This window comes from Leptodactylus fuscus, chromosome 7, assembly GCF_031893055.1.
Source record: "Leptodactylus fuscus isolate aLepFus1 chromosome 7, aLepFus1.hap2, whole genome shotgun sequence".
Classification (NCBI taxonomy): domain Eukaryota; kingdom Metazoa; phylum Chordata; class Amphibia; order Anura; family Leptodactylidae; genus Leptodactylus; species Leptodactylus fuscus.
In genome coordinates, this window is record NC_134271.1 from 114390781 (window position 1) to 114677587 (window position 286807).

Consider the following 286807-nt stretch of genomic DNA (forward strand, 5'->3'; position numbering starts at 1 on the left):
TACTAGCACTACAGAGTCTATGACTACTATAAGTCTTTATATTACACTAATTCCATTTTAGTCATTGTGTCATTGAGAAAGAAAGAAACAGCCTCCAATTTATCAAGGACGAATATTCAGATGGAAATTGATTGGATTTTCTCATTTGATAAAATGTTTTCCAAGATTTTCTTCAGCAGCTCGGAGCCTAAAGACCCAGATAAATTATTCCCTGAGGGGGACTGACTATTTATTACTGTTTTCTCCATTTGCGCTTGTGTCTTAATTTGCCTGAGGATGTGAGCACCGCTGAAGGCCAGAATGCTGTAATACCTTATATATCAGTGATGGCAAGAACCTAGGTCATATATGGTATAATGTACATTCTCCCGGTCAGTAAGATACCAGTTATAGTGGGGAAAATCTCTACAATATATGTATGTGGTGGGAAAACGTCATAGACTAAGGCCAGATTATATGCACTGCTCTACGATATGACAAGTCAATCTTCACGAGTATGCAATGGGACCAAACGCATATAGTTTACTTTGCTATCAGATGATCACTATATGGTTGGCGTGTTTACATGGATTCACATATATTGGGAATAAAAGTTTGTTTGGTCAATGTTCAGGCCATATAAATGGTCCTTTAAGGTGCCCTTACACATTACTGTATACGTGTCCAAACAAATACCTAATGTGTATAGGGATGTTCCGACTTTATCATTTAAAGAGGACCTTTCACCATTTGGGGCACATGCGGTTTAATACACCGCTAGAAAGCCGACAGTGTGCTAAATTCAGGCTTTCCCTTTTTGTGCCCCCGGTGAAGAGCTATCGGTGCTGGTACTGTAACTCTTTACCGTCAGAAGGGCGTTTCTGAAAATCATCCAGGAACACCCTTCCTCACAGTAACACCTATTGCGCTGTACTGGGAGAGTGTTGACAATGAAAAGCTATGCACTGTCGGCTTTCTAGCGGTATATTAAACCGCATGTGCCCCAAATGGTGAAAGGTCCTCTTTAACATGCCCAATCCTTTCATTCCAGAATTATGCCTCTCAGTAAAACAACTACTGGGCAGCTTGAGGCCTCATGCACATTACCCTATTACAATGTCATATAATAAGTTACCCCGGCACTACATACAGTAGATGTATTCAGTGCTCGACATATGATCTGTATTTCACAGATCGAAGACTGAATTGGCACCCATTCTCCAAACACCATAGTCACTATGATGTCTAGCCTCCTGGTGGGACTCTTGTACCATGCTATTCTCAGGTTCTCAGGACATAGGACAGTAGACCAGAATTCAGGGACTTCTAGTAACATAGACGACTAGGATGCTTAGAGTCCAGATTGTGGCTCAATGTGGTGTCTGGGAAATACAGCTAACATACGACCCATATATCATGGACCAAATATACGTTTGTGGATCTAGCCTTATATAGAGCCAAAATACAGCTCTCTTAGTAGCATTTTGGACTTTTGTATGGTGGCTCAGTGGTTAGCATCACTTCCTTGTAGAACAGAGGCCCTGGGTTTGAATCGAAGTACAACGTCTATGTAGAGTTTGTATGTTCTCCACCTGTTGGGGTTTCATCCTACACGCCAAAGACATACTGATAGGCAAGTTAGATTGTAAGCTCCATTCGGTACAGTGCTGTAGAATATGTTGGTGCTATATAAATAATAGTATCTGTATGCCTGTGATTTAATATGGAGACATGCAGAGTTTTCTTTGGTCAAATTCCCGTATCAGTCTGATATGATCAGAAATTGTGCCTTACAGGGGTATGCTCCTCCATAACCAATGCTTCTGTATAGCAGTGCATTGAGGGCCTAAGGCTCTGTAATGTAGTGTTCCCCAACCTTTTTTGCTCCATGGACCAGCTTCAAGCAAGACCATTTTTCCATGGCCTGGTATGGCGGGGTGGGGCAGGGGCAGGCTTTTGGTCATATGGGGTGGGGTTATAGGACAGCAAGGCTCTCTGCCAGGATGCTCTGCGGGGCAGGTGGACATGACAAAAGCATCTGAGTGGGCATGGTGAATTGCTAAACACTGAGGCTGGATACTTCATACTAGGCCACATTGCTATGGTAACGTGTAAACTATTGGGTAACGTGGCGTCCTTAGCAGCTACAGCTACACGATGACTAAGGCCAGCCCGCTGCCCTGTGGACTGGAAAAAAACCTCCAATGGCCCTCTCCTGGTCCATGAACCGGTGGCTGGGGACCCCTGCTGTAAGGAACCTCAAGAGCTGTTCAAATCACACAGTACAGAGGAGCTGAGCACATGTGGGCAACGCTAAATGTAAGTATATCGTAAAGCGACCCCCTCCACTTTCAAAATTTTTTTATATGATGTTAAGCCAAGCTAAGTAATATGTATAGTATATGTGTAGTATATGTGTAGTATGTGATTTGTAAATTGCTGCAGAATATGTTGATGCTATAAAAATGAAGAATATTATTATAAATACTATATAAGCTCTCAGAGTATTGTTAGGCTACGTTCATTTCTATGTTCCACAGATTTTCATGAAAAAATGGCCCTGCTTTCACCATTTTATCCTCTGAAATAGTATTTCTCACCTAGCTGCACATCTCCATTATAGAAGCCGTGAACTCCTATTTTATCTTTTGCACCAGGAACTTCAAATTGAGCGGTAGGAATATTAATCTTAACGTTCACAGATCACTGGTGCAAAGAAGTGGAAACAGACTCCTACTGAATGAATTCATTAGTCTGTATGGACGCCTAAGCATTACCCTTTAAGGTTGGCAATAGGTACAAAAATGAGTATTCTTTTCTTAAAGGTCTGCGATGAATGGGCTAAGTGAGTCTGAACTGGAGCTCTGCAGCAACCCTACATCAAGTGCCTTCTGCAATGGAAATGAATCCATCATAAGGCGTCCAATTGTAGTATACATAAGAGCTGTATAATTATTACATGTATATTACAGCTATAGGCATCTAGTCCACTTTTCCCTTGTACCAGTCTTGATGAAATCTTCACCACTAACTTAGTGTTATTAAGGCATCCAACTTAAAGCATACTGAACTTTCCAGATGACTTTTCCGAATAAGCTGCCATGTCTGCACATGAGGAATATGGTTATTTCAGGTCATTATATGATTTGTATTCTGCATTTTATAGCAGTTTGACCCTCTGTAGGTGCTAATTCTCAGACGTCTCTGAGCTAGAGAGTGCAGACTAGCTGCTATGATGTCTCCTACGGACTGTACAGGACATTCTGCTTCCTAACCCTTAGGGTAGTTCACACGGGGGCAATGAGGCAGATTTTGTCAGCAGATTTTGCCTCAAAATCTGCTTCCATACAATGGTGGTCTATGGAGATTGCTAGCTTTTATTTTTCTGCTAGCAGTTTTTTGCTGCTAGCAGAAAAAAGAAATGACATGACTTTTCTTCAGGTGGATTCCGCCTGAGGAAAGCAATAGAAGTGAAAAAACAGCGACCGTAAACACCTAGCGTTTTTTTTACAGTCCATTCACTTTAGGGGAGGGGAAAATCGCCTGGTGTTGTCTGAAGCAGTTTTTGCCAAAAACTGCTCCAGAAAACGCTCCAAAAAACACCTCAAGGACAAAAAACCGCTTCCTAATTAGGAAGCTTTTTTTTCAGGACCAAAATAAGTCAGGCGGTTTTTTTTACGTGTGAACTAGCCCTTACTCAGAAGCATCATCATCATATAGGACATTATAGAGCAGTACTCAACAGTAATATGTGTGTCTAAAGCTCTCTGGTGAGAATTTACTGATAGTTCTCCTACATATAGTCGTCATGTGTCCGTATTATACAGCATCAGAGGGATTTTATGGCTCTATGACGCTTTAATTGACATGAGATTTGTGACCATAATATGCGCATTATGTGTGTTTGCAGGACGCATACGCTGTAGCAGCCCGTTTCATGGTGTCTCTACCTCTCACTCCTACCTTCTCCATACACTTCTATGGACACGAATAATCTGATACAATATGAGATAAGATATTTTACAAATTTACTTGTAATATTGATTTATGCAAGCTTTGTTGAAATGTTAGGCCTGGTTCACATCTGTATTCGGTATTCCATTTGGGGAGTCCGCTTGGGGACGCCCTTAACGGAACACCGAGCGCATTAAAAAGCGTTGAGCAATGAAAGCACACGGACCCCTAGACTATAATGGGGTCCTTGTGTTTTCCGCACAGTTTCTGCACGAATCATGCAGACAGGAAAGTACTTTAAGCACTACTTTCCTCTCCGCATGACTCATGCGGACACTGAGTGTAAAACACAAAGACCCTATTATAGTCTATGGGGTCCGTGTGCTTTCATTGCTCACCAGTTTTTAAAGTATTTGGTATTCTGTTCGGGGTGTCCCCATGCAGACTCCATGAGCGGAATACCGAATGCAAATGTGAAGCCATTTAAAGAAGACCTTTTTGCCACTTCCACCATCTCAAACTTTTTGCATCCTTTTATATGTGTTCCTCCACTGATTTCAGCATAGTTGGACTTTTTTTTTGGAAAACCCCCTTAAGACTGGCGCTCCTCATTGTGAAAACGCTGCAATTTGGAAGCGGTGAACATGCAGCGGCAACAAATGTGACATTTTACAGTACCTGCAAAGTGCCTAAGACTCTGGCTAATCCTTTCCACACATTGCAGAAAAATATCCACAGCTGAAATGCTGTGATTTTAAAAAGCACCGAGTCAATTATACGCCGACATTTTCCATATAGGTATAATGGGGACAGAAAGTCCGTAGAGGAAAACTCTGCCGATTGTGTGTAAGAAGCGCTGTGGAAAAAATGTTTTTTCACCGTGGTCTTTTTTGCAGCGCTTTTTGGCTTAGCCTAAAACTTCACAAAAATGAAATAAAACCACTACTACTGTCCTCTGTTATTGTATTATGATACTCTTTCAAATGTCTATGTGCTGATAAAGGTGTATTACAAGTGACATTTTTGTTGTTTTTTTTTGTAGTGTCACATAAATGAACAAAACTATTATGCTACATTTTTGTATAAACCTGTTCCAGTACCAAGTGCCACTGCAGGATACCAGAGGCAAATGGAGCTACTGCCTGCTCTTATAATGGGACACTGCTACCCCCTCAAGCCCTCTACTACCTCTCAGTGTACTGGAGAGAACACTATTACCTCTCGGGATAATGGAGAGAATACTAACACTACTCCCTCTCGGTATAATGTTGAGAACACTACTACCTCTCGGGGTAATGGAGAGAACACTACTACCTCTCATTGTCCTGGAGAAAACACTACTACCTCTCAGTGCACTAGAGAAAACACTACTACCTCTCAGTGCACTGGAGAGAACATTATTACCTCTCAGGGTAATGGAGAGAACACTAACACTACTCCCTCTCGGTATAATGGTGAGAACACTACTACCTCTTGATGTAATGGAGAGAACACTACTACTTCTCGGTGTAATGGGAAGAACACGATCTGTACTACCTCTTGGTGTAATGGAGAGAACACTGCTACCTCTCAATGTACTGGAGAGAACACTGCTACCTCTCAATGTACTGGAGAGAACACTGCTACCTCTCAATGTACTGGAGAGAACACTACTACCTCTCGATGTACTGAGAGAATACTACTCTACCTCTCGGTGTAATGGAGAGAACACTACTACTTCTCGGTGTACTGAGAGAACACTACTGCCTTTCGGGGTAATGGAGAGAACACTACTACCTCACAGCGTAAAGGGTAGAACACTACTACCTCTTGATGTAATGGAGAGAACACTACTACTCGGTGTAATGGAGAGAACACTGCTACCTCTCAATATACTACTCTACCTCTCGGTGTAATGGAGAGAACACTACTACTTCTCGGTGTACTGAGAGAACACTACTGCCTTTCGGTGTAATGGTGAAAACACTACTACCTCACGGTGTAATGGTGAAAACACTACTACCTCTTGATGTAATGGAGAGAACACTACTACTTCTCGGTGTAATGGAGAGAACACTGCTACCTCTCAATGTACTGGAAAGAACACTAATACTACTATATCTTGGTGTAATGAAGAGAATGCTACTATCTCTCAATGTACTGGAGAGAACACTACTACCTCTCGGTGTAATGGTAAAAACATTACTACCTATTGGTGTAATGAAGAGAACGCTACTACCTCTCGATGTAATGGAGAGAACACTACTAATGAACACTACAACCTCTCGGTGTACTGGAGAGAACACTGCTACCTCTTGATGTAATAGTGAGAACACTAACACTACTACCTCTCAGTGTAATGATGAGAACACTACTACCTCTCAGTGTAACTGTGCACTAGCTATTGTGTTTCACTGTGCAGAAATGTATCTGCTTTGTTTATATCACATTCTGTAAACGTTATATAATACATTATAAATACATAACATATGTAGACAGCGTCCAACAGATCTCCTGGAGACTAGTACATTGCAATGGGAAAGTTGCATTGGTTCTTTAGACACACTCCCTCAGCAATCTCTGTTATACAGAGCATGTAAAATTGTTAGATGCTCCCCCAGTGGAAGTCTGCATAACATGGCTGCTGATATTTTGCAACAGTGAAGACTTTGCTTAATATCTCCATGTAGTTTGGAATGAAAGGATGAGAAGAGACATGCTGATGTGTGCCCCCCTACCCACCACACACAGTGCATGGCATTGGATTGACATCAGCAGCTCCTCTTCTTCCTCCTCTTGTCTTGTATCTTCACATGCACTTCCCTGCCTGCCCTGACAGCTGCAAAAGAGAGAAGAGAGAATTTTTAGCAAGTAAGGCAATTTGGAGTGACATGCAAACGATCCCTCCCCCTACCCAGGCACAGATTAACCAGGAGATGCAATGCAAGAACCCTGAGGAGCTGGATTGGGGAGCAACACCAAAAAGAGGAGCAGCCAAGCAAGGATTGCACTAGGGGTAAGTGCTGGCTGTAGCCACATCTAGGCAGCCCCAGACATGTATAGCATGCAGTGTGTGCACCCTGTGTGTATACAGCCTCCCACTACAAGTGATGTATACATTGCTACATCTCTATAAACACTATCATGTCTCTGGCTAGCTGAATGCTGCACATTATTCCTTCTATTACTGCCCAGCTGCTGCTACATGACTGACAACCGGGGTGCAGGGCTCAATCATTTTAACCTCTTCATTCACGGTATGCGGAGATGTCAGCCTATGGAGATCTGGCCAGAGACCCCCTGCAAGGGGTTAATGAGGTCTTTTCCCCTCATATCTAGCGTTACTGATTTGATTAGTGCAGGGGGGGGAACAGTATGGATTAACTATTTACTGCTGGGGCCATCTCAGAAGAGGAAGACGCTTGGGAGCACAAAAGGGGGTCTCTTAACCCATTAAATGCCAAAGATCCTATTTCATCAAGTGCTGTCCATTCTGAATTGCTGTAGCTAGGCAAAATACAAGGGGAGGGGGTGAAGCCAATGAACTCCTGAAATAAAAGCTACTAATCTGTCAAGTGATGGGGCGTTAACCCTTCCATGGCCATTGATACAGCAGTACAATGTGAGATTGATGGGAGAAGGATGGCATGGACTGTATAGAGTTGACACACTGTAGTGCGATGTAGGGTCTGCATTAACCCTTTATACACACACATTGGCAATGATACCTTTATATGGCATTCTATATATTGCAGGTATAGTTTGCACATTGACAGCTTCAGACTTGAGAAATTGCTATATATATATATCATATTGCATGTGGTAGTCATGTGTTTGCCACTGGGGATATTAACCCTTTGTTGCTGGTGCATTAAACTTCTGCTACTTTTTTTTTTAATTACCTGTGCCAAAAGGTCTATATAGAAGTCACTGGACTATTAACCCTTTCAGCCAGGCTCTTAGCTATACACTACACGCTACACATCAGATTTTAGTAGTGAATACAATATAATACTGGACTGCATGTTTGCAGTTGTGCTATAATCCCGACAGTATATTTACTGCCTCTGCTCAAATGCATTAAAAGATTATTCTTGATCTGTACTTGATATATTGGCGTCCCCGTCAGGTCAGATTTTGGCTAGTAGGTGTGCCCCAGTTTATTTGCAGAAAGCAGATGATACCCTTTATGTAATGGTACATCCCAGGGTCTAGCAGAATAAGCAATGTTTTCAGGCCCAATAAATTGAAAGGATCTGGGACGCTCCTGTAGTGTCTGTATCACCGGGCTGGATGGCATTGTGGATGGTTGGCATCCTTAGTGCAGATCTAAATGAACTGGAAGAAATATGTTGGTGAATAGTGCACCATTATTTTTTTACTAGGGAAACCCACAATGGCCTATTTTCTGCCAGGGATGTCTACTAGAAGAGTTGCGACGTAGGATAATAAATTGTATATTTAATATTGTATTGTATAATCTGGCCTATAAACAACATTTTGGGGCTGCTGTCCCTATTATGTTAGGGAATTCCACCCTAAGTAGTTTTCCAATATAATGTTACCATAAGTTCTCTGACAACAGCGACAGGGAAATCATCTTCCTGGCAGATGTTGTTTACGTCTACAGCGGCTGCTGTGATGCCATTGAGCCCATGACAACAGCCCCATGAACGTCTCATTCACAGAAAACAGGCTGCTATAAACAGTACCTGTATTCTGCTGACAGAGTGTACAAGCAGGCGGCTGGGAATTTGATTTCCCCCTTCCTGCTATATTCTATTATTAGAATGGCAATGGCTCATTGATCTTAATGTACTTCCCTAATAAAATACCTCAGTGGAGAACTTCATGGCAGAGAAATACAATGAAACCTCCCCAAAAAGTCCACCTTCTTGCAAAGACTATCACCATATCCTGAACAGACATCCTGTGACAGATTTTTAGCTCCAACATATATTATGTATTTTTGAGACCACGTAGAGATTACTTATCATTGCACTTTTATTGGTTATGTATATTTTGGATGGTTTAGGACAGGGGTCAGCAACCTTCGGCTCTCCAGCTGCTGTGAAACTAGAACTCCCAACATGCTTCATTCACTTCCATGGGAGTTCCAAGAACAGCAGAGCAAGTATGCATGCTGGGAGTTGTAGTTTTACAACAGCTGGAGAGCCAAAGGTTGCCTACCCCTGGTTTAGTATATGTCTCTCCTCATTGATAGGATAGAATATATATTGCTGTTCTTTCTAAGCATATGTTCATATCTCTGTTTGGAGTCTCTGTCACAGTGTCAGGCATAAATTCTGGATTAAAAAGTCTCGGGGACCCCGATATTGTCAAGGGGGTCCCTCGGTGTCCATTGCTGTCTGACCTGCAGCAGACCAGAAGAATGGATTCACTGAATCAAGTGTGATCCTGGAGAAAGTTTGGTTTTGTAGAATCCCTGGGGGTCTATGGTTTGTAGCCATAGTTTTCTCAAAAATACATCTTCTTGGCTGTGCGCCCCGCATAACTTTGGATGTTTAGTACTGTGTTCATTTCTGGTTGGCTATGGGTTAGAAGATTACATTGTTTGGCATTTGTCATGTGGGGAAGCCAACTGACATCCTAAAAAAATGTCACATGGTTCTATAGAAATTTGGTACTTGAGATGTTACTGACACTTCAACCTTCAAAGAAATATTCTGAATTCCAAGGAGTTCCAGCTCATGCACCCCCAGATATGTTGTCAAATATCAATTCTGAACCTGGCTTATATGTCAGAATATAGACCTCATACTAGACTGCAAGCTGTAAGCAAGACCCTCGCTGACGTCAGAACCAACGTGTGAGCTTCCATCTGTTATGTAATTCAATTTCTCTATCTGCTGTTTAGTTTCTCTAAAATGCTGAAGAATGGATCTGGTTCTTCTTAAATCCTTTTTTTATACTGGATTTGTTTTGTTTTGATTTTTTTCTTTGTACATTGCACTGGAGTTTTTACAAAATGTAGAGCTAAGAACTATAAGGTAAACCTGTGGGAATCTTTTTTTTTTCTCCCCTATCAGTATGTCTTTGGCGGGTGGGAGGAAGCCCACACAAACATAGGGAGAACATACAAACTCCTTGCAGATGTTGTCCTTGGTTAGATTCAAACCCAGGACTCCAGCACTGCAAGGCTGCAGTGCTAACCACAGAGCCACCATGCTGCCTACATGTGGGTATCTTAGTGCTGGGTTAGTTTTAAGTGGGGCAAACTGGGTAGTTGCACAGGGCTCCTTTTTCTTAGGGGTTGACAAGTAACAGGAGGGACCCAGGAGCAATTTCGATGAAGTGGAAAACCAATTTGCTCCAAAGATCCTATAGTCTGGCATGACATACATTTACATTGAGAATGTGTTCAATAGGGAGAACTGTATCACTGTCCTCTCTGGCTCAGTGATGTATGTAGTAGCCTTTATGTGTATATGGACAGTGGGATTGTGTGAGCATTGTGTATCTGTCAGAGTACTATATGGTAGTATTATATGAATACTATGCGTATGTGCAGTATTATGTGGACAGTGGGATTGTGTGAGCATTGTGTATCTGCCAGAATAGTATATGGTAGTAATATCTGAATACTATCTGTATATGCAGTATTTTGTGGACAGTGGGATTGTGTGAGCATTGTGTATCTGCCAGAGTACTATATGGTATTATTATGTGGACACTGTATAGAGCTGTAGTATAGTCACAGTATAGCAGTATTATTTTAGATGTGCATTGGGGTTTTACTTTTCCCATTTTCTATCCTATAGTGACAGCTGTCCGCAGGTACTACTGAGTTGTTGCTGAGGTCAGAGGATGGATCATTGGTTTGTTAATGTGTTTGTTCATAACCTGCACCAAAAACTGCATGTGTGTGAATTCAGCCTCATGGGATATTTAATAATGAGTTATTTAAACCAGGCAATGTCTTTTCTTCAGTGGAAATTCCATGAATTTCTTCCTGACCACATCCTTGCATTTCTAATGTTAACTACACAGTACAATTCAGTTAATGACACATACAGTATTATTATCCGTGTGCACCAACGTCCTCCTAGTCCGAGTCGTCCACTCCGTCATCTGTAATATAAGGATGCCTTCATATTGCGCTGAGGAGATCTGTTCTCCCATAGATGTTTCTGTTCCTTGAGAATGGGAATATATCCTTGTAGGAAGCGAAACATTTCCGGAAGAAATATGTAAAAACATTTCCCTTCATATGTAGTATATTAAGGATGTGTTCCCATTATTAATTAAAGACATATAGGGGGCTGGTTCTTATAATCTCTAGGTGGGGGCTCCATACCGTTCCTCTTAGTCACTTGCAAATTTTGTAAAAAATATCATCATTACCACAACATTTTCTTTCCAAAACCTGAGCGCAGAGCAACTCCATACTGACTCCTTCACAGATGATCCAGTATGTCTTCTGGATTGTATTCCACTTGTAATTGTGAGCCACTGAATTCTGCAACAAAGTTTTTTTTTACAGTAAGTTAAAAAATTTATTAAAATAACAGCATGTGTGAACTGAGCCTTACAAGGAATCTAAGGTTAAGGCCCCATGTAGCAAATCATAACTAAAAACACTGCGGGGAAAAAATGTTGCAGATTTTCATTGCCTTTTTCTCTGCAGTTTTTTCTCTGTACTGTATTTTGGAGGTCTCCAGTGCTCCCATTGAAGTGAATTGGAGCAGGGGTACATCCCTTCCACCAGGCATTGGACTGCAATCACAACTGTGGTAAAACACCCACTGTTCTTAGGATCGGTGGGGGTCTCATCAGTCAGACCTCCTACCCAGGGGCTTAACTTGAGGGGGTACAGAAAGTGCAGTTGCACCGGGCCCAGGAGCCTTAAGGGGGCCCATAAGCACTGGCATCAGTATTGAGATTTCAGCTCTGATCTGGCCCATAAACCAAGGAGACCCACACATTACCCTAACCACACTAAGGTGGACTAAACTCCTTAGAACCGTAACCATCACTATTAAGAATTTGCTGTAGGGATGAGGTAGGGGGCCCCAAGACTTTAGTTACGCCACTGCTCCTACCAATCAGTATATATCTTCCGTTCTCTGGATAGAGGATAAATATATTTCATGGTATAACCCCTTTACTGATTGTGTAATAGTATGGCTGCATCGTCATTCAGGATCCTAGGAAAGGTGAGTGACAACCTGTAAAGCTCTGACTTTGGAACAACTGACTACAGCAGTGAGTGATGTCTATACTGTAAGGGTTAATGCGATAGAATATACTATGAAGGAATACAATGGACAGATTAATAAGAATAATCCCTAACACTAGGTAAAACCTGGTGAAGTGCGATGTCCTGCATTGAATCATTTTGTGATTCATGTCCAGCAGCTGCCATGTCCATCTACTTGTGCTGAACTCTTGTTTACTCTGGGATTCAAATATAGCCTTCACGACATGCTCTCTCCTAAAAAAGGCAAGACAGGCGGCTATAGAGTACTTGGAGGGTGTGAGGTTACTACACGGAGGAAGGGGTAGGGGCACTCTCTCGCGCTATACGTCTTTCCTTTCTTTTGATGATCTCTTATTGTGACAGATGCAACTGAAGGAATATTTCCATGTCAGCTGGAAGCGTGAAGACTTTACATGCACGGTCATATATTAAGTGCTGTAGCTTTTAAAATGGCAAGTTCTCACTATGCTAAGTATGCCTAGCAATTATGTAATGTAATAGCCAGTAGCGGGACTGCGCACATAGTCACTGGTGTCCATTGCTTCTACTTTTAAACCTTTTAGATAGCATCTTATGCATGAGAGTAATTCTTCTACATGGACAGTAGCCTTGTCCTGCCACCAAGCCGAAAGGTGTCATTATCACATGTGTGAAGGTATGGGGGGACAATGGGTGCTCTGACAGGCAAAGCCACACCCCAAGTCTACTAAACAGCTCATTTGCATACAGATTAAGACTAAGGCCTCACGTAGAAAGTGAAAAGTTATTTTCTGCTTCCATTACCTATAGGGAAACCGCCAGTGTTTCTGTAGATATAGTTTACATGCTGCAAATTCCAAAGCACTATGGTTTTAGAAATCTGCAATGTGTGGATGGGATTTGTTAGAATCTCATACAGTTTGCAGTGACTGTAAAATGCTGTGTTTTTTATTGGTGAACCGCTGTGGTTACACCATGTGGGGCCCCAGCCAAAGGTTGATTTTTCTCCACTTTAACATAAAATGGTTCATTCACTATATTACTAACTGCCCCTACAATACCATATAAGTGGTTTACAAATCATTTTGGTCATGGTAGACTGCCCTTAAAGAGGACCTGTCACTAGGTTTGAGCCAATCTTGAGATTTCAGGATCGATTTTAAAATCTGATTTCCGATCATTTTCCAGCCGATCCCGATCGTAAAATTTGCTCGATCACCGATCGGGATCCGATCTTTCCCGATCCCGATTGCTCAACCCTAGTCAATGCTTCTCTATGGGAAAAGTCACCTTTAGGTTGGGCCGATCTTGAAATTTCAAAATTCGATTTCCGATCATTTTTCAGCCAATCCTGATCGCGATCGTGAAATTTGCTCGATTGTCGATCGAGATCCGGTCTTTTCCAATCCCGATCACTCAACCCTACCTGTCACCTTACACAGAATTCTAGACAAAATTTGGTAACCATGGGGGCAGCACGGTGGCAGCACAGTGGCTCAGTGGTTAGCACTGTAGCCTTGCAGTGCTGGAGTTCTGGGTTTGGATCCTGCCAGGGACAACATCTGCAAGGAGTTTGTATGTTCTCCCCGTGCTTGTGTGGATTTTCTCCCATACTCCAAAACATACTGATAGGGAAAAATGGACATTGTGAGCCCTACATCGGGATCACAAGCTACATAAAAAAAAATTGGTATCCACGTTGCCTCTAAATAATTAGTAATTTATTTTAATGAATTTTATGTATATTGACAGGTCCTCTTTAAACAATTACCGCACAGGCATGCATTGTATAGATGTATCATACTTTGTCCGGATACTACCTATATAGAGCCATATAGTGCCAGTTTCCACGATATGTTATATTTCGAGTGGTATACTAAGACTAATCTTAATCATTCCAAAAACAACTTGATAGTACTGTCATCATGGAGAAAAGACTTACCCATAGTAGTAAATACCATACAAACATATCCTTCCTTACATTTCCTCTCAGTTAGACACGTCAAGACATTAACAGCTTTTCATGACAACATAAGACTCTATTTACACAAACGAGACTCTCATCTGCGTGATGGCGCTTTTTTTCATGGCCGCCACTTGGCTACATTAACAATAATGCCTAACTATGAGGCTATTCAGATGTCCATTCTTTTATGGACATTGTGGACGGTTTGTTAACAAATAGGACTTGTCCTATTTTATTCCATTTTCATGGATATCTGATTCCTGAAAATGGGTCCCACATAGGATGCACTGCTATTGTTTTCATGTCTGACTTGCATCAGCGTTGTTCGAATAGAGCCAATTGTCTGTGTGTCTGTGTGTGGCCGTCCAGAGATTGTAAATAACATCCTACTGAGAGTTTTGCTAACATGTCACCACTCCTTTAATTTCAATGAGACCGCAGTGCTTGGCTACCTCTGGTGAATCTCCACGAGATGAATGGAGTAGTGCGCACTGCCTGACCTGCTGCTCCATTCAGACTGGGGTGCACAATACCCCAGTTCCCACAAAGGGTTGGTCAGACCTTCACGATCAGCAAATAACACCCTATAGTTTGGATTGGGGATAATTTCTTGTTGTATTAAAATTGACCATCCAAAAATCTCGCATGTGAATATCCCCATTCGCATGAATTGATTTTCATGCAGCCACATGACAGCCGTTAAACGTTCATCTCACTGCCGTGAAAGTGATTCGTGTGAATATAGCTTTACTTTACAATACGTCTACAAATGCTGAAAGTACTCCCAGATATCAGGGCCTTAAGAATGGGAAACAATTTCCTCACCTGGTGTATGGTGTATGATTGATAGAGGGCCAATACCCAGCTCCAAGGCCGATTCTCTGTACATGGCCGCTTCTTGAGCATGTCCAATACACAACACAGGGCTAGAATAAGAAAGCTCAGTCTGCTGTATAGGCCTCCTGACGCCTTCACTACAGCTCAGCTCCCATTAAAGTCAGTGGGACCCCCATCGATCATATATTTTTGGCCTATCCTGAGGATAGACAATAAAAAAGCTCCCAATAGCTGGAAGTACCTTCAAGACTTGGAAACCAATCCGAGCAGCATAAACTCGTGACCATCTTCCAGGATCCAGAAACGCCTACACTCCTTGTCAGTCAAGTAAGATATTGTGAACCATCATCGCTTTTAATCGGTAAACACAGCAGCGTATGGAGTGGGCACTTTGACAGAAAAGCATTTTGTACTAAGTGCAAGTTGTTCTTCTGAAGACTCTCCTGATGCTTAGACATTCCAAGAGTAATTACATTAAATTTTACCAGGACTGGACAATTCCCAGGAGCCATGTAAGCCCTGGTGGTTAGCTTTTGGGGATGTTATCAATTGATTTCTATGAAGGATGTTATTGCTTTCGAAGTATGCAAGGAATGGGTCCTGTGCTATTGCAGCCACAATCGTTGCCACTATGTTCCGGTTAGGTTTTGTTCACATGGAGTTTAATACATTTAAGCTATGCACCTATATACTGTATCAATTCCATACATCACTACAGGGCAAACATATTCCAAAAGTGCAGAAACAAACAAAGTCAATGCTCACCTGTTGTCACCCAAAGTCTCTCACCCCTTCCCATCAGCCTTGTCTCTCATGGGAATGTAAAGCAGAAAAGTCAGTATGAGAACAGTATGTGGTTAAAAGTCCAATTTGTTTTTTAAAAATCCATTGAAATCCAAAGCCTATGTAACTGGTTTACGTGTTCCAGGCATATGTCCTTCACTGTGACTAAGGACATCTGTCTGAAATACAGAAGCCAGTTGAATAAGCTTCGGATTTACTCCTGTATACACGACTTGTTTTTTCTTACCATCCGTTATCCTGGTGTTGGATTTTCTGTCTTACATATGGTAAAATGTGTCTTCTGGAAGGATTGTCTGGATACGTGCTTACGGTAATAGGCAGATATATCCAACGTGATAGTATACAATTGCATACCTTTCTACACTATCCACTGTAGGGTAGATTTACCAAGCTCAATGAACACAATTCTGGCTTAATTTGCAACAAAACTGGTACCTACAAGGCGCACCATATTTGTTATGCATTTTAGTCACTTTTACAGATTAGACAAATGGGTGGGATTTAGCGAAAAAGGTATAGGGCTTAAGATGTGAAATTGTGCTTTGATATTACTCCAAAATTCTTATGCAAATTTCCCTAGCCAAATAAGTCAACTAATAGGTGGTATAAACTTAGACTAGATGCTCTAAAACAGGGATAGGGAACCTTCAGCTCTCCAGCTGCTGTGAAACTACAACTCCCAGCATGCTCCATTCACTTCCATGGCAGTTCCAAGAACAGCAGAGCAAGTATGCATGCTGGGAGTTGTAGTTTTGCAACAGCTGGAGAGCCGTACGTCCCCTACCCCTGCTCTAAAACTTCCCCAGATTTATTACCCAGCATCAGGCACTGGAGAAAATCTGGGGTATTTTTCATTGCCTGGTCTAAGCTAATCTACTCCAGTGTGAATAGGCTCCTTGAGAAGGTCATTATCCAGTAAGTCACCATCTAACTATGATCTTAACTGTTTACTAATGCTTAGATGGGGGCGAAGATTGTGTAGGGCTGTATATTTGGCTATGTACATAATGACCATACTCAACTGTCCTCTATCCGTGATGAAACTTCTATTTTACAGTATTAAATGTGACAGATAATCTTATCTGCTTCTTACTGTTATGTGTCAGTTTGTGGATGGGAATCACTAAATAGGTTTAAAGATATTGATGTGGTTGATAGTCTTTCCTTATCTGCACTCATAGTATCTTATAGGAAGCATAATGTAACGGATCAGTGGTTCAATAAGAAGGCATGTTTGTGAAGCTACCATACACACTGATGTCAGCAGATACCAGCCTAATGTGTATGAGGTTCCTCTGACTGTGTTGCAATAGCTACTGAGGATCAGACATATTGGATTCCAACATGTCCCAATAGTTGGTTCTGCTGACAGATAATCAAGAAGTGTAGAATTTTATAGCAGTGACTTGTTTCCCTTGTATTATTGGACAAACAAGGCATGGTGAGCTCAGACACTCTAAAAGTGATGACTGAACTCTAGGGCCACCAAATGGGAAGAGCTGCAGTACCAAGCACATTTACCATATAGGATGAGCTACTGTGTGAGCAACTATAGGGATGTGTGACACTTTGCATAGTGCAGAGTCTTCTGTTTTAAAATTTTCAAAATCCAATGATTTCTTTAAAGTTTATGTATACCAAACCTAATTAGAGGGAGAGAAATACTTGTGCAAATGGTTGTCCATGACTAGTTATTGGTGAACTATCATTAGATAGGTAGAAGTCTGTTGCACCTTCACCAGTTATCTGCAGAGATACTTTATCTACACAATGCATGGATCCAAAAGCCGACACATACTGTGTAGTCACTGTGCCGCACTAGCTTAGCTCAGATACAAATGGCATGGCCACTATACAGTGTACAGAGTTGTTTGTTTCTGGCTCTCTACACTGTGCAGGTCTGGCAGTCACAACAGCTGATCAGGAGGGATGCTGGCTGTGGCACCCCCACTCATCTGATATTAATGATCTATCCTAAAGATAGGCCATAAATATCTATTCTTGGAAACCCCCATTAAAATGGATCAGTCATGTTTACACAGACAAGTGGCTGGTTTATGTGCACCTCACAGTTGTGCATGTTTGCATCCCCATCTTACCTAGTAACATAGTAGATAAGATTGGATAAAGACACAAACCCAACAAGTACAACCTATAAACCTACCAAGTTGATCTAGGAATGCAAGAAAGCCCCACAAGGCTGACGTCAATTACCCCATCTTAGGAAAAAAAAAAATCCCAACTACAAATATGGCAATTGGACTAAGTCCCTAGATCAACTTCCTATCTCCAAAATTTCTAGTTCCTACAATTTATGATATTATTACCCTCAATAAAGGCAATAGTCTTGCCGCTCTTACTGTAAAGAGTCACCACTTGTTACTTTGATATAAAAACCTTTTTTCCTCTAGATGTAGGGGATGCCCCTTTGTCATTTTATAGGCCTAGGTATAAAGAGATCATTGGAAAGCAATATGTGTCCATAGTAATAAGGTCATCCATAACCCGTTTTTTTTCCAAAGTGAACAACCCCTCAAATTTTCATAATCTGTCTTTATATCCAATCCACGCATTCCTCCAGCTATATGTTTCCTATATACTATTGTCCAAAATCGTGCACAGTATTCTATGTGTGGCCTGACCAGCGATTTGTATAGAAGCAAAATGATATCCTTCCTGTGAGCGTCTATTCCTCTATTAACTTAGGCCATGATTTTATTTGCTTTGGCAGCAGCTGCCCGGCACTTGTTGCTAAAATTAAGTTTAGTGGTCACCAGTATCCCTAAGTCTTTTTCAGCTCTAGTTTTACCCAGTGTTTTATTATTTAATACATAGTTGTAACACTTGTTTCCACAGATCAGGTGCCTAAAGTATACTGAGAGAGGTTTCAAATCCAGTCCTCTTGCCTGCATGCTATCTCTACTGTGCTCTTGCTGTCCCTCCTTTTCTCCATCTCTGTGTTTCTCATGCTGGGCAGCTAATCAGTACAGAGGCAGTGAGTAGCAGAGCACAGTGCCAGTAGTTGATAGCATGTGATAAGGGAGCATACAGGCAGCAGTAAATAGAAACATTGTCTAGGGAGTGGAGAGGAGTCATGTAGTCTTTTACATTGGCAATCCTACCCACAGCAAGCCCTGGCAGCATGAAAACAACTGTGTTGCTCAGAAGTAGGAAAAACATGAAAATGAACTATTTCTCAGATGTAAGTTTTATAAGCTTGTGTTTTGCTTTGATACTGTACCAGATTATTTGGCTTGCATTTTTAAGGAACTATGGTTGGGTCCATGATGAGTGAATCATCAAATTAAATTTTTGTATTTCTCTTTTTCATGCATTTTCTCAGATGATATGAAGAGTTTAATGAGATTTCGAGTATTCTGCTGATTTATTTTGACAGCCGCTATTATAGTTCCCGTCCTTCCTTGTGTCTAGTGGCTTTCATGTATTGCAGTTCCGTACAAACTGTTATGTGGCTTGTACTTGATTTCCACTGTTATTGTCATATGGTGGCTTTAGTCACCTTAGTCTCCTGGCAGTGATATATTAGTTGTTACTGGTAATAGGACATCTCCTGTGTTGCCACTGCTAACAGTAAATATTCTTGTGAACAATGTCATTATGTAGGTTGTTTGTTTGCCCTGTGTGGTTGTGTTTACTTTGGTTGCTTTTAGATCACGTTATAGAGTATCTCTTGAGTCATCCATTTTTTATGATTTCTTCTTTTTTTTTTTTTTGTTTATTTTAAGCAAACAATTCTAGATCCCATGTCTAGAGCCGGAGATGAGAATGTAGGAGAGGGAAAATATAGGTAACATACAAGTAACAGTACATGTGTAATTGTCAGGACAAAAAGGGCAATTATGAAAGAGGCACATAAGTAATTCTACAGAGAAGATGATGTAACCCTCTGCAACCAACAGGAAAGTCATTCTATTTTTGTCAAATGTACCGGAAACGAACACGTAGAAATTGGTCAGTGAGGGTTAAAGTTGTATTCCTGCTGAGTTATCCATCTTGTCTCGTAGAACTTTTGACATACCCCCTGAGTTAACTGATGGGGGGTCCGTCACTCAGGACAACCCATCATGTTCATGTTATTTGGGCAACCTATTGATTTATTAGGAACCATGTAATTCTTAGAGTTATTCCAGCCACGTACATTTACCATCTGTCCATTGAATAGGTGATAAATATTAGAACGGTGAAGGGGTCTTACTGCTGGAGCTCTCACTAAGGCGTCATGCACATGACCGAGTGTGCTATCTGACTGTCATCTAGGCTTCTGTTATATGCAAATATTTGTAGAGCAGGTCCTATACTGATTTTGAAAGGGGTACATGGACCTGGAAGACAGTCCTCTTAGGCTCAAATAGAACACTCAGTTGTGTGCATGAAGCCAAAAGAAAGATGGACTGCTGGCCAGAATCCATCATATCATCCCAGCTCTACAGATAGATTAGGGTCACCTGAATTAAAGGTTTTCCTCTTATGAATGGGTAGCTCAGATGATGAGATATCGCCATTTTCTCCATATTCATATGAGCACTTTGGAGCCATTGCTTATGGTAAGCATTAGCAATGTTATTGCTGCTAACAGCTTATTTACATATTGACAAAAATATATCAGCAATGGAGACGCCAATTCACGAGGGGGAAAAGATTGTGTGATTCATGTGACTGTAACCCCTCGTTCACATCTGCGTTTGGTAATTCGTTTGGGGAGTCGCAATGGGGACCCCCCGAACAGAATACTAAAAGCTTTGGTAAGCGTTGTGTGCCATGAAAGCACATGGGCCCCATAAGACTACAACAGATGGAACATGCGGACAGAAAAGTACTTTGTGATCTACTTTCATGTCCGCAGGATTCGTGCGGGCAGTACGCGGAGAGCACACGAACCCCCATTATAGTCTATAGGGTCCGTGTACTTTCACTGCACACCGCTTGCCAATGCATTTGGGTTCACACGGGGACCCCCTCCTTGAATGGATTACCAAATGCAGATGTGAACGAGGGGTCAGCCTATCTATCCGGAAGGCTGGGTTCTGGTAACCTACTCTCTGCATGACTGCATGACTGTACATAGCTACTTCTAAACTGTATGTAAAGTTTGGTCATAGACCAATGTAAAACATATAGAGTTATTAGCAGGGCTGTGGAGTCAGTCAGGCAAACTTCTGACTCCTCTATCTTTTCACAGTCTGATTCTGACCCCTGCTCCAACTGTGACTCCTTCATGAATGACTGACAACCATGGTCAGACAGAAGCAGTAGAGATCCTCTAATTCACCAAATATCCGTTGATTGAAAGTGCAACAACCTATGTAAATAATTAATTTCTCAATATTAGTTATTGTATAATACACTAATTGTATAAAATAATTTTTAAATAAGTATTCCTTTCATTTTGAAGCCATGGTTCGGACTCCACAGTATGATTTGCTACTTTATTTTCTCCTATGGTGACACAGATGAGTGGGAATTAATCGAATTGTACTCCATACACAGTGAGAGGCAAAGAGAGAAAAATTGTAGGATTTCACAGAGAGCCAACATTTGTTAATAAAGTATACACAAAACACAAAATCAAAAACTGTCGGTTTGGTGGTTCTATTATATAGGACACTAGGCTAATATTTTATGAATGTGGATTTGTAAAATACAGTACGTGTACATTTCTATCGGATAAACAGATAGCTTTAATTATGGCATATTCACGGGGCATGATTTAGGACTTTGTAGTGTTCAACAATGTCATTGGTGATGTGGTGGGTTCTAGTACTGAGGTCTTGGGTTTCACTCTCACACTGTTGTTGATTTGGTGTGATCCCTCTGGTTGGGTGCACTATTTAGGGTGAGTCTACTTGTAGACTTATCACAGCATATTTATTAATACTGGTATATCACTAAATGGTATACCATTATATAGCATCAGTGTAGTATATCCAGTATAACACATCCACTTGCCAGTGGTGCAAACATTCAGCTTGGGATGTCTTTAGCGTCCCGTCAGTATAGGACTAATAGTCAGGTGCATTGCTAGAGTCTTAAAAAATGAGGAGCACAAACTCTAAGGCTGGGGCCCCTCAGGCCGGAAATGCTGTGATTTGATATCGCAGTGTTTTACAGTATCTGCAAAGTGGATGGGATTCATGCGAATCCCAAGCCCACTTTGCATTTAAAACCGCATCGCGGACACCCCGGCGGCTTTCCCGTACATATAATGGCAACAGAAAGTCAGCAGAGGAAAATTTAGTGAATTTTCTGTTCAAAGCGCAGCGGGAAGAACCGCGATGCGTTCCCGCTGCAGTTTTTCCCGCAACACTTTAGCACTGCGTATTGCCCCATGGGACCTTAGCCTAAGACTTATGTTTCTTAGTTATATGTACATGGGTATAACTGTCAGAGGGGGCCCATTTCCACTGATGCTTAGGGTGCACTTAGTAATAGCTATGGCTGCCTGAAGGAGATGTAGAACACTGAATGTGCCTCCATTACTGGGATAACATAATGACTGCATGTGACATCATTATTATTAGTTTCTTCATATGTTGTAATGTCACAGTGTACACAGTGTTTTGTGTGTGTTATCCCCGTGCTATAATGCCATAGTGTGCATTATCCCTGTACTGTGACATCGCTGTGGGCATTACCTGTACTGTGTTATCCCTGTGTGTAAAGGAGATCAAAATAACTGTACAGTTATTAAAGAGGACCTTTCTCCCCCTACACCAACTCTAGTTTGTAGGATAGTTGCTCCTCTACTTGTTGCAGCTTAGTTGGAATTTCTCCTCTAGTTCTCACCATTCCTGTGCAGTCAGGGCAGTCCACTTTGGTGCCTGATATATTTAGGCTCTGTTCTGTCTGATGGACTGTACCAAGCAGGGGTGTGTGATTCAGAGCTCCAGTGGACAGTGTCAGAGATCAGAATTGCACCCCTTTCCTGCTCCTACCTGACACTGCCCACTTGATAATACAGAGACTAAGTATCATATCAGGCACTAAAGATAATATCCCAATTGTGCCAAAGGTTCCAGCTGTGCTGGAATCTGTGGGGAATCGCCTATTAAATGATACAAAGTGCTGGCTGGGATGGTGAAAGGTCCTCTCTATGCTTTGAACTTGCTGCTTAAGGTTACGTATGAGATGTCACCTCTATAAAATGACATATACTTATATCATGGTAGGCACAATAAGGTTACCTGGAACAATAATGTTACTCACATTGATATTTTTGCTGCAAAAAAGCATGCCATCCTGCTCCTCTATTCAAGGAGTGTTCACCTCTCCCCTGTAATATAATCTAAGAGGCTATCTGTATGGGTCCATTCACACGGAGGAAAATGGTGAGGAACTTGGTGTGGAATTTCAGTGCTGAAAAAAAAGCCTCCCATTGACTTTAATGGGTTCCGTGTGAATGGACCCTATCAGTAGTTAGGGAGGCGGCTGAGCTTCATTACAGCCATGTGACATCAATGGAGGCTAAGCTGCAGTAACACCACCTGGCCAAGCATACAGAGCTATTGTTTCCAGCTCCATACACTATACAGTACAGAGGCCAAAGGCACCGCCAAACAACTAATCTGTGTAGGTGTCGGCTGTCTGTCATCCACCAATCAGATAATAATGGCTATGAATGAAAAATCCTGTACAACCCCTTTAAGACAAAGGATAAATGCAGTAGTTCTGTTCTAGGATTTCCATAGTAGGCATCCTACTATAGACTTGCTCATGGCAAAGAAGAGACAAAATTCAGCTGATTTTCATTGTGGGTATCGGCTGTAGTTCCCCAATGGCTGGCCCAGGTTTCTACCTTTGAATTGCAAGGACAAAAAACTGCAAATTTGTTTAAATCCCATCCACTACATTGCTATTGTAGGTCACCCGGGAGAGTTTCTGTGACTAACTCGCTATCTGACTTATCCCCGTTCCTCATTATTATGTATACAAGTAAGTGTTTGGTTTCCCTGTAGAACCCACAGGAGAAATTTGGCTTCATTGAAGAAATGCTGGGTCTTCCAGAGAGATTCTTGAAAAATGTTTTCCCTTAGGTAAAAGAATTTGATTTTCTTTGGTTTGGAGTTACCTCCATCCAGTCATGAGAAAAAAAAAATTATATGTATCTATCTATCTATCTATCTATCTATCTATCTATCTATCTATCTATCCATCCACCCCCACCCCCCTCTCTCTCTCGCTCTCTCTCTCTCTATAGAGAGACAGAGAGAAAGAGAGAGAGAGGGGGGGGGATGGATGGATAGATAGATAGATAGATAGATAGATAGACATAACGGAATCACAACTGCAACCTGAGGTTCCTGTGGATGGTAAAGGATGAGTGCTGGTGTCTGAAATCCTACCCCTTTACTGAGTAGCAGTCGGACCAGCCTTAGGTGGAGTATGAGTTGGATTGACACTGACCCCGTATTAAAAATAAATAAATAAATATGTATTTTAAAATATATTATACAATTATTAATATAGAATAATTTATTTTAAGCATAGCCGTTTTCATAAGAATTCAGTCACCAGATTTTTTTTTTTGGTGATATAGAGGGGCTTTACAGCTCCCGCTTGACCCTGAATGTCAGCCATTGGTAAAGTCATTGGAGCAGGAGTCGTAGTCAGATTGGAGTCAGGCTGTGGAAAAATAGAGGAGTTGGAGTAAGTGGTTGGCCTACTCAGTCCACAGGTCTACAGGCCTTAAGACTCGTTTTAGATTAGTGGGATAGTAAACAGAAGCACTCCGAGCGAGGAGAGACCCCATTGGGATCTCAACCATTACAACTCCCCAGGTGACTTTCACAAGTGAGCGATCAATCCAAATCACCTCGTAAGCTGACCTTTAATATCGCCGTAATTCCAGAGCTTTCACCCTTCTCCTCTCCTCTCCATACTCTCTCTCCAGCAGAATGAATGTCATTGGCGAGGAGTTCAGTGATGAATCTACGTTCTTAACTTTCATTGCCACATTACCATATTCCGAATGAGTAATGCCAAGCCAAGGGACTGGCTGCTTCACTTCATACAGACAGACTGGCAAATGTAAGATGTGTTTCTTGCCTTTGGCAAACCACACATGAGAAGAAAAATTGTGTCCTGGAAGCAGATGGCTATAAAATAAATCCAGATAGTAAAATAGCTTTAAGGCTTCCTATCAGCAAGTGATTTTATCCCCCAAGGACTATGGCCGTCAGTCAGTGGAATTTATGGCTAAGGAAAAAAAATTATAAGAGCTTTGCTAGGCTAAAATAATGAATGTGGAGCCTTCAGAAGGAACAGTTATTCATATTGTCTAGGTGTAGGGTCTTTCAAGGAGTCCTATTTTCTCTTTTGTACATTTCCAGTACTTTGTCTAAAAAGCTACATGAAAATAGACCTATAAAATATACAATAGGAATTATCTATGAGAGTCTCGACTGAAGATATAGAGCAAAATACAACATGCAATTTTCAATAACAAACATCCGAAGGACAATGTTTTCTCTTCTCTTGACAAGTCTGAAGCTGCTATTATGTTCCAATTTTGTAGTCTAGTGTCTCGAGTACGCAGTTCCCTACTGTAGAAATTGGGCCATCATAGGTGCTAATTTTGACTTTTTTTCTGCTTTATTGTCCAAGATGTTTTGTCAAGACATGAAATTGCACATATAAGGAGTGTTATCTGGCTGAAGACGGCCTCTTCATACACTGTACTCAAATGCCTTCCCCAAAGTATCGTATTTAACACTGGAAACTGCAGAGAAAAGGAGAGAAATGAGCAGCCGCACAAAGACATTCTGCTGCATTTGTAAATCATTATTAAATAGATTCTCAGAAGAGACCTTCAATGTACAGCTTTAAGGAAGCCGCAGGGGATGCATTTCATTAAGTAGGATGCATCGCCAGACTCTATGTAGAACAGGGGCTACGGCTTATATGCTTTCTTACTTTTTCTGACTTGAATATTTCACACTCAGATTTCTTGTAGCAGGGCCCTGCCTGCTATGTGCTTGGAAGTAACAGTAATCCTAATGCAAAATATAAAATTGGATATTACTGATCCCTACAGGGGTTGTCTCATCTTGACAGCCTCTTCTGAAAGAGATGCTGTTTTGTCAGTTAGTTAATCATGGCTTGGTTTAGCTGCTGGAAGCCCCTGTAGATCAGCTATGGTTGTTGCAGCCCGCCATATATTTCCCTTGCATTATTTACTGCTGGTATCCAGATGGAGTATTACATGGACAGGTCAGGTGCGCCAAAGTTGGGGCTACTGACTGCTAGTGGTTCTCTATTCAGAAGCCTAGAAGTGGGGCCAAAACAGGGGGGATCTCACACTTTTCTCACAATTTATAGAATTGAATGGCCCAAAAAGTTGCTTATATTGCTGGGTACATTTTATTGTATTGGTGCATTGCTGTAGGTTAGCGTGGATTTACCATTATCTACTGGTACTGTTGAAATTTGGTGCCAATATTCTTATCAAGTCTCCTGCAGGGCAGATTTGGGCAAGTTCACTCCATCCCTGTTATTATTACAATGCTCCAATATTGAGTGATTTCAATTTTTTTAAAATTTTTTAAAAAATATATATTATATTGTGAATAATCAGATCATAAGACCACCTTAGGCTGAGGCCATTGCAGAAATGCAGCTTTTTTTCGTTGCCGATTTTGCTGAGGTTTTTTGAGCCAAGGCCAGGAGTGGATTGAGCAGAAGGGAGAAGTGTAAGAACCTTCCTAAATATTTCCCATTCCTTTTGTAGCCTTTCTAGGTTTGGCTAAAAAAACGCAGCAAAATCTGCAACAAAAGAAGTTGCATTTCCGCAATGTGGGGCCTCAGCCTTACACACAAAGTACCGGTAGATATTTCTAACCCTTATCCCTCCCCATCAGCTAAATTCTTCATGAAGATAGATTGATGGAGAGTAGGACAGGAAAAGTAAAAAATAAATTAAGAAACAACCAAGATGGCCATCAGTATCTCTCCGCTTTCTTCAGACATCCTCCTTCAGACCGGTTATTTGCTCTGAATATTTTCTCCAAACTTGTGGCTTGAAGTAAAGGTCTGGTTTAGAGTCGATTCTAGAAAAGATTACCTATAATACTGGGTCTTATTATATGAATTGCTCCATTTACAAGTGTGAACATACTGATAATAACTCTGCAGGGGGGCATGGAATTAACAATTTCCCGCAGGTACTCCTGACAGTCGGCGAAGTCTCCTGCAAGGCTGAGAATTACCGTTATTCCTTGTATTATCGGAACATTCCTCCTTTGTACAGTGAAAGGTTTCAAAAATTATATTTAATGAAAAAAATGCTTAGGTTATTGTAAAATATTATCCAAAATGGAGGTTGTAGAGTTATTTATATTTATGTATTTTGTGGATGATTTTTGTCATATTAGCCATATGAAGTTTATTTTTGTTGTTGGATCTTAAATCAGGGATATTCCTTCTAGTCATGAACTCAACGTGTCATGTGACCCCCTGACAGGGTTAGGGTTGCTGGATACACATGACACATGCAGAACATGGGGATCAGGTTCATTGCTATTTAGTTAGCAGATGTCTCGGCGGGGAGGGGGGGTTCACATGATATGTTGGGATATGGATTTGTTGTCACTAAACCCCTGTTTAATTCTACTCAGTTAGCCCATATATTCACTACATAATATAACAGCTATAATATTGGACTATGCAAAGCCCATGGTCTACTACTGTGGTATAAAAAACATACGTGTGATACTTGTGTGTATTAGGGCTCATTCACATCTGCACCCGGGGTCTCCGTTATACAGGTTTCCGTTTCCTTCCTGAAACCTGCAGGCATTTTTCAAACCCATTCAATTGAATGGGTTTGAAAAGTGTCTCGTCTGTGAGCGCCCGTGAGCGTTTTATGCGAAACCATTTTTTTCAACTGGACACATAGTCAGACATGCAGGACCTTGTGTCCGGTTTAAAAAAAACTGTTTCGCCACAGAAAGCACAAAACGCTCACGGCCGGACACGGACTGACAGTTTTCCGTCTTCTGCCAGCAGAAGACAGAAACCTGAGAACGGAGACCTGACGCTGGTGTGAACCCAGCGTTAGAAAGTTGCATAGGGTCCTGTTCTATAATTAATATCCAAAACACCCATTTCAGACCTTTTTCACCTGCTAATTGTCCAAGAAAACAAAGGTATCTGTTTGTAATGGCTGTAAAACGTGATGTGTCCATCATAATGGACACATAAGATAAGATAAGATAAGATAATCCTTTAATAGTCCCACCTTGGGGAAATTTCAGCGTGTTACAGCAGCATAGTAATACAGATACAGGATAATACAGAGTAATATGTTACAGACGTAGACACAGATAAGCTGAGAAGAGAAGATATACTAGGAGTCCATGGCAGCTAAGGAAAAACAGAAGAGAAAGAGGAAGACCTCATGGTCATCCTCATAATCATTAGTTCTCTGTGCGGAGAGCTCTTCGTTTGGTCTGATGTAGATTATACAGCCTGGTCGCAGTTGGAAGGAAGGACCTGCGATAGCGCTCCTTCTCACACTTGGGGTGAAGCAGACGGTCGCTTATCAGGGTCCCATACATGGGGTGGGATTTGTTCTCCCGCATGGAGGTCACCACAGACAGTATCCTTCTGTCACCCACCACCTGTACTGGGTCCAAGGGGCTCCCCAGGACAGAGCTGGCCCTCCTGATCAGCCTGTCAAGTCTATTTCTGTCCCTGGTTGATATACTGCTTCCCCAGCAGGCCACACCGAAAAAGATAGGACATCTCAGTTCTGTTAAAGGACCATAATGTGAATACTCCCCTAAGCTTTCATAATTTTTAAAGGGAGTCTGTCTTCAGCAAATTGTTTATAAATGTATTTTTGCAGAGGTTATCCGACAGTTTCCCAATATGCCTCAGTTATTCAGCTTTGGAGCCTCGTTTTCATGTAAATTGTTATGTATTCATATGCAAATGAGGGAAAATATGCTTTGGGGTATTTTATTTTATACCTACTTGTACAGCGCCATCGTATGTCGCAGTGCTTTACAGATATTGTCAGTCACTGTCCCATATAGGGCTCACAATCTGCATTCCCTATCGGTATGTCTTTGGAGTGTGGGAGGAAACTGGAGTACCCGGAGGAAACCCACGCAAACACGGCGAGAACATACAAATTTAGCTTGCCAAACGTCAGCCTCAGCTGTAGGTTCCAGGCCAAAGCACTGTTCCCTTATCTGCATATAAATAAAACTGACATTTATATGAAAATGGAGCTTCAGCGTTAAATAACAGGCATATTTGGAAACTGTAGAATCACCTCTACAAAGAACTAAGATTAGGTTTATACCCAATTTACTGCTGACAGACTCCCTTTAAGTCCCATGCTACTACTCCAGTAGGTTTTTTTGTCTGGTTATAACCAATTTATTGCTTTCAACATACTGCTGTATCCTCCAGTCTGATATATTTTCAGGGCACCAAGAGGCTTATATTACATACTTGTGTCTACTCTGCTTTGTTGTGTTGTCACTTTCCAGAAATTGTGGGCTCAGCAATAGTCGGTGTAGTCGAGTAGCTGTGGAAAATTATATACCATGTACTCCACATGATAGCACTACTGAAATATGGCACCAGGGTAAGAACTGTGTCATTTGGCTCTTGGATCAGACTTATTTCACTGGTACTTGTCTCCCTCATCAGCTAAACTTTAGCACTGGTCCTGAAATTTATTGTATTAGATTGGTTGTTATTAATTTTTTGCTTGGATGATTTTGATCTGATGGATCATAAGACAGCACACAAAGTGCTTGAAAATTCGTTATACAGAGCCATAGGGAATCCAGATGCAGTTGTCCAGGCCCCATGTACATTGTTCTGTCACGTGAGAGAACCCTAAATCTAGAAAAGTTTATGGACCTCTGTTTTTAGGTTTAGGTTCTAAGTATAATTTACATTACAGGACTACTAAGGCTAGTCGTGCTAGGAGGATAAAAAATTGAGTTGGGCTCAATGGGTTACATTGACCTCTAATGAGTAGATGGGCTCGATGGGTTAGACTGACCTCTAATGAGTAGATGGGCTCGATGGGTTACACTGACCTCTAATGAGTAGATGGGCTCGATGGGTTACACTGACCTCTAATGAGTAGATGGGCTCAACAGGTTACACTGACCTCTAATGAGTAGATGGGCTCAATGGGTTACACTGACCTCTAATGAGTAGATGGGCTCGATGGGTTACACTGACCTCTAATGAGTAGATGGGCTCAACGGGTTACACTGACCTCTAATGAGTAGGTGGGCTCAACGGGCTACACTGACCTCTAATGCTTAAATCGGAGCCTCATTTGAATGAGATCTAATGAAGGGGTGGGTCTTTCACCTGAATACTCCAAAACGCGTAATCTTTCTTCAATAAACAGTCGATTTCCACTTCAATCAGCTCGATTTGATGTTGTTCAAGGGATTGAGCGCCGACCAGGAATTGTTTGTGAATTTTCTTGATTCTACCATATGCTACTAAAACTAGGTTCACACCAGTGCTTGGATTCGGTTCTGGGATTCCGTCCCTGAATCCTCTTGAAAAATGTGGAGAGAAAGGACTTTTCTCTCCGCATTTTTGGGTGGAAACCCGACGGACTCCATTATAGTCTATGGGGTCTGCATGTTTCTACAAGTAATTTCTTTGTAAGCGGATGGGTGTCCGTTTTTGGGTTCCCAAGCAGACCTAAAGGATGGAAAACTGAGCAGAAGTGTGACCCTAGAGTAAGTTCAAAGTCTCGTAAATTGTGGTTAACATTTTTCTCAATTTTTGACATTTAGAACATCTTCTCCAGAATATTTTAGACTTCAGGAGGTTACGTTACTCCTGGAGTGACTTCCTAGTGGCTTCTTATCAGAACGTCCATAGATACTATTAGAAAGCTCTAAGTAACTCGACAAGTTTGACAATTCTGAGGTGTGCGGCATCCTGACTGGGCCCTATTGGTCATAGACTGTTTCATGGATTCTCCGCAGCTGAGTAAAATGAAGATCAATAGGTTTGACTAGATGTTCTCTGCAACTCTAGGTTTTGTGTCATCTCTGTTGACCTCTGCATACTGTACTCTGCCGTGTGTTTCTTCCACTGATCCAGTGCTGAAAGAATTCTGACTGAGTGTTATCTTTCTTATTTTTGCCATCTCCCATGGGAAGCATAGTTGCTTTTTCTTCTTGTGCTTTCACTTGCTGTTGCTTTCAGTAAAACGTCTTTTGGCCCTTTACCAAATAAAACATTTTAGATATGTCCTTTCAAGGTCAACTTGTATAAAAACTAAAGAAAATAAATGTACCCTTATTTTTATACTTGCATTACCTTAAAGAGGACCTTTCATGAGTTGGGGCACATGCGGTTTTATATACTGCTAGAAAGCCGACAATGCGCTGAATTTAGCGCACTGTCTGCTTTCCCATTCTGTGCCCCAGGTGAAGAGCTATTGGTGCCAGTACTGTAGCTCTTCACCGTCAGAAGGACGTTCCTAACAGTCAGTCAGGAACGCCCTTCCTCACAGCAGCGTCTATAGCGCTGTACTGTGAGAGCGATGAGGAACGCCCCCTGCCCTCCTGATAGTACTCGTCCATGGCATTCCTCCCCGCTCACACTGTACAGCGCTATAGGCACTGCTGTGAGGAAGGGCGTTCCTGACTGACTGTTAGGAACACCCTTCTGACGGTGAAGAGCTACGGTATCGGCACCGATAGTTCTTCACCTGGGGAACAGATTGTGAAAGCAGACAGTGCGCTGAATTCAGTGCACTGTTGGCTTTCTAGCGGTATATAAAACCACATGTGCTCCAAGTGATGAAAGGTCCTCTTTAAGTGTCCCAATGAGTCCTTAATTCCATTTCTTAAAGACAGTCTATCACCACTTTTCTGAACTACATTTATGTTGTTGTAGGGCCTATTAATCTGGTTTCACATGGGTTTTTTTTTTCGCCCTCTGCCTCAGAATCTGGTCCAAAAAATGGCTAGCTGCGACTGGATGCCGGTACAGTGCATACAGTGCACCGGCATCAAGTCGCGGCATTCTGCTCTGGATTAGGCCCAAATGAATGGGCCTAGTCGGGAGGGAGGCATCACACTGCAAACTGTGTGGCAGATTCCGCTGTGGAATCCGCCTCAAGAAAGGGCATGTCGCTCCTTTTTTCACGAACAGAAACAAACCGCTTGCGGGAAAAGGAATCCATTGAATTCAATGAGAAGCGGTTTTTTTAGCCGGATTTTGACATGGATTCCGTATCAAAATCATGACCAAAAAAAAACTGTGTGAACCCAACTTAACTGACATAGTGAATATACCGTTATTTGTAATAAAGTGCAGAACATCAATTTTTAATCCATATGCAAATGAACTGTTTGGTGCACCTCGGGCATGGCTGTGTCTGTTGGGGCACCCATTTTTGCCTATGGTAACTGCACATTAGGACCTGTCAATCTTAGGGGGTCAATATTAGGTAGTGACCACAGATGAAAAGGTCAATTTGGTAGACACCACCACTCCTGGGTCTACCATGACGCTTAAAGTTGGCGTAAGTAATATAGAAGCGATTTTGGTGGTGGTAGACTCCATATAACATCCATTGCTCCGATTCTTTGATAGACCTATGACTGTAGTGCGAACGTAGCCTAATACAGTAACATTATGTGGGGAGGGAGGGTTGCCATCTTTTCCCCTGCCCCCTATAATAAATTCTTAAAAGACTTTTGTCAGGAGTCAACTGGAGGCAAAAGGAGAGCTTCAGACATATCAGCGATTCCCCGACACCCAATGTACTTCCCTTTCATGTTCCTTATTGTACTGTGATTTCAGCTCATATATGTATTCTCCTATGAGCGTATCTTGCCCTTTCATCTTTATTTGACATTGATTTTTTGACACAGCAGTCTAACAAATTGTGTAATCTTTAGTAGAGAACGATAAAGCCCAGGAGATCATTGAATCCTCGGCCCCACTGGGTTTAGATTCAGAGTGCCCAAGGCAAGACTGTAGGCATCCATTACTCATTGAGGTAGACATGGTCAAGAGACAGCCGAAAAGATATTGTACGTTCTACAAATGACTTTTTACTCTTTAATCTAAGGGAAAAACTATAAAGCACAAAGCCAAATCTGAAAATACGAAAGAATATTGTTAGAGAAAAATGTCATATTTTACAAGGTTCTCATTTACTGTAATATCACCGTGTCCGAATGTTCTGCATGTGATTTTTTAGCTGCATGTAAAGTATTGCGCTTGCGAGGTGTTAGATTTGGCTTGACTACGGCAAAAAGTATTTTTAATACATAAAGGCAACAAAAATAGAAAATAAAAGTGCGTGAATGAAACCCGGAGCACTGTATTGGGTGACATAGACCACACCAATGTTCTTGTTTGATATCTGACCCAGAGGAGCTCTGAGAAGAATCGACTGTTTATTAGGGAGAACCATGGATGCTTGAGACCTTTATAGGATTTTCTTTCCCACAAATAGCTGTCTCCTTGTTGCTATGGAAAAAGGGCAACACTTGCCCTGCTTTGTATGAGAAAAACAGGGCAAAGGTGAGGAGGTGACATTTTAATGGTAACATCCTCTGTATTCGGAACTTCTCCAAACGGTGCGATTTTATAGTTTGTAAAGCATGATATTATTTTTTGTCATTTGTATAATATATATTTAAATATGAAATTTTGATGAGAAATTTTATGTATTGTTGGGTTTGGCATTGACTAATAACCACAGGCAAGGACAAAGGAAGAGTCTCTGTAATGTAAATGGATTTGTTCCATGGCAATCTATAATGACTACATATGGCCTCCTGGATTCTGTATGGATCTACTGAGTATATATATATATATATATATATATATATATATATATATATATATATATATATATATATATATATTGCCCTTTTCCTTCCATCAATTCTTCTATGTACTCCTGCAGACAGGTGAAGGAACTTGGCAAGGAGGTTGTTCCAAATATAGTTGTTAATAGATATAGTCAAATCCTTCTGTCTCTTAATATAATCCCAGACAGACTGGATGAAGTTGAGGTCAGGGCTCTGTGCTCTCATTACTTCTAGGACTTCTCCTCCAAAGGGCGGTCACCCCATATATTGATGGGATTTATTTTTCTCTTCTGTTCATTCATATTACGTGAATTGACATTAATTGACAACAATAAGCTTTTGGCACTTCTATTTTTTAGCATTCTTAGGCGCTGCTCACATCTGCATTCGGTATTCCATTTGAGGAGTCTGCTTGGGAATCCCCCGAACGGAATACCGAACGCATTGACAAGTTGTGAGCTTATGAAAGCACACAGACCATAGACTATAATGGGGTCTATGTGTTTTCCGCGTGCTGTCGATACAAGTCCATTATAGTCTATGGGGTCCGTGTGCTTTTATAAACTCACCGCTTGGCAATGCGTTTGGTATTCCGTTCGGGGGGTCCCCATGTGGACTCCTCGAATGGAATACCGAATGCAGATGTGAACCAGGCCTCACTTTGCAGCACTTTTCCCACAATTGCCTGTGTTTTCTTTACTGCCCCTCTTAATGACACCACTAGTTGTACAATCAACAGTATAATACATGGTTACCACTTTTTGTAAGACAGCCGTATATACATGTCATATTTTCCATCCTGGAAACAGAGTTATTATTTATATCTCTGTGTCCAGTTTCTTATAACTGCATACAAGATGATGTATTATATCGCCGTAAACCTCCATGTATTTTTAATACATAGAATTACTTAAAAGGGAATATAACATCAAAAAGTTGTATAATCCTATTTACTTGTAAACACAGCCTTTATTCTTTATATAGTGTTTTTGCTATAAATCGCTTCATTTTAGATTCTTGGTTCTTTAATGTATAGCTACACTTGTATTAATTAGAATAAGACATATATGTGACATATATTTATATATTTGATATATAATAATAATAGTTATTATTATTATTATTATTTATAGTATTGTTTTCTAATTGCCATGACTTGATGTAGAGTAATATCCCAACATTGCAAGTTTCTGCATACCCATCTAATGTATGTGTAGTATTATAGTAGCCCCTACTACGACTTTTAATCAGCTTCTTTTTGGTAATAATTTGTTATTATTTTATATTGCATAGAATTCAGGGTTTAGAATGATAAAGAGGAGACCACATAGCAAAATACCCTTCTCCTATCCTGAATTTTATCCTTGGTTGCTCTTGACATCAAACATAACTTATCTAGTGACAGTAGGGTTTATGAAGAATCAGCTTTTACATAATGCTCACACCGCTTTTATAAAAAAAAATTTAGCTGCCATTTTTCTTTGTGCCGCAGATACAGTGACCATAGTATAAAAGTCTTGTCTCTGGATGTCGGCGTGTTCCCTTTTTTCATCTTAAAGCAAATGGATATCAAGGATTGGGGCCTGTAGTCCAGAAAGAAAGACGCATGAGACAGCTATCAAAACCACACATGCACTCTCGGCTAGACAAGCTGATCCCAGTACATAAGTCACAGTAGACATCATGGACCTACAGATTTCAGACTACTTGGAAAGCAGACTAGACATGGAACAGAAAGGCTTATATATAATCTGGCTCAGCCAACCAACCAGGCAAAGCAATGTGATAACCAAATTCAGATCTAAACAGATTGTCCAGGCGAAATATTTTTTTTTAGAAGGGTCAGGGAGGTGAAAATTTTTTAAAAAAACAACTTATACTAACCTGTCCCCAGTGCTCCGGTGTCCTCCCAGCACAGTCTGGTCCTGCTGCCCAGACATCTTCTTGAAGTGAAATTCATCACTGGCTGTTACATCCTGGATCCCTTTAGCTGAAGCAACCAATTGGTTTCAGTGGTCACGTTACCACTGAGGCCTATCAGCACCCTCAGGAAGGGACCAGGGGTGTCCCAGGTAGTAATGTCACGTGTCCTTCTCTGAGGCTACTGATCGGCCTCAGCAATGAACATTAATGAACCAGCAAGCCCAGACCGAGCTGAGAGGCATCGGAGCACCGGAGGAAGGCGATTATCGTATCGGGTAAATACCAAGATTGACTGCTTATCTCCAACCATCATTCAGAGTCACTGGATTTCTTTTATCTAATGTTAATGGGTACAAGGAGTTGTAACAATAAGTTGACCTAGGTTTGCTATCTTTAGACAAGGCTATCTTCATAAGACAACCCCTTTTAAGGGAGAAATTTTTTATTTTTTATTTTTTTTTAAGTTTTGAAAACCTTTATTGGAAAACACGAAAATACAAATATACATGAGGTAAGTATGATTACAAATAACAGTGAAGTAATGATAGCATAGGCATTATACCAACAGTAACTAGGAAATAAGTGGATATATGCAATATGCTAGTAACATGTTAGTAACAAGTGCAATAATTGGTCGCGTCTTGAGAGTGGCATCGAGTGAAAGGGATAGGACCAAGTAGGGGGGGAGAAGGTTAAATGAAGTTTTTGCAACTATAAAAGCGGTTCGCAAATATTATCTATAAAAATGGTTCTGACGTTCTTATCAAAACATTGAGAGAAGGAGGGTATAATCATGTGTCTGTCAGAGAAAAGTGTAGAGAGTGTAGTGGGTGGGATGGGGGCCAAAAAGGAGGTTTATTTAATGTTTAGAACCCAAGAAATTCTGGTGAACAAATTACCACCAGGGAGGGGAGGGGGGGAATTAGGAGGCCTATTACAGCAGTGAAGACCTCTATAGGCCAGGAGAAGGGAAAGGGAAATATGAGAGGTGGAGCGGATAGAAGTAATGGGTGGTATCTTGGTAGTGGGAAGAATTTATCTAGAGGTATAGAGAAATGGTAGGATGTGCATAGGACAGCAGTCACAAAATCAAGGGACAAGAAAAGACGGGAGGAGGTGAGGGTAGGTTGAGTATTCTATAGGAAAGTGCACTGAGGAAAAAGGAGATTTGGGGCGGTTGGGGGTAGCCTGCTGGGGGGGAGAAAATTTATGGAGGTCTCACCGCTACATTTTGAAGGCAATAAAACAAGTGAAGATTTTACTATTCACATGGCGTACATATTGTGCAGCCGCCTTCATCTTCAAATTCCATATAAAAAATAGAACATTACACATAACCTTTTGCTTTCAGCGCCATATGGGGAATAGCGGCAGCAGTACAAGGTATTGGTCTCATTAGCTTATTTGTTGCCGATACTAAAAACAGTTCTCAAGCTGTTTCACTAAAAAAGTACATGAACCTGAGCAATGTGCTAATGTCTCATTTATACGTCTTGTTATCTGTAGCATCCAATTTCAAGGTCAAGCTATATACACGAGCAGTTTGTAATCCTTCCGTCAAAAATGGTTTTATTTCTATAAGTACAGCACAGGTGCAAGGATTCCTTCTCAAGACTCTGTTTCCTGCAGAGTTGTCATCAGGTTTAAGTATGAGACCTGCACTGGCGATGAAAGACAAAATTGTGCGATGGCATATTTCAGTGTAAATCGGTAGAACATATGATACATAGAACAAAGCATATGGAGGAAGTATAGAATGTCAGCAGTCATTCCTGTCTTGTAACAAGGCCAGATTCCATATAGGTCGTCATATAGGACTTGTGCTCCTCATGTAGGCATGGGTGATGTATGATAGATAGATAGATAGATAGATAGATAGATAGATAGATAGATGATAGATAGATAGATAGATAGAGAGAGAGAGAGATAGATAGATAGATAGATAGATAGATAGATAGATAGATAGGTAGATAGATGATAGATAGATAGAGATAGATATTATATAGAGATAAATAGATATGATTGATAGATAGATGATAGATAGATAGATATTATATAGAGATATATAGATATGATAGATAGATAGATGATAGATAGGTAGATAGATAGATAGATATTTGTGTGTTATTGCAGTGAGTTTACAAAAGCAAATAAAGCATAAAATTATTATAATAACTTTTATTTGCCTACATGTGAAAGCACTGCAAATACTATACATTCAATTCCAAATCACAACAACAAAATGTATACAGGGTCTGTTAACCCTTTACAGAAAATAAAGAAAACCGCATATTTTGCAAGGTTCACACTGACATTGCCTATCCATTGTATTGTTCATCAGAGGATCAGAACAACAGACAGACTGACTACTAAAATAGTGGCTACATATAGAGCCCAGTGGACGCCATTGAATATAATGATGTCTCTTTGATGTTCATTGTTTTAAAGCTGGAACTTGTGGATGAAAAAGCTGTGTGTGCAGGACTTTTTCGTGTACCGATGTCAGGCAGAAATTGAGACAGAGTCTCCTACAGATGCAAATGTGAACATAGCCTTAGGCTGATCTAAAAATGAAGAAAGAAATCATGGATAAACTGAAAAAACTAGAGAATTCACTTTACTTTGAGTTACTGTATTACATTTAGTGGCATAAGTATTGTCTCTAAGAACTGCTTGACACCTATGTTGTATGGAGTTGACCTTCTGGCACCTCTGAACAGATATTCTAGTTCCAGAAAAACTGGACGATATTCCACAATTCTTCTGCATTTTTCCGGTTTTGCTTCACTAACCATATTTTTGATGTCACCCTACAAATTCTCTATGGGATTGAGGTCAGGGGATTGGACTGGCCACTGCAATACCTTTTTGTCTGTATCTAGGATGTTGTTCACTTACTGGTGTGTTTTGGGTTGTGTGAAACACCTATTTTAAGGGAATCCCCTCAGTCCATGGTACCTTGTATGCCCAATCATTACGCCCAACACCATGGTATGACAAGCATCCACATATCCTGATTTTTTGCACTGCCATGCTTTACTGTCTTCACAATGTGCTGTTGCGTGAATTCGCTGCTCAGAGGTCGCTTGACTTACAGTAGAACATTGCCTTTATCAGTTCACAAAATGTTGCGTCAGGGTCATTCAATATGTCCCTTGACAATTATGAACATATTCAGGACATGTCATGTTTTCAACAATAGGACATTGCGGAGAGTTCTCGCTGGTCACTTGCCTTCACTTAATCTTCTTCTTCTTCACGGGTAACTTCAGATCTTCTTTGAGGTCATCATCGGCTGAGCCTTATCTATTCTAACAGTGGTTCCTTTCCTCCTTCTGTGTCTTTTAGATTTTGGTTGCCATTTCAAGACCACTTGAGATCACTTTAGCTGAGCTGCCTATACTTTTCTACACTTCTTTAAGTTTTTCCCTCTTCAATCAACATTTTAATCAAAGTCCGTTTTTCATCAGAGTAGTGACAATGACAGTGCGCAATTTCTCACCAAGGGGAGTAGGGGAGTTAATGGCTGCCCAACACCCTCAAGGATCAGTTGTCTTACAGGGAGCCAATTTATTATTTATTAGTATATTTTTAGGAGAAATCCAAAGAACTTGGAGGAAACCCACACAAACACAGGGAGGACATACAAACTCCATTAAGGTAATACCCTTGGTTGGATTCGAATGCAGAATCTCACGTAATAGTGCTAAGCAATGAGCCACCAAAATATCTGGAAAGATCCATTGCACTATAACCATCATGTCAAGCATTTGCCACCCACCTGCCGTAAATAAGGACCATAATTGTCCCTTACTTCGGTTATTCCACCGAATGAAAATATTCACTATTTTAACTCTTTACTGCTATTCTTTTGAACAAGACCACCACTAAGATGGATAGAGAAAATTGTTAAAACTTCAAAATTATTTTTTAAATGTTTATATTTGCATAAATGTTTAACTTTGTATTATCTACACATTTAAATATGGTTATGTTTATACCAGATGAAGTTTTCATTTCACAAAGTAAAACTTTAAGCCTATACTATAACGGTGGATGTTGGGTATTTAAATATGGCACACCACTCTGGAGCTTACTGTCCACAATAGTCACCGGTCTTTGCTGTATAATACCACATTGCACTGATCGGGGGCATTAACCACCCCTGCTGACTGGTCAGGCACGCTCTCTCTCTCAGATTTCTACCTGCTTTTGGTCTCCCCCCTTCAAGACCACAGACCCTCCTACTTGTCTAGATGGTGGCGGATCTGAACCTGTCTTTCACGGACTCACAATATGCTGAAATTCTTGAGTTCGCTCACAAGAGTTTTGTAGCTAACAAGTATCAGGAGGCGGGTTATAAAATCTTGACCAGGTGGTGCCATGTTCCATCTAGGCTGCACAAGTTTTTCCTGTCCTCCTCCTCTACCTGTTGACGCTGTGGCTCAGAGGAGGGACAGAGGAGGGAACACTCCTGCAAGTCTTCTGGAGCTGTTCTGTGTTGAGGGGATTTTGGGAAGGTGTCCAGAGACTACTAGGTCAGATTTTTCAGACCCACATTGACGCACAGATGCACGCTACACATTGAAATCAATGGGAGGCTTTATAACCCATTGATTTCAATGTGTAGCGCGCGTAAGACGGCACCCATTGAAGCCAATGGGATCTGTTTTGAAGCTCCTCATTCTGACACGTGTTTACGTGGCAGAATGAGCGGAGCGTTACTCCGTGTGAAAGCAGCCTAAAATCGAAACGCATAAGAAATTCACCCAAACACAGTTTTTCGCCAATTCCACCCCACCCTGAATATTTTTTCCAGATTCTCAGTACATCGTATGGAATATTAAATGGTACCATTCTTAACTACAATTTGTCCAGCAAAAAACTAGAACACTCCGTGAACTGAACAATAAAAAAAATTATGACTTTTGGAAGGTGGGGAGTCCAAAATAAAAAAAAAAAGACTCGTTAATTGGTTGGTCGTGTGATAACCTGCAAAACTGGTCAGTACCTGGTCCGTTACTGGTCAGGACAGTACCTGTCCTAGTGTATAGTCAGAGCCACATCATGTAGCGGCACTCTATCATAACTTTATTAGTATTACTAGTATTTAAGAAGTAAAAACCTCTTTTATTCAACGTGTTAAGAATGCGACTTCTTCGGCCCCGTCCTGGAAATCGAGACTTGCCGCATATATTACTTTGTGAATTAATATGTGCACAGCGTAAGCCGCTGCTGTCCGTCATCTGAACAGTCTCGTCTCCAGCAGCTCACGCTCTTATTGAGGCCTTGTGTTTCCTACTAATAGGTACAATTTTGTGCTTAGGAGCTGAGCTTGTTGGGCAACTGTTTACAGATCTAGCAGTAAGTAAGCCCTGACAAACATCAAGCAGTCGGCTAAAATGAGTTTTTAATCCCTCTCTGTTTACTCTGTTTTTATTCGGCACACTCATTTGGAGAAGCAAATCACTGCCTCTATGTTATATGACGAGTGACTGTGATCTGAAGAGCGCTGCACTATGAGGAATATTTCCGAGCAGTTTATATTACTACTTTAATGGCGTCGGTGACATATCAGATCACTGCTTTAAAGAGGACCTTTCATGTCCTTGGGCACATGCGGTTTTATATACCGCTAGAAAGCCAACAGTGCACTGAATTCAGCGCAGTTTTCAGTTTTCCTGTTATGTTCCCCGGTGGAAGAGCTATCGGTGCTGTTACCGTTGGCTCTTCACTGTCAAAAGGGCGTTCCTGACTTGGGAACGCCCCTTCTGACAGTAGTGTCCGTAGCGCTATACTGTGAGGAGGCACTCCTTACCACCCAGCCATGATGCTGAGTGGTCTATGGACCAGTACTGTCAGGAGGCGGGGGGAGGTAGGGTTCCTGACCGCTCAGTGTCATGGCTGGGCGGTAAGAAGCACCCCCTCACAGGATAGCGCTACCGACACTACTATCAGAAGGGGCATTCCCAAGTAGACTGTCAGGAATGCCCTTCTGACAGTGAAGAGCTATGGTATCTGCACCGATAGCTCCTCCACCGGGGAACATAAAGGAAAAGCTGACAGTGCGCTGAATTTAGTGCATTGCCGACTTTCTAGTGGTATATAAAACCGCATGTGCTCGAGGATAATAAAGGTCCTCTTTAATATGCTGAAACTTTATAGCAAGGTAAAGGCCTACATCTGGTTACAAAGGCTGAGACCACACATTTCGTAAAACGACGCATTTTCAACGCTTGCAGAAATACAGTGAGAAAATAAAACTCAATGTTTTACAATCCCAGCAAAGTGAATAAGATTTTATTTAATTTCATCGACACGTTCCAGAAAAAAAAACTTGAAGAAAAGCGGCATCTCCAAAAAAAAGCATACTTTACTTTTATCTGTGGAAACGCTGTTTTTCCCTATAGAGGCAAAAATAAAACATGTAACAGAAAAGCTGTGAAAAACGCTTTTTACACCTTTTTCTACTAAATTTTAACTGTGTTTTATCCTACAACATTTCTTTTAAATTAATGGTTTTTCTATCTGTCTGTGAAACATTAGACAGAAAATGGATCCATTATAGTGAATGGAGTGAGAAAAACAGATCGCTGCGTGCACTATTTTTCTCTACTTATCTTGGCCACTCAAGTCTGTGGAGCCGTGAAAAAAATGGATGTCGTGTTGTGTGTGCTTCATCTGCTTTTCACGGACTCATTGGTAGGGGATGCTGAAAAATAAAGAAGGAGGAGAAAAAAAGGATGATAGTACACAGATAGGATATGATATAAAAATAAAATTATATCAGTATGTGTTTTCATAGACCTCAGAATGGATTCTTTGTGTGAAAGCAGCCTTATTCCAATATGAATTTATATAATAGCAAGTAAAATCAAATATTAATCAAAAATAAAAAATAAAAAAGTTCAAAAATGGGTTTTGGGTTCAGCCAACGTACAATAAGTTCATCTTCTGGTTCTTCTGTCTGAGTGAGGGTCAATGAGCGTGAACCCCAAGGGCTGGTTGAAGTAGTCAGACTTTTCGTACTTCTTTCTACTTTGATTTTCGTTGTCACATAGTGCAAGGAAAGTGTTGGGAACCTTCTTCAGAAGTTGTGGCCCACTGGAGGCATGAGGGCCCTCTGCTGCTCTACATTCTTGTGCCCTAAATTGTGTCTCCCATATAGGGAAGAAGGGGAGTAGTTTAATTTACTATCCGTTCTCTGCAACAACTTAATTTCAGAACCTTATGTATCGGAGGCAGAAACAGTGAGTCACAGTCTGTTCTATTTTCTTAGGAGGACTTTTTTACCGAGAAACCTTAAAGGGGTTGTTCAGGTAAAAATGGACGACTCTTTTAACATTTAATTAAACCGGTGGCAGTGAAAAAAATGCATACTCACATGTCCTAGTTGTTCCGTTATCCTCCCGGTTCTTCTGCTTCAGTGGGTCTCTTCCAGCGTTGAGCTGAAGCTGCTGATTGTCTTAATGGTCATGTGACTGCTGAGGCCAATCAGTGAAGGGCCTGAATGTCACTTCCTGTGACATCACGGGTCCTCTTCCTGAGGTCTGCTGAAGTTACTGATTGGCCTCAGCAGTCACATGACCACTGAGGCCAGTCAGCGTTTTCAGCACAATGCTGTCCGCAGGAGAACTTGGAGGCGTGGGAGGACATCGGAGCAACGAAGACAGGTGAGTATGCATTTTTTAAAAAAAAATTTCACTGCCTCCAGCTTATTTAAAGAGGACCTTTCACCATTTCGGGTACATGCAGTTTAATACACCGCTAGAAAGCTGACAGTGCGCTGAATTCAGCCCACTATCGGCCTTCCCTTTCTGTGCTCCCGGTGAAGAGCTATCGGTGCTGGTACCGTAGCTCTTCTCTGTCAGAAGGGGGTTTCTTACTGTCAGTCAGGAACACCCTTCCTCACAGTAGCGCCTATAGCGCTGTACTGTGAGCGGTGAGGAACGCCCCCCTTCCCTCCTGATAGTACTCATCCATAGAGGAGTACTGGGTGAGGCGTTCCTCACCGCTCTCACAGTACAGCGCTATAGACGCTACTGTGAGGAAGGGTGTACCTGATTGACTGTTAGAAACAACCTTCTGACGTTGAAGAGCACCGATAGTTCTTCACCAGGGTCACAGAAAGGGAAAGCCAAAAGTGTGCTGAATTCAGCGCACTGTCGACTTTCTAGTGGTGTATTAAACCGCATGTGCCCCAAATGGTCAAAGGTCCTCTTTAAACATTAAAAGGTTGTCCACTTTTGCCTGAACAACCCCTTTAATTAGTATTCTCCTTTGCAGACACAATGTACTATTACATGTACTAGCATATTACAATGTTTTTCTATAACAAAGTATATAATGAATACAAAAAGCTAAAAAGTCGAGATAGCTTTAATGTTACAATTATAGTAAACACATTTTTGTGATTTTTTTTTTATATAATCACAAAACAGTAAATAAAATAGACATTTCTGGCAACTCTATAACTGCAGCCATTGCTTAATACACTGAATACATTATTTGTGACGATCAGGAAATGTTGTGAATAAAATGGCTTAATTGCTTTTTCCACATTTGACACCTAACAAAAGTCGACATAAATGAAGTGCTTACTTATGTGAATGACAAAATGATGCTTCAGAAACGGCAGCTTTTCCCACATAAACTGTGAACTCGGAAAGCTGTTCAGCGTAAAAGTAAAAATTCTCTGGTTCACAAAGTGGGAGCGCAAAAGCAAAAAACATTCACTGATCATCTCAAAAAGTAAAGCACTAGGTGACTGCAACATACAGCCGCCCCTCTTTGTTTTAGGGGTATTCACATGTGGCGGGTTTTCTTTACATTCTTTGATACACGTGATGAAATGAAAAATTAAAATATTTATACAAAAAAATGCAAAATTGTTACTATATCCTTGTTAGTGAATGGTATACAGGTTAGGTGGTGTTTACACTTGCGCCCATGTCCGCCCTGTGCCATTCCGCTGGGTTTACATCCTCAACCCCCGGCGAAACTGGACAAGGCACAGGTTCCCGGCGGTCAGCTTTAAAACCCACTTATTTGAATAGGTTTTTAAAGGTGTCTGTATACGGACTCTCTACGGAGGAAACCGTTTTTTTCGGCCAGACACAAAATCCTGCATGTCCTATAAAATTATATATCATTCTACGCAGATTAGACTGCATTTTCATGGTGTCAAATTCCCTTTAAAGGGCCAGCGTGTCCACTCAAGGAATTCCCAGGCCAATCTTTGTGAATCAACAGGTATACACATCCCGGGCCCCACGTTGTAAACACGCAATGTTTTGGTCATATCAAAAAACGTTGTGTTTTACATTAAATGCAAAGTGGATGGGATTCTGGTTAATCCCATCCACACATTGCAAAAAAATATCTGTAGTGGAAATGCTGCGCTTTCAAAAATCGCAGCATGTGAATTATGTCTACGGAAACGCTGGTGTTTTCCATATAGATATAATAAAAGCAGAAAGTCTACAGAGGAAAACTTAGGCTTTAGACTTAGGGTTGGTTCACACTAGCGCTTGTATTCCGTCCGCAAGGAGTCTGCATGGAGACCCCCCCGGACGGAATGCAATCGCAATTGCAAGCGATGTGCTTGCAAAGCACATGGAGCCCATAGACTATAATGGGCTCCATGTGCTTGCTACGCACTGCCCGCACGAATGAATTGTGCGGGCAGTGTGCGGCAAGCACACGGAGCCCATTATAGTCTATGGGCTCCATGTGCTTTGCAAGCACATCGCTTGCAATTGCGATTGCATTCCATCTGGGGGGGTCTCCATGCGGACTCCTTGCGGACGGAATACAAGCGCTAGTGTGAACCAACCCTAAATCAGCTTTAATAATCACGCCCTGTCTGAGCAATCAGGCATCTAGCACCAGCAGGTTTCTTTTTTCCAACAGTTTTTTAGGTTTATCCTTTCATTAAATTAAAATAATAAAAAATAGCAATAATGATACAAAAATCAATAGTAATGCACAAACCAATAATAAGAAATAAATTGCATAACTACATAGTTACATAGCCAAAAAAAGGAACAAACATTGTAATAATATTCTTGTATCCTGTTGCTAATACAGTGTTTGATCCCAGCTTCTTACTCGACCTCATCCTAGTCTACTGATATTGCATGAACTCTGCCAGTCCTGACCTTAGCCTGTACCTTGACACTTCTCCAACCCTAGTACCACTCCAAGAGGTAGCCATCTGGTAGTCTCCAAGAAGAAAAGTCCAGATCTCTGTAGAGGGGTTAAAGGGTGGAGACCAGGGAGGCTACTTAGACAATGTACATAGAAGTGGCCTAAAGTCAAACTGGTTTGGTGACACAATGGGAGCACAACCTGCCGTTTGTTATAAAACCTATACTATACCTATACTACAGACTCTTCAGTAGAGGCACCACTGTTACAGCTGTTCTGGTTGAAGAAGTATTTCTAGATGTTGGAATCCATGGCAAACAGGACAGGTAGTGTATACATCATAGTAAATGTTAACAGCACTTTAGTCTCCGTAAACCACAGGCCACAGATGTTTGTATTAATAACCGGCATCTCAGTAAACTGAAGTGGTCACTCTTAACTCAGTGTTTGTTTTCTTTGCAAGCTTTTAATGGATCGTGCTTGCAAGGTATTTGGTTACTTGAGTCTGATCGGATATCATTTATGTTATGTGTATCCGCTAGAAAAAGTGTATTGGACAAAACCCCAGGGCATAGCTATAGGGGGTGCAGAGGTAATAGACCAGCGCATGAATGTGTCTGCAGGCCTATCTGCCACACTACAAGATGTCAGTGTTATATATATGTATGCTGTGAGAGTTGTGAATGGGTGCAGCGGTCCCATCACATCACCGCGACAGCTACTCTGTATACAAACAGAACATCTGCAATGGTGGACGGCGAGAACAGAGGAGAGGATGCAGGGATCAGTGCGTTTTTATTATGTACACCTACCCTGTTTCCTGCATTCATATTTCTGATCCCTGACAACCCCTTTAAGATAGGCCTTCCTTTTTACATAGGCAGGGGTCTGACTGTCGGGATCCCCACAAATTAGTTGTTTTCTGACATGTGCATTCCTGGTCTTGCGCTGCTTATTTTTCGTACTTTTAGTAGCTGTGGTTATTGGTACTGCTACTATGGGTACATAGACTTGAATGGAACACTGCTTCATTACTTGTCAGAAAGTGAGTTGTAGTAGAAAGAAATTCCCATTGATACTGATTATTAACATTCATTAATCATGAATTTATTAACTCTTTCTGTAGAGAACAGAACTATATAAATGGATTGTCCAAAAAAATGGCTTTTCCCCATAAAAACAAAGCCACTATTGTCCTGTAATGGCATCTCTTGCCCATTCAAGTGAGTCTGGCTAAGCTGCAATACCATACAAAGCCTGTGGACTGCCAAGTCACTGTTTCTAATAGAAAAGAAGACCTCTTTTTCCATATCATGGACAACCATTTTAATGTAAAGATAAGCTTTTTGTGTTAGAGACTTGATGCCCCAGATAGCACATGCATGGAAAATGTTGCTATAGAAAAATGTTCTGTTTATCAGTAGGATCGTTCTGCTAAATCCTAGGGCTATGGAGAATTCCTTTGACGGATCTACAGCTCCTCAACGTCATACACAGCCTTCTGTAGTGACCTGCGTTTTCAGACAACTTTCTATCATGGTCGGCAGTAACTGTTTAAGGACTTATATATTTATGGGGCTGCCATCTTGTCTGAGCTTGTACAATTCGCTGTTAACAGCATTCAGTGATCTGATTTGTGGCATAGTTATGGCCATAGGCAGCAATAGACTGGAACCGACTTATTGAGAGGGAGTAGATAAGCTATGATCGTCTATTTCAGTAGTGGATGCAATAATGGGTATTATGTGATTTTTACCTATAGAGGTGTTAACTTGTATTGTAATCCATCCTTTCTTGCATGTTATGTAATTTGGGTAATATATGCAAAGAAGACCCCTACCCCAATTGACAGTTTATTGTTGTGAATATGACTTGTCACTTTGGAGATGCTCTGACATCAGAATCCAGGACTGACTGTTCAATTGTCATTTAATATATCGGAATCCCTGGACAGGGGCCATTGTATCAAGATGATGTGATGAGTGTTATTCATCAGGTTTTAATGTTTTGGCTTAAACTGTACATGGAGGAAGTGTTGCAATCTTATGCAGGAAAGTGTCGTACTTGCGCACAAGTCTGTAGAATGAACATGTTATGGCTTTGCTGGCATAGAAAACCCATTTTTAAATACCTTTTGTAAACAAATCCTGACTTAGTAGACTAGTGGTTTCCTGTTCAAGACCCTTACCTATTATCCAGAATGAGGAGCATGTTACAAAGACCGTCTCTCTCTAGAGGACCCGGCACATCTGCACGTTAATCAACCAGTCCATGGATTTCAATAAGTACTATGTCATGCCTAATTTCCCCTGTGGTGGTGCTGCATGGGAATTGAACATTTTCTGCTGAATTCCCCTTATATGTCCTTATCTCTACTCCGTTTACAATTTTCTACTTTTAATCCCATTATTTGTCCTCTAGGGGACTGACAGCGTTTGCTATCAGCATAAAAAGGTGTCAGTATGGGCTCGTTCACATCTGTGCCCTGTCTCCGTTCTGCAGGTTTCCGTTTCCTGCACAAAACAGGGGCAGGAGACGGAAACCTGCAGGACTCTTTCATACCCATTCATTTGAATGGGTTTGAAAGATGTCCGGCCGTGAGAGGTGGTGAGCGTTTTATGTTCTCCGCCGCGAAACCGGTTTTTTAAAGTCGGACATGCTGTGTCCGGTTTCTAAAAAACCGGTTTCGCGGCGGAGAGCATAAAACACTCACCACCTCTCACGGCCGGACCCGCTCTGACAGCTTTGCATCTTCTGCATGCAGAACACAGAAAGCTGAGAACGGAGACCCGAACGCTAGTGTGAACCTAGCGTATGCAATCAGTATGTGCATCAGTCCGTTTTTTTGGGGTTAGTTCACACGTAAATAATGTGTGGCTTTTTGGCACCGGAAAAAAAAGCTTCCTAATTAGGAAGCTTTTTTTGGACCTTGCCAAGCTTTTTTTTGAGCTTTTTTTTGTAAAAACAGCTTTAAAAAAAAGCCAGGCTGTTTTCCCCTCCTGTAAAGTGAATGGGCTGAAAAATCCACGTCGCTGTTTTTTCCGCGTGGTTTTTTGCAAAAAAAAGCATCGCTTATTTTTGCGAAAAAATGCACGGTTTTCGCCTCCCATTTGTCGCTTCTTTTTCTGCTAGCAGAAAAGAAAGCTAGCAGTCTACATAAACCACTATTGTAAGGGGGCTGATTTTGAAGTGAAATCCGCTGTCACAATCAGCCTCTTTGCCCCCGTGTGAACTAGCCCTTTACAAGTCTCAAACTGAATTCAAATGGACAGGTGGCATACTGATGTGTGAACCTAGTGTCAGAGGGTCATGATAAAACGCATTATGTTAACTCTTTAACATATTTTGGGAAGTGTTTTCGGCTGGTTGTGAGGCTTTTAATAATAGCTGGATGTGATAAGTCTCTTTATACTGTAGCTTCCATTGGTTAGCACTGCAGCCTTGCAGCGTTGGAGTCCTGGTGTTCAAATCCCACCAAGGGCAAAAAAAAAAAAAAACATCTGCAAGGAGTTTGTATGTTCTCCCCGTGTTCGCATGGATTTCCATCCCATATTCCAAAGACATACTGATAGGGAAAAATGTACATTGTGAGCCCTATGTGGGGCTCACAATCTACATTAAAAAAAAAAAAAATTGCCTGTAAACCTGTGTGGCCTGATGACCTGTATATAGGAAGTATATAGGAAGTCCAGGAGCTGCCCCTGACTTGATTGGTAGACAGTCTGTCAATCACACAGGCAAGGCTAAGATTAACTATTTGATGAACAGAAGGAAACCAAGGAGCAGGAGATGGGTGTTGTGGAAATTCAAAGCAAAGAATCAAACTGAGCACACCTCCTGCGCCGCATCGTACGAGCAGAGGGTGGCGCAGAGACCCGAACAGGCAGAGACGTTACACCCAGTTACCTAGCCATCACAATTTTTGTCCTTGTTAAAGTTACTCAGATGCATATATTTGCCCATTTTTCTATTCTCAAGACATCAATTTCACGACCTGACTGTTCACATGCCTCTTAAAGAGTGTTTTGTCACCAGAACTCATCTTATCAGCCCAGTCCTCCAGATAGTTTAGAGTCTCCAAAATCAAAGGTGTTTTCCCCTTCTGAATCGCTGCCTCCATTGCTGAGATATCACTGTTTTTGCCAATATGCAAGTGTGCTTTTTAGTGCAATTTTACCATTTACCTCTTTCATCCTTTGCAATGTAATTGCCGAAATCTACAATGAAATCCCAACATAACACAAGCGGATTTTGTTGCGAATGTCTACATTGTTCATTGTGTGTACGTTTGGACAAAGTTCCATGCTCTTTATCGATTATACATAAGTAAGAAAGTCATAGTAAGCCTTGAAGACAAATGTGGCCTACTATAGAAGAGTAAAAGAAGTTCCATCACTCTATTATTTCTCAATGTCTCCTTCTTCATCAAGCAAATTGCAAGTGTCCATTGGAAAGTGCGCAGTAGTAGTCAGGCGGTGGGCCTCTAACAAGCGCTTTAGTGGCGCTCGTGTTGTAGTATCACGGCATCTCATGTTGCGATTAGGCGGCTATAATCAGCTTCCTGTTTTGTTCCTTCTAAATGAATCCAGTACCCTCAGTTAAGCTTCAAATGTGATCTCCCCCTAGAGAAACGTACTTGACATTTCCTGAACCTCATAAGAACACCCTACGGATTAATGTGACACTGCTTAGAAACAAGACAATCGTACAACAGCTGAGTAGACTTAACGTCTCTGAATATGCAGGGTCATCTTGAATGTGTTTCAACACTACAGTGTAGGAAATAATCAGATTTCTGTAGACCGCACGCAATTCGTGCCATCTCCGCTTGTCGGCACATTAGAGGAACTGATTTTTAATACATTTTCTGGTCCTATAACTCCGTCCTCCCTGGTTTTAAATCACATTACAAATTACATCACTAACCATTATCTTGATGACTCTATTTTAATCTCCAAAATGTCTCTATTTGGGCTGTTCAATGAAGCAACGCAATGAGTATTTTGGATACTGGCATTTCTACAATGAGCTGTCTTATTCTGGAGAGGAAGCTTTTCAGCATATGACTGCCGAGTTTTGCTTCTGTAACACAATGGTTTGATGGTAAGGAATAGAGATGAGCGGATCTTTAAAAATCTTTTTCGCATTGATTTTCCAAAAACTGAATCGGTCTGACTTGTTACCAATCTGGAACCTGACCAGAAATATAATATATCTCTGTGTAAACCTTGTCTTGCTTATACTTAGAAGTCCATGTCACCGGTGGTCTGTACTTTTTTCAGCCATGGTCAGCAAGAATTCTTCTGAAACCTTTCGCTTTAAAGGGGTTATCCCATGGGAACAACCCTGCACAAGCCTATTGACCTTATAGTTGGCATTTTCCATTATAGGTCAATGAGCCTCCATATAGAGCCATTACTTGTCACCTTGTAATGCCACATTTCAGCATCTGTAGTGTGAAAATCTCTTAAAGACTGAGGCAACCCATTGGGGAAAAAGCCACAATTTTGTTGCAGCTTTTTAAGCAAAAACCAATGGTATGAGTTAGCATACATTTCCTTTTCAAATATCTCTTGTCTTTGGTTAAAAAAAAAGCGTAGCAATATATCCAACACTTGGGCTGTTGGAAAAATAGTGGACTCTGAGTCAGTGGTTCGGTTTGACAACTAATAGAGGGACTGCGTAGAATGTGATGTGTTGCCACATCCATCTTCAGGCAACACCCAGAGTGCATCGGCACTGCAGAAATTCTAAGGGGGCCAGATGGAAATACATTGCAGGTAGAGTTTTTCCATCCGGCTGAGGCACAGATCCAGTGCCAGAACTGATGGCTCTTGTGCCAGAACCGATCCCCTAGAAAACTATTGGATCTGTTCTGGCATTAGTTTTCATCCTTGGGCTGTACATATGTCAACACACGCTTACACACAAAAAAGAGCTGGAATACAGCCACTTGCTTGGATCCAGCAGGTCAAGCTGTTGAACCCACTCATGATAAGATATTATTGCAAGAGTAGGCTGTGAAGGTTTACATATGACTGAGCATTAAAATGTAGGATTGATTGCTGCCCATAGAAATAAATGGGTGACTGTAATACATGGTTGTACCAAGTCCTCCTGTAGGGGTGACTGAAATACATGGTTGTACCAAGTCCTCCGGTAGGGGTGACTGTAATACATGGTTGTACCAAGTCCTCCTGTAGGGGTGACTGTAATACATGGTTGTACCAAGTCCTCCTGTAGGAGTGACTGTAATACATGGCTGCATCTAGTCCTCCTGTAGGGGTGACTGTAATACATGGTTGCACCAAGTCCCCCTGTAGGGGTGACTGTAATACATGGTTGCACCAAGTCCTCCTGTAGGGGTGACTGTAATAATACATAGTTGTACTAAGTCCTCCTGTAGGAGTGACTGTAATACATGGCTGCACCTAGTCCTCCTGTAGGGGTGACTGTAATACATGGTTGTACCAAGTCCTCCTGTAGGGGTGACTGTAATACATGGCTGCACCTAGTCCTCCTGTAGGGGTGACTGTAATACATGGTTGTACCAAGTCCTCCTGTAGGGGTGACTGTAATACATGGCTGCACCTAGTCCTCCTGTAGGGGTGACTGTAATACATGGCTGCACCTAGTCCTCCTGTAGGGGTGACTGTAATACATGGCTGCACCTAGTTCTTCTGTAGGAGTGACTGTAATACATAGCTGCACCAAGTCCTCCTGTAGGGGTGACTGTAATATATGGCTGCACCAGGTCCTCTTGTAGGAGTGACTGTAATACATGGCTGCACCAATTCCTCCTGTAGGGGTGACTGTAATACATGGTTGTACCCAGTCCTCTTGTAGACATACCATGCAGTAGCCTCACTTTCTAGTATTCGTAGAACTATGATTTGGGTCCCGTTGTGGAAGGCTGCCAGAAACAATACTCAGCTTCTTTGTCGAATTACTTTCACAGTGTAAAGTGGCGGTGAGTACCTGGCAGTAACAAGCACTTCATGATTTGGTTCTCCACACACAAATGACCTTGTAGAAAGCACACAGATTTTTAGACTTTGATGAATGAGGTCTGTAAAGTTGAACTGACAGATAGGTACACTAAGAGTACAGAGATGTAGTCGGTCTTATTTAACTGTTATCTGTCTATACAGTTTTTTTCCCTCTTGACTTTATTTCTTACTAAGTGTGAATTGTATCGGTGTTTGGTGTGTGTGTGTGTATATATATATATATATATATATATATATATATATATATATATATATATATTTGTGTGCATGTCTTGCGCTTAGTCTTTCTTTAACCTTCCTTCTCTGTTTATTAGTAGGATTAATTTTACTTCCACCTTTATAAGTGGACACTCGAGTGATGTATGACGTAATAATTTACATAGCATGACTCAGTACTACGACTTCTCTTAGTATATAGGCAGTGGAGGCCATTTCATATGGTAAAAGTAGAAGATCCCAATATTATTAGCGCCATCGAAGCTCCTATAACGTGCAGGTTTCAGCACAGTATTTTTATATGTAATTTACCACAAAGTCCTAGGTAGATTATTAAAGCCGCGGTGAGCATTATATGTCTTATTTACCTTCTTTAGATGTCCTGCAAAGAGCGCAAGGCGCATAAAATAGTAGGAGGCTGAGTAATACCATTCCTTGATCAGCTCTGATAAACACAAAGCAGCAGGTTTTTGTAAGCGACAAAATAGATTTGTGTGCTGAAGCTTTTCTGTCGTCTGTCCATGGTCCTGAATACAATAAAACACCATTCCACGTCTGAAGTGCAGTCTGTATCTGTTTGCATTGGTAGTTTGCAGATTTCATAAATACCAACTGTAAATGGGACTTTGTAATATACTGTATCTATGACAGAACATACTGTTTTCTCCTAGGAAGGAAATTTGTATACTGCGGGATTCATTTTTTGATCTGTTTCTATTACTTTGACTTGAAAGTAGGTTGGTTTACAATGTATGTAAAAAGTTATAGGGAAGACACTTTGAAAATGCCAACTCATGGGTATATATGAATATATATCATATTAACCCTAATTATTTTCAGTGGTTGCTTAGTATGCACTTTGCTTTGTGTACTAGTATCTATTTTATATTGTCTTTGGCTTGCATAGCATTGTATATACGACATACAGTACAGAGGGATACATGAATAACACTAACCACAAGTAAGTACAATAAACATGAGCTGTGGTGAGCTCCAGGCTGGAGAACAACTCCCATCCCATGTGTGAGACCGTAACAACACTGGGCAGCACTGTCAGTGACGGACTGCTTCACCCCAAGTGTGAGAAGGAGCTATCAGAGATCCTTCCCCCAACCGCGGTCAGGCTGTATAATTAACATCAGACCAAGCGAAGATCACGCTGCACAGAGAACTAAATGATCCTGAAGTCTTTCTTTCCTTTTTAGTTGCTATGACTCCTAGTATCTTTTCTTTCTGCTATGAGCTTGTATGTGTTCTTTTCTTGTAATATATTACTGTATTATCCATGCTGCTGTAACACATTGAATTTCTCCATGGTGGGACTATTAAAGGATTAATAGGAGAGGAGGGACCAGGGCTTATAATATATGACTAAAGCAGGAAAGGAACAGTAGTTAAAGAAGTTGTACAGGCAAAAAAATGATTTTTTAAATAGGTTGGGGGAAGCAAAAAAAACCTAATCAAACTCACCTGTCCCTGGTGGACGGTGTCCTCCCATTTTGGTCCAGTCCTGTTCCTCAGCTGTCTTCTTGAAGTGAAATTCCTTGCCAGCTGGGATGTCCTGGGTCTCTTAACTGAAGCCGCTGACTAGCCTCAGTGGTCACGTGACATTTCCAATGTCCTTCAGTGGTCATTGACTGTCAGCTGTTTATGAAGGAGTTTTAGTTGAAGCAGGAGTCTGAGTGTGACTGTGGAAAAATACAGGAGTCGGAGTGGGTGCTTTGGCCTACCGGTTACATAACCCTGTTCAGGTTGTTTTAGAAAGTTTGGTGCTGTGAGAGAGTCTGATGTGCTGGGGATGATGGTGAGATCTGGGCTCTGTGGGGGCCATATCGTCACTATCAGGATTCTTCCTCCACTTCTGTTTTTTTGTTTGTAAATTCACTTTTTATTAATTTCAACAGTTAATTACAATACAAATAGTAAAGAACAGTAGACATCAGGTTGTACAGAAGGTACATTGGGGAAAGTACACCCTATCTGCCGAGGAAGGGGGGCAACATAGGTTAAACTGAAGGGGAGTTATAAGGAAACAGTCAAGAACTCCACGTGTTAGGGGTAGGACCTACACATTACAGGCAGGTCCATGAACTCTGTGCTAGATCTCAGTGTGAATTCAAGTACATAAGCAGCTCCCCTCTGGAGTATTACAGTACCAGATTTTTTTTTTTTTTTTTAAGCGTTTTTATTTTAAAATATTCTTTTCACACCTGCCTAAAATGTTTGTCCAGCACCGTATAACAATGGACATCACTCCATGTTTAGAAAAAGATCTTTACACAGATGTAGAAGAGGGTTCTTTATTGTAGGGCATTGAAAATTTGGAACTCTGTATTAGAGGAAGTTGTCATCTGAATGTAAGGCCGCTTACACCTGACAATAGAGTTGTTTTTTTTTTTCAAATACTGAAATGCAGTCCACAAAAAATATATCTGCATATCATCCGCAGTCATGGTTCCGCAAAAATACTTGCATGATCCTCTACACTTACCTGTGCCGCAATTACGGGCAAAAATGCTTTATAATTTGTATTCGACATGGACACATGCCCACAAAAACTACACTCACCGGCCACTTTATTAGGTACACCTGTCCAACTGCTCGTTAACACTTAATTTCTAATCAGCCAATCACATGGTGGCAACTCAGTGCATTTAGGCATGTAGACATGGTCAAGACAATCTCCTGCAGTTCAAACCGAGCATCAGTATGGGGAAGAAAGGTGATTTGAGTGCCTTTGGACGTGGCATGGTTGTTGGTGCCAGAAGGGCTGGTCTGAGTATTTCAGAAACTGCTGATCTACTGGGATTTTCACGCACAACCATCTCTAGGGTTTACAGAGAATGGTCCGAAAAAGAAAAAACATCCAGTCAGCGGCAGTTCTGTGGGCGGAAATGCGTTGTTGATGCCAGAGGTCAGAGGAGAATGGCCAGACTGGTTCGAGCTGATAGAAAGGCAACAGTGACTCAAATAGCAATATCAATATACAACCAAGGTAGCCAGAAGAGCATCTCTGAACGCACAGTACGTCGAACTTTGAGGCAGATGGGCTACAGCAGCAGAAGACCACACCGGGTGCCACTCCTTTCAGCTAAGAACAGGAAACTGAGGCTACAATTTGCACAAGCTCATCGAAATTGGACAATTGAAGATTGGAAAAACGTTGCCTGGTCTGATGAGTCTCGATTTCTGCTGCGACATTCGGATGGTAGGGTCAGAATTTGGCGTCAACAACATGAAAGCATGGATCCATCCTGCCTTGTATCAACGGTTCAGGCTGGTGGTGGTGGTGTCATGGTGTGGGGAATATTTTCTTGGCACTCTTTGGGCCCCTTGGTACCAATTGAGCATCGTTGCAACGCCAAAGCCTACCTGAGTATTGTTGCTGACCATGTCCATCCCTTTATGACCACAATGTACCCAACATCTGATGGCTACTTTCAGCAGGAAAATGCGCCATGTCATAAAGCTGGAATCATCCCAGACTGGTTTCTTGAACATGACAATGAGTTCACTGTACTCCAATGGCCTCCACAGTCACCAGATCTCAATCCAATAGAGCATCTTTGGGATGTGGTGGAACGGGAGATTCGCATCATGGATGTGCAGCCGACAAATCTGCGGCAACTGTGTGACGCCATCATGTCAATATGGACCAAAATCTCTGAGGAATGCTTCCAGCACCTTGTTGAATCTATGCCACGAAGAATTGAGGCAATTCTGAAGGCAAAAGGGGGTCCAACCCGTTACTAGCATGGTGTACCTAATAAAGTGGCCGGTGAGTGTATGGTCGTTTATGGGGCCCATACGAATGAGTGGGTCCTTACTTTTAACTGCAATTTTGGATTAAAATTATGGTCATGTGCATGAACCCTAAGCGTTCAGGAATGTAACAATATTACATTTTATAATTACTAGATGATGAGTTGTTGATTCAGTGACATATCCTGATCACTAGATTTGGAGACAGGAAGGAATTTTGATATATGACAAAGAGAATTGGCTACTAGCTCATGGAACCTTTCTCTGGATCAACATTGTAGAATGAAATGCTAAGTTCATCTCCCCCCTTTTTTTTTTTTAACTATGCCATTATCTTACAGTAGTATTGCAGTCTGTGGAACAGGTGATGTAGAGAAGATCACATGTTCAAGAGTGGGCGTGGAGTGGGTGGGAGGGTGAATGGTTTGGGATACAATAGTCCTTGGGGTCTTGTTGTTCTCCTCATTTGATGGCAGGTGGACAATGGACAAGTGGTGGGTATGGGCGGGCATAGGATGGGTGGGTGATTTGGGGTATAATAGTGCTTGGGGTCTCATCTTCCCCTCATTTGGTGGCAGGTGGACACATATTGGGCAGTGATCTCCACAGTGGACTCCTCCTGTAGAGTTTTCTCTTTTCATCTGCTGATGTGAAGTCTGGGATGTGGGCTGACAGCCTATATATTTAAAAATAAAAATAAAAGTTTACATCACCCCCCCTTTCGTTAGATCACATTTAAATCGAAATAAATAAAAGTAAACCTAGACACATTAGGTACAATAGAAAAACCTATTTCCCCTACAGTAAACGCCGTAGCAGGAGAAAAAAAACGTAAATGGCCAAATTGCCTCCCTAAAGAATGGAATAAAAAGTGATTAAAGCCGGGGCCCACAGGATGTAAACGCCACAATTTCCCGCCGCAAGAAAAATCACAGCATTTTACAGCCAGGGCAAACTGGATGGGATTCTAGCAAATCCCATGCCCACTTTGCATACATGCTGCAATTTTGGAAATCACAGCATGTCAATTACACCTACAGAAATGCCAGTGGTTTCCCATAGGTATAAAAGTCCACAGAGGAAACTTGTGTAAACTTGCTGTCTAAAGCGCTGTGGGAAGAACCGTGATGCGTTGCCATTGAGGTTTTTCCGGCAGTGCTTTTTTGCTGCGGGACCACCTTTGGGGCCTTAGCCTAAGGCTGAAACTTTGCAGAAAACCAGGAGTGGATTGAGCAGAAGGGAGAAGCATAAGAACTTCCTATATATTTCCCATTCCTTTTGTAGCTATTCTTGGCTTTAGCTCAAAAAACCGCAGCAAAATCTGCAACAAAAAAGCTGTGTTTCCACAATGTGGGGCCTCAGCCTACAACAGCATACATTCCCCCATGGTATCATTAAAAACTACATATTGTCCTGCAAAAAAGACACCTTATGCAGCCCTTTACACTGAATATGATATGACTATATAAATGGAAAAATGAGAAAGTAAAGGCTTTTGGTATGCAGGGAGTAAAAAACGAAAACGCAAAAATGAAAAATGTCTGTGTCACGTAAGGGTTAAGATGGAAAAGAATGACTGGACCCTTGGCAGGTCTGCATACACATTGGACTAAGTGGTTTACGGAATGTAGGGGCATTGTAATGTTTTGTTTGTTATTTTACGAGAAAGCGCAATTCCAATGGTCCTGGCTATCCGCCAACTGCTGGACTATTGAAAGGAAACTGAATCCTTCTAGACGAACTCAATAGATATTGGCTGCAATGTACAGTATAGAAGTAAACAGGATTTAACATTACATTAATTTGCCTTTATTTATCCCCAAAATCCTACAGGGCAGTAACTGGTTTGCATATCGCCTTATATGAGGCTGAATGATATACATGCTGTGGTTTTATCCACCTGATCACTTCTTTTTAATTGGCAATAATAACCAAAGATCCATCTTATCCATCCTGCTAACCCAGTCGGGGCTCTACAATATTCCACTTATTAACAGAAATGGTTTGCCGCGGGAGACACTCCCCATACAATATACGTATATATTCAGTATATACTTGCATTTGCACCAAAGAACTCAATTGAATACCAGAGAAGCCAAAAGGTCCAAGCTAGTAGAATATGTAGGAAGACCAAGCATGACATTTTCCCCAGCATTTTTGTCCATTTTACTGCGGGATCTCCTTTGATCGACCTGCCTGAATGTCATAGGGTAGTGTGAAAAAATGGGTTGGAAAACAGGAAACATAACATACTACTAAAAACCAGCAAATAAAGAAACAATACTCGTTCACTTCCCCACTGCTCCAGCCATGGCGTCAGTGGTCCCAGTCCATCTCTTTTTATTTCCCTACAACAATGACTGGCCTTACTGGAGATGCTAACTTGTGAGGTTACTTGTAAGGCTACTGAGACGGGGAACAAAACAGGTATCTTTGGGGAACAACCAAAGCAGTGATGGTACAGCAATGAAGGATTGAATAGTTTTGTATTGTGTGCTCACAGTGCCCATGTATTGGTTTGCTCTTCCTTTATATAGCGTAAAGAATAGATGATTTATACTATATGGAGAAAAGTATTCGGTCCCAGCACTAAATCCTTCAATTCACTCCCACCACCACAGGTAATGTCCACCACGTAGCCACCTTTACACATATATGTGAAGCAATGGCTGCTTCTAAAGAACCGGGGAAAATGCTAAGTCTCCACATGGCATCCCACAGCAAAAAAACTCATCATGGTTCTTCCCATGGCGCTTTGCACAGAAATTTGCAGAGGTTTCAACTCCATCAACTGCTTTTAGGAATTCCTTTTCATTTTCTGCCACGGTTTTCCGGCCATGATGGTTTTCTAGCCGTAACAGGATGCAAATGCAGCATTCTCCACTGCAGATTAGGCCCAAAAGAATGGGCTATTCAGCAGGGAGTCAAGAGGCGCAGAATCTGCGGCCAAATCAGGCGCCGTAAGATCAAGCAGGACGCTTAGGAGGCATAATCTGGGCAGAATCTGCCAAGGATTCAGGGGCGGAATTCTCCTCCAATTATGAGGCAAATTCCTCCGTGTGGTGGCTCAGTGGTTAGCACTGCAGCTTTGCAGCATTGGGTTTGAATCCTGCCAAGGACATCATCTGCAAGGAGTTTGTATTTTCTTCCTGTGTTTGCGTGGATTTCCTCCTATACTCCAAAGACATACTGATAGGGAAAAATATACATTGTGAGCTCTATATGGGGCTCACAATTTGCAGTTAAATAAATTCCTCTGTGTGAAATTAGGAGGTAGTAATATTGAGATTTTGAGCCTGACTCTATGTCTATGTCTATTATCCGTGTCTGACCTCACAAACGCTCTTTTGAAATAATAGGCAAAATTTCCTATAGGCACACTCCAAAATCTTCTGGAAAGCCTTCCAAGAGTGAAAGTTGTTTTAACTGCAAAGGGAGGACCAGCACCATACTAATGCCTATGGATTTAGAATGGGAGGTCATAAAAAAAAAACCCTGTGGGATTAATGTGTAGATGTTGTGGGGAAGTTAGCTCGGTAGAAGCAGTGGTGCGGACCCAAACAGTCAAGACTAGGACACATAATATGCAGCAAATCGGTTTATTAAGAAATACAGGAAAATAAATAAACCTTGACTTCAGGCACAAAATGAGCAAAACAAAATACAGCCTTAACTTCAGCCAAAACAAAACAAAATCCTGCTCGTCTGAGCAACTAACTAAACAGAAATGATAACTTAACTATACATATGACTTATTACCAACCACATGAACAAAACAGGAGCCTTATAGTCTCACCGGACTCAGGGTTACAGTACAGACCCTGCTGCCTCCTCTCACTCCCTGGATCTGCAAGTGCAGGATCTGCAGCCTCTTTTGGCCCAGTAAAGAGCCAAGGACTCACAACTGGGACCGAGACCTACTCAAGACCTGCACTGGACCACAGAGAAGTTAGAAACCCGAGCGAGATATAGTAATATTCCAGCACTCTGCCTGTCAACTTCTCTCGATGTCCTAATACCTTTGTCCATATAGTTTATTTGAAATACTGTATACCCTTTCTTTTTAGATATTATATTATCAAGGTAAAGTTGACATTATAATGTTATTATTTCTGGCTTGCAATAAAACGGTTGTCAACAATCTAATAGCAGTCATTGTATGTAGCCACAAGTACACTGTGACCGGTTTCGGCGGTAATAACCAGGATGTGCTGTGTCCTTACCTTATAGAGGACTTTTGTTTCGCACTTAATGAAACACACAGTGGAATAGCCAGTGTCCTTCTGCATTCAGATAGAACTTCATCTTGTTTTGTAGCTCATTTCATTTCAGCCAAGGCAAAATCAATATTGGCATTTGCATAGTGTTAAAGACGTGCCCTTCCACCAGAAAGGCTTAGCGGGTTCCAAGCTTATTATGACTTGGACAAGGAAGCTACGTTAATGTCACCAGGGAGGTCACACGATTGCTTGTGGAGATGGCAAGCATGGCTGACACAGAGGACATGCGATAAGCCAGCTGGCGGGTGAGCAAACATGTTTGGCACATTACAGAAACCCCCCTCTATTTATAGTTCAGAGGGCTGTTACATGCCAGGATAACCCCTCGTGCCAGAATACTGAACCATTCTTGTAACAGGCCGCTCTCCAGATTTCTGTCACGTACACTATTTCCGATTCTTTTACTGTATTTGATATACGCTTTGTCCTCATAAAAGTATTTTTTTGGCGTATCTCGGCATTTGTTTGTATCATGCAGTGTTTAATTGAGATGGTTTTGACAAATGCTTGTTTATGGATAAATCTAGCACATTTTTTCCTCCGGTGAACTTTCTGACAAGGTGTCACCAATTTATATAGCGAGAGGTGTTCGCTCGGCTATACGGTTGCTTAGAAACTGCAAATTTAATTGTATTGGTTGGAACAATATATTTTGATATTTATGGACCGCATAATAGAACTGTGTTTTAGCACTGATGATAAGTGATGGGTAAATAGTTGAGGCTTTTAGAATTTTTAAAGGCATTTATATATCTCTTAGGGAGCCTTCACAGGGAGTAAGCGCGTGTGTATTTTTGCAAAATTCACGTGTAAAAATAAGACTCCCATTGACTTCAATGATATTTTTTACATGGGTAAAAATACGCCTGTAAAATGTCATTGAAGTCAATGGGAGTCTTATTTTTACACGTGTATTTTGCAAAAATACACGTGCGTTTACTCCGTGTGAAGGCTCCCTTAAAGATGTTTTATGAGATTTTTCAGATTTTTCATTGAAAACAGCGACACCCATTTCCACAGTTTAAAGGCGATTCTGGGTTTATGATATGGATTAAACATCAAATGAATGGAACCACCACAGGATACGGCCTGTGGAAAAGTTCTGTGGCCTCTTAACTGCTTACCTAGCACAATACTGTGCATTATATAGTGGCGGGGGGCTTGGTATTGAGCTCAGCTTTAGCATGGCCATGTGGTTCATGGATGTGATGCCATTGGTTTCAGAAACATTTTAACTGGGAGTTCCTGGGTGTCAGACTTTACCAATCTAAGGCTAAGTCATCAATACCATAGTCCCAGAAAAAAACCTTTAAATCTAGTAATGCCTTGTTTATTTGATTAGAACTGAGTTGGAATACCAGATGCAGTCAATACCAAGGTAAGGCCTTGGTTCACAGCTGCACCCGCTTGGGGTCCCCCAAACGGAATACCAAACACATTAACAAGCGATGAGCTTATGAAAGCACACGGACCACATAGACTATAATGGAGTCTGTGTGTTTTCTGCACGGTGTCCGCACGAGTCATGCGGAGAGGAAAGTAGTTCATGAAGTACTTTCCTCTCCGCATGACTTGTGCGGACAGCAGACGGAAAACACACAGACCCCATTATAGTGTATGGGGTCCGTGTGCATTCATTGCTCACCGATTATCAATATGTTCTGTATTCCATTCGGGGGGCCCCCAAGAGAACTTCCTGAATGGAATACCAAATGCAGATGTGAACCAGGCCTTACCCAGCACAACACTGTACATTATATAGTGTCGGGGCTTCAGCATGGCCATGTGGCCCATGGATGTGATGTCACTGGTTTGAGAAATGGACATTCAGATCGGGAGCTCCTGGGTGTCTGACTTTACCAATCTAAGGCTAAGTCATCAATATTATCATCCCAGAAAAAAACTTTAAATCCAGTAATGTATCTTTGCCTTGTTTATTTGAATAGAACTGAGATGGAACACCAGATGCAGTCGATACCAATGTAATTTCTAGAAAAATGAATCTAACTCTGTACAACCCCTTTACAGCCATGGGTTCTACCCCTGATAGTGTTCTTTTCTCCATGGGTTAGACTTTTTGAGTAACCAATGCCCCTACAAAGTTGTCCAGATACTAAAAAATTTGTAATCGGACAAATTTAACGTCCATAACGTCCACAGAAATGTCTTCCCCATTTGCATAAGTAAAAGAAATGGCTTTTGACTTGACACTTTATGAAGGTGTCTCATGTCTCTTATCTAGCAAAGACCCATTTGCCTGAAGTCTATGGTCCAATGTACAGTACACATCACATCCTATCAGATGCTGGGGACCATCAACTACAGCTCTTAAAATGCTCAGATTTTCTGTTTGCCCTTTGAAAAGAACAGAGTTGCTAAAAAATAGAGAATTGTGGATAGGCGTTTTTGGGAAATAAATGAGTGTTTTTCCCCAGGAGATGCTTATTCAGCATGTAGAAGAAAACAATTAGTGAAGTTAACTCCTCGATGGTATTCAGTATTTGGTGCCCTGAACAAATATAGCCTATTGATTTCTAAATCACACGCACTGTCTCGCTCATCAAGGGATCGTTGTAAATGGCAAATCAATACATCTTAATCTTTTTTTTTTTTCACTTTCAACATTTTCTAAATACCCTTCATCCTGCACATTTTGTGTAATTCCACCCAGGAGTGTTTTTTTCTCTGACCAAAGGGGGTTGTTATTATTATTTTGTATTTTTAGCACACCATTCATTCCATAGTGCTGTACGTATGAAAAGGGCTTCCATAAGTAATACAAAAACAAGTACAATGGACTCACTTAGTGACCAACTGGTATAATATAGAAAACCTTCAAAGAGCTTACAAACTGCAAAGGAAGGAGAAGACGGACTGTGGGTGGGGGTGTCTTGCAGAAGGATGATTGAAGGTTGTAGGAATATTAGAGATGGATTTTCAGGTTGCTCATGAAGGTTGTGATTGTGGGGGTCTTATGTATTGTAGTAGTGAGCACCATAGTCTAGGGGACGCACAGGAGAAATTTTGGAGGTGGTTATGTGAAGAGCGTAGTGAAGACGGGTGTAGCGTAGAGCAGAGCGAAGACGGAAGTCTTGAAAAAGAGGGGTTGGAGGAAGCCAGTACCAGTTTTACCATTGTTTTCTACTTTTTCTTTTTGTTTTTTGTTATTACCTTGGTCCTGAGTAGGGGGCTTCAGAGGGAGAAGGGTTTCACCAGATGACCTCTGCAAAGGTAATTACAATGTCTCCAGGAACCAGGGTATCTACTAGTAATACCAGTACAAGGAATGCACTGGTAAGCCTTAATATTAAGTGATGAAAATTTGTGCTAAAAAAAATTGCTCTTTGGCATTGGAATCTCTAAGGAGATAAGATTCATGTATGAAGATGAATGAAGCTGTCAAGAGGCACAATGCAATAATGGCCATTTTTTTTTTATTATTATGAATGGAGGCCTCCTTAAAATTGGTCAGCAGCTTCTTATTGTCTAATAGATTGCATGGAAAGGAGCTAAGAACAAACATTTATAATATGTTTTTCTCACACAAGGGACTCAAAGCACAGGGAGTGTTGTGGCTGCCGTACAGGCACTCATCCCCAACACCCACAAGGGTCAGTTATTATGTGGGAAGAAACCTATGCAAACATGGAGAACATGCAAACTCCATGCAGATATTGCTCTTGTCAGATTTGATCCCAGAAATGAAGGCCCTATGCTGTCTGGTAGATCTGGTAGGTTTGGTCCAACACAACAAACAGGATTGGCAGCCATTTCCATTTGTCATGGACACTGTGTGCAGAATTCGCATAGGGAATTCCCATAAAAAAATAAGACGTGGTGGAAACCTTGGTAACTGTTGGTTGGCCAAGTCAACTGTAAAACTGCAAATAACATTTTTGTAGGAAACAGCTTTTGCACATTTACTGTAAATCTTGAAGAGGCTGAGCTATTAAAATATTATTCTGATTATAAAATCGTACAATATACTTCATTTTGGGCAAGAAGCGGAATCACTTTTAAAGGCCATTATTGAAAGTGACACCTGAAATAACAAACCATTAAAATGAGTGCTCACCTCAGTTGTGCTTCATTTGCTTACACTGTCTGCATACGCTGTCTTCTTGCCCTTTTTAATAATGCAGTAAGGACTGTCCATGCGGTGTCTACTTTGTTTCTTTAATGTGATTTGGCAGTTTAGAGCAAAAATGGTCAATACACTCTATCAGATTTCACAATGAGCTTTTGTGGACCGAGCCAATGAAAGCTGACTTGCTGCAATGAATGTCAATAGCTTTTCATGAAGGTGCAAACCACTTAGTTGTCAGTGGCTGCCAATTTAGCTTTCTCTTTGTAGAAAGGAACTCTGGGGATAAGCAACAGATCATGATCAAAATAATTGTGTCAATGCGTCAGTTACAGGAGCAGATTGACCATATCTGTAAGACGTTAGCAAATTATCATACGCGTGTTCACCGTGCTACCAAACTACACGCCATGTAGTCGTTTTATGGTAAGCGCTACATGAAAATATCCATTCTTTCTGTTTAATGTAATCCATGTTCCCTTCTAAATAATTGAACATGTATGTGCTTAAAAGAGTCAATGTAGTTTTTGAATTTTTAGACCAGAATTTTTCCTCCACAACTGCTGTTTATATTGATCCAGCAAGATACAACTATGGTCAACCATTTTGGTTGCAGTGGAGAAATGTTTTTGGCTACTCAGTCATCTAACCATACTATGCTGTATATCACTTGTACACTGTCTACCAATAAGTATTTGGACACCTGTGGTGGAATAGAAAAACCACATTTTTTCATATTGAATAGTTGGTAGAACCCGGCAGATGCTTCCTTACGGATGGTATTGAGCGACACAATACTCCCGGATGCCTGGTGAAACTCCTGGTGTATGTGAGCCATCAGTTGGGTGCGGATTCTCTAGCCAGCATCCGTCAGTCTCTATCTCCCTGTTTCGGGTGTCTGCCGACTCGGGGCACATTCTGACAATCACCGGTCACCTTCCACTTCGTATTCACATAGGCCACTATCAATTTTGGGTAATTCAGTTCACTTGTCAACCATTTCTGTGGTACCCCACAATTACCCCTTTCTCGAAATCGGACAACTCTGCACTTCGTAGCATCTTGCATGCGACTAATGCCAATGCTATTTCCTATTTATCGACAGAAGGCATGATGTACATCACGACCGCAGATATCTTCATTTGCATGGGTGTCCAAATACCTATTGGTAGACAGTGTATACTTTGCCACCCTCTGTTGAGACTTAGAGGTGTCTTCCACCTCCTTAATGGTATAAACTAAATATAGTGGCGTGTAGAGCACTACAAATGTACCTATGTTACTATAGCCCAGGCTGCTTTTTGACAAAAATTTTAAAAAGCTGATTTTAACACTATGCAAATGAAGGTGTTTGGGGATGTTCCGTCGCTGTTGGTGCACTTCTTTTGTACTTCATATACACCCAAAAACCTCAAAACCTTCCCCTTGTTCAAGCAATCCCTCTTCTTTCTTGGAGCCAGCATCATGGCTCAGCTCCTGAAGTCTGATTTCCTCTGCTGTGGTGCACCAGAGGTCAAAGGGCATAACATTTAGGGGGAAATCCCATAGGAATACATTTGATTGATAACGGTAAATCTGTGATCGTAAATATTGCATCAAATTTTGTTCACATTTCCCAGAATCGTTCTTAGTAAACTAACTCCATTAAAAGAAGTCTAAAATCTATACAATGGATCCAGATAATCTTTATTGGAAACCACAGGAACATAACGTATCTTACCAAATACTTTCCAGACATAAAAAAACTGTTCTTCTTGAAAGCAAAATTCCCTCGTCCCACCGATCAATTAGTCTTATTAAATGTAATTGATTTTGTTGTTTCCTTTTAGCTTACTGATGAGCATTGTGGTATCTGTAGTAAAAAAAAAAACCCTCAAAAACTATACGTCCGCGCTATGTAAATGACATACACTACACTACGGGAAAGGGCAACACTTCTGGAGCTGTCACCTAAGACTGAGTATTATCGTATGCTTATCCTAAAATGCAATATTTTGCTGGCTAAGTAACATAAATATCCAATAAAATGTTCTTCTACAACAGTGTTTTCTTTTCCGGCACCAGGAGAAGGGTTAGGGGCCATTCTGGGTCAGCAGCTATAATATCCGGCCAGTCATGATAATGAATGTCTTTGCACTCCATTCAATCAGGGAAAGCTTCAGGCTGCTTGGAAGTGTTTATTCATACGGCTCTATGTTCTACTATGGTCATTTTTCAGCCGGGCAGAATGGAGCAAGTAATGCACTTTTCATTTAGAGTACCATAAATATTTTTTCATTCCCCAAGGTTGGCGCCCATACAGTAATTCACTATTACTTAAGGTCGCTTGCACACACAGTTTATGCTCTGCATGTACAATGATGCCATCGGGAAGCGTTGTCCGCCATAGACTCCTATTTAACCCTTAAGTCCTATCATGGTGTCTATCATACACCACTATCATACACATATCATTATGATAGACACCATGATAGTATTTAAGGGTTAATATTAGACTCGGCTGTGTCACTTAAGGGGAACTGCTGCGTACTATTGTCTTAAAGAGGACCTTTCACCATTTTGGCCACGTGTGTACTTGACATTTTTTACAACATGATACGATTGTGTCAAAACCAAGCAGCCGCACTTTACCCATGTACAGTATTCATTGTTTTTATCACTGGGGTCCAATCCCTTGTCTTTTTGCCAATATATAAGGAGCCTAGAACTAGATTGCAGTCCTAGATGGATCATTATGTTGGCATATGGGCATAGAAATGAGCATCTGGTCAGATATATAGACAGTTCTGGATAGGTAGGCATATAATGACATTGGTCATTTAAAGGGAGTCGATCATCTCCTCCAAATATATTCATCTGTTACCACCATCTTTGTCATGTATGTCACTTTTGTGCTCATGATACACAATCTATTGTGAGGGGCTATTAATACCACTATACATTGGACCGGTTTCTGACTATAAATCTACATGGCAGCAAGAAACTATCAGGTAAAGAACCATATTGTTGTATTACAATGGAGTGAACTGCCTGTTAAACACCTCTTCTATAATAGTATCGGCCATATTTGTAACTAGTACACCTTGATCATGCTATGTTTAGACAGCAGAAAGGCTAGGCACACTCTGGAGATCATCCACTGAACGCTAGAACACCACAATCCCGATATTAAACAGCATGTTACAAGCCGTTTGTGGATAAACCATACACAATAAGAAATGTGATGTAGTAAGAGTGAAGAAAAATCTATTCTGCAGAGTTTAACCCTTACAATCTCCATAAAAGGTTTAGCAACTTGGTAAATTCATATCTTGTTCCAACACTGTACAGTCTGGTTTTCTGAAAGCCAAGGTGAAAAACTTTACTGATTCTTAGTTAGTCTGTGGCACTCCATCAATATTAAAGGAAGCTTTCATCCTGCAGCCAACTGTGTTTCTGCCTATTGCCACCATTGACAAGCTATATACTTTGTTAGTATATACAAATTAACTCTTTACGCAACGAGGATGTAGCTGTTGCTCCAAGGAGCTCATTGGCATGTTGATAAAACAGGCGGTGCCAGTTCACAAGGAGAAACACCATTAGATTCGGGTGACCCTAACCTACCCATCTGCAGAGCTAGCTTGAAATGCTGGGTTCTTGTGATAGACTCCCTTTAAGAATATTGCCAGTGCGGTGCAGAAATTGAGACTATGATGGAAAGCTTGGCATAGTTGGGAGCGCCATATCAATGTCCAAATGAGATCTTTGGAGCAGCAAGGGCATTGTTTTTTGGGTTTTTTTGTAAGTCTTTATTAAGGGCATTGTCACTTATCGCTTATCGTTGCACTAAATAACTCAACAATACAGGAGATATCCCAACAATGGTTCACCAAGGGAATGCACTGTTTCCAATGACTAACCCATCGATTAGCTGTATACTGGGTTCTGGTGACAGACTCCCTTCCAGCCAAGCTACATCACTACTGCAGTGTCTAATGTTCAGGACATACTCCCCTCCGGATGGCAAGCCTGTCTTTTTTTGTGTCCTGTCCATGAAGAATGAGGCTATTAGGAGCCAGATTGTGATGACAGGGTAAACTGTATTATAGGCGTCATGGTCAGACCTTTAATGACCTCATTTTTCAAGGGCTGTCCATGAAAAAACAGTATAATGGCAGCTGTTCCTCTACCATAAAATATATAGGTTGTACTGAGAGCAAAGTACTGACCTGCAGGCGAATCGTCTGGGCAAGCAGACATTCAGTAAGCGCTTCCTTTTGTCCAGTGACTTTATTCAGGATCTGTATTATATAGATCCCTGAATACATGGCCATATACTTGTGAGGGCTCTGTTATACCAGTACAATGGTACCTGGGACACATTAGCCTGCATCATGTGAATGGGAGCCTCCGAGTACTTGACTTCCAATAACTATGCCAATTGTACATTGTTAAATGCAGCCGAATGTTTCATTCCAAAAGAAAGGAGATATATTGAGATGTTGAAGGAAGAAGCGGATTTCTGCATACTCACAAGTCACTTGTAAAAATGTCCATTTTCTGTAGTGTTTAGGAATTCTGAGCAGTTATTTTAGGCACCAGTGATTCATATTGTGACTCATATCTTCATTTTGTTGTCTGATGTGATGGCTACTTGTTGGTTATATAATGGTACGGTGCGTAATGGTCCTTATATTCTGCATCCCAAGACCCTTTTATGTACACGACATTGTGGGAGATCTCTTCTGTTCTTAAAAACACATTTGCACCTTTAAGTGGTTAGTCACAAAGGTAGATCTGGAAATGGATCCTTTTTGAAGTGTTTGTTTCCTCCAGTGCTATGCTGATCTCTGGAGACTAAAGTCCTGCACAAGGGAAGCAAACACTGAATGCATCTACCTGAATGCCATTATTCTAAAAAATTGTGTTAAAATAAATCTTTGTACAAAGGACCTTATGGATCTCTACCATTAATCTAATAATGTCTCATGTGGACACCACATAGAAAACATTTGGACCACATTATAGTCTATGGGGTCCGTGTCCTTTCATTGCTCAACGTTTGTCAATGTGTTCGGTATTCTGTTCGGGGGGTCCCCATGCGGACTTCCAGAACGGAATCCCAAATGCATATGTGAACCAGGCCTAAGGGAGCCTGCACACGGAGTTACACTCTGCTCATTCTGAACGTAAAACTCGTTCAGAATGAGCACGTAAAAACCAGATCCCATTGATTTCTATGGGTGCATACGTGCGCTCCCCATTGAAATCAATGGGAGGCTTTTTTCCCTATTGCTTTCAATGTGATACGTGCGTATGCCGGCACCCATAGAAATCAATGGGATCTGGTTTTACGTGCTCATTCTGAACGAGTTTTACGTTCAGAATGAGTGGAGCGTAACTCAGTGTGCAGGCTCCCTAAGATCTCTACTGTCAGGTGGGTGGTCCTAGGCTGGGTCCGAAAGACAGGAACCACCCATCCGATACTAGAGGGTATAATTGTGCTGAATCAGGAATGGTGGGGACTAGAGAAAAAAATTCCAAATTCACTAGAATCAGAGGAGCAGCGCTACAGAAGGTTTCAATGAAATGGAAGTGGTGCAAGGTACTCTTTAAAAATAAGTTCTCAATGTATTTCAAACTTATGGGTGATTCAATTTTAAGCTGGTGTGGGGAACCGCTCAGGTAGATGCTTGTAGCAGTGCAGGAAACAGAGACATAGACACTGGATTGCACACAGGTTCAGGCTTTATTCACATGTGGCGCATACACTGCTTTTGCAAAGCCACAGGATAAAAAAAACAAAATCCTTCTCGGCTGAGAAAACTAACTTAAACGTAAGGAAACTTTTCCCTGACTATACAGGAGACTGGCTACCAGTCTCCCACCTTGGCAACAACAACGGGTGGCACAGTACCTGCTTTGGAGGTCTAGTCTAGACAGTTCAACTCTGTCAGTGTGGTGCCACCCTGCTAGTCTTCACACTTAGACTGTTATTAGGGCCTGATTAGTCAGCTGACTTCCCTGGTGTGAATCCTTACTATACACCCTTTAGGTGCCTGGCTGGAATATACTTGTCTTCCCAGACCACACCATTCACTCTTTCACACTGGATTATATTGTTTTTGCTGAAGAAACAAAAAACACTTGAGTGAGCTGGCAGAGTGAAGAGGAGTCAGAGATATTTTTGATGCAGACGTCTTCGTACAACCACCCAACTATTGACTACAATAAGTAAACTGTTGATCACCGCTTGTGGTGGGAGGAGAAAGCCTGCATGGAATATCTCAGACTTCGTGGTGGGGGTTAATATCCATTGTGCAATTCTGATCAAAATCAGAACTGAGCTTCCTTGATTGATTAAAGTAATTTGATTAATTTCCCAGCTCTACTTTGGGCTGAGGTCATACGTTGCGCAAACACGTTTTCGTCTGTTGGGGAAATGCAGGGGAAAAAACAGCTGCTTTTTCAAAAACTTTTGTGATCTAGAAAAACACAGGATGTTAGTTTTACCTGTGGAGTTTTTCCTATAGACAAAAATGAAAAACGTATCAGAAAAATTGAAAAACAAAACCGTGTTTATCTATGTTATCACTAAGGCCGTGGCCCCATGGAATGAAAACCCCATGATTTGCCCGTGGCGGGAAAAATCGTGGCATTTTACAGCAAGTGTAAAGTGGATGGGATTCTAGCAAATCCCATTCCCATTTTGCAGTAAAAACTGTGGTGCGGACATGCCACGATTTCCAAAACCGTTGCGGTTTTGGAAATCGCAGCATGTAAATTATATCTACAGAAATGCCAGTGGTTTCCCCATAGATATAATTGTAACAGAAAGTGAGTGTAGGAAAACTCAGCAAACTTTCTGCATTGTCGCAGTTTTTGCCGCAGCGTTTTTTGGTTACGGGACACTACGTTGGGCCTTAGCCTAAAAGTTTTTTGCAGCGTTTTTTAGTTACATCTTGCTACATGTGGCCTTAGTCTCAAGGTGTAATTCCCTTAAATAAGTTGAAAGTCTACATAGTTACTTAGGTTGAAAAATTTCAAGACAAAATAGAACTGGCCAATTGTAGCTATGGGAAAATATAAACTCCTTTCCTACTCACGAGTTGGTTGCTAAATTTCGTATGCCAAATCTAAGCTTTTATTTCCTTAATAATAATAATAATAAATTTTATTTATATAGCGCCAACATATTCCGCAGCACTGTACAATTTGTAGGGTTCAAATCCAGACAGAAAGATACATTACAAAGAAAATCATTTCACACAATGGGACTGAGGGCCCTGCTCACAAGAGCTTACAATCTATAAGGTAGAGGGGGTGACACAAGAGGTAGCAGGGGCGGCATTGCTTATACAGAGGTCAGACACTTTTGTAATAGAGGTGACTGTCATTGCATAAACATAAGACTTTATGAGCAGTCGACAGTCGTGTCCTGTAACATGTGGATGGAGCTTGGACAGATAAAGTTATCCTTAGATGACATCATATCATGTGGGGAAGTGTGGGAGCGGAGACAGAGGAGGGTTAAGGGTTTACGTTAGACATTGTGATAGGCCTGTCTGAAAAGATGCATCTTTAGTTTGCGTTTGAAGCTGTAGAAATTGGGAGTTAATCTGATTGTCCGGGGTAGAGCATTCCAGAGAAGTGGTGCAGCTCGGGAGAAGTCCTGTATACGAGCGTGGGAGGTTCTGATAATAGAGGATGTAAGTGTTAGGTCATTGAGTGAGCGGAGAGCACGGGTTGGGCGGTAGACAGAGATGAGGGAGGAAATGTATGGAGGTGCGGCATTATGGAGAGCTTTGTGGATGAGAGTGATAACTTTATATTTTATTCTATAATGAATAGGCAGCCAGTGTAGTGACTGGCACAGACCCGAGGCATCGCTGTAGCGTCTAGCCTGATAGATGAGCCTGGCCGCTGCATTCAGAATAGATTGTAGAGGGGAGAGTTTAGTGAGGGGAAGACCGATTAGTAAGGAGTTACAGTAGTCAAGGCGAGAATGAATCAGAGAGACAATAAGTGTCTTTAGTGTATCTCTGGTAAGGAAAGGGCATATTCTGGAGATGTTTTTGAGGTGGAGGTGACATGAACGTGCGAGTGATTCAATATGAGGGGTGAAGGAAAGGTCTGCATCAAACATGACCCCGAGGCAGCGGGCCTGCTGCCTAGGAGTTATAGTAAGGCCTGAGACTGCAATGGATATATCAGGGACAGATCTATTAGATGGTGGAAACAGTAGTAGCTCAGTCTTGGAGAGATTTAGTTTCAGATAGAGCGAGGACATGATATTAGAGACAGCAGAGAGACAGTTGCTGGTGTTCTGTATGAGTGCAGGGGTGATGTCATGGGAAGATGTGTATAATTGGGTGTCATCAGCATAAAGATGGTACCTGAAGCCAAATCTGGCAATGGTTTGTCCAATGGGGGCTGTGTAGAGAGAAAAGAGCAGGGGGCCTAGGACCAAGCCCTGAGGAACCCCAACAGCAAGGGAAAGAGGGGAGGAAACAGAGCCCGCAAATGATACGCTGAAAGTGCGGTCTGAGAGATAAGAGGAGAACCAGGAGAGCGCAGTGTCATTGAGGCCGACTGAGCGGAGCATAGTGAGGAGGAGATGATGGTCAACAGTGTCAAAGGCTGCAGAGAGGTCCAGTAGAATAAGAAGAGAGAAGTCACCATATTTCTTTTTGCAAATCTTTTTATTTCTCCAATGTATATGATATATAAATGGACACAACATGGCAAATGGCATATTTTTAATCATTCAAGTCACTCCAGCACCTAAGCAGACCTGTCTGTCTCCATGGTTACAGACTACAAGCTAACACTTTGTAGTCTGATCCTATAGTCACTCTCTTATCAATCACTTATGGTAATTACTTCCTGCTATTGTCTATGAGGCAATGGGGGAGTATGAGTGGGGGATCAGATAAGAGCTTTTATACAAATCCGATACAGTGGAGACACAATGGTTTATATAATAGTAAAATTCTTCAAACAACACAAAAATATCTGCATATTTTTTAGGGTATGTTTGCATCATTTGATTCATTTGTGAGTTTGTCGCCAAATCTATTAAAAATTGACGTTGAAAGCAAAATAATGAACGCTGGAACGGAAGCCCAATGGATGCCATTATAGACTATGGTATCTTTTGGGCTTTTTTTTGGCATCCATTGCTTTTATTTTTAGAATTGTATTCTTACCTGGTCATATATTAAAGATAGTAGAAATCTTCACATCACAGCTGCTTTAGTTGATTTCTTGGTCGTCCCCTTCATAACAATGCTCGCTATGATACCTGTCATCTGTTTCTTTCACTGTTCTACGTATATTACAATTACTTGTTCCTTGTAAGTTTTCCACTCGCTGTAGGCAGCCTGGCTTCTTTCATATAAGCAATTACACTATTATTCTCTGTCTGCTTATTCCATCTTGCAGAATGCCAATGCCACTGTAAGAACACTTGAATCATATATTTGCCACCACCGGTGTCATCTGTCACATTGTTCTGAGCTGTGGAGATGATCTAGATAAACTACAGAGAGTATTAATTCATCTGAGAATAGTCACTTTAAAGAAGTGGTAACTTAAGAAACCCAAATACAAGTTGGGTTATGTAAGAGAAATACAATTGCTGACAACCGGTGCCACATGGATGACAATAGAAACGCCTGTTTTCAACATTGTCTGTTTAACCTGGAAGGAAAGAGAAAGGAAAGTGAGTATAAAATATATAAAGAGACAGAGATTGGAAAGGAAGGGAACAAGCGCGGCAAACCAAATTTGGATTCCTTTCTGCTCCTTATATATAGTGACTGCTTACTCTTAAGTGTATCATACTTTCAGTATATCAGACATTCATAGCAATAAGACTAAAAATCCAATATTTATATCTAAGATTCATATATTTTTAAAACAACGTCGCTCCAGTACTGCCACTCCAGTGATCCTCCTAGCCTTTATTGTCTTGTCTTGCAGTGATGACATGCTATAAATGTATGTGACCCCTGCAGCCAATTACTGGCCTCAATGGTCTTGTGCCATATATTAGTATCACCGGTAAGACCAGTGGTTAGCTGCAGTGGTCATGATAAACCAAGATCTACAGGAAGTATTAAAGGGGTTTCCGGGAGCCTAAGACATATTTCATACTGATGATATAGCCATAAGTTAGGCAATCAATATGTGATCTCTGGGGGGTCCGACTCCCAGAACACATACAGATCAGCTGTCCTAGCAGCCTCCAAGAGGTGAGAGCTGTTGCAGTGGATGGGGAATGCGAGCAGGCTACTCCTATTAAAGTTATAGAAGAGGAACTGCAATTGTCACCGCTATAGAGTGAACAGGCTGATGCTCTGTGCCTATTACTGCTTGCACTTCCTGACCACTACAGCTGCTTGGAGGCTGCCAGAGCAGCTGATCTTTGTGGGGTTCAGGTGTCAGACCCCCCTTGTTCGTATACTGATGGCCTATCCTATTAATAAGTCATCAGTATGAAATATGCATTAGGGTCTGGAAACCCCTTTAACGCTGTGGTGCTGAAGTGGAGGGGGAAAAGGTGAATGAGAATTTTTAAATCCTGTACAACTCCTTCAATTTAGTTGTCGAAATTGGATGTCCCATTCATTCTGGCTTCCGAAATGCAGATAATAACACCGGGGAAGCTACGGGGGCCATTCAGACAAAATTTAGTATTACACGGTGTCCATTCAAATACACATATGACCATGCAGTCTGGATAACTCTTTGGTTACTGAAATAACAAATGGGTCAAATAATAACACCAAGAGAAGATACAATTACCACTTCAGATAAGGGGATACCGTCACTCGTTAGGGAGAGACCACCATATAGGTGTGTGGAGACTTATTAAGCCTTTAGCACTCCACTTTGCAAGGGACCATGGGAAGAATATGCAAATCTGTAGTCTTCTCTACACCAGGCTGACAAGATGCAATAACATCGAAACGGCCGTCCTCGGTTGAGAGACTATACCTGGTAATAATCCCAGCATCATTGCAAAACAAAGGCCTCTTGGAAGGTCGAGCATGATGTTAAAGGGAGCAGCCTTTATTGGGCCATATCACTGAGATTCTGTCTTCCTAATTACATCAGGGAAGACAGGCTTGCACATTCCAGTGAGCACCCTCTATTGGTTTGCAACACTGAGGCACCTGACTTCCTAATTACATCATGGAAGGCAGATTTGCATATTCTTCCCATGGTCACTTCAGATAAAACATAGTATTACATGACATCCATGGAAGTGAACAAAGGGTAGGGGTGCTTTCATCCATTCATCTGTTTCACCGTAGAAACAGAAGAATGGACTAAGCATTAAAATGGATCCATCTAATGACAGACAACAGACCCCAAGTTGCACCATTCACTATAATGGGGTTGTTCAGGTATCTATGTTTTTTTGCCATAATTTCACCAAGCGAAAAGGTAGTACTCACAGGACCAACTCAGATGTGAACATACTGTAATCTATAGTCTTACCAAGTGCTCCAAAGCTCAAAAGGGATTTGATCCCCCTCTTCAGACATCTATGTGCTTAAAGGGCTTTTGGACAAGGGTTATCCAGTTGAACAAGTCCCTTTTATCAATGAATTTAGTCTTTTGGAACATAAGATACCTTATAGAATTTGTTTTCCCATCTGTAAAGCTAATAAGTACATAAACGCTAGATAATAATGCACTCCGCTACCTGTACAACCCAGTTTGTATATATAAAATGGTTGACATGAAAGTAGAATGAAGCAGCTTGAGATACTTTATTCAATTAGTTGGTTAACTAATCAATACAATTGTCCATTACCGCAATAACTGACTGTCAGAGCCTCTGGGTGCAGAGAAGATGTCGCTCATTGAAGTTGAATTAGATTGCTTAGTAGCATTAATTGCTTGTCATTGACCTCGAGAGGTTAGGCTTTCATCAGAAACAGAAGCTGTATGTGGAACAGATTATTGGGCAAAATTCATCGAAATGGATATATAGTGGTAAAAGAAGCGGAAAACACAAGCATGGTATTTTATAAGAATAGTGATACATAATCTAGACATACATTAGGGTCTGTGTCATGGTGGCTCTGATGCTATATGCAATGCTGAAGCATAAATTTATAGCAAATAAAATCCTGAAGCTAAATAAAGTAACAAAAATTTACGTACATATGGGCAGACAAATATCAAAAAATAACTTTTATTGATAATGTAATCAAAAAGCTTCCTGGCGTCGAATAAATTGTGCAATAAATTTATTTGACATCAGAACACTTTTTATTTGGATTATCAATAAAAGTTATTTTCTAACATTTATCTGCCCATATGTACGTAAATTTATATATGCAATGCTGCATGCAGTTTTTGTAAATGACTATTTATGGAGTGAGTCAACAAAAGCCCCAATAAATATTAGAACATTTTGATGGAAACAACCCATTGTCTTATGTGTATGTGTATTGACTATTCTCCAACAGATGATGTTGGGGAAGAAGGTGTCATCATGGCAAATTTCATCACCAAATCCTTTTGTATTTAGGTCACCGATCGAGCCTACATTCATATAGAAAAGGTTAGGGGAAGGTATATGGGCACCTATAGACCTGAAGTTCTGTGAACAGCTCCTATGCAGTGCCATAAAGGAGTCCATGTGGTCACTGTCTGGTGCCTCTGTACAGAAGCATATTATGGAGTACTTGTAGTGGAGAATATCTCTGTATTATGGCATCCACTAGCGCAGATAACAATTTGTTTGCCTTCATAAAAAAAAAATCAGAGGTGTATGGAGGTGCAATATAATCCCCCATAGACTGCAATTGGTACCATATTATGTCTTTGTATAATTCAAAACTTATATAGAGTTACAGTGCACACGTATACTCAAGGCCTACTTTGTTCTGCTTCTCCTTAGTAATCGAAATGATAATATAATAGTCTTTGAATTTCTTCACACAACATGAATTTAAATTAGTTTTCCATGGTTGTGGGACAACGTTTCTCCCCAGTATGGCAGAGTGGTTTGTAGCCTAGCCTCATGACTTTGACCTGGTGCTCATCACCACTGACGTGCTGCTGATTGACGGATTAGTAATGTACATGTAGTAACATATCTTTGTTTCTTATCTTTCAGACTCCGGAGCAATCTGTGAGGAGGATTACTTGTGGAGGAGCTCCCAAATCAAATTTATGTATGGCTTGGTTAAAGTTACAGCCTCCTGCATCGGCTTTTCTTCACTTTGGACTTGTCACTTTCATCTTGCTTCTTCAGAGTCTTCAGGTTCATGCAGGACAACCCCCAAGCTCTCCACAGAAACAAAACTACACCTGCACTGGTTCCTTTGACTGTAAGGCAGGTGTTATTTTGCCAATATGGTACCCAGAAAACCCTTCCCTGGGAGATAAGATTGCCAGAGTTATTGTGTACTTTGTGGCAATGATCTACATGTTTCTTGGCGTGTCGATCATTGCAGATCGTTTTATGGCATCTATAGAGGTCATAACATCACAAGAACGGGAAATCATAATTAAAAAGCCCAATGGTGAGACCTCTACAACGACTATTCGAGTATGGAATGAAACGGTTTCCAACTTAACCCTCATGGCACTTGGGTCCTCTGCCCCTGAAATTCTTTTGTCGTTGATTGAGGTATGTGGCCATAATTTTTATGCTGGAGACCTTGGTCCATCAACCATTGTTGGGAGTGCAGCTTTTAACATGTTCATCATTATTGCTATTTGTGTCTATGTGATACCCGATGGTGAAGTTCGAAAGATCAAGCATCTTCGAGTATTTTTTGTGACTGCAGCATGGAGCATCTTTGCATACATATGGTTATACATGATCCTAGCTGTGTTTTCTCCTGGAGTGGTGCAAGTGTGGGAAGGTTTGCTTACGTTGTTCTTTTTTCCTGTATGTGTTGTCCTTGCCTGGGTGGCAGACCGACGTCTTCTCTTCTACAAATATATGCACAAAAAGTATCGGACTGACAAACACAGAGGAATCATGATTGAGACTGAGGCAGAACACCCAAAAGGGATTGAAATGGATGGCAAAGTCATGAATTCTCATTTTCTAGATGGAAATCTGTTAAACTTGGATGGAAAAGAAGTAGATGAATCTCGCCGTGATATGATAAGAATCCTTAAGGATTTAAAGCAAAAACACCCAGAGAAGGATTTAGATCAGTTAGTAGAAATGGCAAACTATTATGCCTTGTCACATCAACAGAAAAGCAGGGCCTTTTACCGAATACAAGCCACCAGAATGATGACTGGAGCAGGTAACATCCTAAAGAAGCATGCTGCGGAACAATCAAAGAGGTGCACCAGTTTGCAGGACATATGCTTGGATGAATCTGAAGAGTTTGTGTCCAAAATCTATTTTGATCCATGTTCTTATCAATGCCTTGAAAATTGTGGTGCTGTCTTGTTGACCGTAGTAAGAAAAGGCGGCGATATCTCCAAAACCATGTTGGTGGACTATAAAACCGAAGATGGTTCTGCGAATGCCGGAGCTGATTATGAGTTCACAGAAGGAACCTTAGTCTTTAAATCTGGAGAAACCCAAAAGGAGTTCTCAGTTGGGATTATTGATGATGACATCTTTGAAGAAGATGAACATTTCTTTGTGAGACTTAGTAACATACGTATAACTGATGCTCCAGAGCCTGTAGAACCCAATACTTTTACCTACCCAAAAGCAGTTTTGGTCGCTCCGTATGTTGCCTCAGTTACTATATTAGATGATGACCATGCTGGGATTTTTACGTTTGAATGTGACATCATACGTGTTAGTGAAAGCATTGGTGTAATGGAAGTTAAAGTTCTTAGGACATCGGGAGCTCGGGGCACTGTCATTGTCCCTTTTAGGACTGTTGAAGGCACTGCAAAAGGTGGAGGAGAAGATTTTGAAGATGCATATGGTGAACTAGAATTTAAGAATGATGAAACTGTGTAAGTAGTATTCTTCATTAATGACTAATATATCGCTATATTGTCTGCACAAATATAAGTGCTATAATAATGCATGCCTCCAAAGGGTAGCAATAATTCAAAGAATAAAATAGCAAATTTGAAATTCTAAGGTATAAATGTACAGTAGAAATATATATCCTATATAGTGCTGGTCCAAACCATGTTCCTATGTATAACACCGCTAGACCCATCAAGTGTTTGTTGACTTTTTAGTGATAATACAATTATCAGACACAATTTCCAAAATTGTATTGCATCTAACATCTAACATCTTTTGCATTGCAGTAGTTTTGGGGTATAGTTTAAAATAGTGTTAAAATCTGGATCTGCATTCACTAAAGCTTAATAAGATAATGGTTATAGATAATGGAATGTTCTACCTTCTGGATCACATTTATCTCACTTTTAAGTTCAGTGCTTTGACATAAGTGTTTCTTTCGATTATCTCTGCGCTCTTATTGAAATGAATGGGAGTGCTAACCACCACAGTCATACCTACATTCATCCTGGCTGTGGTCAGTCTCAATTTGCAGGGGTGGCGAAGGACCTCCCCATTCTTGCGATCTGTTGGAGAGTCTCCGTGGTCAGACCCACACTGAGGATAAGTATTTTCTGTGACATAACCCATTTAAAGAGGAACTCTGACATCCTCCATAAAGTTAATCTGGCTACATATCATTATAGCTGGTACTTTACTGACACATGGGCACTGTTTTTATCTCTGACCTTCCATTCTTCTGCAACTGTTGTCATAAGTTATCTCCATCGCCCAGTGTCAGTAAACCATAGACCTGAGCCATTTTGACACTTGGTATAAACTTTGTCAGACAACTCAGTTGTCAGTTTATTGTATACCACAACTGATGGCGCTGATATTGTAGAAAGAAGAAGTGCCAAGGAATCATGGAAACTCTAGTTATAAAGTATTTGTCCGGTCTTAGTTTTTGAGGACATGACCAGTCCTCTTTAATTCAAGAAGTTGTCATGATGCATAAAAGCATCATAAAAACAGTTTTTCAGTTCCACTAGTTCTGTTTTTACTGATGGTTCCTCTCTGGCAATAGGTGTAAAAGGATTTAGAGGCATGGCCCTTTTCTTCCAACAATAGCACCATATCTGTCCATAGCCTGGGCCTATAATATCAGATCTGTGAAGGTCTAACACCTGTCACCCCCATTGATCAGTTGTACATAGCAAATAATACACAGAGAATGGATCAGGAAACAGACAGCTCTGTCCTCTGTGGAGTAGCAAAACTGACTTGGTGCAGCTTAGTCATATGGTAGGGAGCTAATCTGCAATACCTGGTTTCCTGCTCCATTCTTTTATGTATCAGTCGCTGAGAACAGCTGATCATCAGGAGTGCCAGGGGTCAGTTCTCAATCAATTTGGTATTGATGACCTATCCATCTCAAGGATCATATTTAAGCTTGTAGCTTAAGCTACCTGAAGAGCTTTGTCCAATACTTTCCTTTGTGTATATGGCTCTGTTTTCCAGATATAGCTAAGTATGTCTCCTCAGTGTTTATAGTTGGTTGCCTAGCTGGTTACAGGACACTACACATGCCATTACACATGCCTAGCTGGTTACAGGACACTTCTCTTGTCAGATTTATGACAGTCCCAGTTGCCGGCCATCTATATTGTCTTCTTTATCTCTCTGCATATTGCTTTCAGTTGCTGAGCCCTGAGGTAAAACAGTTTCTTCATCCATTGTCAGGTTTTATATCTTAGAAATCTGAGTAGGACGAGACTTGTTATTGGTTTATTAGCTCATTGACCAGTCTTAGTGAAACCCTTAATGACATCTAGTCACTTCCCTTCCAGAGATGTGCACAGATCTCTCTTCCTGTATCATGTAATACTTGGTTGCAGAGTGAATGTGGCCCTTGGCCGTTCATTAGCCATTGGCTTGATTGTTTAGTAGATTTCTGTTGGTCTATTAGCCTTTCTGACAGCTGCTATATGAAGAGTTCACTTGGTGATCATTGTGGTAATGAGGAGTATGGATTTATTGCATATGTTTATCTAGTAACCAAGCACACCGACCGTTTTTCAATTAGTTGTATGGAGTCAATCCAAGTATCGTAAATGTTTGATTCGCAGTCATGGGTTGTTCACACGTATCTAAAAAAATTAATTCCTAATTTAGACAATAGTATCCTGCATTAGGCTGGTTTCTGATGGTCATCATACAGCCAAATTTTAATGTCTATTTTGGCTGTAACCTAGGTCACCAAATGGTTCTCTAGTTTGGGTCCATAGAAGCAAAAGGAGTGTTGTAGTCATGATATAGATGACTGCATTGTACCTACCTCCGGCAGTCCCTTAGGCAGTGAATGGTTCTCATGAACAGTAGGGGTTCAAGCCCTATGGATAGGGAATAACATTAAAACGTCAGCCAACCCCTTTGAACAACAAGCCAGAATACGACACAACTTTTGGAGTGACATAGGGGCACATTTTCATTTTCTGACTTTTAGACCTAAATAAACTCACCAGATACTGTGAAACGTTTGGCCCCAAACACTTCAGCCATCTCCTTTCTTAAGCAGGCATAAATGCCATTCTTAACAAATGTTGGTCGTAGACTTTATATTGTGCAATACTATTTTAGTATCTTTTTTTATACATTGTTTTGAACATTTACTGTTTTATTATATGGAACTTTTTTACTTTAGACATAATTTGTAGTATGACTGAACAATGTCACAGTTACAGGCTGGAAACAGGTTTCCTGCATTAGATATTTATGGCATAGGCACCTCTGGGAACTGTAGCTATTTAGAGAATAGGGGTATAAAAGTAAAGGTTGCCTTGACTTGCAGAACGAAGCTCAGGAGACCTCCATTCTTTAAATAGATAGATATTACATAAGTGTCTTCGATGGGAAAAACTGAATTAGTATATTTATTAGGACATGAAACTTAAAGGGAGTCTGCCATCAGAGCCCAGCCCCACAGATAGATAAGTGTGTTTGCCCCTTGTGAATCAGAGTCTCAGTTATTGAGATATAATCTTGACCATATACAAACAAGCTCTCAATGACAAAAGCCGATTCACAAGGGAAAAACACTGATTCAGGCAAACCTAACCTATCTATCTATCTGGGTTGAGTTCTGGTAATAGACTCCCTTTAAATATTTGAATGGTGGTGATGTAAAGCTTTAGTTATGGGAGGATGAAACTATTATAGATATTTATTTTCCATGTCACGGCAAAGAATGCTTGGTATGCCAAAATCTGCTGTTCTGTGGGATGGATGGCGCGGATGTTGGACTTGTGGTCATGAATTGATCACCACAATAGTGATGGTATTAAAGGGGCTCTTTCACTTGTACACATATGGTAACTAGAGGAAGAACAAAGTTAGTTGCTTGGTTATTATGCCACTTGATCTTGCACTATCATATATATAGACTTGGGTGACCATCGTATGGGTGGCTTCAGGTTGGTTGGCGGCTACTTGCCCATCTTGAACAAGTGCTGTTGTTTCTGCTCCCTAACACACATTAGTAATTGCCTAGTTTCAAGACAAACTAAATATTGAACAGAAAGCATTGCCAAAAAAAGAGTGTGGTGCCTGCCAGGAGCGGCTAAATGATGTCTGGAGTGAATGCTTTGATTAGGATTCATCAGAGCATTCAGTGTATAATCTATCATTTGGATCAGTCGCAGCTTTTGGAAAAGAAAAGTTCAGATCTTAATGAAACTTGTCATCCCTTATAACCCCTTTGGTTACATCCTATTTTGTGCTTTATGTGTCTGGCTGAAGAGCTGCCTTGGCTTTTGTTAACTCTGTATATATCATTCCCATGCAAACACATATTACTGTTTTATATTGGTACATACCGGATGCCAAGTACTTTGTCAGATTGGATTTGGAGCTGATATTCTAGAAAGTTCCTATGTTATTTTTATCTAACCTCATGTTTCTATATTGTAATGTATTCCCTTTCTATAAAGTAAATATAGTATATAAAAAACAGGTCACGGTTGCTGCATCATATCATGGTAATAGCATGTCATGGGTTTATGATGCCAGAGATGCAGATTTTCTGGATTATTGGATATTCTTCAATAATGGGCATGTTCTTGCTTGTAGGTTACATAGTAGATGAGGTTGGATGAACACACAGACCCATCAAGTCCAACCTATAACCCTACAGTATTGATCCAGAGGAAGGCAAAAAACCCCATGAGGCGTATGCCAGCTGCCCCATGTCTGGTGAAAAAATTACTTCCCGACTCCAGTCTGGCAGTCAGTATAAAAACTGGATCAACGAGTCCTTAACTCATAACCCATAATATTTTTCAGTGTGAGAAAGGCATCCAAGCCCTTGTAGAACTCACTCAATGATTCCACCATCACCACTTCCAATGAGTTCCATAGCCTCACTATTCTTACTTTCTCTCCTCCACACGTAGAGGATGTCCCCATGTCACTGAAGTAAACAGATCATTAGAAAGCTCTTTATGCTGTTCATTCTTGTATTTGTACCTTGTTATTAGATCTTCCCATAGACGTCTTTTTTCTAAATTGAATAATCCCAAATTTATTAATCTATCGTTGTACTCCAATCCATCCATTGCCTTTATAATTTTTGTAGCCCTTCTCTGCATTTTCTAGTTTAGTTACGTCCTTCTTGTATATTGATGCCCAAAATTCCAAGCAATAGTCCCTACAGCCCTGAATTCCAGTAGAGAATGGAGACTTGAGTAAATACTTACATATTTTCAGTATGGTAAGGTTTACACAGAGGAATTTGGCAAGGATTATGACCTGGTCTTTGAAGTGGTTGATTCCTTTCCAAAACCTGGCTCTGGGAAACCCTTGGCATAAAGTCAAAGCTGATCTTTGGTTTTTCACTGTGGGTTGTTCACTGTTTAGCCTGAGACCCAACGGGGCTAATTGTCATGAGCCTTGCGACCCTGGTTGATTCTGGCTGGAATTCCATGTCAAAATCAGCTCCAAAATCCTCTGTGTGAATGACCCATTCTTTTTGTCTTCTTCCTTATGTGCAGTCACAGGATCATATCTCCCGATGACTACAGTGCTCACTCGTCAGAGAGGTATATGACCAAGTGACCTGTAGATGACCAGCATGGACTAGTATGGTCTTGTATCGCATCAATGTATTTTTACACAAAATCCAGATTCTTTGGAATTCTTGTGAAGCAGAGAGCTAAGAACAATCCTTTTCCTTTGGTTTCTGAAGCTGCGTACCCACTGACCTACTGCCCTCTACGTGTATAATATAGTATTACTGTAGCTTAGACTAGCATTCATGTATTGAGTGGTGCTGCCGGACCAGACAGAGCTGCACATAAGGATAAGACACTGTGTCTGGATGTTCAGTAATGAAGCACCTTGACTCCTTTATTGGGTGTCCCATGGCTTAAACCGATGGCACGGCTTGTACATAGACACGCTTTTTGTACCCCTTTAAATAATCTTTTAAAGGAACACCAAAACCTATAAAAAATTATAAGTAACCACGATATAAGCTTTTGCACACTGTCTGGCTCCTTCATTCTGGAAACAGCACCACTTCTGTCCGTGAGTCTGATATTGCAGCACAATGAGACTGATTTGTAATACCAGACACAGCCGTGAACGTGCTTTATTCTCTACTTAGCGTTGCCAGGTCAATGAGCATACAGCCAAATATGCCAAATAATATATCGGTCATATTACGTAACTGAGTGAAAGCATTAAATACATCTTGTCTTTCATTAACGAAAATAGTGTTTGTCGTTCCCTCAATTGCTGCTTCGGATATCGCAGAGTTAAATTTAACCTCTTGTTGCATTGATACAATGGCCTATTCACACTAGCATATAACATGGTGGTATCAGTGTGAATTGTACTAGACCCCATACCCTGCTCTGCTGTATCTAGAGCCTGTGTTATTAAAGCAGCTGCCGTGGCTTTCATTTGACTCTGCATCTGTTGAAGAGTCTGTTGACCAATGCCAAGCTTGTCATTATCATACATTTCCATATAGATAATCACTGGTGCCTGCATTGTTTACCCAGATCAAGTAATTGCCTCATCTCATGCAGACGTCGCAATGGCGAAACTCTAAAACATTGCGTTACTGATTCATCCATCGGCCGAACATCAGCTATAGTGACATGACATAAGTCGCCCCATTACTTGTATTATCAATCAAAAGTATCTTGATTTGGTTCAATAACCAGAATCAGTCTGCAATATCTTCTTCATCTATAAAGCCGAATGATGGATGTGGGTGTCTGCTCCGTCTTACAAATGAATAACCCTTTCCTGAGATGTGTCCTCTGGATGGATAAAACGAGGCTGAAACGTAATCCACACACAGGAACTGCTCTGAAGACAGAATGTTAATCCCATACTCTCATGGCAGGATTGGGCGGTGTAGCAGATAGGCCAATGCTGGAGTCTAGTGTTCCCTCTGGAATGTGCAGAATCCGGGACGAAACCGCGGCCTGTCTACTGTTAACAGCGGCCCATTAGATGTCACATGCCACAGGCCTGACGTCCTCACCACCACTTCCTGGTTCCCTCAGGAACATTTTATGGGACAGCTTTAATGCACTATGGGTGGCGGAATATATTTCAGTCAGTGATACCAGTGCCATGTATTCTTATGTAAGAAATGTCCTTATGTACTTCTATTGTATAGTTTGTGAGAGAGTGAAGGGTGTGGTCTGGGAAGACAAATATATTCCAGCCAGGCACCTAAAGGGTGTATAGTAAGGATTCACACCAGGGAGGTCAGCCGACTAATCAGGCCCTAATAACAGTCTGTGTGTGAAGACTAGCAGGGTGGCACCACACTGACAGAGCTGAACTGTCCAGACCGGACCTCCAAAGCAGGTACTGTGCCACCCATTGTTGTTGCCAAGGTGGGAGACTGGTAGCCAGTCTCCTGTATAGTCAGGGAAAAGTTTCTAAGTTAGTTTCTCAGCCGAGAAGGGTTTTGTTTTGTTTATCCTGTGGCTTTGCAAAAGCAGTGTATGCGTTACATGTGAATAAAGCCTGTGTCTGTGTCCCTGTTTCCTCCACTGCTACAAGCATCTACCTGAGCTATTCCCCACAAGTTTAATAGACCTGATTTAATTACCCGAAATAACATATACTTTGACTATCTCATTTTATGAAATCCATAAAGCTCACACACTACTCATTTACATTAAAGGATGTGACATACTTGTCAAATGTCCTGAAACTTCCAGACAGTTGATGAAAAGAGCGGCCAACTCCTATTATTTACCTCTCCTGGGCTCCGGCGCATGCTCTGCTGATGTCGTCCATCTTTAATGATGGAAGAGACATCACTTGCATTTCAATGAATAAGGACGCAAGCCCGGCCCATGTGAGGTCACACAAGTAGGCCTGAAGCCTTTTGGAGTCAGGAGAGGTAAGTAATAGTGTTTTTATGTTAACCTCCCCTGCCCTGAGCCTTCGATCATTATACTCGGAGGTCATGAAAAGACCCCCCGAGTATAATGATAGTTTGTGGGGTTCGCGGGTCCTGCCTGCGACCTCACTTACCGATCCCAGCTCCTGCTTACAGTCACCTCCACAGAAGGGAAAGTGCCGGAGGCCATGAATAGGAGCGAGGATTGGTAAGTAAATAGGGCCCGCCTCCTGCTGGAGGTACTCCAGCAAGTAACAGCCAGGCTCCCTAATGTCCTGGGCCCCCTAACGTCCCAGGCCCTGTGGCAGCCGCTACTACTGCTACCTCAGTAGTTACACCCGTACACATGAGATCATCCATAGTCATAAATCATTGCACCTAACCTGGTAGTTACACCCATGATTCTATAACTTGCATTGCTCATAAGGAGCTACAACTCACATATGATAGTCCAGAGCTGCATTCGCAGTTCTGCTGGTTACCATTGGAAATAGCCAACATTTTCCGAACATAGGAGGAAAAGATCATTTATTTGCAGATCAGATATTTTGAGGTGTTTTTCTTACCAGATCTCTTGCACTGCTTTAAATACAATTACAAGAGCAGACTAGCAAAAAATAGGATCAGATTTCAGCTCTGAAGGCTATGTAGTTGTAAGGTGCGTGCTATAATACATTCTGTAAATCCTGAACAGTACAAGATAACTTATTTAAAGCATACTTCCACTTATTAAGCAACTTTATATATAAATAGTACATTTGCATATAAAGAATTCTAATATTATTTCTAATTATATAATATCATTATTGTAATATAACTTATTAGGCTTCTCTTCTCCTCCTTATCTTTGTTTAGACTCTGTATTTATATAGGATATCTAAACTGATGCACTGAAGTCTATGGAGATTTCAGTCTGATCTACTATGGTATAGCGGAGGAGCTACGCAGATGACTTTGCTTCGGTATAACTTGTCATTTATTGGGTTTAGGAGTCCAGTGGGCGGTCCTACTCCATTTTGACACCTACCTCTGCATGCACATTCTTGCAGAGGACGTTGTTAATGAATCGGACCGCCTACTGGACTCCTAAGCCTAGAATAAGCTGAAATTTTAGATCAATAAATTACAATTTATACTGACTCTTTTCCCACAACACTATATATCAATCTCCTGAGCTCCGAGAACTGTAGGATACCATTTTAGTGAGACAGTCAATTTACTTGTCTGTCACCTCGCTCCTCTTGACTCAAGCTTTCTGCTGCAGTGATCAATAAACTATTAATTTTGCCTATTTACAGGACTGTGGCGCGCCGCTTAGACCAAAGATACAAGGTACATGTGTACAAGTTGACAACAAGCGTTGTATTTGCAGTTTTGACATTGGAAACATCATGTCGTATATGTTACTGTCCTCCATATGTTATCGTGTAGCGGACGATATTACAGTTTTATAAACATAGATCTCAAAGGAAATATCATGGAACAATATTGGATTTTTTTTTTTATTAGATTTTTTTCATTACAATTTTTGCCAATCTAAACATATAAGAAATAAAATAATACACTTGAAGATAAGCATACAAGAAGACAAGACAAGCAGTACAAGAGAACAACCCCACCCGTTCCTCTGGGAGCCACTCATAAAGAGATAAATGGCACGTACTGTATATTGGGTATCCAGGGAACGACATGTTCAAAGGCAAAGTAGGGAGGATGTCTCATTTTTAGTTCCCATTGAATATTGGAGGTTTCACCTCTGATGTGGTATATGGAACACTAAAGCCTAGAAATAAATGTTTCAAGAACTTGTAGACAATGCTGTAGACTTCTCAAACTGTCACATAGAAATCCCATAGACAACTCCTGGTCAATCTCCTCCATATTGAGATAGGGCTTATTCAGGGGTTGGGCTTAAAGATATCTTTGCCCTACTACTAACAGGACAAAGAAGGGAAGTTCCTGCTCCAACCAGTTGTCCTATAGTCAGTGAGTCGTACAAAGGGTGGAGGGGACTGTCTGATAATGTAAATTCACATCTGCAGACTTAACTGCAGAAAAAACGCCAGAAATCATCAGAGATAAAAGTCCTGCATGAAAGACTTTTCTATCTGCCGCTTTCAGTATGAAAACAGTGGTCACCTGGCAGGCATCATTATAGTCAGTGCGGCCTGACGGTGTCCCCGGGTAACTGCTCTTTCAGTGGTCTGGCTCTCCGTCATTTGGGTGCCCGGGCAAACCTGAAAGACGGAGAGCCTGGCGCAGATGGGAATCCAGACTTAATAGGACACACAGAGAAGATTTATTTATATATTTTTTCATTGTAATATGATATGAATTAGGATCAGAGGAAATAAAAAGATTTGTGAAGAAAGTGCTGGGATATTTTTTGTGCTTTTTGTTTTGTTTCTTTAACTAAGACTGGGCCGTTTTCCACCATTCATGACCATTTTTAGTCTTTTTTTTTTTTTTTTTTTAAAAAATAACTTAACATATTAAAATATTTGTACCTTTGTTTTTTTGATTGATGACTTTCAGTGGAGCAGACATGTTAACCCCAGTTATGAAGGAATGTCATCTCTTGGATACACTGTAGAGCTGACCTGGGTTGGATAAGCCCAGCTGGTCATGCTTTTATTTACCACCCACCAATCACTTAAAGAGGACCTTTCACCTCCTGGGGCCCATGTGGTTTAATACACCGCTAGAAGAGCGGAAATCAGCGCACTATCGGCTTTCCCATTCTGTGCCCACGCTGAAGAGTTATTGGTGCCGGTACCGTAGCTCTTCACTGTCAGAAGGGCGTTTAAGACAGTCAGTCAGGAGCGCCCTATCTCACAGTAGCACCTATTGTGAGGACGCTGAGCGGTGAGGAATGTCCCCCTACTCCTGATAGTACTTGTCCATAGACTAGTATTGGGGGAGGGGTGTTCCTCACCGCTCAGCATCATGGCTGGGCAGTAAGGAACACCCCCTCTCACAGTACAGCGCTATAGACGCTACTGTGAGGAAGGGCATTCCTGACAGACTGTCAGAAACGCCTTTCTGACACTGAAGAGCTACGGTAATGGCACTGATAGCTCTTCAGCGTGGGCACAGAATAGGAAAGCCGACGGTGCGCTGAATTCATGCACCATCAGCTCTCTAGCGGTGTATTACACCGCATGTGCCCAAGGACGTGAAAGGTCTTCTTTAACTGCAGAGACCAAGGTAGGACATCAGGACCACCTCTTGTGCCATATAAGTAATGCTTATTGAGCACTGTGTATATACAGATCAGGAAGGAAAGGATGGTAATAAACCATTTCTGGTCTTCATATAGGCAGTCTGGCTTTTAGCTTTCCCTGCATGATCTCTATGCAGCTGCAGACTTTGCAGTGATGTTGGAAAACATCATTGTAGAAGTATTTGCTGACCTACTGGACAGTTAAAGTTCTTCGGCGGTCAGCAAATGATTAAAATCCCATAACATATAGTGTCCGCAATGTACAATGTCAAATATTGCTGTGAAAACTGCAGAAATAGTAGAAAGAAACTTAACTAAGGTAATGGATTCAGCCTAGTGGAGGAGTTTGAGCCTCATGGGGTTTTTTGCTTTCCCCCGGATCAACACTGCAGGGGATTGTAGGGTTATAGGTTGGACTTGATGGACTGATTACTTCATCCAACCTCATCTACTATGTAACTATGTAGCGAAGAATAGCAAAGAAACCCTCTGCATAAAAAACACATCTTGTTTTTTTCTACAGTATTTTTTCATTGTGTTTTCCCATAGTTTCCATAGTTATTCTTTGTGGACTTTCTACCTTTATTATACCTATACAGAAAACACCAGCGCTTCCACAGGTATAACTGACATGCTGCGATTTTCAAAAACATGGGTGTTTTTGAGAAAGCAGCTTTTCCGCTGCAGTTTTTTTCTGCAATGTGTGGATTGAATTAGCCAAAATCCCATTTCATTTGCAGCTACTGTAAAATGCAGTGTTTTTTGCCGCAGCACTTCTGTTGCAGCAATAGCACTGCGTTTTCGCAATGTGCTTCAGCCTAAAATCAGACAGGCAGACAGGAGTGAGCTTCTTTTATAGGCATATGTATATACTAGGTGCTGTTAAGTTTATTCAGCATTGGCAGCATTGTAGGATATTCCAGGTAATATTTGTTATTACTACATATATTTGCAGTACACGCTCGGCCATGAGTAGTATTAAAGGGAATCTGTCACCTGAACACCTGAACCCATTATATCAACCCATAGGTCAGGGTCACCTGAATCAAATGTGTTTTCCATTGTCACTATTTTTGTTGATATGCCAATGAGCTCTTTGGAGCAGTGACAACACCCTTCTTGTTCATTTGTCTATTACTAGAGATGAGCGTTTACTATTCGAAACGGTAGTTTCGAATAGCGCTCTCCCATAGGAATGAATGGATGAAACCGGGGCTGGCGTCCTGCCGCTTAACCCCCTGCGCGCCGGCCGCTCCCATTCATTCCTATGGAAGAGTGCTATTCGAAACTACTGTTTCGAATAGTACTCGCTCATCTCTATATATTACCAAAAAAAGGCAATATCTTGGTAATGGAGATATTGCTTCATAAGAGGAAAACACTGTTTGATGTAGGTGACTCTAATGTAACGTTTTCACCTGCTCTTTCTTCTGCTTGCACGCTGTAGCACAGGAGACGTGTTCAGTTATGATTCCTTGCTTATTTACAATAACTGACTGGCACAGTGGGGTAGAGGGCCCTGCCTGCGAGGGCTTACAATCTATGAGGGAAGGGTTCTTAGGTTCTTCTTGTACTGTCTGAACACTGTCATATTTCCTCACCTCTGTAATTGATTTTCCACCACCCCCATCTCTCACACATTGTTTTCCTCTGCTTTCAAATAGTTAACCTTAGCCTTACCTGTGTGATTGACAACCCATCTTATAATCAAGGCTGGGGTGGGTTCTTTCTTCATATATATTACTTGCTCACATTCACCTTTGTGCTTGCTATTGCCTTGTGTATGCTGGCTTTATACTCTTTGCTGTTTGTGTGTATATTTCTGACCATTGGATTTCCTTCTGACTACTCTCTTGGATTTTGACTCTGTACTGGCTGCTTGACTGGTTCTGACCTCTTGGCTAGCTGACCTCCCGTCTGTTGTTGTTTGTCTTGTCTGCATTCTGTGTTATCACCTATACCAAGAAGGGACTGCCACCCAGTTGTCTTCTGCCGCTTAGGGCAATGAGGCAAATAGGAAGGGACAGTGAACAGGTTCAGTATAGGACCTATTGTCTTGTCATTAACTCCCTCCCAGGGTTCATCAGCACCTACTGGGGAATTGCTCTTTCATCAATTCCTTTACATCTAACCTATTGATCTGAGGGTTGTTTTCTTATGTTGGGTGCTGGTGACAGACTCCCGTTAAGTCTCTATGAGGCCTGTGGAGGTAAACAGGAATAATTTTATCCATTGATAAAATGGTGAGATGATCACAAATCACTGTAAAAAGGGGTTGTCTTATTGTCTTACAGAGACTTTTTGAAAATAAGGAGGCCGATCCAAGCCAAGGATCTAGCTTCCGCCTTTTTTCTTTCCTGGTGATTACCTGTGATTCCATAAGGTAAACTGTATCTAGGTATTTACCAGTCATATAATGCATGAAGATCTGAATAGGTGGGTTTGTCCTTCCAGTTACTAGCATGGACACAGTGTTTGACTCCTCACATCTGCTTGCCAGTGATATAATGTTCACAGGGTGCAGATTACACTATGTCAGCCCTCCGCGTGCTTACACTTTGTATCTGTGATTTGGCTTAGTGGAATCACTTTAAGTTCCAACTATGTACTGGTGCCAAGAAATGTGCTGATGTATGGCCATATGTGTTGTGTTCTCTAATATTGTTAGTACTTCAGTAAGTACTTTAGACAATTGTTAATGGTAGAGCACATGGCCAACTTCCTTGTTTCAATTAAGTTGCTTTCTCTCTGCTATGTAGACAGTAATAATAGAGAGACAGAACATATGTTGCTTGCAGTTGCTGCCTGCAGCTTTTGTATGGGGAACAGAGATCTCAGGTTGGAGAGATGCTAAAAGGCTGATTAATTCATTAAATGTAATTTGGTTTCAGTCGTGCACATATGTTGCCAGCAAGACAACTTTGTGGTACAGAACAATTGGAACCGGGAGTCAAGTCAAGCTATTACTATGCAGACAATTTAGTCTGTGGTCATCTTCCTCTATAGAAGTACCCTTGAGGAATCCAGACAGGTAGACTATGCAATGCAGTGTTAAAGAGGTTTTCAAAGACTTTACAGACACTCTCCAGTAAAAAAAAAAAAAAAAAAAAAAAAAAAAGGTTTTTGCTTCCATTTGAAAATGAGTCTGTGTATAGTATAATGTTATTTAATTTATGTGCTTCCATCTGAAGCATTGATCTCTGCAACTCTTATGCATACAATGTTTCCTATATGAACAGAAGGTCAAACACCCATAGACTTGCACTGATCATTTGAAAACACTGTATGCATAAGAGTCACAGAGCTCAATGCTCCAGATGGAAGCACATAACTTCACAATAAAGCTGTTAGTAAGTTATTTCATAACATTACACTACACACGCTCATTATCAAACAGGGAGGAAGAAAACTATTTTTTCTAGAGTTGACAGAGATGCTTGGAGAGGGCTTATCCACTTATTAATATTGGCCTATCATAATTGGTTATGACATCCAGCAACTCCTCCGATCAACTGATCACTGTTTGTGTCAATATCTAAATGCGCTCTTTGGAATAACAAGTTTGCTCCAAAACTAAACGGCTTGTTGAAGCCCACGAGATTTGTCTAACGTTAGCTGCAATGTAAGGGTGCATTCACACGATGTAACGTGCAGCGTGATCTGGCACGTATACGGCGTGTCAGAGTTTGCGCGCCGTAAAAGCTCCCATTCATTTCAATGGGAGTTAGGATCATATACGCCGCGTTATTTTGCGGCCGTGATTTTGCGGCCTATGTCCTATACAATTTGTACTGGCATTTAGAAATGTAATAAAGCAGTTTTTTACAGTGGACATCAAAGCTCCAAAAACTTCCCGGCAGGGGAGTCCTGGTCCTAGTTGTCTTGTACAGCACATTGGACAACTGCATGAGTAATGCGCTTCAGAGACTCATTTTTTGTAGCTAACCACTATATATTTTATAAGGTATGTAAATTCATAAGACATAGTTAATACGCTACATCTTATTATTTTCTAGTACAAGCATATACAGATCCCTGTTCTTCTGAGTTTTTGACAGTGTATGCGGTTTTAAGTATTCCGAGAAAGTAAAAGATTTACTTCTTTCAATTATGTATGACTTATATGTTGTTTCCTTGTTCTCTGACTTCACGTAGACGCTAACATATCATAAGAATATTGTATTACATAAAGTAGACTAGATTTCAGGGGGATAGAATTACTCAGACACATAATAATTCAGAGTATAGCTATTGCTTACACAGAAGCTCCCTGGTTTTATATTGTGGAAGTTTATTCATTTCATTACCGTGAAATAGCTATTATTTGTTTAATTAGATAAAAACTTTAATTATGAAGAATAATGGTAAATAGAATACTTAAAAAATTAAGAATTAAGAAATAAATCAAGAGAAATGAGATCACAACCGCCAACACTATCACAACCGGGTACAGTGCCAGTCAAAAAGGCTCAAACTTTTTTATGTTTTTTATTTATTTAAGTGATTTTTGTGCCTTTTTTTGTGGAAAAATATGTAATATTTTTATTATTGCGAACTAAATAGTAGTCACATTTGACAACATTGGCCTTATGTGAATTTTTTTTCTACTTTAGCTAATTGTTTTTTAATGAAGTGGAAAAAAATTGGAAAATATATATTTTATTTTATGCAATGGTTATGGTATATTGAAATATATATACATGAAATACCTGAGTTATTATTTTTTTTTTCCTTTTTTTTTTTTTTTTTTTTATGACGTGTCCCTGAAATGGTTACCAAAGAACTTCTGGGGGCTTGATTTTTTTTTTTTTTTTAAATATGGCAACATAGAATAAAATCCAATGAACCTGATGAACCATTTCAGAAAATGATATGACTGGATATTAAGGGGTTATGATTCCTATGTATGGACTAGTTTCCCCCACCCCTGTCACTTCTTTCATTGTGTATATATGCTATAAGAGTTCTGAAAGTAGCCAAGTAAGTGTGCCTATAGAAGTGAATGAAGTGGCAGATGAGTGGCTACTAGAGATGAGCAAGTAGTATTCGATCAAGTAGTTATTCAATCGAATACTACGGTATTCGAAATAATCATACTCGGTCAAATACCACGCGGTAAACGTAAAAGGCAACCAAGTATTCAACTGAGTACGAATATTTCGAATACCGTAGTATTCGATCGAATACCGTAGTATTTAATCGAATACCGTAGTATTCAATCGAATACATACTCGATCGAATACTACTCGCTCATCTCTAGTGGCTACCTCTCTGTTCACACCGGACAAGGGTCTCGTACTCTTGAGATTGAGGATCCCATGGATTTGCCATAAACGTTTTGGATGGGAATAACCTCTTTAAGAGATCCCACATTAGGCTGAGGCCCCACATTGTGGAAATGCAGCTTTTTTGTTGCAGGTTTTATTGTGTTTTTTTGAGCCAAAACCAAGAATGGCTACAAATGGAAAGGAAATATATAGAAACCTCTTAAATTTCTACCTTTTGCGCAATCCACTCCTGGCTTTGGCTCAAAAAAATGCATTTCTACAATGTGGGGATTTAGCATTCTTTTTTTGTTCTGTTTTTTTTTTTTTTTTAGCCAAAGTTAGTAGTGGATTGAGCAGAAGGTAGAATTATAAGGACTTCCTATATTTTTCCTATTCCTTTTTGTAGCCACTCCTAGCTTTGGCTCAAAAAACTGCACTTTCGCAATCTAGCTTAAGGCCTGGGCCCCACGTAACACAAACGCTGCGATTTTGCAGAAAATAATCCACAGCGGAAATGCTGTAATTTGAATAACGCTATTAACCCTATATAGCAGAACGTTCACAGAGGAAAACTCTGTGGACTTTCTGTGAAAAACGTTGCGGCAAAAACCATCATGCGTTTCAGCCACGGTTTTTCCAGCAGCACTTTTTGACTGCGGCTTGCTACATGCCTTAGCCTAAAAGAGATTGTTTAGGCAGATATGGACAGCCTCTAAATAACAAGAGTTACACTAGTTTTATAGGATATACCATATTTAATGGCATATAAGACGACTTTTTAACCCCCAAAACTTTTCTGAAAAGTTGGGGGTTGTCTTATATGCCGGGTATACGGTGGAGCAGGGGGTGATGGGGTGGGATTGCAACCTTCCTGCCGCTGCTGTCTTCCTGCAGCGGCAGGAGTGGAACAATGCTGCGACCCCGGCCTCCATGGCATCCGCTGGGCATGTAAAGCTAATGGCGACAGCTCTGAGGCTATATGCGGAGGCCTGATGCTTATCCCCGCAATCAGAATGCACTCTGTTTCCAGGCATTAAAACTTAACCCCCCTCCCGTCCACAATGTGTAACCCCCCACCCCACCCCCCGAGGCCGGTCCTCCTCAGCCCCATACCTTTAAAGTTGCAGGCCGGCTCCTGTGTGGAGAGGTCACAGGAGTCGACCTGTCCCGGTGACAGCCGGGAGCCTACTGAAGGCTCCCAGGCCTGTCATAGCAATATTACTATCGCGGCTAGTCTAGGACTAATGTATAGTAATGTACAGAATCTCCCATAGACGGCAATACACTTGTATTGCCGTCTATGGGGACTTGTAATCAAATGATTGCAAGTTCAAGCCCCCTAGGTCGGGGCTAATAAAATAGTTAAAAATTTATTTAAAAAGTTTAAAAAGAAATATAAAAAAAAAAAGTTCTAAATCATCTCATTTCCCTAGAATACATATAAAAGTAGAAAATTACTGTGATTCATACACATATTAGGGCTCGTTCACATCTGCATTGTCCTCTCCGTTCTGCAGGTTTCCGTTTCCTGCATAAAACAGAGCAGGAGACGGAAACCTGCAGGAGTCTCTCTCACCCATTCATTTGAATGGGTGAGAAAGATGTCCGGCCGTGAGCAGCGGTGAGCGTTTTATGCTCTCCGCCGCGAAACCGGGTTTTATAATCCGGACACAGAGTCGGACATGCAGTACTCTGTGTCCGGATTAAAAAATCCGGTTTCGCGGCGGAGAGCATAAAACGCTCACCGCCACTCACGGCTGGACCCGGTCTGTGCTTTGCGTCTTCTGGCATGCAGAAGACAGAAAGCACGGAATGGAAGGCTGAACGCAGGTGTGAACCCAGCGTTAGTTACCCCTATGTCCGAAAATGCCCAGTCTACTTATAAAATATTTTTCCTGTACAGTGAACGTCAAAATCAAAAGTGCAAAGCCGCCATTTTTTTTCACTGTTCCTCCTCTGATTTAAATAAAAGGTGATCTAAGCAATAGACATTCCCTAAAATGGTATAACTACAGTAAATCTGTCCCCGCCAGATTGTCTGTGCAAAAAAAGGTTATCCAGGCAGAGAGGCCGCATACGGACACCGGCGGTCAAATGAATGGGTTGTGAAGCAGACCGTTGGCAAGCCGTGGTAGTGTGAACCCTCCTTTACAGAAAAGATGGTTCGGGACTAGAAAGCAAATAAAAAAAGCATTAAAGAGTATGCCAAGGTGTAAGTGTGCAGTAAGAAGAGGTACCCCACAGAAGAGGGGTAGTCTTATACAGTGAGTATATCCAAAACGCTATATTTTAACTGGAAAAGTTGGGGGTCGTCTTATACGCCAGAAAATTTAGCTTCAATTTTAAGAAGAGCAGAATAGTTGTAAAAATATGGATGATGGAAAGAACCGCAGCCCAAAGTGTATTATAGGCTCAGATAAAACATAGGTCTATCTTATAAAACTCACCAATTTATACATAATTTATTATTCTCTCTCTAAAATTACTAAGATGAGGTCTGGTCTGTAGATTTTTTTCATGTAATGGCCGTCCACCAGCTCACAGCGCTATAGATAACACAGCCGGCTAATTAGTGATAATGCAGCTTCTTACTCCATTATAATACATTGAATTGTCTCTATCACTTGAAACTATGGGAGAAAATTTATAGTGAAGGCAACTGTGCCGCTTAGTGCCACTTAATGCTAGTAAAATACAATGATATAATATATTGTAACGGGATGTTAACAGTGATTCACTAATGTAGCTAAATAGGAGATGTCAAGCCCCGGCTTCCAAGTATGAAGTTAATGGTCAGTAGATGTAGGGAGTTCTTCATGATCTAAAAGATTTATTTACTTGGATTCACAAGCAGACTTGCTGCCTTTTGCCACTTGAAGAGGCATGAGAGTGCAGACGGCAAAAGATCCCTTTACCTTTGGTAAGCCAATAATCAATTTTTTACATCAAGTTTTATGGTAAACATATTTTTTTAAGAATTTTTTGATGATTTTATTTTTCATTTTCCATATCTCCATCTACATTTAAAAAACTACTAAATTCTGTAATATTAACTCTGTCTATAATGCCTAATAATAGACAGACAATTGCCAATTCTGCAGTGGTTTTCTTTGCATCATTTATATCACAGACAGTATTATAATACAAAATACCGTGTTTCCCCGAAAATAAGACATTGTCTTATATTAAATTCTCATCCTAAATATATGACCTGTCTTATTTTTGGGCAATGTCTTATGGAGCGGCTGGAGTGGGGGACAACTGGGACAACTGGCAGTCATGCTACTTACCTTCCCCATCTTCATAGCAGCGCTGATGCTGCTGTTGGTCGCAACTGTGGAAGAGGTGGGCGGGGGTTAGCGAGGCTTCCGGCGGTTGCGCCGGAGAGCCTCACTTCATGGGCATTGCAGCCGGCTGAACGCTGTGTGAGGTGCTCCGTGCTGCTGCCTCATCTGTGATACCACTGCTGTTGCATCCACTGTTCCGGCTGCTGTGGGCAGGGGTGAGCCTGCTCCTTTCGCCGCCCGAGGCTAACTGCAGAAAGCCGCCCCCGGATCGGGGGCGTGGCCGGGCGGATCAGGGGCGTGGCCGGGTGGATCTGGGCGTGGTCGAGTGAAAGGGCGGGGCTTAGCCCCGTTCGCCGGCAGAGAGTAGGCCCGGAGACTGCCTGCTCTCTGCCTGAGCGTGAGGGGAGGCTGCTGGAGCTACGCTGCTCCAGCGGCCTCCCCAAACCACCGCTCGGTGATAAGCCAGTCCAGGACAGCTTGTCCCGGACTGGCTTAGGTTAGCAAAAATGCCGCCCTCCCTGAGGCCCTGGCATAGTGCCGCCTGAAGCGCTCGCTTCAGGTCGCCTCATGGGAGGTGCGGCACTGGCTGTGGGATAAGCTGGGAGAGTGGACTCCCTGCAGCATACGATGCTTACCACAGTGTATGCACAGCAGGCATCTCCCAGCTCTTCCTACAACAGCAGGAACAGTGATTCAATGTACGGTATCACAGCAGAGGGGGGTGCCTTATATTAGGCAATTCAACAAAACCTCCCCCATGCCTTACTTTAGGGGGATGACTTATTTTCGGGGAAACACGGTAGCACCATGGACCCACCACTGCATCCACTACTGACAATAAATGACATGATAGATTAACCACTCCCCCTCTCTGTACAGAGCATGTGTAGAAAACCCTACCATAGACCTCAATGAGGCTGAGTTCACACAGAGGTTTACGGACCGGATTTTGACGCGGAGGCCGCCTCAGAATCCGGCTCCAAAAAATGCCTCCTGCGGCTAGCTACTGCACCAGCATCCAGTTGCAGCATTCTGCTCCGGATTAGGCCCAAATGAATGGGCCTAGTCGGGAGGGAGTCTCGCGGTGGATTCACCTACGGAATCCGCATCTAGATAGGGCAACTCGCTTCTTTTTTCCGCAAGCGGGAAAAATGCTAGTGGAAAAAAGAAGTGAATGGCTCCCATTGAAGTCAAAGGGAGGCGTTTTTTGAGCTGGATTCTGAGTCAGATTCCGGTCCAAAAAAACTCTGTTTTAAATCATCTTCAGTCAGCTCCAGTCTGTTGCTGTTTGAGTGCAGGTTATGGCCATGAGACTGCTGTAAAGCAAATCAATAAATGCTGTTAACAGAGCAGAGACAAAGTGCAGGCAAGATGCCAGATGTTATATTCATGTACAGAAAATAAAATTTTAAAAAAACCTTATAAACCCTGTGGTGTGCTCGCGGTGGAAACGCCACAGAGAAAAACGTGGTGCAATACATCCCCACTTTGTGTTAAAATCCACACTGCAGACAAGCGGTGATTTCCAAAACTGTTGCAGGTTTGGAAATCACACCATGTCAATTATACCCAATTAAACGCCGAGAGTTTACCTATAGGTATAATTGAGGCAGAAAGTCCGCAGCTTTTTGTGTGTGAGTTGATGGCACATTATGTAACTCCGCATACATGTAGGGCATGTATTTAATGTACCATATCATATAGTAATGCTGCACGTAATCCACAGACATGTAAGAACATAGACTTCGAGATGATTCTCCTAGACTCAGTAGTAAATAAGATTTATTTAGAATTAAGATTTAGACACAAGTCTTACTTCTCGCCAGAGGTGCTTTGCTTCAGGGAGCCATTGTACTCGCCGGAGCCTGTAGTATTAATATCCTCTCCCTGTTGTATTCCTTACAAGTTAGGTTGGCAGCTGGAAACATAATCTGTATGTGCCCAAATGTCTTGTAATACAAAAATTGGCTCAAACGCAGTGTAGTAAACAATTATTGGAGACTACAAAATAAATTGTAAAGGCAATGGGATCATTTCTAGTTGGCGGCAGCACTGGACCCACTTGTTTTTTCTTTGGACTACAATGGCAATAAATTTTAATACCTGAAAGGAAGATTATAAGAAAACTCCTTACAGCACATTAGTCCTCTATTAGTTCTCGGCAGGACTCCCCGCTCCGACGGATTTGCCTGTAAGAAAGAACAGTAATATAGGTAAAATGAACTGCAAAACTACTATAATAAGCTACAATATCACTAAATATGAACTACTAGTTGAAGTCCATAAGATTCCCATAAATCTTGTTCAGGTTCTTACCACAGTTATATATGAGAGAATATTACTACACTGTCTACCAATAAGTATTTGGACACCTGTGGTAGAATAGAAAAACAACATTTATTCCTATACCATAGTTGGTAGACCCCAGCAGATGCTTCCTTACGGATGGTATTGAGCGACACAATACTCCCGGATGCCTGGTGAAACTCTTGGTGTATGCGAGCCATCGGTTGGGTGCGGTTTCTCTGGCCAGTACTCGTCGGTCTCTATCTCCCAGTTTCAGGGGTCTGCCGACAATCATTGTTCACCTTCTACTTTGTAATCACCACTAGGCCAATAGGCCACTGTCAATTTTGGGTAATTCAGTTCACTTGCTATGTCCCTTAAGGATAGACCATTTCTGTGGTACCCCACAATTACCCCTTTCTCGAAATCGGACAACTCTGCACTTTGTGGCATCTTTCATGTGACTAATGCCAATGCACTAATGCCAATGCTGTTTCCTATTTAACGGCAGAAGGTGTGACACATCAAGACCGCAGATATCATCATTTGCATAGGTGTCCAAATACTTATTGGTAGACAGTGTATTAGTAGAACAGATCAGTCTCCAGCTATGAATTATAAACTCCTATCTGATAGAGACTGCTCCTTTCACTTAAGGGGTAAGATTTTTGATCTGGTCACATGTACATGTGCTTTGTCAGTGTGCCAGCTGTCTTTTTAACACTGACCCATTATTTTCTTATGGCCCACATATACAAATATTATCACAAGTGCATATTGGCGGCTGAGAGTCAGAGGCAAAACTCAAGACAGGTCCTATTCCTGTCCATTTTGTGGTCTGGGCTAGAGATGAGCGAACACTGTTCGGAACAGCCGTTCTGAACAGCACGCTCACAGCATGCTCCCATAGAAATGAATGGAAGCGGCCGGCACGCGGGGGGTTAAGCGACCGGCCGCCGGCAAAGTCTGCATACCAGGTGCTTCCATTCATTTCTATGGGAGCGTGCTGTACAGATCGGCTGATCCGTACAGTGTTCGCTCATCTCTAGTCTGGGCCCAATAATTGAAATGCATGGTTCCGTGGAGAGCATAGATGGCTCATAGATATCATCCATGTCCCATCCATGCCCTTTTTCTCACATGTACATGTAGGCTTAGGCCTTATGCACACAACCGTACTTTCTATCTGTAATTACGAATCCACAATTGTGGATATAAGTACAGGCTCATACATTTGAATAGGCCCATACACACGACTTTACCTTTTGTGGCTGTGTGTCCGGGCTGAATTGAGCTGCAAAATATGGCACAGGTCCTATACCTGTCCATACTCGTGGCTTTGTCAATTCATTTTCAATGTATGGGTCAGTGAAAACCATGGATGACACACAGACACACACCTATCTGTATGACATGGTCATTTTTTTTACTAACCTGTAGCCTGAACATGGTTGTGTGTATAGCCTTAGACAGTGGTCCAAACATGGCGCCAAAAGACACCCAATTCAATTTTGTTACACATTGGCGTAACTAAGCTGATCTGTGCCTCATAGTGCAAGCTGCAGCGAAAAAGCGCTGTAAGAAGAACTCCAGCAGAAACGCATCACAGTTTTTTCGCCAATGAAAGTCCACTGACTGTTCCTTTGCGCCAGCGTTCCTGTAGGTACAATTGACATGCTGCGATTTCCACACAACTTTTTGAAATCACAGCATGTCCGCTGCAGATATGTTTTTGCAACGTGTGAATGGGATTAACCGGAATCCTATCCATTTTGTAGGCCAATGGAGAGCAAGAGGGGCTTGGATAGGGAACCACATTCACTGGTCCTGAACCGAAAAACCTGCCGGAGACAGTCGCTTAGACTTTTCATTGATATAACAGCACAATGCGTTTCGGGCTATACCAGTTTTCTGGTGCACAAATCTTGATACATCAGCCCCAAGGTTCATCTGGTGGCAAAACCCAGCACAATTGTGAGGTGCACACTTTCACCTTCCTTCCTTTATGTAATAAGAAAAATGTTTGTTTTTGTACCGTGTTAGCCAGTGGGTAGGAAATATAAAAAAACAATTTTTTGTGTAAGTCTATGCTTATGTAAGTCTATGCTTATATGTCTACAGATATAGGGACAATACCTATCTCCATAAGGTACTATAGTGTGTGTGAAATTTGGGTGGCTGGGATGAGTAGCCTTATGGATTCTGTTACGTTTCTTGTGTTGGTCACAGCATTTATATGATAGATGATGCACCTGGAATATGAACATCTGTATTGTCCTTTCCGAGTTGACAGATCTATGACCACACAGTTGGTTGTCACAGTTCCAAAAACATACTCATTGATGTAAAAGCAATAAATACAGTGTCCTTGCCTTGTGTTTTTACTCTGCCTGTCCTCATACTTGCTGATTTATTGTTCCTGTGGTGTATGACGTCCAAAAATAAGCAAGCACGTCCCCCCACCCTCCAGACCACCCTTGGAATGCCTCTTCATTCCTTGTCGTCCTGCCCCGCTTTGCTGAAGTGACAGAGCACCTGGCTGGCCTGATCTCATTTCTGCTGAGAGGAAAGGATTCCCAGAGCATCAGCAAGTGGCTTGGAATAGATGAGCTGATCTTTCGTGTGTGTACGGAGCACTAGTTGTGTAAAAGTCCTTTAACCCTTTCCCTTTAATAGTTTTGTGCAGATGTTTGGGGAACAGCATTTCCCATTCCACTCAAAAATCTTGGCTTGTATGACATGATACAAATTAAAAGCAAAAATAACAAGTCTGCTGTTATGGGACTTGCATAATTTAAAGGGGAACTACGTATACAAATCATATTTAAAATTCACCCCCTATAGACTTGCCTACATGCATTGAGCATTTTTTTTCTTTCATGTAACAAAACTGAAATCCCAAAGAAGGAACCTTCTATCTTAACACTACAGTCAATCATGACTGATGCAAATGGACAGTAAGCCGTTCAGTCATTCTGACAGTTTTACGGTATGTTGTCCTGATCTTTTGACCGATCAAAACGAGAGACTGAAAAAATATGTGAATCCCGCAGAGCTGTGAGGTCGTAGTCATGGAGTTAGAATCTAGACCACTGTGCATGGAGTAAGATCTGGTTCACATCTGCATTTGGTATTCCATTCAGGGAGTCCACTTGGGGACCCCCTAAACGGAATACAGAATGCATTGACAAGTGGTGAGCACTGAAAGCTATACACTATAATGGTCCGTGTGTTTTCTGCACATCATGCAGACAGGAAAGTAGTTCTTGAAGTATTTTTCTGTCTGCATTAGTCGTGCAGAGACCGCACAGAAAATACAACGACCCAATTATAGTCTATGGGGTCCATGTGTTTTCACTGCACACCGCTTGTCAATTCGTTTGGTATTCCGTTCGGGGGGTCCCCAAGCAGACTCCCCAATCAGAATACTGAACGAAGATGTGAACCACGTCTAAGAGTCGTAGCCTGCAAAAAAGTTACTGATTCTGGCTTCATTAATAAAATTATTAATTATTTAGAATTTTATTGTACAGTTATTAAAGGGATCTTATCATTTAAACTCAATTTTTTTTCTGTCTATCATGTAGGCATAGCCTTAAGAAAGGCTATTCTTCTCCTACCTTTAGATGTCTTCTCCGGGCCGCCGTTCTGTAGAAATCCCGGTTTATGCCGGTATGCAAATGAGGTCTCTTGCAGCACGGGGCGGTCGTCAGCGCGCAAACAGCACTGGGGGCGTCCCCAATGCTGCCAGAGAACTCTCCATCAGAGTCCTGGAATCTGTCTCCGCTACGATATAAGAGCAGAGAAAGCTTTCCCTGATAATAAAGGTTCTCCTCATTATTACTGGGGCAAGCTTTCTCTGCTCTTATATTGTAGTGGAGACAGATTCCAGGCGCTTCAACTCTGCCCAGTTCCTCGTTTCATTGCCTCTTGTGCAGATATCCAGTTTTTGTGCTGAAAAAGCCTCCCTCAGCTTATACTCTAGTCAAGGGGGGTATGACCGGCCACAATAGTAATGTATAGAATCTCCCATAAAATAGTAAAAAAAAAAAAAAAAACTTTAAAAAAATATAATAAAAGATAAAATAGATAAAAGTTGTAAATCCCTCCTTTCCCTACAATACATATAAAAGTAGAGAATGACTGTGAAACACAAACACATTAGGTATCCCTGCGTCTCAAAGTGCCCGGTCTACTGAATATAGGGTATCTGCAGTGCTCCTGTTCCGTCCAGAAGGGGTTAATAGGAGCACTGAAGATACCCTATATTCAGCCAAGCTGAATTCCAAGTGGGGGGGAAAAATACCCAGTCCTCAAGCTCAGGGAAGGGGCAGACAGACAACCAAAACACCCCCTCCCCTTCCCCAGCACCCAGCATCTACTGCACCCAAAAACTCCGACCATTTTAATTTTTGAAATTTTCCAGTAGCTGCTGCATCCCCCCCCCCCCCCCTCGGCTTATACTCGAGTCAATAAGTTTTCCCAGTTTTTTGTGGTAAAATTAGAGGTCTCGGCTTATATTCGGGTCGGCTTATACTCGAGTATATACAGTAGTTACATTAGAGTGACGAACCCATCAGTGATTTGTAATTGTCATTACTAGTTGTCGAAGTGTCAAAAGACGGGTCGAAAGACTGATTGGAGGAGTTTTAATATTAGGTTATGCCAGATATTTTTTGAAAAAAAAAAAGTTCCCTCAGACCTCAGACCATTTTCATTCAATACAAATATTACTAAAAATTTTCTAATACACGCATACAAGTAATAAGCATAGTAGAAAGTGAACAAGTAGACAGACACCAGAGTCCAAATAAGGTCTAGGCATAATGGTATTCGATCAATCATAACACAGATGACTATAGGGTGCGAACAGTAAAGACGTTGTCCTTGGTCGCCATCAGTGCTAGAAGGAAAAAGAGAAAGGCACAACAGAATAATAAAGCAATAAAGCAGTATTATATATCTTCTGAAAAAGTACAGACTGTAAATACGATGAGGAGTAATAACCATTGGTCTCAAACTATTTTAAAAAGTAAAACAGGTCAGTAGGGGGAGGTTGGAAAACAAAGCTATGGAGGCAATGAGAGTCTACAATTATGAGACACCCAGGGCAGCCACTTCCTGTTGAATTGAGAGTCTCTGAAGATGTCATGAGAGAGAGTTTTTTCATAGTTGAAGGTTTGGTGAATGATGTCAGACAGGTCTGAGATTGTCAGAATGATGGAAGATTTATATTTCCTGGGGAAGGCCAATGAAGCCGAAAGCAGAATGTGGCCGATAAGGGTTCTGACAGCCAACACATCGGCATGGTGGTCCAGAAACAGTAGAACTAATGCCAGGGAGGGATTTTGGATAGCCAATGGAAGACATCATGCCATTACAAGTCCAAAGAATTTCATAGAGAAATCCAATTTCAGAGCGTCCTTTCCAGCAGGTACTTGGGGTTTGGAGGAACATGCGGGGGAGCTTCTCCGGAGTCTAGTACCAGTGAAGGAGGATTTTGGTTATTGCCTCAATATGTGTTACTGTCATGACCTGCATTCCTTTAATAAAATTGTGTATTTTTTTGGTGGGGATTTGATCCGGTGTTCTGTGGTCTTCTGGTGGTTTCCTTGCCATTAGACCATCTGTTTGTGCATTTGGTATCGGCCTTCAGAGTATACTTGAGGTTCTTTGGATGGAACCTCAGGTGTTGGTCGTTACCATTGTCCTATCGGACGGTTCTGGGGCCTGTATAAGGAGGAGGGCTGGCTTCGCTTGTTGCTGATTTTCGTTGTAACCAACTCGAATTCGTGGCTCTGGGAGGGGTATTGTTTTGGTGGAATTACAACTGACTAGGAAGTGGTGTGAGTGTTGCCTTATGTGTGAGTCTGGTTTGTCCCTCCACACTTTTACTCTACCCTGTCCTTCAGTTCTGGTTGCCTGGCCCTATCTGGTTGTTTGTGAGGTTCTCGGCTCCAGTTTGTTTTCCCCAGTCCTGTGTAAACCCTTTCCTCACCTCTCCACTGTCCCTCTTCTCATTCTCTTGTTACGTATTGTGTTGTGCTGCGTTTCTGTTGTCCAGCACATCCCATCCTGTTTGTTGTCTGCAGCTGCACCTTGGTTTCTGTAGGGGTGACCAACTTAGAATTCCCATTCCCTAGCTCTCTGGTAGCTCTTGCCCTATCTGTCGGCTAGGCCTTCGTGTTAGAGAGCCAGGAGTTGTCAGGGCCAAAGCTAGCTTGGGAACAGCTGACCACCACCCGTAGGCAGGGCCTAGCTAGCTGCCGTAGCATCAGGGATAGTCTCCTTCCCCTGTTCCCTTAGCGGTGCAGTCTGCTGTGCAGATTCTGGGTCTGGGCATAGACACAAACGTAACAGTTACACACTTAAACATCATTTTTTTTTTTTTTTTTTTTTTTTTTAAATCAAAATCAATGCTCTCTTCTATTGAGTAGGGAAAAAGGACTCTCACACCGTTTTCATGAACGAAAAAGTGGCCTAGGATTTGTGTTACATTTAATATAATTTATGCCACTTAACTGGAACACATGAAAACTGATACCTTTGCCACCTATAACCTGGCATTGCTGTTTCTCCAAAGAGATAAGCAGCAACACCCTCATTGCTCCAAAGAATTAATTTGCATATGAACAAATATGTCATATCTCAGCATGGCGTCACCAATTCACAAGGGGAAAACACTGTATGATTCAGGTGACCCTAACCCATCCATCTGCGGGAATGAGTTGATATGATACGTTGCAGTGCTAGACTTCTTATAAAGGATGATGAAATAGTGGGGCAAGCTTACAGTCTGCTTTTTTTGTACTTAAGGCTAAAGCCCCACTTATCAAACCACAGCTAAAAAAAACGCTGTGGCAAAAATGCACTCTTTTTTTCGCAGCATGTTTCATTGCTTTTTTTTGCTGATACTGTAAAAGTGTTTTTTTTCCTTTGCATTTCTGCAGCAGCCAATAAAACTGCGTTTCTGCGATGTGAAGCCTGAGGCTAAGTTCATACTAGTACAAGGCTCTTCATTGGTACAGGTCCATTGAGGGACCCAAAGAATGGAGAGCTGGACTGCTACAACAGCAGATACACACATAGACCGGCAGACGCCATTGACTATAATGGTGTTCGTCATTGGAAGCAGTGGAGAAAAAAATCTTCTTTGCAGGACTTTTTTCTCTGCTGATTTTCTGCAGTCTTTGCGACCCACCCTTGGCCTAAGGCTAAAGCTCCACGATGCGGAAACGCAGCTTTTTTGTTGCAGAGTTTGTTGCGTTTTTTTGAGCCAAAGCCAAGAATGTCTACAAAAGGAATGGGAAACCTATAGGAAGTTCTTATATTTCTACCTTCTGCTCTATCTACTCCTGGCTTTGGCTCAAAAAACCGCAGCAAAATCTGGGGGGCTTTAGCCTAAAGGAGTTTCCCACAAACTTAACCATATTGAAAATTAAACATTTTTGCAAATATAAGTAATTAAAAATTGTTCATAGTTTCAATAAGTTCTTCTAATAATCATAGTGTTAATCGTCTACTGTCTTGATCGGTTGCCAGTGGATACAGCCATGTATGCAAGGACCTTCAGTGCTCAGAAAATAAGACATGGTCTCCTTATTATGGCTGCATTACCTTCCTATGCATGTACTGTTCCTGCCTGATACCTGTCGTCAACAACAACAAAACCTTGACATGCGTTCATGGTCCTATACATTGTCAACTAATCAAGACAAAAGACTAAGAAAATGTGTTACATTTTTAATAACATATATTTGCAAAAAAATTTAACTATTAATTGCCTAAAAATTTAAATGTGCCCCTTTAATTGTCCATAACTTTTTGACCACACTGGAGTGCTCATACATTTCGCTGGGCGAGCATTTTGGAAGAGCTTTTTGGAGACGCTGGAGATTTTCTGGACAGATAATTCCAGTATCTGCTCAGAATGTAAATGTAGCAGTCATCGTGTCATTGAGAAGATTAATAGTCATTTAACAATGTTTAAACTGTATACGGAAATGAGTATACGATGGTAATTGAAGCCAGGGTAGGATATAACAGTGTCAAATGGCTTACTGGCTGTGTCATCCATGTTTACAATTACACCTCCCACCAGCCCTATTTTAGCTCATGTAATTACCATGTTAAATGATTCTGAATACTTGATGCCGGTGGGAATTTCACGTATTCATGTGAACGTCTTTGGTGGACATGAGTGGGAGTGAGGATCAGCTTATATAATCATTATTATGAGTTTGATAATGGCAGGTAACTCTTTAACCTGAAAATTCAATGAGCTGTGTATTAGAATGAAACAAAGAAAATACACACGAAAAATATCCAGTAATAATTCCCTTTAATATCCCATTCTCCTCTGATCATCTCCTTGCATTCAAAAGTGTGAGAAATGTAGAGAAAAATTCTTCTTTTTGTGTTTTTGTGCCTGGCTATAGTGGCCACACATGTCATATGCATAGATTACAAAAACGAAAGACAACCTAAAAGAGCGGGGTGTTAAAAGTCACATTTGCATGGGCTCTGACAGCTAGGAGCCAAGGGAACAAAGGATACTGTTTGCTCGTGACACTTAAAGGCTATAGACGTCTTTGAACCATTTTTTACTAAAAACATTTTCCAGTATTTTTGTTACAGTAGTTTTCACTCTAAAACCTGCTTGTTCTCACATAAAGCGGAGCCTGCTATGTCCAGTTTACACTTAATCTTTCTTAACAGATGATAAAAGCTCACTGAAAGAAGACCTTTCACCACCTCCACCAATTCAGGTTTCAGCACAGTTGGAATTTTGTCTCTAGCCCCCACCATTCCCAAGCAATAGCAAGCAAGTGTTGGGCCCTGATGTGCTATTTAAGCTGTGTAATGTAATTCAGATCTCTCATAGAAAGTCCACAGATTTTCCTCTGCAGACTTTCTGCCCCTATTATACCTATACGGAAAACGCCAGCGTTTCTGTAGGTATAATTGGCATGCTTCAACTTTCAAAAATGTGAGTGTTTTTGAAATCACAGTTTTTCCGATCTGGATGTTTTAACCAGAACCCCATACACTTTGCAGGTAATGTAAATTTCAGTGTTTTTTTGCGGTGGCATTACCTGCATTTTCTCAGCTTATGGGCCCAGTCTAAGGCCTGGTTGACATCTGCGTTCGGTATTGCATTCGGGGAGTCTGCATGGGGACCCCCCGAATGGAATACCGAACGCATTGACAAGCAGTGAGCTTATGAAAACACATGGACCCCATAGACTATAATGGGGTCCATATGGTTGGTGTGCGCACCGAACATTCGGAGAGAAAAGTACTTCATGCACTACCTTCCTGTCTGCATGACTTGTACGGACACTGCGCAGAAAATACATGGATCCCATTATAGTCTATGAAGTCTGAGTGCTTTCAGTGCTCACCGTTTGTCAATGCGTTCAGTATTTCGATCAGGGGGGCCCCAAGCGGACTCCCCGAATGGAATTCTGAACGCAGATGTGAACCGGGCCTAAGTCAGGAGTTGGGTCAATTTCCCAGATGATCGTGCACCCACCTGTAACAATTCAGCCAAATGCCGTCCTGTACACAATATAATTTGGTGGAAATAGCTCAAAAACCTTCCAGGTCTAAGCAATATGGTTATTACTTTGTATAATAAGCAAAATCAGAAAGAAAAGCGAGAAATTGTGTGAAGTGTATTTCAGAAATGTACACAAATACCCAGCAAACACAAACAAACAATAAGACCAATTACATCTAATGAGTGGCCATATGTTCACAGTTGCGTTACTCCGTCTTTGCCTTTGCATAAAATATAATGAAAAGAAACTGTTAACAAAAAGAGATTTTAGAGTGTGAAATACAACAAATAATTCTGAATAAAAAACAAAAATTGTAGGAGATTCTTCTTCCTCTCCGAATTATTTTTGGTTCTTCCCTTCGACTGCTTGTATCTTCCCCAACTTTGCCCCTCTTGCCAGTTTTTTAGGTTATTTTGGATAAGCTATTTTTCAGTCTTCCTCTCTGTGCGTCTTCTTATGACTATCCCATACTAGACATCTCCTTCTACAAATACTGGGACTATTATGTATATATGACATTTTCAATAAAAAGAGACTGCTCATAGTTACCGGTGAGAGTCCACAGGTCATGATTCCAATATATTCTAGATCTAAATCTAAATATTAGCTGTGCTTGGCTGGCGTTTAGTGTTTTTGCAATGAAATCTGGCCATACCAATGGCGTCTACTGGTTCAAAGTCTTATAGGTAGCATTAATGTAGTTCAATGTGCTCCTAAATCTGTATCACAGTAAGGCCCGATTCACATCTGCGCATGGGTTGCCATTTGGGGAGTCCGCTTGGGGAGCCCCCCTGAATGGAAACCTAATCCGCATAAAAAACAGTTACTTAAGGAAACCCATGGACCTCATAGTCTATAATGGAGTCCATGTGGTTTCCGTACAAAAAAATGCAGAGAGGAAAGTGCTGCTTGCTGGACTTTCCTCTCTGCATTTTTCACGCAGAGAGGGGAATGGAATGGCTTGAACACAGATGTGAACTGGGACTATATTCCATTATAGGCTCAGTCTATTGTGCTGCTAGAGCACCCTGTCACCCTGAGCTGTTAGAAATGGGTTTGGACATAACTTGCAAGTAACCTCCTACTCTGAGTGACTTAATGGGAATGTCTCTCCAAAAATTGGTTACCCAGCAGTGCAGGGTAGTAGTCTGATAACCCTTTGGTATCGTTGGCATTGTATAATGTGTCAGGGTCTGGGGTTGTTAGGTGGGGTGGCATAGACACAAAAGTCCAGATTCTTTAGTCCAAAAACAAAGCTAGTTTTATTTTCACTCAAAAAGGTAGTTCAGCAACAAAAGGATATATAACAATACAAAATCCCTGCCCGGCTAGGCGCTAACTAAACATAGAATAAGTTACCTCACCTAGAATAACAGAAATCCAAAAGCCAGTAGAATCATTCAGGACACAGCTACAAAAATATGACCTCTCTGTCAGCTCTCCAGCCAAGCTCTGCCAAAGTGTTGCTGCTGGAGCTGACTTCTTAAGCTCCCTTGAGCTGAGTTGCTGCCGGAACATCCCCAAAGTGTGGACTGGAAGGGGGTGGAATGACAGGTTCCACTACCAACCTACCTGCCATTCCTAAAAATCCAGCCCAATACTGAGCATTTACCAAACTGCTCAGCAGACGAAAGTTGTCTGCTGAGAACAAACATTCCTTCTGGAGTTTTCTCCTCTCACCCACCTTAGTAGTCTGTGTGAGATGTACACCCCCTCCATTACCTGACCAGCCATCGGCTTACAAATGCTACATTAGCTAGATATTCATGTACTCTTCTAACAATGTGTACAGCCTCTTAAAATAGTTTATCCTATGGAACAGAAACAAATTTAGAGTAAAATATTCATCTCCTAGTAGATCTCATTTATATTACACGCAGAAAACACAGAGCAGATTTGTATGCAGGTTTAGAAATGCCTTGTACATTACTTGTATAATAAACCTAAAGCTCATAGCTTATCGTTGCTGGATGGAGTAGCTTACAAAGGGTGTATGAAATGCCACGTCTTCACCATTTTAAGTTTATCCCATAGCAATCTGTTCATTTAACCCATTTATGCCTGCGGTTGAATTTTTTTGAGTTGTAATAATGGAACTCTAGGCATAAATGGGTTAAGCAATGGATGTTGATAGTTAGAGAGTGTGTATTAAGCATATACTATACATAAAAGGCCTAGTGGATAGTTGTATCACATGCAGGTCACTGACTAATAAAATACCAGCATGCTTGATTTGTTCCTCTGTATCAAGAAATTACAGTCTTGAGTTAATGGTGCTACTGACGCACTTACTTGGGGGCACCATAGCAACATCCTATTAAGGGTGACTATTCACAAAGACATCAATATAATATGACCTGTAAAGAAGACTTTTAAGGATTAAAGGGGTATTCCCAAGAACATAACCATATTTAAATTAAAAGATAACGAAAAGTTAAACATTCTTACAAATGCTAAATAAATGAAAATGTTGCAGTTTGAAAGATTTCACTAACCATCTTAGGGATAACCTGGACACAATAAGGAACTCATGGCTGTATTTGTAACAAGTCCCAGACCGCAAAAAGTTCCTACAGTCATGCAGAGGGGTGTAGCATTAGGGGCCCGGCAACAGCTGCTCCCACTGCGTATTTTTTTTCTTAATAGGACGTTACCGGGCCCTATTTACTTACCGCGTCTTGGGTCATGTGACGTCCCGGATGTCATTGAAGATGGCCGACACCACCGAGGAGTGCAGCGGAGCCAGAGATAGGTAAGTAACAATGTTTTTTATGTTGGTATCCCCCCTCAGTCTCCGATTATTATACTCTGGGGTCTGAACCCCAGAGTGTAGTAATTGTTCATGGGTGTCCACAATGGGGCACAATACTTTTTGCAGGGGCCACTATGAGGCATAATAGTATGTGCAGGGGCCACTATGGGGCATAATAGAGCATGCAGGAATGCGGGGGGGAGGAGGGGGTAGGTCGGGGTCTTCGGCATCGGTCGGGGGCCCCATGTCAAAAGTTCACCATGGGGCCCCGCTATTCCTAGTTACGCCACTGGTCATGGTTGTATCTACAGATATCACCACTAAGCTGTTTAGAGAAAATCTTTAAAACTCTACAAACTGTCTACTTTATTATATTTGCAAAAATATTAAATCTTTCATTGTCTATGAATTTATATATGGCCATGTTCTTGGTAATACCCTTTTATCTACTCAAAAATATTTTTAAGTCATACTCACACTTGTTAAATATACTAAAAAATATTTTTTTTCTTTTTACAACCTTCAATACCATTTTGGTTTTATTTGCTCCTTCCTTTCCTTGTGGCATGGAGACCCAAGTCTTGTAATAAATGACAAGGAGACGAAACTAAATGTTATAGCAGTATTAGTATATATAGTATATAGTATTCTGAGGTATGGAGAACAGACATGGGACCACTGCAGATCATATAATACTGTGTGGGGGCCACTGTAGGCATATAATACTGTGTGTGGGGCCACTGCAGAGCATCTAATACTGTGTGTGGGCCACTGCGGAGCATATAATACTTGTGGGGGCCACTGCGGAACATCTAAAATTGTGTGGGGGGCCACTGCGGAGCATCTAATACTGTGTGAGGGCCACTGCAGAGCATATAATACTTGTGGGGCCACTGCGGAGCATCTAATACTGTGTGGGGGCCACTGCGGAGCATCTAATACTGTGTGGGGACCACTGCAGTGCATCTAATATTGTGTGTGGGCCACTGTGGAGCATCTAATATTGTATGTGGACCACTGCAGAGCATTTAATATTGTGTGTGGGCCACTGTGGAGCATCTAATACTGTTTATGGGCCACTCTGAAGCATATAATACTGTCTGGGGGGCACTATGGAGCATACAATACTATCCCAATATTGTTTACATGCCGGGCGATGCTCACTCACCATATTCTTGATAACTGCAGTTGTGGGTACTAAAGCTGTATCCCTTTCAGATATCACTGCAGCACCTGTAACCGTCAATATCAAAAATTTGCTCTAGGGAGGGGGTAGGGGGCCCCGGAGAAAGGTTTTCACCAGGGCCACACACCCTTAGTTACACCACATACAGGACATCTAGGATAGATATGTGATAACAGAGTATCATGAATCTAAGATGGTCATATTGGGAAACACATGTCCAGTTATGAGGAAAGGAACAGAAGGACACATCTTTATCTTGCTTTCACAGTGTGCTAAATGTAACAGGTGATAAAGGGGTTAATAGCATGTGTTATAAATGCCAAAGAGATGCAGGACCCAAATCGATTTCCAGAACCAAGGTCTCCAGCCCCTATCCTGCCTGGTGCTGTGGCTGCTGTGATTAGAGACTAGTAGCCGCGCATGCGCAGTTCTCTCCATTCACTTGTATGTGATTTTTTAAAAACAAAAACAGCCGAGCACTCAATATTCTACCACAGGAATAAAATAGAACATGTCTTGCATTAAGTTGGGTTGTGGGTTATCAATAAAACTTTGCCGTGTACACTCCATTCCATATATTAACCAGTACAAATAAAACCGAATGTAAGAAACCTATAAGGCAAATATTCCCTGCCAGGATTTTTCCTATATACCTGTTAATATTTACATCGATGTGATCCCTTTGACTGAGCATCGGCAAGAAATTCACTACTTTATTAATAACTCATCAAAGTAAATATAAAATGCCCAGAGAATAACAGTGTAGATGAAAGCATTAAACTTAAAGCAAATAATAAATATAAATGATATTTCAAGATGAATGGTGGATGTGCATGAATAATACACGCAGCTTTTTCAGAACACGTTCTCTGTTAAAGTGATAATGTTGTGCTTTATGTGCTACCAATGACATGTGTATTCATCACAGGAATAATGAATTATTCACTTGTGTTATTTATGTGAACACCCCGCCCCCCCCTCGTAAATAGGGGCAATATTACTATAGCGTTAACACTTTATGTATATGTGGTAATGGCTTTGTAGATTTTCCATATCTGCTTACTGAGGCCTTAGAGTTTATTTCCTCTTGTGCCTGGTTCACTTTCCTGTTTCAGTCTCCTGTTTAGGGTTGTCTCACAAAGATTAATTAAATGGAGGTAACTGCTCCTGGTTATATTTAAAATGACTAGCTTCTATCCGCAAATGATAGAGCCCCTTTAAAGGGGTTTTCCTATCTCAGTGTCTCAGCACTCTACCTACACTGTATGCTTCTCACTTCCTGTTTTACTTTCCCCCCTCCTCCCTCTGGCTGAACAGGACACAGAACACTTATGTAGATCATATAATATGCAGATGCTTGTACACAATGGACTCAGTGTTATCTGTGTGTTTACATAGAGAGATAACAAACCTGGTTTTATCAGAAAAGTGCAATTAGCTGAACGATTGTCCTGCTGGCAAGAGCAGTTTAATATAGTATGTGAACATAAATTAATAACAGTCGTGAAAACATGTTATTTACCGGGATAAATAATCTTATGTGATAATCCAGGTTGCAAACTATCTATGTGCCAAATTCAGCCGTTTTTGCGTAATGGAGTAACAAACATCCAGACTTTCACATTTAGAATATTCGTAGGATTATGTCCGGACAGCCAGGGACAAAGCTCTTTGGTCCCTCTTCTCCCATCAGTACATTTCTAAACACTACTGAATAATGAATTTTGCCACTACAGTCATCAGACATCTATACAATACTATGCATATTGTATCTGGAGTGTCAGTAATTGCCTCTATTTGCATTTGCTTTTATCTGTTTTATCTGATAAGTGGGATTCTGCTGCACTTTCCTTTCAAGCCATACATTGACTGCAAGAAACAAAAGCTTTTCCTTCAGCTTGTACATAACACCTCGATGACTACAAACTGATAACTCGATACAAGTCTGACTATATAAGGATAGCTCAAGAGTCGATATATTGGACATTGCTAAATGTAATATTGACTTAGTGGATTAAAGTCTACCCTGGCCTTTTGAGAACTTCACTAGTGTTCTTTAGAATGAAGGAGCAATATAGCTCTGAGGCCTGCAATGCCCATTTGCTGATCATACGCCATGGCTGGTTATCTGCAAAGTCAGCTTGTTCATACAAATGAGCCAATGTATGGGTGATCGAGAGTAGAGATGAGCGAGTAGTGAAATGTTCGAGATTCGATATTCGTTTCGGGTAGAGCCTCAATATTCGACTACTTGATTGAATATCGAATCCCATTATAGTCTATGGGAAAAAATGCTCATTTCAGGGGAAACCATTATACGACTAAAAGAGAGTCACCAAGCCCATGAGTAGGAGCAGAGGGTTTAGGAGGAGCGCTGTGCAGTTGAGGAGTATTGAGGAGCAGCGCTGTGCAGTTAAAGCGCACGGACCCCATAGACTATAACGAATGATTTGTGCGGGCAGTGCGCGGCAAGCACACAGACCCCATTATAGTCTATGGGGTCCGTGCACTTTAACTGCACAGTGCTTGCAGTTGCGCTGATACTCCATGCGGACTCCTTCCGGACAGGAGGCAAGCGCTAATGTGAACCGGCCCTAAAAGCAAAGTGGAAGGAGTAGTACACAGCGTGGGGAGAATTATACACCTGCAGGATAGTATTGCAGCATCCCTATGCTATACAGTGTATAGCATTCAGCCAATCAATGCTGGTTCTGCAGGAGGCTCGTCTTTGACGAGGCAAAGTCTAAGATCAGACCACAATGCAGACTGCTCTAATGTTAAATAGCATATAGTAATAGTATATAGCATTCGGCCAATCAACGCTGGTTCTGAATCGACTCTTTACTGCGAATAGTGAGTAGTATTCGATCGAGTACGAGTATTTCGAATACCTACTCGATCAAATACTACTCGCTCATCTCTAATCGAGAGCATTGTGCCCGATCCTACTTACTTACCCACAAGAGCTTACAATTTATGTGGGAAGAGGGATAGAGATAGTTGGTGATAAGTCTTAGCTGAATTCACCAATCTCAGTAAGACTTGTTGACCATGTATTGTGAATGAAAATGTCTCAACTCTCTCCCAAAAGAAAGGGGGGAGGGTTGGGCAAGTTGAACTTCTCTTTGTATCAATTGTAGGAATTGTGTGGTGATGCAAGTAGTGATGCACATGCAGGAGGCAAACTATGAATGTCTTGTTCACAAAGTGCTTCAGTACATGTAGAACCACCATGCTATAGAATGTCTAGAGAACGACTGCTTATATCTGCATCACTGCCCTCACACCAGAAGTCCTTGATCAGGACGAGATATATATTATTAGTTATATCACGTCTTTAATACTATTTATAGAGCAGATTTTTGTAAATATAGTATTCCATCAGCTCATTTCTTCACTTTGTGTGAACACCTAGGGCTAGCAGTGTCAGTTTAGGGACCAACATCAGATGAAATGTCTATATTTATTAGGACTGACTCCTTGTACCTATAAGGATTTCGAGCACATTCCCACTGTAAGTATGCTTCAGTTCGGTTGCACATTGCTTGTTAGAATTTTTTTTCTTCTGCTTGAATTGCTGACCGACTGTAATGAACTCTCTCAAGCGTACTGGAAAAGTATATGTCATAAGAGTGAAGAAGACAACAACATCTTTGATCACGACTCGTGGGTGTCTTCAGACTTCAGGAGGCTGCAAACCAGCAACAGAGCTGGAGACGTGTCAGTGTGACTAGCGGATGAGCTTCTGGGCTCCCACCCGGTAAAGAGGGTTTACTGTATAGAAATGACTTGCTCTTCTATGTAGAATGAGAATACAAAATTAATAGAATTAATATTTGATCCACTTATTAATTAGCCTATGAGATGAAACATTTAGAGGATCAGGCTTTCATCATGTCCATTACTTGTCCATTACCATCCATGAGCCATAGATATAAATGATAAAAATAATGGACACTCCCCCCATTTTGGACTTGTGGCGTATTTGCTAAAAATGGACATTAAAGGGGCTCTATCAGCAAAATCCTGCAGATAGAGCCCCACATATGCGTGCATAGCCTTTAAAAAGGCTATTCAGGCACCGTAAATGTTAAATTAAACTACCCCCCCGTTTGAAAATAATAACTTAAAAAAGAATGTTCTCTACTTACGGAACGTGCACCCTGGGCGGGCATTCAGGGTGTGTCTTCATCTTCTTCCCCGCCTCTTCTTCATCTGAAGCTACTGTGCATGCGCCCGGGCTATTTTTTTTATCATTGTCCGCGAGCAAGCGCCGGAGGAGGACGGGACCCGAAGACATCAGAGGAAGAAGAGGCGGGGAAGAAGAAGACGGCGCACCCTGAATGCCCGCCCAGGGTGCACGTTCCGTAAGTAGAGAACATTCTTTTTTAAGTTATTATTTTAAAGCGGGGGGGGGGGGCTATGCACGCATATGTGGGGCTCTATCAGCATGATTTTGCTGATAGAGCCCCTTTAAAGAACAGAAGATCAAATCCCATTGAAATGAATGGGATTTTTAACAGATTTTTGACGGATCTGTTAGTGTCCATTGTTAATATTTTCGGACTGATGCTAGCAACGGACACTACTAGTGATAATGTGAACGTCCTCTTAAGGTCTCACTATAATTGCACTTAATCCCCTTAGAACTCAAGGGTGTATTCCATTAAGACCTGGATACTTTCCTATTGTAATTTTTATTTGTAAAGCCCAGTTTATATCTGCGTTCAGCTCATCCTTCTCCGCATGCAAACTACGTGGAGAAAAGCTCTCCAAGCAGCACTTTATGTGCGGAAACCACACGGACCCCATTATAAACTTTGGGGTCCGTGGGATTTCTAAGGTAACCACTTTTTCATGCGGATGTATGTGGATCCCCGAACGGAAACCCATGCACACATGTGAAGCGGCTCTTAGACAGGGCATATGTAAAAGATAGCTTACTTTATCCTCCTGCATTTCACATTTCTTTTCTCCTCTGTGGAGGTAAAAAGTGTTTAATAAATTCGCTCATCGCGCTTCACACTTCTTCACTCATTACTTTTTAAAGCGCCAACACTTTGAGTTTTAGCCTTTTCACTATTTATATAATTGAGGGATATTTTGAGGTTTGTTTTACTCTCTTCGGCCTTCCTGTCTTCAGCTTTGCTGCCTTTATCTGTGTTTTACATAATTTAATTTTTCCTTACAGCCGCCTCGCTGTTTTGTTATTTAATGACTCTTCTCAGTCTTCGGCTTCTAGTCCTGTGAATTTCCACATTATTTTGCAGTTAAGTGTTAGATTATCAGATGTTCTGAATTATTCAGTTTTAGATTCAAGGAAGTTTGAACTAATTTTAATGAGTGAATTACAATATTTACCCAAACTGACGATATTCTGTATGATGTATATGCTATTGTGAGTTATATCTCTGGCTATATGACCCTCTGGGACATTAAGGTTACAATAAGGTTATACATACTACAGTGCTACTTCTTGTAGTATCTGCGGTACCATTCCAGGTTCAGACAAAATGTTCTGTCTTCACTCTTTAGACAGTGGTTATAATCAGTCTTTATATATTTGTTGTTAAAAAAGTACATTGTCATCTAGGCTTGTTTTTCCATTATTTTTCGCACCGTTGATTTTAGTGGAAAGTGAAAACAGATTTTAAGACAGACTAATTTACACTAAATCACAATGTAAGGTGATTAGATTTGTCTCCAGAGAAGCAAAATCTATTCAATGGCATCTATTGTGACAGCCACATCTTGGTATGTTTTGGTTACAAAGCAAAATGCATGATTCAAGTCTATGGTCTCTCTCAAAATTTAGCCCTGATGCCATCTTGTTACCTGTTTTTGTTACGTAGCGATCCATCATCCTTACGTTATAATCATCTGTAGACTAAGTGACTTAGACACCCAGTGTTGTGAAGTGAAGTCATGAGTCAGGGTTAATTTTTAGGTGGAGTCAGACTTTAAATTCAAATGAATAATTATAATTAGATTATACAATTATTAATATTGAATAATGAATTAGATTCCCAGTTTGTAGGAATAAAATCATTGTTATTGAATTAGAGGAGCTGACCGTGGCTGTTGGAGTAGAAGTTGGAGTTGGACTGTGGAAAAATAGAGTTAGGGTCAGAGATTTGGCCTACTGACTGCACAGCCCTGCCTCGAGTTAGACAAAGGTGTTGCCCTAGTCCAAAATGTGTAACAGGTCCCTTACTTTATATAGCATTTATAACAGTGGTGTCTTCTCACTAGCAGAAGGGTCTTCTGGGCCTTCTTTAGGCATCAAGGTCTTGGTTCAACTGTTACCCCGCCATGTTGTAAGTAGATCCAAGCGCCCTGAAGGTCATCGATATATAGACGACAGCTGTTGTTGGTACTGTATAGTATTGATGTATGACAACACAACAAAGAAGTAGTATTGCTCAACCAACTATGAGGCAATATGCAATCTTATATGCAGAGCATGAACTATGGGCTGCACGGAATAAACTGCTCCGGACTGCTAAGGAGCTTGATACAGATGCAAAAAATTAGATAAAAAATTTCCAGCACCCCATATATATAAAATATAGCTTTTACTTCCTTAGACTAAAAAAAATCCAATTGATGAGGATCCAAAACATAATGTATAACCTACGCATTTCGGGAAGCCTTCCCGAAACGCGTAAGCTATACATTTGATGTTATTATGTCTTGGATCCTCGTCAATTGCATGTTTCTTTAGTCTAATGAAGTAAAACTTATATTTTATATATATGGCATGCTGGAAATGTATTATCCAATTTTTGCATTAGTATTGATGTATATTGATAAATACTCCATGTATATGTATCAGTTAATTTGTAAGATGAGGGTGACGGTTATTAATAAATTTCCATACAGCACTTCTAAGTATGTTACTACAATATGAATAATGAATAATAGTATAATAATAGAATCTAAATAATACATTATAGTAATAATATAAAACATTCAACCAAAACCTCACATATAAATAAAATAGAAACCTTTTAGTCTTCATGTCCCCAGATACCCAGTGTGTAAATGTTTCATGTAATTTGGAGAACGGTTTCATGAATTAAAACTAAGTTTGCATGAAATCCTTAAAGACGTTCAGTTCACGTCTGTGCAACTGAATATACAAATAATTACAGACTGAGCTGACTATTTATGTATGCATTACCCTGATGCTCCTTAACCCACAGATACGTCTATGCCAGTGATGTCGTGTTATGTGGGATTTATAGGCACTATGCATTATTTCTTGTTTATTGAGTGAACTGTATGGTTACACTATTGTGTAGTCAGAATTTCTCATAGTTCTTCCATTTTGGTATGGGTTTATAGTACAGGGATCAAAGATGTTATCCAGAATTAGAAAAAAACATATAGTTTTTTTCCCCCAAAACTACACAGATATTCATGGGTTGTTTTGAGCATTGCAGCTCAGTCTTATTGAAATTAATGAGACATTATTGCAATACCACATTCAACCTGTAGACTGGCATGGCACTGTTTTTACATGAAAACAGCCATATGCTGTATGTCATGCAGTGTTAACGCCCACTTGCCTTTGGAATTGGGTAAACAAAACACCAAAATGGTCAGGGTAACAACTGATCAGCCACACTGCAGAAAAGATGAGGAGATGGATAGTAGTTCCCTAAGAAACAATTAGGATGGAAAACATGGTAGTTAAGATGCTTGGGTGCCACAGTCTGGATCACCTTTCGTGTATGTAATGCGTGGTATACATATAATCTGTTATTTCTTATAGACCAGGGGTAGGGAACCTTCGGCACTCCAGCTTTTGCAAAACTACAACTCCCAGCATGCATACTTGCTCTGCTCTTCTTGGAACTCCCATGGAAGTGAATGGAGCATGTTGGGAGTTGTAGTTTCACAGCAGCTGGAGAGCCGAAGGTTCCCTACCCCTGTTATAGACTGTACATGGTAGAAAACTAAACTAAAGCTGAGGCCCCACGTCGCGGAAACGCAGCTGGGTTGTTGTTTTGTTTTGTTTTTTGCAGATTTTGGTGCGGTTTTTTTGAGCCAAAGTCAGGGTTGGATTGAGCAGAAGGGAGAAGTATAACAGCTTCCTATATATTTCCCATTCCTTTTGTGGTTACTCCTGACTTTGGCTCAAAAAACCGCAGCAAAATCTCCAACAAAAAAAGCTGTTTCTGCAACGTGGCACCTCAGTCTAAAGAAACAATGTTGAATGTAAACAATGTTCTTTGAGAGACCCAGAATTCTCTTCTATTATGCTATGTCTGGTACTTGCACATAAACAAGTAGTTCTGCTACCACCGAACAAAGAATATGATTTTAGCTTTTCCCGTAGGCTTTTGTATTTACTTGATTGGCACTTTTCTTAGTCTAGCAAGTCGTGTTGACTGTTTTTTGTTGCAGAAATCTGCTTTCTCCACATAATTTGCCAAAGACCAGAAATTTTGTTCACATTGTCAGATGATAGGCAGAATTACAGACAGAAACCCCTATACAGTTGTATTACATAGCATTCATATACTGTATATAATCTTTAGGGAATTTGCAATTAAATTAATTTGATTAATTCAGCATTTTAAAGAATCACAATATCGCTGTTTGCCCTTCTACAGTCTGATAGTGATATGGAATTATCTCTAAAATAATTCTCAGTAATGTAGAAACTGGCAGATAACAGAAAGCAGTAGAACAAGCTACCTATACCTCACTGCCCTGACTGATAGAGTCTAAGGCTACTCAAGTGTCTTCACCAGAGCCAACTGAGAGGCTAGATGGTCTTGGCAGATTCTGGACCCAATAGCTTATGTAAAAGATAAGTACAAATGCAGACCAAGTTCAGACCAGTAAAGTGCAACAAAAAACTCTCAAGCCAGGTCAAACTAGGTGAGCAACATATTATCAAAATCATAAATAATGAGGCCCAAGAGTATAATAATTTCATTCTTGGTTCTATCTAAACTTTTTCCAAAGAAATCAGGGATCCAAGTCATCCTAACCAGAAACGAAACAAATCTTGGGAGGTTCTCCCATCTCTAATTAATAGCAGGCACTTGGGAAGGTTGGAACAGACTTTAAATATCTCTCCTCAGCTGATGATTGGGAAATGAGGCAGCACTCTGATTGGTTCAGTGTCTCAGAGCTCTGACCAGCTGCAGAGTCAGTGAAAGATTCCCTTGTCAGCATGGCAACCTTTAAGCAGCAGTAGCTGCAGTGAGGATAATATATACTGAGTATACTGAGAATATATATATATACTGATAATATATACAAATATATACTAACAAATATTTTCCATACAGACTTTTGTCCTCCTTCTGCAAACTACAGTCTCGTTACTGTTGTCAGTAGTTGACTGGTAGGACTAGGAAGTCTGCATCCACTTTATCTGACCTTTTCTCCTATGAATTTTTAAAGTTTTTCAAGGAAAAAACATGAAAATTAAGATTAAAATCAAGAATCCCCTTAAGCTTGAAAAGTGTAGGTTTTTTTTTCCCGCACAGCCTTACTTCATTGTTTCATATAGCAGATCTGAGGAGATACCATTACAATTGTAGGATTTGGTCTCTAATCATGGATTAATCCGGGAAGTGCATCCCTTAGATAACTAATAAGCTAACCATCTGCTCGCTGATCTTTTCTTGATGATAATATTCACCTTCGGGAAACATTATAGTATCAAACTTGTTAAATTACCAGCGGTTTCAAAGCTTGACTACCAATGTAAGGCAAGATACTGGAAGGAGCATGGCACTGCTAAAATTTGAAGGTCCCAATAATATGAAGGAATTTTTCAGGATAATAAGAAAAGGATGGCATAAAATAACGCTTGTTAAATCTCCCACTGACTCGGTGGCCCCTGCTGGTCTTTGACATATCCAAGTAGCCATGTTTGTGTTGTGGTTAATTACTGGCCTCAACAGTCTTCACTTATATCAGTTGTCTCCATGTGCCATTGAGGCCAGTAATTGTCTTCAGGAGGAATATACACATGTGGACAAAATGGTTGGTCCCCTTCGTTTAATGAAAGAAAACCCACAATGGTCACAGAAATAACTTGAATCTGACAAAAGTGATAATAAATAAAAATTCTATGAAAATGAACAAATGAAAGTCAGACATTGCTTTTCGCTTCAACAGAGTTTTTAAAAAATAAAATAAAAATGAAACTCATGGAACAGCCTGGACAGAAATGATGGTTCCATTAATTTAATATTTTGCTGCACAACCTTTTGAGGCAATTGCTACAATCACACGATTCCTGTAACTGTCAATGAGACTTCTGCATCTCTCAACAGATATATTGGCCCCCTCCTCATGAGCAAACTGCTCCAGCTGTCTCGGGTTTGAAGGGGGCCTTTTCCAGACAGCATGTTTCAGCTCCTTCAAAAGATGCTCAATAGGTTGGGAGAATGATTCCCCTCCAGGGCAAGTTTTGTTCGGCAGTTTGGTTTTGTGTGGCAGGTTGTCAGGGGTGCGGCAAAATTGCTCTTAGGTGGTATAGAACCCTGACTCAGATGGCCCATGTGGATTCTCAATCAAATCTTTTTGGGAGGGGCTGCAGGGGTCTTGGCACCATGTTTCATATATGGTGCGAATGCCCTTTGGTTTTGGCCTCACTGGCTGGCCTGCCACACATGCCATCCTCGGGTTTAGCGCTCTGTTTCCTGGATGGAGATTCCTTACCAGATAGTATGAAAACTGTGTTGGGGCAGGTTCTGCTGGCTGCGAGAATTATGATAGCACGTAGGTGGAAAGTTATGTCCTGTCTCACTATAGCCTAGCGTCTAGAAATCACCGATTCACTAAATTTCATGATAAAAGGTCACTCTGGTTTGATTACTTGGACCGCACTAATACCCCTATCTAATGTAAAGATTCTAGAGATGAGCGAACACTAAAATGTTCGAGGTTCGAAATTCGATTCGAACAGCCGCTCACTGTTCGAGTGTTCGAATGGGTTTCGAACCCCATTATAGTCTATGGGGAACATAAACTCGTTAAGGGGGAAACCCAAATTCGTGTCTGGAGGGTCACCAAGTCCACTATGACACCCCAGGAAATGATACCAACACCCTGGAATGACACTGGGACAGCAGGGGAAGCATGTCTGGGGGCATAAAAGTCACTTTATTTCATGGAAATCCCTGTCAGTTTGCGATTTTCGCAAGCTAACTTTTCCCCATAGAAATGCATTGGCCAGTGCTGATTGGCCAGAGTACGGAACTCGACCAATCAGCGCTGGCTCTGCTGGAGGAGGCGGAGTCTAAGATCGCTCCACACCAGTCTCCATTCAGGTCCGACCTTAGACTCCGCCTCCTCCGGCAGAGCCAGCGCTGATTGGCCGAAGGCTGGCCAATGCATTCCTATGCGAATGCAGAGACTTAGCAGTGCTGAGTCAGTTTTGCTCAACTACACATCTGATGCACACTCGGCACTGCTACATCAGATGTAGCAATCTGATGTAGCAGAGCCGAGGGTGCACTAGAACCCCTGTGCAAACTTAGTTCACGCTAATAGAATGCATTGGCCAGCGCTGATTGGCCAATGCATTCTATTAGCCCGATGAAGTAGAGCTGAATGTGTGTGTTAAGCACACACATTCAGCACTGCTTCATCACGCCAATACAATGCATTAGCCAGTGCTGATTGGCCAGAGTACGGAATTCGGCCAATCAGCGCTGGCTCTGCTGGAGGAGGCGGAGTCTAAGGTCGGACCTGAATGGAGACTGGTGTGGAGCGATCTTAGACTCCGCCTCCTCCAGCAGAGCCAGCGCTGATTGGCCGAATTCCGTACTCTGGCCAATCAGCGCTGGCCAATGCATTCTATTAGCCCGATGAAGTAGAGCTGAATGTGTGTGCTAAGCACACACATTCAGCACTGCTTCATCACGCCAATACAATGCATTAGCCAGTGCTGATTGGCCAGAGTACGGAATTCGGCCAATCAGCGCTGGCTCTGCTGGAGGAGGCGGAGTCTAAGGTCAGACCTGAATGGAGACTGGTGTGGAGCGATCTTAGACTCCGCCTCCTCCAGCAGAGCCAGCGCTGATTGGCCGAATTCCGTACTCTGGCCAATCAGCGCTGGCCAATGCATTCTATTAGCCCGATGAAGTAGAGCTGAATGTGTGTGCTAAGCACACACATTCAGCACTGCTTCATCACGCCAATACAATGCATTAGCCAGTGCTGATTGGCCAGAGTACGGAATTCGGCCAATCAGCGCTGGCTCTGCTGGAGGAGGCGGAGTCTAAGGTCGGACCTGAATGGAGACTGGTGTGGAGCGATCTTAGACTCCGCCTCCTCCAGCAGAGCCAGCGCTGATTGGCCGAATTCCGTACTCTGGCCAATCAGCGCTGGCCAATGCATTCTATTAGCCCGATGAAGTAGAGCTGAATGTGTGTGCTAAGCACACACATTCAGCACTGCTTCATCACGCCAATACAATGCATTAGCCAGTGCTGATTGGCCAGAGTACGGAATTCGGCCAATCAGCGCTGGCTCTGCTGGAGGAGGCGGAGTCTAAGGTCGGACCTGAATGGAGACTGGTGTGGAGCGATCTTAGACTCCGCCTCCTCCAGCAGAGCCAGCGCTGATTGGCCGAATTCCGTACTCTGGCCAATCAGCGCTGGCCAATGCATTCTATTAGCCCGATGAAGTAGAGCTGAATGTGTGTGCTTAGCACACACATTCAGCTCTACTTCATCGGGCTAATAGAATGCATTGGCCAATCAGCGCTGGCCAATGCATTCTATTAGCTTGATGAAGCAGAGTGTGCACAAGGGTTCAAGCGCACCCTCGGCTCTGATGTAGCAGAGCCGAGGGTGCACAAGGGTTCAAGTGCACCCTCGGCTCTCCTACATCAGAGCCGAGGGTGCGCTTGAACCCTTGTGCAGCCTCAGCTCTGCTACATCAGAGCCGAGGGTGCGCTTGAACCCTTGTGCACACTCTGCTTCATCAAGCTAATAGAATGCATTGGCCAGCACTGATTGGCCAGAGTACGGAATTCGGCCAATCAGCGCTGGCCAATGCATCCCTATGGGAAAAAGTTTATCTCACAAAAATCACAATTACACACCCGATAGAGCCCCAAAAAGTTATTTTTAATAACATTCCCCCCTAAATAAAGGTTATCCCTAGCTATCCCTGCCTGTACAGCTATCCCTGTCTCATAGTCACAAAGTTCACATTCTCATATGACCCGGATTTGAAATCCACTATTCGTCTAAAATGGAGGTCACCTGATTTCGGCAGCCAATGACTTTTTCCAATTTTTTTCAATGCCCCCGGTGTCGTAGTTCCTGTCCCACCTCCCCTGTGCTGTTATTGGTGCAAAAAAGGCGCCAGGGAAGGTGGGAGGGGAATCGAATTTTGGCGCACTTTACCACGCGGTGTTCGATTCGATTCGAACATGGCGAACACCCTGATATCCGATCGAACATGTGTTCGATAGAACACTGTTCGCTCATCTCTAAAAGATTCCCTTCTTACCTAGGTCCCCGTGTCTGTATTTGCATCTGTTCTTGCACACTACAGTCTCCTCTACACCTCCTTTTTGATACGGGACCCCATGAGCTATGCCTAATGTCCGAGTAAACAAGGCCTGGCACAGGTCTCTAGTGTGCTAGTGGGCCTTTTTTTATTTTTAATTTTTTTAAAGAAAGGCTTTATTTCTATGTTAAATCCATTCTTACAATCATTGTGTCCTACTAAATATCACACAATACCTAATACAGGCTAAGATTCAGTGATCTTTTCAAGCTGAAGATGCATTGCTTCAAAGTCTTGATGGATTTGTATCTAGGCAGGAAGCTAAAAACATACCAATTAGTATTCCATCTTGCTGGTTCTTTGTAGAAGGAACTCTAACATTATGTATCTGAAGCAAGAAAAGAGTAATATATAGTATGGCACTATTATTAGTATCATGCGTGGTGGTATGGGCTCCTTATGGAGATACTATTTGGGACATAGTGTGGTAGTGGGGAGGTGGACTTCATATTTAACAAATCCATGGAGATGGTACTGATTTGAGCTGTGCCCCTCCCCCTTAATTGGCTTACTGCTCACCATTTATCTAAACATTTCTTATAATTTATATATCTCCCATGTAAATGCCCAGGCTTGCATTATAATAGCAATTATATTGTTGATCTTAGTGGTCCATGTAATAACAACCTGTAAGTGGGTAAAAGTCGGATGCCTCCCCTTTGCTGCTGTCCGTGTTAATCCCCTTTAACTTAATCACCGAATAAGATACTGCAGCTGCATCTCCCTCCTCCCAATCTTCTTTTTACTGTTTTCTGCAGCATTCAGGCAGATTGATCTGGTGAATTTATTGATTTAGTTTTCAGCACAGATTTTTTTGCTCTACATAAGGACAAATTCGCTACGGATTTAGTTTTTGTCTTCTTCTGAATCCACACATAAAGTCTAATAATAGGGAATTGATTGACTTGTGTCCTTGTGCAACATTACCCACAGTCTTACTATGTACAGTAGCATCTGACAGCCTAAAGAGACTTTGGAACCACAGCACAATTTCAGAAGAGGAAAGTAATACACTAGCAGAATATTAAAACTCTTCTGCTTCTCTATAGTGGTTTCCCTAGACTACTATTACAGGTTTATTTCAATTATAGGGTGTAAAATTAGGGAAGGATATACAGATAATAAAGTGTAGATAATAATCATTTTATTGGGAAAGCAAAATGAAAAAAGATGGTAATTGGAAGGGATTAGTCAGCAGGTTGTCATCTCTTCCGATAGATTGTGATAAATGGAAGAATACACTGGAACAGTCAAGGATATTTGGTAGAAGTAACTCACAGCTAGATGTACATAAGTGCTAAGTGGAACTTAAAGAAATATACTGGACAAATCTGCCATTGGCCCGGTTCACATCTACGTTCGGTATTCTGTTCGGGGAGTCCGCTTGGGGACTCGTGATTCGTGCAGACACTGTGGGGAAAACACATGGATCCAGTTATAGTCTATGGGGTCCATGTGGTTTCCTAGCTAACCGCTTTTTAATGCGAATAGGTATCCGTTCAGGGCAGTTCCCAAGCGGACTCCTCAAATTGAATACCAAACGTAGATGTGAACCGTTAACCTTCTACTTTTAACATATTACTTGGATTTGTTTTGGAGATCCACTATGGGAGGGATAGCCAATGTTTGCTCACTGTCTGGGCTCGTGAAATGAGCTGTTCCATATTACCAATACTATATGGAAAGCAATAATATATGGAAAGCTGGTTGTGTGCATGGGGCCTAAAAGCATGTGTGCAAGACTGTCTGGGAAATATTGGAATAGGTTTTATGTCTTTTTTATAGTACAGAGTCTCTTCACCTTCATGAGCTCCATGTTATCTTGGTTTGATGTATAACAAGGAGACCTCTCTCGTCTCCCATCCTTTACACAATAGCAAAGAGGACACAATCAAGGTGGTAATGAACAGGATGTCAAATTGTGTTATAATAGCAGCTTCTGATGTGTGCATGGGAGCGCAAAGCAAGGCCGCTGAAGTGATACTGATGGTGGCTTTCTATTTTTACCACCTGCAGACACCGGCACATTGAAAGGCTTCTTTTTTTATTTTGGGGAAGAGGAGTCATGTTTTATGATGCATAACATATTGTAGGAGAACAGCAGGTTATCTTTAGCTCCAGTTAAAGTAACAAAAGGATTCTGCATTAGCAATAAAAGAACGCTGCCATATTATTCCTTGTAGCCCTCTACTGGGAAGAGGCTTAATGCACATAATGTATTAATGGTAATATAAAAAATATGAATGTGCACAGCGCCATATGCACACTGTAGCAGAGGCAGTGACTCATTTGCTGTCAATTGCTGATAAATGGGTTGAGGTTGCCAGTGCACATTGGAAAAGTTACAGATTGAAAATGTCAATGGACTGGTAATGCGGTTACATAATTGGAGTGACATATTATGTTATTTGTACTTAACTTGATACTAAAGACTATAGAAAGCTGGGTCAGACAACCAGTCCATTAATATAAGTACTATGATATTATTATTATTATTATTATTATTATTATTATTATTATTATTATTATTATTATTTATTTATTTATTTAGCACCATTAATTCCATGGTGCTTTACATTTGGGGGTTTACATACAATACACAAAATATACAGGTAGATATAATACTAACAATGACCGACTGGCATAGTGGGGTAGAGGGCCCTGCCCGCGAGGGCTTACAATCTATGGGGGAAGGGGGTAGAGACAGAAGGAGAGGGGGAGACTGTACAGATGGCCGTGAGGTGATAGTGTTATTGGAGGTTGTAGGCCTTCTCTATTGTGTTCTCGCTGGGACTTCTTGTCCTCCCTGGTTCCATGCTATTTTGTCTTTCGTTTTGCATTGCATTTTACACTGTGCTTTCTGCTTAGGTGTGACCCCCATTACTCCAACCCCTAGCACTTCCAGGGCTTCCTCTTCCTTCACCCTAGCCGCCTGGACAGTAGCATAGGAGTCACGACAGGCACACTTCAATTAGGGAGTGCATTGGTCTGCCTCACCTCAGATATAACAGCATAGTTATAACCGCAGGGCCTACGACCCCTTTTGTCATTAGTTGCACAGGTTTGCATTCCAGCTGTGTCATCTCGCACCGACCGCCTGACCCTGACTCCAATCCTTACAAGTTGTAATTGAGTCAAGACTATTCCAAGGTATGCTTCACTGCAAGTAATGCCATTTCCCTCAAGTGACTTTAACCAGTTCATTGTGCCATAACAAAGGAATATATAAATAGAACATAACCTTTAATAGACTTTGATAAAAACATCCAAAAATTGTATAATAAAATGGTGAAACTACCACATGACATCTCTACACCCTATCTCCTACAGTTGTTAAGGTTCAAAAGAAAAGGGCAAACAGTGCCAATGTATAAACCAAATCCAAGCAAACCAAATATGGCACCCAAAAAGATAGCCCCCCCCCCCCCCCCTTGGCTACTGATCTTATCCCACACCAGGAGAAATGACCACAGCCAGCACCACTGTTTCCGAGAATTAAGAAGTCCCAATATTTAGTATTGTCCGGTGAATTGGTTTACTTCAAGAGGTGGCGACCCAGAGTGATGTCCCGAAGAGTGAACACGGGTACATTGAGACCATAGGCATAGGAGTGGCTTCTAATGACATCCGTTCATTGATATAGTGACTTCACATCCACAGTCTATGTTCTTTATTATAGTGATGGGAATTCAGTCCGGTCCATGGTCAACCAACCTGACCTTAAATGACAAACACATAACTACAGACTATACATGCTGTGTATATTATAGCCATGATGACACAGGGAAAATATCTAATGTCCAATGTGAAAGAATAGCAATTACATAACAATAGTATATGACATTATACATGATGGCATAGCTTCTGGGAAAGTCATTATGCAGATTTCTCATTCCAAGTGACTCATTAAACATATAAGCACAATAATAGAGATGATCGCACAACTATATTAATAAACATAGAGCTAAATGATAGTTATATTACATTGTCAAGTACTAAAGAAAATCTTAGCTGCCTAAGTACAGTATTCTGTATGTGTATGCTCTGGTGTAACTAGCAATGACAGGTCCCCATAACAGGAATAGCAAATGCCCTTGAGGAACACTCATGCAAGGTCCCAAAACAATTACCATCACTGCAATCATGTGATGGCAAAGTTCCTAAGACAGTGAATTAGTCGTATACACATCCCTTTTTGCTTTTGTGGTTGCCTTATCCATAATGAAGAGCCTCTAAGAGAGAGCCGTGCGCAGTATTTGTCATTTTGGACAGAAGCAGATTTTCTATATTGGCAATACAATTTTCGCTACTAGTTGTTGCTAGCAAAGGATCTATAGGCTAGAACTGCTCTTTTATATTACGTGATTTTATTTCCACTTTTTGAGTTTTACTACTTCTTGTATAAACAGGTTTACTGGCCAGCTGATTTTATTCTAAATCTCGTGCAAACTACCTACAGATCATGTTGGCTAGCCAGGGACAAATTCAGATTGGTTTGGAGAGATGTCGCAATATCAGTGTCACAATATATTATAATACACATTAAGAGTTATGTCAGAATAATGTATACCCTCAATCTATAGGATCCTGACAATGGGGTCCCCCCCTCCCCATTGTAAACTCAGTTATGGTGAATGCAGTCAAACTCCTGGTGGACGTAAATGCACTCCTCCTCCCATTCACTGAGCAATCAATGCTGTTTGTTTTGGTGCCTGATTTGCTATTTAGTCTCTGTACTGTCAGGTGGGCGGTGTCAGGCAGGAGCAGACAAGGGGTGTGATTCTGAGCTCTGACACTGGCTGCCTCTGATTGGAGCTCTGAATCACACCCCCTGCCTGACACCGCCCTTCTGACGTTACAGAGAGAGAATTCCATCTGCTTTGGAATCAGTGCACCAGATGCTACGAATTGGAGTTGGTAGATGTGGTGATAGGTCCTCTTTAAATAGGAGAGCAAGAGATAGCCAAAGTACAACACTTGGCTGTTTATGGCGCTTCCATTGAAGTGAATAGGGACATATCTGGGGTATATGAATTTGAATAAAATGCTCTGCTCCAAACTGGAAAGGATCCCAGAGTCGTCCAATATATAAAATTTAACTTTTATTTCATTTCCATTAAAAAGAGGGTTACACGAGTTTTCAAATCAAGATTTTGCTACGCCATGAGGAAGATTTTGCTACGGTACTCCGGTACCGAAACGCGTAGCAAAATCTTGATTTGAAAACTCGTGTAACCCTCTTTTTAATGGAAATGAAATAAAAGTTAAATTTTATATATTGGACGACTCTGGGATCCTTTCCAGTTTGGAGCAGAGCATTTTATTCAAATTCATCTATCGTTGTCTGGTCGGAGTTCACACAGCAGCTCTTTGTCTCCTGGAATTCATTAGAGATCCTTCATATGGTGAGCTGAAATTTACCCCCTTTTTTGGTTGGTTTTCTAGGATATCTGGGGTATGACTACCCTCACCTCAAACTTTCAAAATAGAGATAAAACTCCTCCCGTTCTCAGGATCACTTATTCCCATTTACAGGATAAAGGATAAATGTCTGATTTCTTAGTGGTCTGACCTCTGAAACCTTCAGCAACCGTGAAAACTGAGGTACCTAAGAGGTATAATCCAAGATCCCTTCTCTTTTATAGGACTAACTGGTCATATATGCACATTGATCGAACTCTCAGCGATCCTATAATCATTTGTATGGTGATTAGTGTTATTAATGGGGAAACCTAATATAAAGAGTCTGTGTACTCTTACTTTTTCTTGGGTTTTTAACAGTTGTACCTAAGGTTTCCTAGACTGGTTCTGACTCCAGATGACATGGTTGGAACTGGTACCCAGCCCGGGTAGCTCCACGTACTATCTTCTCTCCTGTGTTTACAAGGAGGGACTGCCATAGAGACTCTCTCTATGCAAGTCTGCTATTCAGTATTTGTGAACTCTGGAGAGGAGGGAGGAGGCGAGGTGACTTGGGGGATAGGTACTGATTCAAATCAACTTACCCAGGTCAAAAATAGCCCAGAAACCTCAGGTACCGTTCCTAAAATTTGGGAGGAAGTATACACAGACTCTCTGGAAACCCCTTTATGCTAGCCATTCATATTGTAATAATTATTGCCAGATGTCCCCAAACTCAAGAACAGCCTGACTATACCCTGATACCTGCTGTAAGGAATAGTATATATTAATAAAGTTTGTTCTGATACAGATACTCATGGCTCGCTGCAGACTACAGAAGGGAATTGAATGTAGAGACCCCAGGCATTTGCCCCCTTTTCCTTCCCTATAATCCAGCCCTGCAGGCAGCTCTTGTCCTCACTATAGGGGTCTTAGAAGTCTTAGAGCAGTGTTGTTTGTGCATATAGTGATAAGTCTCCGGATTAAGATAATGTAGAACAGTTGGTTTCATCACAGTTCAAGTAAAACCAGATATCACATGATGATATCACGGTGCAAATCTAGCTATGACATGCTGATGTGTGCTAAAGGTGGAAACAAAAATAGAAATTTGCACACAAATTGAACATTAAAGAGATTTTCTAATAAATATCACCATAATTAAATTTGTAGACACTTACAAGTTAACCATTTTTGCAAGCATAAATAATTAGAAATTAAGGATTTTCAGTCTATTGTCTTAATGGACCTCTAGTCGATACGACCATGGTCTATGGCACTTGTCAGATTTCCTTATTGTGACCGGGTTATCTTTATGGTCATATCATAACAGACTGTCACATTTTTCGATGATATGAGAAAATCCTTAAAATTCTGCAAAATTGATAATTATTTCGCTTTGCAAAAATGTAACTTTTAATTGTCTAGACATGTCAATATGGTTATGTTCACGGGAAAACCCATTTAGCTAAATTCCTTCGTATCAATGTAAAATGTGTCCTAAACCTATAATATTGGTAAACTAATATCCTACAGTCCAAGGTCAATACTCAAGATCTATGAATAGAATATTGGCATTTGTTTTATGCCCACAATTACATATTTGCTAGCCTCAGAGTCTACATACATGGTTGTGTGGTTATCGAACCACAAAATAGAGGGAGGATTTCTATATTCAGACCGGGATGTGTTGTCTGTGGGAGAGTGTAGCTTCTAGTAAGAAAAATGCAGGTGCCCAGTGATTTGCTTTTCCACAGCACAGAGAAGGTTTTGCCTGGTGAACAGAGTCGGCCCTGTTACATGTCCCTGTCTCTTTCCATCTCCGTGTGGATGCTTTGCCATGGCTGCTGGCTAGAATCCTGTCTGCAACGTTCCTCCCTTCTGCCGCTCTCTACTAGAACATCACATTTATGTTTCTCATTCTTTCCTTTCACCTTCCTGCTGCTTGGACGGCTTGTAAAATAATTGAACTCTGCCTAAAGTGCTGCCATCACAGATGAGCCAATACACGTGCGGCGTCCTGGTATTGGCAGACTGTATCTTAAAGAGGTTGTTCAGGCTAAACAATATTTTCTAAATTAGGCCGGAGGTGGTCAAAGAAATAAAAAAAAAAACCATACTCACCTGTCCTTGATGATCCGGTGTCCCCCGCTTCAGTGCTGCAGCTCAGCTGTTGAAGTTCTGGCCGCTGTAATGTCCCGGATCCCTTACGCCTCATATAGTACCGCACACATAGTGCAGCTTATTGGCCTCAACTATCACATGTGGCGGGTACAACAATGGGGCTGCAGGGTCGGACTTCGTGGGAAGGCAGCGGATAGGTGACTATGGTTTTCTTTTATTTTATTCACATCCGCCAGCCTAATTAATAAATAAAATTATAGCCTGGACATAAAAAATTATTATTATTATTATTATTATCCCCTTTAACTTTAATTTAGAATTGGAGCTTAGGTCGGGTTCACACCTTTTCCGGATCTCCGTTTTGCACCTTTCTGTTTCCTGCCTGAGAAACTGGACAGGAGACGGAAATCGGCAGGCAGTTTTCAAACCTGTTCATTTGAATGGGTTTGCGAAGTATCCACGTGTGAGCGCCGGTGAGCGTCTTCTCCTCACCGCGGTGAAACAATTTTTTTTTAACTGGACATGCAGGACTTTATGTCCGCTTTAAAAAAAACGGTTTCGCCGTGGAGAGCAGAAGAGGCTCATGGGCGGACGCTGAATGCCGGGTTCTGTCTTCTGCCGACAGAAAACAGAAACCTGCAAAACGGAGATCGGGCGCTGCTGTGAACGCGCCCTGAATTGTATTACCACACATGCTACTGAATCCTTTTCAACTATATTATGTATCAATCTCCTCAGCTCGCCCTGCTCTAAATATCGAAAAGTAATCACCTAAGGTCAGGGGAGTAACTTGAGGTTATGCAGAGGGCGCAGTCACACCCAGGCCCAGGAGACTTGAGGTAGCCATGAGCAGTGGCGTAACTACCACCATAGCAGCGGTAGCAGCTGCCACAGGGCCCGGGACATTAGGGGCCTGGTGACAGCTGCTATCATTATTCTAGGAGGTCTTTTCGGACCCCCGAGTATAATGATCGGGGCCCCCAGTGGTGGAATACTTTCCACCAACAGGGGGCCCCGAAGCTGCAGCAACGGCTGAGACACAGGAGCTGCAGCTCTGGCTCCTGTCAGCGCTTCAGGACGCTCCCCCTCTCTCCCCCCTCCCTTTCTCTACTGTCCTCTGCCCACCAATGAGAGGAGGAGGCGGGGCTTATCCCTGCCGAGCTCCTGCCGTCCGTCCTGCACTGGAGGAATAAGGAAAATGAAACTAAAGCTACACAGGTACGTACTGGGGTTACTTATTAATATCAGGCATTTGGGGGGATTACTTGTGTTTTAGTAACTCCATGTGCCTCATATTAATAGCAGTTAACACCATCATCTCCCTGACATTAACCCCTGTGTGCCTCACCATAAGAGTTACTGATGTGTGAGACATATGGGGGTAATAATAATGAAGATACTTTATTATTACCTCCATGTCTCTCACATATCAGTAACCCTTATGGTGAGGCACACAGGGGTTAATGTCAGGGAGATGATGGGGTTAACTGCTATTAATATGAGGCACATGGAGTTACTAAATTGTAATGCACATGACCAGATTTTATATCCACAATTTGTCCTGGTATAGCGGTCAGCGGGTGACGTGACAGTATTTAGTCCTGTAGGGGCCACTAAGGGACATAATACTGTGTGCAGGGGCCACTATTGGGTATAATACTGTGTGCAGGGGCCACTATTGGGTATAATACTGTGTGCAGGGGCCACTATTGGGTATAATACTGTGTGCAGGGGCCACTATTGGGTATAATACTGTGTGCAGGGGCCACTATTGGGTATAATACTGTGTGCAGGGGCCACTATGGAACATAATAGAGCGCGCAGGAATGCGTAAGAGGGACTCGGTTGAGATCTTCGGTGTCGGGGGGCCCCCATGTCAAAAGTTCGCCACGGGGCCCCGCCATTCCTAGTTACGCCACTGGCCATGAGGTATCTTTTCCTAGTTTGAGTAGACCAACACTTTAAATCTTATATTATAGTTGCAGGGCCTTGGTACATTGTGTTTGGGGGACGTGAAGCATTGTCTTACTCTTCAGCCTAGGAGCTTGTCTTCTTAAGGAGTTTGTCTTTTCTGGACAGCATTCGTTGTACATCCTTATAGAGTAATACACTGTTACACCGCCACACAGGTCACTTGGTAGCCCTGGAGAAAAAAATTGCAGATAGCGGCTATTTTGTAAACTATAATAACAGGCCCCGCTGTGTATTAGGGAAGAATTTTCTTGATACCATGGTGGCATCACAATAAGAACGGTCATAGACTCCAGCAATTATCCTGTGTATTTTTACACTGTGATTTATGGTTGTAATAACGTATTAGCTTTAATTGTCCCCATTATTCTTTCCCTTTTATGACCTCATCTCACAGTCATTGTTTTCTACTTTTGGACTGTAAGTAAAACCATATGGAAGAATATGTGCCTTTTTCTGTACCATATTATAGTGAAACAACCTATATACAGTCCTATGAAAAAGTTTGGGCACCCCTATTAATCTTAATCATTTTTAGTTCTAAATATGTTGGTGTTTATAACAGCCATTTCAGTTTGATATATCTAATAACTGATGGACACAGTAATATTTCAGGATTGAAATGAGGTTTATTGTACTAACAGAAAATGCGCAATATGCATTAAACCAAAATTTGACCGGTGCAAAAGTATGGGCACCTCAACAGAAAAGTGACATTAATATTTAGTACATCCTCCTTTTGCAAAGATAACAGCCTCTAGTCGCTTCCTGTAGCTTTTAATCAGTTCCTGGATCCTGGATAAAGGTATTTTGGACAAACAATTCAAGTTCAGTTAAGTTAGATGGTCGCCGAGCATGGACAGCCCGCTTCAAATCATCCCACAGATGTTCAATGATATTCAGGTCTGGGGACTGGGATGGCCATTCCAGAACATTGTAATTGTTCCTCTGCATGAATGCCTGAGGATTTGGAGCGGTGTTTTGGATCATTGTCTTGCTGAAATATCCATCCCCGGCGAAACTTCAACTTCGTCACTGATTCTTGAACATTATTCTCAAGAATCTGCTGATACTGAGTGGAATCCATGCGACTCTCAACTTTAACAAGATTCCCGATGCCGGCATTGGCCACACAGCCCCAAAGCATGATGGAACCTCCACCAAATTTTACAGTGGGTAGCAAGTGTTTTTCTTGGAATGCTGTTTCTTTTTGGACGCCATGTATAACACCTTTTTTTATAACCAAACAACTCAATTTTTGTTTCCAAAATGAAGCTGCCTTGTCCAAATGTGCTTTTTCATACCTCAGGCAACTCTATTTGTGGCGTACGTGCAGAAACGGCTTCTTTCTCATCACTCTCCCATACAGCTTCTATTTGTGCAAAGTGCGCTGTATAGTTGACCGATGCACAGTGACACCATCTGCAGCAAGATGATGCTGCAGCTCTTTGGAGGTGGTCTGTGGATTGTCCTTGACTGTTCTCACCATTCTTCTTCTTTGCCTTTCTGATATTTTTCTTGGCCTGCCACTTCTGGGCTTAACAAGAACTGTCCCTGTGGTCTTCCATTTCCTTACTATGTTCCTCACAGTGGAAACTGACAGGTTAAATCTCTGAGACAACGTTTTGTATCCTTCCCCTGAACAACTATGTTGAACAATCTTTGTTTTCAGATCATTTGAGAGCGGGCTGTCCATGTTCGGCAACCATCAAACTTAACTGAACTTGAATTGTTTTGTAGAAAGAAATGGTCCAAAATACCTTCATCCAGGATCCAGGAACTGATTAAAAGCTACAGGAAGCGACTAGAGGCTGTTATCTTTGCAAAAGGAGGATGTACTAAATATTAATGTCACTTTTCTGTTGAGGTGCCCATATTTTTGCACCGGTCAAATTTTGGTTTAATGCATATTGCGCATTTTCTGTTAGTACAATAAACCTCATTTCAATCCTGAAATATTACTGTGTCCATCAGTTATTAGATATATCAAACTGAAATGGCTGTTGCAAACACCAAAATATTTAGAACTAAAAATGATTAAGATTAATAGGGGTGCCCAAACTTTTTCATAGGACTGTAGAAACACAGGCGCCCAATAAATACATTGTATTACTTATTCTGGTTTGCATTGTGTTTTATAGCCAATTCCTTTCCACAGATTTATAGAAAAGAAGTCACTCACATAAAGTTAGAGGTAATAAGGGAAACGGGGCCTACTCCACCTTCCAACTACCATGTGCCATTTATGATACTGGCGTCTTATGGTACCTTTGTGCCCCCTCAGTCCGAGTACTCGTCGTAAGGCTTTATGTGCGGGAGCTATTTATTTAGTGCCATGAATAGGATCAGAACCTATACAGTAAGATAAGCTTTACTTAATTGATAATATATGACATATGTGACTGCCATTATATAGCCTTAAAGGGGTTGTCCCATCACAAGGATCCTATCTATGCTGCTGGTTAATGTGGATGTAAGACTTTTCCTAAATACATTGCTTCAGCAAAACGGCTTTGTCTGTCCACTATCTTACTTTATTCAATTTTTTGTGGCCACAGCCCTGACCTAGCTGCTCATGAGTCAAATGATGTATCTGCTGCTCTCAAGGGGGAGGGAGGAGGGGCTAAGTGCAGGGAGCGAGCCTGTGTATCTAGCTATTCCTGTGTCTACACCACGTGACCTAGGTCCTGCACTCAGATAGGGGAGGAGCTGCTTTCATTTCTTCTGCTCTCCCAGTTATCAGGCTAATACAATTGTGTTCATTATGGCAGAGACAGGCAGTCTCTGTATGTAACACAGAATGAAGTTGCTGCTGCCTGTACTTCATAGTCCAATGTGGGTGGGCGGAGCTACAAATTTGGGGGCGGAGCTAAACGACAGGTTGCCTGTGAAACCCCGCCCACCAAATGATGCAAGAAACCAGGAAGAAAGAAGATTTTACAAGAGTGAAGACTGCTGAGTATGTGAGGTGGGAATACCCCTTTAAAGGGATTCTACCATTAAAATCAAATTTTTTTTCTTGTTGACAGGTAGGAATAGCCTTAAGAAAGGCTATTCTTCTCCTACCTTTAGATGTCTTCTACCTTTAGATGTCTTCTCTGCCCCACCGTTCGGTATAAATCCCGGTTTTCGTCAGTATGCAACTGAGTTCTCTCGCAGCACTGGGGGTGTCCCTAATGCTGCGAGAGACCTCTTCAGTCCTCTTCAGGAATGGCCTTGTCCACAGGCCACAAGAAAATGGCCCCTTACTTACTGTGTAAGCGGCCATTTTTCTTGTGGCTGCAGGCATGTGCATTTGGCTCTGCCTGAGGCCTAGATGTTTGACCACCAGCGCTGGAAGAAGACGCGTGAAGAGGCCGTTCCTGAAGGAGAGGGAGGCAGCGCTGGAGAGTTCTCTCACTGGTAGGTAGGAAATGGTTGAGCAAACCACGGTAAAGAAAAAGAGTTCTTGTCACCTCTTGTGACGTGTCTGTCATCGTAAACACTTGTATTCAGACATGAGATGCGGCAGGTGCACTTTAACCCAAGTCATAATGTAGCTTACTCTATAATGTTTCACAATAGGAACTATTTAATATTAGATTATTTCCTACATTAAATGTATAACATTGAGGCATTGAAGGAAACAATAAAAGCGGCTCCATGTAGGACATTGCTATTATTATTGTAGTTTATGTTACCTTAATAGCAATGTATTATACAGTTATACATATAACAAATGGATACAAAATGTTCTGAGCTCATATAACTAACCTAGTCGCGCACCTGAACTGCATTTCAATACTGACTTCCCAAACAGATTTAGGTCACGTTTTGGCTCTCTGCTGCCACCTGCTGGCAACCTTTTGTCATTTGAATTATTTTTCAAATATTATTAAATGTACAAAATAAACAAATAAACTTCAGCCAAGTAAAATGAATAATATTAATATGGAAATGATGTAACAGATATAGTTCAGACGTATCATAAGTACTGTATATTTATTATGTAATGCTATTTTATCCATTTACGTTTATAATCAGGGATAAATATAATAGAATCGCAAACTATAAAATAGTATAAATAATATACAAATAAGTAATATAAATAATCTAATAATCATAAACCATAAAATGATATAATTAATATATAAATATATAACGAGTCATGTAATCATAAACCCACTAAATGCTGATGTTGCCCTGACAGACTCACCTTTACATGCACATATTATATTATATTATACTGTATTATATTATATTATATTGGAGACTTTTTCTGACGCACTAACATCACTGGCCCCCTGCAAGTACCTGCAATGCTTGGGCATAAATCACAACCGGATTTTTCTTATTTTACTAGTCCCCACGATCGCGATCGGCTGGAAAATGATCGGAAATCGGATTTTAAAATCAATCCTGAAATCTCAAGATCGGTTCAACCCTACGCAGCACTTTTTGGCTTCATCTCACTACGTGGGGGCCTTAGCCTCAGGCTGGGGCCCCACGGGACAGAAATGCCGCGATTTTACAGGAAAAATTGTGGCGCTTCACAGTAATTACAAAGTGAATGGGATTCTTGTGAATCCCATGCCCACTTTGTGGTAAAAACTGCAATGCAGACACGGTGCGATTTTCAAAACTGGCGCGGTTTTGGAAATCGCAGCATATCAATTACATCTATGGAAATGCTGGCTGTTTCCCCATAGGTATTATTGTAATAGAAAGTCTGCAGAGGAAAACTCAATGAACTTTCTGTTTGCTGCATGTCGTCCTGTGGGGCCTTAGCCTCAAAGGGTTTTTCAATAAATCCCTAATGATGGTCTGTTCCTGTGATAGGACTCCTGCAAAATGATTTGTGGTCTCTCAGTGTTTTCCAGATATACTGGTATATCTGTACATGCCGACTCCCAAATGGAAATCTGAGCACAGACGTGAACCAGGACATAGTTCTCGCTTTTGTTCCCATTGACTATATAGGGAAGGCAGGGATAGTTTATACAGAAATGTTTATGCCCTTTTTTTTTGTTTCCATTTTTTCAGAGACAGAAATCCGGCAGTCAGTTGTCAAAGCCATTCACTTGAATAGGTTTGCAAAGTGAGCGTCTTCTGGTCTCCCCGTCTTCTGGTCTCACAGGCGCTCACTTTGCAAACCCATTCAAGTGAATGGGTTTGAAAACTGACGGTGTCCATCTCCTGTCCAGTTTCTCGGACAGAAGATGGAAACCTGCAAAGCGGAGACCAGGCGCAGGTGTGAACCCGCCCTCAGGTGGTTTTTGGCACAGAGGAACATGTTGCTAAATTCCCCCTGCAGCATATGCATTGTGTGTGGCCCAGCCTAACCCCTCGTTCACATCTGTGTTTGGTAATCCGTTCGGGGAGTAAGGCGTCTTCAGTTTTTTTTTCTGGAGTTCCACTTTAATGGACCTGGTTGCTCCTCAGCTGTATATGAGGTGTAAATACATGACAGGGTAAGGATTACATCAAGGAAACTGGCAGCATATTGGCAAGAGACGCAACAGATTTGTAAAGGTAATTAAGCTCAACTTATTTCCATGGGTATTGTTTCCTTTTAGGTTTAACCTTGCTCTGTTAATTAAAATGGATTGCTAATTACTACTAGGACTGCCAGATGGTTTGACGTCTTCCCATGGGCGTAGAAGTTTCTCTGTCTTTCTTAACACCTTACAGTATATTCCGCCTATTTCTGTTTATTCCAGGTTTGCTGATGATTTTGACCTGATTTCACGAACTACTTCATAATCATTATTCAGATTCCCCAATTGGCAGCTATGTGAGGCCCTGCACCCACGCCGCCCTCCCATCAGCAGTAATAATCATATGAGGTCCTTAGGCTGAGGCCTCACATGACGGTAACGCTGCTTTTTTTTTGCTGTAGAATTTGCTGCGATTTTTTTTTTTTTTGAGTCAAAGACAGGACTGGATTGAGCAGCTGGAAGAAGTATAAGGACTTCCTTTAGAAGCCATTGTTAGCTTTGGCTCAAAAAACTGCAACAAAATCTGCAACAAAAAAAGCTGCATTTCCGCATCATGGGGCCATCGCTGTTCTTCCAGCAGAGCTTTAGACAGAAAATTCACAGAGGTTTCCTCTGCAGAAATTCTGTTTCAATTATACCTATGGGGAATCCACTGGTGTTTTCGTAGGTAAGATTGACATGCTGTGATTTCCAAAATTGCAACAATTTTGGAAATCACGGCGTGTCCACAAGGCAGCACAGCACACCACAGTTGCACCACACTTGGCTGGACTGGACTTTTTTTCGCTGTGCCAAAAGTGCTGGTCTATCTGAGGGCACGACGATCCCTGAGCTAATCCCATTACAAAGGCTATGGTGTACTCTGTGAAGATCCAGGATGTGGGGCATCTGAAATAACGGATACAGGATACAACGATAACAATAAAGCTATGTTAAAAATGAGCACACCATTGTTCTTCTTGTGCAATTCTCCGTGTGTTTGATGTGTCACATGACCCCTTTCCCATTGAAAATAGTAAAGTTGAATCCAAAACGGCGGCTTTGCAGATGACCGCCATGGGCGTCACCCAGCCTCAAATGTTTTCCCCCTCCCATGTACTAATATGCCACAAACGGTAAGGTGACATCAGCAACCACTTCTTTTATCTGGGTGTACCCATACTTATGGCCCACCCTGTATATGTTCCTTGGGTGAGGGGGCCTGAAAATTTGTGAATCTAATTGTGTCTTGCATTGTGGATTTGTTCCCAAGTAATATAGAGTTTTAGTTTTGTACTGGTCTAAATGAAGTTCACAGGTCACACATCGGTATTACTCAGTAATGTCTGTACAGTTCCGATTTCCATTGTGATTGTGTTTCATTAAATTTAAGATTTATTTTTACTTTTGTACTTTATCATAGCTGTCCAATTGGGACATTCATTCCTAGCAGGTGTTGCCTATAGTGGTGGCTTGTTCTTGGCATATTATTCCTATAGATCTATCATGGGGAACCAGCTGTCACGCGGACAGCCGCTCCTTCTGATATCAGGTTTAGAGATGAGTGAACACTGTTCGGATCAGCCGATCCGAACAGCACGCACCCATAGAAATGAATGGAAGCACCTGTGACGCTGACTTTGCTGGCGTCCGGCCGGCGTCACAGGTGCTTCCATTCATTTCTATGGGTGCGTGCTGTTCGGATCGACTGATCCGAACAGTGTTCGCTCATCTCTAATCAGGTTATAATATGGATGTCAGGAGTCCTCAATTATGCACTATTTATTGGACAACTTAAAAGAGAATATCTCACATCCCTTGTAGATCAGAGAGTAGACTACCAAATCGCTTTACGTGAGCATCTGAAGTACGAAGCTTGGGACATACTACAAGTGCAGGAGATTTAGTAATGACAAGGTAGCCATCTTTGTCTTGGAGAGCAAAAGAATTTGTAGTAGATTCCTATCTATATCTTTATATCTAATGTATTGTAATGTATATATAGGTAAATGTAATCTTTGCCCTTTGTGAGTCTGTTCTCTGCATGGATATATCGCTCCGGTATATAGACCACTGAGTAGGCCTCTAGTGTTTCTGAAAGATTCTTCCTGCAGACTTCAGATTTGACCTCACTTCTTTTGGACTAGTTCACACAGGTCATTCCTAACAGTGTGACATACAGTGTATTATCACAGTGATAGTACTAGAAAAATGGAATAGAAAATATAGAAAAATAACGGTTGACAATGCGATTTTAGTCACCGTTAACCTTATTTTAATGGAAATGGAACTTGAACCCCCTCATTCTAGACATTCATGGATCCTTATGGTCTGATAAAATATCTAAGATATAATTCCGTCCTGAGATGTCATCACAATCTCTCTACAGCAGCTTTCTGGTGTAGAAGGATGATTTTGTGTCCCATATTTGGTGCAAGGCTCTTATTTTAAGGGTCAGCTGGGGTAAAGAAGGCCCATTATGGTACAAGGACACCCAACTGAATTATGAAGAGATTGGAGTCTCTTCATACCTCTCTCTTTTCCTGACACAGTTGGGCCTCTTATTATAAATCTGCCCCAGTGTCTGCATTTAGGACCCTATGTCACCCATATAGGATTGTGCCATTGAGGCGTCGCTGGAGGTTAAGCTATGGCTGACCATACTCATGTCTTCTGCATAATGATAAAAGCACTCAACCAAATATCATGTAGTCCACTACCTTAAGCCGGCCATAGACATTAGATCTCAGACAGCCATTGTGTGACTATATGAACAATTCCTCTATCAACATTAATAACTAAACTTCCACCAAAAGTTGCTGATCATGCGAAACATCCAAACAACCAAAAATATCCAACATGACAGATCTGCCATAGGCTGTGTTAGTGAATGGCCAAGGAATGTTTGTAGCTTTTAATTATCTACTCATCCATAGGCTTCCTACCTTACCAGTTTACAACTTGTAAGCCACAGGCTAAATTAAGCATATGGCCCACAAGCTGAGGGAACTATTTACCTCTCTGCTCCTTCTTGCTTTGGGTGCTCATGACCTGTCATAGCAGTGCACCCGATGCAGGGAAAGAACAGTTCCAGGGAACACCAAGGCAAGTACTTTATAAATGGTAAAGTATGGAAGCAGTAGTGGGGGACACTGATGGGAGCCCAGTCCCTGTGTGGAGGACTGTGATGGGGGACATTTCTTGGGGGCAGTGATAAAGGACACTGATGGGGACATTGTATGGTGGACACTAATAAGCCATATTACTGTATAGGGATAGTGATGGGGCCATTATACTGTATGGGGCCATTATTCTGTTTGGGGATAGTGATTGTTAATATCCTGTGGGGGGGGGGGGCATTAAAATGTGTTGGACATTAGGGGGAGCGGTGAATGGGCTACCCACCTTTTTTTATGGCTACCCCCCATTTCACATCTGTGGGGGTCTGACAGTCAGGACCCCTGTACATCAGCTGTACCAGGACAGTGTAGCAACCAGTAATACTAACATGCCAGTAGAGGTGCTACTCACCCACTATACAATATATAGCACTGGGTTTAGGTACAGCATCACATCATATCGCGGACGAATGGTGCTGCTTCTGGCATGCTAATGTTATATGACGAAAAAGGATAAATCCAGCATCGGCCAAACGGCGATAAGATAAAATTTTACTTTTATTCATCTTCAGTTCTGAAACGCGTAGCCATGTAGTCATGTTATACTCTGCATCTGTTTCAAATTCCCTGTGGATGTAAAGATTGCTTTTTATGGAAGATGAATAAAGTTACATTTTATCTTATCACTGTTTGGCCGATGCTGGATTTATCCTTTTCGTCATATACCATTTGAACCGGTCAAGGTCCGACTGTTTTCCGTGCATCCCAACGTGGTGAAACGAATACAAGGGTGAGCTGGATTATTTCTATATATCTTCGATGCTAATGTTATCTGTTGCCACACAGGTATTTACAGGGATCCTTGCTGTCAGACCTCTGCAGATGTAATATTGATGGCCTATCCTAAGAATAGGCCATCAATATTATGAAGGTGGATAACCCATTAAATATACATGGGGCATCGTTTATATTAGGGACACGGGGAACACTTTGGGTGAGAGGAAGAACTGTTGGGGCCTCCAAAAGGGCGATGACTTTGTGTTATGCCAAGAAATTGTGAAGCGCTATGCCCTCTCACCTTGAAAATTTTGTGCATCGCACCTTTCATGAAACTTGTTAAAAAAATTGATTCCCACTCCTAATGGTAGCCATTGAAATGGGCACCTCTGAGTAATGCAAAGTGCATAATATATAGCTGCTTCCAGGAATCAAGGCTCCTCCTGGTATCTACTCATGACATGAAGTCCACTGTCTTGGGAGGATGTTAGAGGGAAAAATCTGCAGAAAAGGACAAGCCTTCAAAGACCCCTAGTTCTGTGTGTGAAGAAAGCAAATAGGATATATCCATAATAATACATTGACAAGCACACATACATTAACCCATTTGCTTTTGCAGTGTACGGAGATGGATGCAGACCCACAAGGAAAGAGCTGTCAGAATGAGCTCTGTGTGCAAGTTCTGGATCTGCAGATCTGGTTTCTGTTGAAAGCCCTGAAGAAAACCTCATGGGTTTAACAGATGGTCTTGCGTTCGCTTCTACATTTAATATGATGGTTATAGCAGTGAATCACACACAAGAGAGCAACCTCCTGCTTACTAATATAATGGTCTAGGATTGACGCTGGGAAGATGTTTGGTCAGATCACGGTGAGGGCATAATTGACAGCTTGGAGAACTTCATTTTCTCTTGTTAAAGTAAAACTGCTATTAAAACGAACATAGTTTATCCGCTGCTGATGGGATACATGGAGTGTAGCCGCTCAATCTTCAGGTAGATTCTGCCTGAAACTCCCATTGAAATGAATGAGAGGTAGATTTTGGAGCAATTTTTTGTGGCAGATTTTGGAGCAAATTTTTAGAAAGCACATCAAATAAGCTTCTGAAATCCACTTCAAACTCCTGGCGTGGAGGAAACATGGTGGCTCAGTGGTTAGCACTGCAGCCTTGCAGCGCTGGAGTCCTGGGTTCAAATCCCAAGAGGAACAACATCTGCAAGGAGTTTGTATGTTCTCTCTGTGTTTGTGTGGATTTCCTCCCATTTTACAAAGACATACTGTTAGGGAAAAAATGTACATTGTGATCCCTATATGGAGCTGACAATCTACATTTAAAAAAAAAAAATTCCTGGAGAAAAGTTTTCCACCTGACCAAATTCCTCCTTGTGAACATACCCCTCCTGCAAAATATATAACTGACCCCCCACTTACCATGTGATATCTATAATATTGGTATCTTGTTATGTTATGAAGATGTCTTTGACCCCTCTGAGGCTCCAGGGCCCAATAGCAATTGCTATCTCTGCACCCTGTGTAGCTATGCCCATATCTTTAGAAGATCCAGAGTCAATATTTTTTTGGGGGGAGGAACTGTATTTATTTAAAGGGATGTATCATTGGGAAACTCTATTTTCACTAACACCACATTGGAATAGCCTTTAGAAAGGCTATTATTCTTCTATTTTTCTGCTCCGTGACGCCGTTTTGGAGAATTTTCTTATTTCTTCTTTATTCAAATGAGTCTCCAGAAGGCACTGAGGGCATCCCCATACTCAATGCACACGCTCTTCCAAAGATCCAGCGCCGCCTCTCTCTTCTTGTGCTGACGCCTTTGGCAGCGTTAGCGTCTGCCGAGTTTGTGTTCGGGATTCAAACTTGCACATGGTCAGTCAGCTCTGGCATTTTGCATTGTACAGAGCTGACTGCCAATGTCCAGTCGGCCATTTTCATGTGGCCTCCGAGCGAGCTCTGTGTGCTTTCTGAAGACTCATTTGAATAAAGAAGAAATAACATTCTCTAAAATGGTGGCATGGAGCAGACAAATAAAGGTAGGAGAAGAGTAGCCTTCCTAAGCACTATTCCAACATGTTGTTAGGGAAAATCGGGTTTCCCAATGATAAAGTCCCTTTAAGGTGTCTGGAGTCTGTCTGTAGGTTGTCTGGTGCTTGGTTAGTATTCATTTTGGAGGATAAGGACAAAAATGTTGTGAACCAGATATAGAGCACCACATTGTATAAGACTAATCTCGATCTCCCGATATCTCTTTTCTAAAGTTATGCCTATGGCCTATAATTTCCGGAGGATACCCTTCCCATATGAGCCCATTTATAGTGATATTACTTTCAGCTATTGCATGGCTTACAACACCCCCCACCCCCACTACCCCCATAAAAAAAACCTTGTATGTACATATACTGGTATGTACTTTAATGGTGGACATACCCTGTAAGTCAGGCTTTTTGTATAAATAATCCATACTTCCTATAGCTTTAATTTCTTCTGTATTATGACAAGCTTTCCCTCAAGCTGTTTTTGGCATTCAATACAGCATAAAGTGCTAGTTAGAATTAGCCACAGAGGGATCGTGTCAGGGTTTAGCTGAGGTGGACACCTTGATGTCTGCAAATGGTGCTGATTTCATTGCCAGACTTGTCAGATGCGTGAATCTAGTATACTGTAATAACCTGCCCCGTGGTCTTTATGTTCCAAAGGGTATTTCCTGTCAGCACTTAAAGTTCATCTTCTCTGTGCAGTCAGCAGAACCGCCATGTATTGTGTCAGTCTGTAGTGTCTTATTGTTGCTAGAAACATCAGAATACCAAATCCAGGAGGCTTCACTGCAACATCTGAGCCCTCACATTGCAATATGCAGAGGCCTGGCTTATAGCTCATTGGCCCCGATTCATAAGCTGTACTTGGACCCAGTTTTGCATTTTTCTATATCCTATAATTGTGATGTATTACTATAAAAAAATACATTTTATAGTGATAAGATTCTGTATAATATGATTGTGCAGCCTTTGCACCATGCATCTACAATATAGTGCTTGCGTCATTGGTGTTATACCCATGGCACAATCTTAAAGTTTGGCCCTGGTGCCTGCACAATGTGCATGGGCTTTCACTAGGGAACAAGCAGTTTTTGCTGCCATCACTGAACCACCAGGAGTGTCAGGTAATCTATGTTGTTTACATAGAGAGATAACAGACAGCTTTATCAGCAAACTGCAATTAGCTGAAGAATTGTCCTGACAAGAGTAAGTGAGGTCACTAGTCCTATAGGTCTGTGGTTATAGCAACGCAGTGTAAACAGTGGGAGGAATAAGGTCACATAGCAGGCAAACAAAGCAGAATTTCTAAAGCATTATATTTAGGAAAAGGCTTCAAGTTACATAAACTACCAGTAAAGATAGGGTCAACCCCTTTAAACAGATACCTATGACACATGCCTATTCATATTGCATTGTATACACTTTATTACTATATGCCTCTGTATGGAATTTAAAAAAAAACATAATCCCCACGATAATGAGTTAAAAAAATAACCAACCTATCCCCCGCCTCCTTTGTTATAATGTTTAGGTTTGCAAGGGCATGTGTTAAATGTGTGGTGGGGGGAATCAATGTGAAAAAGACCCTTATTGACAGGACTGTGATTGTAAGCATACCGAATATACATAGATATAACTCCGGGCCATCATCTCTGGCTCCTTAGCAGATCTGAAGCTGACTGACAATGTTCGTCAATGATTTTGTGACCAATTAGTCCAATCTCTCCCGCGGTGTAATGCATGGTTTAATCCGCTCATTCTGGTCCAGGTTACCTAGGAGACAAGCAAACAATCTTCTAATTAGTAATAACGGTGCTACCTGTTCACACGGCTCCATCCTGCTAATGAGACTGAAGAAGGAGATTTACAAGAGCTGTAACAAGCCAGGAATTATTTCTCCATCATAAAAATGACCGAAATTACGTCTTTAAGAAAATGATCAACATTATCCGAATAGACTGACATGACGCCTGCATTTGATGATAGTGCCCCTTTAAATACGAAGTGATGTTGCCATGGGGAGATGATGGAATTAGCATTTTCTCAGCATGGGAGTTATCTCTGCTACAAGCTGTTATTTTTAGAAAATGATTGTAATTTCAAGAAACATGTCACTAGGAGGAAGAGGAGGCGACCTCCCACTTCTATGTATGCTGATCCTCGGCGCTCATGGAACAAGTCATTGTAGCTGTGCTGCGCTGCCTGCAGTGCTGTAATTCCTTGCAAACGCTCACATTGAAAATTACAGCTTTTGCTGACTAAAGACTCCTTTTTTGTGCCTTTCAATTTTATGCTTATTTAACGAATACGTCTACCTTATGTGAACTTTTAACACACTTCAAGTGTCAGATGGCTCAGAATGTTAAGGGATTGAAAGCTTTAGGTTTCCACAAACCGTGACATACTTGTTCATGGCTTCTGTCCGATATTGCAGCAATGGGGCTGAGCAAAAATAAGGCTCCACATTGCGGAAAAGCAGCTTTTTTATTGCAGATTTTGCTGCTTTTTTTTAGCCAAAGCCAGGAGTGGATTGAGAACAAGGTAGAAACACTTTCTAGATATTTCCCATTCCTTTTGTAGCCACTACTACGTTTGCTTAAAAAAAAAAAAAAAAAAGCTGCTTTAAGCTGAGGCCCCACGTTTCGGAAACGCAGATTTTTTGTTGCAGATTTTGTTGCACTTTTTTGAGCCAAAGCCAAAAATGGCTACAGTGGGAATGGGAAATATATAAGAAATACTTATGCTTCTACCTTTTCCTCAATCCACTCTTGGCTTTGGCTCAAAAACAAAATCTGCAGTAAAAAAAAGCTACATTTCCGCAACATGGTGCCTCAGCCTAAACGGGTTGTACAGGAATTTATCCTTTAACCACTTCAGGACCAGGCCATTTTCCCACCTATATGCCTATTGACGTACATAGTCAATAGGTGATCCGGAACTAGGTAAATCTGAGGCTCCATGTTGCAGAAATGCAGCTTTTTTGTTGCAGATTTTGTCGCGCTTTTTTGAGCCAATGCCAAGAATGGCTACTAAAGGAATGGGAAATATATAGGAAACTCTAGCAAATACGTAGATAGAGGTGGCACTACTCAAACAGGAAATTGCATCTGCGCAGGAGACAGAAAAAGCGCAAACAATGGTGGTGCTCTAAGTCCGAAATAAAGTACAATATGAATAAAAAAGAAAAAATTGCTTGGCACTCACCGAAGTTGCTAAAAAGTAGTAAACTTTATTGAAGAACGTCCATACAAAGTAAAAGCGGGAGGAGGCACGCTCAAAAACCGAGCGACAGCTGTTTTGTCTCGTACGAGCTTGAAAAAGTATATTGTGTATACGAAACAGCTGTCGCTCGGTTTTTGAGCGTGCCTCCTCCCGCTATTACTTTGTATGGACGTTCTTCAATAAAGTTTACTACTTTTTAGCAACTTCGGTGAGTGCCAAGCAATTTTTTCTTTTTATTCATATAGGAAACTTTTATACTTCTAATCAATTCATTCCTGGCTTTGGCTCAAAAAACTGCAACAAAATTTGCAACAAAAAAAGCTGCATTTCCGCAACGTGAGGTCTCTCCGATGCAGTCTTCGATGGTGTCGGCCCCAGTCATGTGATGTCAGGGACGTCACACTACTAGGCCCGAAGCCTGCCAGGAGCGTGTAAAGGTAAGTAACATGTTTTTTATGTTCTCTTACCTCCCCTGGCCCTCCGATCATTATACTCGGGGGTCTGAAAAGACCCCCGAGTATAATAATAGTGCTTGTGGGGCCCGTAGCGTCACTTACCAATCCCGGCAGAGTAAGTATTTAGGGACCGTTACCGGCTGGAGTAACACCAGCCAATAACGGCCTATTAAAAAAAGAAAAAAAATGCAGGGGTAGCGGCTGTCGCCCGGCCCCTAATGTCCCAGGCCCTGTGGCAGCCACTACCCTGCTACCCCGGTAATTACGCCACTGTACCCATAAAAAACACCTTATTGAAAAAATAACACATTGATGTACAACTAATGCAGTTTTCAGATGTGATATTTAACTGCACTTTATCTGCAATATCTGAATATACCTTTAGGGCTAGTTCACACGGGCTTCCGCGTGTACACTTTCCATCGCTACAGCAGCGACGGGATGCTGGTGCAGTGCACTGGCATGCCATCGCAGCATTCTGTGATGGATTAGGCCCAAATGAATGGGCTGGAGCCTCATGAATGCGCAGCAAGATAGGGCAGCTCGCTTCTTTTTTCTGCTACTAGCTAGCGGAAAAAAGAAGTAAGCGGCTCCCATTGAAGTCAATGGGAGCAGCGGATTTTGAGGCGGATTCCGCGTCAAAATCTGCTGCAAACTTGCCCCGTGTGAATTAGTCCTTAGGCCTTCACATGATCGTACTTTTGATCCACAACATGCATTTTTATGGGCCGCAGTTTTTGGAACCGTATGTCTGTGCTGTATCCAAATATCACACCAGTCTTTTTGCAGATCCATGTTTGCGGATGACATACTAACATGTTTTTTGCGGAAATACATGTCAGTATTTGCCGACACTAAAAACCACCATTGTCGTGTGTAGGAGGCCTCACAGTCATGAAGGATAGAGTCCCCTCGTCTCTTCAGACAATTTGACATTACATTTTGTGAGATAGACTCTAAAATGCCATGTACATTTTCCCGGCGTTCACACACATCTGCCTGCTTGACTTTGATTTATTTTTGGAGACATGAACTTTAAATATTCAAATGTCACCACGAATTGGACATTTAGTGCAGCTGTTAGTCGTGGTATTGGAAATGGGCATCAGTGCATAGCCCACGAACAAATAAGCTAAAGATTGTCACCTCTTAATGTCATAGAGCGTACATATGCCCGTGGGCCAATAGCTGCTCTTTTTTGCTATGGTTTGTGTTCTATGTGGTCCTTGGCTATGTTCACACATGTAGTACACTGAGAAAAAAGCTGTATTGGTTCCTCAGTGAGTAGATGTGGAGTTCCTGTGGATTCCTCGGTGGAAGGTTACTTGCACCATCCTCGTCCTTCTTATTCTTCCCATTGCTCTGGTTCTGATTAGACAAAATGTCGCAGAATCTCATCACCTAACAGCCTGGCCTCAGTACCAGAGGGGTAAGGACAGAAGCTGAGAGACCTGACATAGTGGCAGAACACGAGGGATACAAATTGTATTGGTTTAGAATTTTATTCTGCATGTGCTTTTTACCCATTTAAAGATGTCATCTCATGACAACAGCCCTATTACATGTGACCAGTTAGAGTGAGGATCCCATATAACCATGTTTCCCTACCTTTTCAGACTCAGGACACCCCTGGAGAAAAAAAAATTCTCAGTGTACCCCTATCAGATATTTTTCTCCAAAAGACAAACAACTTCCTAAGGCTAAGGCCCAAAGGGACGTCGCAACCAAAAAGCTCTGCAGGAAAAATTGCATCGCGGTTCTTCCTGCAACACTTTAGATAGAAAGTTTGCAGCGTTTTCCTCCGCAGACTTTCTGTTACAGTTATATCTATGAAGAAACCTCCGGCGTTTCCTTAGATGTAATTGACAAGCTGTGATTTCCAAAACCGTGTCGGTATTGGAAATCACGGCGCGTCCGCACTGCAGTTTTTACCGCAAATTGCGCATGGGATTCACTAGAATCCAATCCACTTTGCACTTACTGTAAAATGCCATAATTTTTCTTGCGGCATTTCCGCTGCGGGCAAATCGTGGCGTTTCCGTCCTGTGGGGCCTGGCCTAAGGATTCAAATAATATTGCTTGAAGACATGCGGTTATCTTCCCAACTAGAGCGTTGCGTTCCCCTGGTAGGTTTCCAAGGCACCCTTGTTGGGAATTACTGCTCTATATGCCAAATCCAAGACCCATGGACACTCGGTTTTTTTTGGCAAGAAAAAGTCTACCCTTAGCCATCACAAACTGGACGTTCACAGTACTTTCATGGCTGACGAAAGTTTGATGTGTATAGCCAGGGTAAGATCATCTCTCACTTCCAGGACCTAGCCATTCATATAAGACATGGTAGTACAATAAATTTATGGCTGAGACTACTATGGCTGTTAATTTTGAGGCTCTACAAAACAACTCAGTCCAAGGGTCTTGGATTGGGCGAATGTATTAATCTTATCTAAGATTTAGACTGGACTACACCAGTTTTATGACAGTGTCTGATGCTGGATGACCAATTTGGTGCAGATTTAGGCTGTCTAATCGAAGCTCATACCAAGTATTTTTCAACTTGCTTTCTAAAAGGATATTGGTACACGTTGGTTCATCTTATACCCTCATCTTATGTCCCTTTGATGTCAGGCCACACTCCTTTACCACTATATCATACCTCCGCGTCAGATAAAGCAAAGCACATGACTAAAAGGCATAATGATAATGTATCAAGCCATAATGCTAGTTCCTGAGTTTACTTATGTGCAGAAACATTATGCAACATTTTGCTCTGCTTACTTTACTTTAGAAAAGAGGGAGGAAAACTAGGTGTTTTAGCTTATGTATATGTGAAAGGAACACGGACATTATTTAATCTCACTCCAATTGGGGGTGGCATAAAAAGTGGAATCATGTTTCAGGATATCAGTGGTTTGTGCCGAATGTATCAAATCTTGTGCAACAATGCGGACTCCAGCAAAACAAATGTGGCGCACAGCTTGTACGTCAATTTTTTTGGGCGCAATTAAGCCAGAATTGTGGTGTATGTATCCTCCAGTGTATTTAATGGGTTGTATATGGGCTGATACTTTCACTCATAGTATTTACGTATGTATGACCCTTTCTGGGATTACCTGTAAGAGACTGTTAGAACAAGGTTGTGATGTTATTGTCCAGAAGATGTTATCTTCTAGCAGAGAGGCCATTGTTCTTGTGATGAAAACAACCACTGGCAGTGTATATGGGTATCATAAATTGAGGTCTATATAAGGGTAAGGTCACATTACTGTTAGGGTAAGGCCCCACAGTGTGGAAATGCAGTTGTTTAGTGGTTTCCGGCAGGTATCCGCTATGTTCTTTGTAATTTCACTGCCTGGAAAAATAATCTGTACACAGGACTTTTTTGTCCATGATTTTAGATGGACTCTGCAATGTAGATGTAAACATAGCTTAAGGGTGCATTCACACGGAGTAAAATGGAGTGTAATTTGGAGTGTAATTTTTACACGTGTAAAAAATTTACGCGCGTATTTTGGAGCGGTTTTTTACACGTGGCGTTTACGGAGCGTTTACGGAGCGTGTTTTTCTATACGCATAAACGCTCCAAAAAACGTTCCATAAACGCCACGTGTAAAAAAAACACTCCAAAATACACGTGTATATTTTTTACACGTGTAAAAATTACACTCCAAATTACACTCCATTTTACTCCGTGTGAATGCACCCTAAGGGTGCATGCACACTACGTAACGCCGGGCGTGTATGAGAGCTGTACACGCCGGCGTTACAGCAGGGCTGCCGAACACTTCCCATTCACTTCAATGGGAGCGCTCGTAAACGCCGCTGTTACGAGCACTCCCATTGAAGTGAATGGGAAGTGTTCGGCAGTCTGCCGTAATGCCGGCGTGTACGGCTCTCATACACGCCCGGCGTTACGTAGTGTGCATGCACCCTTAGGGTGCATTCACACTGAGTAAACGCTAGCTTATTTTGTAGAGTAAAATTACACTTGTAAATTTTGCTATCCCATTGACTTCAATGATATTTTTTTACAAGTGTAAAAATACGCCTGTAAAAAATACGCCTGTAAAAATATGCCTGTAAAAATACGCCTGTAAAATGTCATTGAAGTCAATGGGATAGCAAAATTTACAAGTGTAATTTTAATCTACAAAATAAGCTAGCGTTTACTCAGTGTGAATGCACCCTAAGACTTTCCTCTATGATACAAAACTGAAACTTGCTTTATAGGACGGGTTTCCGACCCAGATTAGAGCAATTTTTGTATTACAAGGACAGACTTTTATATAAAAGCTCTCCGACAAGGGAAATGCCTAGGTGACTGAAGCTTTCCTCAGCCAAATCAGCTGCTTTCTGACGCTAGGTTCACACCTGCGTTCTACTTTCCGTTCTGTGCTTTCCGTCTTCTGCATGCCAGAAGACGGAAACCACAGACTGGGTCCGGCCGTGAGCGGCGGTGAGCGTTTTATGCTCTCCGCCGCGAAACCGGATTTTTTAATCTGGACACAGAGTACTGCATGTCCGACTCTGTGTCCGGATTATAAAACCCGGTTTCGCGGCGGAGAGCGCAAAACACTCACCGCCGCTCACGGCCGGACATCTCTCTCACCCATTCAAATGAATGGGTGAGAGAGTCCTGCAGGTTTCCGTCTCCTGCTCTGTTTTATGCAGGAAACGGAAACCTGCACACCGCAGAGGGCGACGCAGATGTGAACGAGCCCTGAGGGTGTTGAGTGGGACCCGGGACAACCTACGTTTTTTTAAAGTGTTTTTTTAAAAGCCTGTTCTGCATCATATCTTCATTCCTTCATAGATAGACATATGTATGTATGTCGATGCTATTATGTATGACATACCTTTGCCTAGTGTTTTGCACTTGTCCGTTTTACTTTCGCACACATTACTGCAGAGACACTGTCCCATGCTGCAACCTCAGATCAAAGCCGGTCCGCCAGGACTAGCCTGCTACGTATTATTATCACAACTTGCCTTGTACGCCTTTTTTGTTCCCCCGTCGTTCGTTGCCTCCCTAGCATCACCATAGTAACACAGGATTTCCACAGAAAATAACTCTAAATATAGATTTCAAATCCCCATGCTTTCGGCTAAAAGCCTAGAGCCACGGTAGATGGCTGGAAGGATTAGGCTGCAAATGCAGAAAATTGTAGACAGAGTGGATTGAAGTGGAAAGGAAAATGGCAGATTGTTATCTTGGAAGCTTCGGGTCATTTCCAATTGAATGGATTCGCATGCAGGCTTCCTGCTTCCCCATGCTCATTCCCATAGGCAGTGCAGCTCAGCCTAGATCATAACCTCACAATCTCTTAAGTCTCAGATCTGTGCTATTAAACTGGATGCAGTTATTATCCCAAATTTACATACGCTGTCAGCTATCTTACCTCCAAGGGAGTTTTTCACAGATCGAGCTGTCTGTTGCCTTTTGAAACCTTACAAAGCTCGATTTTCTTCTGCTGACTTTAGAGTCACATTACCAGGCAGTAAAATCTCATACAATAGTCTTCTGCATCTCTTAAAGACACCAGTGCCACCTTTCATGTTCAGCTTTGTCTCCTTAACTCTATTGGAGAAGTCATTACATTTTTCTCAAAGGCAATGAACCAATTCAGAATGAAAGCTTCACATTTTATTGTAATAATTCTCCTTTCTCAAGGACAGTATGGCAAGTGGGTTCATTCAAGATACTTCTGATTCCTTCAATTTACATAATATAAGTCTACAGTGTTCCATTTGGCTGTTTATGCAATTCAGATCTTATGTCATACTATACCCAAAGCCTGAGCAGAACATTGGTCTCTGGTGGCTTTCAAATGCAAATCCCCAAATGTCCGTTGGCTTATTATTGTAGAACCTTAAAGGGGTTATCTTAGTTTCAGCAAAGAATGTTATTGTTTGTATAAGTTATCCAATTTTCCAATATACTTTCTATATCAATTCATCATGGTTTTCTAGATCTCTGCTTGCTGTCAATCATTGTTTACTTCCAGTGTATACAAATCAGTGCATGATCATGTGATGGACAATCTATGATCCTTTCCTTTAATCCTCTAATAGTCCCACCATGAGGAAATTCAGTGTGTTACAGCAGCATGGATAATACAGTAATATATTACAAGAAAGAACACATACAAGCTGATAGCAGATAGAAGAGATACTAGGAGTCATTGTTAGGAGTATTTTGTGTCGTGGGTATTGGTGCACACCTTCTGACTTGCACGCGCGCACTGTTGGTAGGCAGCTTTATTTCCTGGTTGATTAGTCTGTCCTCCCATTTGCACCTGGGAGGAGTGGTCTCTACTCTGTATATAAACCCATGCCTCCCATGGTTCTGTGCTGAGTGTCGCTTTTACAGAGCTAGGCCTTAGCAGGAGGAGTAGGTGGTTATCTTGGATAGAGGAAGTTCCGTGGTTGGTTTTTGGGAGGTTTTGGGTGAACAAGTTGGTTTGTGTGTTTTCCCTTCTGTGTTCACCAATCCTCCCTCCGTGTATAATTGACTGTGTGAGTGAATTGCCTTATCCTTTGATTTCTACTCAGTTTCCCTGTGTTTGTTTCCTAGTGTACGGTTCCTTCCCATATTGGTTTGGGGAATTCCTTTCCTACATGTTTCCTGTGTGCTGCTTGTGTTGTTAGTCAGCGCACACCCTTGTCAGTCCCTGTCAGTAGCAGCTTCACTTGTTCGTTAGGGGTGACCCCCTTTAGTCTCCAGTCCCTAGAGATCTTATAGGGCATTCCTTCTCCCACTTCCCTCTAGGCCTACGGTGTCAGTGAGAGAGGAGCTGTCGGGGTCAGGTTTAGCCTGAGAACAGCCGACCTACACCCGTGAGGCAGGGACCGGGTTAGCTAGTGGGAGTAGTGCAGGGCGAGGTTCCCTACTGCAATCCCTTAGCCCCGTTGCAGCTACCTGGACTGACATAACAGTACACTCAGCCGGTAAAAAAAAAAAAAAAAAAAAAAAAAAAAAAAAAGGTTCGTTTGCATTATGACGGACCTGAAACAGTTGTACCAGGCGGTGCAGCAGATCTCCACTGAGATGGAGGGGATCAAGCTACGAATGGATGCCATCCAAGGTTCTGGCGTATCTCAAGTACAGCAGTTGGCTCAACACACAGCCTCTCAGGTGGAGGGCATACAGAGGCAGGTGAGTAGCGCCCCTGTGGGTCGGCCTCTGGAGCCAAAAGTCAGCTTACCTGAACCCTTCCGAGGTAAGAGGTCAGATTTTTTCCGATTTCAAAAGGACTGTCTTTTGTATTTCCGGCTACGGCCGTTTTCCTCCGGTTCTGAGGTACAGAGAGTTGGGATTATTATTACTTTATTGAGAGATGATCCCCTCATCTGGGCACATTCGTTACCAGCCGACTCAGCTTGCTTACTAACTGTAGAGGCGTTTTTCTCCACAATGGGGTTACTGTATGACGACCCAGACAGGGTACGCACGGCTGAGTATAACCTACGACGTGTGGTGCAAGGGGATCACGCTATAGAGAAATATTGCACAGAGTTTCGTAGGTGGGCAGCAGAAGTACACTGGAATGACCCCGCTCTACTTAGTCAGTTTGAGACAGGGCTCTCGGACCAGGTTAAAGATCATCTAGTTTCTCACCCTGTTCCGGGAGATCTAGATGAGGCCATGCAGCTGGCAATTAGAGTTGGACGGCGCCTCCGGGAGCGTGGAGACAAGAGTCCTGGGGGGGTTAGCCCCCCTCAATTCCCTGTTTTTGGAGAGGACCCGGGGGACCAACCCATGCAGATTGGGGCCACTGTGCGAAGTGCTAGACCCAAGAGTGAAGGGTCCCGCACAGTACGCTGTTTTGTGTGTGGAGGAATGGGACATTTAGCAAGGGTATGCCCCTCCAGAGAATGGTTCGCCAAGGAGGGTAATAACCCCAGGTCTATTGAGAGTAAGGGGAGAAAACCTACTAAGGAGGGAGGTGTGCATATTTCCTGTACTCAGACTGCCGGGTTGACCCTTGATGGATGGGTAAATGGGCAGAAGTGCCGGATTTTGGTTGATTGTGGTTCGGCAGTCAACCTTATTGACTCAGAGTTTTGCGAGCAACTAAGGGTGAGTCCTTTGGTCTTGAAGTCTCAGATACCGGTGTGGGCTATTGATAAGACCCCTCTACAGCAATCTGTCATCTCCAAACAGGTGGAGGGTCTGGAGTTTATTGTGGGTGGCCACAGGGAAGAGATTGACTTGTTCTTGTTGTCTAAATTACCAGCACAAGTAGTGTTGGGGTGGCCCTGGCTGAAGCAGCATAACCCTATTATCAACTGGGAGACCGAGACAGTAGTTTCTTGGGGGCAGGGGTGTAATGGTCGGTGTCTGCCCATATCCGTGATGTCTTTGTCTATAGATAATTTGCCTCAAGAAATATGTGAGTTCAGGGAGGTCTTTGAGGAACGGGCAGCCAAGACATTACCACCACATCGCACCTATGATTGCTCGATTAAATTTATACCAAATGCTGTGCTACCCAAGACACGGTTGTACAATCTCACTATTCCGGAGAGGGAGGCGCTCAAAGAGTATATTGAGGGGAGTCTAGAGGTGGGGCATATTCGCCCATCTAAGTCCCCAGTAGCAGTGGGGTTTTTCTTTGTTAAGAAGAAAGATGGAGGGTTGCGCCCTTGTTTGGATTTTAGGGAGATTAATAAAATCACGGTGCGGAATCCCTATCCCATCCCGTTGATCTCGGATCTATTCAGCCAGATTACGGGAGCTCGCTGGTTTAGTAAAATAGATTTACGTGGGGCGTATAACTTGCTGAGAATCAAGAAGGGGGATGAGTGGAAAACAGCGTTTAACACACCCCTAGGACACTTTGAGAATCTGGTGATGCCTTTCGGTCTAACCAATGCGCCCGCGTTTTTTCAGAATTTTATTAATGATGTACTAAGTGCCGTCATAGGGAGGGGGGTTGTGGTCTATCTGGACGATATACTCATTTACACCCCGGATTTGGAGACTCATTGGGAGAGAGTGAGAGAGGTTTTAAATCTCCTGAGGGTTAACCAATTAAGTGCTAAGCTGGAGAAATGTGTGTTCGCGGTCAATAAATTATGTTTCCTTGGCTATATCCTATCGGACAAGGGGTTCGAGATGGATCCTGAGAAGGTCAGGGCAGTCTTGGAGTGGCCGCGACCTGAGAACCTAAAGGCGGTCCAACGGTTCTTGGGATTCTCCAACTATTATCGCCAGTTTATTAAGGGATTTTCTGAGGTTGTGAAACCCATCTCGGACTTGACTAAGAAGGGGGCTGACTGTGCTAAGTGGTCGCCAGAGGCGCTAGCCGCGTTTGAAGAATTGAAGAAGCGATTCTCCTCCGCTCCCATTTTGAGACAGCCGGATGAGAGGTTGGCCTTCCGAGTGGAGGTGGATGCCTCCTCGGTGGGGGTGGGTGCAGTACTTTCTCAGGAGTTCGAGGAGGGTACGCATCCCTGTGCCTTCTTTTCTAAGAAATTCTCTGCCTCTGAACGGAATTATGACATCGGAGATAGAGAACTACTGGCAATAAAACTAGCGTTCGAACATTGGCGTCATTTCCTGGAGGGGGCCAGAAGGCCAGTCCAGGTATTTACCGATCACAAGAATTTGGTTTATCTTGGGTCGGCGAAGAGATTAAATGCACGGCAGGCCAGATGGGCTCTATTTTTTGCGCGGTTCCATTTTACCGTGACTTATGTGCCGGGTTCAAAGAATGTTAAGGCTGATGCTTTATCCCGGTATATGTCGACTGAGGAGGAACGAGAGGCGCCGGCCACTATTCTTGGGGATGGAGTGGTGGTAGCAGTATTGGGCACGAAATTGGAGAAAGCCTTGATCGAAGCGCAACACGCTGCACCTTCCAAGATACCTAGAAACAAGCTGTTTGTCCCAACTACTCTCCGACAAAGTCTACTGAGGGAGTGTCACGAGTCGGTTCTTGCTGGTCACCCGGGGGTTTCAGAGACCATGAGATTGGTGTCTAGGAATTTTTGGTGGCCAGGGTGGAGTAAGGATGTCTTGCAGTTTGTTCAAAATTGTTCGGTCTGTGCAAGAGCCAAGGCGTCGCATACCCGTCCCCACGGTCTTCTACATCCGTTAGAACCTCCTAAGGCACCTTGGACTCATCTGTCTATGGATTTCATCACGGGCCTTCCAGTGTCTAAGGGTTTCACGGTCATTTGGGTAGTCGTGGACCGCTTCACGAAAATGTGCCATTTGATCCCGTTTTCCAGGCTGCCATGTGCCAAGACACTATCAGGGTCATTTATTAAAGAAATTGTAAGGTTGCATGGTCTTCCTGAGGAGATCGTTTCGGACAGGGGTCCGCAATTTGTGGCTAAATTCTGGCGGGCTTTTTGCAGCAGGTTGGGAGTTACACTGTCGTTTTCCTCCGGGTTTCACCCGGAGTCTAACGGGCAAACAGAGAGGAAGAATCAGGATGTGGAACAGTTTTTGAGGTGTTTTGTTCGAGAGAATCAGAATAATTGGGCTGACTTTCTTCCCCTGGCAGAATTTTCCTTAAACAACCATGATTCCAACGCCACAGGTACCACACCTTTTTTTTGCTCCGGTGGTAGACATCCTGTTTTCGGAGTATTTTCTTCCATTTCGTCCCCAGTTCCGGAGGAGGAGCTATTTTCTAAAAAGCTGCAAGGGGTATGGTCCCGTATCCGAGAGAATCTGGTGCGGGCGTCGCACCAGGCTAAGGTCCAGGCGGATAGGAAGAGAGGGGAGTTGCAGTTCTTCCCTGGTGAGATGGTTTGGTTGTCCACCAAGAATATCAGGTTGAAGGTTCCTAGCAAGAAGCTGAGTCCCAGGTTTGTGGGTCCGTTTAAGATCATCAAGATGGTAAATGAAGTGGCGGCGCAGCTGCAACTACCTAAAAGGTGGAAGATAAACCGGGTGTTTCATGTCTCCTTGTTAAAGAAGGCCAAGAAGGGAACGTCTCCAGTTAAAGTTCCACCAGTTTCTGAGTCCGGGGAGTATGAGATATCCCGAGTTCTGGATAGCAAATATGTTCGGGGGAAGCTACGGTATCTGGTGGCATGGAAGGGATACGGTCCTGAAGATAATTCTTGGGTTCTGGAGTCGGATATGTCAGCCCCCAGACTCGTGGAGAAATTCCACAAGGAGTTCCCGAAGAAGGATGCTCCTAGAGAATCCGGAGTCTTCTCCTTGAGGGGAGGATCCTGTTAGGAGTATTTTGTGTCGTGGGTATTGGTGCACACCTTCTGACTTGCTCGCACGCACTGTTGGTAGGCAGCTTGATTTCCTGGTTCATTAGTCTGTCCTCCCATTTGCACCTGGGAGGAGTGGTCTCTACTCTGTATATAAACCCATGCCTCCCATGGTTCTGTGCTGAGTGTCGCTTTTACAGAGCTAGGCCTTAGCAGGAGGAGTAGGTGGTTATCTTGGATAGAGGAAGTTCCGTGGTTGGTTTTTGGGAGGTTTTGGGTGAACAAGTTGGTTTGTGTGTTTTCCCTTCTGTGTTCACCAATCCTCCCTCCGTGTATAATTGACTGTGTGAGTGAATTGCCTTATCCTTTGATTTCTACTCAGTTTCCCTGTGTTTGTTTCCTAGTGTACGGTTCCTTCCCATATTGGTTTGGGGAATTCCTTTCCTACATGTTTCCTGTGTGCTGCTTGTGTTGTTAGTCAGCGCACACCCTTGTCAGTCCCTGTCAGTAGCAGCTTCACTTGTTCGTTAGGGGTGACCCCCTTTAGTCTCCAGTCCCTAGAGATCTTATAGGGCATTCCTTCTCCCACTTCCCTCTAGGCCTACGGTGTCAGTGAGAGAGGAGCTGTCGGGGTCAGGTTTAGCCTGAGAACAGCCGACCTACACCCGTGAGGCAGGGACCGGGTTAGCTAGTGGGAGTAGTGCAGGGCGAGGTTCCCTACTGCAATCCCTTAGCCCCGTTGCAGCTACCTGGACTGACATAACAGTCATAGCAACTAAAAAGAAAAGAAAGACTTCAGGATCATTTAGTTCCCTGTGCGGCGTGATCTCCACTTAGCCTGATGTTGATTATACAGCCTGACCGCGGTTGGGAGAAAGGATCATGACCATGGATTACCGGATCACAGCAAGCAGGGATCTAGAAAACCATAAGGAACTGAGATCAAAAGCTAGCACTAGAGCTAGGCCATCAATAAATCCCATTTTTCATGTTTATATTAGTAACACTAAATTATTGCATAAAAAAGGGGATTTGCCATTTAAGGTAATCTTGTGCCTAAATCTTTCCCAATTCAAGATCTTAGCTTGTAGAAGGCGATTAGAAATATTGGCGGTGTACATTCAGAGGCTGAAAGTTGTTCTGACAATATAGGTGTTTAGTTTTTTGCAATAAATCAGAGCGTTATCTCTGAGAACAGAAAAGTTTTCATTTACTAACCACAGTTAGAGATCTCGACCATTGCAAAGGATGAATAGACAAAGTCCTTTAATACCGTGTTTCCCTGAAAATAGGTCATCCCCTGAAAATAAGACATGGGGGAGGTTTCTGTTTAATTGTCTAATATAAGGCACCCCCCCCCCCCCCGAAAATAAGGCATCCCCCAAAAACCATTGCAGCCGGCTGAACACTGTGCGCGATGTTCTGTGTGCACAGGAAAGCCGGCTGCTGCCTCTGCTGCAATACCGTAGGTTGTATCCACTGTCCCTGCTGGGAGATGCCTTCTGTGCATATGCTGCGGGAAGTCGGCTCTCCCAGCTCATCCCACAGCAGCCAGTATCTCAGCAGAGGCAGCAGCCGGCTTTTCTGTGCACATGGAACACAGTGCACAGTATTCAGCTGGCTGCAATGCCCACAATGCCCGGCAACTGCCGACAGCCTCGCTAAGCCCCGCCCACCACTTCCACCGCCACGATCAACAGCAACACCAAGAAGATGGGGAAGTTAAGTAGCCTACCTCCCCCCCCTTCCCCTAACCTCCTGCATGTCTTATGGAGCCGGTTGTCCCTCCGAAAATAAGACATGTCCTATATTTAGGGCGATAATTTAATATAAGACACTGTCTTATTTTCGGGGGAAACACGGTAGGCTTTGTCTCTGCCGCCACTGTTAGAATGTTTTTCTCTAGTCCACACTATATGTGCAGTTAGTTTTGTGCCTAATATGCTAATTAGGAGAAGTAAAATGGGGGCATTAGCTCATTATCTACTACTTATTGGTCAGTTCCAGAAAGCTCAGAATCATGCCCCCATCTACTTCTTCATGAGACCGCCCACCTGACACTACAGAGCCTAATTAGCATATCAGGAAGTACAACTAACTGCACAGATTCCTTGGGAATGGTGGGAATTAGAGAAAACATTCTACCTTCGCCTAAATAGGGGAGCAGTGCCTATTAAAGGATGCAAAGAACTGAAGTGCAAGTGGTGAAAGGTCCTCTTTAAGGTCCATATTATGGCCACTATTCCTGGAATTCCTGCAATTTTAATCTTGTTCTATGTATTGCACAAAACAAGCACTAGTATAAACAATCATTATGACTGGTTATTCGTAATACATGCTATTTGTCTTTTTTTTCTGGAGGTTTTCCTTTTTTCTTGCTTTGTTCCCTCGATATAACACATGCTATAAATAAGAATCACTACAATAGCAGAATCACGAGTTAAGGGAATTCTGTATTGTGCCAGCCTGGCAAATATGGAACAGAGTTTAGCTGAATTGTAAAACCTCTTCTAAGAATCAAGGCTTGTCTGATTTGACAAGTTTGACAATCCTCATGTTTTTGATTCTTCATGTTTTTTTTATAATGCATAATAGGTCAAATCCAACACTTGGTACCGTTCTGTTTCAGATTAGGGTATGCTCACATCTGTATATGAGGCATTTGGAGCCTCCATGGCAGAGTCTGTTTAAAATTGCAGAGGAAAAAGTTCTGTATTGTGCAGGTCTTTATTGTCCAGCAAAATAAAGGTTAACATAACGGATACCCAATGGACATGAGAGACACGTGGGGTCCCTCATTTGTTTCAGTCATTTAACGGAACTGGATTTCAGTTTTTCTGCTCTTCTAATGATACAGAAAAAAATGGAAATCTAGCCCAAATCTCTAAGGGTGCAAGAGATCGATCAGTGATCAGAAAAACAACTGTCTAGTAGCTAATTCCTAAATGATGCAGCTTCAGCCTATCTCCTCTATCTTCTGCTTGTGATAGGTTTCTCCCTGTCGGCTCTTATAAGCAGAAGGCAGGGAAAAGAGTGTGAAGCTGCATCTCATAGAAATACACTGGAGATTCTGCAAACAGTCCACAGATAATATAGCAGATAGCATGAGCAAGGGGCAGAGGTGTAACTTGTATAAGTATTTGTATTGTATACCAATAGGGAATAATTGATATCATTGTCTACATTCTATACATAGTGAGATGATATGATGATATAGCGTAGAGTATTTGAGCTACCTACAGGTTTCATCAATAGTGCCCCTTTAAATCTTTTTATTTCCCCATAAAACAACAGTGCAGGAGCATTATCTTTATTGGACCTAGATGATAAGTTGGAACAGATACAAAGATTCATCACATCCAACCTATTATCTTATTCAGCACTCAATGGTAATATGTAGGTGCACCCTAGGGTGTTGTTCTATCATGTACAGTAGAGGGAATATTATTACATATTAAGCATTTTAGGAGTCACATTAGAGTTAGATGACCTGTCTAACTACACTGGACATGCTAGTGGCTTACAGTAGTGAATACATTATGCCATGGTGATTATATTATGCCATGTATTAATATACCGCACAACATTAGAATTACGACAGATCTACTTTTCTGCTACAAATACTGTCACACCCACATGGAGCCCATATTCTTGCACCTCAAGCCATAGGCATATATACAGTACATTTATATGTTAATTCATTCTTTGGTTTGGCATTTGCTCCTTGAGATATGTCCAAAACCCGTGATTTTTTATATATAAACTGCAAGCGGTATTTGCTATGAATTCGTGACCTCTATAATGTTTTTATATGGACACATACTGGCACTAGTATGGATAGAGAATCCTTCCCAGTATGTAGCTTGGAGGCAGAAGTCAGTCTCTGTAGTATTCAGAATCTTGCACAGGTTATGCTGGTAGCTTCTGATACAACTCCCTATTTAATAAGATAACCACCAGTACAGTAGCGTTTTATTCAGTAAGAGCCGTTTGACCACTATCTGTGCACAGGCAGGAGAATTGCTATTCTGCATTATAAGGAGCAGCATTTAGCGGATCACATCTCTCCGGAGGATTGAGACATTTGCTCCAGATCATTATTTTTTACGCTGCTCCTGGAGTTTGTAATGATGGATGATTTATATCTTCCAATCTGTATTACACAATTTTAAATTGCAAAGAATGAAATGCCTTAGGGCCCGGGGTCTATGCACATGGCCGACTTTGCTCTATGCTGCTTCATAGGGACTGCGGACCAATGTAGAGAAGTTTTACACTCATACACACAATATAGTAACCTCGTTGACAAAAAATAACGAGTTGGAAACAAATGAAACTGCATATGTGAATATAATGATAATATATGTAAGAGATTACAATATTAGAGAGAAAGAATAAGTTTATTGGGAAAACTGAACAATTGAAAGGAGGTTCTAGTGCCCTGTTGGGCTGCCCGTAACTTGCCTGTAGCTTTATATGCCCATCTTTACAAATATGTGTCAGAAATACTTAACTATCACATTGAATCCTGAACACCATGAATAGCGGTGGATAGCGGCATGTAAATAGACCCATATACAATGCTCAGAAACACATGGTATAATAATGAAACTTACAAAACAGAACCATGGAACAGGAGCGCACCCCATGACTCAATAGCAAAATCTGCAATTGCTCTTCTTTGCTAATCATCATGAAACTTACTATGTCAAGGTACTAAAGTAATATGATCGATCATATGCTACATAGATGGAGATGTCATGTTGGTAGTATAAGTAGAATACAAGAGGCTTCAGAGCAAAGATGACTCTGGGTCTCCCATTATCATGACAGGTTTGTTTTTCTCTCTCTAACCTTTTCCATGGCCATCAGGTCAATTCCAGATTCATAATTTACTAAATTGTAGTCCCCCTTTAGCGGGAGTCCACCATAGTTACCTACCACCCAACTGCAAGCAAGAAGGGACCATGTCACAGGACCCATCTCTCTCCAAGGGTGTTGCATGGCTTTTCTTTAAGGGTATGAACGCCCCTTAAAGTATGATTGTCTTTGCATACCATAGAGCCAGCCCCTCTAAAGAGCAGACAAGTAGGAGGAGACTACAAGGTGGTCCAGTAGAGGAGGGGTAAACAAGGTGCAAAAACTGTTTGCATTATGGAAAGCCTAATTTAATTGTTCCTATGGGGTCTTCTCTTTTTTGGTGTTTGCCACTGACAAAATCTGGAATAATTTAAAGGAATAGAAATGTTATTCTGGGATATGGTTGGGAAGGGCTAACAGGTCTCATTGGCTCCTTGACTGTCCCATGTAGATAACATGGCCTTGCTATCGGTAGCAATGTTTTCCACCAATGCTCAGCTCAATGTGCTTGGTGTACTATTGCCACTAGTATTGGGTCAGGATTACCTAAAGATGCCCATGCACAATATACCAAACTTAAAGTAATGGCTGTTAAATTTAACAAGGCCAACAAATAACACAAAGCCATCGTCTGGAAAAAAAAAAGTCAGCCATTTTGTCTGAGAGTTGGAGAAAACATTTTTTTTATCCACAAATGATCTTTCCTTGAAAGAAGTTCCTAAAAAGTTAGATTGTCTATACCCCGGTGTCATTGATCATGTATGACCAGTTTGATAGACTTTGGTCAGTGTGGAATTATCATTTGCCATGATCATTCATTCAACCATTGTTCCACAACCAACCTACTTCTATCCAATGTGTATGGCCACCTTTATTGCTCCCTTACAGCCTCCTGTATTGCTGCGGTTTCTTCCATTTATTCTTTACAGATGACACCGAAGAGATACTGGAACATGTTAGGACTAAAACAAGTGCTTTGATCAATAAACAATAGAAGAATTACAGGATGTGATTGATAGTTGTGGAGTCATCCACCAGATGACTGTCTGGAAGTCATAGTGTTGACAAGCATTGCAGATATGAAGACTTGAAAGACTTCCTTTAGACTCAGCTGTCTGAAAGTTTTGCTATTAAAGTCTGAATTAATTACAAGAACTTACAAATGTTGTATAAACTGTGTCTCTGGATTCCTCCATTAGAAGAATAATGAAATATGAAGGACTCTTATCTTCAGGAGAAACTGTTAGACTGGAGCAGAGATGTCAAGAGACTGACGCCTTGAAATGCAGTATTAGTATTCTAGTGGGTAGCCCGGCTTATTTAACACTTGAGTCTTAAACAGAATACACCGGCAAGCAGTCTGATCATTTCTATTAATCAAAAATATTGATTACGTACCAAGTCTCAATCTGTGTTAAATAGACGGTGATATAAGTGAATTGGGGTTGTAATTCAATGAAGTGCAGAACACATTACCCTAATACTTAGACCTTATGCATATGGAAGTCTGTATAGGGAAATTTATCATGCAGAGATTTTTTAAGTTAGTTTTGCTGGAGCCTGTATTGGTGTAATGTGCACTAAATTGATCATATGTTGCACAGTGGAGGGAATTTATTAAGACTGGCATTTTGCATGCCAACCTTAATCAAGACCCCAGCTGGTGCAAGATGTGCCTGAATTATTAAGAGGCCTGGAACTGAAATGTATGCCAGTCATGAACTGGTGTAGACTTCAGGCATAAATAACGCTAGGCTGAGGCAACTCTTCTGCAGTCCACCTTCATCTCCATCCTGATCCGCAAAGTTTTCTAAAAAGTGGCAAGCAGTTTGGAAAATAGTGAACGTGGCACATGTTTGGTTTATTGTTTGGTGAAGTCATGCAGCAAAAAGGAAACACTTTTGCTCTGGGGTAACTGGCATGATTAATTTAGTAAATCCTCCCCCCCACACACACATACACACACAAACACAGTTTAATGCATTTGAAACATGAATAAGTTTACCACTTTTCTAAAATGGTTCTCCAGTTTCTACCCCCGCCCTCCCATTGGAGTAAGATTATGACAACAATTTTTTCCACTTTATAAAAAGTTGCATTTGATAAATCAGGTGTATAGAAAGAAAAAAAGGCATACAGACAGCTAGAAAAGCAGATAGACAGAAAGGCATACGGACAGCTAGAAAAGCAGATAGACAGAAAGGCATACAGACAGCTAGAAAAGCAGATAGACAGAAAGGCATACAGACAGCTAGAAAAGCAGATAGACAGAAAGGCATACAGACAGCTAGAAAAGCAGATAGACAGAAAGGCATACAGACAGCTAGAAAAGTGTACAGACAGCTAGAAAGACTTACAGGCAGCTAGAAAGGTGTACAGAAAACTAGAAAGGCATACAGGCAGCTACAAAGGCGTACAGGTAGATAGAAAGGAGTACAGACAACTAGAAAGGCTTACAGGCAGCTAGAAAGATATACAGACAGCTAGGAAGGCTTATAGACAGCTAGAAAAGTGTACAAACACCTAGGAAGGCTTACAGACAGCTAGAAATGAATACAGTCAGCTAGAAAGGAGTACATGCAGCTAGAAAGTTGTACAGACAACTAGAAAGGCTTACAGGCAGCTAGAAAAGCGTGCAGGCAGCTAGAAAGGCTTACATGTATCTAGAAAGGAGTACAGGCAGCTAGAAAGGCATACAGGCAACTAGAAAGGCATACAGGTAGCTAGAAAGGCTAGCAAGATGAATTTACACAGGCACATAATACAATTTCAGCTGGATACTTCCGTGGGAAAACCCTTCTCTGGGCCAGATCACAACTAGTCAGACTAGTCCTTATTCTGAAAGGGCTCTTTAAGAAGGACAGAGAGAGAAAAATTTGGGAATTGAAGCTGATAATAAAATTCAAATCATTGACAAAAGTATCAAATACTGCATGATTTATAAACCCTGTACTGGATATAATAAAATCTTTTACATGTTGCATGAGATTAAATTAAATTTTCTAGCAATCCAAATATTATGAAGGCATAATGTTATAATGAAAGGGATAGAGAATATATATGAGTATTATTAGTATGTCATAAATTAAATGAGATTTACTCATGATTTTCACTTTATTTTATGGAGCATTTTACAATCTATATGTAGAATTATGTAAAACATTTTTTTTTTTTTTACTATGAAAACTGGTGGGAGTGCTAATAGATATGTCAGACTAGGATGTTCCAGGACGATGGCGCTCTACACCCTGTTCCACCCACATTTGTGGAATGTGGCAACTAAGTTGTAGAATGGGGAATGTGTTTGGTGCAAGAAAGAGCCCTGCCCTAAGAATGTGCCACATTATCACCCATCTATGCCAGAAAATCAAAAGGTAGACTTACTGTATACTGTATCATTTCATTCAATATATTTTCGTTAATGATCTTGAATTGGAACACATCTGCAAAAAAAGTCAAATGGACCCTTCTTCACTGATATGTACTGTCTGGAAGAAGAATCTCTCTACACATAAGGCTCATAGGCACCGAGTCCACTAGGGTCTATGGAGACATATAGCATATAAACCAAGAGCTCTCTCAACGCACATGATAAACGTGCAAAAAACAAGAAGTGAACGTAGCCTGAAGGAGCAGGATGTGTCCATAGTGCAGGGCATTGCAATGTGATGGTTTGCAGATAATAAGCAAGCGACTTTACTGTACTACATGTGTGTACTTTACCTATGGACTGATGTTGGGTTTCACACGGTAATGAGCATGTTGTTCAGTAGCATGAACTAGCTGAGGCACCGGGAAATAGTGAATATAACCAGCTTTCATATATTAAATTATAGGATGTCAGCTATTCTTAAAGAGGACCTGTCCACTCTTCTGACTCCTGTGTTTAAAGAGATTTTCGGACTTCTAACCTATCCTAAGGTTAGGTCATCAATTGAAAATCTGTGGGGTCCAACACCTGGATCAGGTAGTTGAAGCGCCATATGGTCTTTTGGACTTTTTTATGAATTAGAGGAGCTTTACTGCTTCTTCCTGACTCTGGGTATCAGCCATCTATGAAGGAGTTTGAGGAACTGGGCTGTGGTTTGGCCTACCAACAGCACAGACCAGATTCTAATATTGTAAAACCAATTGTCAAGAGAGTAGACAGGTCCTTTTTAACCAGTCTCTAATATTAGAGCTCTATTTTAGCCACAAATGACTTGACAATCTGAAAGTCATTTTACAAAACCACAATATGGCTACATTTTACCATCCATATTATGGCTATTAGACCTGGATCCAAGTAGGTCTATGGAAATGAGCTTAGACATCCATAACCGTCCATGGTAACCTAAGTTTGGTTTAGTAGAACCTTGTGTGGTCCAGCTGTTGTGACTATAATATGGATGATAAAGTATGGGCATATTTCGGTCACCAAGGCAGGGCCTGTTCTGTAGACCCTACAGGTCTGTGCTGTGGCATGCTGATGTATGGTATTGGTATAATATTATAAGTATACCTCCTTCCACAAAGCCAGTGAAGGACAAGATGTCGATAGGCACTGTATATAACTAGGTCATCATGAAAAGACTATGCTTGCCAATTCTAAAATTCTGCAATCTTTCCATCTGAAATAACCACAACCTCTGTTTCCCATTTAATCTCTCTATTGCCGTATTAAAGACAATGAGCTAATGGAGCAAACATTTTCTCTTCGTTCTTTCCTTCTGCTTTTTCTTTTGACACTTATTATTTTTCCATCCACAGCAAAACAATTCAGATCAAAATAATTGATGACGAGGAGTATGAAAAAAACAAGACTTTCCACATTGAACTGAGGGCGCCACACGTTGTGGACATGAGTGTGCAGAAAGGTGTAGTAGCAGCTTTGTCAAACTAACAGCCTCTGCTCCTGAGTTCTGCTACCCTCAGGGATGGGTAACTTGGCACTCCAGTGATTGGTGGTCCTCATGCCCAATGATAGCCAAGTACTAGCTGAGCATCAGAGAAGATGCCGCTCATCAAAAAGTGGTTTGCAAAAGTTACTCATCCCTACATTAATCTCTGTGCTATCCTCACCTATTCCTTTGTTCTCTACCTAACAATTAACATACTCATCTTCGTTAACGCTGACTGCTAATAATGCTTTATCTATAGATATTGACAGCAAGCCTGAGGTCATGTGAGCATGTGAACGTCTATACACTCCAGGAATATCTGGTATCATAGGTGTCATGTTTGTAGAAGGATGATCACATAGAGGACATGTGCTATGCTGCCGACCAGTTGTAGATGTAGCAGAGCTGTTGCAGATGTGTTATGATGTGGTTGTATGTAGGACATCAGAAAAACTGGACATAGAAAAAAAATCAAAGCTGCTGATCTATTAACATCCTCCTTTCTTTCTGCTTAATATAGACTCCCCCCCAAAAAAAAACAAAAAAACAAAAACAATAAATGAATAACTATTAAGAAATACAGAAAATAGGAGGGGGGATTTATTATGACCAGCATTCTGTATGCTAGTCTTAATGGGGTTATGGACACTTATTCCCTATCCACAGGACAGTGTGGTGTAAGTGTATGATCTCTGAGGGCTCAGTTGCCGAGCCAGAACAAGGTAACAAAAGTCCTGCTAAAGCTTTTTTGTGAATGGAGCGCCAGTGCACTTGTGAGACTGGTGTTCAATTCATTGCTATGGGGCTTCCAGGACTATATTCTCAGTCAGTGTTTGCAGCCCATAAAAGTGAAGGGAATGCTGGTCACACTTGTGCTCTATTCACAAGAACATTATAGGAGAGCTTTCAGCCCCCCCCCCCCCCTCCCGTCCTCCTAATCACTAGGTGTCCCAGCAGTTGGACCCTTATCTCCGCTCCTGTTAATAGGGAATAAGTGTCCACAATGGTACAAACCCTTTAAGTTCCTGGCTGGCACGATATGCCCCTGAATTATTAAGAAGCTAAAGTAAATTTGTTGGGCAAAGTCTTCCCCGACCTTTTTACCGCCCCGTTTCGCCAACTCGTAAAAGTGACAAACAATTTTTCTGTGAAAGAACGCTCCCAGAAAGATCATTGAGTCATTGAAAATAAATGGTCAGTTTGAATGTTTGTTACATTGCATTTGGATCATTGTATATAGCTAGGCGTTCTGGTGAACAATCGTATGTATGGTCAGCACTGCAGTTATGCAACCTCCGGCTGAACTCTCTACAATGTGTAAGGTCACCTAAACTTGTAAAAAATGTTATTATATAAGTCAATAGTGCAGGTGATAATAGTGATTTTTTTTTTAATATACGGTACCTATATTTTTAATAGAGGAATGCTTTATACTTTAATCGTGTTATTTTCCATCTTCCTCCCCTGCCCTTATCACTGTTTCTAAATAAACTTCAGCTCCCTATTCCTGCACTTCCTACACTGGGAGGAGATATAAGGAAAATGTTGTTTTTGTACCGTGTTAGCCAGTGGGTAGGAAATATAAAAAAACTAAAAACTTGAAAGTCTTCAGTAGTTGATACCTTTTTTAATGGCTAACTCATAATGATGACAGATTATCACGTTTTGAAGCTCCCGGCTTCTTCTTCAGATATAACTAAAAACAATTTCTGAAGGCTGCATATTTATGTACAACAGGACACATAGGGATAGAATTTTAGGAGGGAGGGGGGAACGGGGAAGAGGCTTATTGGTATGTACACGTAAATAAATCCCCAGTTCCCAGGTTCTTATCAGTACAGAGTGTCTTTATGGCTGTCTAAGGTCAGTGATTTCTGTAGGATGCCATGAACCCATGTGAAAGGTTAATTCCATTCTCCAGAGTGTTAGATAGATAGATAGACAGATAAGGAAACGTGGCTATAGCATGGTTCACACTAGCCTTGGTGTTCAACAGCTAGTGTCCAATGCTAATGTCCGTGGAAGATTTTAGCATCGGACACTAGCTGTGTCCGTTTGCAATTTGCATGATTTTAGATGGGACACCATGTAGTGTCCTTAAGTGTCCATTTACAAAGGTGTCCAATTTTTCAAGCGGACAGCAAAATCCTACCTGCCTAAGGCTTCTAGTGATTTAACTTGAAGATTGACTACTAGGAGCTAGTGCCAGATCTCATAGATTCAATGCCCTTCCCTACTTGGCTATACCCCTGGTCTCCTTTAAGGTGGCTACATTAAATGGACTTCTAATAAAATGGAACTTACGCATGAAATTGAAGTGTCAAAAGGTATCAACTATATATGGAAAGAATGTCCAAGTCCTTATCTTTTCCAGACTGGAGTCAGGATTTTTGCCTCATTTAGATAAGTCGACATTATTCTGGGGTGAGGAATCGGTGGGTTTGCCTGCAGGAAGCAGAGTAACGCCCTCTGACATGTTTTTATTGCACTTTTGTCATTTCTGGCTACAACTGACTTGGTTGCTATGGGCACCATTTCCTTTTCTATTAGTTTCTGAAACGTTTCCCCCGTCCTTCATTCCGCAATTATGAAAACATTTAGGATTTTTCATGAATGTTGCTGAAGACTCAGATTTGTCTGTCGGTGGAGAAGTTCAGGAAACAGGGCAGACCCTAGCATTGGTATGGTGTGGTAAAGAACATGTGCAAAGGTTAGCCACATTGCAAAGTTGAGACTTTTCCTACAAAAGTGCTAAATTTGCTTAGTATAGTTATATATGTTTGTGTTCTGACATACAATACCAACTGCATTAGCTTAGCACCTACAATGCTACTTGTACTGAAATGATGCAGCAGATACAGTATTGGGCGAGATTTTGTGAACTCCACACTCAACTCCCAATATCCACGACTGAAAATAGGTTCCTCATTTATTAGTCCTGGATAACCTCTTTAAGATCTGTGAGTCAGTAGCCTTGGTGCCATGTCACCCAACGCATCACCATGAACAAGAGCTGCTGATAAACCTAGTTGTACCACCCAAGGTACACACCTCGAGAACCCTTACCATGAGAATACTAGACTTGCCCTTATCTCAAAACATACCTACGAAGATGGTGCATGATCACCTGCAATTCCCCGAATAAAACACATGAGATATATAAGATTGTATAGAAAAAAGATTAGGTTTAAAAGACCAAAGTTATAGATTTCTCATACACTTTCCAGTCCAGGACTAATTCCCAGGGCTCATTGTATGCAGATGAACTAGCATGGCACGGGGAAATTAGGATTCCAGTAACAGAAAGTGCATTACTGAAGGGTATATTTCACTGTTCATATACCAGTGATGCCGAGCTACCAGTTATACTGGTATTGTTTCAATGATGGTCGATCCTTGCTCTGTACAAGTCCAAGTTGCCTACATATTACTAGTATACAGTCAGTTAAATCCATAATATTATAATAGTTTCATATTAATAGCATTATAGGGTGCTTAATGGGAGTCTGTCACTAGAACCAAGCATATCAATCAGGTTACACAAATAGGTTACGTTAGGTTCACATCTTTGCCAGGGTCTCCATTGGAGACTGTAGGAAATCAACAGGGAGAAATGTCCGCCTTCCTTTCATTGACAGGGCCAGGAAGTGTATCGGATCTTGCCTGGTTCTGAGTTGTGTAATTTGTTGCTTTTCTCTGTACCTGCGCAGTATATGTGACTCAGACCAAGCTAGTGTCTCAGGACCAGGTGGGATTAGGTATACACTGCCTGGCCCTGTCAGAAAGGAGAGAGGGAGGCACAGAGCGGTGGGACCCTTACTTTTGTGGAGAGACAACAATGCCCTTTTTGCCCCAAAGAGCTAATTTGCATATTGCCAAAAGCTGCAGTATCTAGGCAACGGATTCAGAAAACACAGGTTGATTCAGGTGATCCTAAGGGCTAGTTCAAACTGAGTTTTTTGGCAGCGGATTTTGAGGCTGAATCTGCCAAGACGGCTCCCATAGCGGAAAAGAAGTGAGATGCCCCATCTTGCCACGGATTCCACAGCTGACTCAGCCATGGCATCCGTCATGCGAGACTCTCTCCCGATTAGGCCCATTCACTTGGACCTAATCCGGAGCAGTATGCCGCATGGTGTGTTCACACGCAGAATCCTTTTTTCGCCTTATGAAGATACCCTAACCTGTTTTTCTGTAATGCTGGGTTGACATGCCAGGTATGCCATATGATACAGTTCCAGCACCCCAAAATAGTTTAAGATACTGTATGAGGCATAACTAATGTGAATGTCATGGGTCTCATGGGTGACATGTCTCTCTTAAATGTTCCATCAGTAATGTCTTGGAAGACCTGTTATTGCAGTGATAATAAATAGCATTGTCTTATATGCTCTTCACCAGTAGGCATTCTTGATATCCAGGTCACAATCTTATTGACTACATTATGATAAGTTCCAGACTGTTTCGTCGGCATGTGAACTGGCGCTGAAGCACAGTACTGCCACTTGACCTATATTCGGTAAAAAGGGAGTAAGCATGGAGCTCTTTTATGATTATCTTCCTCCACTTGCTGATCACAATCACAAACATAAAACTGCCATACTGTGAGTCAGCCAGCATGAGTCAGACTGCAGAGCACCCCCACGTCTCTGCGCGCTGCTGCACTTCATTCCCTTCTTCCACTAAACATAGCTGCATGCCAGCTGTCACTGATGGAACTATCTACTTAGGAAAGTTCTTTTTCTAACGGAAAAATTGACAACTGTATCAGCAAATTGTCATATGTCGATTGGCAACAGGTTTTATCAGTTTAGGAGATTACCAGAAAATTAGGCCATTACACCGCAGATTTTAGACTTGTGTTAACACATTTTTATTATGACAATGGAAATGACTGATACTGAATAAAAAATGCAAAACACGTGTAGATTCAAAATAGGTATATATTAACATGAGTAAAAATGCAATCCGTCACCAGATAGATAGATTAGGATCATCCGAATACATAGACGTATTCCTCGTCGCCTCCGATACTGAGATATTGCTATATTTGGCAAAATGAAAATGGAATATCTTTGGAGCAATGAGGGCATTGATGTTGCTCAAAATTTGCAACCCAGCCCTGAGGATAGATAGGTTAGGGACACCTGAATCAAAGGGTGTTTCCTTCAATCTGTCCATTGCAGAGATATCGCCTTTTTTGTCTGAATGCAAATTTGGAGCAACAGTAGCATCCTCATTGCTGCAAAGATCTAATTTCATACTGACAAAAACAGCAATATTTTTGATTCACGAGGAAATTCAGATGACGCTAATTTGTCTATGTTCAGGACTGGATTGATATGCTGGGTTCTGGTGACAGACTACTTCAAGCCTAAAGCCCCATATAGCATAATGCTGTGGAGGAACATTGCAGAAACACATTGCGTTTTTTTCTGCAGTGTTTTTCATTGCATTTACATGGAGTTTTCCTCTGCCCACTTTCTGTCCCTATTATATCTATATGGAAAGTGCCAGCAATTTACAAAAAGTTTTTTTCTGCCATGTGTGGATGGGATTAGTACTTTGCAGGTACTGTAAAACCCTGCGTTTTTCGCACAGTGGGTCTTCAGCCTCAAAGGGGCTTCTGGGGATCAGGATATTCATAGACTGCAACTTCAAGGTCAGTTCACACAGACCTCAGAATCCGCCTCCAAAAAACGCCTCCCATTGACTTCAATGGGAGACGTTCACTTCTTTTTTCCGCTAGCGTTTTTTTCCCACTTGCAGAAAAAAGAAGTGAGCTACCCTACCTTGATGCAGATTCTGCAGCTGAATCTGCCACAGTGTCCACAGCGCAAGCCTCCCTCCCGACTAGGCCGCGGGAGGCGTTTTTTGGAGGCAGATTCTGAGTCTGATTCCGCGTCAGAATCCGATCCAAAAAACTCTGTGTGAACTGACCCTCAGAAGGGTGGGGATCCAACTCTGGTCATACCCATTGGTCCATGAACATCAATTGGGCGGAGTCTTTCTATACCGACAGGTGTGTTCTTTGAAGAGACTGTAAATAGTCAATAGACTGTTGGTCAGAAGATGTGCTTAGAGTTTGCATGTTTGCAAACTGTTACTATGTGCATAAGTCATATCACAGCTTACAATGTAATAAAAGTATTCCATGTACTTGTATCTATTTCTGGCTGCTTGTATGGTTACTGATGCGATATTATTCACAGACAGCTAGCACGTTTCCTGATTGAGTTTAGGGATTATACCTTTCCTGCTTCGTGTCTGCATGTTAGATGCTAGAATGGACTGGTACCTGCATGTATTTGCCCTGTATTTGCAGTTCAGTGTTTCTGAATCCCTTGTATGGTCACTTTTATCAGCTACTTGTTTGCTATTGTACAGTTACTGCTGATAAAATTACATGTAAACAAACCAAACTTGTTATAATGTCTAGGGGGAAGGGGGCAGACCTCTCCTTATTGTACATGCTCACAGCCTCAGACAAATGCATAATATGCTTCCGGTGTCAGAAAATCTGACAGAACATTATGTATGAAGGCTTATACAACCTGAGAACAGAGTGTACAGCAAGACTCTACACAGATTTCAACTTTTCATGAAAACTCAAGTACCCTTTAATTGTATTGGTCCAATACCCAAGACTCCTAGAAATCTAACAAATTTACTGAACATGGTCTAGTCAGACAGAACACAATGTGTATTGTTATGGTTGTGTCTAGTAATTCAACTTACAGCTGAGAATTTAGGAATTGATTACATGTAATGAATGCTGAGATTTCCTGCTGTGGTTGAGAGCAAAAGAGCTGTGGTGCCCAGTGCCCTCTTGGAACCTCGATGCCTAAAAGACACTCCTCATATGCACACATACTATATTCAGCATGATCTTTCTTTATTACTTTCCTAGGGCATCTACGCAGATTTGTGTTCACAATCCTCTAGTGTCCATAGAAGGTGTCACCATAGTGTATAGTATTTTAGAGCAAGTGTTGAACAGAGTTTAAGAGGTTGTATTCAGTGGAACATAACAAGCCATGTTTAGAAACTGTATTCCATTATCTTGCGGAGAATAGTACAGTGAGCTCTAGCCCAGAGGTAACTGGAAACAGAGCCTAAAGGCAGTATAATAAAGGACTTCACATCCGTGATAGCCCCAAGCCATTCTACCACCGTCGCCATTTTATCTCCATTTATTTTATCTACTGTATAACTCCACCAACATTCCCAAGATCACTACCCCTAGCAATACAGATTGATTTTCCATAAAATGGTAATTAGAAGTGCTAGAATCGCTTCTCTTGGTTTCAGATATTCAGTAAATCCTTGCTCCTACAAGAAGTACTAGAGAAGACTATTTTTATTGTACATCTCAGATTCTCAGGTGGATTTTTATTTTGAAGAATTAAAGCAGCTTTTCAGGAAACCTTAATAAAAATGAATCCCAATGTGGCAGAAACGCCGCGGCAAAAAATCACAGCTCAATGCGTTGCCGCTGTGGCATGCTGCATGGTGCCTTAGTCAGCGGCACATTTCCCGCAATGTCTGGGTGACTATAACCTGATCGTCTTTTCCTCATTGTGGGTTTGAAGTCTGTATTTTATCATTATTTTGCCGTTGTATTGTAATTACAGAAACATACATAAACTTTCTGGTGAACATATGATGGGCTTGTGTTATATATATAATATAATATACTGCATAATATACAGGAGGAAACGAGGAGACAGAACTACAGTGGGTAAGGAAAAAGCAGGAGCCTCAGCAATGCCAGTAACTTCCCCTTTGCAGATATATCAGTGCCATTAGTTTCGACTACAGCTATTGGTGCAGAGGGGCCGGTCTTATAGTTCCCATAATTTCAGGGCGGTGAGGAAGGTCACCTGATGGTGATACATTTCTATATGTTCTATGTGTACTGTGAAGGAGGGCGGTCCTCACTGCCAAGCAAAGATGCCAAGCTTTAAGGCTGGCCCCTCAGACAGTGCACGACTATTGGTAGACAAAACTAAATGCACCAATGGAATGGGAGAAGATGTTGGCACAGCTTAAAGGGTGTTGAATTCATTGCATCCTCAGATGTGTTATGGAAATAACACCAAAAAATCAATTATAAAATCAGGATTTGCTCCCACTGTGAATAAAAATATGATTACCAAAATAAAAGTATATATTAAAAAATGTCTAGAAATCCTGGCACTGTGACATCACTGTGTGTGTTATTCTGGTGCTGTGACATCACTGTATGCATTTGTCTGGCACTGTGACATCAACATGTGTGTTATCCTGGCACTGTGACATCACTGTGTATGTCTCATCCTGGCACTGTGACATCAACATGTGCGTTATCCTGGCACTGTGACATCACCGTGTGTGTCATCCTGGCACTGTGACATCACTGTGTGTGTTATTCTGTCACTGTGCCATCACTGTGTGCACTATCCTGGCACTGTGACATTATGTCTCATCCTGGCACTGTGACATCAACATGTGTGTCATCCTGGCACTGTGACATCACTGAGTGTGTTATTCTGTCACTGTGACATCACTGTGTGTGTTATTCTGTCACTGTGACATCATTATGTGCATTATCCTGGCACTGTGACATCACCATGTATGTCTCATCCTGGCACTTTGACATCACCGTGTGTGTCATCCTGGCACTGTGACATCACTGTGTGTGTTATTCTGTCACTGTGACATCACTATGTGCGTTATGCTGGCACTGTGACATCACTGTGTGCATTTTCCCATTGTCTAAAGGGATAATATTCTGTAAAATTTCATATCTATCTACTAAGCTCCTCCTTCGCTATCCTATGCTGCCCACGGCTTAGACTTCACTAGAAACATGACAGATTCCATTCAATCAATAGAAAATATTATTCCTATTATTATTATATGACTACGCTTTGTATTAGCAGGATCCTATTCATTGCCATCGGATAGCATTATTGCACCAATGGACATTTTTTTCTCTTGTATGACTTAAAGAGGACCTTTCACCATATCCGGGCACAGGCAGTTCTATATACTGCCAGAAAGCTGACAGTACGCTGAATTCAGCGCACTGCCGGCTTTCCCGATCTGTGCCCGGTGTGAAGAGCTTACGGTGCCGGTACCGTAGCTCTTCTATGGTCAGAAGGGCGTTTCTGACCATTAGCCAGAGACGTCCTTCTGCCTCGCGGCGCCAATCGCGCTGTGCTGTGGAGCCGGGAGGAACGCCCCCTCCCTCTGCTCACACAGCTCGTCCATAGACGAGCATTATCAGGAGAGGGAGGGGGCGTTCCTCCCGGCTCCACAGCACAGCGCGATTGGCGCCGCGAGGCAGAAGGACGTCTCTGGCTAATGGTCAGAAACGCCCTTCTGACTGTAAAGCGTTACGGTACCGGGACCGATAGCGCTTTACACCGGGCACGGATCGGGAAAGCCGACAGTGCGCTGAATTCAGCGCACTGTCAGCTTTCTGGCAGTATATAACACTGCATGTGCCCAGATATGGTGAAAGGTCCTCTTTAAGTAAAAAGTATAAAAATAGATAAAATGTAAAAAGGTATAAGAATATTTTTTGTATACTGTATGCTGTCCAAGGAAAAACAATGAAATGTGCAAAAACAGCAATTTACATAATAATATATTGTATTTTACTGATGGTGTGCCGACATAGGAAACGCAAAGTCCTACAACCTGGAACCTGAGCGGAGCTAAGGAAACCGCATGGCACATTGTTTCTGTAGCTCCCATACACTTCTATGTTGAACTTGCGGGCAGGTATTCCTGTCTCTGCTTTAAGAATATATATATATATATATATATATATATATATATATATCTTTTTTTACTGGGCAGCTCCTTTACGCTTTTTGTTTGAATCACAAGGAAGACACAATGGGCATTTCTTGTCTTTTGTTTCCATTTTTAATCTTTGTATAACAGATGGCAATGAATCGAATCCTTTTGATATGTGTAATATATCATCTCAAATTCAGTGCAAGTTTTTTCACAAAAAATAAGAATATTTTGATATTTAATTACTTAGAACACATGAAGTACCTTGTAAAGTCACATGAATTTTACATTGTCATCAATTATGTCACACACAGTACGTTTCACTATGACCTTATACATTATATATGTGTTATATATGTCTCAATGTTTGTGCCTAATGATAGGGAAGTAAGGTGGGGAAATGAATCCAAGAAGATCCAGATCTGCTCTATAATGTATTATTTATCTTGAGATTATTACAATATGGGGAGTGTAATATGGTTACAATATAGGTTCCTGGTTCTAGTAAACAGCAATGTAACTAGAAACGGTGGGTGTGAATACCAAGCTTTATGGTCTTGGCCCCTTTTATTTCCACACTTGGGCCCACATCATTCCAGACTGTAAAAGAGACAACCAGGTGAATGCACTCCATGTGTGCTAATATGGAAGTAGATAACACTCTGCACCTCTGCTTCCTTACATCTACAACGCTCCATATGTCTCTAATACCCTAATCCTAATAAACCAGAACACTAAACATATTCAGGTTCTGTAAACTAAGTCTATTAATGCAAAGTACTTGAGCTTTTGTGTGCACTCCAGGGACCAATACATTCTGCGTACATTAGATTATAATAGTCCGGAAGAAAAAAGTGGCAGGGAATCCATACAGCATACTTTACATACCCCATACAACCAGTGCAAGACATTCGTATGGGATTGGAGCCAAGGAAGGACTTGTTTTATATAATATAGGCTGAACGGGTTATCTGGGACTACAGAAAGCTTTTGATTTGGTAGAAAAGTACTTTAAATAATAACAGTTAAAATGTATAAAGAAAAACATAGTCTTTCCATTCCAACATGCCTCCTTCTGGACCAATAATAGTGCCATGTAGTGGCCTTTCATAGGAACACAATCATACTTTGTGTCCACAAACCTATGTAGCAATGCAGGGACATGTGGATTGGGGCAGGTCGAGTGTGTCATATTCACCTTAAGACAACCACGAGTCTCCAATTCTCCTCTGAAATTACTACACAACACAGTTTGTAGCCATGATCCATTTTCAGCCTCTGCCTATTGACTGTAGGTAAATCTGGCATATCAGGACCCGCCCCATGTGCACTTGGCGGCTGATGTGCTTATCCATAGTCTGATCATTATACCTGCAGTGGTTTGGCAGGCATTTTGGACCTTATGGGCTCCGTTAATAAATGCCATGTTTAAAATCTATACTTTGGGAAGATTTGTAAAATAATACATCATTATTATTATTATTATTATTATTATTATTATTATTTATTTTCATATTAAAGAGGTTTTTAGAAACATACACAAATAAGAACAACTATGTATATTTAACAAAGAGCTGGAGCTGATAAGTACAGGTACAGTGTAAGGGCTAGTTCACACGGAGTTACATGAACTCCACGTGTGAACATTCAATGCAGTGCACTGGCATGTTCAACTCTGGATTAGGCCCAAACGAATGGGCTTAATCGAGAAGGAGCCTCACACAGCGGACACCGCGGCTAATTCAGCCGCAGAATCCGTAGGAAGAAGGAGCATGTCACTTTTTTTTCCGCTACTAGCTAGTGGAAAAAAAGAAGTGAGCGGCTCCCATTGAAGTCAATGGGAGCTATTTTGGCTGCCAAAAGTCTCTGTGTGAACAAGTCCTAAGTGTCTTTGCTTAAGAACAGATGGACTCAGGTTCTTAAAAACTCATGTAATTGTATATATACTGTGCAGGTCTAAACTGGGTGACCACGCGTTTCTCAGATGGGCGTGCAACATTTCACTGCTCCGAGGCTGCAAAGGAAAAAGCAAGCGGACTTTACTGCTTCTCTGCTCTCAGATAGGGGGCATTCACACTACTGTTAGTGACAGTCAGCAATGTCCTAGCTATTGTCTGTTACAAGATTTTAGCAATGGACACTAGCTGGCCCGTCAGTAATCCGTTAAAATTTCCATTCATTGCAATGGGAATTTAACTTGGGTCCGTTTGTGCCCATTTACACCCAGTCCGTCAGAAGTTCTTTTGAAAAAACAGATTCTTGACAGACGGCAAGTGGCCATTATTTTTTTTAACATTGAAGTCTATGGGCAACAGACTTATAACGGACAGTAACTGATAGCCATCAGCTCCTGTCTATTGTTTTGGGTCTGTTTTTTTCTGCACATGCTCAGAAAGCAGAAACAAAACAAAAAAGAGAAGGACGGTATAAAAAAATGGACACTAACTAACACTAACTGATGCTAGTGTGTCGGGTGTTTTAATCGATCCGTTAAATGGATCAATTAAAAAAAAACGTACACATTACCATCAGTTAGTGTCCGGTAATACCTGTTATGATAGGTGTCCGATTATGTTTTTTTCAATGGACACCTTCATAACGGAATTCCATGGCAGTGTGAACCCTGCTATACACAGGGGGCATTGAAGGGAATTTAACATTTGAAGAAAAAATGTACAGCAGGTTTTACATATGCAGCTTTTTGGAATTTGGACTTGATTTTGCAGCAGAATCCATCTCAACTTCAGCTCCAAATTCAGCCATGTGAACATACCCTTACAGGACATATGCATACTCTGCCCTGTGACTTATGGACTACATGAGTGATAAACTGCTTATTATTTGACCCAGAATCCAGTGTAAGAATCCAAGCAAGGGAACCCTCCTCTAAGCCATTTGTATGACCTAGTAGGACATATGGACAGGGGCTTTCCTGATCTCTTTATAACAACCGAAAAAATATATAATTTCCAAAAAACGAATTTGATTTACAATGATAGAGGAGCACATAATGATACTTGAGGTTTGTAGTCTACTCTTCATCTGCATCACCTCTGAAATGTTGAGAAACCCCAGATGTCGGGTTACTATGGTGCGGAAATATTTGTGTCTCATGGCAGGTAGAGGTGCAGCTGTGAGTCACTGCCTCCTAAACAAACACCGCACACAATAATATTGCTTGTGCCGGCAATGCTGTGATTGACGGCTGAACCACTCCGGGGATTGCTCTCCATTACCCATGCTAAAAATAGGATTCCAGTCCATGGCAACAGGTAGAGGAGAATTATGTGCAGGGGAGATTTCCTGAATGGCTTCATCAGGCTGTTTATGGTCCTTAATTTGATATATGTTGTCAATTAAAGAAGTGTTAATCTCCATCAAAATGCTTTATAGTCTGGCTGCAGTCATTGGTGCGAAAGGGTTCAAAAATTTGAAAGTGTGCCAGATAGGAGAATCTGTCAATTCCTCAATGATTTACTAGAGGACATCTGTACTGATCACATACATTACATTTTATTTGTACACTTTAGTTTCTTGGAACTGTCTGGCGCCTGTACAAACTGTCTAGATTATGGGACCGACCTGGAGAGTCTTGAAAACTAGACCTGTATGGATATACATACTATACAGGCTACAGTGGCGTAACTAGGAATGGTGGGGCCCTGTGGCGAACTTTTGACATGCGCCCCCCCCCCCCAGCGATGCCGAAGACCCTGACCGATCAACATCTTCCCCCCTGAACGCACGCACTATTATGCCCCTTAGTGTTCCCTGCACATAGTATTATGCCCCATAGTGGCCCCTGCACGTACTATTATGTCCATTGTGGACATACAATGAACATTTATTATATAGACTATAATGATCATCTGTCACTGCTGTTTTGATGCTCGTGCCTCACTGGTCTCTACTTTCCAGTCCTACATATGTGGTCGTACATTATCAGAATGAAAGGGAAATACAGAAATACCATATTTCTACTCTTATCTGACAGAAACAGGAGCCAGCTTATGTGCCATGAATGGTTATAGTGCTGACTGTTGTAAGGATTGATGTTTTTTTGTGAAGTAAACCCAAGTAGTACGAGGTGTTCTCCTCTAATTAACTTTGGGGTCTCATATATGGCTGGGTCTTGATGTTATTTTTAATGGGGTTTTCCTGGATTTTTGCAGTTTTTCAATAAGAGTAGGGTACTCCGGAATGGCCACTAAACAGTGTAGAGAGCCTACTACTTCCAACTATGTACATTGTTCAGTGTGGGGTGTCTGACCTCCATCAATCTATTCTAAAGACAGGTCATTTTTGTGAAATACCAGCAAAAGGGCCGAATTTCCCCTTAACAATTGGGCTTTTCAGTATGTAAGTGATATGTTGACAAATATGTGTTGGCCAATAAATGTCTAAACAGGGTTATACAAGAATATTCTCCTACCCAACTGACATTGGTCATGGAAAGATGGGACTGGATGCTTTATGGTGGGATGGTTGCCTCAGCAAAAGAAAAATTAGGATTACAAGGCTCTGGACCAACTGTGTAAAGCAGAAGATGAATCCTGCCATAATATGGAATCTATACAGATGTGGAAATGTTTTTGTGTTCCTACTCTACTTACCAAAAGCTGAAGGGTTACAGGTTGTCTAAGAAGCTTACTCGTGGTTTAGGAGGGTGTCAACAAGGGAGAAAGCTCTGATACTGTTCCTCTATATACCATTCTTTCTCTTATGTCCCAACAGGAAAACGATAAGGGTAAAAATAATAGATGAGGAGGAATACGAAAGGCAAGAAAGTTTCTTCATTGCACTTGGTGAACCGAAATGGATGAAACGCGGAATATCAGGTGTGAGCCAGTTACTACCACCCCCACCTAAAAATAAACCAATAACCAATTTTATTTTCCTTTATCTTTCCCTTTCCACCTTCTTTTTATGTTCTCTCAATCAAGCAATCCCATCTTCCTCTCCTGTGTATTCCCGCTCTCACCATTTTTCGGTCATCTACACCTTAGCTCATTTCGTTCCTTCTTGCTTTCTTTGGCATCATCTTCTTTTTTTTTAATCCAATTAATTTATTGAGATCCTTTCCTATTCATCTATGCTGTAACATCAATGAGATCATGTGATGCATGGCTTTCAAATGCTATGTAGTTGCTTTGTATGCTCTCTGGTTTAGACTCTATTCAGACAACCAAATCTTGTCCAAGTATGGAAGTCTGGGTTTAACCGATTGGACTCGGAATGCACAACGACCCATTCATTTCAATGGGGATGCACATCTTTTTTTATTTTTAAGAAAAAAGTGGAGCATGTCCTATTCTAATTCTTTCCTCCATCAGCACCTATTAAATTTTGAGATTTGCTTGGACTCCACTCTAAGAACACATGGACAGAAATCAGTCCTTTTTTGTAATGTGGTTCCTGGAGGCACCATGGAGGATAAAAAAGAGTAAATATCGGTTGTGTGAATAGGGCCTTACTTTGAGAGACGGCTGTTTCAATTATATAATATTCTGTATAGAACTAGAATGACCAGAGGAAGACCTGTAATGTATGGAACCATGGAAGCGCAATTGTTTCATGTTGAATTGTTAATTTTTCTTACAGTTCCTTATAGGATAAGATAATGACACATAGTAACACTTGGATTATTTATGATAAAATAAATATTTCCCGCTCTTTGAAGGCGTTTTAGGCCTTATTTTGAAAGACGTTTTTCAAATGATAGCAATTCTGCTGCGGATTGGTTTCTGCAATGTGTAGATGGGTTAGCCAGAATCCCATCCACTTTGCAGTTAATGTAATACGCCACATTTTTGCCACGGTGTTTAAGGGATGTGAGTCCCTGGCCTTAATCTGCTTTTAATGACTGAACTCACTGGTAAATGTCCATTAAGAAAGGTGTTCTAATATTGAGATTTCAACCTCAGTCCTGGCACCTCCACTTCTGCATAGAATTCAATGAAGAATATAGCTTTCTTTCTTCACTTTGTAGTGGCTCAGTTTAGTAGATAGGCCAGTGGTGAGACTCAAGGAATCACTGATTTCAGCGGTCAGAGCCGTTGATGTATCAGCCCTGGCCGCAGCAGTCATAGGAGCCTTAGTACTGTTGGTCCAATTAGAACCAGAAGCAAAAGGAATAGGGGATGGGCTGGTAGGGGATGGTAGGGGAGTATGGTTTGTTTTATTACCGTACTTTACATCTCCCCTCCTGGATAGTCTGGAAAATCCACTCATAGGCTTTGTTCCCCATAGAAAAAAGTGGCAAATGTTGCAGTTTTCTGTCAGAGAAGAATGTTGAGAAATACATATAGTTTCTATTAAAGCGGGTTTCCAACATTAGACACTTATTCCCCAAGGATGCTAAGCAAATATCTGCAGGGCCTACCCAAGTTTACTACCCTACCCCTCATCTGCAGAAACATCCCTGTGACCAATATTCCCAATATTGACCAATATATCCACTTCATCATCATCATTCTGAAAAAAATGGTGAAGGCCAGGCCCAGCAAAGGGGAAGATTATGAGTCAAACTGTGTATGGTCCTGAGTGTCAAATCAATGGTCATCCAACTGCTTGGCCCCCAAAGGATCCAGGAGAATTGAGGCTGAAAGATCCCTTGTATCCTTCAAGTAAATGGAGTGCTGGTGCACATGCCTAGCTATAGCTCCATTCAGTTCTTTAGGGCTGTCAGTGATCAATGTCCTGGCAGCCCCGTAGAAGTAAATGGAGCGCTGGCCATTCATGCACACCACTGCTCCATTTGCATGGATCACACATGGGAGACTTTAGGTCCAGTTGGACTCACAGCAATCAGACACAGATACCTTATCTTGTGTTTATAGTGGGACCTTTATAGAAATGTGAATAGAGCCTTAGCACTCTATACAATTTGGTGGGTCAGTTTATTGGTGCCAGAAGGTTCTACACATGACTGTAGGTCTGATTTACTCACTGGGACTGCAGTACCATTGACCTATCTTTAGGATAGACCTTCGATATCAGATGAGGGTCCAAGTCCTGGCACCCTCTCTGATCAGCTGACCAAAGAGGCTGAGTTAAAAACTAATTAAATTGAATTAGGTAAAGTTGCAGTACCACACAAAGGCCATGGACAAGAGTAGCACTGTTTCTGGGGGGTGAATCCCTGTTTTTCATATACATCCTTTAACTGACAAGAGATTCAGTAGCTTGACAAACTTGCTGCTAGGGAAAATGAACACTGACTGGAGAAGTGCCTACCAAGCTCCATCATCTGAGACATTGTATAAATGATTAGGTGTCGGTCAAAATTGTAAAGATTTTTCATAAATTAACATTGTGCCTTGTCAAATCAGTCAGCAGCTTTCAGCTCCAAGAAATTATCGACACAGAATCCGTTTTTCAAGGTTCATTAAATGAATTAATTAATGCAAGTTTTCCAAGAAATGCCTCGGCGGTCTGTTCAGATTACCGGAGTGTGGCCTCCATGATATATTCTAAACAAGTTTAGGCATGCTTACATCGTAACGTGCTATTTAATTGTGTTTTACACTTGGATGCTTAGGCTTACTGGGAAGGGTAGTATGCAAAAGAATTGATAAACATCAAATGTTATGACTGCCAGTAGTAAACTGAAGCAGACCAGCTACTTGCATGCAATAAATGGATGGTTCTTGAAATAATGGCTCAATCGTTCAGATGGCTGTGGGTCCGGTTTCCAGGAATCTTGGCAACCTGCAGCCAAGCATACGTTTTTCTTGCAGAGACTGCTGCAGGAGAAATGTGGTTACAAACCAAGAATACAAATTAATAATAAACAATGCAACACCTTAAAGGGTTAGTCCCTTCTCTCCCCTTTTAAACTGCTAGGTTATATAATTTTGAGAGTTTTCCTAAATACATTACTTTAGCAATGCTGCTTCTTTTGCCTGATATGTGAAATTATTCCTCCCATTGTGTACACAACATTGTCAAGGTCCCCAGCCTGGTGTCTGGTCAGGTCAGATGACATAACTCTCTGCTCTTTGGAGGGAAGGGTGTCCGAGTTCTTAAGAACAGACTTGCTTTCAAAGATATTATCTCCTGCTTTTGGGTCAGGTCAGCCCATTGTATTTTTCGGATAAATGCTTGCACAGTGTTAAAAACCACATTGATAACATTGAATTTACTGCAAGTCTGTTGTTTGTCCTGGCAACAAGTTTTATTTCTCTTCAAATCTGAGTCTTGTTATATACACTTAAGGTTTAATATTAAAGATTATTAGTACTAGTACCTAAGTTATATCTCATGATAAAGGCAATGACTATATCTGAGTTGCTTCGTAGTGTCCTGTTCATCGAGCAGTCAAAGTCACCCACCAGCTTGTTGAAAAATACCGAAAGTGAGAAGCAGGCAAACTGCTGAGAGAGGGGATAGGTAATCCTCTTTAAAGGGGTTACTCATGATATTTAGGATAGGTCATAAATATCTGATAGGATTGGGGCTAATAGCAGGCCTTTGTCCAGATCAGCTGTTTTGAGCTGTGTCCAGTCCCTGTACTATGTGGTCCCTGTACTGTACAGTGTTCGGAGCCAGGTAGGATATTATTGCAGCTAAGCTTCCATTGATTTAATGGATTGGAGTTACAATATCCAGCCATTATCCTGCCAGAGTGATCTGCCTTCCACCACTGTATAATATGGGGATCTAATGCAGTCCAAACAGCTTATCCATGTATGATCAGTGACCCATCATTCAGAATACAGTAAAAAAGACAGCACTCATAATAAACCCTATTTTATTAGCCCAACAAGTGCATACAAGCATTATTATTATTTAAATGTAAATTGTGAGCCCCATATAGGGATCACAATGTACATTTTTCCCTATCAGTATGTCTTTGTAGAATGGGAGGAAATCCACACAAACACGGGAAAACATACAAACTCCTTGCAGATGTTGTTCCTGGCAGGATTTGAACCCAGGACTCCAGCACTGCAAGGCTAACCACTGAGTCACCATGTTGCCCCCATACAAGCATTATTAAAAGAAAGATCTGCCTTTACAATCAAATGTTGCAATGCTTCTAAATTATAGCAATTTTACAAGTAATCATCATGTAAAACTCCTCTTGTTTTGCATCTCTAGATGCAGATCTGTACGCCTCCACAGCAACAGACTATAAAAATCCTATGTAGTCAGATCCTACAGTCATGCTTCCTTCAGTCTGTCCTTCCTACTATTTGGCAGTTTAGCAAGAAGTATAGTACAGACGACTGTCAGCATCACTGCAAGATCATACTACATGGGTTCCCTTAATGTAATTTGCCATGCTGATATGTAGTTTTGCATAGGAACTGTAGACACAAAAGCACAATAGCTGACTAGAATTTTCCAGTAAAGTACTGAATTTTTGTAAAATAGCCTAGACAGTAGAAAGCCTAAATAGCATATTGAGTGCTGGAACTAACAGAAATTATTGCTCGGGAACAGTGGGAGCTACAGAAAAAATTCCAACTACAGCAGAATCAGTGAAGGATGCAAAGATTTGGAGTTAGTTAAAGGGGTGGAACCTCCCTATTTTACCATGTAAGGCCGGGGCCCCACGGGACGTAAATACCGTGATTTGCCCGCGACGGAAACGCTGCGGGCAAAATCGCGGCATTTTACAGTGCAAGCAAAGGGGATGGGATTCATGCAAATCCCATGTCCACTTTGTGGAAGAAATCACAGCGCGGACACGCTGCGATTTGCAAAGCCATTGCAGCTTTGCAAATCGCAGCATGTCAATTATATCTACAGAAACGCCGGCGGCTTTCCCGTAGATATAATGTTAAGAGAAAGTCCGCAGAGGAAAACTCAGCAAACTTTCTGTTGAAAGCGCTGAGGAAAGAACCGCAGTGCGTTCACGCCACAGTTCTTTCCGCAGCGCTTTGGGCCTGTGGGGCCTTAACCTAAGGGTCAGTACACACGGAGATTTTTGGTGCTGATTTTGACGCTGAATCTGCCTCAAAATCAGCCTCCAAAAAAAGCCTCCCAATAGACATCTTTTGGAAGCTGATATTGAGGCGGCGTCAAAATCAGCACCAAAATACTCTGTGTCCATTGACCCTAATGAAGGAACAATGCTGTAGGGGATTCCTTATTACAATTATTTTCTAGAGTTGCTGCTTTTTGGTTATTTTTGATGTTTTAGAACAATGGTTGCAAAGCTGGAGCTTTACTTTTACTTGCTGTGCTTGCTTGCATTTTCTCAGTGCCGTATACTGCATATTATACTCCATTCATGTTACATTAATACCGTTCCAGTATTCAGTCGCTGGAGTGTGTAGTCAGATTCCCTAGGAAACCATCAGAGGTTTATATCACCCCTCATGTAATTTACAGCATTATACAGATTATACGGCATGGTAGCATTCATCTATGCTGCAGGGCTCATATTTCTTTCCAGTTTTATTCCAGGTCTTACATTTTCATCACTTATACTATCAGATGTGAACTGTTAATAATGTGCATGTTCTTAAGAGCTGTGGAAATGAACAGTTTTATCCAAAATTAGATGACTTAGCCTATTAACATATTTCTTAAAGGAGTGTTCCAGTTTATGTAAACTGAGCTTGGTTCTGTAATGAAAAAGTCTATAGATTACCAATATATATTGTTTCCATTTTTAAGATTACCTAGAGGCTGTTTATACTATGGATTGCTTACACAGCCTTAGGGCCAATTTATATGGCTGTGCTCAGACTGTGTGATGGATACATTTGTCCTTGGCTCATCTGGACTAATGCACCACAACAAAGTAATTTACGATGCTTTGAGGTCCAGAACACTATGGTTTGATGTTATGAGTTCCTATCATCTCTGTATGGAATAGTAGATCGAGCAGGTAATGCAGTCGTCACAAACATGGCCATGGTCTTGTGAATTGACCCTAAATACAATTCACCGACAACAAATAAAGATTGTGAAATTAATGGGGAGAAATAGAAACACAATAGGACAGGGTATGTTTAGATTTCTTTACGTAAAATGGGATTATAACATTCGCATTAAAAAAAATTAGACAAAAATGTGGGCGAAGATCGGTTTGTTCATGTTCAGCCTTCTTTATGTTATGTATCTATGCTACTTAGATCACGCACACATGGCTCCAGAAAGATCCTGGACACGGCCCAAACTATGTGATCACTGAAGTCCAAAGTAGAACTGAAAGCCAAGGAAACTCTATGGTCTGGGCCATGGTATACAAAGCATACACGACATGTCTACAATTCTATGACACTTTGTCCATAGTTACTAATGTTTTTTTGTGAAAAAACACAGCATGTAAGTCCTACTTGGGGCCACCATTAAACTGCAGGGAATGCATAAAATCGGCTCTTTTTTGGGGGGGTCAGAACAATCCAAATTTGCCAGAATTGCCCCTAAAAATGCAGAATAATCCAAACACATTTGTTACTGTTAAAAACTATATATGTCACTATGTGGCGGGTATATCGTCTATTATATTCAGATCCTGGAACGTCAACAACAGGAAGTGTACATTGGAAAATGTCACTGTGACTCTACAACTAAAGGCCCTACAACCTCTCACTTAAACCAAATCAATTCTCTCTAGGCTGCGCTGATGGAGTCCAAAGAGACAGAAATGGTGCTGTCTGTAGCTGAGAAATTGATTTGGTTATAACCCCGCATTATGCAGTAAATACTTCTGGGAAGTCGGGCATGTTGTTTAGGGTGCTTGCTATAGAGGGCAGCATAACAGAGGCACTGCCTCCCTGTTTACATCTTGGGAGACAGATTTGCATATTCTTCCCATGTTACCTTGCAGTGGAGCAACTATGGCTGTATAAGTCTCCACACACCTGAAAAGGTGGTCTCTCCCTAAGGATAGACGTTATCCCCACACCCTACAACTATGCAATGTTAAAGTACTGTAGTATAATATTCTTTCGGTGGGGCGGACTCACCATAAATTTTATGCAAGATTCTGATGTAAAAGACATGATAAATTCACAAATTTTGAATTTGGTGCATGCTCATTTCTGTGCCAATATGTGACTTTTGGTTCATAGGCACACCTCCACACTAATTTTCTGAAAGGGGGCATCACCTCTGCTGCCCTACAAATGTACTTTAATGTATGTAAATTTGAGATTCAAGAAAACAAAAGGTCAGGAAATGAGCCTAGTATATTATGAGTCATAAGCCTCTTGATAAGTTAGGGGCAACTTACACTGGCGCAGAAGACAGCAAGACTGGCGTAAAAATGTACAAAGCATCTTAAGGCTTAGATGGTATACAGCTCTGGGCCATGGTATACAGGTCTGGGCCATGGTATACAGATCTGGGCCATGATATACAGGTCTGGGCCATAGTATACAGATCTGGGCCATGGTATACAGGTCTGGGTCGTGGTATACAGGTCTTGGCCATGGTATACAGGTAGAGAACAGTAAATTGAACTGCTGCCCCAAGTAAAGAAAAACCAAGCTGCAACATGAGGGGGTCCCAATGGTGATGCCCCCAGCAGTCAGATATTTATAGACTGCAATATTTAGGTGATAAATCTTGTTCCCTGGGAATATCCCTTTAAGGATTTACAGGTCTGTGTTGGTCATAGGTGTAGTTACTTTTTTAATACATGTATAGTCATTGAGTACCAGGAACTGTAGTTTCTTCTCAGTAGTCAGTGAATTTTTTTTTCCATTCTAAGTCAAATCCACCTGAAAGATTAAGTGAGATAATTATATTATTATAATATATTCTAGTATAGGCTCACCTGACCAGAGGATATCCTATAAGTGTTCTAGATACTGCTATGTCTACTCTCTACAAGGGATTTTATAGAATTAAAGAAATAGCCGATAAAAATTCCTTGTTTTTTGTGCCATGCCCGGCAGGGAAGACATTTCCCGATAGATCCCCCATGCTGACTGCTTATTTAGAACAGCAGGCTTTCATGACACCTAGAAAATGCATCTTTTTGTATTCCATGAAATGCTCGGTGCTTCTAGGCTGAAAATATCCTGCCAGAAACAGGGAGACCCAGCACGTAGAGAGATTTTTTTCAACTCTCTGCTTCTATTTTCTTTTCTTTCAGAACAGGCTACATCTGATTTATTCAGTAAATACGAGGCCAGTGTGTTACAGTCCTGACACATGCCGGGTCATTGTTAGACGAGTCACTAGCAAAGGGGCAGCTCCCTCTAGTGTCTTTCGTTTGGAAAGCAGGCGAAAGGCGATGACCATGAATCCACGACTGTATAATGTGGGTAGATGACGTACTAATATGGATAGATTTAGCAATGGCGATAAACATTACAAAAAACTCTGAGTAATTTATTTTGCATTACCGAGTCAACATATTCGGAGGGGAATTTTACTATCATTATAGAAGTCTTAACTATGATAGGACCCTTCTTGCAATGGTAGCTGTTACATAGCACTAGCTATGAGATGACTGGTCAAGGCAACATAGTGATCGATCCTGTTAGATAGAGTGATCCTGTTGGGTGATTTGTGTTACCCTATGTGAGTGCAGTATATGACAAAGGGAGAGAAGATGAGATTTGGGATATATGGGCTCATAGGGTTTGGGGGAACCTTCGGCTCTCCAGCTGTTGTGAAACTACAACTCCCAACATGCTCCATTCACTTCCATGGGAGTTGCAAGAACAGCAGAGCAAGTATGCATGCTGGGAGTTGTAGTTTTGCAACAGCTGAAGAGCCGAAGGTTGCCTAATCCTGGGCTAGGGTTTCTGAATAGGACTCCTAAGAGAGATAGTAAGAGTTCATACACAATAAGGAGCAGGAGTAAGCAGGCCTTCTATTGTCTCCCAGGAGTCCTGTCATGATTTAGTCTTCTTTTTAGTTAGAGATCCTTTTCCAAATCCTATAAATCTAATATATTACAAAGCTCAGCTACTCTTGGCAAAAATCACTTGGAAGGTTCACTTTAAGCCTGGACATTGACCAAGTGCAAACTGAAGAAAGGAAAGAATCCTAGAACTCAACCAATGACAGCTGGCACTTCCACCAGGTTTTAGAGAATGTTCAGCACATACTTGTATATTTTAGAATATTATATTATTTTCAATGAAGTAGCTCTAAAGGGACCCTCCACAGGAGATAAATAAGCATAGCGGAGGCAATGGACTATCTGAAGCGGCACCAGTCGAGGCTTGTATAAACCATACCACATGGTGACTTTAAGGCTTCCTCTTCTCATTGACTTGTCAGACGTTCATGAGCTCCTGAATACACTCTGGGACTCATTCCTGAAATCCTTTTGCGTTTACCCCATTCTCCAATATGTCCATTGAGTCTCCTGGGTACCACTAACTAGCTCAGGGTTGACCATGTTTGGTATGTTGTATTGCGGACCATAAAGAACCCATCATGTAGTCTATTGTAATGACAAGTCCCTTTAAGTGTATAAGGGTGCATTCACACTGAGTAAACGCTAGCTTATTCTGAACGTAAAACACGTTCAGAATAAGCGGCGTCTAAAGCAGCTCCATTCATTTCTATGGGAGCGGGGATACGAGCGCTCCCCATAGAAATGAATGGGCTGCTTCTTTCACTCCGTGCAGTCCCATTGAAGTGAATGGGGAGTGCCGGCGTATACGGCAAGCTCTGCTCATGCCGGAGCGTACACGCCGGCACTCCCCATTCACTTCAATGGGACTGCACGGAGTGAAAGAAGCAGACCATTCATTTCTATGGGGAGCGCTCGTATCCCCGCTCCCATAGAAATGAATGGAGCTGCTTTAGACGCCGCTTATTCTGAACGTGTTTTACGTTCAGAATAAGCTAGCGTTTACTCAGTGTGAATTCACCCTAACTGTGATTTTCCCCCATCCAAATGTAAGACTTGTTAAAATATCGAGTCATTGTGAGTCTCCTACTAACCCTCGGGGGCTTGTGTGAACTTTTCTTAACCTTCATGTCTATAATAACGCAACTTCCTGAAGTTCAAGGCTGATCATTAGCGGCATGTCAGTGTTATAGCGGTGACACGGCTTTTGTTACAGCTTTCCCCGCAGCTTGCTGTATTCTGACACATATCCCCCACACTTGCTGTTTGTATCCCCTTGCCTCTTCTCTGTAAAATGATAATGTTCTCGTGTCATCCATAAAGCCCTCCAGAAACCTGACATGCCTGTGTAAGGCTTGCCGTGAATAGCTGCACCTACCGTATTGATCCTTTGTTATTTTGCGGAGGGTGTTATTATTTTAGATATCATCTCTATACCGTGAATAATCCTTCCTGAGCATCACAAGATTTTTTTCGACGTTGCGTAGAGAAAGAGGAGACATCTGGCTCCCACGGTATGCGCCATTGTCTGCTATATTAGGATGGCTCTGTACCTACAAATAGCATTACGTGATAAATAGAAATACAGCAATTTTACCCGTTCAATTTTCAGAGCCTAGGAGCCGCTGGAATATGAGATTTGTCTTACACGTTACTCCGCTAAGCAGATTACTTCTCTTAGACCTTCATACTAATAGACACTGACATAAAGCTGGCCCTCATCTAGGCAGGGTCGCCATCAGGAATTTTGGGGCCCCATACAGCCTAAGTGTCTGGACCCCCCTCGCCATTTTAAAACTACTTTATTTTGCGTCATACCAATCCTGTATTACATTTCCCTTTATTTAGCAGCATTACAAGGCTTAATCAGATTCTATTTGCAGGTAAAATCTGCTACGTGTGACAGCGCCTATAGAGAGCCAACACCATTTATAAGAGCCCTCCTAATAAATCCTCAGGGCTTATTCACATTGTGTTTTTGGCCTCCCTTGCCGGGATACGTTGGTAACCAGTCAGAATCCGCTGTCAACTTATCCCTGCACGAAGAACTGGCCATTAAAAAAAAAGGGGGGGCCTGCAGTTCTCCGTGCAGGGATAAGTGGGGAGCTGATTGTGACTGGTTACCAACGTATCCCAGCAAGGGAGGCCAAAAACGCAACGTGAATACTCCTTTAAAGTGAAAGTCCCACCCCCAAACAGGCTGCTATGCTAGTAGCATAGCAGCCTACATCATTATTAATACAAAGCACACATACCTTTGGAGGTATTGTCTGCTTTGTAGTTCTCCAACTAAAAACTTATATATTATATATTATTGCCCCAGTTCCCTCTCCGCAGTGCCGCACACCCGCTGCCCCAACAACCCCCCCCCTTCTAACATCTTTCCATTGCCCCCTGTACCCATACCTCCCAACTTTTGAAGAACCAAAAGAGGGACAAATTGTGCGGCTCGCTTTGCGCACCGCGGCAAATTTAGCCCCACCCACTTTTATGTTGACTCCGCCCATTCTCATTAATTTTTCATGTGCCCGCACACAGTATAATCCTCCTACAGTCACCCGTAAATTATATGTACCCCCTCTATCTCTCCCCCAGCTTCATATACACCCTTCATCTGCCCCCAGTTTCATGTCCCCTCCATCTCTGCCCCCAGTTTCATGTCCCCTCCATCTCTGCCTCCAGATTCATGTCCCCTCCATCTCTGCCCCCAGTGTCATGCCGTCCTCTCCATCTTTGCCCCAGTGTCATGCCCTCCTCTCCATCTCTGCCCCCAGACACTGGGGGCAGAGATGGAGAGGACGGCATTACACTGGGGGCAGAGATGGAGAGGACGGCATTACACTGCATTATATATACAGTCCTATGAAAAAGTTTGGGCACCCCTATTAATCTTAATCATTTTTAGTTCTAAATATTTTGGTGTTTGCAACAGCCATTTCAGTTTGATATATCTAATAACTGATGGACACAGTAATATTTCAGGATTGAAATGAGGTTTATTGTGCTAACAGAAAATGCGCAATATGCATTAAACCAAAATTTGACCAGTGCAAAAATATGGGCACCTATACATAAAAGTGACATTAATATTTAGTAGATCCTCCTTTTGCAAAGATAACAGCCTCTAGTCGCTTCCTGTATCTTTTAATCAGTTCCTGGATCCTGGATGAAGGTATTTTGGACCATTGCTTTCTACAAAACAATTCAAGTTCAGTTAAGTTTGATGGTCGCCGAACATGGACAGCCCGCTCTCAAATGATCTGAAAACAAAGATTGTTCAACATAGTTGTTCAGGGGAAGGATACAAAACGTTGTCTCAGAGATTTAACCTGTCAGTTTCCACTGTGAGGAACATAGTAAGGAAATGGAAGACCACAGGGACAGTTCTTGTTAAGCCCAGAAGTGGCAGGCCAAGAAAAATATCAGAAAGGCAGAGAAGAAGAATGGTGAGAACAGTCAAGGACAATCCACAGACCACCTCCAAAGAGCTGCAGCATCATCTTGCTGCAGATGGTGTCACTGTGCATCGGTCAACTATACAGCGCACTTTGCACAAATAGAAGCTGTATGGGAGAGTGATGAGAAAGAAGCCGTTTCTGCACGTACGCCACAAATAGAGTTGCCTGAGGTATGAAAAAGCACATTTGGACAAGGCAGCTTCATTTTGGAAACAAAAATTGAGTTGTTTGGTTATAAAAAAAGGCGTTATGCATGGCGTCCAAAAAGAAACAGCATTCCAAGAAAAACACATGCTACCCACTGTAAAATTTGGTGGAGGTTCCATCATGCTTTGGGGCTGTGTAGCCAATGCCGGCATCGGGAATCTTGTTAAAGTTGAGAGTCGCATGGATTCCACTCAGTATCAGCAGATTCTTGAGAATAATATTCAAGAATCAGTGACGAAGTTGAAGTTACGCCGGGGATGGATATTTCAGCAAGACAATGATCCAAAACACCGCTCCAAATCCTCAGGCATTCATGCAGAGGAACAATTACAATGTTCTGGAATGGCCATCCCAGTCCCCAGACCTGAATATCATTGAACATCTGTGGGATGATTTGAAGCGGGCTGTCCATGCTCGGCGACCATCTAACTTAACTGAACTTGAATTGTTTGTCCAAAATACCTTTATCCAGGATCCAGGAACTGATTAAAAGCTACAGGAAGCGACTAGAGGCTGTTATCTTTGCAAAAGGAGGATCTACTAAATATTAATGTCACTTTTCTGTTGAGGTGCCCATATTTTTGCACCGGTCAAATTTTGGTTTAATGCATATTGCGCATTTTCTGTTAGTACAATAAACCTCATTTCAATCCTGAAGTATTACTGTGTCCATCAGTTATTAGATATATCAAACTGAAATGGCTGTTGCAAATACCAAAATATTTAGAACTAAAAATGATTAAGATTAATAGGGGTGCCCAAACTTTTTCATAGGACTGTATATATATCACTGTTGGAAATCACTGACAATGTCATGTGTTGCCTTACAGTCAAAGCTCTGGTGCAAATGATATACGGTCCTAGACCAGTGGCCTTAGTGTTAGCTAAAATAATCAAGGTCCAGACACCAATTTCATAGTCCAAGTCAATAAGGCCAAGTGAACCCCAGTTTAGTGTTATATTAGAAATACATTTTTCAAAAAAAAATTGTAATAACAGTGGGTCCTAAAACACAGTGCATGAAAAGGTCACCGAAATTATATATCCAAGGTATTTTGTCTATTTTGTGTTTGATGTCCACTGATGGAGGGGCTCAACTCATCCATTGAATAAGACTGAGCACAGCACCTATATATTTCCTAGTTTTCTATTCTGTGCACAGTATTATTCAATGGAGTGTGCTGATGGAAAATTGGGTTGTACCCCTCCATCAGTGGCCATGTTGAGATCAGACCACCATACAGTCAATAAATAGACACTGTGCTCACCAATCGGGTGGTGTTTGTCACAGGAGGCTCTTGGCCCTGAATGCCTTATACACTTTCTACCAATAAGTATTTGGACCCCAATGCAAATGAACATATCTGCGGTCGTGATGTACGTCACGCCTCTAGCCGTTAAATAGGAAACAGCATTGGCATTAGTGTATTGGCATTAGTCACATGCAAGATGCTACAAAGTGCAGAGTTGTTTCATTTCGAGAAAGGGGTAATTGTGGGGTACCACAGAATTGGTCGATCCTTAAGGGACATAGCAAACAAACTGAATTACCCAAAATCAACAGTGGCATGTGATTACAAAGTGGAAGGTGACCGGTGATTGTCAGAATGTCCCCCGAGTCGGCAGACCCCCGAAACTGGGAGATAGAGGCCGACGAGTTCTGGCCAGAGAAACCGCACCCAACCGATGGCTCACATACACCAGGAGTGTCACCAGGCATCCGGGAGTATTGTGTCGATCAATCCCATCCGTAAGGAAGCATCTGCTGGGGTCTACCAACTATTGTATAGGAATAAATGTTGTTTTTCTCTTCTACCACAGGGGTCCAAATACTTATTGGTAGACAGTGTACATGAAGCTGCTCATAGTGCTACTTCCAGAACATTTTTGAATGATCCGACCTTGGCCAGACCTTCCAACAACTCCAGTTCTTTGGATCCTTTAATAGATGCCGCTCCACTGATTCTGTTGTAGTTGGAACTTTTTCAGTCAGTGCAGTTATCAATCAGTTTCTTGTTTTTGTTAGTGAATTTGTAGAGCCTGATATGCTAGTTGGGCTCTCTAACAGCCATGTGGGTGGTGCCTGTCACACAGCGGGGTGTGATTCAGAACTGTAATCAGAGATGGAAAGCATTAGAGTTTATAATCATTCTCCCTAGGCTGCTCTTACCTGACATCACCCGCTTGACAGCAGAGAGACTTAATAGCAAATCAGGCACCAAAACTAACTGCATTGATTGCATAGGAATAGCAAAGGCTATAGAAAAATTCCAAATGCAAAAAAACAAAAAAATAAGAAATGACTGAAAGAGAACCAGTTAAATGATGCAAAGAACTAGAGTTGGCCGAGTTGTTGAAAGGTTCTGTCTAATTTTTCATTAAGTCCATTTCCACTGTATAATCGACCTTTAACATCACTCTCTGATGATCGAAAATGCCTTTGCCAGTGTTTACTAACCAAACTTTAGATTAATCCTAGTATCAAATGGATCTTGATATAATCCAGAGAAAAACAAGGGAATGTAAAACACAGCCCTCCTGTGTGGTGAAAATTACAGTCCAAACATTTTGATATCGAAAAAAGCTGGAACACTCACTCAAATCAATGGTAGAACAATCGCACAAAACCTCCTAGGCTCCTCCAGCTTGGAACGTGTTCACAGTAGTAGAATCCCGGTAAATATGAAGTCCAGCGATATCCACTTTTCATAAAATTATCCTTTTATTATAACATCGTTAAAAGTTGCAGACATACGAACTGTACATGGACAAACTGGAATTATGCACTTCAGTAGCAGCCCTGACTGACAAGCTGACGCGTTTCGAAACTATTGTTTCTTAGTCATAGCTCAAATGATCTGAAAACTCTGTGTCTATATATAAGAGGAGAGGTCAGAAGGATAGATATTTTTGTTGACTTCTTGATGTTTACAGATATCCTTTGCATTTTGCTTTTTCGCAGTTCAAGTGTTGGCTTTATCTTGTCTTGTAGCTGGTTGGTGAACATTGATGTGGTGTAGGATGACTTACCTGGCCGTGGGTAATACGTAAATCATGTGGTATATATGATGACAGCATATGTAATAGTAATGGATGTGTTTATTTACTTGATCATTGAAACTTGTTACAATGACAAAAATTTAAAGATATAGAACTTGGAATAAAAAACAACCAGGTATACAATGAAAAATATTATGATAAAAAACATAATAAATAAACAAATAAATAAAATACATACGAGAAAATTTTAATAATGATATCACCAGGCATCTTCTGTCGGAATTTTTCATCTGTATTATAACGAGGTTTTGAACTCCATCTAATAGTTATGTGCATTTTCTAAATGTTGTATAAGAATGATGTTCAGATAGCAGTCCTTGTGTTCTTTTAAATGTTTTTACCGTTTTGTCAGACTAAGGTGTGGGTGCTTTATACAACCATGCATGTGGCCAGTTGATTATGTTGATTGTGCTCAGCTGGTCCTTCTGACCTCACCTCTTATATATAGACACAGAGTTTTCAGATCATTTGAGCTATGAAACGATAGTTTCGAAACGCGTCAGCTTGTCAGTCAGGGCTGCTACTGAACTCCATAATTCCAGTTTGTCCATGTACAATTTGTATGTCTGCAACTTTTAACGATGTTATAATAAAAGGATAATTTTATGAAAATTGGATATCGCTGGACTTCATATTTACAGGGATTCTTTTAATATCAAATGGAACCTGGTTTGGTGGCTTTATGGAAAGTAGCAACGAAAAAAAACAGACAGCAATACTTACTGCAAAGGAAATTTGCTTATGAATGACAAGTGGGTGAATGCATCTATAGAATGGGACAGGTTGGGTTCACATCTGCGCCCAGTCTCTGGTTTAGCCATTCCGGACGGTTTCCGTCTTCTACCCTTGCAAAACTGGACAAGAGACGGAAACCCAGCGGTCAGCTTTCAAACCCATTCACTTGAATGGGTTTGCAAAGGTGACCGCCTGTGTGCGTCTTCTGCCTTTCCGCGTTGAAACCATTTTTTTTAACCGGACACAAAGCCTTGCATGTCTGACTTTGTGTCTGACTAAAACAAAAACGGCTTCCCCGCAGACAGGCAGAAGACGCACACGGGAGGTCACCTTTGCAAACCCATTCAAGTGAAGGGGTTTGAAAGCTGACCGCTGGGTTTCCGTCTCTTGTCCAGTTTTGCGGGGCAGAAGATGGAAATCGGCTGGAATGGCTAAACCAGAGACCGGGCGCAGATGTGTAGGTGGCCGCGACTCTCCCTACTGATGTTTCCACTTTATAACAAGGGGACTTATAAATTAGAAGAAGATATCTGCAAGTGTTAAAAAGTTGTGATGTTAAGAATGTTTCTGTACTAAGTACACCGCATACTGATTCATATTATCACTAGAGACGGAGGTGTGAATTAGAAATAGGTTGCAGAAAATCCATTATGGCATATTTACATAGTTATTTGCGTAGTTACAGATTTATTACAAGGACATTCACAAGTCTGCCCGAACCTTCCCACATTCTTATATTTCTTTTACATACACATTTGCATCAACAATGCTATTAGGATAAATTTACACACGGTAGATTTGTTGCAGAAAGTTCGGCAATGGAAAATCCATTCCAAATATACAAATGAGGATGTTTTTGAAGCAGGTATTTCTGTGAGCCCATTGAGATGAATGAGATAGACAGATACCCTTGTGCAACAAATTTGCCTCGGGTGAACATCGCCTAATAAGGCTGACTGACAACATTTCGGGTAAGTTCACACAGAGTTTTTTTTGGTCAGGGTTTTGGCATTGTCAAAACCGGACCGGAAAAAGCGTGAGACGTTTCTTGAGGCGTTTTTTGCCATTTGAAGCGTTTCTTGAAGCGTTTTTTTTGAGGCGTTTTTCGAGGAGTTTCCTGATCCGTTTCCTCTTGGGATGTGGTCATGAATTATATTTTTTTTAAAAACGCCTTGCGTTTCCTGATCAGGTTTTTGCCAAAAACGCTTCAGGTTCCGCTTCAGTTTTTTTGACCAAAAATACACGAGCAGGAAAAATTGGCTCAGGCTAAGGCCCCACAGGCCGGAAACGCAGTGATAAAGCGCTGTGGGAAGAACCGCTGCGTGATTGCATTGCGGTTCTTTCTGCAGCGCTTTGATTCTGCAGCGCTTTGAAGAGAAAGTTCACAGAGTTTTCCTCTGCGGACTTTCTCTTCCCATTATATCTACGGGAAAGCTGCCGCCGTTTCCGTAGATATAATTGACATGCTGCGATTTGCAAAGTAGCAGAAAAAAGAAGCGAGATGACTTATCTTGCCGCAGATTCCAAGTTTGACTCCCTCCCAATTAGGCTCATTAATTTGGGCCTAATCCGGAGCGGAATGCTGCGATGGGATGCCGGCGCACTGTAACAGCAATCCGTCACAGCTAGCCGCGCTGTATGTTCACATGCACAATCCATTTCCTCTGTGTGAACCTACCCTTAAAGGAGTAGTCCATAAGTCTGTTTTAGTAAATAGATGAATTTTTTGTTACATAACTATTCTGGAGCATGTTTCCAAATTTCAGAATGAATTGACAACCAATTGGCACCAGTTGGGGGTATGTTCCTACACATCTTTAGGGTCCATTCACACGGAGGAAAATGGCGCTTTATTTGGTGCTAAATTTTCAGCACTGAAAAAAGCCTCCAATTGATTTCAATGGGTTCTGCTAGCTTTTTTTTCCACTGTTCAGTATACTTGAAAAAACCGACATGGGTGTAAACAGACACAAGATAAAATCCCATTGAAATAAATGGAAATTTCAGGCGGACCAGCTAGTGTTCATTGCTAAAATCTTGTACTGACATTAGCCACGGACACTGCTGATGGAATCCAACGGTAGTGTGAACACTTCCATATAGAGAAATGTAAAGATGATCAAAATGTGCATGTTCAACCAAAATATTTGTAGGTTGTGTGACATTAGCAACAAATGGCCCAACTGGTCACAGGTCATCATTTGTAAAAAGTCGGGTGTGATCAAAATTTTCACCTAATAGTACCTAGACCAGTGGTTCTCAACCTTTCTAATGCCGTGACCCCGCAATACAGTTCCTCATGTTGCGGTGACCCCAAACCAAAAAATAATTTTGGTGGCTACTTCATAACTGTAAAGGCTAGTTCACACAGGGGGCGGTATAGCGGATTTATAGCGAATTTAGGCACTGAGAGTGACGCGGGGAGCCGCATCACTCTCAGGTCAAAATACGACTGCCACGACTGTCACGGCTTCCCCCCCGGAGTCGGCTCAAATTAACGGGCCGACTTCGGAGGTTGCTGCCGCCAGGCGGACGCCATGGCTCACCGAGCCGCGGAATCCACCTGAAGGGCAGCCCGCTTTTTTTTTGCAAAAAACAAGCCTGGCGGTCTAAATAGACCTCCATTGTGAGGGGGCGGATTATGACGTGGATTTCGAGCCATAATCTGCCCCCTCTGTACCCGTGTGAATGGGCCTTAATTTTGCTACAGTTATGATTCGGAATGTAAATACCTGATATGCATTATGTATTCTGAAACACCCCCCATTATGTATTCCTGAAACAACCCCCATCTTGCTCACACACAGCCTGAACCCCTCTATCATTCTCACACACAGTCTGAACCCCACTATCATGCTCACACACAGCCTGAACCCCACTATCATGCTCACACACAGCCTGAACCCCCCTATCATACTCACACACAGCCTGACCCCCCTATCATACTCACACACAGCCTGAACCCCACTATCATGCTCACACACAGCCTGAACCCCACTATCATGCTCACACACAGCCTGAACCCCACTATCATGCTCACACACAGCCTGAACCCCTCTATCATGCTCACACACAGCCTGAACCCCACTATCATGCTCACACACAGCCTGAACCCCACTATCATGCTCACACACAGCCTGAACCCCACTATTATGCTCACACACAGCCTGAACCCCACTATCATGCTCATACACAGCCTGAACCCCACTATCATGCTCAAACACAACCTGAACCCCACTATCATGCTCACACACAGCCTGAACCCCACTATCATGCTCACACACAGCCTGAACCCCACTATCATGCTCATACACAGCCTGAACCCCACTATCATGCTCAAACACAACCTGAACCCCACTATCATGCTCACACACAGCCTGAACCCCACTATCATGCTCACACACAGCCTGAACCCCACTATCATGCTCACACACAGCCTGAACCCCACTATCATGCTCACACACAGCCTGAACCCCTCTATCATGCTCATATACACAGCCTGAACCCCACTATCATGCTCACACACAGCCTGAACCCCACTATTATGCTTGCACACAGCCTGAACACCCCCCACCCCCCATCTTGCTCACACACAGCCTTAACCCCTCTATCATACTTACACACAGCCTGAATCCCCCTATCATGCTAACACACACACACTCTCTCCATCTTACTTTCCAGCCTCCATTCACTGCAGCTGGCCCTTCCTGTGTAACTCGGCACTGTACTGAATAACTCCGCCCACAGAGTCCGATCACATGGTCATGACATCATCACAGGTCCTTCAGCCCACTAGGATCTACCCTGCTGCGGACAGTAGCGCGGCTTCTCAGCTGCTAAAGCCATCGGAAATATGTATTTTCCGATGGCGTTCGACCCCCGCCGGGGTCGCGACCCACAGGTTGAGAACCGCTGACCTAGACTGTGTATGGTGCAGTGCTAATATGGACATAGCTTCTATGCCTGCACTATAGAGCGGTATACAAATCATACATTTCTTCTGCTTTTAACAAACTGATAGGTAATAATGAATATTTGGTTAAGACTTAAGCAAAATATCCAAGTAATGTTAACTTCTGTAAGTATAAAAATATGACCAAACATAAAGATTCTTCTAAACCCAAGCCTAATATTGAAAATTAAAGCTGAAATCCCATGGACTATGTCAGTGGTTCATTTGCGCTTTATGACACATTTTAATTAAGGTCTCTGGTGTAGAGGGAAGGTAGGTACCTGACATATAGGGATTACTATATAATGAGGGCAAGGTTAGCAGGGTGTTATGAGCGGTGGCACAAAACGGAATATGAAAAAGTATTTCGAGATAATATGTCGCAACCCCAATCCATAATTTTGGCAGCTTATTTGAAAGACAAAATGTGTTCATTTTACCGAGCACCTGTTGCCTAGACACAGAGGAGACAGAGGTACAGGGCTATCTAATGATAACCAAGACTATTAGGAACCAGGGAGTCTTGGGGACTGGACATAGCTCAAGACTGAAGATCTGAATCTCTGTCTCCATATTTTAGGACATCTGCTATGAAAAATAAATGGTCAAAACTCATGAGGATTTGAATTGGACATCTGCAATGAAAGATAAATGGCCTACGCAGCGAAAAGGAGTCTTTAAGGCTGAAGGTCCACATTGCTAAGACGCAGCAGACAAAAAACATTTCGTTTTACAGTACCTGCATAGTCCTTTAGCTAGTGATTTGCCGGTGGTGTTGTATAGTATCTGCAAGGTGGATGGGATTCATGCGAATCCCATGCCCACTTTGCGTTTAAAACTGCAGCGCGGACACGCTGCTGTTTCCAAAACCGGCCTCCAAATTGTCCGACTATCTGTACACTATCTTCTTACTAGTGGCTGTGCAGTGTATTACAGCTTTGACCCCTTCAAATGAAAGGGGGAAAAACTTTTTCTTTTAATGTAGATTGTGAGCCCCACATAGAGCTCATCTTTGGAATATGGGAAATCCATGCAAATACAGGGAGAACATACAAACTCCTTGCAAATGATTTTTTGCCCTTGGCAGGATTTGAACACCAGGACCCAGCGCTGCAAGGCTGCAGTGCTAACCACTGAGCTACCATGTGGCCCCGGAGAAAAACTCTTATAGCCTGCACCAGCACTGCTAAGTTGACAGCAAGACAATAAACGAACGGATGTAAACCAATGAAGATATACAGTACAGTCTTCAAACAGTTAATGGGCAGGGGTGCCAGATATTGGTCCCCCACTCTGATATTAAAAGCCTATTCTAAGCCTAAGCCATCGATATTGTGGAGCCAAAAAAATATCCTTTAATAATACTGATATTACTATAACAATTAGGATTTTTTTTCAAGACTTTCTCATAGTATTCTTGTAGGATATACCACCCTTGGTATCAGCACTACTGGCACTATGATGGGATAGTTACCAAAACTGATGATGAGCATTTGGCTACTGTCAGTGGCTAGTGCACTAGTCCCCAATGTGTATGTAAAAGTCAGAGTCAAAGTCCTTCTGGAGTAGGAGAATGTAAACCATGATGGCATTAGATGGTGATCGCTGTGATACGTACCCTAATTTCAGTGACTTCTCTTAGTTCAGGCGGTGGGCTGCGTACATGTGTACAGTAGTCACTTTGCATGAATGGTTGTGATTTTGCAACGTGCTTATTGGCCACACCGTGTCTACATGTGAAATATTTAAAAATGCACAGATTTACATACAATGCACACGGGTTTATCACGTGACAAATAGGGTTGAGCGAAAAGATTGGATTCCGATCCCGATCTTTACCCGCGGGATCGAGGTCGGAGGTTGTTTCCCACAATGTTTGGTTACTGGCCAATCATTGTCGGAAAAAGCTAACAATGACCAATAGCCAAGCATTGTGGGAAATAACCTCCGACCTTGATCTCGCGGGAAAAGATTGGGATCGGACTCCGATCTTTTCGCTCAACCCTAGTGATCAACTACCACTATATGTAAACACAGCCTTAACACTACAATTGTAGCTGCATGTATCTTACCGCGTAACTAACCCCCTTCTTACCCTAACTTTACCTTCCCATCTTTATGTTTTATGTTTGTTCTTCTGCTTTGACATTAGATCTCATTTTAATTTTTCGTTTCTTTCTCATTTTTTATTCTTTGTCTCTAAAGCTTTACTGTTGAATCAAGGTAAGCTCATTTATTTCAGAATTTCCATTTCTCTTGACTTTCTGCTTCCCAAGTATTCCACCATAATGGTGTATTAGTGTGTTACTATTGTATATGCTGTTTGGTTCATGAATTATGGGGAACCTTGGAAATAAATTTACATATCCTTCTGTATGTATTGACATTATATTTATGTAACAAGTAATGCAACAGCGGCTGATTATAATTGGAGAAGTAATTGGCCCTTATTATGTGTTGCCTGTGTTGACAGCAAACCAGCTCTTAAAGGGAACTTTTCACATTGAACATGTATAGGCAGCATGTTATAGAGCAGGAGGAGCTGAGCAGATTCAGTAACACATGATTCATTCATATAAATCTCAGGTCAGTTTCTTTTATCAAAATTGTGTAATTCAATTTTCTCTACCTCAACCATATTGTACGGCGAACACTGGGCTTTGGATATGGCACCTACATCGCAAGAAGAGCAAGTGACATAGCCACGAGGCCACTGCTTTCACACGGCAGAAATCAGATGGCAGGGCCTGTGATCAGAAACATGTCTGATCGCAGGTTACTCAGGTGCCGTGGTGAGATGTGACTGAAAGGGGTTCCATTGTTTTCACTACCTCCACCCAAATTCCGAATGGTTCCTGTGCTTCAAGATTCAAGGAGCCATGCCTGCCATAGTATATAAGCGTGAGGCGTGCCTATAGTAGGCTCTGATAGATATACCAGAATTTTACCATAGGCTCTAATGATCAGTGGTTCAAGTATCAAAAATCGATAAAATAAAATAAAATAAATATAAATATATATATCGAAGTTAAAATGGGAAAAGTCGAATCACCCCCCTTTTTGCTATAATGTATATAAAATTAAATGAAAAAAAAAAACATTAGACATCCCTGTGTCACTAAATGTTGGACTAGAAATTATAAATTAATTTATCACACTAGGCCCACAGCCCCATAGAAGTGAATAGAGTGGGCAATCACAGATGCACACTGGTGCGCCATTCACAAGGAGGCTTTAGGGGACTTCCCCCATCCTCCCGATCCATGAGAATCCTGGCAGGTCGGCTCCCAGTAATCTGGCGCTTATCCCCCTGCCCTGTGGATAGGGTGTACGTTTCTTTAACTGTACAACCCCTTTAAGCCCTACCACACACCCTCTATCAGAGCGATCGCCCACAGTTAGTTCAGCCAGCAATCCATTCCATGATGGCTTTGTCCTCCATCTAGATCGACAGTTTCTCTGCACTGTGGTCAATAGTTGGACAATGAAGTCAAATAGATCTGACTTGTCCAGTGCCAGCTCACTGATCATAGGCTTGGTCCATGAGAGCCGTGTCTTGTCTGACTCGTAATTAGACTCACTCCCACCCTTGCCATCCATATGCCCATTCATATAGAAAGAGACACATAGAGATGTCTGGGTGTAGAAGACTATGGAGAATATAATATTTTGTAGCAAATACACAGGACTATAAGAGACATATAGAGATGTCTGGGCGTAGAAGACTATGGATAATATAATATTTTGTAGCAAATACACAGGACTATAAGAGACATATAGAGATGATGCAATCTCTGTGCATAGAAGACTATGGAGAATATAATATTTTGTAGCATATACGCAGGACTATAAGAGACATATAGAGATGATGCAATCTCTGTGCATAGAAGACTCAGCCATGGTTAATCATTAGCATTTCACTCAGCTGCCAAATGAAAACCTAAACCCTGAATACAAGGCGTACGTACATTTACTGGGTTGTAGAATTTCAGATCAGATTTCCTTGGCCGGAGCCGCTGCCAATTAATTCCTTGTTTTCTCCTAGGACATGTGTGCAGTATTTATTTGTGACATGTGGGTCCCGTTTAGATCAGTAACCGGGTGCATCAAGCATGAACAAGAAGAGACATTTATCTGACTGCGCTATAATTAATTGAAATTGTTAAACTGCAGTTTTATGGCGGATGATGCAGCAGTCAGGAAGGCGACTTCTACACACAGTTAGATAGTGACAAATGTCGACGTGTGGAATGAGCGAGTCTGACAGCTGCAGCTCTGGGGGTGTCCTTATAACATAATGAATGTTTAGAAGACTTGCACATGCCAAATTTTCACTTGTCTTATTTACAGATATGTCAGATTTTTATCAAAGTCGAAGTTCAGTGTGAACTAATACCTGTAATACTTGGAGTGGTTACATTTTACCTTTTATTAATCACTTGAGGTCAGCGGCCGGAGCAAAAATCTGCTGCAAGTAAAACCGCAGTGGAAACGTAGGATAGGCCATACATAACAGATCAATGAGGGGCCTAGACCCAGCCCCTGGACCAGCTATACAGAGCCGCTTCTCTGTCCCTTGTATGGTGGTGGATCGCCATCAGTATATCTCAGCTGCCATTGGACTCCTTCAGAGCTGAGCTGCAGTGAAGGCTGTTATACAAGGAATACAGCTTCCTGCGTCTGGCCACGTATTGTTTATTTTAGGGGTTAAAATATAAACCATTTGCTACAAATTAGTTTTGCCTAGAAGTGTAAATTTTACCCATATATAACGTGCAAGAAAATATGTTAATAACCACTTCCAATGGTCAGAGCCAACAAATACAGAACATTAAGCATTCTGTACAGCTTTGCTATGTCCATAAAAAGGCACCAGCGGTTATACGGATTGTACGGAAATACTTGTGCTGGAATCTAGTTGCGACAACAACATAACAGTAAAGAGCGACTACACAAGATCACAGCATGAAAGCTGAGCGCTAAGACATGTACAACATACAAATCGTCTGCTCATGGTTCTAGGGCTTTTCTGAAAATGTCACCACCAGATGTGTTCATTGGGAGGTGCGGTACATAGGCCGAAGATCACAGTCACAAGTTTTGGTGATGTAAAGAACGCTGCTATTAGACTTTAGAGCTGCGGAGATGTCAGAAGTGTTGAGCTGAACTGAACCAATTTACATAGTACTGCGAACATCTGTTCACGACAGCCAACGGCAGGCTTCAGCGTGCCAAAAATAGATCGGCTACGTTCTGGGCAAAAATAAACAGTGTTTAGCATAATCCGCCATAATTGGCCATTTCTAAGCCAATCGGCCTGTGCTCCTTTGCTTTAAATGAAAGGACATCTTAAAGGCAGTCTGTCAGAAGAAAAATCGGTCTCGAACAAATGGCAGTACCTTTTTGGGCAGTTTCTGCACTTTCCAGAGATGCCTTTCTTATTCTGCATTGCAGCTCCATTTTCATAAAAAAACAAACAAACTGTGTTTTATTCTTGTGCAAAGTAGCTGAAACGGCTTTAGGGCCATTTTTTACCTCTGCTCTAGATATCCACCCATACCTGTAAGCAAAATTAAGAAGCAGAAGATGTTACACAAGCAGTGGGTTGGGAACTGTTATCTAGAGTGGAGAGTGAAGCCGCAGCAGTAGAAGAAACATCCCTAAGGCCCTATTCAACTCATCTATATGAGGCCCGGTTCATATCTGCGTTTGGTGTTCCGTTCGGAGAGTCCGGTTAGGGACCCTCCCCGGTGCAGAATACCAAACGCATTAAAAAGCGGTTAGCAGAGAAACCACATGGACCCTATAGATTATAATGGAGTCGGTGTTTTTTCCGTACAATGTCCACACAAATCATGTGGAATCAAGTGGACTCCCTGAACAGAATACCGAACGCAGATGTGTTCCAGGCCTGAGAATAAAATCCATGAAAATGGAGCTGAAATACAGAATAACAGAAGCATCTTTTTTTTTTATAATGTAGATTGTGAGCCCCATATAGAGCTCACAACGTACATTTTTTTCTCTATCAGTATATCTTTTTAGAATATGGGTTGGATATCCATGCAAACACAGGGAGAACATACAAACTCCTTGGAGATGTTTTTTTATGTCCTTGGTGGGATTTGAGCACCAGGACCCCAGCGCTGCAAGGCTGCACTGCTAACCACTGAGCCACCATGTGGTCCCAATAACAGATGCATCTTTGGAAAGTGTAGACAGATCCCTACAATGTGCTATCATTAGTTTGATATCAATTTCCCACCCTTTAAAAACATTCACCGAGATGTGATATTTATAGTCCATCCATATGATAGGTCACCAATATCAGTGAGGGTTTGACCCCTTTCTGATGTTGCTAAGGCTAGACCATCACCCCTTTTAAGTACAGGAAACCAATAAATACATTTCCAGATATTAGTGTAGAAGACATTGGCTGGACAAGTCACTATTAGAGATATTAGACCTGGTAATGGTGAACCAGTCCTTGCCACCCGCATCCCGCTCCAACTACCCTGACTAATGCTTATTGAGTTATGTAAAACACAAAATATGCCACATGTATACAAGTTAAATTGCCCTGAAAATAGTGAATATGCCATCATCATTTATGGAGCAGGTCTAGTTTATAACCCTGGATTAGACAGACAATTTGCAGATGTATCAGCATGACTCCTAGAAAATGATGGCTTATCATGACACTGTTACTGTCCCCCACTGACTACGAGGACAATTTGCCACTCTAATCATATGTAATATATCACATGATTAGCAGGTTATGTATCACTGCTGTCGAGCGGGTTGTGATGAGAGGGTTTTATGTTCATCGCCTGTCATGGTATTAACCCTTTTCCTTTGATAAGTAAAGTACATTAAATGTGTTCCCTGAGAACTGTGACATTCTACACAGCACATACTGTATACAAATGTAGCACAAGAAATATTGATGAACAGAAAAATCTTACTATTGCTTTCCTGCTGCGTCCTGGGACTTGTTTTCTCTGGCTAGTGATCATTTTTGTAGAAAAAGAAAGAGCAAACCTACCCTAACCTGAAAGGTTTGCAGGCTCAGCTCAAAAGCTCAGCTTGTGTTGCTTACAGTCATCGGCCACATCCCAACAGTACATTGTAGCTGCATTTACCTTTCCCTTTCCTTCTCTGTCTGGGGACAGACTGCCATTAAGATTTCCACATACAGTCATACCCCCTTACATCCCATCATAGAATCCCTGGTTGACTGTATGCTGAACAACAGCTACTTTTGCCTTTAAACGGTTAGTTCCCCCTTTCTGACAGTGGAAGCATATGTATCATAAATCGTCCACTGTCTTTTCAGAGTATCAGAGGGCAGGAGTAATAAATTTACATCAAAAGAATCAGAAAGGAGATTAAAGAAACTTAATCAGCCTTAGTGTGGTGACCTATGGGACTTCTTGGTTTCTGGGCCCAAGTGTAGTGGGGAGAGGTTTTAGAGGGATACCAGGTCTTTGTCCTGCCTATTAAAATACATATAAATGTATTTTCTCATTATTTTGACTGGCAACATAGGTATCTCCACAGTTGTAGTCTTTTCACCTGTCTAGTGGTGTTAGCACTTAGGGCGGGTCAAAACTGGTGACAGATTTACTTAAAGAACGTCTTAAAATCTTTACAGATCATAGATAAAAGACTTATTAAAAACAAAGCGCTGTAGGAGTCACTGAGTATTAGCTTTTCATGGGGCTGCAATCTGCAGTATAGAGTATTGGCTAAATGAGAGTATGAGATGGTGCTGGGGGAATCTAGTAAATGTTCCCTTCACCCCGATCATTTGACCGGGTATTGCACTTGACAAGTCCTTAAATATTTGTTTGTTCTTAAAATTCTTAATTTACCCATGTTCCTTTAAATCAAAGCAACGTGTAGGAAGCCTATCCTTGCCTGATATCTCAAATCTTGACATTACTTAAAATATTTCTTTGATAATGTTCAGAATCTTAATTAGAAATAATTGAAAACAGAATCACTGCTGGGAAATAAGAAGCACTTAACCCATTTAGACAGATTTATTCTCTAGTGTTCCTTCCATCACTTAAAGGGGTATTCTGATCATTTCAAGTTATTTCCTATGCTTTGGATAGAGATGATCTGTCTAGTAGATGGGGGTCTGACTCCTGGAACACCCACCAGTCAAAAGAACAGGGGTCACTTGTACCTGTATGAATGAAGTGGCTGCTCCATGCACTTCTTTGGCACAGTTGAAGGTAGCAAAGTACAGAACTTAGCTTTCTATGGCAGCCTCATAAAAAAATGAATGGGGAAAATGTAGAAGGTGCCGTACAAGGTACTGTTTTAGATTTTCCTGCTGACAGACTCCCTTTAAATGACAAGTCCTAAAAAAATTATTTTGGAAACTCTTCTTTGTGCTTAAAGGGCTTGTCCATGCAAAATTGGATAACCACTTTAACTTTTAAACCAGCTGGGGGCAAGGAAAAAAAAATCATACTCACCTGTCTCCGATGCTGCAATGTCCTCCAAGCAGTCCGGTCCTTCTGCTGAATGGGCCTTTTCTGGAGTTCCACTTATTGGCCTCAACAGTCATGTGACTGCTGTGGCCAATCAATGGCCTCAGGAAGAGTTTCATGATGTCACAGGTAGTGACTAGAGATGAGCGAACAGTGTTCTATCGAACACATGTTCGATCGGATATCAGGGTGTTCGCCATGTTCGAATCGAATCGAACACCGCGTGGTAAAGTGCGCCAAAATTCGATTCCCCTCCCACCTTCCCTGGCGCCTTTTTTGCACCAATAACAGCGCAGGGGAGGTGGGACAGGAACTACGACACTGGGGGCATTGAAAAAAATTGGAAAAAGTCATTGGCTGCCGAAATCAGGTGACCTCCATTTTAGACGAATAGTGGATTTCAAATCCGGGTCATATGAGAATGTGAACTTTGTGACTATGAGACAGGGATAGCTGTACAGGCAGGGATAGCTAGGGATAACCTTTATTTAGGGGGGAATGTTATTAAAAATAACTTTTTGGGGCTCTATCGGGTGTGTAATTGTGATTTTTGTGAGATAAACTTTTTCCCATAGGGATGCATTGGCCAGCGCTGATTGGCCGAATTCCGTACTCTGGCCAATCAGTGCTGGCCAATGCATTCTATTAGCTTGATGAAGCAGAGTGTGCACAAGGGTTCAAGCGCACCCTCGGCTCTGATGTAGCAGAGCTGAGGCTGCACAAGGGTTCAAGCGCACCCTCGGCTCTGATGTAGGAGAGCCGAGGGTGCACTTGAACCCTTGTGCACCCTCGGCTCTGCTACATCAGAGCCGAGGGTGCGCTTGAACCCTTGTGCACACTCTGCTTCATCAAGCTAATAGAATGCATTGGCCAGCGCTGATTGGCCAATGCATTCTATTAGCCCGATGAAGTAGAGCTGAATGTGTGTGCTAAGCACACACATTCAGCTCTACTTCATCGGGCTAATAGAATGCATTGGCCAGCGCTGATTGGCCAGAGTACGGAATTCGGCCAATCAGCGCTGGCTCTGCTGGAGGAGACGGAGTCTAAGATCGCTCCACACCAGTCTCCATTCAGGTCCGACCTTAGACTCCGCCTCCTCCAGCAGAGCCAGCGCTGATTGGCCGAATTCCGTACTCTGGCCAATCAGCACTGGCTAATGCATTGTATTGGCGTGATGAAGCAGTGCTGAATGTGTGTGCTTAGCACACACATTCAGCTCTACTTCATCGGGCTAATAGAATGCATTGGCCAGCGCTGATTGGCCAGAGTACGGAATTCGGCCAATCAGCGCTGGCTCTGCTGGAGGAGGCGGAGTCTAAGATCGCTCCACACCAGTCTCCATTCAGGTCCGACCTTAGACTCCGCCTCCTCCAGCAGAGCCAGCGCTGATTGGCCGAATTCCGTACTCTGGCCAATCAGCACTGGCTAATGCATTGTATTGGCGTGATGAAGCAGTGCTGAATGTGTGTGCTTAACACACACATTCAGCTCTACTTCATCGGGCTAATAGAATGCATTGGCCAATCAGCGCTGGCTAATGCATTCTATTAGCGTGAACTGAGTTTGCACAGGGGTTCTAGTGCACCCTCGGCTCTGCTACATCAGATTGCTACATCTGATGTAGCAGTGCCGAGTGTGCATCAGATGTGTAGTTGAGCAAAACTGACTCAGCACTGCTAAGTCTCTGCATTCGCATAGGAATGCATTGGCCAGCCTTCGGCCAATCAGCGCTGGCTCTGCCGGAGGAGGCGGAGTCTAAGGTCGGACCTGAATGGAGACTGGTGTGGAGCGATCTTAGACTCCGCCTCCTCCAGCAGAGCCAGCGCTGATTGGTCGAGTTCCGTACTCTGGCCAATCAGCACTGGCCAATGCATTTCTATGGGGAAAAGTTAGCTTGCGAAAATCGCAAACTGACAGGGATTTCCATGAAATAAAGTGACTTTTATGCCCCCAGACATGCTTCCCCTGCTGTCCCAGTGTCATTCCAGGGTGTTGGTATCATTTCCTGGGGTGTCATAGTGGACTTGGTGACCCTCCAGACACGAATTTGGGTTTCCCCCTTAACGAGTTTATGTTCCCCATAGACTATAATGGGGTTCGAAACCCATTCGAACACTCGAACAGTGAGCGGCTGTTCGAATCGAATTTCGAACCTCGAACATTTTAGTGTTCGCTCATCTCTAGTAGTGACATCGCACACTATTTGCTGATAGGCCTCAGCAGTCATGTGACCACTGTGGTCCATCAGTGGCTTCAGTGAAACTCCAGAAGAGACCCGCTCAGCAGTTTTCGGGGGACATCGGAGCGTTGGGGACATTTTTTTCAATGCCCCCAGCTGATTTAAAAGTAAAAGGGGTCGTCCATTTTTGCCTGGACAACCACTTTAATATTCTTTACGGCACTCCAGAGAATCTGGTCTGAGCCCATTGTGATCCCCACTGTTCAGTCTCACATTGGTTTATCCCTTGCTCTGTGGGGCTCTCTTACCAATACCAATAGAAGATACTGTTGGGACATAGGTTGTAATGGGCTGACAATACCTCTCTGAACTGCTCTACTGTATGTTGGTGCTAAGTAAGGAATAATATACACACGACTAAGAAAATGAACTTTCTGTTTTCTAGCTGTTGAACTGGCAGAAAGGAAACTGTCAGTCGAGGAAGAAGAAGCCAAACGAATCGCAGAGATGGGTAAACCCATTCTAGGAGAGCACCCAAAACTGGAGGTGGTCATTGAAGAGTCTTATGAATTCAAAGTGAGTGCATATACATGACAATCTGTAAAATGGCGATCGAGTCTAGTGCTATATGGCAACTTGTGACCCCATGACATAAGACTAATGATTGTTGCATTGCAATCTGCACGATACTGTGACCACGACACACACTTTTAAGGGCAACCACATTAAAAGTTATTAGTTTTGTTTTAAGCAGTGACATTGTGATCTTATGTGATTTGACTTAACTGATCTATAAAAATAAAACCCTAGAAAAGTCAAAGTCATTGCAGCATAATATCCAGTACTGACCTTATTAAGAATTACAGGGTAGATGTTATCTGTGTTTGTTAACCCATTGCTTTTTGTATCACTTTGCTGGTAGAGTACAGTGGACAAGCTCATAAAGAAGACTAACCTTGCCCTGGTGGTAGGAACTCATTCCTGGAGAGATCAGTTCATGGAGGCAATTACTGTTAGCGCAGGTAAGAGGCATGGGCGCAACTAAAGAGGACCCGACAACTACAAGACACTAAATGCCAGGCGTCATTTCATTCTTGCTGTGCCCATGATCAGTTTTGCATTTTTTATATAATTTAAATATAACCAGGGGTTGTATCTTTTGAATGGATGTCTCGATTTCTTAAAGAAAAATGGCAAACAGATCAGGGGCGCAGTAACAATCAAGTGATGTATGGCATTTAGCATTCGGGACTGGGTGACTGATCCTCTTTAGAAGGGTTACATAGCAAGTATTTTATTTATTTATTTTTTAACAAGTCAGAATGGCATAAAAAAAATAAGAAAATGATGTACCTCACCGTACCTCTGTTGTTTTTTTGTTCCAATGCTCCTCACTACCCTGCTGGTCTCTACATTCAGGTTCCTCTCACCACACAGCAATGATCCACAATGACCCATATATATATATATATATATATATATATATATATATATATATATAATATATATATATATATATATATATATATATATATATAATATATATATATATATATATATATATATATATATATATATATATATATACACACAGTGTTGGCCAAAAGTATTGGCACCCCTGCAATTCTGTCAAATAATACTCATGTTCTTCCAGAAAATGATTGCAAGTACAAACTCTTTGGTATTAATATCTTCATTTATTTTGCTTGCAATGAAAAAACACAAAAGAGAATGAAAAAAAGTCAAATCATTGATCATTTTACACAAAACTCCAAAAATGGGCCGGACAAAAGTATTGGCCCCCTCAGCCTAATACTTGGTAGCACAACCTTTAGACAAAATAACTGCGCACAACCGCTTCCGGTAACCATCAATGAGTTTCTTACAATGCTCTGCTGGAATTTTAGACCATTCTTCTATGGCAAACTGCTCCAGGTCCCTGAGATGTGAAGGGGGCCTTCCTTAGCGGAGCGCCAGCATGACTGCCGGTTGTAGGTGGTCCAGGAGATGAAGGGGGGGTGTCTTATTTTCGTGGAAACAGAGTAGATCAGCAGTGTTGACAACCTCGGTGCACAGGAAGCAGCTGTAGTGGATGAGGCGCATGTGCATAGTCTGCTCCTGTGCAAGTAACAGAAGCAGAGTTGCACTTCCTCAGAACTTCTACCATAGAGTGGATGGGGCTGCAACTCTGCTCTTATTACTGGAACAGCTGTTCTCTGCGGAATCTGGGTCTCGGACCCCCACAGATCAGATACTAATGGCTTATCTGCTGGATAGGTCATCAGTATGTAAAATACACTTGGTGCTGGAGAAAACCTCTAAATATGATACAATATATTGAATATATCAATATATTAAATATAAGTCAAGTTAAAGTTTGCTAAAACTTTATTTAATTTGTTAGGTCTCGAGTTTGAAGATTTGCTTCATCTTTACTTCCTTTTTTATAACCTTTGTATCTCTGTAAAGAAGTAAATCCATAAATGGATCCATAACACAGCAACACCAATATTATAATGTTTCACATATGTCTACATTCACAACACAGTATTTTAATTGAAATTGTCACTGAGCGCTAGGCCTTAAGCAACCATGTCATCCAATCACTTTATATGATGTAAAGGCTTTAAGTTTGCCTTAAAAGACCCCATGTGAGATTATGTGTGTCATACATATCCTCACTTGAACCTTTTGGGGTTAGTTTCGTCCCTTGTAAAATGAAGGAGAAAAATGGAACTCTTTAGAGCAGCAATTTCCATGAAATAAAAGGCACAATGAATCAATCCCATTATCAGACATAATTATACATTGCCATACTAAAAGTGTGAATACCCAAGAGCTGCATAGTGTAGAAGCGCCTGGCTACTCCTGACAACTCCCGCTGAGCGGCCACAATGGGCGTCATACAGGCTAAATTGCCGGTGTACTAAAATAGTCTGGAAGCAGAGGGCAGTTGTACGACTTTAGCCGAGTCCACGAGGAATAAGTTTTGTATAGGAAGACATTATTTTAATTATCAGACTGACTTAGCAATCAGAACGGCACAATTCGGATTACCTGGCATTTACTTCTCCAGGTCTATAGGCAAAGCTATTGAAATATAAAGATAATTGAAATTCAAAGCAGAACATGCAATTTTCACTAATCTGTTCTTATAATGTATTTGAACTTTAAAAATCTGCCTTCTTTGCTATTCATGGAAAAGTTTTACGCACAGATTGTCTGAAGTTATCTTTTTAATAAAACAAATGGAATGTACTTCTCGGGAAAGAGCATATTCTGAATAAGAGCAATATTTGTCTATGTTATACAAACTGGATATGTAGATGTGGCCGAATTCACAAGTTAGAGGAATAAGATCTCTTCAGACCCCACAGTATATTAGAGGCTAACAGTTCTACTCACTTTTCCTTACCTCTGCTGGGCCTCTTTGAGGCATCATTTGCTCTCTCTGGGCCCTCTTCTGACCTTTTGGGTAACATCATGTGTCCCAGGATCACCACTAAGGTCTGTGATTGAGCCTAAGTGTTCACATGGGGCACATCAAACATTACATCATGACGAGCACTGATACTGGAGAGAATGACATCACCCAGGAGAACGGAAGAGGCCAGAAGAGGACCCATATAGAGCGCCAGATAATAATTGTTCTTTAGCTTTTTACACCTCCCCTGAGCCTCTACCTATTATACTCTGGGATCTGAAGAGACTGCAGAGTATAATAATTTCACTTTCAGTTCTGTTCCAACAAGTTCAGCTCGAAACAAATCTTTTGTGCAAAATGCCCATACCTGAAACTAATCTTCCAAGAGTCGCCAATCTCTACATATATGCAAGCTTACTCAAGTATGCATGTATTTGAAATTAGCAGATGGGATTAAACCGCTGGTAGCCATCTCTGGTAGTAACTTATCTTCCTTGAGAACAAAAGGAGTACATAAAAACCCATCTGTCCGATCCTTCTTTCCCTCAATATTTACACCAAGGGAGAGTTGGGGCACCTGTATGCACATTAGATGTTTGCTTGTTCCCAGTGAAATCAATGGGTTCAGCCAATGTTCATCTATGAATATTGCCCACAATTAGTTCCCCTGAGCTCAAGCAGTTAAAGAGGTTACCTCATCAGAGACAACCCCTTTAAATATGCAGCCACTGAGATAATTGTACTGGGTCCCAATCCGAGGACCCCACCAAGTGGCTGATTCTAATGGGGCATTCTAATGAATTGCTGTCCTTGTAATACGCAGACACCTGTTATCAGAAGAACGGTCACCGGATCTGAAAAGCCCAAAGACATACATTATCTGATAGGTGCTGTCATCCTGACCATTTTTGTATTTTGTTTAACTAAATCCATTTAGCCATTCCAAAGATAGAAACTTTTTAAATGAGTTATACAGTTTCTAGTGTTAATGGTCGACCATTAGGATAGGCCATCAATATTAGAACTGTGGGGATCTGATTGAAGTCTTGGTGCAGCGCTGAGTACCTATATTTGCCAGTGCAGTTTGTCAGGCAAGTGAGCAGCATGACTCCTGAGATGTAAACAAACAACTGATCTGCACGGGTCCTGGGTTGTTGAAATCCCCAGCAGATCGAATATGGTTAGGCTGTTCCAAGGATAACCCCTTTATGTGTATGTTAAGTGGATGATCAGATTGTAGCCCCCCACTTTTCCGGAGAGCCTAGCAGGACGCCATTCCTGAGGTAAGAGATGTCGAGTGGCCTGGTGGAACCTCCTTATGTTATATTTTATTTTACCCTTTTCACTGTTTTATTTCAGCACATTTTACTAGATTTCTCTTAGTATCTCACTGGCATGTTTCATCATGGTGCTCTATGTTATATAAATTGGTATATGTTACACTTTCCCAGATTTCTATTGGATGTTCAGCAGTGTTCGACCATTGATACTTGTGTACACAGTTTTGATTACTCGGATATTGTGCTGTATCATTGTATTTGATGTAATGGGCGATTGTTCTTACCATTTGCTTTAGAAAAAAATGAATAAAATGTTTGACAAAAATGGGCTTATATCTTTGGATTTGGATAAACAAAACATCAAAATTCTCAGGGTGGCATTGTCTATCAGGTGATACAGTATATGTCTTTGGGGTTTTTCAGACCTGGTGAAAGGTCCTCTTAGATGTTATTTATATACCAGCCCAGCAGAAAGGTAATATCTTACTTGTGTCTGTATCTCTGAGTAATCCACTTCCTTCTAGTTTTCTGTGTCATGTGGCTAACAATCTGACTCTTCAAATGAATCCATATTATGCATGCCTCAGTTTCTTTATTCATTCCTATGAGAGTAATGTTGAGGCTCTCATACAAATAAAGGTAGAACATAGCTTCCTGTCCATATATGAGTCACTTTGGACAGTCTGATATCTGAGGACCAAAACCAAGTGGATAGCACAGCCATTGGTATGAGGCTTACCTTCACTATACTGACTACCAATAAGTATTTGGACACGTGTGGTGGAATAGAGAAACAACATTTATTCCAATTCAATAGTTGGTAGAACCCAGCAGATGCTTCCTTACGGATGGTATTGATCGACACAATACTCCCGGATGCCTGGTGAAACTCCTGGTGTATGTGAGCCATCGGTTGGGTGCGGTTTCTCTGGCCAGCACTCGTTGGTCTACCAGTTTCAGGGGTCTGCCGACTCGGGGCACATTCCGGCAATCACCGTTCACCTTCCACTTCATAATCACATAGGCCACTGTCAATTTTGGGTAATTCAGTTCGCTTGCTATATCCCTTAAGGATCGACCATTTCTGTGGTACCCCACAATTACCCCTTTCTTGAAATCGGACAACTCTGCACTTTGTGGCATCTTGCATGCGACTGATGCCAATGCTGTTTCCTATTTAACGGCAGAAGGCGTGATGTACATCATGACCGCAGATATCTTTATTTGCATGGGTGTCCAAATACTTATTGGTAGACAGTGTACAATTTATTAAACTCGTTTTATTGAGAAAGTATATAACAAATTACAGTACAAGAAAAATCAAGACATAAGAGATGGCAAAGGGTACACAATCCAAAGCAATCTTGGGCCAAAAAATCTTGTCAAACAGAACAAGAACCAAAAACCATGCTGCAAAGTCCATATTAGTAATTGAAAGCTTGCAAAAATCATCCAGTAGGAAGTCCAAATCCAGAAAGTCGAGAGAGGTATCAATCTCCATCCAACGTGCAGAGGACGAGAGTAGAAAACAAGAGAGACAACAGAAAAACATGCACAGGAACATACTCCACATTACTCCAAACGCAGTATAAGCATGGACCAGAGTCACCCCTTGAACATCTAAGGAACAAGTGCATTCACAGTCTACAATTTATATGATGTATCTTTATAACATGCCAAGGAATAAAAAGACATTGGTGTAGTGATACTTCAAGGGACACCCAGATGTTGAACCTTTGCTATAAACATTAACGTGATGGTGCTGTAAACTGCATAAATCGGGAAAAAATGGTTTACTGAAGCCTGCATACTTAGCATGAGCAAAAAGATAACAATCTTTTAAACTTTTGACTTTCAGGCTCCATATCTCACCGTCCACTACAGAGACTACTATCATTTTATAGACAATCTTGACTATCTCATACTTAAATTTGATTTACAACTATGTAGCATATGATTAGTTATACAGACTCTTGTCATGTAATTGCATTGTTACAGTTTTGCTCTGAAAAATCTAAATTTAATTTTTTATTAATTCACCTTTGACTTTCAACACAGCCTGAATCCTTCTGAGCACTTTTTGTTCAACTCTACCCACAAGTATACGATTGGGTTGAGGTCTGGGGACTAATCCAGTACTTCTACTTCATTGTCAATAGACTTTTTCTTCGCTAATCTCGACATATGCTTCGGGTCGTTGTCCTAGTAGAACACTATGTTGTCCGTTTCATACCATGTCTTATGGGATACTCGTATATAGCCCAGCACTGAGATCACCATCGCTCCTCAAGTATCTAATGCCTTTGACTGTGAAACAACCCAATTTCATCAGGCTTCCTCCACCAAACTTGACAGTTCTTTCAATTTTTCAATCCATTAGCCCCTTTTTCCCTACCAGACCCATTTGCACCCATCAGAGCCCATTCTATTGACTTTGGTCTCTTGGCTCCAAAACAGCCATTTCTAATCTTCTACTATCCACTTTTCTTCCTCTTTTTGCTAACTCGAGCCGATGCTTTTGATGATGACATTGAAGTTGAAGCTTCTTGACATTTTTTTCAGGCCATCGTTCCAGACTTGTGTAATGGTTGTCATTTGTAGTATACAAGAAGAAAATCACCACCACGTGCAAAACAGTAACAATGCAGTTACATGACAAGGATCATAACTACATAACTAATCATATGCTAAATAGTTGTAAGTGCACGGTGGCTCAGTGGTTAGCACTGCAGCCTTGCGGCACTGGAGTCCTAGGTTCAAATCCCGCCAAGGACAACATCTGCAAGGAGTTTGTATGTTCTCCCTGTGTTTGTGTGGGTTTCCTCTCACACACCAAAAGACATACTGATAGGGAATGCAGATTGTGAGCCCTATATGGGACAGTGACTGACAATATCTGTAAAGCGCTGCGGAATATGATGGTGCTATATAAGTAAGCATAATAATAAAATAATAGCCAAGTTTGTCTCTAAAATGATGCTAGTCTTACGTTGTAAGCTTTAGTGGATGGTGAGATATAGAACCTGAAAGTTGCAAGTTCTAAACATTGTTACTCTTTTGCTGGTCAATGTACTATGGAATTCCTCTTTGACAGATTTTTTTTGTCATGCTTTCTAATAACATACAGAATATGGGAGCCTTGACACGGAGTAAACACACATGTATTTTTGCAAAATGCACATCTAAAAAAGTAAAAGTAAGACTCCCATTGACTTCAATGACATTTTACAGGCGTATTTTTACACGTGTAAAAAATATCATTGAAGTCAATGGGAGTCTTATTTTTACACATGTATTTTGCAAAAATACACGCTCGTTTACTCCGTGTGAAGGCTCCCTATCAGTCCTCGAATGTGACTCAGATACACTGTGTGTAGGAGACTAATCCGTGAGACTCTTATTTGACATTCACATTGATAAGCTTGTTTTCTTGTCATTAATGTAGCTGGAGATGAAGATGAGGATGAGTCCGGAGAGGAGCGGCTGCCATCCTGTTTTGACTATGTTATGCACTTTCTGACCGTGTTCTGGAAAGTACTTTTTGCGTGCGTTCCCCCTACGGAATATTTGAATGGATGGGCGTGTTTTGTTGTATCAATAGCTATCATTGGCATTCTCACTGCCATCATCGGTGATCTTGCTTCTCATTTTGGCTGCACCATTGGCTTGAAGGATTCAGTAACTGCTGTGGTATTTGTGGCCTTTGGCACATCAGTGCCTGGTAAGTGAAATCCTATTTGGAGGAAATTGTATTACTCCTTTAATATGTCTGCTACAATCATTTTGTGAAGGATAATGATATAGTAGTGAAGAACTAAAGAATACAGTAAAAATTGACCATGTGCCCTTTATATACCGCGGCCAATTTTGACAAAGTCAATCTTGTAAAGTGGCTAGATAGAGGGAAGTGGATCCCTTTGACCCCTCACAGCTACATACAGAAGTATTACAGGGTATTTTACAAGTGATCAAGAGATTGTAGGTTCAAGTCCTCTAGTGAAACGAAAGAAAAATGGAAAATTTTAAAAAATATTTTATAAAAGTTAAAATGAAAATTATTTAAACATATCACAATTCTTCCCTAACAAACACAGCTTTATTATGTTAAAAATAAAATAATCAACAAATTGGTATCCCCGCGCCCCAAAAAATTGGACATCTACCTGTATTGAACATGTAGAATGAACACCATAAGAAAATTAATTAAAAAAAACACAAAACTTGATATTTGTGTTAATCTCATCTCCTCCTCCTAATCCTCATCCTAAATAAACAGTGATGATAAAGTTGTATGCACCCCAAAAAATATGCCTGTACATGCCTCATTCAATTAAAAAATTACAATTAGATTCATGCCAGCATCACCTGTCCATTATACTAAAATAGTAGTTACGTGTGGAGTGCTGTGGACCCCATTGACTATAATGGGGTCTGTCGGGCGTCCATTGTATTAAAACTGGAAGTGGAAGGTGAAAAAGCCATACGTGCAGGACTTTTTTGTGATGGTCTCCTACAGATACTCCATCGCAAACGTGGATGTAGCTTTAAAAAGTTCTGACTTTTAGCATATGGCGATGTAAAAATAAAATATTTATTTTATAAAATTGGTTTTATTGTGCAAAAGTGGTAAAACGTAAAAAGTGCTTTAGAAATCAGGCATCGCTGACCCCAAAATAAAGATAGGATGTTCTGTTACCCTGTTTCCCCGAAAATAAGACACTCTCTTATAATTAATTATCTAACGAAATATATGACCTTTCTTATTTTCGGGGGATGTCTTATGCAGCGGCTGGAGCGGGGAACAATCGGCAGTCATGCTGATGCTTCCTTAGCGGAGCGCCGGCATGACTTCTGGTTGTATGTGATCCAGAAGGTGAAGGGGGGGGTGTCTTATTTTCGGGGAAACAGGGTATTCCCCTAACCAAATATTGGCGGTCACTAAGGGGTTAATGTAGATGTTTATGTTAAGAAATCATACATACTCTGCAACCTATATTGAATATTGTGCGTGGATTTCAGATAAGATGACATCTAGTGGCCAATTAGGCTAGGCAACACAAAAGAATATTTCTGTACAGCTTGGGCTTGATGCTTTCCACATACGTATCAATCACCTGTAGGGTAACACATAGTTTTCTGTACTAGAGACTGTATACATAATAATGTAGTCTGGGGCAGAGTATACTAGCCAGAGGCCAAAACATGTTTGTACAACCATCGGGAATTCTCCCAAACCTACATTGCAAACATGATGTGACCACAGTAGTCATATAAATATTATTGGTTGTATCACATAATTATTACTAGTTGATTGAATATTAATGACAGGAAGGAAAAGCCTGAACAAGATAAGCCACTGGGACAGAGACAATCCCTAGACTTCTGAATCGACTGACCTGTTCTCTCCTGAGCGAAGCTGAGTACAGCTTGAAGAATGGTAATGGGAGCAGTTCTCAGACATGTACAGTAGCCGTCTATTCCATGTATATACCATGTATATGAGAAAACCACTTTCAGTGTAAGAGCGGATTCACACCTGCGCCCGGTCTCCGCTTTAGCCAATCCGGCGGGTTTCTGTCTTCTGCCCCGAGAAACTGGACTGGAGACGGAAACCCGGCGGTCAGTTTTGAAACCCAACTTGAATGGGTTTACATAGTGACCGCCTATATGCGTCTTCTATCTCTCTGCGGCGAGACCTTTTTTATTTTTAACCAGACACAAAGTTCTGCATGTCTGACTTTGTGTCCGGCTTAAAAAAAAAGTTTCGCTGTGGACAGGCACAAGACCCATATGGGCGGTCACTTTGCAAACCCATTCAAGTGAATGGTTTTGAAAACTGACCGTTGGGTTTCTGCCCCCTGTCCAGTTTCTCAGGGCAGAACACGGAAACCCACCGGATTGGCTAAAGCGGAGAAAGGGCGCAGGTGTGAACCTGCCCTGAATTACCTTAAACATAAATCTAGCTTGCAACAAATATTCCAAAATACCACAAAATTCCAGGTGTATGATTTGTCAATTATTTTCTCAGAATTGCAGAAAGGCATGTAAACGTCTCATAGGAGTCAGTAAGATATCTAAGGTGAAAACTACATCTCCCTTCAACAGCTGAAGGGACACACACTGAAGATGGAAGTCCTATATACATACGTAGTAGAGAGAAGAAGCAGGATTCTAATTTTCATCAGAATCAATGTTAGCTCCTCTATGGAGTTTGTAGTCCTCACAGCAGGTTTTGTCCTCCTGCTGCAAGGTCTGATCCACAATATCTTTACTGTAGTCAATAGATGGGTGGTAGGACGAGGAAGCCAGCATCAAATATATCTCACTCACCCCCCATTCCAACTCATTGTACTATTTTCGTTTCATTAAGAAAAGACACGAAAATTAAACTTGAAAATTGTCCTTAAAGGGGTTGTCCAGTTTCAGACAAATATTGAGAGATGAAGGTTATTGCTTATATAATGCAAAGTTCTACAACTTTCCAATATACTTCCTATCAATTCCTCATGGTTTTCTACATCTCTGCTTGCTTTGTTTATTTACAGTAGATAAAACTCGGACCATGTGATATACAGTCCATGGTCATGTGATAAGCACACAGGTGTACAGCTCATTACCAGGCAGATGTCTGATTACTGTGCCGTGACTGTAACTAGCTGTACACCTGGGTGACCATCACATGACCAGGGACTGTATATCACACGACCAGGGACTGTATATCAAATGACTATAGACTCATTTTTATCCCCTGGAAGTAACAGAATGAATGACAGCAAGCACAAATCTAGACAACTGTGAGGAATAGAAAGTATATTGGAACATTGTACAACTTTTCAGTATTTAAACAACAATATTTGTCTCTCAGTATTTGATTGAAACTGGACAACCCCTTTAAGTTTAACAAAAATTGAGATTTTACTTTTAGACAAAAACAGCCCAGCCCTAGTAGAAGGATTATCTAAACACTGAATATGCAGATAAAGACATAATTCTGTCTGTACTAGTAAAGACGGCCACACACATTGGATTTTTAGTGGCCAAAATGGCCAATTTCGGATGGTACGTGACCATGTAGAAGCTACAACGTATCAGTACATATATGGCCTACTGAAAACATATTGGCCATTCTGGGTATTTTTCGCTGGCTGTTAGTATTTGTTTTTTTATTTTTTGCAGATAACGTGCCCCCCTGTTTGGCCAATGTTAGTTGATAATATTCATAGTGGAATCATTCTTTATAACAAACCCATCATAGGTCGTCTGAGATCTCATCTGTATAGCCAGCCTAATCTGAGACCCCAGAAAGCAGTATATTTATTTATTCATGTATTATTTTCTTTTCTAGATACATTTGCAAGCAAAGTGGCTGCTACACAGGATGTGTATGCAGATGCTTCAATTGGCAACGTGACCGGGAGCAATGCTGTTAATGTATTCCTGGGTATTGGCATAGCATGGTCTGTGGCTGCCATCTACTGGGCTTCCCAGGGACAAGAATTCCATGTGCAAGCTGGTACCTTAGCCTTCTCAGTAACCCTCTTTACCATCTTTGCATTTGTCTGCATCAGCGTCTTGCTGTATAGGAGGCGGCCTAGTATAGGTGGGGAACTGGGTGGCCCAAGGGGCTGCAGACTTGCTACAACTTTGCTCTTTGTAACCTTATGGCTACTTTACATCTTATTTGCTACTCTGGAAGCCTACTGTTATATCAAAGGGTTCTAATCGAAGCCAAGCAAGCCTGCAACGAAAACCGCCGCCTTCATCTGTCGGCAGTCTCCTTGAGGAGCATCTCCACTGCAGAAGGGATACCAGCCAATCCAATTGCATCTCTACAACTGCTGGAGATTAATGATATCACAATCCAAAGGACCTTCTGACTTGTATCAATGGTTGACGTGCATTAAGACAAACAGCGGTACTCTGAATTTCTGAGAACCCGATCAAGAAGCAAAAAGAGAGCGCTTTCTAGCCAACATATACTGTAACAGGACAGTGGATACACTTTAAATACTGGTCACGTTTTAATGACAATAGCAAAATGAAGCTATTTGTGCCACCCAGGGTACCAGGCAACATCACACTTTGACCAATGGCATAATAACCGAATGGTTACAACCAGCAAGAATTTCCTTATTTCTGGTTTATTTGAAATCTTTATTTTGTTGGGTTTTTTTGTTTGTCGCTTTAAACAATCCTTTGTATTTATTTCGTATTTATACTCAGCCATTGAAACCGATCTCAATAATCCCAATTTGGAAACTGATGACACAGTGGTAGCTAAATATCTGTCCTATGGTTTTTATGTAATCTCACTGCAAACTGGGAAAAGGAAAAGCAAAGACGCCTTCAGTGTAACTCTGTAGCACCGCTATATTGCACACTGGGACCTCCAAGTTTACACAACCCTTGTACGGAGAGAGGAAAAGAGAAGACGACTAGTGGTCACCTTATCCAAGCTTGTAAACCTTTGTATATACTTACAGTAGCTGTATTCACTTGTTGCTGGATACCAGTGTGGTTTGATATTGGCAGTCAGTTTACCTCTCTAATGTGTAAGTCTTATGGGATGACCCATCTCACTTCCCATTTCCCTCCATGCCCGTGTCCTACCAGGTCATCCAGAAAGAACAGGCATCGGGACATAGGATTTAGCTGTGGTTGGTCTACTACACTTTGTTACCTTCCTGTTCTTTTCCTTTCAATTGTATATAAGGAGGCTTTACCCCCAATATACTGTATTACTGTTCCTTTAGAAGACTAAATTCTATTTATTTTTGTATACAAGACCTTTAGATTTTGCGACTCAAGATTAAGATGCCAGTTTCTCATCCGCCATTTTCAGCGTCACCTTCAATTTCATGACTTGCAAAGGAATTTTACAGGGAAATATATTTTTATCTAATTTATGTGGATATGTATTCCTTCTATACAAAGCTTTATTAGGGGTTTTCTGGCAGGAGGGAGTTTTGTCCTTTCACACGTGAGGTTGTAAAGCTTATATTGATTAAAAAGCAAGATGTCTCAATTGTTTGGAAGTTCTAGAAGATGTCATTGAAGGGTAAGACATAAAGGCACCAGCGAGAAGGATGGGTATAAATATATATTAATATATGTGTACACGCAAATACTCTTCTATCTATATGCCTAACCACAAACCTAGACAAATGCACCACAAGACACCACAAGACGGTATCAATAGTCTCAGAAGCTGAATAATGAACAACAGCACCTACATAGTATACTAATACAGTATAATCGCAAGGGGGAAAAGCATGTCTGAACTATATTATGATCGTTGAGTACTTCTATACCATCACACTAGTGCAATGTTTTGTTCATGTCATTGACATTTTATACACAACAGTAGATAGAAGTATAGGAGGGTTATAAGTAGAGGTACGGTACCAAATGACCGTAGAAATCAGTTGTAATGGATGGATGGGGTGAAGCAATATGTAGTCGCCACCTGATGGCTGACATTTCCTGAATTGGTAGGGGTTACTATGGAAATTCTCAGCCAAATTTCGCAAAGCTGTTGTAGAAATAAAGGTTACGTTAGAAAAAAATCACTGGGACAAGCACTTATCATGTCCTCGGAACGCTTGAGTTGTATATACTGATAGCAGAGGATTTAGCCGAGTTACACCAATACATTATTTTTTTTTTTCTCCATTCCGAAGATGTCCATTAGGTTACCGATGCAAGAATACTGTCAACTGAATGGTCCTCCATTGCAGAGGGTCATCACTGGACGGGTGGAGGACTTCACACCTGACAGTGTATTTGCTCTGTCTTGCACTGTCAAATGGGTTTGGTGAAGATTGTTTGGTGAAGTCTTCATGTAGGACACAGAAGCAAGTTCTGATGTGACCAAGGCCTGGTTCATATGTGCGTTCATTATTCCATTCAGGGAGTAAGTATGGGGACCCCCGAAAGAAGTACCGATCGTATTAATAAGCGGTGAGCTTATGAAAGCACATGGAACCTGTAGACTGTAATGGGGTCCGTGTGTTTTCTGCGCAGTCTCCGCACAAGTCATGTGGAGAGTAAAGTACTTCATGAACTACTTTCCTGTCCGCATGACTCGAGCGGAAACTCCGTGGAAAGCACACGGACCCCAATATAGTCTATGGGGTCCATGTGCTTTCAGTGCTCACAGCTTGTCAATCTGTTCGGGGGTCCCTATGCGGACTCCCCGAACGGAATAGCAAATGCAGATGTGAACCAGGCCTTAAAAACATGTTGCACAACGCATAACAATTGTCATAAATAATGACGGTTCTAAGAGGCAAATTCTGCACCATCTTTTTCTATCTTCATGCTTCTTAACATTTGTGAGAGAGATTCATACAGAGAGATTCATACAGTGCAGACTAAGGGAGCCTGCACACGGAGTTACGGTCCGCTCATTCTGTACGTAAAATTTGTTCAGAATGAGGGCGTAAAAACCAGCTCCCATTGATTTCTATAGGTGTCGGCATACGCGCATATCACATTGAAAGCAATAGGGAAAAAAAACTTCCCATTGATTTCAATGGTTAGCGCACGTATGTCGGCACCCATAGAAATCAATGGGAGCTGGTTTTTACGCCCTCATTCTGGACAAATTTTACGTACAGGTGTGCAGGCTCCCTAAGGGTACTTTCAGACAGCCATTATTGAAGTCCATTGCTCTCATCTGCCTTCCATTTAAAAAAGTAAGCAAAGAATATGGAAGAAAGTGTCCATCTTGTTTTTGGCATTGCAGTGAATGGAGATTAATAGAGAGTGCTCCATTTGCATCTGTCAGTCTTTTGGTATTTAAGTTCATTGCTTTGACCTATCAGACCAACAGACTTCAATAACAGTAGCCTAACAAGCAACGTCTCCATTTGACCTGCAAATATTGGTGTCTCGAGTATTTTACAAGTCTGTCAGCTGCCAAAATAAAACCTAGTAAGTCCCCTGAGTACTCAGACACTTCTGCTGCAGTTTACACTTTTGCCATCCACTTCCAATGATATCTAATGCTGCATAGTGAAGGATTATGGAGATCACATCCAGCCTTCTCTATCTTATCAAAGAGTAGTCTTTGTATTAAATAATACTTTTCTATTCCATAGTTTAGACCTTTTGTATTTTAACAGTATATTAGGTTTATTACAGTTCTGAGAATACACTTTGAAACTGGTCCTGGTTAGGAAAGAGTTAAAGCAGCTTCCTCAGCCCAAAAGTGAGTAGATGGTGCACTGCACTAAACAGGCTTAGTACATCTCGTATAGGAAGTACAACAAGTATTAGAGGAGGCCGCATTCATATGAATCTCAAGTCCCAACGGTGACTGTAAGGTGTTATTGATGACATATTCTATATTAGATTTGCAGGGGTCCAACAACTGTGATCCCTGCAGATCTGCCACCCCAGGTCTGTGTGGCTCCCAGTATTGTTCATATGCATGGAGATGTGTACTCACTTGCCGTACCATTTGCAGCAGTATTGCGATACTAATACTCACCTCTATCACTGATTGACATGGGCGTATTGGTATATGTCTATTACAAATGATATTGCATCAGTTTTACAGAACAGTAATACACATGGGTTCAAGGAAAGAAACTAAGCCAATAGAGACAGCAACTAACACAATACAGATGACACGTGGATGACGGACAGGCTGCATACAGTTCACATCACTCCTCATAGATATCATTGGGACTTTCCATCTAAAAAACAGATGAAATTAGCGCATGCCGCTTTTTTATGATATACACATGTTTTATATACCCATGTGAATAGCCCTATAGAAGAACATTAGCTCCATATTACAAATAGAAAAATTGGATAGAATACTGATAAAACCTCTGCTCCTGCGAAAGCAGCCATAGTGATCACCTCCACGTACAGAGGAGTATCTGCACTATCATCAAATCACAACACCCTAATCTAACCCTATACAATGTGACACCTTAGCAGCCATCTCTCTATATAGTACTCTACTGTGTTTTATATGCTGATAATAAATTTTACTAATTTTCTTACAAAATCTAAGTTTACAGTCAATCGCCCATTTAGACTCCTTGTATGCTGAAATAAGAAATTGTCTGTGTTCAGCCTGAAGATGGTGCTCTTCTTTTTTTAGCTAATCTAGAAGTATTACACATCTTCTATAAAAAGAAGGGATTTGCAGGTCCTCACTGTCAGCAGAACATGGCGGTTTACAACACGGATACAGTGGTTTAGGCCTTCCAAAATGTCACAGTCGGACAAATGGGGGAATAGCATTGGGTAGATTTTATCAATTCTGTGGATCAATGGTGGTCGCCATACATGCCACTAATACCAAAGTCTGATAGCTCTTATTGATAACATCGGTGGACAAATCGAACCTTTCTGCTCTAGGGAATTGTCTAGATTAATAAATGAATGACGGCGGAGTAAAGCAGTACCTGTATGTATATTATATAAGTAAGCCATTTATTCCAGGTACACAGTCTGAGGCTTTCATTAGAAAAACAATGCCAGGACTTGGTCACCAAATCATGAGAAGTTTGCCACGTAAACTGGAGCATTTCTGAACAGTGAAAGGTTGGAGGAACCAGCGACAGAAACCAATCGATTCATTCTTTCAATGGCAATTTTAATGCAGTTTAATTATTTGAAATGTCAATTTAGCTATAAATTCTGCAGGATTATGGGAAATCTTACAGAAGAGGTCACTTCTGGCCATGGACAATGTCTAATATTGCGTCTCATTCAAGTAAATTGAGTTTACAAAGGTTATGGAGAGAATGACGCCATTTGTACAGAAGGAGACCCTGCCTTCTAATCCTAGACAACCCCCTTTAAATTTCTGGTGGCCATTTTTATGTATAATCTGTCATTCATGGTAAGGGGTTCTCTCCTGAGATCCTGCAGGACAATCACAAGAAAAATTTGCAGAATGCCTCATTGCAGATTTGTTGTTTAAAGAAACAAGTCATTGGGTTCATAATGCACAAACCACAGAAAAACGTAGCCAGGAGCGGGGAGAAGTGTCTGCTGTGTGGCTTCTTGGTGAGCTCCCTAAGGGTAAGTTCACACAGAGATTTTTGGTCAGGATTTTGAGGCCATATCCGCCTCAAAATCCTGAGCAAAAAGACGGCTCCCATTGAAATTAATAGGAGCCGGTCAGATGTTTTTTCATGCTTCAGGCCGTTTCGCCTTGCGATTCGGCCTGAAGACACTTCCTCCTCCCGACTAGGCCCATTCATTGGGCCTAACCCGGAGCAGAGTGCGCGACTGGATACCGGTGCAGTGCACCGGCATTCAGTCGCAGCTACCCGTCTTTTAGACTGGATCCTGAGGCGGCCTCTGCGTCAGGTTCCGGTCCAAAAGACCCCATGTGAACTTAGCCTAAGGGCAAACAGGGAGCGACTTGTCAATGAATCCCAGTTGGGCAAGAACATCCACCACAATGGACTCATCACCCCATATAACATGGCTCTCTGTCATGAGGGACCCAGTAGGATTTCATGCCGATGATGGTTTGTCCAGCATTAACCTGGTGGTAGATTTCCTTTACATTTGGGTACCTGGTGACTTCTGCCACGACATATGTGTTGTGCCAAAGATCACAGTATAGTGGTCATCATCATAGTTAATAAAAGTGAATGCCATCCAGCTACAACGCTCAAGATATGGCTGTAAAAGCGCAGTTTGTTTGGGGTTTTTTCAACCATCATGCTTCTATACCGGCAACTTGCAATGTGTAGGCCTAAAGCTCATGGGCTCCAATGCAAAATCCGTTACAGGGCTACCCCAGCTATTGTGAATATAAGTCATAGGACTTTACTTTTTGTATGAGGAACAAGGACCCAAATGCAACCCTGGCTGTGTGACTAATGGTCATGACTGATATCCATTTTCTATTAACAATTGTTACAAGATTGGCATTGAAAGTACGGTAGGTTTAATGTCTTAAAAGAAGATCTCTCAACACTGGTATCTTATAGAGGTTTCATATAGAATTCTATAAGGACAAATTCTACAGCATTCAATATGCACATACATCTCAGACAGACTTGTCCGCTTACTCACAAATAGTTGGTTTTTCCCATGTGACCTGAATTCACACCGTTTCGCCGTCCCACTTTCCCCTCAATATCATGTAGGCTATTTTCTACAGTGTGTAACTATGTCAGTTAGTGGCACTTGTACGTGTTTCTTGGCTTATTCACTTTCTGTAGTTACAGTGTGGCACATGTACAACCGTAAAATGCAATATGTGTTTACATTGATTTTTATTTTTGGATTATTTTTTCGAGCTGGGGCGAATATTGACCCATGTTCTTTATACTAGGCGGCCAGCACATGGCAGCTCACTTTCTGTTATAAGAGGATTTACAAGCTGATTTATAAACACTTGTGAAATTATTAAGTCTTTGGTTGGTTCCAAGAAAATTAAGGTAAAAAAAAATGATAAAAATAAAAAAAAAAAAAATGAAAAAAAATCTATGTTCCTTATAAAGCAATTATATTGAAGTTATATGGAAAAGGTTTATTTTGATACATAAATCGAAGCTATTGTTTCTCGTTTCAACAAATGAGTGATCTGATATTGTCTAATATGGGATTTTTGTCTATATAAAGTGCTCTTATTCTGCATCAAACTCACTTGCCTGCTTTGTCGCTTGTATTAAAAGCCGCAATGCACCTGACCCCATCTTTTCACCCTCTTTATAATCATATGCGTCTTCTTTGTACTAGCCTTTGTTCCTATACCACCATCCAAGATCTGTACACTGTTTATTTGCAGTTGAAGCATTGCATAGCGTATGTATTTACCAGCTTTACTTTTCCCATGCTTCCATGCTTGCTTGTTATGTTATTCACTGTTTGAGATGACTTGCTTGAAGCGTACCAGTCACACCAGGCAGGCAGCCATTTTGGGGGCTGAGGTTACATTTAAACAATGCAGTCTGTCTGATTTTGGTTCATGGGCAACAGTAGTTATTGGTACCCTTAGGCTAAGGCCCCACGGGACGTCCCGCAGCAATAAAGTGCTGTGGGAAAAACCGTGATGGCAATGCATCACGGTTCTTCCAGCAGCACTTTAAACAGAAAGTTTGTGGAGTTTTCCTTTGCGGACGCTGGCTTTTCTATAGATATCATTGACAACCTGCAATTTCCAAAACCGTGCCGGTTGAATCCCATCCACTTTGCCTGTACAGTAAAATGCAGCGATTTTTCTTGCGGCATTTCCGCCACAGGCAAATCGCGGCATAATTTCTTAGGACCCGATAATGAGATGATCATTGTAGTCTTTGCAAACAGCTGTTGGTGGTTTGACATTTTTCCTGCACCAGCTACATAGAAGCGTTATCCTACAAAGTGGAAGCCACTTTTTAGTAACCAGAATATGAAGCTGCAATAGGTCCCCATATCTACGATGTTCATATGGACATGGGTATATGCAGAGCCAGGCCACTTTATCTTTTATCTCCACTTGTATTATTTTCTCAGGATCTCATGTCTGGCAGCTTGTCTTATCAAATGGACAACATATGTCCATATCTCCATATGTCCCTCAAACCTGTCTGACAAACAATACTAAGAACCATCAGATGGTACATACCATTGTACCTTAGAATAATCTTGTAATACGGAGCGCCATAGGGACCACAATGGGTAGTACATGAAGGGGCTCATACAAATGCGTTGGTTCTAAGCTGTTAGCTTCACTATGATCGAAGACAACCCATCTGCAAAGTAATTAGTTATTCCATGTCCAAATCTAGTAACCTCTCGGAGCTATGACAGACTGCATGGTCATAAATGCAGCTCGCACAATGGCTGGCTGAACTGTGTGCGTGTTACTGGTGTCTTTTTACAGAACTGGGATCTGTTGGTAAATAGCCCAACAGTGGGTTTCATGTCTAAAAACCAGTGCAGATAAAAGAGGGGTAACTGTCCAATGTAACCTGAAGTATTATAGATGTTGGCTTCACTGGTCACCATTAGAGATGAGCAAACACTATTCGAAACTCCCGTTTCAAATAGCACGCACCCATAGGAATGAATGGACGCAGCCGGCGCGCTGACTTTGCCGGCGGCCGGCTGCTTATCCCCCTGCGTGCCGGCTGCTTCCATTCATTCCTATGGGTCTGTACTATTCGAAATGGCCGTTTCGAATAGTGTTCGCTCATCTCTAGTCACCACGGACGGTACTTCTACGTTCGGTCTGTACTAGCTTTTACAAATGAGCCCAAACTCTCCAAGTTTATCACATCTAAAATAATCCTGTTTTTTATGAGATTCATGAGTAATAAAGTTGAAAGACCATCAAATGGTGCGGTTGGAATAAAATCTGGGACTACATAGTATCAAAAGGGCTTATGTGGTAATACTAAAAAATGAGAAAAATAATAAAGAAAAATGATTTGTTTAATAAAATGGGTGCCATTTCTCATACGTCTGTCTAGTGGGCATATTTTTTCTGTTTCTTTTTTTTCCATCTTGGTGGGAGTTGTCGATCCATTGTAAATCTACATTCTGACCTATGTATGAGCAATCCATTAGAGCATACTGATTTTTGAATTGATGGATTCCCATTCATTAACCTAGGACATTAGACTGCCTTGACAAAATATCATATACCAAACTTCTTAAAACCTGTAAGAGATTGTTTTGCAGCAGCCTCCATACTTATCTGCACTCTTATGATGACATGTATATGTAGATGAGATACACAATCCAATGGGAGATGTCACAGAATATCTACTATGACCTCAGGTCTGTTCACAGAACATGCCAAGAAAATATCCCTAGAGAAGTCAATAAGGCCTGCTCCAGATCATTGTGTCTATGGCCCATGGTCCAGCTCCAGAAGGCAGGAAGTCACATACTGTTGTAGGCCCTAGTGGAAAGAATCGGAATTGCAAGATGCATTACTGTGGGTTACAAGATTTTAGGATTTTTTTAACTATAGAAAAAAAATTATCACCACAAATTCGTTAAAAAAAAATATGTTTAATATAAAAATGTGATTTAAGCAAAATGTCATATCCTGGTGGCATTTTCCCTTTAATTATGCAGAAAAGGGGCTTATAAAACAGTAGTGTGAACACTTGCTTTCCCTGCACAGGTATAGTTATGGATTTATATACAATGGTCCATCAGGATACAATATTTTCAATATACAATTGTCTTTTCTAGCCTCTGTATCTTGAAACCAAGCTCAACATACAATGCTTGAATGGAGGTTCCAACAATCATCATGGTCATTTCACTGGTAAAGCCCCTCTATCAATTTACATTAGTCATCCCGTAACCAAATTCTAAGATAAGATAAGGGTAAGATAAGATAAGGGACCACTCTAGATCCACCTATAGTATGGTTAATAAATGATAAGATAAGTTCTATATTTACTGTATACTCACTAGTCTACGAAGAAGTTTTGGGCAATTGGTGACTATTTTTTTATATCACCCAATAAAATATCAACTTCCCCTTAAAATATGAAAATATTGGTGTTCATGGTGCCCCTATGTCTCCTGAGTTCAGAAAGCAAAAGCAGCTATTTGGAGGAGTCCTCTGAATTTATAGAAAATTTAGCCATCCTTGCCTTCCTATGAATAAAAGGGGGCGATAATGGATGAATCAAAATAAAAAAAACAACAGACAGGGATAGAAATGGGATCAACAGAAATACCTATACTTAATAAGTCTTTGATTAAAGTTTGTAAGGGGTCTGATACTTCGAGCCAGGCCGATCATATGTTTGAAGAGGCTGCAACTTTCAGGTGAGTGCTTCATCCTCTTCAGTACTTACCAAGCACAGCATCATACATTTGTACAATGGCTGTGCTTGGTATTGCAGCTCAGCCTATGTGCTTGAATCAGGCTGAGCTGCAATCAGATGATGTGCCCGATGAATGTGTCCCACATGGCCTATGAAATGAATGCATTACCCATGGAGCGCCACTGCTGCTGTAAACTGTTGACACATTTCACACCACTGTTTAACTTGTACACATTTCTTTAAATTACATGGACACCTCATAGAGATTAGAGTATACTGTATATTGTTTCATGTCACCGGTGATGGTGCTGCAGGCAAATTGAGTGAACTATGAGGATTGCCCAAAGATAACAGCGGATCGGTAGGCATTCCAGTTGCATGGATTTAGAATACCTATGGCTGCCCCTCTTCCTGACTCTAAATGCTTAGGATTTACCAGCCAGGAATAGCTAGCCACAGAAGCTTTAAATTATTATACAAATATATTACCATGTTTTTATAAAGTGATTTCTGAAACTTTAGAGAGAAGGTGGCTCCAAATCAGCTTCTTGTTATACGGTGCCTTTGAAGATAGGATTGATTATATATAGGATTGTATATTGGCGGCATATTCTTTAAATTTCTCATAAATGAATAGAACAAGTGAAGGCTAGAAACTTTGTCATATACCTTATAAAGATGCTTCTTTCTCATCATTTAGGCCCCACGTAGTGAGCAGCAGTCAAAAAACTTCATTAAAAAATGCAGCAAAGACACATCGCCATTTTTTGCAATGAGTTTTTGATTGCATTTTTGCCGAATTTTTGTCTCTGCCCCTATTATACCTATATGGAAAACGGCAGCATTTCCGTAGGTATAATTGACATGCTGCAATTTACAAAAACTTTCACAATGTGGGGTTTCAGCCTCGAGGTAGAAAATCATGTGACAAATGGAGAAAGAAGCACTTTTCTTTAATAAGATGTATTCATGTTTATCTTCACTTGTACTATTCTTTTATGAAATTTTACAGTTGCAGTAACGCTTTAACGTGTCATTTTATTTTATAGTGATATGTTTTATGTTTTAGGAGTTTTGATGGGGTCCGAGTGCAGAAATTCCTATAAATCTCCTACATTAAAAGAAGGTTGAGCAATCTTTGGATAAATGAAGGGCCATAGTTCTCAGCTAAGTACTGTCCTATAGTTCAGGACCCAGACCACGGGTTAAGATTAAGAAACTGCAAATTCTTAGTATATTAAAATGGCTGCACTAAATGATACATTGAAAATTTGGGAAATTATACAAAAATTGTAAAGTAATAGAAGGCATTTACCCATTTGTAATTTATTTTGCTACCACTAATGTGTTGTAATATTTTTAATATAAAAGTATAAGATATTTAAATCAAAATTGGTCTCTATAGTCTTTATTTCCCTATGTTTCCTGGCAAATGCTGCACAGCACTACTTTTGTTACCCTATATGTACAGACACTGCACGGTACCATTCCTCTTTCACAGTATTTCTATCAGTGTACCAAGTAGAGCTGGTTAATGGTATACTGACCCCATTTATGTGTGATGGAATAGTCAGGGCTTTGCATAAAAACATGGGACTTTTTATTTCTTTTACTCTGCCCTCACCACTTTCCTGAAAGTGCCCGTCCTGATGTATCCTCCTGATAAGGTCAAAGCCGTGTTTATGACTAATTGACCAATAATCCTGGATAACTGTCGTCGTCCTAATTAATTAGGCTGAGTGCCAAGCGGTAAGGAAATTACACCAGACACACGATGTTGGTATTAGTTCCTCTCTCATCCAAGGAAATACTGATGCGCTTTTATTAAAACAACGTGAGGTTAAATAGTAGCAGAGAAAGGAAGAGAGATAAGAACAACGTTAGGCCAGTCTTCATAAATCTCTTTCAATGAGTAGTCAGCAGGTCTTGCTGGATCACCACATACTCTTTTCCAGTGTCAGACTGAAGTATTTAGGACCCACCAAAGGAACGTGTTCATCTTCCTGTTAATAGCCTATTTCATGGCTCTTTCACTGAATCTTGCATATGTGCTGACTGCTCGGCAACTAGCACTGCACATTTTCCCTTTATCATCACCTCGTATGCTACAGTGCCCAATAGCACCATGGCTGCTCCATGCAAAATACTCTATAATCCCTTATTTCTGCTGATGCTGTGCTCTAAAGGGCTATAGGAGGTCACGGGAGCACAGGACTCACCATGCAGGTCTATCTTTCTGGCCAAGGCAAAGATAGCCTAGCTGGAAGTAGATAGTTCCATTGCCAATGTGACACCACAACAACCTAAATCCAAATTACTACACCTCCAGCTACATGACTGAGACAAAACTTCAGGGTCTCACTTGGTTATCTATCCTGATGGTGAGTTTCCTAATTATTCTCATGGATTCCTTGTGTTCTCATCCCAATATGGTGATTGGCGATATAACCCTGGACATGAAAACAAACACATAAAAAAAATTATTTATTATTTAAAATAATTTGTTTATGTGTCTATTTTCGTGTTGGTCGCGGTTTGCAAGCTTTTTTTCATACTAATTACAACTGGATTAATCTATATGTTAGTCATGCATTTAGAAAATTTAGAAAAGTATTTTAGGGCGTGTATCGATCAGTTTGACTATGCTACGACTAAGGAACATGTTCCAAAACGCATCAGCTGTCTTCACATTTTCTAAAGACATGTAACACCGGTTTTTATTGTTTTTTTATCTTTGATAGGAACAATAAAAGTTATGTTTTATTTTTGAGAATCTCGGATTGCTGGATCTTCTCTGGTTGCTTGTTCCTATTTATAAATGAAGATGATATAAATGATAAATGAGGGGTAAAAGACTCCGGTACTTACCTCTAAATGCCTGTGGAGGAGGCGGCTCCGTCCATGTGCTAATGGAGAGGCTAAAATAAAGTGATACATAGAAAGTGAGTGATTATATGACATAAAGCCGTCACCATTACACAGATATCAAATCATTCACAATATAAGGACATGAAGAGCAATGGAAAGTGCAGCCACATGAGCGCCCACTGATACCGGCCACAGAAAATACCTTCACATGTGAGGTGCATGACTTCCCAAAGAAACCGCCCACAGGAAGTGACATCACATTTCAGGGGGTTGTTGTCTCCGGTGGATTGGATATGAATCTTATATTTACTAACCCCTACCCTCATGTATTATACCTGAATTGAGTCCACTGGAAATCTGTGATAAAGCTGCCATGTCTCAAGTTGCCCTTTTAGATAGAAAAACCCATCAGTGCCTTACATTTTCTTACATATAAAGGGCAAGAATTGTGGTGGGAGAAGATCATAAGCTTTTTATAACTTTTTTCCAATTAAAATTATTGCCAAATTTCTAAAGCATGGGTGGAGTCAGCTGGGTGGGGCTTATCAGCAGGGGAAGGACCACATTATTATGAGTTGCACAAAGAAATGGATTAATTTTTGGTTTACAAAGTAACTTAATAAATCTCACCCTTCTTTTTCCCTAAGTGTATGTTAAAAAACTTTCAATATAAGTGTCATGTCTCCGGTCTCTATAGAGTTTGGAACCTCTAGTAGAATGTGTGTCTTTCCCTCTTTGAAGATAGATCCGTTTTAGGTTGCAATCACAGATGCTGTTTTGGTTCAGTTTTTTTTAGTCAAATCCAGGAGTAGAATGGTAAAGATAAAGGACGGACATACACATCTCCATTTTTCCAGATACTGGATTTGGCTTAAAAAAAAAACTGCTCTAGCTCATTTCAGAGCTATTATTGTACCATGGGGTCTCCTCAGAATGGAGGCCCAGGGAAGTTGAGTAAAAATAACAAACATCCTCAAGTTGTCTGGTGGTTTCCCAGGGTCCTCTTCAGGCCTTTTCCAGCCTGTGGATGACATCACATACCCAGGCTATTTAAACCTGCCTTCCTGGGTACACTCATTCCACCAACGCCATGTGTACCTGTATACCTCCATTGTAGATCTTACCTGAGGAAGGTCTTTTGACCGAAACGTCCTAAATTTTGTGATCTACTGTTTCTTTCTTGTACATATTGTCTCCAATACATGGTGTGTATATGGCGTATCAACCTATATTGTCATTGTGTGGATTTCACGAATTAAATATTTTCTGGCACTGTCCTAGTGTGTGCGGCAATCTACTTCCTTGCATGTTTGGGGTCGGAGGACCTTTCATTGCCAGCACCACCTATCATCTATTAGAGTGTGCGGCTCCATTGTTTATATTATCACATACCCAGGGTCACCACTGAGGCCTATGATTGAGACCTGTGACCCCAGGGCATGTGACGTCAACTAGAGTCTGGAAAAGTGATGAAGAGGATGTGATAATACTGCTGGACTTCCAAAAGAAGTGAGTATAAGTATTTGTTATTTCTACTCACCTCCCATGGGCCTCCACTTATTGTATTCTTGGGTCTGAGTGGACCCCAGAGTATAATAGTGTTTCTTTAGATGACAAACCCTAAAACTTTCCACTGAAAGCCTGAAACTTTTGGTGAGTTCAGATGGAGCCTAGTGCTGCCCCTTCATTAGTATTCACTGTCATTGACTTCAGTACTAATGAAGTGTTTTGGCTAGACCATGCGGAATGTGGTACCAACAAAAATGGGGGGGGACCTCCTCCCACGGCTGTTAAACCCCAACATACAATAAAAACTCTGACACGCTCTTGGATGGTAAAGTAGTGGGGGTCGGCCACAGCTTTATTAAACTATAAACACATCAGCAGGCCCTGCTATCCCCCTCCCCTTAACTCTTGGACCAAGCGCGTCACCGGAATGCCCCGCCACCGCCTGCGGTGTGCATGTGTATGATGTTCAACGGGTGACGCGCTCCATCTTCTACCGCCGATGACCAGAAGGGGGAAGGGAGGGGAAAGGCGCAAGGACCCGCCAACATGCAAGCTGTGACACCTGAAAATAAATAAACCGGAATAAATAACAAAGCAAAGAAACAACAACCAATAAATAATAAACAACCGTAACGACACAAAGAAAACCCCAACAGTGGGGAGGGTGGGAGGGAAACGCGACCTGCTCCGACGCTGGCGGGGATCCGAAAGGAAGTCCCCGCCCAGCGCCGGAAGGTAAATGGCCGCGAAAACCCCGCCTCCTCCGGAAACCCCGCCCCGGTCAGCAACAGCCGCCGGGAGGGGACAAAGGAGGAGAGAGGGGGGGAGCCACACGCCCGGTCAGGACCCGGACAGCTTAGGCAGCCGTCCGGGTCACAGACCATGCGGAATGTGGTACCAACAAAAATGGGGGGGGACCTCCTCCCACGGCTGTTAAACCCCAACATACAATAAAAACTCTGACACGCTCTTGGATGGTAAAGTAGTGGGGGTCGGCCACAGCTTTATTAAACTATAAACACATCGGCAGGCCCTGCTATCCCCCTCCCCTTAACTCTTGGACCAAGCGCGTCACCGGAATGCCCCGCCACCGCCTGCGGTGTGCATGTGTATGATGTTCAACGGGTGACGCGCTCCATCTTCTACCGCCGATGACCAGAAGGGGGAAGGGAGGGGAAAGGCGCAAGGACCCGCCACCGGACCCCGACGTAAACCTACAAAGGGGTCCGACCCCCCTCCAAGAGCATAAAGAGCGCCCGCTCGATGCCATCCTGAAGCCCAGACAAGAAAATGTCTAGGCCAATATCAGACAGATGGACACCATCCCTCCGGAGCAGCGCCCTGTTATCACCTTCAAGCTGCCTGTGCCGAACCACGACTCCCGATCTGGAGCGCACGTGGCGCGACACACGCAAATTGAGCAGGCGCCTTGCACGCTCCAAAGCTGCTGGGTCACGAGCGTCACGCCATCTGGCCCGAGGAACAATCTCGGACCAAACTATAACAACATCCTGAAAAAAGGCAGGGAAACGGTCAATATCAGATCTAATCAACGAAATCAATTCGGACAAGCGTATCACGCCCAAATCGTTGCCCCCGGCATGAAACACCAGCACCACTGGGGCCTGGGAGGTTCTTCCAATTTCGACGACCTGTGGCAACATTTCCGACCAACTCATCCCTCTGACTCCATGCCAGCGCAGCTCCGCTTCTTGAAAACCAAGCTGCAAACCTCCAGGCCGGATGGCAGCGCGCCGCGCCGCCCAATAGATGTACGAGTGTCCTAGAATCCAGACCACTGGATATGGACCTAAAATAGAAAACAATGTTAATGTGTTTTTTTTTTTTTTAACTTCAAGATTATTCAAGGAACACTAACCACCACAAAAACCCAGAAGGGAAAAAACCAGGCTAAGCCGTGAGAAGACCCGGGCGCACGTAACGCCGATAACAATTAGACCGCCAGCGGCCAATACGCTTAATTTCCTCCTCAGTGAGGCCCGCCGCATCGGCCGCAGTAGCTGCCCCGATGCGAAAAGAGTGGGTGCCAAAGTCTTCAGACGGGACCCCTAAAGCGGAAAGACTTAAACAACGATTAAAACTGGAACCTAGTAAAAAATGAGCCATCAGCATGAACTAAAAACTGGCTAGACAAGGGGCGAACCGCAACAAAACAACGCACTCGATCAACGGGGCATAAGGGGCCTTCTAAACGCGAGATAGTCAACCACGTACCTTGCCCGTATGGGTCCGTCTTAGACCGCTTAACCCGAACACGAATGGAATCCTGCAACAACACCACATCGTCCGCAGCCAACCCACCCGCTGCTCGCCGAGACGGGGCGACTAATTCACCCACACGCAAGGCCCCGAAAAAGGCTAAAACAAAAGCGCAACTCAACAATAAAGCCTCAAACGGGGACGAACAAACCGACTCAGATATCCCGACCAGACGACGCAACAGAAAAAACGAAACCGGTCGACATTTATCAATCGGGCGAGCCGCCTTCTTCCAACCCCGCAAAATCAACTGAAAAGCAAACTCTTTCGTCACATCCGGGAAACCCAACAACTTAAGCCCAAAGGCTACACCTGACAACCTTCTGGCCGCGGTAGCAGCCGACACGGCATCTGACCTCAAACGAGCTAGGTAAGCAAACGTTAAGTTCCCACAGCAGTCAAGATCTAACAATCTCTCCAGCGAACCGAAGGACAGCCACTCATTCCACGCCTTACCATGCGCTGACCACGTCGCCGGCGTAACGGAATCTTGCAATAACGGGCTCAAGACTGCAGAACCAGGTCCCACAGCGAAGGAGGGCACGGGCAGCCCACCAAATCCGCTCTCGGGTGCATGTCTCTGAAGCGTTCCCACTGAAAACGAGAAAGAGAATCAGCAACAGAATTATCAACACCCGGGACATGGCGAGCCCGGAAAACCAAATTAAACTGTAAACATTTCAAGACTAAACGCCGAAGCAAAGCTAAAACAGGCAAAGAGCTTGACGAGAGGCTATTTATAACAGATACCACACTCTCATTGTCACACCAAAACAAAACACGCTGGTTCGCCATGTCCGCGCCCCATAACTCCAAAGCCACTACAATGGGAAACAACTCCAACAAAGTGAGATTACGCGTAAAACCAGTGGGCAACCAGCTTTGAGGCCATGGAGCAGCGGACCAGCGAGAACCAATAACGGCTCCATAACCCGACGAACCCGCAGCGTCAGTGAAAAGCTGAAAGTCGGAATTGCACAACTCCTTCTCGGGGAAACAAGAAACGCCAGTATAATCTAAGAGAAAGGACTTCCAAACCTTCAAGTCCTCCCGCAAAACACTCGTTATCCGCACATAATGATGCGGTATGCGGACCCCGGCCGTGGCCATAGACAGGCGGCGAGAAAAAACACGCCCCATAGGAAAAATCCTACACGCAAAGGCCAGCTGCCCCAGCAATGACTGCAAACGGGACAGCTGGACCTTGCGGGCCACATCCGCACGGAGGCAAGACAACTTGTCCTGCGGGAGCTGAAGGATCATACGGTCCGAGTCAATGAGTATACCCAAGAAGGAGAGTGACGAAACCGGACCCTCAGTCTTGTCAAGCGCGAGGGGAACACCAAAATAACCTGTGAAAAAACGAAAGGTATTAAGCAAGTATTCACACAAACGAGAAGAAGCAGGACCAACAAAAAGAAAGTCGTCTAAATAGTGAATTACCGATGGAGACCCCGTCTCCTGCCGTACCACCCACTCTAAAAACGTGCTAAACAACTCAAAATACCGGCAAGAGATGGAGCACCCCATGGGCAAACACATATCATAGTAAAAGGAACCCCCAAACTGACAACCCAAAAGATAACAATCGGGATGTACCGGCAACAGACGAAACGCAGATTCGATATCCGATTTCGCCATAAGGGCACCCCTGCCAGCATTGACCACCAAAGAGACCGCTTTATCAAAAGAGACATAGGACACCATCGTCTCCTCCTTCGGGATACCATCATTCACGGATTCACCCGGAGGAAAGGACAAGTGATGTATCAATCTGTATTTGCCGGCCTCCTTATTCGGGACCAAACCCAGCGGGGACACCCTAAAATTTGGAAAAGGGGGTTGTGCAAATGGACCGGCTAAACGGCCCAACTCAACTTCTTTATCAATTTCGGCCTGAGCCACAACTAAATCCTTCTGAACAGACCGTAGATTATCGGTAAACATAACAGAACAACTAGGAACATGAGGTATATAGAAACCGAACATAAAACCATTAAACAGTAGGTCTGCTTCCTGTCTCTTGGGGTACCTGTCGAGCCAGGGGCGCATCCTTACTGCGCTCACCGGCGTCCTCAGGTTTACCCGCACCAGATTTGGCGGCTCTGCCGCGCTTGGCGCATCGCAGAGCGGAATGTGCTCCTCCGCAAATTGAACATTCATGCTTGAAACGGCATGAGGTGAAGAAACGACAGTGTCCTTCATTAAACATCCAGCAGGCACCTGGCCTGCGAAAGGCCGCGGAGGGAGAACCAGCTCCCCCAGCGGCCGCGGATGGAAAGGGAGAAGAAACCGGCTTCGGCGAGAGCATCAGCTGAATCCAAATGTCGGTAGCCTTAGAGGCCCAACCAACTTCCGGCTGAAGCGCCAACCTACGCCGGAACTCCTCGTCGTATCTCCACCATGCCGTTCCACCATAGAGCTTGTGAGCAGTAAAGATAGCTTCCAAATAAACGAAAAGATCAGCCGCCAAAGATGGCGCTGACTGACACAATATACAAGAATAAATAGCAAAAGCTTGTAACCAATTAGAAAACGTCTTGGCTACTTTGGGCTTCTTATCGTCACCCCGACCAAACCCTCTCTCCTTATCTACTGTCATCTGATCGGGGGACAACAAGAGCCAGATGTCAATATACTCATTAGCCGTGATCTTATGGCGAAGCTCGGCTGAGACATGGGTACCCAACGGAGCCACCGCACAAAAATAAGAATCACGGAATCTCATACCTGAAGGAGGGGGAACCGGCTCAGGCTGCGAACCAGCCGCCCCTGGAGAAGCAAGTGACTGCCCCCTACCTTCCAACTGACTAACCATTGCTTTTAACACATCCAATACATCACCACCAGCAGGTGGCGTTTGCGAAGACCAAGCCTGTGAACAGGACAACTCACCAGCCGGAATCACTGGGATCTGCGACGAAGCGACCAGGGGTGGAGGCAACGGAGCCACAACAGGAGGAGGTTCAGGAACCACAACAGCAGGCACGACTGGGACGCCCTGGGCGGAACCATATTCTCTCCTCCCACTCCGCCTCCTGGAACTCCTGCTATAATGCGAACGCCGGGACCTACGAGAATCACGTGAGGAGGAGGACGAACGAGACTCCGACCGACGCAGGCAATAGCGAGACCCACGTCGCCTCCGGCGACTTCGCAACCTAGAACGACTACGATACCGCCGAGACCGCCCAGAACGCATGGACACATCATCCTCAGGCCCAAAACTCCTGTAGGAGCGGGCCCCAGACCCCGGCGCATGACTAGACAGGGAACGGGAGTGACCAGGTGGCAAAACATGAGGAGTTCCAGGCACATACTCTACATCAAAGAACTCCTCCTCACTCTCCTGAAACAAAATTGGGGAGGCTGCGGCCGGCAACGGAGCCAGCGCAGACACATGAGCTGATACGCCAGCCGCCGTATCCTGGGCTGGTGCGGCACTGTCTGCCCCCGCAGGGGCGGTAGTTGCCCTCCCAAACCACCGCGCCAATCTACTCGGCGGCGGTGGGGGAGCCACAGGAGGGACTGCAGCAGCAGACGCACTAGGCCCCACAGGGGGCGCTATAACTAAGGCCTGTTGGGAGGCTTCCATAGGGGGAGCACTCCCTGAAACTTGCTGGGAGGAGGACGGGGGGCCCATCACCGGCCTAGCGACCGATGGGCCACTATCACTGGAGACCGGAGGAGGGGGAGGGGGGGGGCGCCCCCCCTGCACTGGCTGCCAAATCGGAGACCGGTTGGCGGCGCCCGCGAACCCGGGTGCCCACACCCCCAGACAGGGAAACCGCGCGCCGCCCGGTTCGCGCAGGAGCCCGGGCGGCGCGCGATACTGAACGCGCGACCCCCCGCGCCGGAGCCCTGCTCCGGCTACTGGGGGCCGCATCAGGGGACAGCCGCACGGGAGGCCTCGCCGTCCTACTAGGCCGGGTAGAGGCCTCACGCTGCGGCAGCGGTGGAGCGGGAGGCAGGCTGGAGCCGCCGCTCGCAGTGAGCAGCGTCTCCAACCACGCCGTCCCCTCGTCCCTTACCCTTTGTTGCAGCAGCTCCATGAGCTGCTGTTGACGAGCTGTCGGGTCCATCGGAGTTGCAGGAAACGCGACCTGCTCCGACGCTGGCGGGGATCCGAAAGGAAGTCCCCGCCCAGCGCCGGAAGGTAAATGGCCGCGAAAACACCGCCTCCTCCAGAAACCCCGCCCCGGTCAGCAACAGCCGCCGGGAGGGGACAAAGGAGGAGAGAGGGGGGAAGCCACACGCCCGGTCAGGACCCGGACAGCTTAGGCAGCCGTCCGGGTCACAGTCCCTGCCGCTCTGCCGGCTGAGGTTCTCTCGGAGCGGTGCAGTGGAGACTAGCTGCTTTGATGTCAACCAGTGGCATAACTAGGAATGGCTGGGCCTAAGGCAAACATTTGACATGTTTTTGATAAATTTGCCATATGTTTTATTCACACAACTATAATACAAGGACATTTTTTCACAACTGTTTTGCATCCATGGGGCACCTGTTTTCGCAGTTCTTTATGGTTCCTTAAAATCCATTATTATCTTCTCCCATCTGTCCTGGACACTTGATGGACACAGAGGTCTTATAATGAGCTGTGTATCTGTGAGACCATCACATGGCCAGGACAGCTTGTATGTCACAAAATAACACTGGGCCAAGGAGAAACTACATTCAGTAGGTACATGCCATCAGATTGGAGAAGTAATCAATCAGATATCCTGATAGAATATTAAAACGCTAGGGGGCGCAATAACAAGTAATTAAAAGCAATATCTAGAAAATAATATTTTTCTTCCCTAAAATTTTGAAATTAGCTGATATTTTGACTGTTAAATAGAACAAGTGAAAAAAAAAACAAGAGCAGGAGATATTTTACCATCAATAAATAAGAAATAAATAAGTGCACCTCTATAGGTCCAGCTCCCAAGTAAACTAATGTGCACCGTTCCTTGAGAATTTCTGCACTATAGAAGACAGTTTCACTGCAGCATGTCCCAAATTTTGCTGTATTTATGGACTGTGTCCTCTAGGTGGCAGTAGTGTACAAAGTATTAAAACCAGCCGTCATTACCACACTTTAATCCAAGAACAATATTCACACATGTTTTTTTTATATTGGACAGATAAGTTCCTAGGAGTCCTGACAATGTTATATATTATATTTTAACACAAGTTAGGTGTGGTTCGTACCAAATTTGTTGGACCCAAACCACCCTAACCCAAAATAAAATGAATCCTGAGAGGTTCGCCCATCTCTAGCCATCACTTTCTCATTATGGGAATGTCCAGCACCCCCAATGATCCTGAGAATTAAGAGGTCACTGTGCTTTATGCAACTGTTTTGTAGTTGTGTGCACCCAACTACTGTACAGAGAACTGTCAGTCGGGAGGTTCCTTAGAGCCCAACAATTCACTTTTCTATATAATACTGCAGATTGATGAGGACATGCAAGGTCTTCTTTAAATACAGACTCATTTTCTGCCTTGGGTGGCCTGGGTGAACCCTGATGTCAGTGAATCATACCACAAGGGTGCAACAAGCAACTTCTCCCGCAGAGCAACTCATGCGTGCAACTTCATTCCACCTCTAAGAAGTCGGTGCAAAATACAATCACCAGAAACTACCAGAGGAACTGACTCTGCAATTACCTGGACCTTCTAAAGTAACATCGCCCATACAAACATTATGCATAGCAAATCCTACTAATCCTACTAATATTATAAATGTGAAAGTTTGGATGTTAGGAGGTTTGTGTGTTTGGATGTTTGTTAGTCAATCACGCAAAAACGGCTGAACGGATTTGAATGAGATTCGGCACATAGATAGATTGTAATCTCGATTAAAATATAGGCTACTTTATATCTTAGTAAATGACATGGCTTCGTGACTGTTATGAATTAATGTTCACCTACTATCTTACACTGCTCCTGCAGCAGCCTTATCTCAGGTCCCAGGTCTGTTATCTCTAATTTGTCGCAAACAACGAGAGCTATGAAGGTAGCCAGAAGTCAGCAGAGTTCTCCTCAAGCGGATCTGAGGGGGAACATCGACACCAATAACACATGCATTATATGGCATTGCAGCGAGCTGCTAAGATGCCGGAACAATAACAGGCACGGTGCGAAGAACAACTTCAGTGCCAGGCCAACTTGGCCAATCATCAATCATCAATGCCAACAATGCTCATTATATGGCGTCCCCACAAGCTGCTGAGATGCCACAACAATCACAGGCACAGCGCGTGGAACGAGCGAGTTCAGCGGCAGGCCAGATTGAGAGTTGCCAGTGCATGCGGATCATCAACACCAACAACACACGAGCTGCTGAGATGCTGGAACAGCACAAGGAATGTGTTCAGCGACAGGCCAGCTTGACAGCTGTTGAAATGCTGGAGCAGGTGGATCATCAACAACAACAACACGCTCATTATATGGCTTCCCAGCGAGCTGCTGAGATGTCAGAACGATCACAGGTATGGTGTGAGGAACAAGTTCAGCAGCAGGACAGCTTGAGAGCTGCCGAAACGCCGGAGCAGGCAAACCATTGACTGCAGCAATTTGCTGAATATAGGCGGATCATCAACACCAACAACCCACAGACGAAGTTGTGGGCAGAGGCTAGTACAACATAATGCACAATGCAACAGATACATAGTGCACAACCATACAACATGACACAAAACTCACACTCTCCTGCACCTACACTACCACTATTCTTGACATAACTCTTCCCGCACGTGTCTGAAACAAATCACACACTTTAACAGGGGAATAACCAAATGATCAAGATGCAAGTCTTCACCGCCTTACATCCTTCCACCCAGCCACCCATCCCTGCCACCTAGCTACCTACAGGGCCCTTACACTGACCCAACTACACTCTTATTACAGCATAGATCATACATATGACTAGTACTCTATTACAGGCAAATATGGACTTTCTCTTCAGTCCCATAAAAACAAAGAAAATGTCCATAAAATTAACTTAAGAAAACATCATAACTGCAGAAACTCAAGAACTATCTTGGAGATCTGCCATTGGTACTTCATCATGCAGTTCCCTCTACCAGCTTGACCACGTAGATTCTTCTCTATTTGCTTCCTCCAAGGTGTCTCAGTCACTGGGCCTTCAGCTCCCTCAGCCATTGTGTAGCACCTCTGGCATCGCAGGTCAACCATCAGACAAGAACTGCTTTCAACTGACCCCTCAGACCAGAGGTCCCCTTGTGAGACCTCTCTCGTGACCTCCTTGCCCACCATCAAGCTGCACTGTACTCTGGCCTTCTTCTGTGCCGTGGGTGATTCTTTTTTTGCAGTAGGAACTTTCGTCTGTTCATCATTCTCCTACTGATCATTGTCGGTGTGTTGGGGTCTGGAGATCTGCTGCCACATCTTCTCCTGGGAGTACTGTTGCTGTATTCTCCCAACCCAGGGCCCACGGGTTCTGAGCATATGACAGTACACCAGCGCCTCACCATCCTCCAGGTCATCAATCACCATGGGAATACTACTCCCCAAAAAGGCTCCCCCAGGACAATGTGGGACATCCTGTGCACAAAGACTTTGCCATTGTTTAGCTCATCCCTTAAGAACTTACAGCCTTGTCCTAAATCATAATATACCATGGTGCCTTGGGTAAAAACCTCCAACATTCTTGACTGTTCTTGAAGCCTCACTCTTGCTCCTCCTGGTTTAGCAATTGATTATTATCTTCCTCCTCCTGCTCAGTCTCTACTGTTTGGTTCCGATACTTTGGAGAATAGACACTATGCCAAATTGTAATAGGTGCCCATGGGCAGTAATCGACACAGGGACAGTCTCAATATGGCCACTTAACACATCTGACATAACTTTCTTCCACATGCCTCTGTGTGACCTATCTTCTATCAAATGGCTTCCCAGACACATGGTATACTCTTAACTGCAGCAGATGTCTTTGGTACAGAAAGTCTTAAAATGGATTGGCTAATACAGTGAAGTGGTAAAGTATGTGCAGATCTCCTGGTCATGGTGCCAAAAACAGGCTTACATTGTCACAGTGTCCACCACTGCAAAACCTGTACTCCTTCCTAACAAATACACATTAGAGATTTGCCTGTTCGCTGAACCAGCTAACGTCTTTACGGATGTTCTCTTTTCTTTTCTTGCAAGCTATCCACTCAGCTCCTCAAGTTGGCCTGGCGTCACAACATGTCCCCTCACAAGATGTCCTGCAGAAGAAAGCTACTCACCTGCTTTTGCAAGCTGTCTCTCCCACATCTCCTCAAAATGTGGGAACAAGCCCCTAAATACAGAGTCAGGTCCAACCCTCAATAGACACATCCTGCTAATATAGCGAAAAAGAATAGTTTGAGAAATCTTTACCAGGGGTCATTGTTGTCATTTAGTTCTGATCCACAAAGCGTGAGCTCTACAAGTTCTAATCCACAAAGCAAAAGTGCTCTGTCCTTCTTTATTCCCTACCAAGTCTATATTAAAGGGAATAAATAATTGGGTTTATTACATTCAGTGGTGTCAAAATGAACAACACAGTTATACTGGTGCACATGTGTGTAAGGTACACAATAGTGAAGATTACCAGTACTATGTACATGAAGTATTAAACCTGGGTAAGATATAACATGCCTGTAGCTTGAACTGATAGAAAGGGCTCAATTGAAGGTCAACGGTGTCATTCAGCCTCTGGAGTCTGGCTTGTATTTCTCTGCCTGTGTGTTCCTCCACATGTTGGGAATACAGCTGGGATAATCTTAGGGATGATGTGTTTAGCAAATAACATTATGATGCCTTTGAACTGTTTTGTGGCTGTGCACCTGCGTTCCAAGGGCATCCCCGGGACCCGAGTTTTTCATTAGGTCACATGCCTAAGGCACAAATCATTAGCACTCTGGATACCTCAATTTGCCAATTAAAATAACTTTAATTAAATGAGTCATGGTAAGATACCAGTAAGAGCCATAGACATTTACACTTGTGCATTCACAAGAACTTTTAAATAGTTGTGAAACATATAAAATCAGTATAATATTTGGTTTTTTTTTTGATTGTTTGTTTTTTGTTTTGTTTCTTTAAAAGAAAGATTAAGGCTAAGACCACACTTTGCTTCCGCTTTTGTTGTAGGTTTTGCTGAGGTTCTTAAATGAAAGACAAGACTGTCTTGGATAGGACTGGGAAATATAAGAGTAAGTTCAGACAGGGTTTTATGGTGTGGATTTTGGTGTGGGAAGCCACGTCAGAATCTGGTCCAAAAAACCCCTCCCGCGACTGGGTGGCAGTGCAGTGCAGCGGCATCCAGGCGCAGCATTCCGCTCTGGATTAGGCCCAAATGAATGGGCCTAGTCGGGAGGGGGTGTCGCGAGGCGGACGTCTGCAGTTGAATCAGCCACGGAATCCGCCTCAAGAAGAAAGGGCATGTCGCTTCTTTTTTCCGCGAGCGGTTTGGAATCCGTTAATTTCAATGGGAGGCGGGATTTTGAGCCGGATTATGACGTTGATTCTGCATCAAAATCTGGACCAAAAAACTCAGTGAGAACTTACCCTAAAGAAATCCCTGATACATCTCCCTTCTGTTGTATTCTCACTTCTGTTATATGTCGCACTTCAGGCTTTGGCTAAAAAAAAGCATCAAAATCAATGGGATCTGGTCAGTTCTTTTTCCCGGGAGCTCATTCTTTCAGGCGACATCCGCCTGAAGACACTCCCTCCCGACTAGGCCCATTCATTTGGGCCTAATCCGGAGCGGAGTGTGCGACTGGATGCCAGTGTACTGCATCGGCATCTAGTCGCAGCTACCCGTATTTTGGTACGGAACCTAAGGCAGCCTCCGCCTCAGGTTCTGGACCAAAAAACCCCATGTGAACTTACCCTTAATGTGGTAAAGGGTAAAGGTGCCCATGGCCTTATGTCTATACAGAGCTATTCCTACCAAGTCCTCCAAACTTTATGTTTTTGCTATTGAAAATACATGAAATATTAGGAAAAAAATAAAAAAGACCAATAAACAGTGCGGTCAAGTGTAAATGTGTTTTCAATAGAGAAAGAGGACTAAGCTGTTGACAGATGCTTATCTCCAGATAGATTAAAAGAATAATCAAAACTCGGGAGAGTCAGGAGAAATCCATACACATTAGATAGTCATTCGGTACCACTAAAATTCACAGGTTCATCTGCCATTCCTCTCGAGTATATGGGGGCCTTTAAATGTGAAAAGATTTGATCAGCTTTGTCATTTTGGTATGGTATGGGGTGTATGAAAGATTTAGAAATTTTACATTGTAAAACAAGCTGTCGTTGTTGATTTTTCCTTCTCTTTTTCTCGTTTTTATTTTATTTTTATTTTTAGACTATTGTATTAAGATGGCTGATTCAATGCATTTTTGCCTTACTCGTCCAGTAAAATACCCATGCCTACAAAACTGTGTTTACCTTGCCATAGGATACTCTTATGATTTGAACCAGTTCAGTATAGCGGAGGGATGTCCAGGTATTGCAGTCATAAGTAGGGTTGAGCGATCGGCGATCGAGTAAATTTCACAATTGCGATCGGGATCGGATGGAAAATGATCTGAAATCGGATTTTAAAATCGATCCTGAATCTCAAGATCGGCTCAACCTTACTCCATAAACATAAAGTAACTAGTGTTGAGCGATCAGGATCGGAAAAGATCGGATTCCGTCGGCGATCGAGTAAATTTCACAATCGGGATCGGATGTAAAATGATCGGAAATCGGATTTTAAAATCGATCCTGAAATCTCAAGATCATCTCAACCCTAGTCATAAGACAAGTGCTAAAATGTATCTGAATTACAGCCGTCAGAAAATGAACATTTCCGGCGGCCATTTTGAACTGTGCTTAGAAATTCTGTGGTAATCCAAGTTCCATTCAGAAGCTGTAAAGGATAGTTTTAAAGTTTGATCAAAACGTGCAAACTAATATTATGGCACTAGTTCATGTCTCGTAGAGACTAAGACAATCTGTAGACATAAAATATATAACAGTACTGAATTTCCGAGAAGAAGGATATTGCACACCACATGTGTATAAACCTTTTTATTGGCTCTTTGTTACAATATAACATATGAGTTGCAAATTTTAATCGTAAATTTTGGCCCATTTCTACCGTATATTTTCTTTTTGGAGAAATATTCTCAAACGCCTCTAAGAAGAGTTTATGTATCTTTTTTTGTTTGGCTAGAAAGTGCCACCATGTCAGTCTTCAGGATTCATGCATTTTGACAGCTCTGCTTTGCTTGCAATCGATTTTGCCTTTGCTCCAGTACATCCGCAGTATGCATAACCGGGCAGACCTCTCCTTGTGCTCCGGTGAATATTTACGATATAAATTTTACTTCTCCCTAGTTTTTATTGTGTGTAATTAACTTTTTCCGCCAGTGCCAGCACTTCACAATCCCCAGTTATTAACGGAGAGAAAGCCTGAAGAGGGAGGGGACTGGAGTGACAAAACTTAATTTAATCACAGAGTCCCATGCTCAATTTAACATACACAAGAGCTCAGAATGGGGTCCCTGTGCAATGGGAGGGCAATCACTAGACCGTTGTTGTAAAGAATTAATTGTGGCTGACAATGTGTAAACAGTGCAGCTGAATAGGCCATGCAGGTGTGAGGCATCAGGGCCATCCTAGGGACTTGTTCACACGAATTTCTTCTCCTTCACTGCTGACCTGCTCCCTGCAACGTGATTAGTGTCGGCGTTAGCAAACCGTTGAGGGTGTGAAGACTTGGCACATATTAACTAGCCCTGCAGTGACACAGAGACAGGGGTGGACTGGAGGCTGTGAAAAGATGAAGCCTGGTCAAAGAAGGGTTTGTTAAGTAAGAGATGTGCCGCTGCTGATGGATGGAAAAGTTCACTTCTTCATTTTGGCACGATTGATTAATTTTTCACTGGGTTTCATAGATATTTTTGTCTATATATATTTATTTTTTCATCTAAAGTAGAACTAAATTAATTTACTTTATTGTAAACTATATTGGAAATTGTTTGTTGAAAATGAAATATTTCTTCCCTGTAAGCAGGCTTAGACTTGTTGGCCCTTTAGGGCTAGTTCACACGGGCACTAAGTGAGCAGATTATGGCGTGTAATCCACGTCATAATGTCACCTCCCTTGTGATGAGATTCAATAGCGAATTGAAAAAATATATGTGGAAGAGGATCTCTCACATGTGATGAGAAATGAGTATTAGGCCCGGTTCACATCTGCGTTCGGTATTCCTTTCGGGGAGTCTGCTTGGAGACGCGTTAAAAAGCGGTTAGTTAAGACACAAACAAAACACACAAACCGCCTAGACTGTAATGAGGTCCATGTGTTTTCCGTGCGGTGTCGATATGAATCATGCAGAGAGAAAAGTGCTGCGGAAAACACACGGACCGCATTACAGTCTGTGGGGTTCCTCTGGTGTCTTAGCTAACCGATTTTTATTGCATTTGGTATTCCCCAGGTGGACTCCCTGAACGGAATACCAATCGCAGATGTGACCCAGGCCTTACAGAGTGATATTGCCTGTCTCCTGTTTGCAAATTTTTAGAAAATGGCCCACACACTTTTATCAGTAGTAGCTTGCCTCCTTGCAGTGTCCTTGGGTCCCTGTCACTAGCCCCCTGATTTGTTCTTACCTTGAACAAGGGCCTCTTAGATGGGTGAGCCAGGGATACATGCTCACACAGCAGCAGACAACTGGCAGGAGGAAGACACTGCAAGATATTTGGTGATTGGGGCCCCCGCAGCCATATTGAGACGTCAGCAGGGAGTATACTGGTGAGGTGCGCTTAGAGCAGAGAGTCTATTTCGGATCGATTTTGGAGGTCTTGGCTAGAACTGCGTGCACTCTTATCTTATAAAGCTGCTTTGTGAAGTCAATATTCCCAGCTGTAGAAGTATAACATGTCTATCACAAAATAACCCGAAGCTATTGGAACAGCTCAGCAGAAACTTATTCCAGATTGATATGGCCTTGAGGGGAAATGGATGTGGACTGATATCAAAGATTTTGTAAGAATCCTCTATTTTTGCATGGTGTCAGATAAAAGACTCTCACATTACAGATCTGTCAATTTTGGCAGTGAATTGAAGCAAAAATATTCTGAGCATGTTTTGTTTATTGTTATTTTAGGAAAAATTTGTTCTTGGGTTGTTTTTGGAATGGCCGCAATACAGCAACACAGATATCTATTAGTACTCAATATTAAACATGGACGCTACGATAGAGCCTAGGTCTAAAATGATACAGATCTGTGTTTTCTGTGATAATATTGTTTTGAGGAAGATTTGGGAGTACTATTGTTCACTGGATTATTTCACTGTTATACTGCACAGGGATATTTGCACATCTTTATTGAAATATTAAATCCTTTAAGGCCCAGGTAAAAGAGCTAATGGGAAACACCTATAGGATCGAAAACCAGTTATGTTATGGTTTAAGCTAGCTATATACATTAGTCAAATATGGACAGACTGGCTGACCGTCTAATGTATATGGGGCCTCCCAACCTCAGGGGATATTGGATTTACACTGTTCCATTTTTTTATGTAGATGGAGAGCCCCATATAGGGATCATATTGTACATTTTTCCTTAGCAATATGTCTTTGTAGAAAGGGAGGAAATCCACACAAACACAGGGAGAACATACAAACTTCTTCCAGATGTTGTTCCTGGTGGGATTCAAACTCAGGACTCAAGCGGTGCAAGGCTAACCACTGAGCCACCGTGTTGACCAAATGTACTATGATTTTGTTACTGGTTAAATAGAGGTCTCCAGTAGCTTCTTTCTATTTCTATGTGTATGGAAAAGATAGCTGTCAGCCGAATAATATATTACCCATAGACCACCATAGACTGCACAAATAATACAGCTATATACATATACTGCCATATAATATTACTCACGTAAAATGTTAATAGTTAAAGGACTGAAAATGAAATGAAATTTTGAAGAAATCTATAATAGGGGAACCTGGACCTTAAGAGATGACTTATGGAATTATTGAAATCCATAGGTCCCCTTCCTGAGGTAATTTAATTCTGGCAGGAGAGTTTGTTATGCTCAACTGATAGCTGGGCAGATGTTTGGACTCAGTCGGCCTGTGATTGACTATCTCTGGGTCCAATCATTATGGCTCTACCTGGTCACTCTTGTCTTATGCATTGGAAATCCGTTCGGGGAATCCACATGTGGACCCCCCTGAACAGACTACCGAACGCATCGGCAAGTGGTGTGCAGTGATAGCACACAGACCCCATAGACTATAATGGGGTCCGTGTGTTTTCCGCACGGTCTCCGCACGAGTCATGCGAACAGGAAAGTAGATCGTGAATTACTTTTCTGTCCATATGTTCCGTGTGGACACCACAAGGAAAACACACAGACCCCATTGTATTCTATGTGGTCCATGTGCTTTTACTGCACACTACTTGCCAATGCGTTCAGTAGTCCGTTTGGGGGTCCCCCATGCGCACTCCTCTGAATGGATTATCAACGCAGATATCAACGAGGCCTTAGGCCCACACAGGGCCGCCGATAGGCCAGTACTACTGCTACTGGCGTCAGGGGCCCGGCCAAATTTAAAAATGGGGGGGGCCCGGTTTTGGCCCGCCACCGTGTGCCGGCCCCCTGGCGCCCGCAGCAGTCATTCTATGTCTGCTGTTTCAACTCAGATCTGCGTCCAGAGGACGCAGATCTGAGTTGCAGACATACGCGGCTGAAGCGAGGAGCTGACCTGTGTCAGCTGCTCTCTTCGCTGCTGCCGCCTCTCTCGCTGACACATATGCGGCTGAAGAGAGGAGCTGACACAGGTCAGCTCCTCGCTTCAGCCGCATATGTGTCAGCGAGACCGGTGGCAGCAGCGAAGAGAGGAGCTGACACAGGTCAGCTCCTCGCTTCAGCCGCATATGTGTCAGCGAGACCGGCGGCAGCAGCGAAGAGAGGAGCTGACACAGGTCAGCTCCTCGCTTCAGCGCTGCCGCCGGCTACCCGGCAGTGTAGACGCGATGTGATGACGTCACATCGCGTCTACAACTGTGCGCCAGTAAGAGAGAGAGGCGCCGAGAGAGCAGCGGGGGAACAAAGGAGAAGGTAAGTCTAATGTGGAACGTGAAACTGGGGGCAGATGAAGGAGAGGACGGCATGACACTGGGGGCAGAGATGGAGGGACATGAATCTGGGGGCAGAGATGGGGGGCATGAATCTCGGGGCAGAGATGGGGGGCATGAATCTGGGGGCAGAGATGGGGGCATGAATCTGGGGGCAGAGCTGTGGAGACATGAATCTGGGGGCAGAGATGGGGGGCACATGAATCTGGGGGCAGAGATGTGGGGACATGAATCTGGGGGCAGAGCTGTGGAGACATGAATCTGGGGGCAGAGATGGAGGGGCATGAATCTGGGGGCAGAGATGGGGGACATGAATCTGGGGGCAGAGCTGTGGAGACATGAATCTGGGGGCAGAGATGGGGGCACATGAATCTGGGGGCAGAGATGTGGGGACATGAATCTGGGGGCAGAGATGGGGGACATGAATCTGGGGGCAGAGCTGTGGAGACATGAATCTGGGGGCAGAGATGGAGGGGACATGAATCTGGGGGCAGAGATGGGGGGACATGAATCTGGGGGCAGAGATGGGGGGACATGAATCTGGGGGCAGAGATGGGGGGACATGAATCTGGGGGCAGAGATGGGGGGGCATGAATCTGGGGGCAGAGATGGGGGGCATGAATCTGGGGGCAGAGCTGTGTAGACATGAATCTGGGGGCAGAGATGGGGGGCACATGAATCTGGGGGCAGAGATGTGGGGACATGAATCTGGGGGCAGAGATGGGGGACATGAATCTGGGGGCAGAGCTGTGGAGACATGAATCTGGGGGCAGAGATGGAGGGGACATGAATCTGGGGGCAGAAATGGGGGGACATGAATCTGGGGGCAGAGATGGGGGGACATGAATCTGGGGGCAGAGATGGAGGGGACATGAATCTGGGGGCAGAGTTGGGGGGACATGAATCTGGGGGCAGAGATGGGGGGACATGAATCTGGGGGCAGAGATGGGGGACATGAATCTGGGGGCAGAGATGGGGGGGACATGAATCTGGGGGCAGAGATGGAGGGACATGAATCTGGGGGCAGAGATGGGGGGACATGAATCTGGGGGCAGAGTTGGGGGGACATGAATCTGGGGGCAGAGATGGAGGGACATGAATCTGGGGGCAGAGATGGAGGGGGGACATGAATCTGGGGGCAGAGATGGAGGGGGACATGAATCTGGGGGCAGAGATGGAGGGGGGACATGAATCTGGTGGCAGAGATGGAAGGGGGACATGAATCTGGCGGCAGAGATGGAGGGGACATGAATCTGGAGGCAGAGATGGAGGGGACATGAATCTGGAGGCAGATGAAGGGTGTATATGAAGCTGGGGGAGAGACGGAGGGGGGACATATAGTTTACAGGTGACTGTAGGAGGATTATACAGTGTGCGGGCACATGAAAAATTAATGAATTGTCGGAGTCAACATAACAGTGGGTGGGGCTAAATTTCCCACGGCGCGCAAAGCGTGCCGCACATTTTGTCCCTCTTTTGGTTCTTCAAAAGTTGGGAGATATGGGTACTGGGGGCAATGGAAAGATGTTAGAGGGTGGTCGGGGGGGGGGAGGGGGATTGTTGGGGCATCGGGTGTGTGGCACTGTGGAGAGGAAGCTGGGGCAATAATATATAATATATAAGTTTTTAGCTGGAGAACTACAAAGCACACAATACCTCCAAAGGTATGTGTGCTTTGTATTAATAATGATGTAGGCTGCTATGCTACTACATAGCAGCCTGTTTGGGGGTGGGACTTTCACTTTAAAGGAGTGTTCACATTGCGTTTTTGGCCTCCCTTGCCGGGATACGTTGGTAACCAGTCACAATCAGCTACCCACTTATCCCTGCACGGAGAACTGCAGGCCCCCTTTTTTTAATGGCCAGTTCTTTGTGCAGGGATAAGTTGACAGCTGATTCTGACTGGTTACCAACGTATCCTGGCAAGGGAGGCCAAAAACGCAACATGAAAAAGCCCTGAGGATTTATTAGGAGGGCTCTTATAGATGGTGTTGGCTCTCTACACATAGTAGATTTTACCTGCAAATAGAATCTGATTAAGCCTTGTAATGCTGCTAAATAAAGGGAAATGTAATACAGAATGGGTATGTCGCAAAATAAGGTAGTTTTAAAATGGCGGGGGGGGGGGGGGCCCAGACACTTAGGCTGTATGGGGCCCCAAAATTCCTGATGGCGGCCCTGGGCCCACACGTCACGGAAAAGCTGCTTTTTTTTGTTGATAAAAAGATAAGCCAGTAATGGATTGGGAAGAAAGGAAAAGTATAAGAGACTCCAAGATATTTCCCATTTGTTCTGTAGCCACTACAAGGGTTGGTTAAAAAAAAAAACCTGAAAAATCTGCAACAAAAAGGCAGCATTGGATCAGAGAAGTCAAACTTCAACTTAACCCCCTCCTAACAAATAGAATAGAATAAGCTATCCAATGCACCCAAGCAATATTTTATAAATTTGAGAACAAACCTGATAAACTGTTAGCCTCTAAATTAAAAGCACGTCAGAAGCAAAACGTAATATATCAAATATGGGAGTTGATCGGGATTGGCTGGAAAATTATTAGAAATCGGATTTTAAAATCGATCCTGAAATCTCAAGATCGGCTCAACCCGAGCCAGAATCCTATTCACTTTGCTGGTACTGTAAAACGCATAGTTTTTCCACAACATGGGGCTCTAGGCTTACAGACTTTGCATTAGGACTAAAGAGTTTGAAGTCATGCCTCTGACCCTGTGCTTGTTCACTTTACCTTAATATCCTACAATGGACTAATGGGGAAGTGAAGTTCAAGCAGTTTCCTTCCCCAACTGCTTGAGTAAAAGTGGAGCCCTGGGCAGGTTCCCATCACCCAAGAGTAAGATGAATGATGCGGACCAAGGCTATGGCTTCTATGAGCACCTCGGTTACATGGTACACCTGCCCTTGATATTGAGAATTTCCATGTGCGGAACTCGTGATTCCCTAACTTGAAACAGAAACCTGAAGTTTTAGTAATTTATCTTTTTCATTTCTGAATGCCAGTGTGTTTCAGGTTATCTCCAGGCACAAGGACATCACAGCTCTGAATGTTGAGTTTTATCAATATAACGTTATGAATCATTTTCTATAAGGTTCCTTACTGGTGGATTTACTCTTCTACTGACTTTGATCACTTCTGGCCTGCAGCTTTAGCATCTCCGTGCCATAAGGAGTGTGCGGGGTAATTGTTTGCTAACTCTTCAAACAAGCAGCAAAGTGTAATGGGAGTTTCCTGGCAGCTGTGGGAAAACAGTCAGGGGATTCTTAGCGCACCTGACTGCTCCGTACATCTGTAACCAATAAAGTCACACTCCACATCTTTGCGGTCACTTATGAATGGACAAGTTAAACATCTCCATTCAGCTTTTGTTTTGTTAGTCCTTGATAACAGACTGTCTGCATATATCTACTTACAAGAGATCATTTATGGTGGACTGGATGGTGGTCTTCTCACCAGCAGGTTTCTCAAAGAGAGGTTTTGCTGTATAGTGAGTGCCAGTGGTAGCCTTTAAGAATTATGTACATGTATGTCATCTTTCCACATATCCAAATAGTTTCTATTTCCAGATGTGGTCAAAAAAATTACCCATGTGTGACCCTTCCTACTCGGGTGGTCTAGAGACCAGACCCATTTGGGTATTACTTATTAATCCCTTATGCATACTAGAACACCAGGGATATTAATTCCTAAACTTCCAGGGATATTACTAGTAAACTTTAAGCCACCTTAAACCACAGAGTATATTAAAATTGACCCATAAATCACCATATTAGAATATTTTGGGGTGTGAAGGATTTAGTATACCCAACAGACAGAAAGTGTCCTAGTAGGGTTCAAAGATACAAGGCCACAATACTAATCTATGAGGCACAGAGCTGCTCATACTACTGCATACATATCGAGGAAACAGAGTGCTATATTGTCCGTGCCATTCCACCTGAATTGTTTAAAGAGAACCTGCCACATTGTACATACAGTCGTAGGCGATGTATTATAGAGCAGAAGGAGCTGAGCAGATTCCTATAGAGGGACTGATTTATTAAGACTGCCATATAGCATGCTAGTCTTACTGAATGGTCATGCCAGAGTGAGATGTGCTAAAACTATTAGGTAAGTTCACACGTGAGCTTTTTTTAACTGGAATTTCGCGGAGGCAGCCTCAGATTCCGGTCCAAAAAACGGCTAGCGGCGACTGGATGCCAGTGCAGTCGCGGCATTCCGCTTCAGATTAGGCCCAAATGAATGGGCCTAGTCGGGAAGGAGGTGTCGTGAGGCGGACGTCCATGACTGAATCAGCTGCGGAATCCACCTGAAGAAAGAGCAGGTTGCTTCTTTTTATTGTGAGTGGGAACAAACCGCTCGCGGAAGAAGGAAATGACCATCTCCCATTGATTTCAATTGGAGGTTGTTTTTTGAGCCGGATTCTGACACATATTTCGCCCCAAAAAAAACATGTGAACCCGGTCTTAAGGTCCTACCAGTACTGCAGCAATATCCCATTTAAGTCTATAGGACTGCGAGTAGTGATCTAGTACTGATAAACATCACTAATGTCACTAGAAATGCACTGCTCAGTATGTAAGCAATGCCGAGAGCTCCAGGACACAGCTGATCTGCGTGACCTAAATTTGTTGGCCAATCTTAGGGTGCATTCACACTGAGTAAAAGCTAGCTTATTTTGTAGAGTAAAATTACACTTGTAAATTTTGCTATCCCATTGACTTCAATGATATTTTTTTACAAGTGTAAAAATACGCCTGTAAAAAATACGCCTGTAAAAAATACGCCAGTAAAAATACGCCTGTAAAATGTCATTGAAGTCAATGGGATAGCAAAATTTACAAGTGTAATTTTACTCTACAAAATAAGCTAGCGTTTACTCAGTGTGAATGCACCCTTAAGGTGTAGCTAAATTTCAGAACAATTGATTTTCTGGTAGCATCCGATACAGGGCTGTAATGCAGGGAAGTTAAGGTTGGGGGTTTACTTCAAACAGTTAAATCTCTGGTATTATAAAGCTTAGAACTCTGCTTTTGGTGTCATATGAAGGATGAGATATTATTTTCAGATGTATTACTAGCTGAAAACACAGTCAGGATTGGGAGTAGCTGCAGCTTTACATTAATATACCAATCATTACTGTATTTTCAATTGTGATTCCTCTAGAAATTTTAGCGCTAGGGCTGCGATCTTGGTGCCGCCTGAAAGCTAAGAATCTCACAAGCTCTCTTCTTGGTTTTAAAATGCAGGAAATATAATTGCCTTGCATTATTTAATAGACTGTCTCATCTTTTACTCATAGAGAAAACAGGGTACAGCACTCAATAGAGAAACAAGAGAAAGAATAAAGAAGAACAGGATTTCACAGAAAGGAGACAACTTTTGTTAATAAAGGATATTACAATATTTATTAAGGTCACAAATGTTGCCAGAAAATCAAAATTTGTTTGAAAGTTTATTTACTGAGGATAGGCCATCAAGTTTGTTAAAGTGGATAACCCTTTAAGGCTGAGGCCCCACATTGAAGAAATGCAGCTTTTTTGTTGCAGATTTTGTTACATTTTTTTCAGCCAAGAATGGCTACAAAAGGAATGGGAAATATATAGTAAGTTCTTAGGGCTAGTTCACACGTAGGCAAAGGGGCGGATTTTGACAGCGGATTTCGCTTCAAACTCGCCCCTTTATAATGGTGGTCTATGTAGACCACCGGGCTTTTTTTTTCCGCTAGCGGAGAAAAGAAACGACATACCCTTTCTTCAGGCACGCGGCTTCCGCCCCTGGCAGCTCCCTCCTATGTCGGCTCATTCATTTGAGCCGACAGCGGAGGGGAAAGCCGCGACCGCGATGGTTGCGGCAGGCGGGTTTTGACAAGAGAGAGACGCTGCTCGCCGCGTCTCTCTCGGTGTCAAAACCCGAGCGGGCAGTTCACGTGTGAATTGACCCTTTTACTTCTACCTTCTACGTAATCCATTCCTGGCTTTAGCTCAAAAAAACACAGCAAAATCTGCAACCAAAGAATCTGCGTTTCCGCAATGTGAGGCCTAAGCCTTAAGGTTTTGTTCACACTATTAGAGGCTCAGCTGCAGGTAGTACATTCATTTAGTGACATTTCAATGTGCAATATTCTGAGAATTTGGTGTTCGTCATGTAACCTACCAAGACCATTTAATACAGGAGTGACAACCATTATATAGATGCCTATTACATAGAAAGCTGCATATTTATAGGGGGGTAGCAGAAATGGAAATTGCACACAGGCTTTGGTGCCTGAAGGGATCCCTAAGGCTCCCCTGCAATACAAGAAGACATAATGGCATTTGATTGGTGTAGGGGTCTGCCTCTGTATATACGCCACATACATTTATATATACTATAAGCTGCAGTAAGAGGGATTTTCTGTTTAGTCACAGTTTGAAAGGTTGGCACATGAAATTGGTTTTTGTCCCCACGTACTTGGCTGACCCTGACCTCATCAAAATAACACCTGCAAATGCAAAGACGAAACGTTTCTGGTTTCCAGACATGTGCAGAAAGGTTCTCTGCAAACATCTGCAAAAAGAGCCCCAGACAAAAGTGGTCTTATCCCCCCTGCAAACTTGTTTTGTGATGTCCTGCAATCCCCTCACCCCCAATACCATAAATAACTCCCCAATGATTTTAATTGCTTTCATATTTGTTACTCTCAGGTCTCCACGTCGAGTCCCTGGAGACTGTTTTTCAGGCTCTGCTGTGGACTGCTGCAGCTGTAAGTTTTGGGCAGTCTTATGCATAGAAGTCACGATAAATTCTACTACACGTGTTATTATCATTGCCCATAGCTATAAGGCAAAGTCGTAGTCCTTAACTCTAGTACTTGGGCCAGAAGAGCACATTGAAAAACTGAAAAATACTGGGGTCAATAAAAAAAAAAAAAAAGCAGATAAGAAAGTCGGTATGATGACCGTAATCCAAGGCGAAACAGTGTGAATATGATGCAGAACATCCACAAGTAAAATCCGAAGCACGTTCTGCTGCAGGCTGCTGGGGTATTGCAAAGGGGGAACATCACAACTAAAACCCATATTCGTACTCAGTCGAATACCACGCGTAAAAAACCAATAGCCCTCCGACCTTCCCTGGTGCTTTTTTTATACCAATAACTATGCAGGGGAGGTGGAACAGGTACTAGGACAACGTAAGCATTGAAAAAAACATACAGTGTATATTTATAGTGTGAATTTTTACTGCGTTTACCGCGTGGTATTCGAATGAGTATGAGTATTTCGAATACTCGATCGAATACTATTCGCTCATCTCTAGTGGGTTATACTTGTAGAATGTGGATCAAATTTGTTTAATCCCATACACAATAAATAGCAGCAGGTTAGTCACCCGTGAGTTCATGACATCCAGCTCACTGCAATTGTACACCCTGTGGCCCCAACCTAAAATGGATAAAGACAGGAGAAGTTGTACTGTGCAGTTATCATATAAGAGCAGATACTGAGTATTACACCTAGTATACAGGATTAGAAGAAGTGATACCGTGTACTATTCATATATACAGAATAAGAGCGGATACTGAGAATTACACCTAGTATACAGGATTAGAAGAAGTGATACCGTGTACTATCCATATATACAGAATAAGAGTGGATACTGAGAATTACACCTAGTATACAGGATTGGAAGAAATGGTACTATGTACTGTACATCTATATGAAATAAGAGCAGATACTGAGAATTACACCAAGCATACAAGATTAGAAGAAGTGGTGCAATGCATTTCTCCATATTTGCAAATTAAGATAAATTATACCGTGCACTGTCCTTACATATAGGATAAGGGCAGGTACTAAGAGTTACACTCAGCATACAGGAAAAGAAAAGTAGTACTGTGCACTGTCCATATATGCAGAATAAGACCAGATACCGATTAAAGAAAGCCTACAGGACAAGAGCAGCGGTACTGTGCAGCACCTATATAGGGTAAGAGAAGTAGTACTGTGCAGTATCTGATTAATAAGGAGACAAGAAGAGCTACTGGGTACCATCCATATATACAGAATTACAGCATATACTGAGAAACACCCCCAGCGTACAGGAATAAAGAAGTGGTACTATGTACTATCCTTGTAAGACTAGAATGGAGTAGATTATGGGGATAACATCTATCCTTAGGGAGAGACCACCTTTTCAGGTGTGTGGAGACTTATACAGCCATAGTTGCTCCACTGCAAGGGAACATGGGAAGAATATGCAAATCTGTCTCCCAATGGAGAATGGAGTAGTTAAAATAAGTTGTGGGATGGATCCAGCAGGTGGCATTACCTCGGCTAACACAGCATGACCCAAGTAAAGACTAAATCCAAACCTAACCTGCCTAGTTTGACATGGACACAGAGGGCTGATGACTCCTACTTACAGTCACAAGAGGTAGTGCCAAGTACTGGATCCAGAACAGACCAGCGATCAACTTATTATAACCATGCCACTCTAGCATCTAACCTGTACATATACAGTATACAGATATAGATCAGATACTGGGAATTACAACTACCGTTGAGGAACTAAGAAGTGGCCGTGGTACTGTGCAGAATCCCTATATCCAGGGCAATAGAAGTAATACTGAACTGTGCACTGGCCTTACATGCAGGTATATCTCCCAACTTTCCAAGGAAAGAAAGAAGGACGAAATGTACATAGTGACCCACAGCCAATTTAGTTCCACCCACTTCTATATTGACTCCACCCATTCCCATCAATTTCTCTTTGTGCCCCCACACAGTATAATGCTCCTACAATCACCCTAATATTATATACCTCCACATTATGATTCCCTCCAATTTCCCCTATAGTATAAAATCCCTCTCCTGATGCACTCATAGTTTAATGTCTTCCTCCAGCTGCCCCAAAGTTTAATGTCTCCCCCATTTCCCCCAGTTTAATGGCCCCTTCCATCTGCCCCCAAAATGTAATGTTCACCTCCATCTGCCCTCCAGTTTAATGTCCCTCTTCATCTATCTCCCCCCAGTTTAATGTCTCCTCTCTATCTGCCCCAAAGATCCTGTCCCGCTGTCCCAGACTCCCGTTGACCAGAATAGTTTGACAGGACCTGGAGTCTGGGACTGTCCCGCTGAATCCGGGACGGTTGGGAGGTATGCATGCAGGGCAATAGAAATAGAACTTGGCATTGTCTATACAAAAAGACTGACACACATCATATATATATATATATATACATATATATGTATATATATATATACACATGTGTACAGCTCACAAGCACTCAACACTCACTCCCTAGGCCATGTACTATGTGAGGACTAAGTGGCTAAACTGCTACCATAATATTGTGTAGGGTCTGTGAACATTTTGCTGTGTGTTGGGCATAAGACAGAACTATATTGTGTGGGGGCGTAATGAAGCATTATACTGTGTAGGGGTATAAGGGGCCAATCTAATGTGTGCATGCACAAGTGGACATTATGCAGTTCATGAGGGCACTAAAGAAGACATTATATTATGTGAAGGGCATTATACTGTTTAGGGATATTTAGGGGACCATATACTGTGTAGAGGCATTAAGGAGAACAATGTATCATATGGGGCACCAAGAGGGCACTACACTGTGAGTAGAGACCACGTTGCCCCTCTCTCAGCCCTCTAGAAAATCATATGCACACCCCTTGCGAAAGCCATCAATTATGATATGGGGCAAAAATGGGGCCATATTATGGTAATATAAGACCAATCTCAGGTTTTCTTCACAATATATCTATATTTCTATATTTCCAATGCAAGAACAGCACATAGGCCGCTTCCACTCACATGCCCCTTCACCAGTAATCACCATTGATGGGCACATCGACTGTCCAAGGCCTATGTGCAATATGGTTGGTTGCATTTAGTCTTGGTGAAACAACTGCCGCACAAAAATGTGGCCTTAACATTGATGCCTCTGTCTTTGTATACTATTCTTTCCCATGTGTTAGAGCAATGTGATTTAAAAAATGTGCCCTATTTTTTTTTTCTTAAAATAACACATCGCCGGATTTTGACTTCCACAGCGCTAAAACCTGTGAGCAGATTGGTTTTATCACAAAGTTCAGCGCTGGAGTGTGAATTGCGAACCCTGCGGGCATCAGAAAGGAGAAGTATCAGTGATTCTTGTAGCTATTCCTAGCTGCTCCAAGCTGAGACAATATCCTAACCTTTTCGCCACCCTGTACCCCTGTCATTGCTCAGCATGTGGTTATTACACGTTGTAAAACTTCAACCAGGCTGTCATCCCTCGGGTGTAAGAAAAGTTTTGCTGAATTAGGCAGTCGTGCCTGCCAAGTGTTATACCTGTAACATTTGTACAGGATATTGGACAGCTCTGAACTTTTATGCCTCATGTGCCCTCAAAATAAATGCCAACCCATCCCAATTCCTGTCAGATGGCATTCTTATGTAAACCTTATTTTCAGCTATTTGATCAGTTAGCAAAGAGATTTACACAATTACAACAATGAAGGAAATTTAATGAATCTAAAAATGATTTGTCCATATCAAATATCACAGCACATCTTTCATCTTATATCCAATTGCAAGGTCCTCCAGTGATCAAGAGGGTGGAGGACCAAAAGTCCCCCTAAGGCCTTGTGAATGCAGTTGTGTGACTGGCGCTCTATTCAGTTCTATGGAGCTGCATGGACTTTAATCTCTGGCCGCACCCACAGCTCCATAAAAGTGAATGGAGTGCTGGTTATGCAAGTACGCAAGGAGGCCTTAGGCCGGGTTCACACGGGGTATTTTGGTCAGGATTTTGAGGCGGAATCCGCCTCAAAACCCTGACCAAGAAAACAGCTCGCACTCAAATCAATGGGAGTCGGTCAGTTCTTTTTTCCGGGAGCGGTTTGTTCCAGCTCACGGAAAAAAGAAGCAACGTGCTCATTCTTGTTTTGTTTTAAATTCTCATTTTATTGAAAAGTTTGAAACATTAAAAGTACAAAGGTGAAAAGAGCATCCGTTATAATCATACATCCAAACAATTGAAAAATTGAAAAGAGCAATTACAAATAACATCTTGATGACAAAGACAACAGGTAAATAGGGGCCTATCGTCCAGGCGGCCCCAGTGTCACATTATGCCGAATATGGCAATAAAAGGAAATAAACTGTCCAATGACATATAAAATTATGACATTTTAAGAGTAAGTGGGATTAAACCACCAAAAAAAAACAAAAAAAACAAGGTAAATAGGAAGGGGGGAGAGAGGGGGAACAGGTACGTTGGAGTGGGTAGGATGCGGAAAACAGGGAAGGCGGAAAGAAAGGGAAGAGGCAGGGAGACGGTATTCCCATCCAGTCAGACAGTAGAAGAATACAATCATAGGTGTAGATATTCATAGGCTGGCTCTACAGAACGAGTACTAGGAAGTTACAAATATCAATCTGTGTGTATAGACGTATTTTGGTCCAAGAACCACGGTTTCCAGGTTTTCAGGAAACTCTCATGTGTACCTGTGGACCAACTTAAAAGTTCCTCGAAACGAGCAACTTGTGAGACCTTCTCATTCCAGTGTGAGATCAGAGGGGCAGATGGATTTAACCAATAATAGGGTATCAAAGACTTGGCCAGTTCGATCAGATGTGTCTGGAGATTCCTCCGGTGGTGCCTGAAATCGTTTGAGGGGGTGGATAATAAAACAATTGCTGGAGTTAGATCAATAGGAGAGCCTGTAACCCTCTGAATGGCCGATTGGATCTGATCCCAATAATCCCTAATGATTGGACAGCTCCACCAGATGTGCAACATGGAGCCTTTCTCAGTTTTACATCTCCAGCATAAATCCGTGTCAGAGAGCCCACGATCATGTAGCCATATTGGGGTTCTGTACCACCTAGAGAGAACTTTGAAGTGTAGTTCCTGTAGCTTGACGCACTTAGAAAACCCATGGGAGTGCTTCAAAATATGAGACACCTCCTCCTCCGTGAATTGAATCTCAAGATCTTTTTCCCAATCTCTAACAAACTTCGGGGTCTCTACCTGAGCAACATCAAGTAAAATTTGTTTGCACTGAGCCAGATTCCATCTTTTATTGGAGGGTAGCGAAAGTATTTGTTCCAATTTAGTAAGAGGTCTAAAGAAGGCTCTTTGTATGGGGATCGATTTCAGGCACCAGCGAAAATGATCGTAATGAAGAGGGGTTATGTTAGAGAGAGGCATTCTTTCCTGAAGTTGCTCTAATGGGAGGGGTTCAAAATCCATAGTGTACAATTCTGACAAAGTTAAATGCCTCAGTTGCGACCAGAAGCCACCGTAACCATCTATGGGGTTCTTTAATAGTTTTGGTGCAAGCTGAGCGGGACATAATCTAGAGGGAGGGGGGGCTAATTTATCTCTCCACTTCAACCAAATCCTACAAGGGCCTTTCAAAATACAATCCCAAGTCGGGTTTCTAAGATGTCGAGTCTCTGGGGTCCAGAGGTGAGAAATGAGATTTTGTCCATGCTGTAAGTCTGCCATCTCTCTAACTATAGAATTTTGTCTTGGGGAAGCTAAAGAGAGCCATCTCGACAATAAGTTCGCCTCATAGTACAGTGTTACATCAGGAAATTGGATACCACCTGCACTTTTCCTACAAATCAATTTGTCATAAGCCAGTCTCGCTGGCTTTCCTCTCCAGAGGAACCGGAGAAAAAGTGACCTGAGTGAGCCCAAGTATGTGTTAGGGAGATCGATCGGCAACATTTGGAGTTTATACAATAACTTTGGCAAAATATACATCTGTAACAAATTACGTCTGCCAAACCATGACAAGTAAGGGATGTCCATTTTTTGCAAAGAGGATTTTAAGTCATGTAAAAGAGGGAGAAAATTTTCCTTATATAAATTGAGAAGATTGCTGGTTAACTTCACTCCTAGATAAGTGATATGATCTCTTTTCCAGACGTAAGGGGACGAAGCCTCTAATTCCCTTCTAGTTTTGCTCGGAAGAGAGATCACAAGCACCTCAGACTTAGAAACATTCGGTTTGTAGTTCGATAACTTCCCATACTGTTCCATCAATTTAGTAAGTATGGGGAGCTCCTTGGCTGGATCCTTGACCAGAAACAAAACGTCATCGGCAAAGGCTACACTGTGCAATGCCCGGGAACCCACACGAAAGCCTACAATCTCGGGATGTAGTCTAACAGCCTGTAATAACGTTTCGAGGGTAAGAATACATAACGTGGGCGATAACGGACACCCTTGGCGGGTACCGTTTTGTATATAGAAAGGAGTAGAGAGAGTCCCATTAACCCGTAGCCTGGCATGTGGTTCTGTGTAAAGCGAAAAGACCATCTGGACAAAGACAGGCAGAAAGCCAAAAGATTTAAGGGTGGCTGCCATGAAGGACCAATTGACTCTATCAAAGGCCTTCTCGGCGTCAACACCGAGAAGGACCAATGACTTGCCTGAGGATTTAGCCAGCGCTATGGCATGCAACAACTTATGTGCATTGTCTTTGCCCTCCCTTCCTTTGACAAAACCTGCTTGTTCTTCGTGGATGAGTTTGGGGACAATGGCTTTCAATCTATTTGCGAGTAGTTTAGCCCAAATCTTAATATCCTGATTCAGGAGGGAAATGGGGCGGTAATTTCCGCACTGCGTATGATCTTTGCCTTCCTTAGCTATCAAGGTTATAAAGGCCTCTTGAGACTGTTTAGGAAGTTTTTCGCCAGAGATCAGGGCATTGCACAGTGCAGCCAGCTGGGGAAGAAGAACATCTTGCAACTTCTTATAATACATGGCCGTCAGACCGTCCGGCCCCGGGCTTTTCCCTAATGGAAAACTTTGTAAAACATTTTGCAATTCTGGGACAGTAACAGGGGCAAGCAATTTCTCTACATCCTCCGAGGGGACAGTCGGGAGTTGCAATTTTTGTAGAAAGAGGAGTGTCTGTCTATCCCTCTCTTCGGGTGCGTCTGCCTTCTCAATATTATAAAGTTTTTCGTAATAATCTCTAAAGATTCTAGCAATTTCAGGTGTATTACAATGTGTGATCCCTGAGGCATCTTTAATCGAAGAAATAAATGATTTTGCCTTCGCTTTCTTCACTAGGGTCGACATAGTTTTGCCCCCTTTATCTCCATGTGAGTACACACGAAGTTTGTGATAAAGTTGATTCTTAGCTAGTTGTTTCTGAAAAATGCGCTGCAATCTCTCCCTAAGCGCCACTAGATCCTTTTGTATAGAGGCTAACTGTGTCCGTTTATGAGCCCGTTCTAAGTTAGAGATCTGAGCTAAAAGGGAGTCTATTTCAAGCTGCTTTTTCTTCTTAAGCAGTGAGCCTCTCGCTATCAATAGACCTCTGACATAGGCCTTATGAGCCTCCCAGATAGAGCCCGTGGATACTTCATTAGATTGGTTAATACGGAAGAACTCCCCAAGCCTAAGTCTAAGCTCATCTAAAAACACTGCGTCACTCAAAAGCGTCTCATTTAGCGTCCAGTTCCATTCAGTTGGCGTAATTTCAGGTATCACAACGGAGATTGAGACTGGACCGTGATCTGAAAGGGTCGCATAGCCTATATCTGAACCAGTAAGATTGGTAAGAAGCGATTTAGAGCAAAACACATAATCCAAACGCTGATGCGAGTTATATTTAGGAGAAAAATGCGTGAAGTCCTTGACATTTGGGTGCAAAGATCTCCAAGTGTCAATCAGATGACAATCATGGAAGGTTTTAAGAAGAGAAGCTAAAGCTACTTGTGAGACTGCTGATTTCCCGGTTGAAGTGTCTAATAGTGGGTTTAAGGTGACATTTAAGTCTCCTCCCATCACTATTTCTCCTTCTGCAAATTGTTGGAGATCAATAAGCGTCTGTTTGATCCAGCTCACCTGACCTTGGTTAGGCGCATACAGGCAAGCGAAGGTGAGGGGTCTGGTAGCCAAGGTTCCCTTAACAAATAAGTATCTACCCTCTGCGTCCATCTGTGACTGTTTACAAGCGAAGGGGACAGAGCGGTGGAACGCAATCGCCACCCCTTTGGACGCAGACGTAGGGTGTGAACTAAAGAACCATTGGTCGAAATATTTTTTTGGAAAATTGGGCAAATTAGTGGCTTTAAAATGAGTCTCCTGTAGCATTATCACTTCCGCCTTCAATTTTTGGACTAACCGCAGAATCCCATGTCTCTTCTGTGGAGAGTTAAAACCGTTCACATTTAGAGAAGTGATTGAGAGCGACGCCATAACTACAGATGCAGACCAAAGCAAGGACTTCACTACTCAATAAAACGTAACACCGTCTCTAGTACCGTAAAGAGGGAGGGGGGGGGGGGATAGGGTATAGGAAATGAAATATACGGTTAAGAATGGAGAGAGGGGGGGGGGGAGGAAGGTGGATCAATGGAAAAGAATCTCTGAAAAACACTAGGGACCTAGATGCCCAAACGAAGTGCACCTATATCCGAGTGTTATCCAATGTAAAATAAACACAATTATAAGAGGAATAATGTTGCTAACAAGAAGATGATAGGGACGGAACAATTTGGAGATAGGTCTGATCGGAATTCCAGCCCTATCAGTCTCCCTGGATACAAGCCGCTGGAGAAAGTAGCATAAAAGATACGGCTACTAAGTAAAACATACAACTGCTGAAAAAAAAAGAAAGTACAGAAGTGTATAAATCTATAACACCTGTAAATAACTATACACTGCAGTGTACATCCATAAACTAGGAAATACAATCAAGTTAGTATAGCGCTGAGGCACATATAAACCGTGTAATCTTGGGCAAAAACAATAAGAAACCTTTCACGGGACTCCTTGCCTCGAACGTGCCAGGAACTTTTTAATTTTTGGGGACTTGGCGCAGCGCCCCTCAGACCACTGGTCGCAATCTGGCAAGTCTGGCCAATCTGGAAGTGGGGGTGTTGGTAGCCAGGAAGGAATGTCCAACGGCTCTATGCGGAGTTGAGCCCAGAGAGAGGGTAGGTCTGATGGGGAGTGTACTGTAATCCTCCTCCCTTTGTAATGAACAGCCAGACCGAAGGGGTACAGCCATGCGTATTTTATATCTTTCGCTCTGAGGATGTCCAGCAATGGTTTAAGCAGTCTACGTTTAGCCAGAATAGAAGGGGCAATGTCCTGAAAAATAGACACTTCAGATTCTGCATAAGTTATAACAGGCTTATTCCTTGCAGCAGTTAAAATGTCTGCCACATCCGGATACATCAGTAGGCCGCAAATTACATCACGTGGAGGCTCCCCCTGTTGGGGTTTAGGCCGGAGTGCTCTATGAATCCTCTCAATCTTAATGTCCTTAGCCCTGTCAGGGCCTAAAAGTTCAGCAAAAATAGCCAATGCCGTGTCATTTAGGTTTTCATTATTATCTTGTTCTGGTATCCCCTTTAATCTCAAGTTTTTCCTCCTCCCTCTGTTTTCTTGGTCTTCCACAAGCACCAATGATCTGTCTATATATTCCTTATACACGGCCATCCTAGCAGCGACAGAAGTAGCATGGTTAGTAAGAGCCATGGCCCCGTTTTCCAATTGAGTCACCCGCTGCCCCATATGCTGTAAATCTGACCTGATTGCCACCAGCTCCGACATAACCGGGTGAAGAGCCTTAGTCAAGGCTTTCTGTAGCATCGCCATAGACACAGTGGCTTGTCCGGTCTCTTGCTGCTGAGACTGGTCTGTGAGCGCCACACTCTCTGCCTCCGAATCCTCTTCCGACTCATATCCTCTGCGTGTGCCCGGCGCCATCTTGGAAGGCCTAGCAGGTGAGTACCCGACCTTCTTCCTCGCTGATTTGTGCAAATCTCCCAAATGTTTCGACTGATTTGGGGTCCCGGGGGGATCCGGGCCCCGTTCTTTACCATTTTTGCCCATGGTAGTAGCCGTATCAGCTATCAGGGAGTCCGAAAAAGGGCTGCGTGTGAGGAGCTCAGCAGGCTTGCATCCTACACCGTGCGCGGTCAGACTCCGCCCCAACGTGCTCATTCTTCAGGCAGATGCCGTGACCGGTTCTGCCTTGGACGTCCACCTGTAGACACTCTCTCCCGACTAGGCCCATTCATTTGGGCTTAATCCAGAGCAGAGTGCCGCTATTGGATGCCGGTTGTGGCTACCAATTTTTGGTCCAGAATCTGAGGCAACCTCCGCCTCAAATTCCGGACCTAAAAACTCCATCTGAACTCAGCCTAAGGGATACTTTCGGTCCTCCAGATCACTTGCTCAAGCTACCAGCGATTGGGCACCAGTCCCCTGTCCATAACGGCACAAACTCTTTAAGTAATGCAAGCAATGGTTGGTTGCTATTCGTGACAAAGAAACCTCTTTGTCAAAGTGCAGTGTTAGGTTGTATTCACACAAGGGATTCTACCACTGAATGAATATTCTGTCTGATAATTTAATCACTTTTCATTAAATTTTGGGGGGGCAGTGAAATGGCAAAAAAAAAAGAGACACCCCAAACGGAATATCAAATGCATTAAAAAACAACTGCTAGTAAACCACATGGACCCCATAGACTATAATGGGGTCTGTGTGTTTTCCGTGTGGAGAGAAAAGTACTCCAAGTACCCATTATAGTCTATGGGGTCCGTGTGGTTTGGAATACCGAACGCAGACGTGAACCAGGCCTGACACAGACATTAGGGTAAAACTTGAGGAGCTACTACATCAGTCTAGCCAGCGTGGTCAAAAAGAAGGTTTCCCATTACTCGCTCTATTGAAAAATGAAGCAATATAATTTTTTGAGATTTGTCCCAGAAGGTACAATCAGTGGAGGATTTTGAGTGTTTTTCATTCCACCTCTAACCCTCCTGGTAACCCAGTCTCGAATTCTGAAATTTTATTCTGACAAACCTCAGGTTTATGGTATGAGGAGGTGATATATATTATAGAGGGTATTATTTTCATGCGTTTATGTTGCATTTAAGTTCTGGCCGTCAAAGGCTCTTCTGCCAAACAGTTACCTAAATAATTTACTGAAATGTCCATTAATTTTTAATTTTGGCATTCATGAGCCTGAAATTTATCTATACCTATACTGTGCTTGCTGCTTGACGGGATTTTCCAGTTTATCTAAACTCTGATCTGCCACTACAGCATAGCTAGCAGGTATACAGGTAGTATGAGGTAGTCTGAGGTAGCCTGAGGTAGTCTGAGGTAGTCTGAAGCACACCCACTGTCTCATCATTGATGTTGGCTATTGTCTCTCCCTGTCACCTGCAGCTCTACCTCCTCAGACTCCCTGCTGTATACACACACACACGTCTATCACAAGCTTACCTGGAAGTGAAGGCACAGACAGTTGTCTCCCAAGACAGAACAATCGTAAAATGCAGATTACTAAATTTCTAATGATGGATGGATTTTAATAAGAAAAAACTGGGTTGTAGCCCACGGCCCAAGGCTATAATGGGTCCTCATGCCACGTAATTGCCCATGTGCTCCCTTCATAATCCAATCTCATAATCAACTGTAGTGGCATCTGCCAATAATGTTGATTATTGTTGTGGGGCACAGGATCCTCGTGGAGGTGAGCCTTGTGAACATTGGCGAAGTTTCATCTATATACGGAAATTAGGTAAAAATCCAGCTTCCAACGTCTTGATGAATAAAACTTAGCTTTTAATTAATATTCAACATAAAATTTGAAATATGTCACACATCGGAGTTACTAACAAAGTTTCATCTAGACCAAATATGTCTCTTCACGCCTCTTCAGATCACCTGAATGACGTCAGGGACTTTGAGACCCAATCACAGGTCTCAGCGGTCCTTGTTCATTCAGATGGCCGGAAGATGCCTAAAGAGAATGGGGACCCATAGAGCTCGGTGGAGGGGAGTAACCCTGTTTGTTATGTTTATTCACCTCCCTTGGGTCTCCACTAATTATACTCGGTTATAACCGGTTCAGCCATCATTATGTATATGCTTTTTTTTTACTGTAGGGGTCACTTTGGGTCATTATACTTTGTGGAGGGGCTACTGTCAGATATTATACTGTGTGGGGGCCACTATGGGACGTTACCAGTGTGGAGGTGCTACTATGGAACATTATACTACCTGGGGGCCACTATGGGACATTATACTGTACGGGGGGCACTATGGGATATTATACTGCATGGAGGGCCACTATGGGACATTATACTGCATGGGGGCCACTATGGGACATTATACTGCATGGAAGGCCACTATGGGACATTATACTTACTGTATAAAAGACCACACTGCTACATTATTCTATCACATGGATCTTTGGCATGAATGGGGGGCCCATTGTTCCCTTAATCTTCTCCTGACTAGTGGGAACAGGGGCACCATATGATCTGACACTTTTCTATCATAACCATGATTCACTTGGGCTTCAGTGGACTTTGGTGTGTCCCGGGTGCAAATCGAGGCATGTGTCTTTGGCGCAGTTAGAAGGGTGATGCTGAACTACAGCAGCAGCATCGGGGGGAGTTATTATGGTGGTCAGGGCCAGATGGTGGAGATAAATGCCTACTAGTATGCCTACAAATCAGAAGAGACATCACCTGTCAGTCGCAGGATTTATAGAGGAATCTGTCAACCCTCCAAACATATTTTCAGCTGAAACAATTTGCCAGCCTCTTCAAACATAGAAAGTCTTTATTAGAGCCATTAACATCTACACAATGTATCAACTGACACAGAAGTCCTCAAGTGTAACATACAGTCAAAAAGAAGGTACTGTTGCAGCACTCATGAGCCTCAACCTCTATTCACCCACATTGAATGCAAGCTGTCCATCTGATATCCTGACTATCCAGTATCTATGGGGCTGCCAGACAGGTCTACCAGACTGCAGATGTTATATTGTTGTGAATGTGATTTATAAACATCCTGTTCCCACAAGGTAGTTAAAAAGGTCTGCACTTTGCTGCTACATGTGAACATGTCTCAACGGTGGGCAAATTCCATTTATTCAGCAATCCAAAATCATGCAAATGCATTGTATGGGTGCAATGAAGCCACAGTGTCTGCCTAAACTTAGAGTTGTAAGTAGTCTAGTTATTGTAGTTGTCAACAGAAAATTAGTGTCAGACGGGAGACTTTATATGATCCCTCACCATCGATGTGACCAAATGATGGAATATCGTGGAGAACGTGTAATAAATGCGATTTAGGACTCCATGCTTGTCCCTAGAATGAATCTTCCCCAGACTTAGGCTGGTATTGGACCTCTTCTATCATAGCAAAGTGGGGCACTTCTATTGTGCCGAATCAGAATTTTTTGGCCATCAACAATTTTGAGCCTGAATGACTACAAGAACAATTCATTGACTGATAAGTAACACTTTCTCCGGGACTTCAATCTGCTTTTCTTGGCAAATTCTAGTTGTATACACTATATCTTTGCATCTTCATGATAGTTGGCTGATATAATAGGGACGTAAAAGGGTATTTGGTACTTATGATGTTTATGAGAGCTATGGAAAGAGTTGAGCACGCTGGATGAGGGATTGCAAAAAACCAAAGGATGTTATTTAATAAAAAGCAAAATGTCATGACAAATGGAGTAGTGTGCGCCCATTGTCCATCAAATGCCATGGCCAACATTTTGCCCCTTTATGAATGCAAAAGTTGATATGACAGATTGTATTTGGCAGCGGATGCAATTATTGGCAATACTTGGGAATTTGCTCTTGCCAAATGTCAGATGTGAACCTCATTGATATAAACACAGGCCCCAGGCAAAACCGTATTAGGTTTGTCTTGTTTGCTCCATGGGTCCACGTGCTCACTCTTACTGTGTGCTGTGTGTTGCTGCAAACAGGGTCATCATTGAACATTTTTAGTGTCTCTGATTGCCAAGAAACAAGGTTTAATGGTTCCCAATCTGAAGAAGAAGACTAACATCAGCATACACATGACCCTGATATAGGACATCAGCATTATATCATTGAGAAGTGGACCATTGGAGAAGGTTATGAAGAGAGGTGGGTAGTTGCAACTCTGACCACATGCAAGAGGCAAGAACAAGCCCTTGCAAGATAAGTCAAAGAGTTAAAGAGATACTCCTGGACTAAGGCCAGTGGGTAGGGTAGACATCTTTCTAGGAAGCTGAAGAGAGATTTGTGGACTTTGATCATACTACATCTGCTTTGGGGGATGACTGTAAGGATAACCTTATGGAGACCCCTTATAGCAATTCAGCTGTGAGCGCCAGGAATAATTCCCTAAAGCGTTTCCGCTACTCGTATTTTACCACTCAGTAGGCATGGGATTCGCTACCACACCATCTACTACACAGTGATTGTAAAATGTGGCGTTTTTTTGCAGCTTTAGGGTAAGTTCACACAGGTTTTTTTGGTCCAGAATCTGAGACGGATGTTGATTTCAATGGGAGCCGTCTTTTTGATCAGGATTTTGAGGCGGATAAGGCCGCCCGTTGGAGTTTGTATGTAAAGCACTGGTGGTGGGCGTTGTTACATGCCGCGGACGGCTTCGGCTGTTGTGCATAGATGGGAGTGGCGCCTTTGGTTGCAGCATGGCGGGGAAACAGCCTCTGCGCTGAGGCGCATGCAGGGGGTAGGAGGACGGGTGCGCTGGGGAGGCTGGGGCCGCGTAGGAGGACATTCGCGCAGGGAGTGAGGGCGGCGCAGATGAAGTCGCCGGTAATGCTAGTTTGTAATTATGGATGATGGAAGAGGGTATGGAAAACTGAATCTGTCCCCATTAATTTACTGGGACATCATAATGGCTGCATGTGACATCATCATAATTACTTTCCTCACATGTTGTGATGTCATAGTGTACACAGTGATCTTTTTGTATGTGCATTATCCCTGTGCTATGATTTCATAGTGGGCATTATCCCTGTACTATAACATCACTGTGTGCATTTTCTGTAATGTTTACTTCACTGTGTGCATCATCCCTTTACTGTGACATCACTGTATGTATTATCCCAGTACTGTGACATCACCGTATGTATTATTCAGTACTGTGACATCACTGTATGCATTATCCCAGTACTGTGACATTACTGTGTTTATTAACCCTGCACTGTGAAAGTCAATGTGTGCATTATTTTTGTCTGTGACATCACTGAGTATTAATCTCTGCTCTATGACATCACTATGTACGCAATGCCCCCGTCACTATTTGCAATAACTGAAATAAAATGTTCTCATCCTCATTATGAAGATCTGTTTTGCAGAATTACACGCTGCTCTTCTTAAAGATAGCCCTTGTTAATTGATGTGCTATTCTTAGTATAGTTCATCAATTGAACATCATTCAGGGTCTGAAACATGGGGCCATGACAGACCATCTGTATGAACTAGCAGCGGTGCCCCCGAGTACTGATTCCACTTCACAGGCCATGTGACATCATATTCCTACATCACAAGTCCTTTTTACAGTTCAAAATCCATTCAAGTGGATAGACTTAGCTGTGAAACCAGGCACAGCTGCTGTGCTAATATATGGCTAGGGTTGAGCCGATCTTGAGATTTCAGGATCGATTTTAAAATCCAATTTCGGATCATTTTCCTGCCGATCCTGATCGCGATCGTGAAATTTGCTCGATCACCGATCGGTATCCGATCTTTCCCGATCCCAATTACTCAACCCTACATATGACACTACGCTTAGTTTTCCTATGAAGAGGCCACAGTACTCGCTGCGGTCTCCTGAAGCAGCTGATAGGCAGGAGTCCTGGGTGCCGGACTCATGCCGATCTTCAGTTGATCACCTATCCTAAAGATAGATAAAAAAAAGCCTGGAAAACTCTAAACCCAATCATCTATGGTTGGTACCATGTAGTGACAATGATCTCTTTATAATCATCAGATTGCAATGTTTCTAGAATTATCATTTCTATGCATAATGTTTATGGATGTGTTATATATAAGTATATCATTGTACAGATGGCAGGTCTTCAGGCTCAGCAGTCACATTTGTCAGGATCACAGCT

At 42.1% G+C, this 286807-nt stretch overlaps 1 protein-coding gene across 5 annotated transcripts; it reads left to right on the plus strand.

The window, feature by feature from the left end:
* The first annotated feature begins 6533 nt into the window (after nucleotides 1-6533).
* Nucleotides 6534-236369, plus strand: SLC8A3 (solute carrier family 8 member A3). 5 transcript variants are annotated; one of them, XM_075282880.1, is made up of 8 exons: nucleotides 6534-6928; nucleotides 78113-79935; nucleotides 173849-173955; nucleotides 211163-211180; nucleotides 220089-220219; nucleotides 220566-220665; nucleotides 227793-228068; nucleotides 231693-236369. In XM_075282880.1, exons 2-8 carry the CDS (start codon nucleotides 78173-78175, stop codon nucleotides 232067-232069), a joined length of 2772 nt encoding a protein of 923 aa, XP_075138981.1. In that variant the 5' UTR covers nucleotides 6534-6928; nucleotides 78113-78172; the 3' UTR covers nucleotides 232070-236369. The 5 variants fall into 5 exon arrangements, with proteins under 5 accessions (XP_075138981.1, XP_075138978.1, XP_075138979.1 ...); XM_075282877.1 differs by lacking the exon at nucleotides 6534-6928 and adding an exon at nucleotides 18685-18921; XM_075282878.1 differs by lacking the exons at nucleotides 6534-6928; nucleotides 173849-173955 and adding exons at nucleotides 18685-18921; nucleotides 188503-188606.
* Nucleotides 236370-286807: the final 50438 nt, after the last annotated feature.

Excerpts from the sequence above, each read along its gene's own strand:
- SLC8A3 (XM_075282877.1), top strand. The coding sequence starts at position 18,862 with ATGAAAACAACTGTGTTGCTCAGAAGTAGGAAAAACATGAAAATGAAC. Across the intron at positions 79,936-173,848 it reads TTTAAGAATGATGAAACTGT|CAAAACAATTCAGATCAAAA; the intron begins GTAAGTAGTATT and ends TTCCATCCACAG. Across the intron at positions 220,220-220,565 it reads AAGAGTCTTATGAATTCAAA|AGTACAGTGGACAAGCTCAT; the intron begins GTGAGTGCATAT and ends CTTTGCTGGTAG.